We start from the raw sequence: 288358 nt of genomic DNA, 5'->3' as shown, positions 1-288358 counted from the left end.
ATGTCTCGATTTTGGCTAAATCGAATATTTAGGCAGCACCCAGGCATCTATTAAGAAACCACAATTAATACAAAATATTATACAGCATTCTGAGATGGCTCTCTACTATTCTTTCTACTGTGAGCTTCTCTTACAACCAGAAGTGGCCAGGTCACAGTATCCTATCAAAGACATCATGTTTGTCATTGTAGAATATTCTAATACTGGGATATGACTTCTAAATGCACAGAAGACAACTGCTAAGATTCTTGATCAGAATTGGCCACAGTGCTTTTCCATCAAATATATATAAATGCCCTTCAAAGTTACTAGCTCCTTTTTCAGAATATGTAGAAGGGTAGCAGCTCCTAACATAGCAGCATCAAGTTTATTTACACATATCCATGCACATATACATCCATGTAACGTGGTGTAGTGGCATAATTTGTGGAATTTCTTTTAACAAGCATTAAGTGGAATTACAGAAATTACCCTACTCATGCTGGCATACTTAAAATTTCTGCAAAAGCAAAGGGGATGATGGACGGAGTGTTGAACATTGCAAGCATTCACCCCCAGTCAACTGATCTGGGTTTAATCCATCATCATTCTTTAGCTCACTTCGCCACCCCAGTTCAGACATGGCCATATGCAAATCAGTCTGAACTCTGCCTCATGGGAACAGTCCAGCCCGAACTACCAAGCTATGTCTTCCCTGGACCGGAAACAAGCATCCTGGGACTGGTTTCTGGCTAATCAGCCATCATCAGCCAGGCTAGCTTGAATCTAGTGGCTAAGTGAGCAAGGGACCCACGTCTGGGCATACCCTGCCAATTTAGGGCAAACAAAGCAAAACCAAAGGGGATGATGGACGGAGTGTTGAACATTGCAAGCACCCACTCCCAGTCAACTGATCTGGGTTTAATCCATCATCATTCTTTAGCTCACTCAGCCACCCCAGTTCAGAAATGGCCATATGCAAATCCGTCTGACCCTGTGCCTAATGGGAACAGTCCAACCCGAACTACCTTTGGGTTTTTTCTATCTCTCTCTCTCTCTCTCTCTCTCTCTCTCTCTCTCTCTCTATTTATCTATCTACCAAATCATACAAATCAAACCATAGTAACACAGAACGCGATGTGGATATTCACTATCTGACCTATAAGAAAATGATCCCTCTGTGGTGCAAGTACGTATTAAGGCCTTACTAAGGATGGATGTACTAGCACTTGCGTTCCAGCTGGACACTTCAACAACATCAAAAGTGCAGTTTAAATGAAGCTTTAAATCAAAATATACCAATATTCTTTTGTCTATCAGAGTAATTACTCGAAGGGAAGATGGACTCATAAGACATTCCTCTAAGTAGTTTTTCTAAGCACTCTTCCACTTTTTTGTTTTCATGCCCTAGAAACCGATTACAAAATTAATTTTATGTGCTTCGATCTTTAATAGCGGTCACGTATGCAATGGATAGCTGTTCCATTTGGCATTTCTTTAAAAATGTTGCTACTTGTTCAGAAACCAGTAGATCATCTGCTTCCTTGTTTATCTAACATAAGCTCGAGAAACAGTAAAATGTGTAAAGGAAATATTCTCTATTTATTGATGAAACCAACTCATATTTCAGAAAAGAAATGTACAACTGAATATTGCCAGTTGCTTCTTGATTTTCTTAATTACATTGAATAAATTGCTTATTTAAAGTATCATGTGGTTTCTTAATATCGTGAGTTTGGAGCATTTTAATGTGTTTGTAAATTAATCGTGCTGTGGATTAGTTTTAAGATTTTCCTTAACCAAATAAATTAGATTTGAAATTTAAATTAGAATTGCTGATTTGGCGGCCCTGTAGCGACCAGCATCTGCATGACTTTTGTGTGGCTCTAATTAGTTTGGTGCTCAGATATTAAAAATGTGTTTTTGGACATTCAGAGCAGTATATCATGTTGTGCTCTCCACAGACATGAACTGCAGCTTTGTAAAATTTCTGAAGGCAGTTGAAAAGAAGATGCCAAAAAACCTAATCCATAACTGCCCCAGTTCAATTGATTTGACATCACTTTGCTGACTGTTTTATCGACTTCATGAGCTCATGAGGACATTGAGCAATACCTTACAAATATTAAGTCCAAATACAAGCACATCTGTCACAAGGAAATGTGAACATTTAAAATGTTGAGTCTTTTAAAACTGTAGTTTTATCTTTTCTGTTCTTAATTCATTTTTATATTGCAATGGTTTTAAGTAACTATGCTAAATAAAGATTACTACTACTACTACTTACTACTTCCACAGACAGTTTTGACAGTTTCTCTGGACATGAGGTAGCTAGGGCGCATGTCCGCCTTAATTTGAATATCTCACTGAACTTAATTCCAATTAAGCAGGATTAATGCTATTCAGAACTGAGGGCAGATTTGCTCAATTTTAGCTCAATGCAGATCAGCAACTGCCCTGGGTTGCACCAGGCAAGAAAGCAGTGCAAATCCATATTTACAAAAAACGGCATGGCATGCTTCTTCTTCTCTCTTCTCTAGAGCTGCTGCACAAACATGCTGCCTTGCTCCATCCACAGCCTTTGCACGAGGGTGCAAATTGTGTGTGCAACGTCTAGCATTGTTTTTTTAACTGGAGGTATACCTTTACAATGCAAAATCGATACATAAATTTTATAACATTACCCACATTGGATGTGGAAAGGGGCGGCTACTCGGTCCCCCCCGAACGTATGGTTGGGTGCCCCGATCCTCCCGGGAAACCATTTTGGGCGGGGGGTGTGTCTCGGCTGGTATGCCCGAAGCGGCGTAGCCGGGGCACACCTTTTTCCCACCCAAGAGGGGTTTTCCTAGACACCTACACCGATGACCATGCCCAGTAGGCGTACCGGAGGAGGGTACACGCCCTCCCGAAGAAGAATAAATAGAGCGGGAATCCGAAGAAGAGTCCTCTTGTTCCTGTGCTCTGAAGGCTGCACCCACTCGTTGCTCGTGAGCCCTAGATGGAACAAGCGGCAATTTTGAGTTCATGTAGATCCAAAAATAACGGGGGGGAGGAAAGGGAGGCTCCAAGCAGTAGTGAGGCTGATCGTTGTGACCAATTGCCTACACCCGTTGATCTCATGGCTATGACTCCTTGGTTGAACAAATACCCTGATCATGTCTCCGCTGGGGTGTTGAGGAAGGGATTCTTATACGGCTTCCACATCCCGGCGGGGTATTTTCGAGGGGAACCTTTTTGTAAAAACCAGCTATCAACGCAGCAGAATCCAAGTGTGGTAGAGAGAAAACTTGCAAAAGAAGTGAGTCTAGGGTGAGTGGCAGGGCCTTTTCAGCGCCCGCCAGTGGCGGATTTCATCTGTTCCCCATTAGGGGTGGTCCCGAAGAAGGAACTCGGGGAGTTTAGGCTGATCCATAACCTGTCTGCTCCAAGGGGTTTCTCGGTGAACGATGCTATTGACCCGGATGTTTGTTTGGTGCGGTACGCGTCATTCGATGATGCCGTCGCCATGTTAAATCGCCTGGGCCCCGGGGCGCTGATGGCAAAATCAGATATCGAATCAGCGTTCCGGTTGCTCCTGGTACACCCACAGGATCAGTGTTTGCTAGGTTTTGCTTTCCAAGGGAGTTATTACATGGATAAATGCATGCCGATGGGTTGCTCCATTTCTTGTGCCTATTTTGAAAGATTCAGCTGTTTTTTAGAGTGGGCATTCACCGAGGCCACAGGGCATAGGCATGTCATGCATTATCTAGATGACTTTCTGTTCTTGGGAGCAGCCGGCGACACGAAATGTGCGCAGGCGCTACAGGACTTTTGCATCCTCATGAGGGAGTTTGGAGTCCCATTGGCACCAGGTAAAACGGTTGGACCATCTACTTCACTGGAGTTTCTGGGAATTGAGCTCGATTCTGTGGAGGGGTGTTTCCGTTTGCCGGTAAGAAAGGTGGCTAAATTTAGGGCTTCCCTGGAACTTTGCCTTGGTAAGGAGAAAGTGACCCTGCACCAGTTACAGCAAACAGTGGGTCAGCTTAACTTTGCCTTGAGAGTTATACCAATGGCCCGCCCCTTCTCACGCTCTATTGCACAAGCTATGGTTGGTCTCAAAGAAGGACACCACCGTACGAGACTGTCTGCAGAGGTTCGCCAGGATATGCGCATTTGGTTGGCATTTCTGGCGGACTTCAACGGTCGAGTAGTGTGGAGCAAGCCGCCAGCGTCTTCAGACGAGCTGGGTTTATGGACTGACTCGGCGGGGGGCGTGGGATTTGGCGCCATTTTTGGTAACCAATAGTCGGCGCAAACATGGCTGGCGTGGTGGCACTCCAGCGGACTCACAAGTAACATTGGGTTCCTGGAGCTGTTCCCTATTTTTGTCGCTCTGATGGCATGGCCAGACGATTTCAGAGACCGCTCAGTCGTATTTTGGTCTGATAATATGACTGTTGTCGAATGTATTAACCGACAGGCAGCACGCTGCAAATGGATCTTGAGATTGTTGAAAGAAATTGTGCTGCTTTGCATGAGACTGAATGTACAGTTCAGGGCGAAACATGTGCCGGGTGTACGGAATCATGCGGCTGATGCACTCTCTCGTTCACATATGCAGGCGTTCAGGGGTTATCTACCTACAGCGGACCTAGCGGCGGCACCATTCCCCGAAGCACTCTGGCTAATCGGTGCCCCGGATTACAAGACCTCATGGCAGCGAGCTTAGCCCCCAGGACGAGGAAGGCATACGAAGGGGCATTTCGTTCCTATTGTGCTTTTTTGGGTCCGACAGGGAATCAGAACTGGGGTCAGGAGGAATCCTTCCTAGGGTTCCTGGTAGCACTGCACAGAGAAGGCCGATCAGCGGCAACAGCCAATAGGCACAGGGCGGCCATTTCATTCATGGCGCAGGTACATGGCATCAAGGACCCAACAGGTTCCTTTTTGGCGAAAAAAGCCCTTTGCGGCTGGCAGCGCCTCGAGGGTCGCAAGCAAGATGAGAGGCGCCCGATTGGCTTAGAAAGGTTGGCCCTACTCATAGCGAAACTAGTCGAGACATGCTCCTCCCAATTCGAAGCAGTTCTGTTCCGGGCAGCTTTCGCATTAGCGTCCATGGGGCTATGCGGGTGAGCGAACTGGTCAGATGTGGAGGGAGGCTTATGCAGGGATCACATCCTAATTAGGGGTGATTCGATGGTAGTCACGATAGCGAGGTCCAAGACTGACCAGGGAGCTACGGGAAACAGTGTTGTTGTGCAGCGCGTGCGGGGGTCCCCCACGTGCCCGATAATGTGTATAGAGGAATACTTGGCACTGAGGGTGGATACATGGGGGGGGAGTTTGCTGAGGCACAACGATGGCACCCCACTGACGAGGTTTCAGTTCCAGAGGGTGCTAGCACTGACAATCGCTGCCGCGGGCATGGACCCGTGTGATTTTGGGACCCACTCCTTTAGGATAGGGGCTGCTACTGAGGTTACAGCCAGGGGTCAGGGTGCAGAGGAAGTGAAACAATTGGGACGATGGTCCTCGAATTGCTTCAAAAGGTATGTGCGATTGCACATGTTGTGAAGTCAGTTGACATGCACTCACGCTTCATGTCTTTTGTTTGAATTACAGTTTCGCGAGCATGTCATGCGGGGCGGAATTTGCAGTCGACCCAGTACCTGGAGACCAGCGGTCATGGATCACCATCTGAGGAGAGAGTGGTGTGGGTCGTGGGCCACTCATACGTGAGGCGGGCCGGGGACGTATTCAAAGCAGGTGACGCGACTCGCGCAGCTGGGGAATACGGGTGCAGAGTGGCCTTCCACAGAAGGGGCGGGCTCTGTATTGACCAATTCGAATCTTTTGTTGAGGTCTCTTAGGGCGGCAGAGGTCACCGCCATCTGTAGTCATAGTACACCTGGGGGGCAATGACTTGGTGACTCTGGGTAGACGAGTATTGTTCGAGCAAGTTTTGTCTGCCGTTAGCTGGTTGGCAAAAAGAATCCCGGGGTGCACGATTGCCTGGTCCCACATGATTCCCAGGAAAGTATGGCGGGGGGGCCTTTCGGTGTCAGCACTGAACCATTCGGTGAAGAAGGTTAACAATAAAATTGGTAGATTGTTTCGCTCTACACAGTTGAATAGTATTCCTCATGGGTGTATTCAGGGTGATCACATGTATCTAAATGATGGGGTTCACCTGACCCGGGAGGGGAATGTTTTACTCATAGGAGACTTCATAGCATGGCTAAGGGGTTTGAGGAAGCATGACCTTTAGGAGGAGTCTGGGGGGGGGGCGGATAGCCGGTCAACTATCCGGCCTGTGGCGGTAAGGTCATGATCGGTGAGCAGTAATTTCAAGGTCCCTAGAGTGGGGCGCCACCCAATATGGATGGGAGCGCCCGGGGGGAGGCGGCCATTGGCCCCTCCCACTGGGAGGCGGAACCCACTAAGGATGGGTCGCCTAAGGGGAGACGGCCATAGGCCCCTTCCAGGGGAGGAGGCGGCTATATGCCCCTCCTACGAATTTCCCGGGGCCCGGATATCCGCGACGGCGGATAGAGAGTGTGGGGATGGGGGGGGAGTCCACGCTGTCCTTCCTACAGATACCTCACACGGGAGCTCGGACGACCTTTAAGATGGCGTCGAGCGGAAAGGGGGGCCCCCAACAAGACAAGGGAAATTACAGTTGGCAATGAGGGTACAGTCCTCTGCGCATGCGCCATTCAGACCGTGAGGGCGACAGTTTTGGCAGTAGGGATCTGACACCGGTTAAGACCTTGCCGTTGGCCCTTAATGCTAGGATGTACAATTTTAATTTAGAATGTATGCATTTGCAGGATGTTAGACTCGGCTAGGAAACCTTTGTATTAGAGATTTGTTAAGGTTAGCCAAAGAACATGTCTTCATCGAAATGTAATAAATATAAAATTGTACATGATTATGAAACTTTTATTTAATGTTTTAATTTTGTTTCATATTTTAATAAATACGGCCGGGAGGGTGACTCCCTCCCGCCTTCCAAAAGTTCAGAACTGCGTCCAACTTCCCATCCTTGGGGATTGTGTTGGGAGGGGGTGACGGGCATCCCGGCCATATGGAAAGGGGCAACCACTCGGTCCCCCCCGAACGTATGGTTGGGTGCCCCGATCCTCCCGGGAAACCATTTTGGGCGGGGGGCGTGTCTCGGCTGGTATGCCCGAAGCGGCGTAGCCGGGGCGCGCCTTTTTCCCGCCCAAGAGGGGTTGTCCTAGACACCTACACCGATGACCACGCCCAGTAGGCGTACCGGAGGAGGGTACACGCCCTCCCGAAGAAGAATAAATAGAGCGGGAATCCGAAGAAGCGTCCTCTTGTTCCTGTGCTCTGAAGGCTGCACCCACTCATTGCTCGTGAGCCCTCGACGGAACAAGCGGCAATTTTGACCCACCCACCAGCCCCTTATGGCAATGTTTGGTTTAAATAAAGTTTTGCTGAGATAGGCCTTTTTTCCTTTGTAGAGAAAGTAAAGGAATGTTTTAAGATAAGGATGTGACTTCTGCCTGTAAGATAATGTTTTCTTTGTAGGAGAGAGCAGTTGATGAAACATCAAGGCTATGTCAGAATTTTTTCCTTCCTTAGTAGGTAAACAACTGTCGTATTTATTTTTTGGTCGGGCGGTAAGGTCATGATCGGTGAGCAGTAATTTCAAGGTCCCTAGAGTGGGGGGCCACCCAATATGGATGGGAGCGCCTGGGGGGAGGCGGCCATTGGCCCCTCCCACTGGGAGGCGGAACCCACTAAGGATGGGTCGCCTAAGGGGAGACGGCCATAGGCCCCTTCCAGAGGAAGGGGAAGCTATATGCCCCTCCTACGAATTTCCCGGGGTCCGGATATCCGCGACGGCGGATAGAGAGTGTGGGGATGGGGGGAGTCCACGCTGTCCTTCCTACAGATACCTCACACGGGAGCTCGGACGACCTTTAAGATGGCGTCAAGCGGAAAGGGGGGCCCCCAACAAGACAAGGGAAATTACAGTTGGCAATGAGGGTACAGTCCTCTGCGCATGCGCCATTCACACCGTGAGGGCGACAGTTTTGGTAGTAGGGATCTGACACTGGTTAAGACCTTGCCGTTGGCCCTTAATGCTAGGATGTACAATTTTAATTTAGAATGTATGCATTTGCAGGATGTTAGACTCGACTAGGAAACCTTTGTATTAGAGATTTGTTAAGGTTAGCCAAAGAACATGTCTTCATCGAAATGTAATAAATATAAAATTGTACATGATTATGAAACTTTTATTTAATGTTTTAATTTTGTTTCATATTTTACTGACTCCCTCCCGCCTTCCAAAAGTTCAGAACTGCGTCCGACTTCCCATCCTTGGGGATTGTGTTGGGAGGGGGTGACGGGCATCCCGGCCATATGTGATGTACAGTGCAACACACAAGCAATCTCAGAAATGTTGATGAAATAAAGTTTTCTTCAACTTTCCAGTTGCTTCTAGGAGGTGTAATTTCTTGACATAAAGCCAAGTCTGACAACCTTTAAAGATCAGGCTTTGCATAAAAAACAATGGGTGTTTGCGCTGTAATGCCCATGTAACACCAATGCCACGCCCCCTTGATTCAAAATGGTGTAAAGAGCAACTTTCCAGTGCACAATAGCTTTTTCGCTGGAAAGTAAATCCTCTCTCTAGTCTTTTTGCCATTTTACTCCACTTTGCATGACTTATGGCAGTCAAAAGTTTGTAAATATGCTCCTTATTAATTACTGGTTGCCAGCATAGTCTGCAATATAGCATGTTATTGAAGTGTTGTTTTTAAAAAATATATATATTTTTAATGAGACCTTTTTTGAATTTCCAACAGCACAAGAGGAGAAAACCAAGACACATATAAATACAGCAAAAAAATCGACATTTCAGATTATATAGAAAGATCAGATACCCTCGAGCAGTATATAGCAGCTTGTAGTACAGCAGCTGATACTTGTTCTTCAAAAAGGTAGACCAATTCACCCCGTTAATCCAAAAACTATGCATGATGCAGACAGAAACTTAAGAACACTATAATTTACCAAATGCCAGTTAGTTATTTTTCTAATTCCACAATGCCTTATTAGCCAGATGGAAACAAAGATACAATTTACAGAACAAACTATCAAGTGGTAAAAAGAGGTACTCGTTAACTGTCATAGTTCCACTCTAATTTTGGCGAATCCTGTTATAAATAAGCATACTTTTAGATTCCTTAAAAAGCTAAGGGAGATAACGACGCACCAGTTCATAGAACAATTTAAGATATCCTCAATTATTAAATTGCATCTTATAAAGTACAGTAACCCACGGCTGTTCTTAAGAAAGTTTGGCCACTTGAGCATTCTCCTGGTCCTGTGATTCCTTGTTCCTACTTTAAAAAAAGAGAGCAATTTACAGTACACACAATAAAGTGCAAATGTGCAGATTTCATCGTCAGCTATTATTAAGCCCAACTTTGATGAATCCCGGCTAAAAGTAAAAACACCTTATGAAAATGCGATACAAGCAGTTCCAAGGGGGCGAGATAAACCAGACCTAAAGCTTACCAGGCTGTCTCATATTAAATTACTAGGCATCCCTATGTGGCCACTGGCCCAGCTATCCAATTTGTGAGAGGCACCCAGACCCATTTCCCCTTCTTACTGGACTTCTTCCCTTTGTGTGAGTCATAAATCACCAGTAAGCACACCAAACATCAATGAAGAGAAAGTGGAGTATGATAAAGCCAAGCCGATGCAATGCATAGCTGAAATGCGGCCATGGCTATGTACACGGATAGTTGAGCAGGCCAGGGAACTGCAAAATGTGCTGGGGAGTTAGATGTTAATTTCAAGTTTTGTGTCAAGAAATTTAGTAATCTCCTATCTGTGTGGTTCTAGTGTGGTACATATACCAAACATATGTATCAAATCAACCCTAAGCATTGACAGTGTGGGCAGTTAGCACCCACCAACCCCCATTACACAATTCTACCAGGCGTGTAGTAATCATAGATGGTTATATAATGTTGTGCCTGTAAATTTGCTGAGAGAAGAACATATTGGGCTAACGCGAGAGATTCCAAAAACACCAACTTAGAAGTCCAGTTTTGCTTGACATTTGCCAGATTGCCTCCCAAGATCATCTTGCGAGAGGGAGTTTAATTTACCATATATTCAACCTATTTTACAGTGTGACTCTATAATAAATGCACCAACTCTGTTCTTATGAAAACTCTTGAGCTCTGCCATTCCTACCTAGAAAACTGTTGGAAGTTTTTAAATTGCTAATGGTTAATCCTCACGCCTCAATTTTGTTTTAAATACTTTTTTTGAATAATTTGAGGAAAATCTTCTAGTTTTTATTGTCGCCTATACTAAATTTTTTATGTGACAGTCTTTTGTTTTAACGAATATCTTAAAAGTTTTCTTTTTTATTTGGTTGTGCGCTGCTAGCGAAATTGTTATGGTTTTTTTAACTAAACAATAAAGTTCAAATTTCAATTTTACCTAGAAAATACCGGATTTTCTAAGTATTTAAAAAGTCCCTTTGGGTGAGCTTTAAAGTCGCCCTCAGTTCCTCTAAAAAAATTATTTTCTCAGGAGAGAAGAAATACCCTACCCTCTAGCCCTTCCATCTGAGCACATGGGCATCCCCAAAAATCTCAAGAATATGTTTTTTTTTGCAGTTGAGATAAAAACTTAAATTACCCTAATCCCAATGTCTTTCAGAGTGCTGTCCGAATCTTATAAACTCCCTAAAGGGTCTTAAAACAGACCTTTATGAAGTAACTGGGCTCTCTTTGCCAAAGAGAAGACCTCATTGCTTCCTCCCCCAATAACAGATCAAACACTGGGGTACTTTCTCCACTTACTGAGCAAACTCCATCCTCATCCCTAATTAGACGAGCCATATATTGAAGACAGCCACCCAATAATAAAGTTTGGGACAGCCCAGCCCCCCCTCTCTAAGGGTGTCATGAATTTGAGAAGCTTTCCGGCATTAGAGTAAGCCCAAATTAAACTAGTTGCCATATCATCATTTAATTTAAACCAGAGACTCCGAAACACAAGTGGGTGGCCCAAAAAAAATATAGCATCTAAGGCCGAAATATCATTTTAATAATGTTAATCCTGCCCATTATAGAGAGATGCAAACTGTTAATCCTTCTAAACCCCTTTTTTGCCCTTCTAATAACTGGGGCTACATTATTTTCAACTGTTTGATCCACTTCTACTGCAAAACTGACACCCGGGTAAACCACCGCCTTCGTTCTCACTTGGGTTTTATCTCAGTTTAAAGAGTACCCAGAGAACCTTCCAAAAATGCAAGCCTCCCATTCAATCTCTTTTAATCCTGTTCCCCGGTTAGGAGTAACTCTGGCTCCATCGTCAGCATATGCAAGAGTTTTTATGTCCCAAACATCATACTGCATAGGTATTATTGCATGGTTGCTATCAAGCTTCGGGATTAAAGTGTTAATGTTGATATATAGAGCAAAAAGCAAAGAGGAGCAGGGGCATTCTTGCCTCATACCCATTTGAACCTGAATGTATCCAGATTGACTGCATTGGGCCTACGGTCTAATGTTATTACTGCATCTATATAACCAGCCAGTATTCCAAACCAGCACATGGCTACCCAGAAATACCTGCAGGAGACCCTATTGAATTTTTTTTCTGCATCTAATAAATTCAAAGCCATAGGGTCCCCAAAGACTGCAGAGGTATCAAAGGGAGTGATAACCCCACAGGTGTGGGCATGCTGCTCCTCGCTGGTATGAAGCCATGTTTCAAGAAATATGTAATGTTACAATGCATATCATTACAATGTATACCATTACAATGCAATTTTTACAACGAGACTACCATTACAATGCATGTTTTTACAACAAAAGTCACTACAACCCATAATAATTGAGTGCTATATTAATCACGTTTTCAACGCATGTATTCACAACGCAAACTTTTACAACGCATCCCAGTAATTTTTTTAACCTATCCACTGGGACAGGATGCAAGGGAAATAGGGTTTTGGGTGGGGGATTATATTAATACACTTGTATTAATTTTAATACTCGATTATTCTTATCAATATTCATAAATTAATGTCCTTTTTAACAAAAAAATCTGTATAATAATTGTAATACTCCAGTATTAATTGTAACACCTGTGTAACATTTTCAAATTAATTAATGATAACAAACCCAAAAAAACCATACCTGCCATTAATGTATACACGCAAAACATTTCTACCAAAAAATAATAGAGTCAGTGGCAGAATCAGCCTCTAAGTAAGACTCATGAAAGCTAACAAAACAAGTGTCCTTCCACTATTTCCATTACACCTGACTAACCACCATCTACAAAAAAGGTCTACCATTCCGAAACGGAACACATGAAACATTTTTTCACACAGTACGTTAAAACTATACATTCTGTCAGCCTCTATATTGTGTGCAAAAATTGTTTTTAAACATATTTTATTTTTAATTTTAGTTTACCCCACCAACATGTGTAAATACAGCAACCCACCATTTTGTTCTCAATGGTGTACTGACTTCCATGGTGACCACATGTAGCTGCAGCTTGAGACGAGAAGTAACATGAACCAATTCAGACACTGCCATCTATTGACCAAAGTAGGTGTACGAATTAACCAAAAAAACGTAGTAATGCATCAAAATTAATGTTACACTTAAAATAAGCCTATTTTTTTTAATTATTTACAGATTGTGAAAAACAGCCACAGTCAGAAAATAAATTTTCACCTTGTCAAGTAAGTAGTATCAAAATTACAGATAAGTTTAAATTTAAACTCCAAAAAAGACACTAATATTTTTTGTACTCCTTCAACCGAATTTTGACAAAAAGATATCATAATTGATTCCCATAAAGATATCCATTAGGAAATAAAGATGAAAGTATAATAAAAATTAAAATGTATACAATGCAAAATACATTTTTAGTATAACATTGTTTTTAAATTGCAATATAGAGTCTGGTGCCAGCCACAGGGATAGTGCTCTAATGTGATTTAGCTTAAAATAAAAGATTTATAACACCACACAGAGTTTTGCCACAAGGAAACTTCTGGTCAGTAAATGAGAGGAAAATTACTAAACACCAAAAAGTGATTCTCACATGGAAAGTGATGGTCAGTTGGGGGCAGAGCGGTGAGGCAGAATTACTATTCTAAATTGACAGGCTGCTGGACTCATGGAAAGTGATGGTCACTGTTAAGGTGCAAAGTTAATAAAATACCTTTGCAGGGTGCCAAACTCTGTGAAGGTGCTTGGATAGTGGTGATAGGTAAAAAACAATTCTAAATGCACAAGATGCTTGCCCCAGGAAAGGTGATACTTTGTGACAGACGCCCAAAAACCTAATTTCCCCATACAAAATAAACTTACCACTTTTTGCTTTATTAAATGCAGAATAAAAATGTTAAAACAGACAATCATATTTTTATTTTCACAGCTTGAATCAACATCTTTTGAAAAAAAACACTTGTTCTGCAATTAGAAGGACTCTCACAGGTAAAGAAGATCAAAAACATTCAGTATCAATCCAAATGTTCCCCAAAACAAATCAGTTGCAAAGCCAAAAAGCAAAGTAAACATCCACTAATAAATATCCATGTCTCCTTTTAGATTTACCACAGGAAAACTACTTGCCACTGGCATGAGGTAAAATAACTATTAAAACTTGAACAGGTGTCTGCTGCGGGGAAAAGGCTGGACAGTGGAGGGGGCAAAATTACTAACCCTGGGTGGAGCTGCTCTATGCGGAGGTCCATGGAGCTGAGGACCAACTCCGCTCCGCCGCCCGCCTCCACCACCCCAAGTAAGAATTAAATGAATATATAATATAAGTAAAACAATAAACACTTACGTTACCTTCGGCGACCCGAGGTTGCCGGCCTCCTCTTCCTCGGCATTTCATGGTGATCTGCGCATGCGCGCGCACCCCGCATTCACATTTCTCAAACGGCATGTGCATTCACGGGCAAAAGTGCATGCGCATATCACCGTGAAATGTCGAGGAAGATGAGGACGGCAGCCTGGGTACGCCGCAGGCAAGGTAAGTGTTTATTATTTTACTTATATTGTTTATTTATTTAATTCTTACTTGGGGGATTGGAGGCGGGGCTGGTCAACTCCGCTCAGCTAAGGAGTGTGCAGAGATGTGCCTACTCTGCTTTCTTCGCCGAACGCGGAGTAGACAAATTCACTTGTAGACAATGGGCGGAGCGGAGTTCTCTTCCCACGCTTAAAAATTACTATTCTAACTCCAACAGGTGCTTGCTCCACAGAAAATCCTGGTCAGTGGTGTGGTGCAAAAATACCATTCAAACTCCAACAAGTGTTTGCCTCAGGGGAAAGTGCTGGTCAGTGGTGGGGGACAAAAATACTATTCTAACTCCAACAGGTGTTTACCTCAGGGAAAGTGTTGGTCAGTGGTGGGGGAGGGCAAAAATACTGGTCTAACTCCAACAAGTGTTTACCTCAGCGAAATCGCTGTTCAGTGGTGGGCGGGCAAAATACTATTCTAACTCCAGCAAGTGTTTGCCTTAGGGAAAGTGCTGGTAAGTGGCGAGGGACAAAAATACTATTCTAACTCCCAGAGGTGTTTGCCTGATGGAAAGTGCTGGACAGTGGTGATGGACAAAGTTACCATTCAAACACATAAGGAAGCACACATCAGGGAGGATGCCAGTCAGTAGCATGCAGCAAATTTACAAATCTTACCAAGTTAACTGTACATGTTGCTTCTTGCCTTCTTAAATGCAACATAAAAATGTTAAAAAATCCAATAATATTTATTTTCGATTACACAGTTTGAATCAACATCATCCTAAATCCGAAAAATTCAAACCCAAACCCATTCACTAAAAAATCAAAGATCAATTCCATATACTGGTTCAACAATCAGAAGGCATTGTAACAGGTAAATTGGATCAAAAACATAATACGGCAAATAAAAAATAACGAACAATATTTTTTGACAGAAACAAAAATATCAAGGAAACATCAACCTTTAAAATTCCACTTTTCCTTCTAGAGCTACCCAACATCAGCCAAGAGAGACAAAACTAAAACAGCAAATACTCAAGCAAAAGAAAGAACTAGTGAACAAAGAATCCTTAGAAAGGTGAGGCATATCACCTCAAGAAAAACACAAACCCTATTTATGTTTTTCCAGGAATCAACAAAAAAATATACTGGTGGCAAAAAGAAAATTAAATGAAGCACAAAACAAGATATTCTATTCAAAAGTCTCTCTCATCCAATGTTCACATAACCATTTTTTTTTGCAGATTGCAAACGTTCTCTTATTACCAGCATAACATTCTAAAACATGTATTCATAAATAAACATTATCAAATCTATAAAAGTAACCATATTTTCTGAAAAGGAAATATGGTTAAAACTCAAACACATTTTTTCTCCCCTCTTTTTCAGAAATAGAAAAAACGGCATCAAGAAGAGTGCAATCAGCAAGAGAGAATAGAGTTCTTAAACATGCTGGTAACCTTTATTGTAAGGACAGACTAACTGATCCCAGGAGTAATTGGAGGTGTGTGCAATATTCCTCACCCCATTGCACAGGCAGAGCGGTTTCTCTGGGGGACACTTTTGAAAGAACCACAGAGCCTAACCACTCTGCCTCTGCAAAGGAGAATGAGGTTAGAGAAAATATACATTAAATGAAAGAGCTGGCATCCATCTCCAATGAACCCTGTGTTGCAGTTTTGAGGCAGGTGTCACAACACATACCTATCCATGTAGCAAGTTCTATGCCTACAATCCCAAATGTAAGATGAACTATACAGCGAAAAAAACAGGCAAGTAACCCACAATGTGTAACACCCAAAACATACTCTGATGTTAACATTCCTCCTGAATTAACTGTAACTGTTACTATTGAAAGCTTGCCATTGCACATTAACAAAAATTTGTGAAAAAAGATTACTAATATTTAGCACATCCCAGAACCTTTTTACGTTGGAGAGTAGTGATATTGGATGATGGATGGGACATTTAAATCCACACCTCATCCATTCACCTAAACATATACTACACATGCCGGCATTAACAACCCTGTAGTTTCCTTTGTGTACAGTTTACTCCCTGATAAGCAATCCTCAGCATACACTGAATTATTAACAATGGTAACATCTAAAACACAAAACAAACGTCCTAGAAAAGTGATCATTGACTTCAAATTATCAATGATTAACACCATTACTAAAACCCATCCGGAACCCCAAATTCAAGGATGTATTTTTCACTTTTCTTAGGCATATTGGCGAAAAATTCAAAAAACATCCTTAGTTGAGGATTAAAAATCAGACAGTAAACTACAATTTGAATAAAAAAACCTAACTGCATTGTGCTTTGTTCCACCTGACTGTGTAGATGAATACTACACATCAACTACTGAATCTGACTATTATACTGCAAATAAAGAAAAATTGCGCACCCTACGTAGGGGCTCATTACGATGGCAGAACATCAGCCTGGCGTTGGCAACCGCTTCGCCATCATAACGTGAAAAGCCCTCCACCACATCATGAAGGCGGTGGGTACTGCGGCAGATGGAAAGTCCGTCCGCTGCTTTTCCGCCAGTAGCAATTGTTACGATTGTCTGCTCGGTGGAGCAGGACCTCTAAAATTGTGGCGTTGCCTAGTAGGCACCGTCCGCCATATTAGGATGTCTGTGGAAGCCAGACATTCTGTGGCAGTTGAACCGCCAAAAGGCTGGCGGGAATTACTTCCTGAGCCCGTTGCGAGCCCCCCTTGTGTTGGGGGGAGGTGTGGGTGCACTGGGGGGGGGTATTTCACTACACCAGGTGGCAGGCACAGTGTACAACCTGCCACATAGTGCAGTGAATTGCACGACATGCTCTTTTCCGTATCACAGCGGTGCTGCTGCCAGCACCGTCCGCCGCAATGTTAACTGTGCGGAATCGCGAGCCCATCATAATTGGATGAGCGGGACCACCGCACGCTTGGTCGTCGGACCCAATCTTGCGCTATGGTGGTGGCCGACCGCCATCGTAATGATACCCTAAATTACTTCAGAGACACTTGGATTGGCCATCTAAGCAGGTCAGGTTGCATGAGGAACCCAACGTGTCCTGTCAAATGGAACTGTTACATGGCCTGCTTAAAGGTTGGAGCAAAGACTAATACTGCCACAGAGGGATGGCACAACTCCTTCAACAAATCAATCCGAAAGTCTCACCCAAACTTTTATCATTTCGTGAAAATTTTGAATAAGGAGCAAACTTGAGAATAGCGTAACATTGGTTGGTAGTCTGAACCCACTAATTTCTAAAAGAACAAAAGAAATGTCTGAGAGACTATTTGGACAGATCCAATAATTTTCGTTGATGGTGGTTTCAGACTACCTAGACAACATTGCACATATCACACTTGCCTAAATTGCGTTTTTTTATTATATACATATTGGATTTTTTACTAAAACATTTTTTTACAAACAAGTGAAAAAACAGGTTCCTTCCTTCAAGATGTCTTGTTTCTTGGACTCTAGATATAAGTGTGCTGTATGAGAAATGGCAAATCCTGGTTTCTGAATATATGCTGTTTACCATAAAAAAAACCTTCCTGACAGGTTGTCAACAATTGCCTTTATGTATCTAAACTGTACTGCAGTGAAACTTGAATGTGGTTGATGATTTGACCTGCTCCATTGTACTATCTGCCACCATTCCTGAATGCATGCCTCTGGGTTCTCCATGGTGCAAGCACGCTATGTAGTCATACCCTTTAATGGACAGAGATCATTCAGCACTCACTTTGAAAGACTGGAGCAGAGTACTGTCATAGCTTATTAAATGGGACTGATCTTGGCTGTGTTGCTGGTATATCAGCAATACTAAAAATGTGGTATATAAAATGGAGCAGACTTTTGTAGAGGGTCACTTCCATAATATTTGCACAGTTCAAGGTAGAAACATCAAATTGTTTCTAGTTCTCAGCATCCTGGTGTGGGCAGAGTTGTTTCTTCAAAAGATGAAGAGAGCATACGTCTGACTGCATTCACTTCATTATATGAAATTGTGATGCTTCTTTCTTTTCTTGAGGCAATCCCTAACAATTTCCTTCCTACCCTCGTGCCACTACACTTCACTTAAAAATCCAAAGTCATGCAAAGTCACCAGCTCCCCATATATCCAAACTGTATCTCCATAATCCACATTCCAATCGAAAGCCTTTGCATAACTATAAAAAAAAATCACAGATTGACATAGCAATTTTGATCTGCAACAAATAAATTTGGGATCCCTGAAAGAACGCATCCCCCAAACAAAATCCCGAAAAAGGTTCAAAGTTTGACAAAAAAACGCAACAACAAATCGACCGTTGCAATCCTCTTTCCTTGGATTTCTTCTGCATGGTGGGTTAACTCTCCCACCCCCCCAAAAAACATGTAATGCTTCAAAATCTACAATAAAGCATAATAAAAACATTCACAAAAGTACTCCAAATTATCCAAAGGGTCTGTTCCGGCTAACCATGCCATCTGTCTGTTCCAAAATGCACATGCTCGAAGATCCAATAGAGCGTCTCTTTTTTAAAGTTAAGGTTTGTGACACATTCCACAAAGTTTAAAAAAAATATTGTTTCTTTTACACTTAGGTTTAAAAGAAATAGGTCTACCTCTCTTCTAAGAATTCTTATTTTTTGTTACTAACAGTGTAAAAAACTAAACAAGAACCCAGAGGTAAGCATACAATGGTGACATGCATAGGAATAAAGGTGTTGTTAAAGACGTTAAAACACATTACTTACATCTATCTAAATACCTACCTCAACTCTCCTTACAATAAATGTGGCCAGCCACAATACATTTTCACTTACCTGAATGCAGCTCTTTCTTGCATCCGATCTTGCCGGCGATGCTCCACCGACTGTAGAAAGAATCTCCCAACCGCGTACGTCACCGCTAATAGAAAAAAGGACAATTTTAACCATTGAACCAATAGAAAATCATGGGAAAAAATGTTAAAATAATGTTTAAAATGTTTTATTGTGCGTGATTGTCATACTTTATATTTTTTATATGTAATATATACATTTACCTGTGTCTGACTGTTATTTAAAAAAATCTATTTAGCTTCTTTATATTTTTTCAAATAAAGATCAAATATTTCAAAACTATTTTAATTCTCTAATTTATTTCTTTACTATTAGAAATGTAATAAATTGTCAAAAAAATTGTTTATATTTTTTTTAACAAAATTGGTCTGTACTTTCAAACTAAATATTAATATTTTTAAATATTTTTGACTCGGAGACCATATACTTTTTATTTTAATTTTAAAATAACAACTATGCCTCACCCTTAACTGTTTTTAATGTATTTAAAAAAAATGTAACAATCAAGATTAAATGTAAACAAACCTCTTGATCAAATTACATAATTAAACTTTATTTTAGTATCATAATTTAAAATAGTGCTTATAATTTAAAAATCATTATAATTTAATACAAGGGATTTTATTAAGTATCCTGGTATTACTACACTTCCTGAGTCAAAACCTCTATTTGACAACCATCCCAAGACATAAAATGTGTCCTAGCCTTTAAAAATGTTTAATATGGGGGCATGGCCAACTGTAGTGGGAAATGGCCGCACATTAGCTTCGCTCTGTAGTGCCACTTCCAATAAATCCGTGCAACTTAGACTTGCCCCGGCCAAACTACATTGTCAAGGTGCTCGTATGATCCTGATGTCGAGAGCAACCACTGTGCCCAAAATCTCTGTGCTTGAAGACATCTGGGAGGCTGAGTGGCGGTGGCTGCGCTGCGGTCGAAATACAGATGCCGTGCGTGCTGGGCCTCTAATTGGCAGCTCACCTCTACTCTACGCCGTGGCTGCAGTTGGGGCCTGTTAACTGCGTGGGTGCCAAAGAGCTACGGGGCACCCGATGCTACTGGTGTGACTGGTGAGTGTGTTGTCCCTCTGCAGACTTGCTTGACTCACTGGGTGAGGTCCCCTCCCCTGCTGCATCGGTGATACGCCGGGTCGCGTTCACCAGGGTGAAAACCGACCGGCCATTGCGAGGGATTTTTCTCGCAAGCAGGCAGCGACGAGTAGCTTTAGCGAGCCCAGCCCTCTGCAGCGTCATATCATCACCACTCCGCCATCATGGCAGGCAAACGCAGCAATTGTATGTCCCTCCAGGCCAAATTCGATAAATTTTCATGGAAGATCCAGGTTGAGATATATGACAGCCTAGGCGCCAGCGAGAAGCAACTAGAGCCCACACTACAAGATGTTCTTGCGGCCATAAAAACAGTGCACACCGCCCTGGAGGGCTGAATCAACACCTTTGCTTCGGAGGTCTCCCTCATCAGGGCAGACATGAAGAAAATGGTGGATCGAATCCATGAAGTCAAACTCACCCCCAAAGCCCTTTCCAAAGACTTTGATCTCCTTAAACGCCAAGTGGCTGAAATGCACGCTACCCAAGAAGCCATGACACTACAACTCAATGACTATGAAGGCCGCATGCAGCGCAATAATAACCACATTTTGGGGGTGCCCTAGCGTGCGGAGGGGCCTGCAGCAGACCTCTTTGTTGAAGAGTTAATTCTCAAGCAATTTCAACCAAAGGGGTTCTCTCACTATTTCTCTGTTGAACACGCACATCGAGTCCCAGGAGGCAAGCCCAAACCAGGTGCACAGCCCCAACCTCTTTTAGCTCTAGTCTTTAACTAGTGTGACAGAGACCCTATTCTCCCATTGGTGCAGATCCCCCCACCACTAACTATTGATGATAGCGGGATCACCCTTTTCCCATACTTCACCCTGTGGGCTCAGAAACAACGTAGCAGTTTCCTAGAAGTCAAGCAGGCACTGCGCGACCAATATATCAACTACTGCATGTTGTTCACTGCCAAACTTAGGGTGGAGTTGGAGGGGAAGGTATGTTTTTTTGCTCGGCCTGAGGATGCTTGAGACTGGCTTGATGGCTGGAGAACAGTTGATAAACGTCATCATAAACCAGCCAGCCACTACGGCAACAATGGGCGGTCGAGCCCACGCACAGGGTCTCCCCCGAGCAGTGGCACAATGTCCCAGGATCCCACGGGATGAGGCCTAGTTGCTCTGCATGGATGGTGCCTGTCACTGGCTGTTAGCCTTGTCTGCGATTACTCTTGTTGCACTCAGGCTGTTCATCTTTTTACTTATTCACCCTCTGTGTTCCACCAAGATACTGAACCATGTACCTGAGTCTGGTCTAACTGTTCACCTTCCATTGGGGATATTTGTTCTCTGATACTTATGTACTGTCTACTTTAACTGGTCCTATTGCTATTTGCCGGGCCGACTGCTGGGGGCGGGGGTTTGTCTTTAATTGTATTATTGCCTTAGGGAGTGGGGTTTGGTTGTGTTCCTAACATTGTTGAGGTTGGGCGATAGGCACTCTGCAAGTTGGGGGTGGCGGGAGGGTCAAAACCCGTCATGCAGGGAGGCAGGGAGGGGGGAGGGACTGGGGAGTTGGGTTTTAGGGGGGATTAGTTTGATTTGTTCAATTCTCTTTGTTGTTTTTGCAATGGCACACTTTCTGAACTGTTCATGAGGTAACACGGGTCGCCTAGGGCTTTAGCAGTCTGCAAGGCAGTACACACGGATACCATGGCCTGATGATCTGTTGCGTCACCCGCATGCAGTTAGTCTGTCCACACCAAAATGAGATCTCTCCGCATCCTAACTTGGAAAGTGAAGTGGGGGGTGTGTCTTCACTATCTCAAACGGCATGCTCCTGATACTGCACTACTTCAGGAGACACACCACCAGGGTGACAGCTGCAAGGCACATGACTGCTGGGGTTACAGACTGGCAGCACACTCCGGGTTCACATCCAGTTCCAGAGGGGTGGGCATTCTTATTCACAAACAATGCCCCTTTATCCCGAACAAGGTATGGACAGATGACTTGGGCAGATACACGGCTTTAGCGGGTCCATGGAAAGGGATTCACCACAATATTGCCTCCGTATATGTCCCTCCTACTCGTAAGGCAGCCACTCTCTTATACTTAGGTAAGCTACTACTGGGACTTCCACCTGGCTCGCAGGTGATGGGAGGGGATTTTAACCTAGCAGTGGATGGTAACATAGACCGACGACCCCCTTGACCGGATGGCCCTGGCACATCCGCTCTAATGTCAAATGGATTTCCTCGAGGCACTCGGCCTTGTGGATCTATGGCGTCATTTCAATCCCCTACCACAAGGCTTCACCTTTCACTCCGGAGCACATGGTAGCCAGTCTCGCATTGACCACCTCTTCACACACACAGCCGGACTTCCCTACTTTAGAGAAGCTTCCCTTATGGCCTGTGAAATTTCTGACCACTCCCCTCTACACACAGCTTTCAATACCCCAAGAGCACTCCTGCCTCCCCCTCTCTATTAACCTGTGGAGTTTGAAGGTCCCGCAGATCCGGACCACTGTTCTGAAAGGGGTCAGTCACTTCTTGGCAGAAAACACACACTCAGTTCAATCCAGTGCCATACGATGGGGTGCATTCTGAGCAGTGATCAAGGGGCAGGCACTGTCCGTTACGGTTGGACATAGGAAGGAAGATAGGGCCAGACTGTCTGCCCTAGAACAGGACCTGGAAGGTGAGGTAAGGATTGATGACAGTGAGTACTCCATTTATGCCCTGAACTTGAAGCATTTAGATTACCGACAAATAGCCGAGGAAACGGTCAGGGCTAAATACATGGCGATGGCACATAGGGTGTATGAACTGGGCGACGCCACCGGCAAAATGCTGGCATGGCTGGAAAAGCGAGACACAGCACAGAGCTGGGTGCCCCTTATAGAGATGAATGATGGAGGATTAGTGTCAGATCCTCAACAGATCGCAGAAACCTTTGCTTCTCATTTCACAGAGATATATTCCTCCACCAGTCAAACCACCTTTCAAGACTCCTGTGATCTTCTGGCCACAATGTCGATCGAGGTGCTCTCTCCAGTAGATCGAGACTCACTCGAAGGGGATCTCACTGAGGAGGGGCTTGTAACTGTCATTAATGACATCAAATCCGGTGAGGCGATGGGCTCCAATGGGCTCCCACTAGAACTTTTCAAGCTTGCCTCCTCCAAGATAGCTCCTACCTTGCTTGCTGTGTACACCAAAAGCTTTCTGTTGGGCTCCTTACCCCAAGATTTGATGCATACCTCTATTGTAGTCATACTCAAACCCGGAAAACCGGCCATGAGATGTGAGTCCTACTGACCCATCTCATTATTAATGGCCGAGAACATAATATAGAATGGCCTTACCTATTTGCACTGCTCGAGCGACTGGGGTTTGGGCCCCATTTTATTCGATGGGTTAGTTTGTTATACACGAACATTAGTCATTAGTCATCAAACTTCCAGGAGCTTTAGCCTGGGCAGAGGTACTCGTCAGGGCTGCCCTCTATCAACCTCTATCACTTCTATCACCTCTTATTTTTGCCTTGGCACTGGAACCATTGGTGATGTGGATCAGATGTGACCCTGAGATCAAAGGCTTAAAGTGGACAGAGGCCCATGAAGACAAAATCTTCCTCTACGCGGATGATGTTCTGCTATATGTAGCAGCCCCCAGGCACTCGAAATGTCGCATTCTACATATATTCGCCATCTTCCATGCCCATTCAAGCTACACCATCAACTGGATGAAATCAGTCTTGTTTATGTTACATGGCTGCCCAGGGACACCTCTAGTCCGGTTGCCAGCAAAAGCTTCTGCTATCTTGGCATCCATATCATCCTCTACAAGAAGCTGTTCTATGGAGCAAACCTTCTGCCTCCTTTGTCCCAATTTCACAAAGATGTCATTCACTGGCAGGAGTTGCCCCTTACACTGTTCGGCAGAGCAGCACTGTTTAAGATACTAGCCCTCCCTTGCTTCCTTTATGCATTTCACAACACCCCACATACAGTTCCAGAGTCCTATTTTACTAGCATAGAGAGCAAAGTCAGGAATATCTTATGAAACGGCAAAGGTCCACCCATAGCCACACACAAACTCACTAGGAGGTGGTACGATGGAGGAATCGCATAACCAAGAAAACAGGCTGGCACAATATAATTACGCGCCATACCCCTCAAGGGGTCGCTGAATGGTTGGGTATGCTAAGTAGATACCCAGGGTCGAACAAATGGGACCTTATTGGCCTCTCTCTGCTGGATGACCTGTGGACGCGGGGGGTATGGTCTTCATCGCAACTTTGCAAAAAGAATATCATCTTGCTGATGCCGAACCTTACCGATATCTGCAGATTCCGCATGCACTCACTTCGGTGGTCCCCAAAGGTGACTCCTTACCGGAGGCCTACGCACTGGAGGACCGACTTCTGACTGACCCCATGCCCCATAGGGCTATATCACTCACTTACCACAAGCTCATGAATAATCAGCCTGATTGTATAAGCATTTTTCTTCAATAAAAAGAGAATTTAAAAAAAATGTTTAATATACTGAATAACAAAAACTTCAAACTATACATTAACTCTTTTAATAATTATAACTGTATTGTTTAATAAATTGATACTTGGGTATTATTACAAATGCTCGAGTATTAATCCACTACTCCACTCAAAACCCCTAATTCCTTAACATCCTGTGCTAAAGAAATAGGATAAAAGAAGAATAACAATAAAACCCTTTATTTATAAATCATACAATTAAAATAAAATAGATTTGAAATACATTAAATGTTTCAACAAATATAACTGGAGATTTTATAAAGTAAGTACTTGGGTATTTAAAAATAATACCCAAGTATTAATTCACTATCACACTCAAAGCCCTATTTCCCTAACATCCTGTGCCAGAAAAAATGAGTAAAATACTCTATATATTTTTTCCTAAAAATGTTATAAATACCCACGTATTAATACACTATCACACTCTTAACCCCTTTGACCCTGACACCAAGTGGCATTGAAAAAAACTCTTTAAAAAATCATAAAATTAACATAAAAATGATTTTTAATACATCAACTGTTTTAAAAAATGTAACTGAACAAATTATAAAATTAATGCTTCGGTACTATAAAAAATGCCACAGTATTAATAAACTACCCCACCCAAAACCCCTATTTCCCTATCATCCCGTGCCAGGATTTTTTTTTAAATACTTTATATATTTTTTTCTAATAACGTTTTAAATAAAATTAAAAATTCTACAATCCTTTAAAGTTAAAAAGTACAACATAAACATTTATAAACAAATAAAGATGTAATAGTTACCAAAAAACTTACCTTATACATTGTAAAAGCAAGTGTTGTAAAGGTCATTTTGTTATAATAGCATGCATTGTAAAAGCATGCATAGTAATGGTTTTTTGATGTAATTGCATTCAATGTGAACGCATGAGTTGTAATGCATGCGTTGTAACAGATGCTTCCCGTTGCCAAGGGGAGACAACTTTACCTATATGCAGTTCAGACGAGTGTCCAATACTTTAGAACATATTTTGTTACTACTATTCATCAAAGTTATCAGCCAATATGAGCCAGGCACTTGTGGAGGTTTGTATTATTTTGGAAACACAACTATACTCGCGGTTCACCACGAATCTCGGACAGGGAGTCCCTTCTAAATCTGTAAAGATCAACCTGACAAGATTACCCCCAACCGAGAGGAGAACAACCAGTAATATTTGATGGGGATCTTATCCATACCAATGGCTTTCCCAGGGGCAGACTTTTTATAGCAGTATGTATTTTCTCCCCTGAAAGGGGTGTATCTAGTGATTCTCTATCTTGTTCATTAAAACTCCTGTGTGGGATTGACTCTAAGGGGATTATTAGGATTGCGGGTGGACTTTAGTCGGCCCGCCACCCTAGCGGTGATGCGACCGGCCATCATATGTGCGGCGGTCCCACACCGTTAATTAGGATGTGACCTCCACCCTTGTGGTCGCATTCAGCATTTTAGACATTGCTATACTGTCTAAAATACTTAGATATTGTGATGTTGCTTTATGTAACTATAGATAAGTCCCAGTGAAGGCTCCTTTCATTCCTCTGACCCTCCAACAAGAATCTTATCACATGAAATCCTGTGCCTATTGTGCTCATCAGACTAGACCTGCTGGGTTGCTAAGTAGTCCCATTTCAAAGTATGGGCAACATGAAGATTGTTTTCCACTACAATTGCCCATTTTGATTCTTTTTTTGTGCTTTTTCTTTGTATTTGCTCACCTTGCTGTCACAAATAGTTCATTTGGTGCGCTACTCGAAATAACCCCTGAGGCCTAAGAATTCAAGTCACCTTCTCAGTCACTAATACTACTGTGAGTGAGAGAAACATATCCTTGTGTCTGGAGAGCCCACCACAACTCCTGAGTCACCAGAGCGTATTTCTGGAGGGCAAATACCTTGATCCGGAGGAAGAAGCATTGCAGCACCAGGGGGTGTTAAACTCTGCACACTATTTGGTATCTCCTTAATTAGTTCAGACTCTGGGGGGAGATGTGAATTAACAACAGACAACAAAGCTGTATCACACTGGTTTGATCCCCCAATGCATTTCTCCTACCCACAATATGCTCCACACTGACCTGCATAGCGTCCATTGTCTCCAGCTCTGGAAGACTGTCTAAGCCCTCTTGCGCTGATCAACAGATTTTTTCACCACACAGTCAGGGGATTGAAGTGGGTCTAAGGCATCCAGTGAAGCCAAACTCGAGGTCGGCCTGGGAGTGCTTCCTTGAACCATGTGCTCTCATATGCTGATTCAGCTCTGTGACAGTTGGACAAGAGCTTTCCACTACAGAAGAAAATAAGTCTGTGATTAAGGGTTGAGGTTGACCGGACAAGCCAAGCTGCCTTCGCTGAGAGTCTCCCAGGCTAGTCACTTTTTTAGCACACTGCCCTCCAGTATCCTCCCTCCGTCAGGATTTCTAGTTCAGGCTTGTCCAGCTATGCATTGCGAGAGTCCAGCAACAGTGTCTGTTTCAGAGGCATACTTCCTTCCTGAAGGCACTGTCCCAGAATACCACCAAGAGATTCAACCACCCAGTGTGCCATCCGGAAGACAACTGCAATTATCATGAGGTGGACCCCTGCTTCAGTTCCCCCATTGCTCCAGCGCGCTGCTCGCGTGCTCCAACAGGGAAATCTCTGCGGGCATATAATCAAGGGCAGTATCGCCGCTTTAGCAGCACTTTTTGCCGCTAAAGTGGCGATATTCTTATCGCCCTAATAACAAGGCGGCTCTAACATGCATCAGCACAAGTTAACAGCCGATTTTGAAACACTACGCATCTTAGCGATATACATCGCTAATGAGATGTAAAGGAGGTGTTCCTTACAATTACTCCATAAAAAAACGTTGCAAACACAACTTTGCTGTATTATCAACACTGCCCCGGACCCGCGTAGCGATGAGAAAAGGCACTCTAAGCCCCCATTAACGCATGATCCTAACACCTGGATAAAACCTGATTTAACATTATTGCCTATGGGAGGTAGATTGTATGGTTAAGTATACACTCCCCTATTACCAAGCTTTTCATTAGTGCTGTGAAATCATTGCTGGATTTCACACTCTAATAAGGATTATTGCAGTATATTGCTGGATTGTACTTCGCCTGTTAGCAAAGCGTTGCTAATACGCCGCTAACACAGCAATGTAATTCAGTGTTAGATGCCAATAATTTAAAAAAAGCTAATCGTGTTTTGGCGATATTTATCGCAGTTTGTAGATAATATGCTCCTGCATGACTTATAGCCCGGCCACTTTCTCTGTTCTCACCATTCATCCAATGTTATAACAAAGAAACAGCTAGAGCTGAGAGGAAGCGACTCACAGGACGGGGTACCTGGTCGCCATGTTGCCGTCTCAAAAATCAAGTGTTGCTTTTTCTGATGTAGAATTACCAGCTAGGATTATTTTGAGCCTCCTATGATCCCAGGAAATAAAAAAAAGTGACTACATGACACAGACAGAACAACAGGTACTTCTGCTTTACCACACAATTTTCAACCTCTTTGTTGTATAATGTGCATCATCTTAAGTCCAAAGAACATTATGAAACCATTGGTGTACCGTTTTGATTGTACATCGTAAACTAATTGCAAAGAACATTCTTCAGGATGATTAGAAATGGACCACTCTTTTTAGAACTGAATTTCCTGTCTTATTAAATTGGAGAAAAAAAAACAGATTCAAAAAACTTGTCAAAGGCATGTACGTTACAGAACAAAATGTGACTAAGTAGAAGGTATTGTGGAAGGAGCAGCTAATTAACTAATTAGCTTTGGAATTTTAAATGAATAAAATCAGATGGGTTAATGTGCTAAATACTAGCATATTCAACTCCCAATTATCTTTATATGTTAGAAAAAAGGGTCAACAGAAATATTGTTGATTTTAAATTTAACAAGCAGTGGAATCGGAACTTCTCATCATGAAGTAAGTAAACTCACTTTGAGCAATAAAACTTGGGCTCAGCAAGGTTCAACTTCACCTACGTGTGAAATGTTCCAGGTAGTAACTTTACCCTTGTAAATGCTGGTGTAGGAAATTTCGCTATGGGGTAGAAATAGGTAAGTTTGCATCTAGGAGGTGTGGCTACAGATTTATAAATGAGTAATTTTCACATGTGAATTCACCTTTGTAAATAGCCCTCCTAGATTAAAATAATGTACATTTAGGAGAAAAAGAAATCTGGAAGATTATGAGACCAGAGCAAGGAATGCCAAATACACCCACGTAACTGGAAATGTTGATGTACAAGAGGAGTTAACTACGTAGCCATACAAGCCACTTTCAGTTTCAGTTCCTATTAAAATAAACTGCAAACATTATATACCAACAAACAAGAGACGGAGTTATACAAAATTAAAACATTCACAAGCTGGGCTAACTCCCATGCTCTGTGTAATAATTATCGGAGTCTGAGGCAAGTATGCCAGTCATTCAAGAATGAAAAGGAGGAAAGATAACAATCTAATCTAAGGTTGGATCCTGCTAAAAATATTAAACGAGACATGGATACGCAGTGCTTAATTTGTAGAAAAAAGAAGTGCTGGGACCAAACATTTTCTCAGAGGCCTGATGACAGTTTTGCCAAATGTTGGAGTTGCTGAATACCAAAGATGTCTACTCTTGGCTCCACCTTGTCTCTTTCAGACACCACAGTACACTATTAGGCCATTTACCTCACTTTTGCTGGTTCTTTTTATTCTATCCTTTTTACCTTAGTCACTGTTTCCTGCCTTTCTTTTTCTCGTCATCTTCTTTTCTGTCTTTCTCTGTCTTGTTCTGGGTCGAAGCTTTATGAATAGAAATAAGTCTTGGCCATTAAAAATTAGTACCTGTGGGACACACCTACAAACAAATTAAGCATTGTTGAAATATATCCAACTTAATCTGCGTGACAGAAACTTGGCATTAGGGTAAGCAAGATTGTGATCTCAGGGTAGCAGAGGAGAAAAAGCTTGTGGATAATTTGAATGTGAAAATAATATATCGGCAGGTCGTGATTTATCCTTAGCTTGTCTTGCAAATTTTCTTTCCCACAAACAATGATAAAAATCACTAGCACTCCACTTGCCAATGACATTTGACAGACTCATTGGATTGATTTTCCAAATTATCAGGAAAATATGGGGTTTTGGGGGGCGTTAGGTGGCGTGCGACCAAGATGGCCACACACCAGTGAGGCTTGTGCCTTCCGGGCACTAAAATATACATTTTCCTCATCCTTTATCGCCAGTTTTATGCCTGAGTTTCAAAGATCGTCTCCAGTATACCCAGTGGACTACTGGAGGCTCCTTTTTTGGTCTGAATCGCCCCGTGAGAAGCTGAACAAGCACGGCAACTGAGGCCGCTGCAGCGGCTGTGGGACGCCGTGGACATGGTGCCGGCGTACAATCGGCACTGAGCCTGCAGCTGTCATGTAGGTCGCCCTGAAGAGAATGCCGCCGGCTCTCCTCATGTTGGCAGGAGGGGCGCGCATATCCTAAAGGCACTAAGGCAACATCACAGCATCGACTGCGACAGTGAGGAGGTTGGTGAAGAGGCCAAGGTGGGAGCATTTGGGGTGAAGGGTCAAGCCCGTTCCCAGGGTCGACGCGCCTTATGGGAGGCGAGCCGCCATTAAGTGGGTCTAGCATCTCCCTTGGCCGTGCATGGAGTGAGCCTTCAGGAGAGAGGATTGAGAGCCATGAACCCCTGGGCTGCACTAACAAAGCAGATTGGATACCCAATACCTTCTGGCCTGGTAGATGGAGCGGGCCCTGCTAAATTGCTGACCACGTGACAGGGGTAGAACAAAGCGTCGGTGCCCTGCTTCCCCCCTTGATACAATATTTTTACTCTGTCCAAATATGTGTCCCACTCAGGCAAAAGTTAAGAACACTGGCCTTCAGGACACGCAGGAGCCCTGACCGCCATTTATGCTGGTACAATGCAGCTGCATGAACTACACGTGGAGGCTTCATCATCTTGAAGCGTGTACCAAACAATAGCCCCTGTCTCTTCATAACGGAGATCATCTCCTGGTGACCAGAACTGAACAGTAGGCAACACAAATAAAACGTTCCCTGGGGGGGTGATACTGGACTTTCCTCCTGATCCTCTGTCTCATCAGATCCTCCCACTGTTCATATAGTACAATGGCGCAATTTCCCTTCCTGGTCAACATGGGCAGAACGGATGGGAAGCCAACCAAGATCCCATTCAAAGTGAGAAAAACATCCCGGACCCAAATTGACGTCAACCTAGAGTCTGAGTCCCCTGACAGTCAAGATGAGGACGGGACAGCAATATTACTAACTATGAAAAACAGCCTCACCTCAATTAACACAAAATGGAAACCATAAACTCTCGTATGGAGGCTATTTTACAAAAAATAGAAAACATGATCACAGGATTACGGAAGCGGAAAACAGAATCTCTGTTCTGGAAGATGGAGCCTCAAGCAGTAAAGAGCAGATATACCATAATGTGTAAAGATATCACAGATGGATCGCTTGTGTAAAGCCATTGCTGCTTAAAATGAAGACTAAGAGGCGCGTTCTTGGAAGAACAATGTACACGTGCTCGTCTTTTCAGATACACTTAACACTGGTTGCATGGAAGACTTTATTGTGGAACTGAACCAAGACTATTCGGAAAAGACACATATTCCCAGCACCTCGTCATTGAGAGGGCACATAGGTCCCTGAGTGTGATACCCCCTCCCGGGGCACCACCACGCCTGGTAATAGTTAAATTCCTCAACTACTGCAATGTGGACACGCTGTTACACCTAGCACGAGAGAAGAAAGTAGTGGAATACAAGAACACCTCCCTTGCATTCTATCCTGACTTTACCCAAAATGTGCAAGAACCGAGAAGAAAATTCACTACTGTGAAAAAGAAGCTGCAAACATTAAGGATCCTCTACTCCATGTTATATTCCGAGCGACTCCGGGTCATGCATCAGGGAAAGCAGTATGTTCTTCACAACCTTCAACAGGTCGATGACTTTCTAAAGAGGATCCAATGACCAGTATCCATGGCCACCTAATCTTGATCTCGATCCAGATCCACGTCTTGATTATCAAAACTGGACTAACTATGGTATATTATTCTATGAATATGATCAGAATAGGGATAGATGACTTAGCCTGAGTTACTATCGCTTGTAACTGTGTGTAACGATAAAGGTCATATGAGCCAGATGAATATGTAGGTATATGACCCAGAAAGAAAGGTTGCATTTCTTTAAACTAAAGTTTGGTAGTATTTTTGACTGGTGAAGATCCCTGATGATAGCCTTCAGACCAATGGAGATGAAAGGCTACCATAGCCCGGACACTCAACCCTCTTCCCCCCAGCACTTGGTCATCCAATGCTGGACTACAGACTGGTGAGGCATCAAGAGGTGGCGGTGACACGTTGGTCGCCTAGCTTTACCCCCACAGGTGATCCCCTGTCTATCTCTATATAAGTTGTAATCCTATAAGTATGGATGTCTCTCAATATGTTGTATGTGACGATGTGTTTATTAGCAGAAGTTTATTACGGTGGGAATGTATGCCTGACAAGTTGGGGATGTCGGAGTGGTTGGTGGGAGGGGGGAGTTACCCAACATAGTGTCAACTACTCATAGACAAACGTCATATTCTGATACATGTCCACTGCTCAGTTACTCAAGTCATGATGACTAGCCCGGTGGTCACCAGTTGCTTGAACACTTACGGATCTCTTGATGCAGACTAAACTTCATTGCATAACATGGAATGTCCAAGGGTTAAATAACCCGCACAAAAAGCAACAGGTGTTATGGTACCTAGATAGGCACCATGTACAGATCGCTATACTGCAAGAAACTCATCTAGACCCTACTACTGACCCCAGCTTTGCGGCTAAATGGACATCACATCGGTGTGTCTCATCCTGCTCCATATACTCCAGGGGTGTAGCCATTCTTATTAAATGGCATACATCATTTGTATTAGGCTGCACACTCCTAGACCCCCAAGGTCGTATTGTCTAATGTGGGGACGTCTGGCATCACAGGAAGTAACCATCGCAAATTGCTATGGCCACAACATAGACAACCCCCTTCTCTTCCCCACTCTATGGGGTAAGATACTTTCTGTGGGCTCCACGTATCTACTCCGGGGAGGAGACTTTAACACAACAATGTCCCCTGCACTGGATAGGTCCCACTCATCTACGCAACATTAAACCGCCATGCAAAAGCACTTAGTAGGGATAATAACGGACAACTATCTCCTAGATGCAAGGCGATACTTACATCCCCTTGCCAGAGAGGGCACACATTACTCTGTGGTGCTCTCTTCATGGTACAGGCTGGACTATTGGTTTGTGTCAGCAAGCATGGGAGACTGGGTGGACACTGTGACGCATTTGGCAAAGACATACACATGCATAGCTAAAGGAGGGGGTACAAAAGGGGGTGGTGATGGACGGAGCATCTGAATCAATCAAGCACTCACACCCAGTCAAAAGATCTGGGTTTAATCCATCACCGTTCTTTAGCCCACTCTACCACCCCAGTTCAGACATGGCTATATGCAAATCAGTCTGACCCTGTGCCTCATGGGAACAGTCCAGCGAACATCAGCGAACATAAAAGTACTATCCGCTGTCACAAACAGTCTACTTGTCTAACTAACCATTTTCTGGCGATGAAGCATCGAGCGGAGGACCTGAGATGGGTGATCTTAGAACATCCATACATTCCACCTCACATTAGTGATAAGTCTAAGTTCCTATTCGTCAAAGAGCAAAAATGGATTTTTAAGCTCCGTAGTGGCAGCACAGGATTGAACGATTCGATTCAGTGGATATCAATCTGAATATTTGTCATCTGTTTCAAGCTCCTTTTCTGGCTCAAAACTCCTTTTTGAAGGTGATATGATCTTCCTATGCTGTCATCCTGTGTTGATCATTACATTAGATTGAGTGTATGTAGTGTTCCATCGCAGTTTCCCTAATGTTCACGTTTGACTAGGGACTCTTTTCTACTGTTTACCATCTGCTTACATTGGGGCAAGGTTTGCATTGTCTGTTTGTACTGATATATCTAGATCAGTTCATAAATATCGGATAGATGCAGGATCTCCCTATATCACATTATCTATTACCAGTTTAATAAATTCTTCACAGTTAGTGTGTTTGTCTGACCAAATATATTCACACCCCGCCCCCCTTTTTGGTCCCACAAAACACTTGAGTTTAACATGTGTCGGATTTCGTTTAATTGATTTTCATACTATCGTTAATTTTTACGGCAAGTTTACTAGCTGATACCAGTCAATACACACTTTCCCCTTCACTTTAATTGCAGAGGCATCTAGTATTTGGGCAGTCAGTGTGTTTGTTTGACCAAAAATATTAAGATCAATTGAGTCTAACATGCGTTGGATTTTCCCCTGATTTGATTTTCATGGCAATCTTACAAGCCGATGCCAGTGAACACATACCCCCCTCCTTTTTCTTAATCGCAGCGGTATGTATTACCTGGATCCCGAATTAGGTTTATTTTGCTAAGCGTCTGCGCAAGAGACTAGCGGCTTTCCCCTCATGCGCATGCGCGAATGAATAGCGCATGCTTTTTGCCATTACCCAACAAAAACGCATGTCTCCGGTACGAGTCTCTACTCGGAGGCGGTTGCAGACATGCGCAATTCAGACAAGCGCTTTTGCAATCATCGAATTAACACGCATTTTGGCGGGTAATTGTCAGGGTAACAATCTAATTAACAAATCGGCCACAGTATATAAGGGAGGAGCCTGGTCCCAGTCGGTACCTCCACTTCCTCTTGGATGTCAGAGAGAGGTACCGACGGACAGGTAAGGTGACCTCCTATTTAGATACTGGGTACTTTCAGAATAGCCCTCAGACAAATTTGCAACCAATTGGGCTATTAATACTTTGAATCTTGTGTGTTTGTCCTTAGCCAAATCCTGTGGGGTTGTTATGGTTCGTGTGGGCTCTGTTTACATTTTGAAAGTTAGATAAAGGATGCTACAGCTAAGAGCATGGGACATTTAATTTTAGATTTTATGTCCTATTTCCTTTTGCACCTCAGAGCGGGGCCTCATATTCTGAGCGGTTGCCGGGTGAGGTGAGGTCATCTCCCACGCAATGCGCGGTGAGTATTTACAGTTAGGCTAATTTTATTTATTTTTTCCTTTCTGTGAATGAGTAAGTTTACTCTTGAAACAAGCAGAGTAGAATTTACTTTTGCTAGTGTGTTGACTGTACAGTCTCTTGTAAATATATGGCTTCACATGTGAATATGTATTTTTCTTGTGCTTTTTTCAACTGGATTAAGATAGAATACACATCTTCCTTGTGAACATTGGGGCTCCGAGTTCCTGGTAGATATAAGTATTCCTATATAATTTTAGCACTTAATTTCATTCACATTTATGCACTTTCACCTTATCATGTTGCAGTAGCTTACCATCTAAGTCCTGACGAAAGCCGGATAATAATTTCCAATTTGGCTGAAACATGTTGACCGTCTTGCACAGCGTCATAGTGTAGTTATAAATTCAGACTACCAGGCGTGCTTTTAACCTTGGCACTCAGATGATCCTTATTAAAATGCTTTTTTGTCTGAGTCGTCAATCTTAAGTTTTCCCCACAGCACTGCACTTCACACCCTGAGCACTACCCTTTGAGTAACAGTCTGGCTAGAGTTTCTACTCCACATCCATATCCGCACCATTAATTGATGGCTTGGGCGGTTGGTTGGATGGACTAACAACATCCCATATGATGAGACTCCGCCAGATGGGTGGTCTGATGGGAATATCTCAGCCAGCTGTAACTCTCTTACTATTTGCGTGAGCCCTGTTTTTTCAGTTACTAGTACAGCAGCATACACTAGACCGGTCATTTCTATATTTTGTAGAATGTCTTATGTAGGGAAATGAGATGATAGGTCGTTAAATATATTCCCTTTGACCCTTTTCCAATTTAGTCTTTTTGTCACAAAGCAACTCCAACAGCTTATGTTTATTGGTAAATTGGTGCATAGTATTAAGTAGTGTGTGTGTGTGTTTAATAAATGTACTCTTACTTTTATAAAGCAAAGTACAGAATGGACAATCAATTATTGAGTGCTATTTCTATGCACCTGTAATGGCGAGTACTAGCCCACAGTGTGTAGCTTGCTTACCCTAACTAGAGTGGTGGTTTCTGCCTCGCCTGAGTGCATACCTCAGCCAATCAGGAATCCCATTTCTAAAGGTGATTTAATAAGCAACGCAAAGCTACCTTACATGGCGGGACATGGTTTAATAAAGCCAAAATAATGCTAAGCAGCACATACCGCCGCCTTGCGTTAGCTAGCAGCAGGTGGGTGTTTGGATGCTGCCTCATGGATTCTGCTGTATTCCCAGATTTACAAAGAATTGTAAAGCTGGAAATATGCTCAAGTAGCACCTCACCTAGTGGAAATGTACGGGGATGCTCACGATAAACAACTACTCCTTCCCACATTGAGAGAAGCCATGTTAATTGCCCTGTTGAAACCGAACAAAGATCCAGAATACTGCGACTCCTATAGGCCGATGTTTTGCACCTCAGAGCGGGGCCTCATATTCTGAGCGGTTGCCGGGTGAGGTGAGGTCATCTCCCACGCAATGCGCGGTGAGTATTTACAGTTAGGCTAATTTTATTTATTTTTTCCTTTCTGTGAATGAGTAAGTTTACTCTTGAAACAAGCAGAGTAGAATTTACTTTTGCTAGTGTGTTGACTGTACAGTCTCTTGTAAATATATGGCTTCACATGTGAATATGTATTTTTCTTGTGCTTTTTTCAACTGGATTAAGATAGAATACACATCTTCCTTGTGAACATTGGGGCTCCGAGTTCCTGGTAGATATAAGTATTCCTATATAATTTTAGCACTTAATTTCATTCACATTTATGCACTTTCACCTTATCATGTTGCAGTAGCTTACCATCTAAGTCCTGACGAAAGCCGGATAATAATTTCCAATTTGGCTGAAACATGTTGACCGTCTTGCACAGCGCCATAGTGTAGTTATAAATTCAGACTACCAGGCGTGCTTTTAACCTTGGCACTCAGATGATCCTTATTAAAATACTTTTTTGTCTGAGTCGTCAATCTTAAGTTTTCCCCACAGCACTGCACTTCACACCCTGAGCACTACCCTTTGAGTAACAGTCTGGCTAGAGTTTCTACTCCACATCCATATCCGCACCATTAATTGATGGCTTGGGCGGTTGGTTGGATGGACTAACAACATCCTATATGATGAGACTCCGCCAGATGGGTGGTCTGATGGGAATATCTCAGCCAGCTGTAACTCTCTTACTATTTGCGTGAGCCCTGTTTTTTCAGTTACTAGTACAGCAGCATACACTAGACCGGTCATTTCTATATTTTGTAGAATGTCTTATGTAGGGAAATGAGATGATAGGTCGTTAAATATATTCCCTTTGACCCTTTTCCAATTTAGTCTTTTTGTCACAAAGCAACTCCAACAGCTTATGTTTATTGGTAAATTGGTGCATAGTATTAAGTAGTGTGTGTGTGTGTTTAATAAATGTACTCTTACTTTTATAAAGCAAAGTACAGAATGGACAATCAATTATTGAGTGCTATTTCTATGCACCTGTAATGGCGAGTACTAGCCCACAGTGTGTAGCTTGCTTACCCTAACTAGAGTGGTGGTTTCTGCCTCGCCTGAGTGCATACCTCAGCCAATCAGGAATCCCATTTCTAAAGGTGATTTAATAAGCAACGCAAAGCTACCTTACATGGCGGGACATGGTTTAATAAAGCCAAAATAATGCTAAGCAGCACATACCGCCGCCTTGCGTTAGCTAGCAGCAGGTGGGTGTTTGGATGCTGCCTCATGGATTCTGCTGTATTCCCAGATTTACAAAGAATTGTAAAGCTGGAAATATGCTCAATTAGCACCTCACCTAGTGGAAATGTACGGGGATGCTCACGATAAACAACTACTCCTTCCCACATTGAGAGAAGCCATGTTAATTGCCCTGTTGAAACCAAACAAAGATCCAGAATACTGCGACTCCTATAGGCCGATGTTTTGCACCTCAGAGCGGGGCCTCATATTCTGAGCGGTTGCCGGGTGAGGTGAGGTCATCTCCCACGCAATGCGCGGTGAGTATTTACAGTTAGGCTAATTTTATTTATTTTTTCCTTTCTGTGAATGAGTAAGTTTACTCTTGAAACAAGCAGAGTAGAATTTACTTTTGCTAGTGTGTTGACTGTACAGTCTCTTGTAAATATATGGCTTCACATGTGAATATGTATTTTTCTTGTGCTTTTTTCAACTGGATTAAGATAGAATACACATCTTCCTTGTGAACATTGGGGCTCCGAGTTCCTGGTAGATATAAGTATTCCTATATAATTTTAGCACTTAATTTCATTCACATTTATGCACTTTCACCTTATCATGTTGCAGTAGCTTACCATCTAAGTCCTGACGAAAGCCGGATAATAATTTCCAATTTGGCTGAAACATGTTGACCGTCTTGCACAGCGCCATAGTGTAGTTATAAATTCAGACTACCAGGCGTGCTTTTAACCTTGGCACTCAGATGATCCTTATTAAAATACTTTTTTGTCTGAGTCGTCAATCTTAAGTTTTCCCCACAGCACTGCACTTCACACCCTGAGCACTACCCTTTGAGTAACAGTCTGGCTAGAGTTTCTACTCCACATCCATATCCGCACCATTAATTGATGGCTTGGGCAGTTGGTTGGATGGACTAACAACATCCCATATGATGAGACTCCGCCAGATGGGTGGTCTGATGGGAATATCTCAGCCAGCTGTAACTCTCTTACTATTTGCGTGAGCCCTGTTTTTTCAGTTACTAGTACAGCAGCATACACTAGACCGGTCATTTCTATATTTTGTAGAATGTCTTATGTAGGGAAATGAGATGATAGGTCATTAAATATATTCCCTTTGACCCTTTTCCAATTTAGTCTTTTTGTCACAAAGCAACTCCAACAGCTTATGTTTATTGGTAAATTGGTGCATAGTATTAAGTAGTGTGTGTGTGTGTTTAATAAATGTACTCTTACTTTTATAAAGCAAAGTACAGAATGGACAATCAATTATTGAGTGCTATTTCTATGCACCTGTAATGGCGAGTACTAGCCCACAGTGTGTAGCTTGCTTACCCTAACTAGAGTGGTGGTTTCTGCCTCGCCTGAGTGCATACCTCAGCCAATCAGGAATCCCATTTCTAAAGGTGATTTAATAAGCAACGCAAAGCTACCTTACATGGCGGGACATGGTTTAATAAAGCCAAAATAATGCTAAGCAGCACATACCGCCGCCTTGCGTTAGCTAGCAGCAGGTGGGTGTTTGGATGCTGCCTCATGGATTCTGCTGTATTCCCAGATTTACAAAGAATTGTAAAGCTGGAAATATGCTCAATTAGCACCTCACCTAGTGGAAATGTACGGGGATGCTCACGATAAACAACTACTCCTTCCCACATTGAGAGAAGCCATGTTAATTGCCCTGTTGAAACCAAACAAAGATCCAGAATACTGCGACTCCTATAGGCCGATGTTCCTTATGAATGCAGATACGAAGATTATTGCCAAATTGCTTGCTACATGCCTACAATTGTTGATGAGCAATCTAATCCTCCCGGATCAATCGGGGTTCATTCCATCGCGATCGACGGCCCACAAGTGGAGTGGTGTGGCTCACTGGTTAGAGGCGGCAGACCCGGAAGCAGAGAACAGCCCGGGACCAGGGTTCAATTCCCGACCCGGCAGGGTCGTGGACCAGGGTCAGCGGACTCGATAATTCTCACCTCGGTGCCAACTCTAACCAGGGATCACACTCGGCAACTCTGGGCATTAGCTTGCCTCATCTCTACAACGGCCCCCCCACATTCGCCAGGGATGCCTGGTTTCACCTTAGAGATATCCAGTAGGGACCATCTCACAGGGATAGCCAGGACGGGTTCTCCAGCAGTCTACAGCGCTACAACGCCTCAGGGCAGCAGTGCGCTTTACAAGACACATACATTTACATTTACATTTACAATACTGGACCTCTGTTCGCCCTATCACATTATTTAATCCCTAATACCAAAGCTGCTGCAGTTTTATTAGATGTGGCTAAAGCATTTGATTCCATAGAATGGTCGTATTTTCACACAGTTTTTTCAACAAATGGGTTTCCCTCCTATTTTTATGCAGTGGGTGAAAATTCTGTACACAGCCCCAAAGGCGCTTATTAAACTTAACAAATATATATCGGACACTATACAGATTACCAGAGGGACACAACAAGGCTGTCCTCTGTCTCCTTTATTATTTGCAATTGCGCTGTAGCCACTAGCGTGCAAAATAAAACAGGGACATCATTATTCAGTGCTACAATTCCCACAGAGGCCATTGCATATCTCGTTATATGCAGACGGCATGTTGTTATATGTCCGTGATCCCATGCAACGTTTCAACCCTCTGCTGAGGGAATATATAAAATTTGGGCAACAAACAGGACTTAAAATAAACTGGTCCAAATCCCAAATCATACTGTTGTATACTGCGGGCATGTGATACCACATGCCCGCAAGCCATAGACTATCCATTAGAATGGCAATCAGAACCAGTTAGTTATTTGGGAGTCTGGTTCCACCGGGACCCGGAAATAGTCATCTGCACCAATTATGGTAGAGCAGTCAGTGCGATAGAAGATACAATTAAGAGGTGGAACAGTTTGCCATTATCGTTAGCTGATCGATTGGCCATTGTGAAAATGGTAATCTTACTTAAATGTCTGTATTTGTTTAACAACATTCCAATTAAACCACCAACTGCAGTGTTTCGCAGGATTTCTACAATGGTGCTAAACCTGATATGGGCAGGTAAGCAAGCCCGGATTGAAATGCGGGCGCTTACGATGCCCTATTAACAAGGGGGTTCAGGGTTACAGATTTCATTCTTTATTGCTTATGCTCACAAGCGCAGTACGCACACTTTTGGTATCATAAGATTCCTTATCTCACACATGTTGCAATCGAAGAGGGAGATGCGCATCCCACACCTCTAACGGCTATCATAACACACCAGCGACCCCCATTGCATAATCGAGATATCAACACAATCGATGCAACAAATAACGCCTGGCACACAATGGGATGGAAGGCGCATAAGCTACCACTGTATGCTCCAGCACTGCCACTACACCATCACCCAGAACTATCAGATACTCAGGAAGACGTAGGTAAGGGTTTACTTAAGCAAGTTGGCATAGATACTATGGCTGACCTCCATCATGATGGCCGGTTTAGGTCCCTTGACGATCTCTCCTTCATAAGCAACCAGACATTGCTCTTCAAATTCACATAGCATAGGCTGCAAGGGGCGATAAAGAAATGATACCCATCATATCCCGAGGAACCCCAACAAAATGTCCTTACTGCAGCTATTGCTCACTACTACCACAGCGAAACATATGGTATCCAGACTGTATGTTAAATTACAAGAGGATTTAGCGGGTAGCACGCAGAAAGCTCAAAAGAAAGGGAATGCTAGTTTAGACACTCCGCTAACAGTACAGGAATGGACTATAACCTGTACACTTACAGGACTACTGCCGTCTAATGGGAACTTACATATCTTACACTATAAATATCTTCATCAATCTTACTATACCCCTGCGAGGTTGCATAGATACAGCCTACGTGCAGACTCAAAATGCCAACGATGTCATGCTGAGGGGGCGGATTTTATGCACCTCACATGGTATTGTCTAACGGTAGCGGAATACTGGGTAAAGGTGATTGAAATGTTGAGTACCATGGTGGATGTTCCCATTGAATGCAATGTCCGCACATGCTTGCTGCGCCTGGTGCCTGATGTACGTGCCACCAAACATACATTTTGTGTAGTTGCACTTCTCCTGGCTAAACATAGAATTTCAATTGGCTGGAATGGCAGAAGGGCCCCAAAAATTAAACAGTGGTTTCTGGACCTAACGTACTGCAAAGATACCCTGCTAACTTATGAGGAGGAATTGCCTGCGGGCTCAAGACCCAGGGATTACTGGAAGTATTTAATTGAATATTTTAAAATGTATCAAATTGACTAAACGCATGTAATGGTTATATCACGGTGTACGTTTATTAGAAGTATACTCTACTACTACAAACTGGATAATGGTTGTTCTTGTGCAACAGTCTGTATGTTTATTCACTGTTGACATTTTATGTCTTGAAATAGGCCAATAAAAACAGCAACAAAAAAAACTGGAAATATGCCAAAATGTTACGGCTCCTAGTCAAAGGCGTAACGAGGAAAAATATCTGTATTTCCCCTTGTTACTTCCTTTTTCCATGTGATGCATTCCACATAACACATATAAAAAGGAAAATGCCTTTAAAGATTGTTTTTAGCACAAAAACAATCCTATCTGTAACACAGACATCGTGCAAGGGCACCCGGATTGGTGCTAGGCAGTAAATAGTGCATGGGCATAGGGAGGCAACAGAAATCCTCTATATCCTTATAAATATGGAGCATTTCTGATATCTTCCTTTCATCAAATGCAGCAAGTTGCCTTGCTGGGCTGCATTGTGTGACTTTTAGAAACGTTGTGCCCTAGTCAGGAAAACCATAAAAGGCTGTGAGTCTTTTAAATGCTGATGTAATTTGTAAACCAGGCTCCATCTCTCTTTTGGCTCAGTTCATTCAGTGTAAAGTCACATAAATGAAAACAGAAATCAAAAACACCACTGACCACAACGCCCACACCCTTCACCATGGTGCAATGGTGCCTGTGTTGATGCTTGGCTGTCACAAGTGTGCCAGCTGAAGGAGAAAGCAGAATTGCATCATATCTTAATAAATATGGCAATTTTTTTCTCTTTTCCTTTCAGAGAACGCAAGCTCAGCATGTTGCCTCGCTGTGTTGCATTGCGTTCAAGATTAGTAAACCAGGGCTCAAATGTCTAGCTTAGGTTACACTACTTGAAGTACAAAGGACCTTTTTCAAAACATTCAGTAGACGGTATTACAAGCTTTATGTGCCATTCAAATTATCATCTGTACAAATGCATTTACAATAACCATATTGGTCGGTTTCAATGAATTTGTACATGAAAAGAGGTTAGTCTCAAAAACCTTTTCCAGTTTGAAAATGTGAAAAACCTTTGTAAAACCATACCTGGAGTGTAAACTTTCTGCTTCATATTTCTGGGTCTCATTTAACTCTACAGAGGACCAACAGGGACATAAATAACACGGCTGCTTGGCTCATTTTGTTTCTGTATGAAGTAGCATTTACATATAGATGTCCTGCTGTATGATTCAAGCCTTTAATGATGCATCGTTCCTAACCACCAGACGTTTAGCGTTATAGCCCATTAAACAGTGTTCCTAAGACATACTTATGAATATACATGAAGCCGTGTCACGATATGTGCTGGGGGCTGAATGGTGATCTTTTTAAACAGTATTATATCTTAATGTAGGGCACTGCTGAATATGTAAGATGAATATGGTGGATATGTTCTTAGAACATAATCTTGTGGTTTACAGAATATACATTAGCAATTGGTTACACTGAAATAGATACACAGTTCAGTCCCCTATCATATGCAAGTATATCATATACAAATTAAAAGATGAACAAGGCTTGGCCAATAAGAGGAGCAGGTGATAACCTTGGTTGGACAGTTAGTACATGTAGCATGCATTACTGTTTATCCCTCCTCTTGAACTTTCCATTGCTTATTCTTACACCAGGGCCACCTGGCTGCACCACACCTCATTGTGCTTGAATGGGTGCTGGTGTTCAGACCTCAGCTGTTTTGGGCTGCAGAGAGCTACAGTCTACAGCTCTTTGTTCCCCAAGCATTAAGAGTTGCCTGAGCCTGGGGATAATACTTGTTGTCCATTTCAGAAGAGATCTGGCCTGACAGTCCCATCTGTACTATCCCTTGTGGGGAGGGGGTAAGATGATTTGCTTATGGCTGGTCCCTATCTGTGATGGCTAAAATAAGCTTAAAATTGTGGACTGAAACACAGACTACAGCGATTACAAATAGCTGAGATTACTTCAAACATTCCAGCCATCATTTTATCTTCCTGTCCAAATGTTGTTAGAGTTGAAACCATGTCGTTTGATGGACTCTCACATGCTTTTCACAATATTCCAGGATCAGAGGGCATGTGGTGTTGTTTCCAAGTCCAAGGAAAATATCACAGTCACTAGGAGCAGCTACTATTTTGCTTGGGCGGGGAATGGGGGACATAACATATAGAATACTGTGTCCTCCATTGGCATTTTGATAACACATATTTTAGCACTCTAAATTATTTGCTACTTCTACTTTAATGTTGGCCCTGACATTATAGTAGGTGTGAGAATGTACCACTTTTGGTATAGTCCCTCCCATATTTATTTGCTGACCGGCTTTGCTGGTTTTTGAGCTCTACACCCTGGGGCACTGCAGTCTAGGCCCCAGTGTATGTGCGCAGACCCTTAAGACATGGTAAAATTGACTAACTGCTAAGTGACCTACTTAACATTCCAGTATGGCCATAGTATATGGTTTAGGAACTGAAGCACTTGTTGTGCCATTCACTAGGCTGATGGAGGAAACATAGTTTCATGCCTACCTGTGTATCTTGACTTCTACATCTTTTAAACCTACAAGCAACCCCGTCAGAATTAAACTTATTAGCACAAAAGAAATCTACTTTTAAATAAGAAATAAGCCATACCTAGGGTACATACTATCTAAAAATGGTACATACAAGAATTTAGTTCAAGCATGTACCCACAGCGACTAACCCTCAAAAGCTATTTTCGCAGTGTAGGGCCGCTACTGTGAAAAACTAAAAATTAGAATACAGTCATAACTATGCAATCTCCGGATTGTGACAAATTACTGGAATAATTCAAACAATATTTTTAGTTTTACTAAAACTGCTATTCACTGGTAAAGTTGGATATAAAAAAAGATATATTTTATTGTTTTAATTAGTGAAATAAATAGTACATGTCAGTTGACCAGATACTACTAGACCACATATATTCATTTTCCTAATCGTTCATTACATCATGATTCAGCATAGTGATAGCAAAGATATGTAACATCTTGCAGTCCTCTGAAGCATCTGATACAATGCCTTCTGCCATTGTTTCATGCAGCATGGATATTATGCACACACTTTCATTCCACATCTATATAGTTCACTTATAGTAGCAACAGTCTTAAATGTCCCTACAGATCTCCAAGGTATACTACTCTTTATGTTCACAGAAGACACTTTCTATTCCTACTCAACATGCAATAGTTCTCTCACGGTGTCCCTATTTGTTTATTTTTATCTGAAAGGTTTTATATAGCGCTGGCTAGACCCGGAGGTATCAGAGTGCTTTACATGAGAATCAGACCATAGTTGCAGGTTACATCGTTACAAAGGTTATAGAGTTATTAGAGCACAGCTACATAGTTACATGTTCGGTCGAGACAAACACTAAGGGCATATGCGTAATGGAAAAAGTAGGCAAGGGGAGCGATTCAGGGGGGAGGGGGTAGGAGCAGGGGAAGTAGACAGCGAATGAAGGAGGGAAAGAGGAGGGGGAGGGTGAGAGACACAACATGAAAGAAGAAGGAGGAGGGTGACGGGGGCACAAACCGGTAGACGAGTAAAAGCTGCGTCCAAAGCCCAGTAAGCTGTGATCCCAGGGGAAGTAAATGTAAATGTAAATGTAGTACACTTGTAAAGCACACAGCTGCCCCCGCAACTGGGCGACCCAGTGCGGTATAACGCTGTCATTTGAGATGTCATCAGTGATGTCACTGACCATGTCATGAATGATGTAATATGTGACATCATCAGCAGTGGATCGCGGGTGCGCGAAATATAATTAGTACAACTAACTATATAGGAGCAATTTCAATGGTTTTGTATGAGTGAAATGTCCAGCTAACTATAACACCCCTAAAACATATCGTTTTTTGAGTGAATTTCAAAGGTTTTTTGAATGCTAATTCCTAACTATATAAGGCCTGAAACCTATGTTTTTTTCTGTGAATTTCAATGGTTTTTTAAATGCTAATTCCTAACTATATCAGGCATGAAACCTATGGTTTTTTCCTTGAATTTCGAAGGTTTTTTAAATGACAATTTTTAAATGTATTAATTGTTTTTTTTTTTTATACTGATTTACTACATTTTTGCAGGCAGGTGTTCAGAGGGCACGCCCCCTTTTTACAACACTCTGCAGTGCAGCTCCATGGCGCTTACTGGAGATACCTGTTGGACTAGTTCCCTCTAGGGCACCTCTGGATTGAACAGGAATTAGTTCCCCAACTTAAACTGTGCAAACGTGCCCTGTAGAGTGTTCTAAATTGGGGGAGTGAGACCGTTGAATTTTTTTTTTAATTTTCCACTACTTTTATTGAGATTTTGAATGTCCCGGTTATTGACAGCACCAGTAATGCAGAAGTTTCTGTTGGAGGAGATGACATGAGGGATTTTTTTGATCAGTCTCTGGACGGAGAATTTCTCGAATGTTTGGAGACCATAGAGTTCCAGGGATGATTTGCAGACTTTTGATGAGGAGATTCCTGATGATGTGATTGATGAGGAAATTCCTGATGATGACATGTTACTAGTTCTTTTAAATTATGTAAATTCAAAAGAATAAATTTATATTTAGAAATTAAAAATTGTTGAAGACATTAGTCATTTTTATTTGTAATTTATGAGGTAGTAGCAAAGTGATTGTGGTATAAAGTGAGACTTATAGTATAGAGTGCAACATTTTTGTGTTACATAGTAAGTTTACTCATAGTTACGTCCCTTCTCCCACGATATATTCTCCAATGTGTATTTGACATTTCTTCTTCATCTCCTGCCTCCTTTCTCTCACTGTCTGTCTCTGATGCACCCTATCGCCGCCATTTTGTGTAGTTTCAGAAGAGAGTGAAATGTAATAGTTGAGAACGTGAAAGGGCTTCTTAGGGGGTCTCTGAAGGATCTGTTTCTGCTTTCCTGAGAGACTATGGTATGGGTTCCATATACCACAATAACTTGTGTTACAACATGCAAGATGCAAGATATCTACAGAGGAGACGGTGTACATTTCTCAGATGAGGGAAACAGAGTCTTTCTCTTGAATTTTAGACTCTGCATCGGTACCTACTTGTAGGTACTTAAATCACCCACATAACACAACAGCTCTTTTTAGAGCTACCCTACCTCTCCAAATTCTTATTTTACACTATTTTCTTTCACTGTTTTTCCCTGTGGTACGCTCAGGGTACGCGTACCTGGAAGCGTACATGGGAACGCACCCAGCGCTTACCCCGCAATTTAAAAAAAAAATAATTCGTTTTTCTGCCCTTCAGGGTCCTTTTAGGCCCCCCTCAGAAAACCTAGAGGTCAGTCTACCCTGCCCCCTTTTAATCATTTCCCCCTTTTTTTTCACCTCTTGTGTCTCGATTCTACCGAGACACAACATGGCGGACTCTCTGGACTGTTTGGAATGTTGACAGACACCCACGAGCCAATCAGCTTTCCGCTCCCGCACTTCCGTGGCGTGCCGCGTGCGCTTACCGGTACGCGTACCCTGAGCGCTCGAAGCACGCATATAGATATATACATTTTTGGGAAGTTAATTTTCGTAAAAACCACTGGAGCAATTTTCACCAAATATAGAAAAGGCACTTCTGCGTACCAGTCCCTACAATTTTGCAAAGTTTGGTGTAATTCCATTCAGCGGTTCGGGCTGTAGCCGTGTCTGACTGTCCTATGGAAATTAACATGGAGAAAACACGTTTTGGGACCCCCCTTTTTTCTCGGCCCACGCACGACAAATTCCCCTGAAACTTCCAGGGAAGGAGCGGATCGGAGCTGGCCTAAATTTTTGAAAATTACACGCAAATTCCTCAACCGGCGCAAAGTTATTCCCAATAGAATGTTGCGGATTTCCCATGGAAACTAGGTCCTAACTATATATACCTACTGGCGACTGCCAGTAGGTATATATATATATATATAGATATAGATATATGTATATATATATATATATATATATATATATATATATATATATATATATATATATATATATATATATATATATATGTATGTGTATATATATATATATATATATATCTATATATATATATATATATATATATATATATACATATATATACATATATATATATATATATATATATATACTCACTGAAAAAACCATAGGTTTCACACCAGTTATAGTTAGGAATTAGCATTTAAAAAACCTATTAAATTCACTGAAAAAACCATAGGTTTCACACCAGTTGTAGTTAGCTGGAGATGTTACTGACATAAAACCATTGAAATTCCCACGTTATAGTTAGTTGGACTCACTATAACTTGCGCGCCTCCAATGCACTGCGGATGACGTCACATATTACATCACTCATGACATGGTCAGTGACATCACTCATTACATCATCATCATTTCATAGGTTTTTTAAATGCTAATTCCTAACTATATATAAGGCCCCAAACCTGTTTTTTTCAGTGAATTTAAAAATGTTGTTAATAGCAAATGTCTATAGCTATGAAATGTATTTTCAAAAATGAATGAATCCTATATTATATTTGTATTTAAAACAATTTTTTTAATGTATATATATATATTTTTTGGCCCTGGAGCGCTCCCGGGGCGCGCCCCGGTGAGCGCCCCGGAAAGCGTAGATGTTTTAAGTGCCCCAGGGCGCGCTCCGGAGAGCGTCCCATTAGCGCTATTTCCGCGAACGAAAACAACATTGTGACGTATCGCGTAGCCGCGTCCACGTGATACGCACAGCGTAAGCGCACCCGGAAGCACTCGAGCGAATACGATCGCGCAACGTAAACATCCGTCATGTGACCTGAAAATAACACTTTTAATTGGTGCAGAACAGTTTTGGTTTCATAATGATGAAATCCCTAATCTTGTGACCTGAATATAACACTTCTCATTGGTTCAGGAATTTTTTTTTTCCAAATGATGAAAGACCCCACCTTTTTTCCTTTGACTGGGGAAGACCTGTTTTGAAATCTTTGAGGTATATTTTGTACTTTGAAATGGCTACAGTTGCAGAATCAGCTGGAGCATCTCCACCACCACCACCACCAAGAGGACCACCACAACATCACATTGGTGGTCAAGAAGAAGAGGAGGAGGAGCCTAGCCTGCAACCATGATGGCCGCCTAACTCCTCGGCTCCGCCGACCCACTAGTTCTCTTTCCGAAACGCCGCTGATCCTGACAGCTATCCTGGTAACGCGTCGGCGTTTCGGAACCGGGTGGCGATCCTGATTCCGACGGTTTACTCCCCGTTGTATTTCTTGGAACAGAACCGGCGATACGTCCCTACTTTCGCTTCAGTGCTGCACGAAGGCGACCAGGTCTTTGTTTCCGGAGACGGCTGCCCAGATCGCAACAACAGCGGACACTTGCAGTGGGAGGGGCCGGCAGCTAATGAGTTACTGTCGCATTTATTTTCTGCTACAGTGTGCCGCCCGGCCCTGCGCACCTCTACGCTCGCTTCATTTCATCGCTGCCAGCGCTACATTGTATCCCCTATCTTCTTTGTGGCCGGCTCTGGGAGCCACATTGTTCTTTAGCGCTACGGTGGGTGCCATCTTTAACCGAGCACTCGGCACTTGGAACTGCCGACCCTGGGGGACTGATCGAGGTGCTCATCACGGCGAATGCTGCATGGTAACCGCGTCTCGGTTGGCAGGAACGGATTTGCGGTTGAGACCCCCGAGGTGGCTGTGTTTTGTGGACCGGCTACTGGCGCTCCATTTTCGCGATGGGCATCGGCAGACTTTCTCGAAGACGGCAATATGGCGGCGCCCTCCGGGTGCATGAAACTGCTGTGTCCCCTTCTCTTGAGGCGCCCCTTGAGATTGCTGCTATTCTGGGCGCCCTGAGTGATCTGCAAGTTTCCTTGCGTGCAAATGCCCAGGACCTGGAGGGCAGACTGGATAATGCACTGCCCACGGAGCCCCTGCTTGGTCGGGCTGCTCACCATGTTCTGTTCGCCTTGCCACACCCGGTGCTCGAAGGTGGTTACCAGTCTACCCAGATATAAGTGGAGGCACTGGAGGCACGAGATATAGCGACCACCACGCTACCCATTCAGGATGTGCAGAGGTGTGGGAATCTTGGTCCTCTCCGACGGCTGGAGGTTTCTTCTTGGACGCCACGCCTTGTGCCTACTTCGTGGGCCCCCGGTGAGTCCCCCTGTTCCATCATGGGATTGCTGCTACGGTTTCTGTCGGTCGACTTTCCAGGACTGCTGCTGTGTTTTCCCCTTTTTTGGATAGCCTTTGACCGTTTGGCCTTGAGTTGGACAGACCTCTGTAGATGGTGTTCAGCTCTGCTGTGGTCTTTACATTTGCGGCTCCCGTCTGAGATGGCTGCTATTCAACTGGACCTCATTGACTGGCTGGATCGACAGGGACAAGGCTGAGGATGTTTTCTTTTTCCTTATCGCGTTCTGTGGTGGACATTGCTGGTGATTGAAATGGACAGCTGGGGGAGGTAAACGTTGGTACGGTGTCGGGTTGGGGTCCGGGGAGGGGTGGCCGAGGGTGAAAACGTTGATTGTTTTGTTCATTTTCATCTGGCCCTCCTCCGGTCTTATGTGATTCCTTTTTCCTTCTTTCTTCTTCTGTATTTCGGGTACTCTTTCTGGGCGACAGACACACTGCTAGGGGGGGTAGGCCGTAGCCTCTGCATGCGTGTAGGGTTGGGGGAGGTGGGGGTGGGTTTTATTTTGTCCGTTTCAGTTTCTATGGGCCTTAATTTTTTCTTCTTCTTCTTTTATTCTTTTCTTCTTCTTTTTCCTTGGGTCATTAGGTGGATCGATGTGATGGGGGTAGTGGCTGCCGTATACCATGATGTTTGCCTGTTATCTCTCCTGTACTATTCTTAGCGGCCGCTTGATTAGCTGATATTGTTTGCTGACTTTTCTTGCTGAACGTTGCCCACTTATGTCCTAGATGGTTTGTTTTGCCTCTGATCCTCCCTCGTTTCTACTATTTTGGACATACTTTCAAAAAAAAAAAAAAAAAACTTTAAAATTAAACCTTCATTTCTCCTACTTCTCGGTGGCGCAAATACTTCCAGTGTAACTCAGATTGATCTTGCCTTGTTTTGATATGCTACCGGGTCGCCCAATAGCTTGCTACTGTGCTTTCAATGATGCCGAGGCCGGCCGGATGGTTGTAGGCCCGTATTTGTTTGACTAATTTGTGCAATAAAGGTTTTCAAAAATTTTTGAAAAAAAAAAGAAGAAGAGGAGGAGGAAGAGGAGGAGGGGACAAGGAGGAGGTGGCTGGAAGAACACAATACCCCATACCAACCCAAGCCACACATTGTATGGGAGTTTTTTTCCATCCCTGAGGGAAAAAAGAAAGTGAATGCGGCAAAGGTGACTTGCCTTATCTGTGACACGGAACTCTCAAGGGGTAACCCAAATAAAAAATATTCATTTGGGAACAATACCATGATAAGGCACATGTAGCGCAAGCACCCTAACAACTATGCTGCCTCAGAAATGAGAGAACTGGCCAGCAACCTTCCCCAATCTACACCCGGCACCTCCAAACGAAAACAACCCACTCCATCGGGACCAGAGACAAGAGAGACAATCCCTTGCATTCAACCGCGATTTGGAGAATTTAGGGTCACCTGTATTTTTTGTGGTAAGACCATCTCCTATGATGAGCAGAGCCTAAAGCTCATCCTCCTTGCTGGTGACAACCACAATTGCCCCCAAAAAAACTAATTTTTTCCTGATTTTTTTTTTGCTCCTGTTGAGCCATTTTCAATTCCCTGTTTTTTTGTTTCTCCCCATAAAAATAACCAAAAAAAATACAAAATAGTTCATAAAAGCCAAACAAAGTACAAAATGTTCAAAAAAGATTAAAAAAAAAATAAAACAACAAAAAGAAGAAAAAAAACAGTTCTTTTTAGAACTACCTCCAATTTCTAAAAAAAGGCTACATTTTTTTAAAACTCTATCACTCATTTTCCCCCATGGCATGCTCCCCGGTCCGCTCCCCGGTGCATGTACCGGGCGCTCCCCCCGCGCAAATCAAAAACTAAATTTTTTTTTCACCCGCGGGGCCCTTTTATAGCCCCCACATCAAACCTAGGGGGTCAAGGGGGGTCTACTCTGCACCCTTATGGTCATTTCCCCCTTTGTTTTTCCCACCTCTTGTGTCTCGATCCTACAGAGACACAAGATGGCGGCCGCTCTGGAATGTTTCGAATGTTTACAGACACCCGAGAGCCAATCAGCTTTCCGTGTGCACCTCGCGTGGCGCGCCCAGAGCGCTCCCCGGAGCGCATACCGGGGCGCTGCCATAGATATATATATTTTTTTGAACCTAAATTACTCAAAAACCACTGAAGCACATATCTTGAGACATAGCAAAGGCACATCGGACTACCAGTCCCTACACTTTTGCCAAGTTTGGTGTAAATCCATTCAGCCGTTCGGGCTAAAAGTGAGGTCGACCACCCTATGGAAATTAACATGGGGAAAACACGTTTTGGGACCCCCCTTTTATCTTGGCCCCCGCTTGACAAATCCCCCCCAAACTAGGAAGGACCAGAGCTCCGCGAGGCAAATTTGAGGAAATTTTCAGGCAGATTCGTCAACCGGCGCCAAAGTTATTCACAATAGAATTTTGAGATTTTGCATTGAAAAAGATCCTAACTATAACTACCTACTGGCGACCGCCAGTAGGTAATATATATATATATATATATATACATATCCAACCACATGAGTCGCTGTAGAACCCTGCCGCTTTTCAAAGGCGGGCCTCGAACGGGATAGCGAATCCCAGAAACATACAACCAATACTTCTCCGGTAAGGAAAAAGGAATCCGGGCCACTTTGAAGTGCAAAGCGTGTTTATTTAGATGGCTTTCTCGACGCGTTTCGCAGTAACTACTGCTTTTTCACGAGACCGAACCAACCAGGAAGTGCAGGTTAAATACAATCACATGGTACAGTCACATGGTATTACAATCATACTCATGGAAAACAGACTACCAATCAATTCTCGGGCTGTGTCCAATGTAAACACTCGTTGTGCAAAAGAATGAACATAATAAAGTAATCATCAAAAATAAAGTGCACAATGCAGTTCAAAGGTTTCTCATACAACCCCTTTTAAACGAGACAGTATTCTAGAGGTAAATTCAGTATTTGAATACCTGATGGTCTCTTAGCGCCCCTAAGTACGGTCGCTACGTAAAGTGCAGCCCAAGTGGGCGTAATGAAATTCATGCGTGGTGATTGCAAGAGGAGGTGGTTTTTATTTTCATGCAATTGGCACGAGGCAGCCGTGAATTAGTTCATTCATACTGTCCAATACGGGATTGCGCCCAAGTGGGCAAAATTAGTCTCTTATGCAATATCACAGTAAAGTCCATTCATACATTTCATGCTCATCCGAGGTTTAAATTCTGGACAGATTCCCAGGCAATTCTGTAAACAAAGTGAGACAAATGCGGTGAGTGAAAGTACTTGAAGTGACAAATTAAAACACAGAAATGGTTAAAAAACGGCAGACATATACACAAGCAAGTGACGCATGTTAACCTAAATGTACATTCAATTCCTCATGTAGATTATGGCCATTGGGTTGGGTTGTCCTATACTTAATGATCAGTCTGGATTCCAGCCTTCTCATCTCTTTGATACGGTCTCCCCCTCGTTCTCTTACAGGGACTGTTTCAAGGACACAGAACGAAAGTAAATTGGCATTACTTTTGTGGTGTGTAGCGAAATGCCTAGCAATGGGATATTGCTTGTCCCCATTGGTTATGGCTCGCATGTGTTCAAGCACTCTTTTCTTTGCTTGATGTTTAGAACTGCCGATGTAATGCAGCTGACAGGGGCATTTCAGTGCATATATCACATGGTCAGTTAAACATGTTACATGTTTGGTAATTTTGAACCTGTTGGTGTCTTTAGACAGTTGAATTTCCTTTATGTTTTTACTGTTGCGACAGGCTTTACACCTGCCGCAAACGTAAAAACCTTGTACTGGATTTCTCTGTTTGATCGTCTTGGGTAGCAGAGTCGAACAGAGAAGATCTTTCAGGGATTTAGGTCTTCTGAATGTAAGTTGGGGATGCTCAGCAATTCCTGGAGCTAAATCCTTATCAAGTTTTAAAATGCTCCAGTATTTGCTTAGAGCTTTCCTCACCATCTTGGAATTACAGTTGTAGTCAGTGATAAATCTACTGACTGTATCCCTGTTAGACTGGCTCTCAGAGGTATTCGGGTTGAGGATGCCAGTTCTGTCTCTCTCTTTGACTGAGGCCAGAGCCCTGGATATGCATTTGTGGCCATATCCCCGTTCTCTAAACCTTTTACTCATGATGATGACCTCATTGTTGAAGTCTTGTTCATCAGAGCAGTTTCTTTTCGCCCTGAGGAATTCCCCTACTGGGATGGAGTTGATGAGGTTGGTGGGGTGACAGCTATCAGCGTGTAACAGGCTGTTTCCAGCCGTGGTTTTACGAAATAGGGTCGTGGTAAGGGTATTGTTCCTATTCTCCACCCTGACGTCAAGGAATTCAATAGTGGTTGGGTCAGTGCTGCAGGTGAAACTAAGATTGAACTCATTGGAGTTCAAAGCCTTGACGAAATCAATCGCCTCCTGCTGGCTGCCCTTCCACACGACGAAAATATCGTCTATGTAACGCAGCCAGCAGGCGACTTTGGTGAGGAACGCTGGGGACTGATATACCACCATTTCTTCCCAAAGTCCCAGGTACAGACAGGCAAAGCTCGGCGCAAAACAAGTCCCCATCGCCGTGCCAAGCAGCTGATGGTAGACTGTTTCATTGAATAAAAAGAAGTTTTTGGTCAGGCAAGTAGGTGCCATGTCGAGAATCATCTCGGTGTGAAGGAGATATGAAATGGACCGAGCCTTGAGGAAATGTCTGCATGCCTCAATCCCTTGGTGGTGGGGTATACAGGTGTAAAGGCTATTTACATCTAGTGTCATAAACAACCATTCGGGGTGCCAGGGCATGTTATTGATTTTTTGCAGGAAATGGCCAGAGTCTCTGAGATAGGATGGTAAGTTCAGCACTAGAGGTTGGAGGAAGGAGTCCACATATCTAGAGGTGTTCTCCCAACAACTACCCCTGGAAGATACGATCGGTCTGCCAGGGGGATTGGATATGTTTTTGTGGACTTTAGGTAGGAGGTACAGGGCGGGCAGTTTGGGGTGTCTATTGAGGATAAAGTTAAATTCCTCTTTACTGATGAGCTTTTTTTCTTTCCAGTCATTGAGCTGTTCAGTATATTTAGCAACACAGGTCGTGTATATTGCCCTGTTGCTTTTTTCATATTTTGTACAATCACTTAGCTGGGACAAACCCTCATTAACATACATATCACGGGGTAACACCACCATGTTGCCCCCTTTGTCGGACTTCTTGATGACGATAGATTTGTCATCACTCAGCGATTTAATAGCCTCAAATTGCAATTTTGATAAGTTTTGCCTGACATAGTTGTTAGACCTAGATAATTTATCAAACTCTTTGACCATGGCTTTTTCAAAGATATCTATGGACTCATTGGTGATTTGTGGCATAAACATGGATTTAGGTCTAAAGCCAGTTTTAGCATGCAAACCAACATTAACATCATCGGGAATCACATTAAATAATGGATTTTCGAGCATGTCCAAGTCCCCTCCCAGTTCATGTAGCAGATGTAGCGTTTCCACATCATGGCCTGTGATACTGGTGGGTACTTGTGCAGTCTCGCGAGCTTCAGAGGAAAGTTTTGTAGCGTGCCACTTCTTAAGGCGCAACTTACGTGTGAAGTAAAAGAGGTCAATGCGACTTTGGGTATAGTCAAAGGAAGATGTGGGGCAGAAAGATAATCCTAGGGAAAGTACCTCTTTCTCAGCCGTGTTCAGCTCCCGGGTGGACAGGTTGTTGATGGTGTTGGACTCCATTATTTTCCTCTTCTCTGGCCCCTTGTCCTGGATCCCACCGGGCTCGATATGTTGCTGTTGTTCATATTTAGATTGGTTCTTCCGGCGCCTTTCCCGCCTTGACCTCGTCCTTTTCCTCCTCCGGATGGCTTGTTTTGCCCAGTGAGTCTTCCCTGGGCCACCATGTTGAACTCCATTAAAATTTTCTCTTTTGGGCTCATAAGCTCAGGATTGCGTGTTGGTAAAGTGCTCGCCCCAATTGAAGTTGTAGCTGGTTCCCTTGTATCTCCATGATCTTTGTTTGTTATGGCAATTGTTATGTTATGTTATGTTAAAATATGTTTATATAGCGCTCGGCTACTCTAAAAGAGTGTCCCGGCGCTTTCCACATGAAGCTACAGTGTATAACAACATAACAAGAAAAAAAAACAAAAGCCCAGGGGAGAACAAAGAAGAAAATCCACCTAAACAGAAAGGTTAAAAAGCCAAGTCTTCAAATTCCTTCTGAATTGAAGCAGGGTGGGAGTGCTGCGAAGTTCCAGTGGAAGCGAGTTCCACAGCTGGGAGGCCTTGAGGCTAAAGGAGCGCCCCCCAATCCGGGCCTTCCTCACGCGAGGAACCACCGCCGTGAAAAGGGATTCCGAGCGCAGTGAGCGAGCAGGGCGATAGAAAGCCAATCTCTTCTGAAGATATCCTGCGCCTGAGCCAAACAGAGCTTTATGCACCAGCGTCAAATATTTGAACATAATCCGTTTACGGATCGGGAGCCAATGCAGCGTCCGCAGAAGGCCAGATGCCCGTGCGCGTCTATGCAGACCAAAGATTGCGCGCGCTGCAGAGTTCTGTGTCACCTGCAGACGCTGGACCAAGTACTCAGGAAGGCCCAGGAAAAGAGCATTGGCATAGTCTAGCCTGGATCCGATAAGCGCCTGCACCGTAATCCTTCTATGCTCCGCAGAAAGAAGTGGAAGAAACTTGCGGAGCATTTTCAGAATGCCGAAACAGGTGCCAACCAGGCCAAGAACATGCGATCTGAGAGAAAGCTTGTTGTCAAGCTTAACGCCTAGATTTTTGGCCACCAGGGATGATTGTGCCGGCGGACACATGGCGGCCGGCCACCACTGCCGCCACTCGGGATCGGTGACACAGCCGAAGAATAATACCTCCGATTTACTGGAGTTAGCCTTTAGACTGTTCCGCTGGAACCAGCCAAAGACCATATCCAGACAGTCCCGAATTCTCTCCCCATCAAATGGCTGGTCTTTAGCGCATGTGAAAAGGAGTTGCGTGTCATCGGCATAGGACACGATCTGGGCTCCGTAAGCCTCCACCGCTGCCGCCAAGGGGGACATAAAGATGTTAAACAATGTCGGGCTCAACACAGATCCCTGTGGAACCCCAACTCCCAATGGCGGCATCTCGGCGGAGCTCTGGGAAACCCAGACCGTCTGGCGGCGGCCCTCCAGAAAAGATGAAAACCATCTGAACACCGCCCCCCTTAGGCCGATGTCATGAAGCCTTCGTTGGGAGCAGAGGAAGGTGTACACTCCTGTGTAGTTTTAGATCGCAAGTGATCGTATCTTTTTGCAAAAGTCCACACTTGGCCGCGCTCATAGTCATTGCGGTCACGTATGAATTTACTTTCTTTTTTGTCACGAATTTCTTTTTCCAGTTTTTCAAGTTTGATTTCAAATTTTGCCATTTCACTCTCAAAATCACTCTCGTTTTCGTAGAGGCTTTTTAGCTGGTTTGTAATGGCCTCTATCTCTGAAGCCAACTTTTCGCAGTGTTTGTTCGCGTATTTCACCAAAATTTTGAGCATTCTCAGAGAGCATTCGTGACTATTCCTCGCCCATTCTTCCACCATATCCGGGTCCGGGTCTGCAAGGGTGGGCGTAGTATAAATTCTCAGCCCCCTCGGTACTCTATCTACTTCGATATACTTTTGTAATGTGGTTGCTTCCCACCACTTGCTTTGTTCTGCCACCAATAGTTTCCATAAAGTGTTCCATAGGTTCTGTTTGTTTGGGCCAATACCTCTCTGATTTACGTTCTCAGCGGTATCTCTGGAGGTTGATGAATCCAGATCGGTGAACATGCGGCTTGCTGCTTCATTCCGCCGCTGGTTCCTACCAGAAGCCATTGTAGGTACAGTTCAGGTGTATGCGGGAAATGTGACCTTCCGCCCGTTTTGCATTCGAGACACACTCGCGTCCAGGTATGCGCAATGTGTGTCTAGCCTTAAGCCCCTTCGGAACAGCGCTGTGATAACGTAGCTCGCGATCATATGTTTCTTAAACAAACATCAGCCGTGCGTTGGTGCACCAGAGCCACAGGAACTCACCAATATCACTGGCGAGTGTCGCTAGGTATGCGTTTCTGCAGTTCACCTCCGTTGCTGATTAGGGAAAGAAGATCCCGAAGTGATTCTCCGTTGTTTGCTTGGTCGCTCAGCGTTTGACACAATGTAGCCGTGTCAGAGTTCAGGAAAGGGGCGGGCGGGGTTCCTTTTCAAACAAATCCAACCACATGAGTCGCTGTAGAACCCTGCCGCTTTTCAAAGGCGGGCCTCGAACGGGATAGCGAATCCCAGAAACATACAACCAATACTTCTCCGGTAAGGAAAAAGGAATCCGGGCCACTTTGAAGTGCAAAGCGTGTTTATTTAGATGGCTTTCTCGACGCGTTTCGCAGTAACTACTGCTTTTTCACGAGACCGAACCAACCAGGAAGTGCAGGTTAAATACAATCACATGGTACAGTCACATGGTATTACAATCATACTCATGGAAAACAGACTACCAATCAATTCTCGGGCTGTGTCCAATGTAAACACTCGTTGTGCAAAAGAATGAACATAATAAAGTAATCATCAAAAATAAAGTGCACAATGCAGTTCAAAGGTTTCTCATACAACCCCTTTTAAACGAGACAGTATTCTAGAGGTAAATTCAGTATTTGAATACCTGATGGTCTCTTAGCGCCCCTAAGTACGGTCGCTACGTAAAGTGCAGCCCAAGTGGGCGTGATGAAATTCATGCGTGGTGATTGCAAGAGGAGGTGGTTTTTATTTTCATGCAATTGGCACGAGGCAGCCGTGAATTAGTTCATTCATACTGTCATGCGCCGTCTATACTGGATCTCTGATGCAGACACTAACCTCAGGCCGGCGCAGGCCGAAACATACACATGAGCCCTGTATGGTCAGGAAGCGGATGCTCCATACATGGTCATACAATCAGTGGCAGGTAACACCCCTAATTAACACACCCTTACATGCACCAATCAGGATGAAAAGGTATAAATACTCAGAACCACATCCTAACTCCACATCAGCGGAGCAGCGTGCGGGGTAAGACGGTGACCAAGGAGTCCTGTGCTTGTGAGTATGATACAGAACATACGACCTAAGATAATCGTCCACAAACGTAAGTGTGACAGACTGAACGATTACAGCTACATTATTATCCACCACAGATAGCCATTGAAGCAACACCCCGGCGTCCTGACTATGCTCATGAAGCCTACAAGAAAGCTTCACAAGTAGGAATACCTCTTACAGTACACCCTAGTACTATATGTGTTAAATGTTGTATGTGTTGTGAGTCCGTTTTTACAAAGCTTATAAAATAAGCATATGGTATGGTTCCTGGTGACTGCACCTGTTTGAACTACCCGCTACATGGGTAACCATTAGTTGTGATTTTTTGTCTTTCTACAGGTCATTGTGCTTGTAGCAGACCGCTGTAGGCACACTTAGCCTAATATTAAATTTAATATTTCACTTTTCTGTAAATACACATTTTTTAACAAGACGTGAGTAGGGAGGGGAGGTTGTGCCCCCGTCCTGAGGAAGGAGCTTGTCTCCGAAACATGTCGACAACAACGCACACCAGAGGTCTTGTTCATTATACAACTTAGACCTCAATCTGCACTTCTTTTAACAGTACCAGCCAGAGTCCAGAATAAATTTTTTCTTTCACACTCTAGTGCCAGGTACTTTGTAATAATTTGTCTCACTACACACCCCCCACTCACTCTTTATATACCCCACACACTGGACACCACACATAGTCAACACTGCAAGTGCTCCCGCGTAGTCGTAGGTCGCAGCACGCCGCATCCCGGTAGAGGGGTGCGAAGACCCCGATGATGAAGCATGACACCAAGGGGCCTTTTGGTGTGTGAGGGGTATTTTTCAAAACTCTGAGTGCTTCAATCACTTTTGATCACTCTTGTCCCTCTCCCCTGTTGGATTCACTTTGTTTATGTAACTATTCCTGTGGAGCATGAATCCAACGACCAGCTCTACCTCCCTCATTTGATTTTTATATAGTCTAGGCAGCGTGCAGCTGCGGGAGTACAACCCCTGACTCTCTTCACAACACATAAACACATAAACTAGGTAAACTGTAAGCCACAGCGGTCAACTGAATATGGAGGACGAACATGGCCTTACCTTTGGCGAGGAGGAAATCGATAGAATCCTGGCAGATCCAAATCCCTTTGAGGGACTCAGTAACCCCGAAACTGGACCGAGTATGAACGACTGGAATGAATTGGTAAAACTAAGACGTAACCAGATCAAAGCAGCCCTACATGGTCTGTTAATGACGGGGTATCTGAGGAACAAAATGGGCCCCCCTGGTTTGATTGTAAAAAACGAACCTTTCATCTTCCAGACAGACATGCAGTTCAAGAAGGAGTGGTCATTGATCTCATGGCACTGCACCAGGGACTGGTTGGTCCTAATTATAAAAACGGCAACCAGAATTACCCAAGAACTGAAGATCGAAATTGATAAGATTGAAGTCAAACTAAAAACATATATATCAACCGAGGATTTAAAAGCCAGATTAGACGAACTTAATCAACAAATGACGGAATTTGAATTTAGCCTGAAACAAAGCAAACTCAACAAATTGAGTAAAGATAAAGATAAATTCACCCCAGAAGGAGCATACCCTTACACTAGGGCTGACTATGTAGCCACGAACAGAAGCAATGATACTGATAGTGATGGGTCAGACACCAGCTCCAACAGCTCAAATTCCAGTGGGGGAAAAGGAAACCGTCAGAATAGAGGTGGTTGGAGGCAGAGAAGGCAACAGTTCCCAAGACAACGAGGGTGGAGAGGATACCAACCCCAATATCCACAGTACATGGGACAAGCACCTTTCCAACCATTTCAGTTTAACCACCCACCAAATGTCCAAGGATATCCACAATGGAATCCAGACTTCAATGGGGGTTTCTTCGGTCCACAGCCTTTTTTAGGGTCCCGCCCTGGGAACCGTGGAAAGAACCGGAAAGGCAACAATGTAACTTGGGAAGACAAAGGCCAAGAGAACCCACAACAGACCAGGAGCATGACGGGCTCCCTACCCAATCAAGCTTCGACCAGCAACCAGAGAGGGACCTAGTGGTCAATCTGACTTCAAAGCCACTAACGACAATAGAACGACAGGTACTTAACAAAGGTTTGGGTTTCGTACCAACACAGAGACCGGACATCTTCAAGATAAACGTGGAGATACAAGAGTTTATACGGAAGTTAAAACTACAGGCTTTCTTCCACGACAAACCACCACAAGCCCCAACAACAGATACCGGTCTTAAACCTAAATCAACCTTCACACCTCCGGACTCAACACTTCCCCTCGAAGTATTAACGTTTGAGAAAGCCATTATGACAGAGGTTAACCAACTGAATAAGTCGACTACACGGGCTTTTCACAACACGACCAAGGAGGAACATATTGCCTTGAAAACCCTGTCCGAGGACAAAAGCCTGGTGATCAAACCGGCAGACAAAGGGGGAGCGATTGTGCTACAAACAACGGAGGACTATGACAATGAATGCCTGAGACTCCTATCAGACAGACGCAATTACATGGTCCTACATGAAGACCCAACTGAAAACCTCAGGACACGGATCGGAGGTATGATTGAGGAAGGCCTAACACACGACTGGCTAAGTAAGAAGGAAGGAGAATTCCTCGAGCAGAAAAAGCCACGCATCCCTTACTTTTATTGTATTCCAAAAATACATAAGAACCTAACCAAACCCCCAGGCAGACCGATAGTATCGGGAATTGGCTCTATACTAGAACCACTATCAAAATTCGCGGATGCCTTTTTACGCCCTCTAGTACAAGCCACAAATACTTACCTGAAGGACACAAAGGCGGTCCTACAACTGTTACAAGAGACAACCTTTGATCCACAAACACAACTTCTGATGTCCCTCGATGTGGAAAGCCTATATACCAGCCTTCCTCATGACGAAACATTGATTATCATAGAGGAAGTCCTTTTCTCGACACCTTGGAGATACCAAACACCACAAGGGTTGGTTATGGAATGCATTTCACTGGCCTTACAAAGAAACTTTTTTCAATACAAAACAACGCTGTACCAACAATGCCATGGGACTAGCATGGGAAGCACCTTTGCTCCGAGCCTAGCCGGTCTCTATGTGCACCATCTCGAGACCAACAAGATCCTCCATGATCAAAATCCATACAGGGCCAACATAAAATGCTGGAGGAGGTACATAGATGACATCCTAGTCATCTGGGAAGGTGATCCACAGTCAGCAGCGAGCTTTCTGGAATGGCTAAATAACCAAAACACTTTTCTAAAATTCACAAGCACAGTTTCCAACGAGACATTGGTCTTCCTGGATTTGAACATTTATGCGGAGTCAGGAGTGCTGAAGACGACCACTCACTTCAAACCTACTTCCCGGAATTGCCTGTTGAGATTTGACAGCTTTCACCCGAGACATCTCCGAGAAAATCTGCCATATGGACAGTTTTTACGCCTTAGGCGCAACTGCACAGATATTTCCGAATTCAGACAACAAGCAGACGATCTGAAAAAGAAACTCAAACAACGAGAATACCCCGAAAAAATCATCAACAAAGCGATGAAAAGGGCAAAAAACAATAACAGAGAGGCCTTACTCGAGGAGAGAACAAAAGAACCTACAGAGAATAAACGGCCAATCTGTGTGACAACATTTAACACCTTGTCAAATGATGGATCTAAGATTGTAAACAAACATTGGCGAATACTTACTTGTGGCGAATTGACCTTTGAGAAACCCATGTTCGCACATCGCAGGGGACGTAACCTTAGAGACATATTGGTACACACAAGACCAAAACCAACTACAACAGCCCTTCAACCTACGATTGGCATCCAGGGCCATTTCCCTTGCGGCAATTGCAGCAGCTGCCACCTGACTGAAAAAAGTATGAGACTTATTTTTCGGAATGGCACAACATGGGAACAAAGGAGATTCTCAAATTGCAACTCGAAAAACGTCATTTACATGATCAAATGCCCATGCAACCTGGAATATGTGGGAATGACCACGAGAGCCATAAAAACACGTATAAATGAACATAAAAGCAATGTGAGGTGCAAGAAGAGCACTACCAAAATGGCAACGCATTTTCTGACCCAACAACACTGTGTCAATGATTTGAAATGGACGGTCATAGAACAACTACCCTCAGAGACCGGCCTCTTCCAGAAGGAACAACGTTGGGTGTTCAGATTGGGGACCCATCTGAACGGACTTAATGATGTTGTACCCTGGAGTCAATTATCATCATAAAGGACCAACAGTTCTGATTAAAAACAAGGAGTGAATCATGGACACCACGCATGCGCGTGAAACACTCACTACCTTCAGGCATGTACACATGCAGTAACTCAACTGCACATGCGCCGTCTATACTGGATCTCTGATGCAGACACTAACCTCAGGCCGGCGCAGGCCGAAACATACACATGAGCCCTGTATGGTCAGGAAGCGGATGCTCCATACATGGTCATACAATCAGTGGCAGGTAACACCCCTAATTAACACACCCTTACATGCACCAATCAGGATGAAAAGGTATAAATACTCAGAACCACATCCTAACTCCACATCAGCGGAGCAGCGTGCGGGGTAAGACGGTGACCAAGGAGTCCTGTGCTTGTGAGTATGATACAGAACATACGACCTAAGATAATCGTCCACAAACGTAAGTGTGACAGACTGAACGATTACAGCTACATTATTATCCACCACAGATAGCCATTGAAGCAACACCCCGGCGTCCTGACTATGCTCATGAAGCCTACAAGAAAGCTTCACAAGTAGGAATACCTCTTACAGTACACCCTAGTATTATATGTGTTAAATGTTGTATGTGTTGTGAGTCCGTTTTTACAAAGCTTATAAAATAAGCATATGGTATGGTTCCTGGTGACTGCACCTGTTTGAACTACCCGCTACATGGGTAACCATTAGTTGTGATTTTTTGTCTTTCTACAGGTCATTGTGCTTGTAGCAGACCGCTGTAGGCACACTTAGCCTAATATTAAATTTAATATTTCACTTTTCTGTAAATACACATTTTTTAACAAGACGTGAGTAGGGAGGGGAGGTTGTGCCCCCGTCCTGAGGAAGGAGCTTGTCTCCGAAACATGTTGACAACAACGCACACCAGAGGTCTTGTTCATTATACAACTTAGACCTCAATCTGCACTTCTTTTAACAGTACCAGCCAGAGTCCAGAATAAATTTTTTCTTTCACACTCTAGTGCCAGGTACTTTTTAATAATTTGTCTCACTACACACCCCCCACTCACTCTTTATATACCCCACACACTGGACACCACACATAGTCAACACTGCAAGTGCTCCCGCGTAGTCGTAGGTCGCAGCACGCCGCATCCCGGTAGAGGGGTGCGAAGACCCCGATGATGAAGCATGACACCAAGGGGCCTTTTGGTGTGTGAGGGGTATTTTTCAAAACTCTGAGTGCTTCAATCACTTTTGATCACTCTTGTCCCTCTCCCCTGTTGGATTCACTTTGTTTATGTAACTATTCCTGTGGAGCATGAATCCAACGACCAGCTCTACCTCCCTCATTTGATTTTTGTATATATATATATATATATTCACTGAAAAAACCATAGGTTATAGACCATATATAGTTAGGAATTAGCATTTACAAAACCTTGAAAATTCACTGAAAAAACCATAGGTTATAGACCATATATAGTTAGGAATTAGCATTTACAAAACCTTGAAAATTCACTGAAAAACCATAGGTTATAGACCATATATAGTTAGGAATTCGCATTTACAAAACCTTGAAAATTCACAGAAAAAACCATAGGTTATAGACCATATATAGTTAGGAATTCGCATTTACAAAACCTTATTTTACTCACACAAAACCATTGAAATTCCATATATAGTTAGTTGCACTAAATATATATCGCGCACCCGCAATCCACTGCTGATGATGTCACATATTACATCATTCATGACATGGTCAGTGACATCACTGATGACATCACTGATGACATCTCAAATGACATCACTGATGACATCACTGATGACAACATCCAGTGAATGTATGTTTCTGTAAAGTTAAAATATGTCTTACATATTGAAGAATGAGTGGATGTATAAGTGTCTGGATGAAGGATTTAGTAGGTGCATGACTGACTGTATGAGTGAGTGATTAAATGTGTCTCACTGAGTGCATGGGTTAGTGACTAAACTGTCTTAATTTGTGCATCATTATGTCTGTTGTTCTGTAAACTGTTGCATGTGTTGATAAGTAGCTATATGAGTAACTATATGGGTTATTGATTGGTTGCCCAAGTATTTGTATGGGAGACTGAGTGTGTGTGTGGGTGGCTGGGAGGTGTATGACTCTGTGCATAGATGTGTGAGCAGTTGATTAACTAGATGTATGGTTTCAAAAGTGCATGTGGAAACAGCTGTATGGGCGGTTGACTGTGTGCATGAGTGTATTGGTGAGTGAATGGATATCTCAGTGCTACATGTCAAAGTAAGTACATATGTAAAACACAGTACATGTGAGAGTTGACATATATAAATAACTGTGCATAAGAGCCAGTGAATGTGTGAGTGGCTGTATGGATCATTGTGAACTTGTATCAGGGATTGTATAAGAGAGTAAATATGTGTTAGTATATGTTTGAATAAGTAAAGTTTGTATAACTGTATAGTTGAGGAAATGGAGGTGTGATTGATTCTTTGCATGACTGACTAGGTGTGTGAGTAACTCCATGGATGAGTGACAGTCTGTGAGTGTCTGTTTACACTGATTGTATCTAAGGTTATATTAGAGTCTGAAGAGGTTCATCGTAGTATCACATGAATGATATCATCAGTGATGTGATCAGTAATGTCAAATGAGATGTCATCAGTGATGTCATCAGTGATGTCATTTGAGATGTCATCAGTGATGTCATTTGAGATGTCATCAGTGATGTCATCAGTGATGTCACTGACCATGTCATGAATGATGTAATATGTGACATCATCAGCAGTGGATTGCGGGTGCGCGATATATAGTTAGTGCAACTAACTATATATGGAATTTCAATGGTTTTGTGTGAGTAAAATAAGGTTTTGTAAATGCGAATTCCTAACTATATATGGTCTATAACCTATGGTTTTTTCAGTGAATATATATATATATATATATATTACCTACTGGCAATAGCCAGTAGGTATATATAGTTAGGATTAATTCCCTATGGGATTTCTGAAAATTCTATGTCTAATAACTTTTGCGTTTGTGGACGGAATCGGCTGAAATTTTCAGGAAAATGGCACATTTTGTTTCTGAGCAGCCCCTGCAAATTTGGTGGGGTTTTGTCAAGGGGGGGCTGAGAAAAAAGGGGGGTCCCAAAACGCGTTTTTCCCATGTTAATTTCCATAGGGCGGTTGGACTCACTTTTAGCTCGAACGGCTGAATGGATTTGCACGAAACTTGGCAAAATTGTAGGGACTGTTAGCCCGATGTGCCTTTGCTAGGTCTCAATATATGTGCTCCAGTAGTTTTTGAGAAATTAACGTTCAAACCAAGATATATATCTGTAACAGCGCTCTGGGCAGCGATCCGGTCCGCTTACTTTTCGCTTATCGGAACTTTGCGCGCAGAAAGCTGATTGGCTCTCCGGTGTCTGTCAACATTCTAAACAGTCCGGAGCGGACGCCATCTTGTCTCTCGGTAGGATCGAGAGAGAAGAAGAGGTGGAAAACGAAAGGGGAATTTAATGAAAGGGGGCAAGGTATCCCCCTCTTGACCCCCTAGGAATGTTGTTGGGGTTATTAAAGGGTCCCGTGGGGAAAATAAAAAAAAATGATTTTTCACGGTAGAAGCGCGGCCGCGAACTGGTAGCGAAACGGGAATTCGCCATTTTGTGCTTCGTTAATTAAATTACTAGTTATAAGTGGGTGCGGGAGACGTATCCTAATCCCCTATGTTTCCTGAGGGTGGCTGAGGAGGCTGATATATGTTGATACATCTCTTCCAGCGGCTGTGCGTGAGCTTTTTTTTTTTTTTGCTGCGTGACAGTCCGGAGCGGCCGCCATCTTGTCTCTCGGTAGGATCGAGAGAGAAGAAGAGGTGAAAAACGAAGGGGGAATTTATTGAAAGGGGGCAAGGTATACCCCTCTTGACCCCCTAGGAATGTTGTTGGGGTTATTAAAGGGTCCCGTGGGGAAAATAAAAAAATATATATTTTTCACGGTAGAAGCGCTTCACGGGCCGCGAACTGGGCCGCAAACTGGTAGCGAAACGGGAATTCGCCATTTTGTGCTTCGTTTTAATTGTTTAGAGACAAAAATTATCGTCGCACATCGGCCACAATGCATGAATATCGCTGAAAAGTCAGCGATATTCATGCATTATCCAGCAAATGCTCTTAGCCATGTTATCCACCTTCCATTGGATAACATGGCTAAAAACCGCTCTGTGCGTGAGCTTTTTTTTTTTTTTTTTTTTTTTTTGCTGCGTGACGTTTGTTAACGTTCGATTCGATGGAAATCAGGAAGTGTTGACACCATTTTGTCACTGCGAGTAAATATTTTGTTATAAATGAATCCTTATTGATAAACATTGTCTGCGCCATCTTGCGTTTTTGTCCAATGCCACAATTTTGTCGTGCACGGCAGCCATTTTAGATGCCTTGACCAGGGCCACTCTCTGCACGCCGTTGATTCTCAGCATGGCTCCCCACCCTCGCACGCATCTCCCCCACGCAATGGTCACCCCCGCTCTCTCTCTCATGCATGGGCCATATACTTCCCCCATCTGCGCTGCTCTTCTCTGAGAATCACACCCTGTGCCCGCCCGACACCTCCCTTTCACCCTATTCACTACCGCACCATCTGACACTCCTCTTCCTCTGTGTCCGATTGTCCAGGCCGGACCTAGGCTATCACCTAGCCCTGCGGATGTAGTGTATGGCTCCAGCTGTAGAGTATCCAGACATGCCAACCCTCCCGATTCAGGTGTGAGACTACTGATTTCAGTGCTAGTCTTTCGTTTCCCGATTCCTGCAAGGAAAAACCCGGGGGCATATTTCCAACAAGTAGCGGTAATTTTTGTCTCTAACTTGTTTAGAGACAATAATTATCGCCGCACTTCGGCGAATTTTATCGCACATAAACCTTGCTATTAGCAAGGTTTATCGCAAATACGATAAAAAATGGCCGCAATGCATGAATATCGCTGAAAAGTCAGCGATATTCATGCATTAGTCAGCAAATGCTCTTAGCCATGTTATCCACTTCCCATTGAACAAGCGCATGGTCTTTTAAAGATTTGTGAAGTACTCGGGGCGGGGGGAGGGCACTGGCAGCAATTTGCAGGCCAGGCAGTGTTCAACTCGTGCATCACCCTTTCTCTGCCTGCTATTGCGCTCCATGCTTCGGAAAGGTAAGAAAAAGAACGTGCATTTGAGTTTGAAATGTCCGATCTTGTAGCAGTACACTTGCAAAGCCCACACATGACAATAACCCGATTCAAGGCCCCATTCACCCGATTTTTTAAAAAAATATAGTACTCCAAGACAGTTACATTTTAAAACTTTATTAATATTTAAATATAACGAACGCAACAAAAACTGTAAATATATTTAACCATTTTTTGAAATTAACCAGAACTATAACGATAACAACAACAACAACAATAATATAACTTTTATGCCTAAATTACGGAAACATTTAGCTAATCTGCTAAAGGGGGGAGTCGCCATTTCTTTACAATAATCAATAATGAAAAATCCACATCAATAGGGTTGCCCGTTTTGTCGATGCAGCAGTATAGTGCAATATACACAGCACCTGGGGTGTCAAGAGTGAACAGGTCTTTCTTTGTTCCTTAAGATGTTATCTCCGAGAATGCTGATGCATTGGTGTCTGTACACTTCTTTGTCAATTCTGTCAAGATGATAACTGCTTTATAAACAGACGATATCTTTGTTTCGTCATTAGTGTTAAGTGTGTCTGAAACTACAGTGCCCTTCTGTTTTTTTTTCTTCAGGCTCTACAGAGTTTTGTGTGTTGTTCTTTTGAGCGACAATTATTCCAGAGGTTTCAGGTTCACTTGTTTTGTTCTGCAGTGAGTTAACAGCTTTAGAGAGTTCATGTTTATTTGCTATGTCCTGCTGTTCGTGAACTGCTTCAGAGACGTCAGCCTCATTTGTTATGCTTCAGTAGATCCTGGACCTGCCCGGCCGCGCCCAATATGGCGCCGGTGTAAATGGGACTCGTATCTGCTTGTTCTGTACTGGTTGCCCAACCTTGATATCACGAGATACATATGCAGTTTTGAAGCACATGGCGGAGGCTTGTCTGCTGTAGTGGGGCGCCCCTTTATCGTTTCAGTCGCCATTCCGCCCGCTTTTGCTACACTGTGCCTCATCCGCCATTCAGCTGTTTACCGCCCGCTCTTACGGCTACAGCGTCTCGCTCACCATGTAGTTGAGTTGCTCCCACTCTTGCGGTGCAGCGGTAGGCGGCTTCCACAGGACTCTTAAAATGGCGGCCGGCTCTTCGGATTTGGGCCTGGTCCAGTAAAATGGCCCTGGGACACCTTGGAACTCGGACGCTTGTCTGCCAGGGCTTGGGTTCCATTCTCGAAAGCGTCCCCTCAGCCTTGAATATTGTACAAAAGTTTTGGGGGCCCTTGACTCCCGCAGGCTTCCGGTGGGGAGCGGCTGCCATGATTGCTTGCGGAATGGCCACGACGGAGCTACGAGATGGTGGTGCTCTCATGGTGACGCCAGCTTCAGTCTGAAACATCCAGAAACAAGGTGGGGCTTTCATCGTTTGGGGAAAAAAAATGTTTTAATCCAATGAAAAGTGTTAATTTTAGGTCACATGACCTAGTCTTACATAATTAGGAAAAGAAAAGTAAAATGAACCAATGAAAAGTTTTATTAACAAGTCACATGACCTGTTATGCTTACGTTACGCGCTGCGCGGCGCGCTCTGGATCGTGTCCGGGAAGCTGCGCCTTGCGCACCGGAGCACATCCGGGTGCGCTAACGCGTCGCGTCATATGACGCATTACGCGACAATGCAGGTGCAGAATATAGTCAAAATGTCTCCACCAACCATAGGGTTTGCCGTTATTTTGGGCGGTGTGGGTGGCGGAGTCGAGCTGTTTTGCAGCCCTCATGGTGTGGAGCTCAATTCATTTCACTATTTTCGTATTTCTCATGAAGGGTTATTCCTAATGTTTGTATTTTACCGAGGTTAAAAAGAGATCGAATTAGTGGTCTACTGATTTTGCTCGATTACTTTTATTTTTTTACACGATTTTTCACTATTTGCAAAGACTAAACAGAGTATTGCGACTTTGTGCTTGTTTGTAAATAGAGAATGATCCAAAGAGAACCAATTGTAAAACAGTAAATGCTTGGATAATAATCAATCAAATGGAGAGACAAGCAGGTACGACGGATTACAACAGGGGTAAAGGTCTGCGTTAACTACCGTTCACTATCTGCAAAGAGAGAGTACTACTAAAAGAAAAGAGGGGAGTGGGGGGGGGGGCAGCGTTCAAAGCACATCAGCGTGCATAAACACGAAAACGTTTTTACCTATCACGTACTTGACATTTGACAGCTTTTGATGTTTGCTATTAAAAAAACATTGAAATTCACAGAAAAAACCATAGGTTATACTCCATATATAGTTAGGAATTTGCATTTACGAAACCTTGAAAATTCAATGAAAAAACCATTGGTTTTAGGCCATATATAGTTAGGGATTTGCATTTAGAAAACCTTATTTTACTCGCATAAAACCATTGAAATTCCATATATAGTTATAAGCGCTAACTATATATCGCGCACCCGCAATCCACTGCTGATGATGTCACATATTACATCATTCATGACATGGTTAGTGACATCACTGATGACATCACTGATGACATCTCAAATGACATCACTGATGACATCACTGATTACAACATCCAGTGACTGTATGTTTCTGTAAAGTTAAAATATGTTTTACATATTGAAGAATGAGTGGATATATAAGTGTCTGGATGAAGGATTTACTAGGTGCATGACTGACTGACTGATTGAGTGAGTGATTAAATGTGTCTCACTGAGTGCATGGGTTAGTGACTAAACTGTTTTAATTTGTGCATCATTATATCTGTTGTTCTACAAAGTGCTGCATATGTTGATCAGTAGCTATATGAGTAACTGTATGGGTTATTGATTGGTTGTCCAAGTATTTGTATGGGAAACTGAGTGTGTGTGTATGGGTGGTTGGAAGGTGTGTGACTCTGTACATAGATGTGTGAGTAGTTGATTCACTATATGTATAGATTCAAAAGTGCATGTGCAAACAGCTGTATGGGCGGTTGACTGTGCATGAGTGTATTAGTGAGTGAATGGATATCTCAGTGCTACATGTCAAATTAAGTACATATGTAAAACACAGTACATGTGAGAGTTGACATCTATAAATAACTGTGCATAAGAGCCAGTGAATGTGTGAGTGGCTGTATGGATCATTGTGAACATGTATCAGAGATTGTATAAGAGAGTAAAGTAAATATGTGTCAGTATATGTTTGAATAAGTAAGGTGTGTATAACTGTATAGTTGAGAAAATGGAAGTGTGATTGATTTTTGGCATAACTGACTAGGTGTGTGAGTAACTCCATGGATGAGTGACAGTCTGTGACTGTCTGTTTACACTGATTGTATCTAAGGTTATATTAGAGTCTGAAGAGGTTCATGGTATTATCACATGAATGATATCATCAGTGATGTTATCAGTCATGTCAAATGAGATGTTTTCAGTGATGTCATCAGTGATGTCATTTGAGATGTCATCAGTGATGTCATCAGTGATGTCACTAACCATGTCATGAATGATGTAATATGTGACATCATCAGCAGTGGATTGCGGGTGCGCGATATATAGTTAGCGCTTATAACTATATATGGAATTTCAATGGTTTTATGCGAGTAAAATAAGGTTTTCTAAATGCAAATCCCTAACTATATATGGCCTAAAACCAATGGTTTTTTCATTGAATATATATATATATATATATATATATATATATATATATATATATATATATATATATATATATATATATATATATGTATGTATGTATGTATGTATGTATGTATGTATGTATGTATGTATGTATATATAAATATATATATATATATATATATATATATATATATATATATATATATATATATATATGCTTTTATGGATCAAGGATGCACCCAAATTTAGAACTGATTCTGATGAGGCTGTTTTATCTTTCATTGAAGTCTATGTTACATGTGGTATTCAAAAAACAGTAGAAGAAAATACCTGAAGACAACATGTTTTACGATTTCAAACTCATCAATGTGGCAGATACTGTCGATGGAAATACAAGTCAAAAGAAAAGTTTTATACAAAATGTTGTTTGGGATTTCCATGTCCAGTAATTTTTAAAAGGAGAGTCAACAGTTTCATGTCAGCAGTGAGGCATACTATAACTCAAAAATGCTGGAGCGAATGGGTGCCTATGCCAAAAGATGGCACAAAATCCAGAGAGGAGAAGCTGCTAGTCTCAACTTCTACCTATGGAAAGAGATAGAAAGAAAGAGCAACAGCGCGGCCGCAAAATATTTAAACCAATCAATAAACACCTTGTGCCTACAAGAAGCCTGGAAATGCAGCGGGTCCCATAACACCTTCAAACAGCTAGTTAACAAATCTGTTAGAGCTATCTCATTTATAGAGGACAAAGCAAGCCTAGCCAAACGTGCGCACGGCTGGATGGTCATTAAAAGCTACACAAGCAGCCTCAACCAAAGTTACCTAGGAGCTGGGTTTACCAGGAGCATTAAGGAGAAGTTCTTGCATCTACGGCTGGGCCTACTCCCATCTCAAAAACACCTTCCTCCATGGAAAAGGTCCAAAGCAACAACCAACTGCCGAATATGCGGGAGCGCAAAAGAAGACATTCAACATCTAATTTGCACCTGCAAAGGCTTGGACACAGAGCGCAGATTACACCTAAAAGTGCCCTTTAACAAGCTGGGCATAAGAACATGCCGGCAAGCGGTCATGGCTTGCTTCGATGGAAAAAACATCCAATTAGCATGCCATTTCGTAAAATTTCTAGAGAAAGCAGAAAAGAAACAGGAAAGCCAGATGGCAGACACCGGCTGCAGTAAAAATCAAGAAGCAAATTAAAGTTGCACATTACAACAAGGCTTAAAACCCAGGGGCAATGCCTTCTACACAGTCACCGCAGGAATAGAAGGGACCAATGCTACCGTGTAAGACTTTTCCTTCAAGCAACACAAGGGACTTACGGATTTTAACTCACGTTTTGTGGAAAAGCTGTATAAATTTCTGCAGCAATGACCATTAACATCACGAACCTATAGTCATTTTATACTTTTATAATTTTATTTTTTCCCATGTACTAATATTTGCAATGGTTTTAATTAACTGAGCAATAAAAGATTACTTACTTACTTACTTATAACTCAAAAATCTCCAAAAAATACCTACAATTTAAAAAGATGTGAACCTTCAAAGTATAGTAATGATTACAATCCAGTGATTTTGTCGATGTGGAATGCAAATATGGATATCCAGTATGTTGCAGATAATTCCATTGCTGCTGCTCGTTATGTTCTGTCATACATAACAACTATCTGAAAAGATGGAGTTGAAAGAAATGTGGGAAGACATTTCACAAGAGAATACTCTTAGTAACAAATTGTACAGCTTTAGTTTGAAGATGCTGTCCCATCGAGAGATTGGATCCTACGAATGTTCAGATCGGTTGACCTGTGCAAGTTAATATTCAAAGGCAAGAGGAATCATTTGGGTTAGTCTAGGTCTTGCTGCAACAATAAATTGAGTTTTGAAATCTGTACAAGAAATTGAATATTTAGCATTAAATGAACCAGAAAGCACAAATATTGTTAAAACAAACATGTTGGATAAGTACTATCCTAAAAGAAGTCCCTATCTTGAAATCTCTATGAAGTCCTGTAATTTTCCAGCTTTAAAAGAAATATTACATAGAACATAAATGAAAAAACATATGAAGTCATTGGCTGTGAGGAATGTTTAGTGAAACATACTAAAGGAAATCTCATTAATCACAGGAAACTCAGTTGCGAAACACCAGATAAAAGGGAATTTTACTATTTGGCACTTCTGCAACTGTTCAAGCCTTGGTGTACGGAAATGGAATTACTTTGAGATTTTCAGTGCTATGAAGATTCTTTTAATGTATTTAAAGATAGCATTGAATGTACAGTTTTTTCCAAATTATCTACAAATTTTGAATGAAGAAATTGAACAAGAAGAAAATATTGCAGCTGAGATTGCTAGAGAAAGTACTCAAGATAGGCAACGTTCTGCTCCACTGAGTCAAGATCCACCAGGAGCAGCAATAGCCATGAGTGAAGTAGAAACAGCAATGCATCAAGCTCAACAGGATATTATAGAGTTAGGAAACTTGGAAGAACAACTAAATATTGAAAAAACAGAAATATATCAGGAAGTTAAACAACAGATAGACCATGGTTTACTTTATAAAAATGAAAAATGCATCTGTACATCATTTAAACCGATTCAAATGAATATCAGTGGTCAAGTTGGTGCAGGAAAACGTTTCTTAATTAAAGTTTTGACCTGGTATCTACAGAAAACCACGGAATCACATTTATCTTGTGTTGTAACCACTCCAATTGGGTTAGCAGCACACAACATTAAAGGGATTACATTACATCGTTTACTGATGCTACCTGTCGAACATGAAAACTAGTTGGAAAATCACAAGCTATCTGGAGAAGCTTGTTATGAAGTTTCAAGAGTACTAAAGAGAATGAGACTTCTGATTCAAGATGAGGTGAGCGAGGTCTCAAACTTAATGCTTGCCTTTGTACATTTAAGAATGCAGCAAAGTTTAAAAACAGATTATATTGTTTTATTTGGAGGAAAACATGTGATTGTTTTCGGCAATGTACTACAACTAACTCCTGTAAAAGGGGAACCAGTTTTTTAAAACACTTGGGCATGAAGACATCAGGAAATCTTTGGGAAGTATTGGAAATGTCAACATATTTTGAATACAAAGATCTTATAAAAAATATGCAACAGGCAAGTGATGAAGATTATGGAAGCATTCGTCAATTGGTGTAGTGACAGAACATGGTAAAGAAGCTTTGCAAAGTTGGCTACTTACAAACTTGTTTCTAAATGAAAATGTTGCTCCAGAAATAATATACAAAAACATTGGAGAAAATAAATCTATAATTTGCCTAATGCCAACACTGCAAGAATGTTCTACTTTCAATCAAGAACTTTTGAAAACAGCAAATAATCAAAATGGAAGCCATTGATAAAATAAAACACGAAGGAATTGCTATTATTTTATCTGAAAAAAATAAAAACAAAATTGGATTCTTTGGAAAAATCTATATCTAAGACTGCTGGTTTAGAAAAGAATTTATATGTATGTAAAAATTGTCGGGTAATATTAAGGCGTAATTTGGATGTGGAAAAGTTATTGATTTTGCTAATTATGAAAATAGAGATGGAATTGAATTTTTGAAGATTACATTTGATCAGATAGAAGAGGTAAAACAGGTTGGAAGTTTTTTGCTTGTTAAAGACTTGTATGTTTGTAGAAAACAGTTTCCTCTTTTTGTAGCATATGCGGTGACCATTTATAAATCTCAAGGTTTAAGTGTAGACAGCGCTTTGGTAAACATTGGAAGTACCATGTTTAAAGAGGGCATGTCATATGTTGCATTGTCCCGAGTAAGAACTTTATCTGGATTGTATTTGATTGATTGTGATGAGAGAAAGATTAGTACAGATGCAAATTATGTAAGAGAGTTTAATCGGTTAAGAAGACTGTATGCTCCCAACTTAGGGGAATATCCTGTACATGAAATGTGTGTAGTATGTTGAAAATGAAGATATGAGAAACTCTGTAGAGAGGTGGGAAATAATAAAAAAAATCAAGAGAATGTTGAGGCTCCAAAGAAAAAGAAACTGAACACTGTTGATGATATTGTAGGATATCAGTTTGAAAATAGTTCAGGTTTAAAATTCTATCCTAATGTAGCTGTGGAAGTCCTATTTTTTCAGAAAATCTTCAGCAACAAATTATGGAGAATAGAGAAAAAATATTTTGTTCTTTGTTGCATTCTATTTTTGAAAACTTGACAACAGATAAAACTGAAATACAAAGTGCTTCTAGAATTCTGCATCTTCTGGATCTATGTTCTGGTTCTTCACAATTTACGCTTAATGTATAGCAAGCTGCTCAGGAATTTCTTATGTTTATGCTTGCAGTATTGGAGGGTTAAGGAATACAAATTGTTACAGATGGGATCATAAATGTGAAGATTGATCATTTTCTTCTACCACTGAAATAGAAACTGAAAGATTCACATATTTGACAATACCAGATTGCAAAACAGTATCTTTTAACAAATTAGTAAAATCAGCTAATCAAAATATGGAATGTATTCACTGCAAATCTGAAATGTTATCAACATTATTTATAGAAAGATTTGGACAATATGTCATTTTAATACTACAACGTTGTCTAGCAGATGGAAGAAAATTGGAAACTAAAATGAAAGATTTTGTGGCAAGTCTGTCAATTGCAGGAAGAACTTACAAAGCAGTAGCAATTATTGTCCTCGATGGAACTTCTACAACATCTGGACACTATACTGTCTATTTAAAGTGGAATAAAGGATGGACACATTGTAATGATACCCAGTTAGAATTCAAATGTCGGTTGCCCTATGAGTTACCAAATTCATATCTAATACTTTTTATGCCATAGTTCTAAAAACATCATTCAGCCTATTGGGAAAATGCCAACATGAATTCATGGGTTTCTTTTGGGTATTTTCAAAACAAACGATTTTCAAAACATCAGTCAGCCTATTGGGAATATGAATTAAGAAGTTTATTTGGGACATTCTCAATGCAAATGTTTTCGGAAACATCATTCAGCATATAGGGAAGATGTCAACAATTAATGTTTAAATTATCGTTTCTGTTCTTTGATATTGTATTTAGAAAATTATTTTTGAAAGAAGCAGTTCATATATTTGATCTTTATATTATATGCAATGCTATTGAGGGTGTTTAGTTTTGAAAATGTAAACAGATTGTTGAGTTTGTTGTAAATATTTTGAACACAGATTTTGTTTATTTACAATCTTATTGATTGTATTTTTTTGCCCGCTGTCACATGATAATCAACATTGAAATCACTGTGTATGGCAAAATTCAATCGAATCTGAAAACAGCAAAAAAGGCAAACTGAATGTTATGTAATTGTAAAATTAAGTTGTGTTCTTAAAACTATAAAAATATATGTAATAATATTTTGCCTTCTCTTTTACAGACACTAATTCTAAAGTTTGAAAATATTTTAAATTTAGATTATAATAAAAAACTGAAAAAATAGTTTCAATGATTTTCATATTTACTTCTAAAAAGGTAAGATTAAGTCACCCAAGCACTACCCATGCACTGCTACAATCACCTGTGCACTACACATGCAAAACTCTAATCCCCTAGTCACTACTCATTCACTCCTTCAGTTACCCAGGTAATACCCATACACTGCTCCAAACACCCTTTCACTACCCAGGCACTCCTCTAATCACCCACCCAGTACCATGTACTTATCCAATCACTCTGCGAATACCCAAGCACTTATAAATTAACCATGCACTATCCTTGCAGTACTCAAATTCAAATTTCAAAGCTTTATTCAGTACATTTTCCATGACCATAAAATCATGCTATAAAAGCAGAATATCCCAAATATCATTTGCATTCATCAACAATATACAAATACAGACTATATTAATTAAAACCAAAACATAATTCAATAAATAGTAATAAAATCTTATTGATTCACAATTAATATGTAGTATCTAAGGATCATTGGTTTTCATAATTTTCATATAATACATTCTCCAAGTACGAAAGGGTTTTTCTTTTCTTAATTGCCATTTGGACACATTTACAAGCAGCATTCATAATTCTCTTATTCTCCAAGCTACAAATGAAATTAAATGCTTGCTTGTAATGATAGTATACATTTGTTTTAAAAAGAGGTTTAAAATAAGCTTACAAATATCCCTATAAAAAGCACAAATTAAAATAAAGTGCAACGTTGATTGTGGGGATTTACCGTCACACGGGCAGTTTGGTAATACATAATACATTTTCCTTTTTGCGGGGAAAGCAACCAGATAATGTAAACTGCCTAATCTCAATCTAGTGAGATAAAACCTTAGCTGGACGTTTCTTATAGTAACAAGGTAGGGTTGTATACACATGTAGAAGGGACGTTCATAGTAGGATATAACATTAGTTTTTTTCGCTTTATCTGCCTCCCTCGCTAAATCTATAGCAATAGTAAGTCTTCTTTTCAGTTCTTTTTTACTGCATTCTACAATTAGCATTAGTTCTTTACAATCTAACTTGATATTACAACTTTCTAAAAGTGATTGTATAAATTCTAGCCAAGCTATTTTTCTCCTCTTATCTAGGGACAGGCAGTCTAGTAATATATTTTGTGTAAACCTAGCTTCTTCACATGACCACACCCCATGCCATAATGTTAAACCAGCTATTTTTATGAAGTCGCTAATATAGGGTACAACCAATTCTCTATGAGCTAAAGTATTAGACGTTGAGTTTGGGGCCGCTAGTAATCGTTTTAAAAACTTGTTCTCCTGTATTTGGAGGGTTACAGCACTAGCTCTCCCCCATAATGCTGCACCATAACAAGCAGTTGAGACTGCTTTTGATCTATATAAAGAGAGCATTTCCCTCATGGGTTTATTCCCTATTTTTTCAGAAAATCTAAAAATCCCTTCCATACTTCGAGAACATTTTTGCTTTGCTAAATTGAAATGTTGTCCCCAGGTCACATTTTCATTAAAAAGTAAACCCAAATAAATAAAACTTGTGGAAAGGGGCGACCACTCGGTCCCCCCGAATGTATGGCGGAGTACCACGATCCCCCCGGGAAGCCATCTTGGGCGGGAGGCGAGTCTCGGCTGGTATGCCCGAAGCGGCGTAGCCGGGGCGCGCCTTTTCCCGCCCTGGAGTGGGTTGGCCTAGACACTGACGCCGCTGGCCACGCCCTAGGGGCAGGCAGGGGCGGGTTTACGCCCGCCCTGAAGACGGATAAAAGGAGAAGCAAGATCCGAAGGCATCCTCTTGTTCCTGTGCTCTGAAGCTGCACCTCCTCGCTGCACGTGAGCTCGAGACGGAACGAAGAGCCAATTTTGAGCGTTGTAATCTTTCTTGTTTGTTTTCCAGATACTCTGTTGGAGAATGCCTAAGAAGGCGGGAAAGCGCATGACTACTGACCAGATGCTGCGCGTTCTTATGAAAGAGATGACTGAGTTAAAGAGGCGAATGGATGAAAACGAGGAAGGGGGGCCGAAACGTCCTTTGGCGGGAGCAGCCCCGGGAGGGAAAAACAAGAGGCCCAGGAGAGGGAGAGCTGTGGAAGACATCCCGGGCCCCAGTGCCCCGCTAGAGGCACCCACCCCCGTGCCGGAGGAAGGGAATCCGATTCCCGTTGTGGTAACCCCCGTGTCCGGGGACGATATGCCGCCCGAGCTGGCAGCACAATTAGCAGCGTGGTTGGGTAAAGATAGTGAGGGCGCCACGGCTGTCGACGCGCAGGTGCTGATGAAGCAACTGCGTGAGTCACGGGAAGCAGCAAAGGTATCCACGCCGGCTGCGGCAGTAGAGAAGCCACAGGGGACAGGTTCGGTCGCAGAGACACCGTCCGGTTCAGGTAAGCGGCCATTGCCGATTGCAAGGGATGAGTCAGCACCTTCTCGTAGGGAAAGGGTGGGTCAGCATGTTCCCTTGGCTATTAAGGAGAAGATATGGGCGGAGGAATATGTAAACATCTTCTCGTTGCTTACTGATCACTATGAGATGGAGCATGTTAAGGGCCAGAAGGATCTCATGCATCCGAGTGTTTGGCGCGCAAAAATGGCCGCCTTTAAGGTGAACGAAAACATTGGCAATTGGGGCAAAGCGTGGGGGGTTTTTACATCGATCTTGGGGGAACGAAGGCCCGATCTACTCCACGAATTGCCGATTTATCAGTCACGAATCATGGGGTACTCGGTATCACATGAGGCTAATCATTGGTTCTGCTATGATAATCTGTTTAGAAAGGCTAAAGAACATGATAAAAGCTTAACTTGGGATTGTTATGATTCTGTGTCTTGGGATAAAATGAAGGAGTCTGGTAGGTTGAAAGTGCCATTGGTGGGAAGTGACGTTGGCGAATCCTCCCGCCAGTATGCGGGGACGCCCTTTCGATCAGGTGCGGGTACCGACAATTACTCGAGGCCTGCCGGAAATACGGGAAAAAGGGGGGTTTGTTGGAACTTCAACAGGGGTAAATGTACCAGGCCCCAGGGATCGTGCAAATTTAGACACGAATGTAGTGGGTGTGGGCAATCATCCCATCCTGAGTCCACGTGCAGAGCCAAAACGGGTGATAATGGGGGGAGGGGAGGCGCCAAACAGGTCTAACATAGTCCGAGGGGCGCCTTTACCTACCCCGATTGATACCCTGGCGATGATCCCCTGGCTCAGTGAATACCCGGATCGTACTTCTGCTGGGGTGTTGCGGAACGGGTTTTCTTATGGTTTCCGCATCCCAGTGGGGGACTTTCAAGGTGTGGAGAAATGTAAAAATCAGCTATCGGTCTTACAGCATACGACCGTGGTACAGGATAAGATCCGGAAGGAGGTTGCTCGAGGTCGAGTCGCCGGTCCGTTTAGTGTACCGCCAGTTGCTAAAATTGTTTGTTCCCCTTTGGGGGTGGTCCCAAAGAAGGACCCGGGTGAGTTTCGGCTGATACATAATTTATCAGCCCCACGTGGTCTTTCCGTGAACGAAGCGATAGACCCGGAAGTGTGTTCGGTGCGGTACGCATTCTTCGATGAGGCCGTAGCCATTTTGAATCGCCTGGGGCCCGGGGCGCTGATGGCAAAATCTGATATCGAGTCAGCGTTCCGGTTGCTCCCGGTACATCCAGCCGATCAGCGGCTCCTAGGTTTCATGTTTCAGGGCCTTTATTACATGGATAGGTGTATGCCGATGGGGTGCTCTATATCTTGTGCCTATTTCGAAAAATTCAGTAGTTTTCTACAATGGGTCTTCACAAAGAAGACGGGTTTCCAACATGTGATGCATTACCTTGATGATTTTTTGTTCCTGGGGCCAGCTGGGGATCCGGAATGTGGGCAGGCTTTGGCTCAATTTTGTGTTTTAATGAATCAGTTTGGCGTGCCATTGGCACCAGGTAAGACTGTGGGGCCTTCCACTTGCCTCGAGTTTCTGGGGATCGAGTTAGACTCCGCAGAAGGTTGTTTTCGTTTACCAGCTGAAAAAGTGTCAAAGTTCAGGACATCCCTGCAAATATGTATAAATGGATCTAAGGTCAAGCTGCATCAGTTACAGCAGCTAGTTGGCCAGTTGAATTTTGCCCTGAGGGTTATACCAATGGCCCGCCCCTTTTCTCGTTCGATTGCTCAAGCCATGGTCGGCCTGAAGGAGGGCCATCATCGCACAAGGCTCTCGGCTGAGGTCCGCCAGGACATGCGCATTTGGTTGGCATTTCTGGCGGATTTCAACGGTTGAGTCGTCTGGAACAAACCAGCCGTGTCCTCTGAGGAGCTGGGGCTGTGGACGGATTCGGCAGGGAGCATAGGTTTTGGTGCCATCTTCGGCACAAGATGGTCTGCACAAAAGTGGCCGACATGGTGGCATGACAGTGGACTGACAAGTAACATTGCTTTCCTGGAACTTTTCCCCATTTTAGTGGCCCTGAGAACTTGGCCCGAAGGGTTCAAAGATCACTCTGTGGTATTCTGGTCTGACAATATGACCGTGGTCGAGTGTATCAATAGCCAGGCAGCACGATGCAAATGGATTTTGAGACTGCTCAAGGAAATTGTTTTACTGTGTATGCAATTGAATGTGTTATTCAAAGCAAGACATGTCCCAGGGGTAATGAACCAGGCAGCTGATGCACTGTCTCGTTTTCGTATGCAGGCTTTCTGGGGTTTTCTTCCCACAGCGGACCCGGAGCCGGCACCCTTTCCCGAAGCTCTCTGGTCTCTCGGTGCCCCGAACTTCGTAACCTCGTGGGAGAGAGTTTAGCACCCAGGACGAGGAAGGCATATGAAGGGGCGTTCCGGTCCTATTTAGCCTTTTTGGGGACTGATAGAGAGGAGCTTTGGGGCCAGGAGGAGTGGGTGGTAAATTTTCTGATGTCTTTACACCTGGTTGGGAAATCGGTGGCCACGGCTCAGAGGCATCGGGCCACCATTTCCTTTGTTGCTAGGGCTCATGGGATCCAGGACCCGACAGCGTCTTTCGTAGTACAGAAAGCGCTACGGGGGTGGCAACGCCTTGAGGGTCGCAGAGTAGACGAGAGGCGCCCGATAGGTTTGGATAGGCTGGCCCAGTTATTAGCCAGACTCCCTGCTACGTGTTCATCTCAATTTGAGACAGTGTTATTCCGAGCCGCTTTTACGCTGGCATTCCATGGGGCTATGCGGGTAAGCGAACTGGTGGCAAGGAATAAGCAGGATGTGACAGGAGGATTGTGCCACGAGCACGTCCAGATCAGAGGGAAGATGATGACGGTCTCATTTGTCAGGTCCAAGACCGATTAAAGTGGGATGGGTGACTGCGTAATCATACGCAGGATTCCCGGGTCCTCCATGTGCCCGGTAAGGTGTCTAGAGGATTATTTAGCACGAAGAGTGGCATCATGGGGGGGGACCTTGTTGAGACACGCTGACGCCACCCCACTGACGAAGTTTCAGTTCCAGCGGGTGCTTGCGATGTCGATTGCCGCTGCGGGCTTGAACCCGGGCGAGTTTGGGACCCATTCCTTTCGGATAGGGGCTGCTACAGAAGCTACAGCCAGGGGTTTGGATGTGGAACAAGTTAAACGGGTGGGGCGTTGGTCCTCCAATTGTTATAAAAGGTATGTGCGGTTGCACATGTTGTGAAGCTGTAACAATGTACTCACGCTTCTTGTTTTTGTTTGGTTTTCAGTTGCGCAAGCCTACGAGGCGGGGCGGACTTTGCAGTCGACCCAACACCGGGCCAGCGGTCAGACATCACCGGCTGTGAAAAAGGAGGTGTGGGTCGTGGGCCACTCATACGTGAGACGTGCCGCAGACGTATTCAAGGCAGGTGATATGATTCACGTAGCTGGGGAATACGGGTACAGGGTGTCCTTCTACGGAAGAGGCGGTCTCTGTATTGACCAGTTTCAATCATATTTTGAGGGTTTGCTAGGGCGGACGAGGTCACCGCCGTCTGTAGTCATAGTACATCTTGGGGGTCGTCTACCACTGGTAGACGACTTCTTCTTGAGGCGATGCTTTCCACTGTAAGTTGGTTAGCGAGGAGAGTTCCAGGGTGCACAATTGCTTGGTCCCATCTGATCCCTTGAAAAGTGTGGCGGGGGGCTATATCGGTTCCTGCTTTAAATCATTCTGTTAGGAAGCTTAATAACAAAGTGAGTAGGTTGTTCCGTTCCAGGACACTGCATTCTATTTCACATGGGTGTATTAATGATGACAGTATGTATTTGGGGGATGGAGTGCATTTGTCTCGGGTGGGGAATGAGTTACTCATAGGAGACTTCTTAGCATGGCTAAAAACGTTACACCATGACCTTTAGGTAGGAGTTTTGTGGGGGGTCCGGATAGCCGGTCAACTATCCGGCCTGTGGCGGTAAGGTCATGATCGGTGAGCACTAATTGGAAGATCCCTATGAGTGGGCGTCACCCAGCACGGATGGAAGCGCTCGGGGGAGGTGGCCATTGGCCCCTCAACTGGGAGGCGGTCCCTTCTAAGGATGGGTCGCCGAAAGAAGAGGAAAGGCGGTCAAGGCCCCTTCCTGGGTAGGAGGGGTTACAGCCCCCTCCTGGGGAATTTCCCGGGGCCAGGACGTCTGCGACGGCAGATGTGGTAAGTTGTGTGGGGTTTGGGGGGGGGGTCTACGCTACCTTCTAGATACCTCACACGAGTCCTCGTACGACCTCTAAGTGGCGTCGAGTTTTATTGGGGCCCCCGTCAAGTCAAGGGAAATTGGTAATTGCACTGGAGGTACGCCTCTGGGCCGCCCTTCACAAGTGAGGGCGATATTTCTGGGTTAGGGATCTTGACACCGGTTACGACCTTGCCGTTGGCCCTTAAACGTTAGGATGTACAATTTCAAAATTTCAAGTAAATGTTTTGTAGGATGTTAGTTCGGCTAGGAGAACCTTTGTATTAGAGAATCTGTTAAGGTTAGCCAAACATCGCAATGTGGTAATGAAATTGTACATAATATGAAACTGTTTATTTAATGTTTTAATTTTGTTTCATATTTTAATAAATACGGCCGGGAGGGTTACTCCCTCCCGTCTTCCAAAGACTTCAGAACTGTTTCCGGTTTCCCATCCTTGGGGATTGTGTTGAGAGGGGGTGGCGGGTATCTCAGCCATATGGAAAGGGGCGACCACTCGGTCCCCCCGAACGTATGGCGGAGTACCACGATCCCCCCGGGAAGCCATCTTGGGCGGGAGGCGAGTCTCGGCTGGTATGCCCGAAGCGGCGTAGCCGGGGCGCGCCTTTTCCCGCCCTGGAGTGGGTTGGCCTAGACACTGACGCGGCTGGCCACGCCCTAGGGGCAGGCAGGGGCGGGTTTACGCCCGCCCTGAAGACGGATAAAAGGAGAAGCAAGATCCGAAGGCATCCTCTTGTTCCTGTGCTCTGAAGCTGCACCTCCTCGCTGCACGTGAGCTCGAGACGGAACGAAGAGCCAATTTTGACCCACCCACCAGCCCCTGAGGACAGCAAGTGGTTTTTGAATAAAGTTGATGGATAACTCTGATTTTCGTTTACAGGTTGTGGTATTATAGTGATGATTTTGAGTATGTAATAAAGAATGTCGAGTTGTCTTACGTTTCGCAAATAAAGAAATTCTGCTTTAGTGTTCATTGGTAAGCATGCTTTTAATAAAGTGTAGTTGCTACTGTCTTGTTAGTTTAGTCATTTAGTTAGCATTGTCGTATTTATTTTGGTCGGGCGGTAAGGTCATGATCGGTGAGCACTAATTGGAAGATCCCTATGAGTGGGCGTCACCCAGCACGGATGGGAGCGCTCGGGGGAGGTGGCCATTGGCCCCTCAACGGGGAGGCGGTCCCTTCTAAGGATGGGTCGCCGAAAGAAGAGGAAAGGCGGTCAAGGCCCCTTCCTGGGTAGGAGGGGTTACAGCCCCCTCCTGGGGAATTTCCCGGGGCCAGGACGTCTGCGACGGCAGATGTGGTAAGTTGTGTGGGGTTTGGGGGGGGGGTCTACGCTACCTTCTAGATACCTCACACGAGTCCTCGTACGACCTCTAAGTGGCGTCGAGTTTTATTGGGGCCCCCGTCAAGTCAAGGGAAATTGGTAATTGCACTGGAGGTACGCCTCTGGGCCGCCCCTCACAAGTGAGGGCAATATTTCTGGGTTAGGGATCTTGACACCGGTTACGACCTTGCCGTTGGCCCTTAAACGTTAGGATGTACAATTTCAAAATTTCAAGTAAATGTTTTGTAGGATGTTAGTTCGGCTAGGAGAACCTTTGTATTAGAGAATCTGTTAAGGTTAGCCAAACATCGCAATGTGGTAATGAAATTGTACATAATATGAAACTGTTTATTTAATGTTTTAATTTTGTTTCATATTTTAATAAATACGGCCGGGAGGGTTACTCCCTCCCGTCTTCCAAAGACTTCAGAACTGTTTCCGGTTTCCCATCCTTGGGGATTGTGTTGAGAGGGGGTGGCGGGTATCTCAGCCATATAACCCTTTTGATCAAAACGCCTTCCACGTGGTGTTGTTTAATCTTTCTATTTTTCCTACCACAAGTCATAACAAAGGTTTTTGTTAGGTTTAATTTAAGATCCATCCCAGTCATAAAAAGTGCACATTTTTCAATCAGGTGTTGCAAACCGTTTGCCGTCCTTGAAATCTGGACGGCATCGTCTGCATAGAGCAGCACTGGTATTTTTCGAGAACCCACTTTTGGGACATCAGCATTAATACTTTGTAAACAACGATCAATGTTATTTATATACAATGAGAATAGTAGGGGTGCTAAAAGGCACCCCTGCTTAATACCTTGTGTTACCCTAAAATCTGGTGTGCACTCACCCTTCGGCCCAGAACGAACTCTGGATCGAAGAAAACTATAAATTTGGGATAGGTAAACAACAATATCTTTAGGGGCTCCTATCTCAACCAGCGTTCGCCACAATTTTTCATGATTAACCAGGTCGAAAGCACTGGTGAGATCTGCAAAGCAAAGATGTGAACTGACCCCTTTAGCTATAGTATATTTACCCACCAAAAGGTCCAGATTTAAACATTGTTTGATTGTTCCTATCCCTCTCCTGAAACCATATTGGGCCTCTGAAAGGATGTTATTTTCAGAGGCCTAGGATTCTAATCTACCCAATAAAACTCTCCCCATCACTTTTGAGGTTGAATCTAAGAGGGATATGGGCCGATAACATTTTGTGTTTCCTCTATCCCCTTTTTTAAAAATAGGGACTATGATACTTTCCACCAAAGATGTGGGCAGTTTTCCATCGAGGGTTGCATTAAAGAACTTCTGTAAGACAGGTAACCAAAAATCAATGTTACATTTAAAAACATCGGTAGGGACCCCATCGGGGCCAGCTGCTTTGCCACTTGCACTTTTATTTAGTGCTCCTGTTATTTCTTCTACAGTTATCCGAGGTATCCCTGCTGGCTCTACGGTTATTTTTCCGTAATTTGTAAGATATCGATCCCTCCAGGGTTAAAAATATTTCTAAAGTGGGTTATCCAGCCCTCAGCGGGTACTAGGGCATTTATTTTTACAGCAGTAGTATCCTTAAAAAAAGGGTAATTGATTATTTGCCAAAACAGAGTTGTATCCTGGGTTTCTGCCGCTGGAGCTAGTTTCCCCCACGCCTCTTTTTGGATCTCTTTCTTTCTGTCTTCCAGTGCTAAATTATATTTCATCCTTAGTTGTTTTATTCAAGCTACATTCCTAGGTTTGATTTTTTAAATTCTTTTTAGTTCCCCATTCAAACTCAAACATTCCTTGTTGAACCATCTAGGTTATTGATTGTATGATTTGGACTTCTGTTTTATTTTTAGGTCATTTGCTATTTCAGTAATAATATTAGAAAATGCCCCAATGATATCTGAGTTAGTTACTGTATCATCTAGGCAAATATCAATTTCGTGTTGTGTCTTCCCGATACTTTTTTCAAAAAGTAGAAAAGGATTTACTCCCGACCACTTAATGGAAACTCCATTAGAGCCAAAAGACTCAATTTTCTCCTCTGTTGCCTTTCCTAGATTTATCCTAGTGATATTTATCTCTATGGTCAAAACCAGGGGGTGATGGTCATTAATAAGGCATTCATAGATAGTCAGTAATAATAAAGTGGTCAATTGTTGATAAAGATCTAGAACCAATATAGGTATGGGGGGGGGGGGGGTGTTCATCTTCACTCTTTACATCCAAGATTGCCAAATCTTATTTGTGGACAACAGAGTTAATGGCTTCTCCATATGTATTGCGGGGGAAATATAAAATTGGATCTCCATGGTCATTCAAATATCCACATTGTTTTTCCACAACAACTCTACATTTATCTATATTGAAGTCACCAGCCCATACACACAGATAATCACCCCCCATCCCTGTCAGAAAATCATCAAGGTCTTTTTCTAGCGAATTAATCACCTTAAATCTAATATTATTGTAATAGTTTATGATAACAATGGACTGTCTCCCCTCAGTTTTAAGAGAAAATAAATTGATAACAATTTGAACTAGTATATGATTTTATTTTAATGAGAGAGGAAGATAGTGATATTGCGACTGCAAGAATACCCTTTGCATGACCCATCCTAGATGGTATGGTATCTGTACATATAATTTGGTAGCAGTCTATGAAAAAGGGTCTAATATGCCATGTTTTTTGTAACATAATTACACTATGGTTCTCTAGTTTTTTCAGCCATTCCTCATCATTTAATTTCGATCTAACCACTGCAACGTTCCATGACATTATACTTAAATATTTTTTGGCAAGATTTGCTTTCACTAGCCAATTGTTCGGTGCCCATTTCCCCCATTCCTTGTACTAAGGGCTGCCAATCATAGGGTACTATCCTTTGACTAGCATATTTTACAGGTAGCCCTCTTCATTTATCTGTATTGTCCTATTTTCCGGCACATTTTCGATATACATTACCCCCTTTTCATTTTCAATGGACTGCTGATCATAATGTATTTTCCCATCACAGACATTTTTTACAGATGGTCCAATCTCATTACACAAATTAACCTATTTTCAAGCATTGGGGCTTTCTGCTCATCCCTAGCTTTTATTCTATGTCAATCTAGATCGCTAAACTGACTTAATGGAAAACATCTATTTACTGAAGAGGTGATCCCCATTACTTCTGGCCTTCCCAGATTAATATTTTCAATATGATGTTGCTCATTCCTTGGATTATAAAAATATCCAAGTGGGAGAGCTATGATCTTGTCCCCCTGGTATATATTGGGTTCAACCCTACAATTGCCAAGCCAATTTAGCAAGCTACCCACCAGTTCCCTGCTGTGGAAGTGGACTACCACTCAATCCCCACAGCAGTCTTTTCTTGATTTCCCTACCCAGCTTACTCTTCTCAGCATTATGATATTTTTCTGTAATAGGTCAATATTAAAACTTGCCTTATTTGCGATCTAGTGAGCCACCTGATTTTTTAATGTGTCATATGATTCTTTCCTGTCCCCCCTTGTTTTAGGCACATTTTTCAAAATTATCACATAAGGGGTCGATTGAGGGCGTAAATATAAAACATCCAAAACATTCTTATTCAGAGAGCCTATTTCATTTATCGTCTCATGATTTTTTACATTATTTAGGGTCATTGGCTCGTTTTTATCCGAACTTGTATACGGACCTAAAGCGAGATCCTTTTGATGCATTGATCCTTGAGCTACGGGTCTTGGTCTCATTTTACCATCTTGGCCTTGTAACCCAGTTTGTACCCCTAGAGGGTCTTTCCGAGTTATAGGCAATGATTTTGTCACGGGGCTTTCCTCTAGAGCATTTTCGTATCCAAATTTTAAGACCATTTCTACAAGACACATAACATCCTTCTTTACTAGGTCTATTTCGGACATTTCTATTTCTGGATTTGGTAGAGCGCAACAGCTACCCCGGCAAAGGGGTGTCCCGGCGCTAAGAACAGACACACTAACCTGAGGTGGGGGGGAGGAGAAAACTAGGCGGCAGGGAAAAGGTGAGTCTTGATAGCTTTACGGAAAGCAGGGAGGGAGTCAATAGTACGGATGCTAAGGGGGAGATCGTTCCACAGTTTGGGGCCAAGGACCCCAAAGGAGCGGCCTCCGGCTCGGCAAAGTCGAAACCTGGGGATTGACAGGAGGAGTTGGTTGGCAGAGCGAAGAGCACGTCCAGGAACGTAGGGTTGGACAAGGCTTCGAAGAAGAGGGGGGCTTCCCAGTTTCACGATCTTAAAGATCATGACTAAGGCCTTGAATTGGATTCTGTGGTCCACAGGTAGCCAGTGGAGCTTGCGAATGGTGGCTCTGGCTGAGCACCTCCGTGGCAGGCCAACCAACGTTCTGGCCGCCGCATTTTGAATGCGTTGGAATCTGGCTGTTTCCGCTTTATTAGCTCCCAGCAGGAGAACGTTAGCGTAGTCCAGGCGTGATAGAATGGTGGCCTGGATTATGAGCTGGCGAGCCTTGGCATCGAAGAGCCCAAGTATGGGCCTAAGGTTCCTTAAGAGGCCTATGCAGGTAGCTGCCACCTTTTTAGTGTGGGACTGGAAACTAAGGTTGGCATCAACCCAGACTCCCAGATTTTTCACACAGTTTTTGGGGAGTGGGGTGTCGCCTAGGGATGACGGCCACCAGTGCTCGTTCCAAAGGCTGGTGTTGCGGCCCAGGAGGAGCACCTCGGTTTTACCGGCGTTGAGTTGGAGGTAGTTGTCCGTCATCCAGCGGGCCACAGCAGACATACCCTCTTTGAAGTTGGATGCCACGAGGGACGGGCTTTCCGAGAGGGTGACAACCAACTGGGTGTCGTCCGCATATGATACCAGCGTGAGCCCCCATTCTCTAGCCACGTCCGTGAGTGGCTGGACGTATAGGTTAAAGAGGGAGGGGCTCAGCGCTGAACCCTGGGGGACCCCCTGAGCGATGGGGTGAGGCTTAGAAAGGTAAGGAGGGGCTGATACCTTGAATGATCTATCCTTGAGAAAGGATCGGAACCATGCAAGTGCAGGGCCAGTCACATCGGCAGTCTCCAGACGATTTAGCAGGATGTTGTGGGATACCGTGTCAAAGGCCGCGCTGAGATCAAGGAGGATCAGCGCAGCACTATGACCGGCATCTAAAATCATCCGGAGACGCTCCGTGGTGGCTAGTAGGGCAGACTCCGTGCTATGGCCTGCACGGAAGCCATTCTGGGAAGGGTCCAGGATTCCGTGATTGTCCAGGTGTTTCGAAAGAGACTCATTTACATGGGTTTCGGCTATTTTGGACATCCATGGGAGAAGGGATATGGGCCGGAAGTTTTCTGGCTTGGTGGGGTCAAGGGTGGGTTTTTTAATTATCGGAGATACCCATGCTTGTTTCCAGGCGATGGGTACGAGTCCTGTGGAGAAGGAGAGGTTGAGGATGTTCAGCATGGGGGATGAAAAAAAATCCATTGAAGACATGAAATGGGAAGGGCTCATGGGATCCGCTGGAGAGCCAGACTTCACTTTCTTTCCTAGTTTGGTCAGGTCAGCCGCGGTGATGGCAGGGATTTGGGACAGAGGTAGGATGTTAGGGGTCGTGGTCAGGGGTACATCCTTGAGAGGAGCAGTCTGTGGAAAGGTTGCATAAATTTTCTGAATTTTTTCGATGAAATAGGTTGCAAGCTGTTCACATTGCTCTTGGGAGGAAATTTTAGGGGGGGGCGTCCTAGGGCTTTGAAGCTCTTTCACTAGTTTAAAAATGATTTTGGATGGATTCGCATTGGAATTAATTTTGTTGGAATAAAAAGAGGCACGGGAGGATCTAATAGCTTTATGATAGGATTTGAGCTTGGATAGGTACACCGCCTTGTCCTGGTTGTCATAACGTTGCCTCCAAATGCGCTCAGCCTTTTTGCACTCTTTGCGCATAGTCCTAAGGGTGTCGTTGAACCATGGGTTCGAGGGTGTATTGCGACCTTTCGACGCCCTGGCCGGGATGAGAGTGTCGAGGCCATTGCTGATCCAGTTGGTGAACGAAGAATAGATCGCATCTATATCCTGGTTAGCTTCGTGTTGGAATTCACCAAGGGTTACATGTAGGTCAGGTGGGGAAAGTTTGTGCCAAGGTCTTTTTAGACTCTGAAGGGATTCGGTTTTGCGTTGACGTTGGGGAGCCGGGACACTCATTTTAACTAGGTGGTGGTCCGTCCATCCCAGAGGGATGGGGGTTTCGGCTATTGCCTCTTGTAAGTTAGAAAAGATCGGATCTAAGGTGTGTCCAGCTATATGGGTAGAGGTGTGGACAAGGGAATTAAGTTGCAGAGCCGAGAGGTCGGCAAGAAGATTAATGATGGTATTATCACCCGTCGCATCAAAGTGTAAATTCAGGTCACCTAGGATGGTGAAGTTGGCGAACTTAGTGGTCAGCGTTGTCGCTGTTTCAAGAAGGGCGTTAATGAATTTAGTGGCCTGGCCTGGAGGGCGATAGATGTATAGGCCCGATAACATGAATTGGGGGGTCACACTAATTTTAAATTGGGCGCATTCACAGTCTTGAAGAGGTTCCTTAACAAAGGAACAGGTCAGTTGTTTTTTATAGATGATGGCAATGCCGCCACCGCGTGAATCACGATTGATGGTGACCAGATTAAACTCCTCTGGGAGTGAAAGATTGGGGATGGTAGTCAAGCTATCTTGGAGCCATGTTTCGCAAAGAAATAGTACGTCGGGGTTTTCTTCCTGAAGAAGCGTGTTCACCTCCGGGTGGTGTTTAACGAGGGATCTGCAATTGAGTTGGAATATCCTTAGTGGCGGTATTGTCGTGGTGGGGAGGTCACACCGTACCCTGGTAGGTGCGTTAGTGGAGAAGTGGCAGTGGGTGCATTGTAAATGCGTAAGGCCTAGGGTGCCAGTGGTGTTAGGGCATTTTTGGTAGGGGTTTAGAAGTAGAAGTTCCTTACCGTCATAGCATATGCGTTGACAAGGTCTGGGCGAGCCAGGGGGGGTGGCGAGAGGCGATGACTTGGCGAGGACGGGCGAAGACGGGCTTGCCTTAGGCGCGCCTTCGGCGCGCAAACGGCGCGCCCGCTGCGCCCGTCCGCTGCGCGTCCGATAAATGCACATCCTTAAGGAAGGTAGAGGGGGAGGATGGGCGTGGCCTGCAAGTGGGCGTGGCCTCAGTTCCTCGCCGGTAATGGCGGCAGAATTGAGTTTTCTGGCGGCCTCGTTGCAGCGAAAGGTTCGCTGTTTCAGCGTGCTTCTAACCCAGGAGGAGAAGCCTGAAGGGTGAGTGCGCAGGTTTAAAATACAATTATTCAATCAAACAGTGACACAAGAAATAAGTTTTAAAAGGTGCGTTTGTTGTCTCCCGGCTTCCGCCTCAGGAGTAGGTTGTTCTAATTGGGTTGCGCTGTCGGCAGCGTTTATATACTCGGGCGGGTGGGCGTGGCCTGCAAGTGGGCGTGGCCTCAGTTCCTCGCCGGTAATGGCGGCAGAATTGAGTTTTCTGGCGGCCTCGTTGCAGCGAAAGGTTCGCTGTTTCAGCGTGCTTCTAACCCAGGAGGAGAAGCCTGAAGGGTGAGTGCGCAGGTTTAAAATACAATTATTCAATCAAACAGTGACACAAGAAATACGTTTTAAAAGGTGCGTTTGTTGTCTCCCGGCTTCCGCCTCAGGAGTAGGTTGTTCTAATTGGGTTGCGCTGTCGGCAGCGTTTATATACTCGGGCGGGTGGGCGTGGCCTGCAAGTGGGCGTGGCCTCAGTTCCTCGCCGGTAATGGCGGCAGAATTGAGTTTTCTGGCGGCCTCGTTGCAGCGAAAGGTTCGCTGTTTCAGCGTGCTTCTAACCCAGGAGGAGAAGCCTGAAGGGTGAGTGCGCAGGTTTAAAATACAATTATTCAATCAAACAGTGACACAAGAAATAAGTTTTAAAAGGTGCGTTTGGGGACATCAATCTTCGTTCAATATTGTCCATTTTCCCATGTAGTTTTTTAAACAAATTTTCCAAATTCAAGGGTTTCATGGAACAGTCATTTTCCTTATTTACATTTGTATTATATTTTACCCCTTTATTGGCCTTTGGGTTAGATGTTACCTTTTTTTCTGATTTAGTATTAGTGTTTCTTTAACTTTGGGGAGATTTTGTTTCTGTTTTTTTGCAGGTGGGGAGTCCATTTCCAAAAGATTTAGTCAATTCCAATATTTCTAGGGATCCTGGGGATCCTGTCATTATACAGGGATTCTTAGCACTTCTCCTAATCTCTGTTATTTATTCGCAGATACTAGAGGATAAAGATTCTACCACAGAAATGTTTTCTTTTCCAATATCATCATTCTTCAAAGCAATAGATGATACGGCCACTAATGTTTTCGCTCCCTGACTATCCGATTTCTTCATTGACGCAGCATCTAAAGCATCCTTTGTTGCAGCAAGTTCTTCTTCGACTTGGGTTATTTCATTTGTAATTATCCCAACTGCACTTTTCAAGAAGTTAGGTATTGGTACATTTTGTTTTTTGCATGCCTTCCCACCACTAGGGGTCAATTTCCTCTTGCCCATGACCTACTTTCGGGTTTATAGAATTGTGGATTATCGTTGGCTTCTTACCACAAAAGCTGTTTTCCGAAAGAGCCAAGAGGAACGGCCCAGCCCTGCCTCGGTCTGTCGCGGATGGGAGCAGACGGGCCCGCCCTTGGCCTGGGCTTTGCCCAGGCGAGCCCACACGCGTCCCACATCCTTCTGGGGTTGTAGTGCCCCAGCAGTCGGCGGTCCGTGGGAGCAGCGAGATGGCTGGTGGGAGGGGAGAGCTTGTCCCGGTCTCCTCAGCAGGACAGAAACGAAAAGGGCAGCAGCAAGGAAAATCCAAAGGTAAAGAAGCGTGTCCCGCACCGTGGGGGCTCCCAGCTGGTTTTGATCATCCAGTCAATACCCATGTACTCATGCAATGACCCAGGCACTAACCATGCAGTGCTACAATCACCTGTACACTACCCATGCAGTCATCTAATTACCTAAACACTACTCATTCACTCCTTGAATTACCCAGGTAGTACCCATGCACTCCTACCATCACCCAGCCAGTACCATGTACTTACCCAGTGACTCCGCCAATATCCAATCACCTATAAGTTTACCATGCACCCTCCTTGCAGTACTCTAATCATCCAGTCAGTACCCATGTACTCATGCAATGACCCAGGCACTAACCATGCAGTGCTACAATCACCTGTACACTACCCATGCAGTCATCTAATTACCTAAACACTACTCATTCACTCCTTGAATTACCCAGGTAGTACCCATGCACTCCTACCATCACCCAGCCAGTACCATGTACTTACCCAGTGACTCCGCCAATATCCAATCACCTATAAGTTTACCATGCACCCTCCTTGCAGTACTCTAATCATCCAGTCAGTACCCATGTACTCATGCAATGACCCAGGCACTAACACATGCACTGCCACAATCCCCTGTGCACTACCCATGCAGTCCTCTAATCACCTAGACACTACTCATGCACACCTTCAATTACGCATGTAGTACTCATGCAGTCCAGCAATCACCCTCTCACTACCCATGCACTCCTCTAATCCCCCAGCCAGTACCATGTATTTATCCAATCACTCCACCAATGCCCAGGCACTTATATATTAACATACACTCTCCTTGCAGTACTCTAATCATCCAGTCAGTACCCATGTACTCATGCAATGACTTAGGCAGTAACCATGCACTGCTACAATCCCCTGTGCACTACCCATGCAATCCCTAATCACCTAGACACTACTCATTCATACCTTCAATTACCCATGTAGTACCCATGCATTCCCGCAATCACTCTGTCACTACCCATGCACTCCTCTAATCACCCAGCCAGTACCATGCACTTATCCAATCACTCTGCCAATACCCAAGCACTTATAAATTCAACATACACTCTCCTTGCAGTACTGTAGTCATCCAGTCAGTACCCATGTACTCATGCAATGACCCAGGCAGTAACCATGCACTGCTACAATAACCTGTGCTCTACCCATACAATCCTCTAATCACCTACACACTACTCATTCACACCTTTGATTACCCATGTAGTACCCATACAGTCCAGCGATCACCCTGTCACTAAGCATGCACTCCTCCAATCACCCAACCAGTACCATGTGCTTATCCAATCACCCAGCCAATACCCAAGCACTTATAAATTCACCATGAACTCTCCTTGCAGTATTCTAATCATCCAGTCAGTACCCATGTACTCATGCAATGACCCAGGCACTAACCATGCAGTGCTCCAATCACCTGTGTACTACCAATGCAGTCCTCTAATCACATAGAAAATACTCATTCACTCCTTCAATTACCCAGGTACTACCTATGCACTCCAGCAATAACGCTATCACTACTCATGCACTTCTCCAATTACCCAGCCAATACCATGTACTTATCCAATCACTCCGCCAATACCCAAGGACTTACAAATTCACCATGCACTCTCCTTGCAGTGCTCAAATCATCCAATCAGTACAGATGTACTCATGCAATGACCCAGGCACTAACCATGCAGTGCTACAATCACCTATGCACTACCCATGCAGTCCTCTAATCATGTAGACACTACTCATTGAATGAAATGAATGAAATGAAATAGCATTTGTAATGCGCAGCTATGCCCAATGGGTGTCAAGGCGCCTAAATAAAATAACTAGCTGTCAGCAGTCAGAAACAGAGCTTACTGGTATGCTTTAATAAAAAGCCAAGTTTTCAATGACTTCCTGAAGAGGTCAAGAGAGGGCAGTGACTTGATCTCCAGGGGGAGTGAATTCCACATCTGGGGTGCCAGAATGGAAAAAGCTTTGCTCCCCCATCTAGCCTTCTTGGCTCGTGGGATTACCAGTTGATTGAGCTCGCTAGAGCGTAGGCATCTGTTCGGGACATATCTAGTTAATAGGGATCCAAGGGCGTCATCCGAATCTGCACTTAAAGCCTTATATGTTAGACATAAAAGTTTAAACGTGATCCTTGAGGGTATAGGGAGCCAATGGAGATTCTTTCTCGCCAAGGTCATTGATGACAACCAAGGCAGGGCAAGGGCGAACCTCGCTGCCGCATTTTGTATGACCTGTAAGCGCTGCAGAAGGCCCTTGTTGGCCCCGGCGTACAGTGAATTACAGTAATCGAGCCTTGAACCAACAAGGTCGATCACCACCTGTTTCCGTGCCTGTGGGGAGAGATAATGAACAATCCTTTTCAGGGTCCTGATGACGCCCCAACAGGTAGCCACCGTTCTGTTGACCTGAAGCTCCATAGAGAGCTGGGTGTCAAAGATGACACCAAGGTTCCTGGCAGATTGTGTAGGTGTGGGGCAGGTGCCTAAAGAAGGAGGCCACCACTCACCTGACCACATGTCCTGATCTTTGCCAAAGACCAGGACCCTTGTCTTGTCCCCGTTCAACTTAAGGGAGTTGGAAATCATCCACTCTGCAACAAGTTGCATGCAGGCCCTAAAGTTTGACGCAGCTTCATTCACAGAGTGGGTCAGGGATACCATAATCTGCGTGTCGTCGGCATACGACACTACCTCCATCCCCTGAGCTCTTACTAGTCTTGCAAGGGGGGCCACGTAGATATTGAACAGGGTCGGTCAATACTCCGGGGTCTAAGGTGGTCTTTTTCAGCAGCGGCTTTACAATGGCTTTCTTCCAAAGTGATGGAAAAATGCCTTGTTCCAAGGCTCCATTCACCCCTTCAATTACCCAGGTACGACCCATGCACTCCAGCAATCAACCTATCACTACCCATGCACTCCTCCGATCACCAAGCCAATACCATGTACTTATCCAACCACTCTGCCAATACCCAAGCACTAACAAATTCACCATGCACTCTCCTTGCAGTGCTCAAATCATACAGTCAGTACCTATTTCCTCATGCAATGACCCAGGCACTAACCATGCAGAGCTACAATCACCTGTGCAGTGCCCATGAAGGCCTCTAATCACCTAGACAGTACTCATTCACTCCTTCAATTACCTAGATACTACTCATGCACTCCAGCAATCACCCTGTCACTACCCATGCACTCCTCCGATCACCCAGCCAGTACCATGTACTTATCCAGTCACTCCACCAATATCCAAGCACTTATAAAATCACAATACACTCTCCTTGCAGTACTCTAATCATCCAGTCAGTACCCATGTACTCATGCAATAACCCAAGCATTTCCCATGCACATATGCAATCACACATGCAGGACCCATGCAATTCTCCAATCACTCAGTTAGCATCCAAGCACTCATTAATTCACTTCAGAACTACCCAAGCACTTATGAAATCACATAGGCACTACTCATACACTGTCCCAATCTCCTAAACACTACCCATGACCTCATGCAATAACCTAAGCATTACCCATGCATTGATGCAATCACACATGCAGTACCCGTACAATTCTCCAGTCACCCAATTAGTATCCAAGCACTCATGAAATCACTCCCCCACTACCCAAGCACTCATCAAATCACTCCACAACTACCCAAGCACTTTTTGAAATCACCCAGGTACTACCCATATGCTGTCCCAATCTCCCAAGCACTACCCATGTACTCATGCAATAACCCAAGCATTACCCATGGGCTGATGCAATCACACATGCAGTACCCATACAATTCTGCAATCCCCCAATTAGTATCAAAGCACTTATGAAATCACTCTGCCACTAACCAAGCACTCATGAAATCACTCCACATGATACAAACGATATCAGAGATGCCTTTAGGAGATATTATGCAGAGCTTTATTCTGAAACAGATACTAAACAAGATAAAATCGATGAGTATCTAATTTCGGATATAAGGACCTGCCTATCCAAAACAGATGAGGAAACTCTTGCTGAAACACCAGACTGGATAGAAATTTTACTATCCATATGTAGTCTTCCATCAGGCAAGGCATCAGGTCTGGACGGTATCCCCGTGGAATGTTATGTCAGATTTAGTAGCTCACTCAAAGATATCCTAACCCAGCTGTTTATCCAGGTCTTTATGAATGGAAATCCTCCGGCGTCTTGGGCACGTGCAAAAATTATAGTGTTCCCTAAAAAAAATAAAGATCCGACAGAATTAGGCTCATACCGTCCAATTACCCTAATTAACAATGACTCCAAAATATATTCCAAACTGCTAGAAAGTAGATTGGCACCCCTGATCCATAAAATTGTATCTGCTAGACAACACAGGTTTGTTCCTGGAAGATCAACCACAGACCACGTTCAGAGGGTGATAACCCTCTTTGACATTGCCGAGGACGCAGGAGACACTATGGGTCTAATTTTATTAGATGCTGAAAAAGCAATCGACAGGGTCTCCTGGCCATATCTATGGTCAGTCATGGCAAAGAGTGGGATCGGGGAGCATTTTATTAAAGCAGTACAGAAAATGTATATTGCTCCCGAAGCGGTCGTTATGATTAATAGGGTCACATCGGATACTATATAAGTGACAAGAGGCACAAGACAAGGCTGCCCATGTTCTCCCCTACTCTTCGCCATTTACATCGACCCCTTTATCACAAAGCTAGTAACGAATCCGACCATACTACCCATTAAGACATCGATTGATGAAACTAAAACTCTAGCCTTCGCAGATGATATTGCGATTGTGACATCTGATCCAATTACAACAGCAAGGATAATGGAGGAAGAAGCTAAAAAGTTCGGGGAGATTTCGGGATACAAATTAAATCAAACCAAAACCCAGATTGTAATAAATAATAATATCAGTGTGGATGATGCAAGAGTTACTGATAATGCATTATACCTCGGCATTAATATCACATCCGATCTAAATAAATTAGTGGCCCTGAACCTAGACCCTTTAGTCAAACAGACAAATAAAACCTTATCGAGACTTCATAACCTGCATTTAACAATAATCGGAAGATTTAATCTCATTAAAATGTTTTTTTTGCCCAAATTTTTATACTTATCCGGGGAATCTGTCTCAACTTTGACTTATCACTCTTTAATGAAATAGACAATATGCTATCTCACTTCATTTGGGGATATGGAAAAACACGAAGAGCCTACAAACATATCACACACTCCAGGGACAGAGGTGGCCTAGCCCTCCCTAATTTCAAACTATATTGGTGGGCTACAACCATCAAATACAGTCGTTTATTGTTAATCCCCAAACAAGACTCAACGCCAACTTGCTTGACTCCAACTCCACAGGAATTAATTTTGGGTAATAATGCCAATAACCATCTCTGGAAACTACCCTATGAATGCCATCTAAAAAAAAGAACAATTTAAAACACTCAAGGGTATCTATACAGTGGAGAAGTGTGGCTCAGGGGTTAGAGGCAGCAGACCCAGAAGCTGAGATCGGCCCTGGACCAGGGTTCAATTCCCCGCCTCGGCGGGTCTTGGGCTAAAAAAATTCCATGGACTCGATAATTCTTGCTCCGGTGCCTTCTCAACTCACAGGTTCACACTCTGCGATTCGGGGCAATAGCTTGCTTAATCTCCACAACGGCCCCTCGCGGCGGGATGCCTGGCTTTCACCTTGTGGATACCCTGCCGGAGTTATCTCACCGGGGAATACCAGGACGGGTTCCCTAAGAAAGCGCTTAGATACCGGCCTCGGTCAGTGATTTGCGCTATATAAATACATGTACATTTACATTTACAGTTTGGAATATGGTTCGGAAACATTTGGCGATAGGCAGGTTTTCATTTTATACTCCGATAGATAACAAAACCAACCTGCCCGAAATTTTTTTGGATTCCTGCATGCGGCGATGGGTTAGTTTGTGAATTTCGCAACTCGGCTCGTTTTTCGATTTAACGGGTTTTTGTTCATTTGAATCGCTAAAAATTAAATATGGGCTGAATTCGCATGATTTTTTAAAGTTTTTACAATCAAGAGATTTTATTCTCAAAAAGGGGGGACACAATGGTTGCTTTAAGAAAATCCCAACAATTAACACTGTGGTTAGTTCGGCTAGGGTAAAAATTGGAGACATATATAAAGAACTAATTGCTGCACTACCAGATGATATTGATAACAGCGACGGCTCGTGGAGGGAGTTACGGTGGGGCAGGAGGGTGGGGAGGGGGAGGGGCAGGGCGGAGGTTGCTAAAAACCGGCATATGGATAATTGCAGGTAAGTAAACAATTTAATTAATAAAACGAATTTCGTAGTGCGCCTTGCATCGCAAAATGCAATGCAGTGCGAGCTACGAAATTCGTTTTATTAATTAAATTGTTTACTTACCTGCAATTATCCATATGCCGGTTTTCATCAACCTCCGCCCTGCCCCTCCCCCTCCCCACCCTCCTGCCCCACCGTAACTCCCTCCACGAGCCGTCGCTGATTGATAAACATGCAAATATCTGGCAAAATAGGATCAATATCACAGAGGATCTAGCCCACAAAGCACTCGAATTATCCAGCTCTATTCTAATGTCCACCAAGCTACAAGCTCAGTTCTACAAAACTTTTTTCGATCTCTATTATACACCTGAAAAAAAGTCAAAATGGGGAGTGGGGAAGGGGACTCTCTGCCCCAGATGCAATAGACCTTAAGCCGATTTGATATATATGTTGGCTGCATGTTATACTTTAGATAATGTTAAACGAGAAGTCTCCAACTTCCTATCGGAAATATTCAAAGTTGATATAGAGATCAGCACAGCAGAAATCGTGTTAATGGTAGATAAAGCTACTAGACCTATTGCCATGCAGGGACTCATATATATTGCTATGGCAGTCTTTAGAATCTGTTTAACTTCCGCATGGCTGGATCAATACCCACCCACATTTCAACAGTGGCTGATGCACTTCTTAGCAACATATAATCTCGAAATTTCCATTTATAGCCGGAAAGGTATCAGGAAAAAAGTAAAGGGATTGAAAATTTGGGAACCAGTTATATTATGGCTATTGAACCCAGCATAGACCAATTAGGTCGAAATATATTGAGTGCTTTAGGAATGTTATTATGTATTTCTTCTTGTCTTTACTCTTCGAAGCCTGCATTTTTTCATTTTTCTTTAAAATTCTTTATTCCTATACTGTTAATTTTCAAAAATTCCGAAATGTTCCCTGTACCGGGAGGAGGGGTTGTCGGGGGGTGGGGGGGGTTACCCCGTTGTAAAAAAAATGTTTAAAATCTCAATAAAGATTTGTTAAAAAAAAAAAAGAAATCACTTCACAAATACCCAAGCACTTATGAGATCACCCAGGCACTACCCATACACTGTCCCAATCTCCCAAGCACTACCCATGTGCTCATGCAATAACCCAGGTATTACCCATGCACTGATGCATTCACACATGCAGTACCCATACAATTCTCCAATAACCCAATTAGTATCCAAGCACTCATGACATCACTCTGCCACTACCCAAGCACTCATGAAATCACCCAGGCACTACTTATACACTTCTACAATCACCCATGCACTACTCATGTAATCCTCAAATCACCCAAGCACTACCCATGTATTCTTTCAATCACCCAGGTACTATTGATGCACTCATACACTCACCCTGGCCCTACCCATGCACTATTTCAATCACACAACCACTACTATGCAAAAACCCAGACACTACTGATGCACTTATGCAACAACCTAATCACTACTGATACACTCTTCCAACCACCCAACCACCACTTATATACTACTGCAATCACCCAGGCATTATCCATCCACTCATGCAATAACTCAGGCCATGCACTACCCATGCACTCTTTGAATCAATAAAGCTCTACACATATCCTCATGCAATCACCCAGGCATTAGCATGCAGCTATTTCTCTTTTTAACCAGATAAGGTAGTTCTGAAAAGAACTCTTTTTTTTCTTGTTTTATATATTTGTTTTGTGTTTTTTAAACTATTTTGTCACTTTTTTGGGGGGATTTTTTTAACAACAACAGAGAAAACGGTTAACTTTTGGAATTAAATTCCACCACAAAAATCTAAAAATTTGCAACAATGGTTTCTTGCTGCAGAATAAACAGCATCAACTGACTGCCCCACAACAGAATATAGTCTTGCATTTCATGCAATGTTGTTCAAGAGTTGCAAACTCAGGACGAATGTCTGGTCGTCGAGATGACGAGCTTGAGGCTCCATAAGTGCTGGGAGCAGCTCCCTGGTCACCTTCCTGCATGGCTTCTTGTGCATGTCAGAGCTGTTCACATGCCAGATGTCTCAGGTGGATGGTTTTAAAGATGTTTGAACATACTTGATGTTCCACACGAATATTTCCTATTGGTTTCTCTTGATAAAATTCTTGGGCAAAGTGTACAGCTCACCTTTCTAGCGTTCACTTTCTTTTCACCATCTGCAATCATCATCAGAAGGAGGATCTGCAACAGGAGTTGAAGAACCCATTGTTCAATTTTTCAGCAAGCACCGAAAGAATTCACTCACTAGCTGAAAAAACACAGCAGGTATATCTCCAGTGATGCTGCAGAGAGAATGAGAAAAATGGGTGGGTCCTTCCACTGCTAGAATGGAAAACTTTGTCAACCAATAAAATGCTCTGTTTTAAAGTCACATGGGGGTCAAGCACTCGGCGCGCAACCAGCACGCATGAGTTGTGACTCCGCGAAAATATATGAAACAATAATATAACTTATTGCAACTACTAATATGTGACTTTTATAATTAGTTTAGATAATCTCTTGCTCTCATATACACATTTAAGTAATATACATATAGTTTTAAAACATAACAAAATGTATGGGGGTCGCGCACTTGGCGCCACCCCATACGTATATGATGTTACACGAGACCCAGCACCATGTACCCGTCGCACACCAAACGTGCACATAACGCGACCCCATATGTATATGGCGTTATGTGGGGCCAGGCACCGCGCACCCTTTGCATACCAAACGCGAACACAACGCAACTTCCACAAAATATATTTAAGAATCATATAACTTCAATGCAATTACAAATATGTGATTTTTATAATTATTTTAGATAATGCTTTACTCTAATATACATATTATAAGTATATACACATAGTTTTAACACATTAAAACAATTACGAAAGTCACGCACCCTGCATGACCCCCATAGATATATGATGTTACGTGCGGCTCGGCACTGCACACCAGTCACATACCAAAAGTAAATCCGTGTACCCACCAAAATGGGCACACGATGGGTACGCGACTCCACATTTATTCCCCAAAAATTAAAAAAGACATTACATAATTTTTAAGAAAGGAAAACAAATGAGAACAAATATTTATAGGATATTACTGTTACAAAATATCACAAAAATACTTAGAGATTTACTGAAAAAGGCAGGTTTCATAAACATTATACCTAGTAACGAGCATTTAAAAAACGTTTGTAATTCACTGAAAAAAACATAGGTTTCAGGACGTCATGTTAGAAATTAGCATTTAAAAAAACTTTGAAATTCACTGAAAAATCCCATAGGTTTCAGAGACGTTATAGTTAGAAAATAGCATTTAAAAAACTTTTGAAATGTACTGAAAAAAATCATAGGTTTCAGGGACGTAGTAGTTAGTTGGACATTTCACTCGTACAAACCAGTGAAATTTGGCCGTTATAGTTAGCTCATCTAAGTATAACTTGCGCCCCCGCAATGCACTGCTTATGACATCACATATTACATCATTCATGACATGGTCAGTGACATCACTGATGACATCACTGATGACATCTCAAATGGCACAGTGGATTTGTTGGGACTTCTGGGAATCATTCTGGCTGTTTCTGGTTTAATTCTCCTATTCAGATGTCACTCTATATTTTTTCTCATTGATTATTTTGCGGAATTTGCTACATTTCATCATGGCATTACTATGTTAATAAATTGTTAAAACCTATACTTTGAGCCAGGTTCCTTTCACTTCAAATATTGCGCAAACCACATGAACTCAGTGCCTAGGCTAAAGACCATAGGCGGGAATTCCCTGAGTATCATGGAGCATAGTAGCACTTGGAGGATACAAATAATTTGGTATCAGAAGTGGGATTTTGTGGATGTAATGGTGTACGGCATATCACAAGCACTCAAACAGCACCATAGCAACATTAAAGTCAGGAAACAAATCACTGATTTTTCCAAACTAACTTCATAAAAATTATAACAATTTAATGTGAAAACTGACACCATCAAAAGTGTATCAATCACATAGGGGGCACACATCTGTAAAATGTTGAATACAAAAAAATGAACAAACTCTAAATTTCCCATGTTTGCTGTTGAAAAAGGACAAAGGCACTATTTCTGTTTGCCAGATTAAACAAATGAGGCTTTGCGCTATTACCTGCCTCTGCCCAAAAACTGAAACTTATTCACCAGTGCCATACCAGCTGATCTATTGTGGTCCTGGCATGCAAAGAACAAAGAATGACTTCTCTTTGGAAGAACCTGCGGACTGTATCACAGTCCAAAAAATCCTCACACACTTCAGATTTTTTAAAATTATGATTATCTATGAAAAAGCCTAACTTGAAACTGGTTGCCTTAGGGGATTTTGAACTTTGGTTTGGAGAACCATAAGCTAAAGTGGCAATAACTCTGGCTAGATAAATTTAACATGTGCCCACTGCTTCACATCACAAGTCTATATTCTGGACAGGCTTTCGACATCAGGGATAGTAAGCTGTGCATCACTGGTCTGGTCAAATTCTTGTATTATGTCTTTTATGCTAAAAGGGACCACGCTGAATAAATTTACAACAAAAACTATCAATCATCATGATGTCACTATAAATCTCTTGCCCTCAAAAAATGAATTCAAATCTTGGGTACCCAGATGAATAGAATAGCGTCTTTATGGCACAAGAACCCAACAGTTATACATTTTGAGGAACTTAAACCTCTGAGAAAGACCTACAAGCTGGTAATTGTTTAAGCCAATTCCACAAGGGCACTACTTCAAATGCTGAGAGATTTGCAACTCAAAATCCACAAATCCAAGACAAATTATGGCTGATAATTGGTGTAATAGTACACTAAATAAATTTCATGACAAGATTGCTTTCATTAGGAGCACAATTCCTAATTCTGGCTTTGACTTCATGATATTACTGTAGAAACGGCTATGCCAACTGTGAAGGCCTAAAAATCTACTCCTCTGCTTAAGAGATCCTTGTCTGACTGGATTTTTTAAGGATGGCTGTTAGGAACTAATTGCATTCATAATGGAAATTATGAACTGCTCATTTAGAGAAAAATTATACCAAGTTAATATGATAAAAAGGGCCTGCATTTTGCCATTAATGAAAAACAGCGGCTAAACCCAGTGGATCACTTTAATTATCACCCCCTAACGAATATTTCATAGTAAATGGAAGTTTTACAAAAGGCTGCTACTGAGCAGCATACAGGGATCATTGTTGACAGGCAGTTAGGGTTCCATTCACAAAGGGGCAAGGGGACAGCACTGCCTGAGGTTTTCATTCTTCTGTTCTGGAAATTGTTAATTATGAGGAGTCTGCTCTTTTAATTCTACTGGAATTTTCTCTTTCCTTTGAAACCACCCTAATTATACTAGATATGATTGAGAAGGTTCAAGGGGTGGAGCTGATTTCAATGTAGTCTGCTCTATCAGACCAGAAAACCAGGGTTGTAGTTGGACCGAATGTAGTTAATGCAGTCACTGTACACAGGGGAGTGCTGCATGATTTATGCCTGTCACCAATTGACTTTAATATATATCTTTATTCAGTTGTTAAGGATATGTGGAGTGTGGGTCCTAAATTATGTTGACGGCACTCATTTAGTGTGTTGCCTCTCTGGGAGTGCTTGAATGTCAGAAGTACTATGACACATGTTGCAGTCTTAAAGGAAAACATTAATCAAAATAGTCTGAGACTGAATCCCAGACATTTGCAATTCTTGATTGGGGGCACGGCCCACTGGCAAAAACATTGAACCATCTGTTTTAAGTATTTCAGGTTGCTAATGTGGTTATTCAAGTGCAAGATATTGTGCGAACTGTTCACATGATGTTCATTAAAAAAAATCTCCGATGAATATTCAATTAAATAACATCATGAGACCAATGTAATATTTTATGCAAGATATTACTGAAGACGGGGTACCTAATATTCGAACATTATAGACCCACCATTGCCAAAGCTGTCCTAGAATCCAAACTTAATTAAGGTAATGCCCTAATGGTAGAGTCATCTAAAGGCAATATTGACAAGCCTCATGTGTCAGCTGAATATGTGCTAAGGGCAACCTTTGAACTACCTAAAACTGTAATTTAGTTTAAATCCCTTCGTTAATACATACATCACTTCATGACAGTTCCCCAGACGATTTAAGATAACTACACCATATATTGCTTCACAGATCACTGAGATCTGAGGGTGGAAGTTTGCTAATTACCCCCCAAAAAGTTGGGCTGTGAATTCTTCCCGGTGAATGTTAGTGTGTGAATGGAGACAAATAAAAGAGGCACTACCATTGTTTAAAGCATTGAATACTCACATGTCTATGTCATTTGGTATCCTACGTCGTCATAGCAGTTTTTAGATGCCTAGAGGCAGACAGAGACTAAGAACCACCTCCTTTTCTGATCTTCACTAGGTTCACTTGTGTTCTGAGGAGCTGGTGTTGGTAAGCCTTTCTAACCAATAATATTTAATTTCTACCCCATTCCCAGGAAAATTCGCATAGTTTATCCAGTCCTGTTTTGCAGTAGTTCTTGTCAAGTTTAAAGCAGCCAATCATAGAAAACCTTGCTCTGAGGTTTTCCAAGATAACAGGTTGAGCTCTGAAATCCCATCCTGAGGATATCCCATGGAAATGAGGAACTCCTCCATGAAACCAACTCTGGCTGGTTTTGAGGCTGTTTTATGGCCCCTGTTTTGAGGCAGCTGCCTAGTTTTTAGAAAGTTATCTACGCAGTATCTTTAACAAATAGAAATTTTAACCAGGAATATACATTAAACTATATATTAAAATGGTTCATGGATGATTACAGTAGATATTTCCTAACCTGATGTATTATTACTTGTGATTTTATTCACTATTATGCATTTATGACAGGAAAAAATTCTACTACAGCCTACATTTATAACATTTATATTCTCTCACTGCAGGGACATACCATTAGACATCTTGGGCCTTATTTATGAAGGTCTTGCGCGACTTTTACGTGACTTTTAAAATGGGAAAAAGATACGCACCGGTGGCGCAAGGCCTTCATAAATAAGGCCCCTTCTGCTTTAACACATTATGCACTCAGATATTGCATGCTTCAATGCACTACTTATAGGTTACTTAGCTAATGTTAAAAGTACACTTTTTAAAAATTGATTTCCTTCGGCATGTGTCTGCTGTGCCCTTGCTCACAGCAAGTCAGAAGTGCAATATCAGATCTGTGGTCCAGCTTTTAAAGGGTGATGTAAATGTACATTGCAGCCCATATGTGACATTTCACTTTTATGCCATTTATGTATTTCCTGTGAAATATTACTTCAACCTTAACTGGAGATAGCCAATGTTTGGAGAAAACGTTATCAATTTCCCAGTGTCCAGATTCAAGATATACCAGTAAATCTAGTTTAATAAAAGAATGAGAAATGGGGAGAACAAACAAAGTGGTGAATTCCCTAGACAGGCTTGTACATATTGAGGAGACCTGGGCACTGTGCACAGAGTTATTATCAGCTAGGTACAGGTATACTTTCAGAGCACATGTCTGATTATGTTACATTTGATAGTGTGTTTAACTGTTGTTTTGTTTTATTATCTGTGTAAGAATATTTGGGGCATATTTACAATAAACGAGTGGAATGCGGGATAGCTCCAAAATGGCTAACTCCTCGCTCTGTCAGTTGAAAAACGCAGGGATGCTCTGTATTCACAAGAATGTGGCACACCCCTGTGTTTTCCCTAGCACTATCGCTAAATCTAGATGCCTAGTGCCTACCATAGTGCAAGGGTGTCTGCGTTGCAAGGAATAATTGTTCATGAAGAGGAAGGTCTCCCTTCCTGCACATAAACATCCATAATGGTGATTTGTAACTTCTCTGTGTGCTGCTTTGTGCAGCACACATAGAAGTTGCAATTTGTCATTTTTAAATGCCTGTTTATGTGCAGGAAGGGAAACCTTTCTGCCAATGAACACTCACTAATGGCGATTTGCGGTTTTTCTATGTGTGCTGTAGAACGCCAGGTTAAGACCAGGTTTTCACAGTCTTATTTTTGGCGCTGCCCCATATTTACATCATCCTTGTAAATAGGGTACAGCGTCAAAAGCAATGGGTGTTGCGGCGGAACGCCCACTGTAACACCTATTGCCCGCCACTTTCACGCTAATTGCTACATGAAAGGAAACCTTATTTTCAATGTAGGGCTAAGCCATGTTAAGTGGCTTAACACATCCTTATAAATAAGGTGAAGGGCTTATCGCCACCAGAACACTATAAAAAGTGACACTGGTGGCGATAAGCTCCTGTAAATATGTCCTTTTGTTCATTCCTTGGAAAAATAGATTATCTGTGTTATCACCAAATAATGTTGGGGCTTGTTTGACTGTTGGGTCTGGATCGGGATGTTTACAGTAAGTAGGAGAACATGTCTGATTCTGGACTACAAGGTAGTAGGAGTTGTGTTGCTTCTTACTAGATTTTTTGAAACATTGATTTTTAAGTTTAATAATGTATGTGTGTATAAATGGTTTTATATAGTGTGAACAAGGCCCACTGCAGGGCACAATACTCTTCAGATAAGATGCTTTCAGACATGTAAATCCAACTGTAGCCTTAATTTTAAGGCCATACTTGTGGCCTCACTACATGTCAGTGGCGGCCCTTTGTGGGAGTGCCGCGGGACGGTGGGGGAGGGGTAGGGTGAGGGTAGTTAACTCCGGTATACGGCCTGCCGGAGATAAGTAAAGAAATAAATACATAAAATGAATTATATTGCACACGCTGCAACACCAAATAGCCCTGCCTCAGTGCTGCCTGAGGGGGGGAAAAGAATTGCCTTCTTAGAGATATATCAAAGTGTGTCCATACATTGACAGTGAAGTCAATGACCATCCCATCTCTTTTTTGATGGATGTAAAAGCTACCGTCTCTACTGTACATTCTGTGAAGATACCAAACCTACCCCTCTCAGGAAGTCCAAGTTGTAGGGATCAGTGATAACCCGACTGTTAATCAAGTTGCTGCAGATTCTCCAGTTAAAATAGAAACAATGGTGAATAATCATCAATTCATACTGCATGATTTGAGTACTGTAAACTTGTTAGGCAGAGACTTACATTGCAAGATGAACTGTGCACTGGATGGTGCTGCAACTGAAACAGAAGATGAAGCACTAACCAAAGATAATTTGACTCTGGATTTAAGAAATGATGTCAAAGAAGAGGTATGGGATTTCTCAGACAAGAGATAGGGTTAATAAAAAGTGTTAAACCTGTGAATATCAATGTTAAACTTAATGCTGTTTTACCCAGAACCAAACAATACACACTGTCTAGAGAAGCAGAGGAAGAAATGTGGGCTGTCACTGATAAAGTGATTGAGTACGGAATTCTTCAGGAAGTGCTTGATAGAAATTAGGGAACTGAGTGGTAAATGGATGCCTGTACAGGATTTCAGAAATAAATACATGTTTTACAGTGATACCAAATCCAAATTTAGCAGAAATTCTGTTCCAAATTCCATCAAATGCAAAATGGTATACAGCCATTGACTTATGCCAAGTGTTCTTCTCCATATATCTTTATAGAAGTGAGTCAGTTATTATTTACATTCCAATTTCAAAATAAAGTTCTAGTTTGGTGTGTGTCCTTCATTTTTTATTTGATCTTGAAGAAGGATCTAGAAAATGTGATGTTGCCTTGTAACTTAGTCTTAGTGCAATACATGGATGACCTACCAGTCACATCGAAGTAGAAGGAAAATCAGAAACTTGACACAATTGCTCTGTTGAATAATTGAGCTCAATGGTTCTTAAACGTGGGGGTCGCAGAGCCTGCTCAGGGAGTCGACGACTGCTTAGAAAACTAAATAATATTAACAAACTAATCTAGTGTGATATAATATATTGTATATAAGAAGCAAAAAGTATAATTGAACATTTGTAAATTTGGGCTATTTCGAAATTGGAGTCAGAAATTGAGTTAGAATCCTTAGATTGATTCATGGAAGCAGTGCAAGTGCATCAAACAGAATATGGTATGGACTGAATTTAGACAAGCTTCAACCTTCCCATTAAAATTTGTTTTCTTTTATATTTGTTTGTGAATTAAATATTTTTCTTTATCATTTGTGTATTTGTTTGATGAATGTTCGTCTCTAATGTTTTTGTGTACAGTTTCGTAGCTCAAATCATTAATAATGCTTAGGCCAGGGAAGCCAGCTTTCAGTATTGACTAAGTGAAGGTCCCCAGGTCCCAGTAATGATTAAGTGGAGATCAAAAGTCAAAAGGTTAAGAACCACTGATTTAACTGACAATGGTCACAAGTTTCACCTAAGAAAATGTGGTATTGTAAAGAAGAAGAGATTTATCTTGGTCATTACATAGAAGAGGGTACAACGAAAGTCTCCAAAGAACGTGTTTCTGCAATTCCGAAAATGCATGTTCCTACAACCCAGAGAGAGATGAGGATGTTCCTAGGAATTATTGGCTTCTGTCATCAGTGGATTCCAAACCATTACTTGATTGTGAAACCTTTAGTACGGTTGACTAATAGTGATATAAAAGATACAGTTCTGTTTGATGTAGAATGTTTAGAGCCCTTCCAGATATTGAAAGAAAGTTTATGTGATGCACCTACCTTGGAATGCCAGGCTATATTTCGAACTTCTTCCTTTAGTGCTTCTTAAAACTTGGCTATACTCACACTAATCTTTTTTGGCCTAATTGGAATCAAAGACCTTATGGGGCACGCTTTGCCTCACACAGCACTGGGAAGCGTTAGTGAAGCTATGCGCTATGTACATCCCCATAAGATAAGATAAGATTGCCATTAGAAACGTGGGTGTGCCCTTTCAATGCTTGTTTTGTATTTCTTTAGTAGCATTTCTAAGAATAATACATATCAGCACAATTTGTGCAGTGGTCATCTCTACCCGTACATAGATTACATTAAGGAGGATATTCGCCACACTGCATCCAGTATGCCCTTCGAATAGTTACACAAAACAAGGATGGATCCTCAGGCCTATAGCATATCTCTCATAAGTGTTATTCAGTAGTTGAAAGTCTTTGTATGTTAATTGTGTTCGTTCCACACTCTGTTAAGACTTTGCTGACACATACACGGGCTCAGCATATGACAAACAGTTGCCTGACTGACCAGATATACTGGCAGCTGAAAACATCTCAATTAGGAGATGCACTTTGCTGAATCCAGCAACACTGCAACACTGCTGCCTAATTCCGACAAAAGCTACAAACACAAGTTTCCAGAGTGATGATGTTAATGAAATTCAGCATGACTGCGTCAGTTTTACAGATATAAAAAATAATTCACGTAGAAATGGCTGAACTGACATTGTTAATGGTATCGGATTACAAGACCACTATGGAGCACTGAAGGATAACTAAGCAGTATGTTTCATTCCAGAAATCCTTCCAGCAATACATCAGCAAAATGTTACTTAAGCACAAGTGGCAGAGTTGGTTGCACAGACCAGTGGCGTCACTAGGGTTGGTGTCACCCAGTGCGGGTAACTCATGGTGTCTCCCCCTCACAACACGACTTACCCATGAATCCATCCTCCTCGAGGAGATGTATTCATCTGTGCAGCACCCACGGAGGGGGTCCTTCTTCTGCCATCATTTTGAGTTACAACACAGGCCTTGTGCATATCTCCTGGCTAACTCCCCCTACCTCCCACTCCCACCCATCCGCAGCCTTAAAATGTGCTAATCACTGTAGCTTTCATGGCTTGTTCAGCTCCCCACGCCATCGTCTTTCCTTCACAGTTACAAGATGACATCTCCTGAATACTACTCCAGCATCTTACAGGTCCGGCCAGGGTAAGCATTGTGAAAATACTGCCCTCACTTTATGGCTCTTGAGTCCGTATATATGGGTGCAGTCTGACTTTTCAATACTCTACTTATGTAACTCTGGAGATACAGGGATATTTTTTGTTTGTTTGCAGAGTTTTATATAGAGCGAACTAGACCCGAACTGAACCGGGTATCAGAGCGCTTTACATAGCACCAGTTATGTTACACAAGGACACACATTCATTTGGTTAGGCACACTTGCAGCAAGTTAAGTAATCGAAAAAGGTCACTGGCAAATCTGTGAGACTTGAGCTTGATTGCTTATTCAGTGTAAAATGCTATGTCTCCACCAACATGTTCACAACTGCAAGCTCACTCCTGGAAGGCACATACACTTGTGTGCGAAAACCATGCGGCATTATCGGACTTCACCAAACAGCTGGCAAACTCCCAATGTACCTGTGCTGATTGTGTAGAAAGGAAAACTCTTGTTTTCGTTACCACTGCACAAGAGCAAAGAACAAAAGGAAGTGCTGACAGGTGATGTCACCAAAGGGAACGAATTCCACAAAGAGGTTCTATGGGACATCTTAAACAATTACAGCAAAATTTGAGCTTTCTATGATGTCACAAAGACCCGTCCTGTGGAAAACATCTTTTTTGACAGATACCCACGGAGAATTTTGTTATGATATGGTTCCCATATATGGTAATTATTAACACACCGTTCTTTGTTGTAGTTACAGGTAAAAACGATGTTAAAATGATTATCAATGGAGAATGTTTTTTTAACTGGTAAGAACACGTGTCCATTTATATTTAGCTTACTTGTGTTTATGCACACCACAAAATCGCTTTTTTCATTTGAAATATCTTAGCGTGTGCTTATTCCAGTGTATTTCTCTTTATTTCATTTTTTTGTGGAAGTCATATGTTTTCCACATAGGACTGTTCCCTTTATGTGCGTTGAGGTCTTCTTGTATTTTAGGAAGTAGAGGCTGCTTAATGGGAATTTCTTTCGGCCGAATATTGTTGTGTTGTGTGGGCCGAGGCCCACATGTAGAAATAACTGCGACACAGACACCAGTATAGATGGTTGGTTAATGAGCCACGAGCACGTGCGCTCGGCTCCTTTTATTGACTGTGTCACGTGACTCGTGACACAGTGGTGGGTGGGTGTAAAGTGTGGTCACATCCTGTTAACAACTAGACTGTGTCAGCTAGGACACAACATTCCTCCCAAAATTTGATAAAAATTAAGGAAAGACCAAAGTCCGAACCTGTGGGAGGAAGTACATAAATATACAGTAATTACAAATTCTCTTCAGCTGATTGCTTGATGACGACGGTGAAAATTGCTGCTGAAATATTAGTTCTTCTGGGCTTGACGTCCTGGTTCTCGATGGGCGTGCGCTTCTGGACTTGCGCCGTGGAAGTGTGTTGGTCAGTCCACTGAGATCTTGCTTTTTTTTTAGGATGACGCCAAACAGGATGACCAGATGTTAGACTTGGATGATGATGTCTTCTGCTGGTCCGTCGGTTTCTTCACTGTCGGCAGCTTGGCTTCACATTGCGAAGGGTGGAGTAATTGAAAGACATCCTTCTCACTGGGACGCCCCTCTCTCGGGTGTTCTCCTGCCACGAGATGTCCCGGAGGCCCTTTTCATCAGGTTTCCACTGGGCCGGGTATTCTTCCACAGCGATGCTCCAACTCCACAGTCTGCGTGTGAATGGAGGAGACGATGAAGGTACTACCTCACAAAGTCCGTAGCTCCACCTGAAGGGTAGTTGTTGACTCTTGCCTTTGAGCACAATTTCCTCTTCTTCCTGGGACGTGCAGGTTAGACGGCGATGGATCCATCTCTCGTGTCGGGACCCTCTGCCACCGGTGTCCCTGAGGCCTTTGCCCCTTGGATCTACACGGGCTGGAGTGGAATGGTCAGTTCTCCTTGTTCAGGCCATCTGAGCTCCCTCCGCATCCAGATTTCCGCTCGATCCCAAAGGTGGGTGTTGCCAATGGTCCGGCCTGTGCTCTCCTACCGTCCACGGGTCGTCGGGGTCTTGTGAATGGGTGCCTGTTCTGTTCATGGTGCTCTCAGTGTTCTGCTGGACGTGTTGGTCACTGTACACGATGTTGTGGTGTGTGTCACCTTTTCTTCTTGTAAGTGTGTAGACTTATCACACCTCTCGTCACCTTTTCCAGATGTTGTTCTTGGCGTCGTGCCACATGACTTCTTTCTTCGTTTTCCTTTTCACAACACGGTGCGGTCACCTTTCTTCCTTTGTCTTGCTGACCAGGCTTCTTCAAGCAGCGTGCACTCCGCCTGTTTCCGTCTGGTCTTGTCCTGTCTTTAGGATTCTGTCTTCTCTCCACTCTTCGGTGACTGGACCGTCATTACAATCTTTTCTCTTGCCTCCCCTTACTTCTTTTCTTGTAGGTGTTGCGTCCGTCTCTCCGGGTCTTTTTTCGGACATTCTCCTGATCTCTTAGTTCATTGACGTCTTCTGACAGGACATCTTCTCCCTGACTTCTTGGCAGAACACCTTCGCTGCGCCTTTCTGGCGGGTCAGCATTCCAGCGACCTGTTGGCAGGTAGGCTTTATCTTCTCCTTCACGGGCGATCATCTGGGTGATCGGCTTTTGCATTGGCGCACTTTTGTCTGCGCGTCGGCGCACTTTCTTCTGCGCTCTTCTTATGCTTTGCAGGTACCGGAGGGTTACGTCACCTCTCCTTGAATCTTCTCCGGTGGGCGCACTTCTCGCACGCGATGCCGGTGAGACTCTAATTTCGTTGGGGCGTTAACCGTGCGTGGTTTCTACGCCTCCTTTTGGCTGCGGGGTAACTTTGCATCACTCTTCCATTGCATGTCAGTGTGCATTGTGGTTACAAGTTCTTGCTTCACTTCGTACTTGCGCTTCTTTTGCTCCTCTGGCGTTGTCGCTCTTCTTCACGTGTGTATCGCACTTTTCTTCTTCACACTTGGGTACTTTCCTCGCACGTCTTCTGGTGCTTTGGGTGTGGCTTCCTCTCTGTTAGGCGCTGTCCTGTACCGTCCGCGTCCGGGGTACACTTGCGCGCTTCCAGTCAGTTGCCCTTAAATCTTGCTGCTTGCGGTAGACGTCTTGACTCTCCCTCGCCGTCCAGCATGAGGTTGTTTTCTCTCCTGCGGTTGCGGTGAGCACCTGTGGCGCCCAAGCGTCACCTTAGCAGTGATGATGGGTCTCCGTCCGCAGCGCTGCAGGCTTGTTCTCCCTTGTAGACTTTCCCTTGTGCTGTCTTGTGCTTGTTTGCTTCTTTGTGCTTCTTGTGGTGCAATTCTCCCCAGTTTCCACTAGATGGCAGTGTAGGCTGCTGGTCTTCCTTCAGCAGCAGCCTCCTCTTCTTGGTGAATCCTTCTTTCCTGTTGTTGGTGATTGGAGTCCCGGGCTTGCAGGACCTGTTTGTTGCCATGGAGTGTGCAGGAGAGGAGGGGGCTGGAGTCACTGCTTACTAGAGGTAAGTCCTATTTCTTTTTCTTGTGCTGCAGGCACTCGTGGTCTTTTGTGGGGCGCCACTCTGTAGGCCTCTGCAGCTCAGCTCACGCTGCAGGCCTTTCACTAGTTTGCCAGGGGACCCAGGAGGTGGGGGCACATTTCTCCTGCAGCACCGGCCATAGCATGATTGACGCTTCTTCCACCCTGCACGCAGCAGCTCGTGACAGTCCTCGGGCTGGGGGCATTCACAGACGATCACTGCCGGACACTGCTTCTCCTTTGGTACGGTGAGTGTCTCTTCACTTGGGCTGCCGACTCTGCTTCTGCCAGCTGCAGGCCAGACGCTGGTTCTTCTGTCGCTCTCCCTAATGCGGGTAGGCTCCGCTTTGTCATTGACAGTTCCCGGCAGCTCCCTCCAGCCCACACGCTGAGTGGGAGACGGGGGGGGCGATCTTCACTCCGGGTGGGGGCTGAACAGCTCACAATGATGCGGGTGCCCTCCGCTGATTGCTCCCAGCGCCGGCAGATCTTCACACTCTGCCGGTCGCTCACCGCTTCACTTAGGCAGGCCGGGCAGCATCCTTCATCACAGCGGGTGGGCTCCGCTTACCGGGCATTTCTTTGCAGCGCGTCTGGCGGCCGTCTTCACTTCTCCTCTGGCCACAGCAGCGGGTGGGCTCCGCTTTCCTTACTCGGTGCCCCGCAGCTCGCCACACGCTGCGGACACTTTTTCTTTCAACGTTTCTTCACCCCGCCGCCGCGCTTCACACACCGCGCGGCAGGGGACGCTACAGGCAGGCCGCGGGTGGGCTCCGCTGGTCTGCCTTATTCGTCTTTTCTTTTTGGCACCATGGCCATGCGGGTGGGCCCCGCTAATGTTCAGTCATGAGGGAGGTCGCTTCTGGTATGCGCGACCCCCTGGGGCCATTCGCAGTACCTGGGCTCACCTCTGGCCTACGGGCCTTGTAGTCAGCTGCGCCCATTGCGGGTGTGCTCCGCATGGCCTCTCTTCACCGGGGCAGTCGCGGCCGATGCGGGTGGGCACCGCACGGTCCGCTTGTTCTCCCGTGGGTACACCTGCGGCACGGCAGTGCCCGGCGGGGCTAGAGAGGTGCGGGGTGGGCTCCCGGTCACTCTCTCCTCATCATTCCGGCCCGGGGCTCAGCACACGCCCTTCGGGTCTATCCACAGGCTGTCCCGATCCTGGGGGAGGGAGCACACCGTCGCCCTGCTTCTCTCTCCCCCCTTCACCCACGACGATGGTGCTGTGGCAGGCTGGGCTCAGCCACCACTCCTCGTCGCCATTGTTGTGTTGTGTGGGCCAAGGCCCACATGTAGAAATAACTGCGACACAGACACCAGTATAGACGGTTGGTTAATGAGCCACAAGCACGTGCGCTCGGCTCCTTTTATTGACTGTGTCACGTGACTCGTGACACAGTGGTGGGTGGGTGTAAAGTGAAGTCACATCCTGTTAACAACTAGACTGTGTCAGCTAGGACACAACAAATATCACATCAAAGCAGTGAAAATCCTGTGTTTGGTCACTGCTGTGACGTCAGACAATGAATGTCTGTATTTTGAAAAATAGTGACATACTGAGTGTATACTGGAACCATAAATAACAAAGATCAACTTCTATAAATTACTCCATGAACAACAGCTAAGATTTATTAACCCACTTTTTTCTACACAACAGGGGTGTAGCTGTCAACAGAGTACAGCACAGTGGTGCCGCCCAATGCAGAGAGGGGGGAAGTTATCACACTACTTAATTTGATTCCACACACAGTCTGTTTTACAGTGCCTGGAATGCGATAGCTGGAGAGATCACGAATCGTTGTGTGATGTGAGCATAACATGTGTTTATGAACTGTGTAGATGTAAAATGGACGAAGCAGCTGCAAACTGCAATGACATCTTTGTAATCCCAAGCATGGAAGCGATTAAAAAATAAAAAATAATTTTGAGCGGGAATGCAAAACCAACAAAATGATTAACAATTCAAAACATTTCGACCAGCCCCGTATCATTTGAGGTTTACTTTAATAAATATATTGTCTGCTTTCAGATCCCAGATCCCCGTTTAGTACAGCATTTTCATGTCACAACATGCTTCTGGTGTACAAGCTGCTCACATTTCTAGAGGAGGCGCCCTCTTTTGGTGGAAGTTTTTCTACAAAGTTAAACATCCATTAAGTTACCGACAGGATCAACAAACAAAAGTGCAATACCTCGACCGAAAGAAAGGTACGTCCAGGCTGCCGTCTTCCTGATCCAATGCAACCTGTACAGAGCAGCCTGGCGTGTAAACCTCCCCGATCCTCAGCGTGCCGCTTACTGCCGGCGACTACATTCACCGATGCTTATTCCTGCTGATTTACAATTTCATAGCTAGTGAAGTGGTGGACGTGGGCAGTGATAAAAATGGCGGGTCCGGGAGCCACGTCACGTGAGTGACGTTTAGAACGTCGCCGACTTCGTAGCAGTAGCATAATTGTCCAATAATCTTTCCCGTGGCCGGGTAAGGTTGGACAGACATTCACTAATATTTTGACTTTTGGGCAGGTGTCACCCCATGTGAGTGTGTCACCGGGTGCGGTCCGCACCCCCGCACCCCCTAGGGACTCCACTGGCACAGGCAAGAGCGTGTTGTTTGTCAGAGGATTTGAATGGGACAATTTGTACAGTCAGAGTTTTCAAGACATTTTGGGAGAAAACTTATTTTAAAAATGTTGCAGAGGATTTGTGTGAATGCTGTGTAATATGCCAATATAATAGTAAGGGAAAGAACACCCATGAATTAATCAATCATATTAGCTAATTATAGGACCCATTTACACAACTGCAGTCAGATTTCATTACAATTACAGTTTTACAATGGCCTACATACACACTGGTGATTGTCTGCTTTTTTTTTAAATGGGTTGAGGCCTATCACACCTGAAGATCAGACATTTGCCAAACTGAGAGTTGGTTTGCAGATAGTGACCTCCATTTTAAAAATAAAAATTCTACAGCGGATGGTCGTCGCTGTAGCAGGAAGTTCCAGTCGGGTTTTTGTGGACCGTTGTTGCCGGAGCTTCATATTGACATCACATGAATTGTCGCTGCTTTAGTGCGAAGGGCAGATTTCATGCATGTTGGCGTTTGTTTCCGTAGCGTGAAGAGTCAGGTAAACCAGAGTTTTGATTTGGCAATTGTCATGATTGGCAAGATCTTGATGCAAACAGGACTGTTTGATGTTGTGAAGAGCCCCAAACTTCATGATTTCTCCTTTTTGTACTGGAGGAGCTCAGCAGAGGCCAAACCAAGGGCCCAGGACCTGGGAGGCAACTCTTGGGGATCAGCAACTCACTCCAGCAGAGGTCAACAGGACTCAGGTAGGTCCAGTTACAGATCCATCAAGTCCAGTGCAGCAGGTTAGCTGAGCAGTTGGAGAGAGGCCTCTGGAGCTTGTTATGTACCTGCAGCTCTGAACAGGCAATCAGTCAGCGACCCTTTGAGTCACTACAGAAAGCTGGATGAAGGAAGCAGGTCCATTCCTCCTTGTCAGACACCAGGGCAGGCCTCAAGCAACAGGGCAGTCCTTCTTCTGCAGTAGCCACTGGTCCAGGAGCATACTGAAGAGTTAATCTGGGGGTCCCGTGTCTATTCCTGGTGCCAGCTTTAATGTGAGAGAAGCTTCTAGACTTCCCTCCACATCAGATCCTGGAATTTCCTTCCTCCCCACTCTGGTCCCAGGATCTCTGAAGTAACAAAAGGCTAGAGTGAGGTTTCATGTGCCTGTGCTGAGGCAGCTCTTTGAAGTGCAAGTGTGGTAAGTGAAAGCTATAGCCCTCCCATCAGGTCAGGATGGCCCATTCTCGCAATACCCAGTTTCTGTTAGTGATGGAGGAAAATACAAAGGTCTACTGTCAACTACACCTACTCATGTGAACCAGGATACAGGCTGCAGGCACCAAATGGTTATACAACAAAATGCCTACTTTCTAACAGTGGCATTTTCAGAATTGTGACTTAAAATCTGTCTTAAAAATTAAATAGAGTTTTAAATTACAATCCAGTAGAGACTCAGCATGACTTTTCTACCCACCCCAAATCAAGTTATCACTTACTAGATGTAATACGGTGGCCCCTGAGAAAGTGAATAAGTTGATTCTAGAATTTAAATCAATTGAACGAAATAGCTCTGTAGAGGACTCTCATCCTGGAGAGAGGACTAGTGTTGACCAACAACAGATACCTTGAAACACCCTTGTTTTAGCCAATCAAGGGAGAGAAAGGGGGAGGGGCAGTGGGCATGCCCAACATTAGAATTTCCAATCAGGTGAGCGAGAAATGAGGAGAACGTTTTACCAATGGGGACCTCCCCAATAAAAGATGTGAATTCTTCTGAGCTTATTCCCATTTTTTATTTGTCTGATCGTGTTTTGTCTACTGCAGACGTTTTCTCACTTAATAAGGGTCTGAGTTTTGAACCTACTGAAGGGGCCATTTTTTTTCAAAATTACACTTGAGTTACTCTAATTTTTTCACAAACTGAGGCTTGCTACTTGTTTCGAGGTCAACTGGCAGGGTATATATTTTAACCCCATGAAACTGAGACCCCCCACTACTAGTAGTAAAACGCCTATTGTACTTTTGGCATTTGAAACCATGGCTCTCAAGGTGGTCACTTGGTTAAAAGATATCTGCCCTCTTTCGCACATCATCACCAGTGTTAAAGGGTCGTTGGAAGCAAAACATAAGTAAAGTTGTCTTTATTTCAGTCTCCACTCTCCGCCTCACCAACATCTAACGACCAGCTTACAGGAGATTCAATTCTGTCAGCATTCTAAAGAAAGCTCCACCTGAACGGCTGGAATGCACCAGTGTAGAACAGGTGGGGAAGGGGGAATACCAACAGAAATATAATAAAAGGGAAAAAACATAAAACATGAGTGGGGAATATAAATGAGAAAAGTTATGAATTACAACACATCTTCCGGCATATATAATTGAAAGAACAGGGAAGGTAAAAAAATGTCATATTTAATATTCATCATGCCACTTTAGTGTGGACCAAAGCCTTTTGGCGTCCTTGATCGTCAGATCTTGCTGAAGTCCTGGCATGGCAGGGGCATAGTTGAAACTGTTGTTTACTGGAGGATGTTGATTGGCTATCCATACTCCAGGCTTGCACATGGTCCATGACCCCCACATTGTGCCTGATTATCCGCAGGGGTCCAAAGAATTTTGAGGTACCCTGGGACCTTCCAATAGATGTTTTGACATATACACAGTCACCCACCTCACAATCCCGTTTTTTGGTGCCGTGTTTGTGGTCGTATGATGTTTTGTATTTATTTTGAGGGAAATATATCTTATTTCTTGTGTCAATCGAACTGTATTTCACCATTCCACCACCACCCATCCAATTTGGGAAGAATTTCCTACAAGGCTTCTTTTTTTTGAGGGAGGAAAATGAGGATATGCTGGTGACCTTGTATGGGGTAGTGTGGTATGCCCAGAGCATGTCCTGTATGGCCATCTCAAGCAAGTTGTATATAATCTTTGACCATTCTGTTAACTCTTTCCGCAAGGCCATTAGCCCTAGAACAGTACAAAGCCATTTTAAAATGGTTGATGGCTAATTTAGAAAGGAATTCTGTCATGAGGGTGGAAGTAAGTAGCACCCCATTATCTGTGATAAGGGTGGGTGGGATGCCTTCTGTTGTAAACGTGCCAATTAGGAAATCGATAAGGCTATCTGTGCTTATCTGATTTACCATCCTAGTGACAACCCAATGGGATTGGTAATCAACTAAGACAAATGCAATGCATTTTTGCACATATTTATGATTAATGGGGCCTGTTGTATCCAGAGCAAGTTTTTTCCAGGTTTTTTTTTTTAACAGATACATGGGTTGAAGGAACTTTGTGAACAACCTTGGATTTATCACTATTAGCACAAATAAGACAATTCTTAACCTTGGATTCCACCAGAAAATCCATGTTGGGAAACCAATATCGTTCTCTCAGTCGTGCTAAGTCAAACTCCTTCCAAGGTGACCTTCATGTACGAAGTCAATCATCTTATCTCTTATACCTTCAGGGGGTACTATTTTTGTCATTCCTGAATATTAAGTTCTGCTTTACGTTGATTTTGTGATGGATTTCTCAGAAGCCCTTGGCCACTTCAATGACTTCACTGTAACACTTGGACCAACCTAGCTGGATATATGTCCTAAGTTGGTTAAAAGTTCTACATTTTAGAGAACATTCTTCCTATTCCTCAGAGTTAAGGCTGGTGAGTGGATCTCCAAAATAGTATATTCTGGAGTGTCAAACTGTTCCTCTTTGTTCATAGAGGCTCGAGATAAGAAATTAGCTGCCTTGTTTAGATAATCAGGGACATATTCCATTTTGAGGCAAAATATTTCTAACCCTAAAAGCCAGCGGGTTATATATGGAGTACTATTAGAGAAACCTGTAGGGCTGAACTTGTATGTTAGCGGTTTATGGTCTGTGCGAATACAGAATTGCAGACCCCTTAGGAAAAATAAAAAAATGTTTCACAGCCCAGAAACATGCAAGGGCATATCTTTCTACCACTGAGTAAATATTTTCAGGTCTGGTAAGGGTACGCGAGGCAAAGGCCACAATTCTCTCCTTGCCATCTAATCCTATATTACTTGCATCAGTGGTTAATATCGTTTTCCTCAAGGATTCAAGTTGCACAGTTATGGAGAAGACAAAATGGCTTCTTTGATGCTCTCAAATGCACCTTGTTGCACGTCAAGCCATTTGAAATGTGTGCCATTTTTTATGAGATCCCTAAACGTGCTGGTTAAATCCACAATGTTTTATGACGTATTTACTCATATATTCATCAGGACTCAGTAATAGTTTCAGTTCATCTTCTGACTCTTGCTAGGGAGCATCCTTAACTGCTTCAAGTAGGCACATTTTGGGTCTGAACCCATCATTGTTTGTCCCAGATACTCTACAGATCTGACACCAATTTTACACTTCTCTTTTTTAAGTGTCAGTCCTGCATCTTTAAGTGTGGTAAAAACCTTCCTCAAAATCATACTGTGTTCCTCTATATATTAACAAATCAGCGTGGAAGGACATTGTTTTAGGTATCCCATCTAATATTTGTTGCATTATTTTTGGTAGTATTGCGGCCGGGGATGTGAGTCCAAATGGCATTCTGCGGAACATAAATGTGCCCATGGGTGTGGTGAATGCTGTCAACCATCTCGACTCAAGATGGAGCTCAACCTGATGGTAGGCTTTGGAAAGGTCCAACACACTGAAACAATTGGCTTCCCCCATAGTGCTCAACATCTTGTGCATACGAGGTGAAGCTGTAGTGTAGTTCCTAGTTTCCCACTAGGCCCTGCGCATTGGAATAACATAAACAGTAGTATCGACGTGGAACTGCGGATATTCCAGGCCTCCACTGACTATGCTAAACTTAATTGGGTTGTGTTACCAACTAGCTCAGAGGTCACTGGAAACTTTCTTCTCTGCATAGGAAGTGATCAGCTTCCTTGGCACAGACAAGAAGGGATTCAGCTTTCCAACAACCGTGCAACATGACAACTTTGCTCCTCAGATCAAGAGTCAATCTCTAGGGTCGTGTGAAACAATAGACATGTATTTCACTCAGTCAGTCTAGTGCAGTTTACTTTCACGAGATGTAGAGAATAGAGAGACGGGCGTTTGTCAATAAAGGGTTAACATTTATTGAACAGTCTTTCTTCTCGTACAAGAGAAATGTATTGCCACAATTGCAATAATTGTTATTATAAAAAGTACGTACAGTAAGATAAGTATTGCGAAATAGAACTGTAAAAGCATTGATATGGTTTCTTAGCCATACAATGGTTTAAAAGTAATAAAACATATATACAGTCATATATACATTAGGCTAACATACTCAACTGGTGCTTCTAACTAAGCCTACCCCAGTGTGCCTGACCTAAGCCTAACACGTGAAAGGGGAGTAAGTAAGTAGCTTTAAGTTAAGTTGGTTTTTCCAAGGTTTGTTTCAAGAATTCTCGTCTAAGGGTTTAGTCAACACCATACCTCTGAATAGAATGATGGAGGATTGGTATCTCCTTCAGGGGTCTCTCTCGATATCCCAGTCACCTGCGAGGGTAAACCGGAAGCGCCGTGGCTGGATTTCTCTGCACGAGAAAGGCAGCGGCTGCTCTTCAGCGCGTCGAGGAAGGAGGGGGGACAGCGTCCGCGGGCAGCTGGATCTGCTGGATGTCTTCGCAGAGGACGGCTGTTCAGCTCCTTAAGCGTACTGCACCATAGGTCGCGCTTTAGCGGCGATAATGGTATCAGCAGCTTCACCACCACAGGATAGCAGGCTGCAGCGACAGAGTGCTAGATTTACCAACACGGGGTCGTGCAGGCAGCTGGCTTCAGTAGCTCGTACAACAGGCAATTGCTTAAGGCAACGTTGGTAATATTTATACCTGACAGGTGCCGGGTTTGACGCAAGTTTGCTGGACATAAGACGTCAATTAAAGATGTCACTAGGAAGTGATAGTTATCAGTTGCTCATTAGAGTTCCATTACTAATCAAAACATAGCAAGCGGGGATTTCCAGGTTTGCTGAGTTTTTATCTTGTTGAAGAACTCGGAGTGTTATCCAGGAATATCAGATAGTGACTACTGCTCTGTCATTGCACTAATTGGTCGCAAAGGAAGTGGCAGAGGGAACTATGCTGGAATGTGGCTCTGTTCGTGTGAGGCCAGAGATGACTTTTCAGAAAATCGCACTTGAACGGTTATGCCAATATAGGGAATAAATGGATTTATAGCCGAATAGGGGCATAAGGTCACAGTATCGATCAGGAACCTAGATAAACACGCAACACCCACTCCACGGGTTAATGTCCATCAAAATTACTAAAACTAAAGCAATTAGATGCATGTGTAACATTGCCCACCCCAAAATACATAAATGCATTCGAAATAGGCGTACTTGAAATACATGGAATTTAGGTACTGTACGTTTTTTAAAGTATAGTAATCATTCAAAAAATTATTGCATATGAAATCAATGAACGATTATGCAAAAGGAATTACACATGAAGTATCTCTGACAGAAGAAAAGCGAGATAAATCATCACATAAAAATGCATTGTAATAACGTGTGCTAGAGGCTGGTGTAATGTTGTTATGTCTCTAGATGTGTTTAGAAATAGAAGTGTGAAGCTTCTGTTCTCTAAGAATAGTTTTTACGTTAAGCAAAGAATTGTTCGTGCCAAAAAAGGTCAATATTAGAAAAAATTGTCCAATTCAAAGAAAATAGATTTCCAAAGCTTTTGGCAGTTTTTGTTGATCAAAACTGAAGGCCGAATTCAGAGTTCATGGGAACGCTGTGTGTCGGAAAGCTTCTCAAAAGTTATTGTTTCTCTGTGGGTGAGAACATCGTATCAGACAGGCTCTCAAAGAATTGGTCTACAAATTCAGGTGATAGTTCAACCAAATTAGATAGCGCTGTAACTTGGCAGGTGTGAGAATGATTGCTGTCATCATAGTCGGGAGCAGCAATGCTCACAGAACGTTGTACCTGGATGATGTTGCTTTTGTCACTCGCTCCACTGTTACCACTTGGCTGTAGCACAGGAGTCTCCACGAATGCCGTCATCAGGATTGGTAGCCGCTGGGGACAACACAAGGCATGAGCCGTTATTGGACTGAGCAAAGTATCAACGTCCATTGGTACTGCTGATGGAAGTGAAAGACAGATGTCCAACACGCATTCATCGCCGCAAAGCATACACCGTAGCACAGGTAAAATGCAATTTTGCCATATCGGTCTGAATGAAAGGAACCAGGTCATGTTTAGATCTCTCAGCCTGGCCAATCCAAGGACGTTAGTGATCCTGTCCCGGTAGCGCATTGCTAGGATTGTCTCCTCCATTCCCATGGGAGCTATGTCTGAGCCGAGGCTTGCCATAACGTAGCAGGAGGGTCAAAAATAGAATCCTTGCGACGAGTCCCAAAAATAATGGTATGCCGCCAAAAATGGAGTGCACAAAATTAGGAAAGATTCCCAAAATTGCCTGGAAGGGTGTTAGCAGTCCCGAAAAGACTGTCTTAAATATGCCTGGGATACTTGTTGCACTAGACATGTTAAGGAGTTGGCTGAACATTTCTACGAAATGCACGGGGCAATTTGTTGATAAAAGGTCATGAACCTCAGTAGCCGTCCTTGCGACTAGAAGATCATACGTCTCTTTAGATGACGTTATAGGCACGGTTGTTTGTAAAAGTACAGATTTCATTTTGCTTAATGTATCAATTCGTATAGAATAGAGATTCAGACGAGGCCAGAGGGGAGTCACTATGTCTGGAGGCCCGCTCGGGAACAATGCTTGCATACAACATTTGACCATGGACGTTACTTCTATTAGATAACTTTTCCCTGGCGTGAGGCCACAACATCTGTGATCCGTTCTAAGAATGTAACTCCCGTTCGAAAGTTGCATAAAGAAGGGCTCTATCTGAGTTGCAGGTGTGACTAGCTGGTGGCATGAAAGGTTGTTTGAATTTCCATCACATGCTCCGTGTAAATTAATACCCTGACACAAAAGTATACCGCTTAGTGAATGTTTACAATTTTCACCACTAAGAAATACATTTTTGTCGCTGTCACTATAGCAAGAATGAGTGTATGGTAATTTCCATTCAGATTTTACATATCCTTTACCCAATTGTTCATACTGGCCAGCAGGTATGTACTCAAGGCACTTTTTAAATCGGAAAGTTGTTATCGGAATTGTGATAATTCCGTGTATTATCCATTCAATGACAGGACTCTCTGACATTGTCAATGTGTCACGGGGTTCAGTGCCCGGTCCCCTGCTTGGCCCCGGATCGGCTAATGGATTCTTCGTCTTATCCACAGGAGGACTGCTGGCCCTTTAAGAGTAATCGTCCTGATCATGAGGACGTGCTTGCCTCTGGACCAGCTGACTTCGGGAACCAATCCGGAGCGAGATTCGGACTTATCAGCGAGGACCCGGAAGACGCCGCGTCTCGGCTGGTCGACTCATGGGATGCAGCGGTTCAACGCGAGGAGCAGAAGAACGTGAGCCGGAGTACCAAGGACGAGGAGCAGACGACCGGAAAGGAAGACGGGATCCAGGCGGCGGAGTCCTACTCGGGAGCTGACGTCGAGAGTGAAGAAGACGCCAGGACTGCATCGGACGTGAGGGAGAGACCGACAAAGGAGACGCCAGGAGGCCACCGACACCGCGTATCGCCCAGCCACGCAAAGGAGGACGCGTGGCTTACCCAGGTGCGTGCTCGTTTGGGTTCGCTATTCCGGGGTAAAAAGGGCGGGACCGAGTAGAGCTACGGGAGGGGAGTTGTGTCAGTACTGCCTTCACAGTATACGGAGTTCCCTGTCACTGTACATCTCGAACACTGTGCACGGGTAGACGCGTTTTGCTGGTGGTGGTTCTGACTGTCCCCCTCACTCCCTTCCCCTGTCCTCTGAGAAAGCGTGGCCAGTACCTAATAGCCTCGTTGTTTCTTGTTTCTTTACATGCTTTGGGCTACCCGGACCTCCGCCTCCATACCTGAAGTTAAGGAATGTCAAGGACGGACCCTGGACCTCACACTGCCTAATTATTGAACTTCAACCTTTGTGTTAAAAACTCAATAAAACCCTTAAATCGACCCTCTTCAGTGTTGGCTCCTTCCCCTTCTTGTGACCCAAAGGTGACAAGTGGCGAGCCAGCCAGGAGCATTCCATCAGAGACATGATGGAGACCGTGTTGGAAGGACAGGCCAAACTGGAGTGGGCTATTAGTAAGGCTAGCGAACAAGCAGACAATGACAGAGCGACCTTCAGTGCCGCCATACAGCAACAGTCCGATCACCTTACTAAATTGGCTGAAGGGCAAACGCAATTGCTAGCGGTCTTGGGACAAAGCAGAGCATCCCACCCTCCTGGAGCAGTAGTACCTCTCCAAAAGTATGTAGCAGGGGATGACCCTGTTTCGTTCTTCCTGAATTTCGAAAGGGCGGCCCGGGCTAGTGCCTGGCCAGGGGATAGATGGCCCTTTTACCTGGCTCCTCTACTCACTGGGGAAGCTCAGGCTGCATACCAGTTGGCGAACAAAGACGGAACAGCTGCTTACGGACATGTGAAGCAACTAATCTTGGACAAATTGGGGGTGGATGATGAAACCATAGAATCCGCTTTAGACAAGAAAGAGGAGCGCCAAATGACGCACCTAAAACCCTTTTCTATAAGTTGAAAGACGCAGCGGATAGATGGCTGAAACCACAAGAAGGTAATCTTGATAATGTCATGAACAAGATTTATTTGGAACAGTTCCTTGAGGCTTTGCCCTATGGCACTCAGCGGTGGCTCAGGCAGCATGCAGGATTGACTTTAGAACATGCCATCGAAATGGCAAATTCTTATGCAAGGGCCCAAACAAGACCAGTATTCCGTGAAGCTGAGAAACCTGTTGTTAGCAAATCAACTACAAAGATAGATAAAAAGCCCTCTAGAAGCAATGACGAAACCGTTCCATTGAAGACAAGACCCTCAAAGGTAGAACCACCTATCTTCACTGCTCCCCAGTGCTATGAATGCGGTGAATGGGGTCATATTGCAAGGTACTGCCGAAAAAGGAAAGAAAAAGAAGAAGAACCCATGGAGGTCGGGTATGCTCCTCGCGCCATCCTTTACGCACAAGAGACAGGACCCGCCTTTTATGTAAGTGTCCTAGTAGATGGTAAAAAAAACCCTGCCTTGTTGGACTCAGGGTGTCGCCAGTCAGTGATAAGGAAAAGCGCGCTGAGCGATACCTCTGTGCTATTGGACCATACCGTACGGATAAAATGCGTACATGGGGATGTGCGTACTTATCCGGTAGCTCAGGTCACTTTAACGACCGAGAAGGGGACCCAATTACAGTGCAACTTAGGAGTAGTACCCGAATTACCTGAGTCTCTCCTTATAGGAACTGATAATAAGTGGTTCACCTCTTTAGTGAAGGAAGTTCTAGACAAACAGGGGCGAAGTATGGTTAGGGAGGGGCTGCTAGCTGAAGAACCATGGCCACTGATTCCAATTTCAGGGCAGCACAATTAAACGACGCCTCCTTGGCAACTGCTTGGCAGAGTGCCCTTAACAATAAAGGACAGAACCCCCTTACCTATCCCTGTTTTGTTGAACAAAATGGCCTCCTATACAGAGTAGGACAGAAGCAAGCCGCCCCCCAACTGATTGTACCAACTATATTTCGTGAGCAAGTGATGTTTTTTGCTCATGCACACCTTTTAGCAGGCCATTCTGGGGCGGAAAAGACCACAAATTCCATCATTGAGAACTTCTATTGGCCTGGAGTGTATGCTCAGGTCAAGAAGTATTGTCAGGAATGTCATATTTGTCAGAAAAGAAACCCGTACATTCCTCCCAAAGTCCCTCTTGTCCCTCTTCCGATCATAGGGAAACCTTTTGAGAGAATAGGGGTAGACCTCGTAGGACCCTTACCAAAATCACGTAGGGGGTACCAATACGTCATGGTGGTAGTCGATTATGCGACACGTTATCCCGAGGCGTTCCCTCTTAGGGCTGCCACGACTAGTGCCATCTCGCAGAAATTGGTAGAAATGTTTGCGAGAATGGGATTCCCCAAGGAGATCATAACAGACCAGGGAACACCATTCGTATCCAGACTTATGAAACAAGTCTGCCATCTTCTCAACATAAAACATCTACGCACGTCGGTATATCACCCTCAAACCGACGGACTAGTTGAAAGGTACAATGGGTTAATCAAGACTACATTAAAGAAACTATTGTCAGGGGATGGTAAACAATGGGACCAACTACTGCCATTGGCCCTCTATGTTTTGAGAAGCCAATTCCAAAGTAGTCTAGGTACTTCCCCGTTTGAGTTACTGTTTGGGAGGAAGCCCCGGACTCTTTTAGAAATAACCAGAGAGAGCTGGGAGACAACAGGGAAACAAGACGCTAAAGAATTGTTGGACTACTCCCAACAGTTAAAGTCCAGGTTATACAAGTTACGGACATTGTCCTACGAAACCTTGGAGAAGGCCCAGGATAAACAAAAGTTCTTCTATGATAAGGGAAAAAAATGGAGAGAGTTGAACGTAGGCGACTGGATTCTGGTTCTCCTTCCTACATCTACTCACAAACTCCGAAAGGAGTGGCAAGGTCCGTTCCAAGTAGTAAAGAAAATAGGAAGGACTACATATGCTCTACAACTTTCCCCTAACCGAACTCAAATTTATCACATTAACATCTTAAAGAAATGGCTGGGATCTCCTCCTAAAAATCCTGTTGCAGTGTCCTTAGCTACTCCTCCTACTCATACCATAGAGCATGCAGTTGTGAACCCCGACCTTTCAGAACCCAAGAAGGACGAACTGAAAGGGTTAATGATTAAACATCAGTCCATCTTTTCTGATCAACCTGGTAGAACTACATTAGCAGAACACCACATTCCGACCACTCCCGGGGTGACAGTAAAACAAAAACCCTATCGAGTCCCTGAAGCCCGGCGAGCGGTAATAAAAGAGGAGGTACAGAAAATGTTATAAGCAGGGATCATAGTGCCCTCTAAGAGCAACTGGTCCTCTCCCGTGGTACTAGTTCCAAAACCCGATGGGAGTAAAAGGTTTTGCATTGATTTTAGAGCAGTGAACAAGGTATCAAAGCAAGACGGGTACCCTCTGCCAAGAGTCGATGAATTAATAGAACATCTTGGTGAGGCTCAATACATAACAACTATTGACCTCACCAAAGGATACTGGCAGGTGCCCCTTTCCCTAAAAGATCAAGAAAAGACCGCGTTCACTACCCCAGACGGTCTGTTTCATTTCACCGTTTTGCCCTTTGGTCTCCATGGGGCTCCTGCTACATTTCAACGTCTTATGGATACGGTTTTAGCCCCATACAGATGTTTTGCAGCAGCCTACTTGGATGATATTGTCATCCATAGTCCAGATTGGCCGACCCACCTACAGCACTTAGAACAGATCCTGGGGGCCTTGGAAAAGGCCGGCTTACACCTAAATTCGAAAAAGTCACGCTTTGCCTTTTCTCAAGTTAAGTACCTAGGGTATGTCTTAGGAAACGGCCAATTGTACCCCCAACAAGAGAAGGTCAAAGCCATTCAGAGTCAAAGTTTCCCCAAAACGAGGAGAGACCTCAGAGCTTTCCTTGGCCTTGTTGGCTATTACAGACGGTTCATCCCGCACTTTGCCTCCCTCTCTGCCCCTTTGACAGATATGTTGAAAAAAACAGCCACTTCCAACCAGTTCAAACAACCCTCTCCTGCCGTTCAAAAGGCTTTTCAGGTACTGAAAGATGTCCTTTCCTCATCTCCAGTCCTCATAACCCCTGACTTTGACAAACCTTTTTTCCTCCAGACCGATGCTTCAGGGGTTGGGTTGGGGGCAGTATTGTCCCAGGTAGACCAGGAAGGGAGGGAAAGGCCTATTCTGTACTTACGTAGGAAACTGTTTCCTAGAGAAATTGCCTATCCCACGATAGAAAAAGAATGTTTGGCGGTGAAATGGAGCATTGAAAAACTTCACTACTATCTAGATGGTCGTCGTTTTACCTTGTTCTCGGACCATGCCCCTTTGCAATGGCTACAGCGAAATAAGGGTCGCAATGAACGCATCTTACGTTGGTTCCTATTCTTGCAGCCCTATGATTTTGAGGTGTGTCATCGGAAAGGTTCTGCTCAGACTAATGCTGACTATTTGTCCCGTTATCCACTTTCCCCCGAACGGGAAAAGTCTAGGGGGGAGATTTGTCACGGGGTTCAGTGCCCGGTCCCCTGCTTGGCCCCGGATCGGCTAATGGATTCTTCGTCTTATCCACAGGAGGACTGCTGGCCCTTTAAGAGTAATCGTCCTGATCATGAGGACGTGCTTGCCTCTGGACCAGCTGACTTCGGGAACCAATCCGGAGCGAGATTCGGACTTATCAGCGAGGACCCGGAAGACGCCGTGTCTCGGCTGGTCGACTCATGGGATGCAGCGGTTCAACGCGAGGAGCAGAAGAACGTGAGCCGGAGTACCAAGGACGAGGACCAGACGACCGGAAAGGAAGACGGGATCCAGGCGGCGGAGTCCTACTCGGGAGCTGACGTCGAGAGTGAAGAAGACGCCAGGACTGCATCGGACGTGAGGGAGAGACCGACAGAGGAGACGCCAGGAGGCCACCGACACCGCGTATCGCCCAGCCACGCAAAGGAGGACGCGTGGCTTACCCAGGTGCGTGCTCGTTTGGGTTCGCTATTCCGGGGTAAAAAGGGCGGGACCAAGTAGAGCTACGGGAGGGGAGTTGTGTCAGTACTGCCTTCACAGTATACGGAGTTCCCTGTCACTGTACATCTCGAACACTGTGCACGGGTAGACGCGTTTTGCTGGTGGTGGTTCTGACTGTCCCCCTCACTCCCTTCCCCTGTCCTCTGAGAAAGCGTGGCCAGTACCTAATAGCCTCGTTGTTTCTTGTTTCTTTACATGCTTTGGGCTACCCGGACCTCCGCCTCCATACCTGAAGTTAAGGAATGTCAAGGACGGACCCTGGACCTCACACTGCCTAATTATTGAACTTCAACCTTTGTGTTAAAAACTCAATAAAACCCTTAAATCGACCCTCTTCAGTGTTGGCTCCTTCCCCTTCTTGTGACCCAAAGGTGACACAATGGTAATCTCTTGAGTTTTTCGATGCTCAGGATTGTATAGTCTGCTCCTTTCTGTGCCAAACTGATCTGTTTATCAGTAAGGTTAAAACTGGAAAATAATGACGTTGTGTTGATTAAACGCCAAGGCACATAGCCTGAACGAAGATTTTGCAGCGTCCAGCCTAATTCTATAATAGAGCGTAGTTGAGACTGGCCATGTTGTAACATTAGCAAATCTCTGTCTATCACATCAAAGGCAGAGGATACAATGTTGTCCAAAGAATATATTCTGGAAGACAAAGTCATTAACCCATTGTCTACCACAGAAAGGGATTTTTCCAAATTAATACGATCAATTTCTCGTATTTTTTCAGCAGTTTCAATTTGCTTTACTTTCCAAGCCTTGTTGTAAGCAGCATAGATACTGGTCGCTATGAAACGCTTTTGTCGCTGTTTGCGTGGTCCAAGAATGAAATCGCGCAAATCAGCACCATCTTTTAATAAAGACAAGTGTTGCTTAATTTCAGCCAGTGTGGACGAAGTTAGCCATTCAAGGCAGAGTTTCCCTACACTGTATGTTGTTATAATCCCTGGATGTTGTCTCTGGGAGTATCTAGGGTCTAATCTGGTCATTTTTAACCCCTGTGTTTTATTCAGGAATCTATCTTGCCAGCTATTTGTGTCTGTAGGCCAGATTAACCACTTTTTCCAATCAGGATGTGTTCTGTTGAAATGTAAAATTTGTGACACGTCTAACTCAATGTCTGTAGTTGCATTTTCTGGTATTGGCTTTGGAATAGACGGTGTTTTAAGGTCTTTGATCTTAGCTAGGCCAAGACAAGATGTTTGGTGTATTGTGTCATTTAAAAATAACATTTGTTCAGGTATCATGCAGGTTCTAAATAGTGCTTCTATGCCTTGCACCTGCCAATCTTTTGTACCCCAAATTGTTTTCGTTTCAATATTATTTTTCCAATAATCAAAACCAAATGTCATCATTTTGTCATAAAATGCTTCTGAATATATCAATTTAGAATTTGTCAGCATTGTTTTCATTCCTGTTTTATCTAACAGTTTATAATAAAACGTTTCTGCATCACTGGTGTTAAACCCTGAGAAGTATTTGAATTTCTCAAAAAATGCTTTAGAACTGCTTTTAGGTGGTGTAGAACAATGTTCCCATTGATTATACATAAAAACATTTCTAGGCTGTGCAGATTTATGCAAGTAGTGATCCCCATAGTGGGTGTAACAGAATAACTGCTCATAACTAGATGAACCTTGTAAATAATCATGATCTGTGAATCTAGCTGACATTACTAAATCCAACATCATGTCATTAATACTGTTAAAGTCCCAATCATCAGAGAATGTACTTGGTGTCACAAAGTCACTTAAGGAAACCTTTAGTTGATGAGGATACTTCAGGATTTCGACCGGACCATAGATCTCATAGTCTGTTTTCTCCCATACTACCCCACCAGGTATTGGAATTGCTGTGACATTTACTGTTGACAGTTCTCTTTTCTTCACGTGGGATGATCTGTGTGGTTTCAGGACTAGGTTGATGTTCTGACTTGCTGTGTCCATTGTAATATATTTTCCTTCAATGAATTTTCCCAAACACAGTACCATGATGAGCCAAAGCAGGAGGAAAAATACACCTAGACCGAACCAGAACTCTAGCCAAGGGGAAATAAGGTAGATTTCCTTCAGTTGATGAAAGAGTTCCGTTGCTTTTTCTTTAAAAGACTTTTTTGTTTCTGGCATCACTTCGGGGTCGTTTAAATCTTCAGAGAAGTTGTCGAAGTTGATGAAATAACCAGAGGCAGTTCTGTCAATTGATGGGATTGTTCTTTCAATCTGTCTCTCGGTAGCACTTTCTGATGCCACATCATTGTAGACTGGTGTTGTTTCTTGACGAACTGTTTCAATCTGTGTTTCAAGAGGCACGAGTTCCATGGCATTATTGCATAGTCCTTCATTGTGCACTGCAGGCTGATCGAATGTGATTAGTCTTTCAGTTTGAACCTCTTGGATTGTTGCAAGTTTGGGCATTCTGTTGTTTCTTGGGAGTCCACTGGGCCTACTGTTGATTATATGCCACATGCTTGTGGTTTTACCAGATCGATAGATACAACTCTGTTCTCCTTTTTACCAGCAAGGGGCGGTAGCACAACTGATCTTGTTCCGGTGACTGCTAAGACAGGTACTGCTTTTCTGTAAGAAGGCCCAAATTCCTTCTTAACCGCAATCTTTTCTCTGACTAGATCCCCAATCTTTGGAATCCAGACAGGCCTTGCTGGGGCTGTTGCGGGTGGTGCCTCGTCAGTGGTACTTGGCTGTTGCTTTAACTTTATGTTGCTTAATGATTTTCTTGTTTCATTCTGTTCCTGTAAAACAGCCAAACGATCCTTTACATCAAAGTGCGTTGTTTCTTCTTGTACCACTGACATCTGACTATCGAGGTCCTGAACTCGCATTCTAATTCTGAACAATAGTTCGTATGGACTGAAACCTTTTAGAGAATTTCTTGGCATGTTGTTAAGACTAGTCTGAACACTTATTAAATGTTTGACCCACCCAGCGCCTGAACCTAATACCTTCGCTGTTATAGATTGCTTTATGTCACGGTTTTTTCTTTCTACCACACTATTCCCTTACGGGGTATGACGGACAAGAATACCGCAACCCAATTCCCATGCTAGCCATGGCTTCCTTATAGGCTCGAGAGCTGAAAGCAGGACCCTGGTCAGAATGGAACGTGGTAATTGCGTATGTGCCGATATAGACTCGCAAATCTTTTATAACCGTTCTAGCGTCAGCCGAGCGCTGGAGGCCTCATCTTTTAAGTGCATTTTGCCTTAACTGTTAATAGGATGCAGGATGGGGTGTAGGCAGCGTTACGCTCTTTCTGACTGGTAGCCGGTAGCATGGTTCCTTACTGCGATCCCTATTGCAGTTTTCACAGTTGTTTGCATATATTTGGTGTTCTACACTCATTCCAGGCCACCAGTATACTGATTGTAATTCAGTCAGTGATTCCGTGATCTCTCTGTGCCTAAGACCCAGACCCATATGTGCGTCTGCTATTAAAAATATTCTCCTGTTCCTGTTTGGAATTACTCTGTCCCTCACTCCAGGGATTCGAGCAAAAGGAACGGAGTTTGCATCGATTATGTATGCATAATTGAGTGGATAGTTTACGGGCAGTGCTGCACAGTCGCCTTTTACAGTAGTTTTTACTGCCAGCATGGTTTCCCCGTCTATGTATTTATCTGTACGCTTTTTTGTGGCTACGGAAGCCGGCTTAGTTGCTTCCGCTGTGGCTGTATTAGCCAATGAATTCCCTGCAACGTGAACGCCATCACGTTGAAGACTCTGTGCGTGAATCACGTGAGTCTTTTGTAGTTCTTTGTGTAAAAGAGCTACCTCGTTCCAGAGCAATTTATGCTTTATTGTGGCACCTGTGTCATCTTTGTAGTCGTTTTCGATCCAACTCTGCAGTTTATTGTTGTAAGAGTTGACGCAAAAATGAGAATCGCACACTATAAGTGTCGGGAATTCACGTTCTGCATTTTCGAGCGCCATCTTTAAAGATCTGATTTCAGTTCTTTGAACCGAACAGTTTCTTACAGATTCGGTTTTTGTTACCTTCGGTCTAATTTTACCGCACAGCCAACGACATTTAATAATCGCACATGCTGCATCGTAGGATTTTCTCTCTACGTTGAAATGCTGTACAGAGCTATCTGTATAGATTATACAGGCATATTGTGGGAGAGGCAGAATTTCGATTGGCAGAGGATATTCTTCTTCATATTCTAAATCATTCAGTTCTTCGAATTGCGGGGCGAAATAGTATTTCACGTCTTCAGCACCTAGAGAATCTATACACTGTATCCATTTCGGATCCAGTGACACTGTAGGCAAGTTTACTGGGCTGAATAGCGCCTCAAAGGCAGATTCCGCTGTAAGGATATTAATCCGTTTGCCGTGTGCTAGTTCTCGTTCATTTGCTAATGCGATTTGCACTGCGGTCACAGTTCTTTCTGTGTGACTGAATGTTTTTTTCTCCCTCATTAGAGGTTAGGTACGTGAATCCGCATCTTCCTGGGATGACTCGGATTACAAGATCGATCGTGTTGTCACGTGTATCTAATTTTGTTTTTGCTAAAATGTCTGTTTGCAGTGATCTCAAAATTTCTGTGTGTTTTTGAGTCCATTTGATTTGTTTAAAATCAGGTTTAATTAGTTCGTAGAGAGGTTTAACCCTCTCTGCGTAATTTAGAATGTAAGTTCTTCCGAAATTCAGAAAACCTAGAATGGATTGTAAATTCTTCAGCGTTTTTGGAGCTTGGAGTACAGCGCACTTCTCTAAGAAGTTGTCCGCTAGGCTTTTCCCTTCACTTGATAATTCGTACCCTAAAAATAGTACTGTCAGATGGGCAATTCGGGACTTTTTAAAGTTGAATTTGTAACCCTCTGCTGCGAACCCAAGTATAATGGTTTTCACTCTTTTCAAATGAGTATCCAAGTCGTCGTCTGTGAGATAAATATCATCTACGTAAGACAATGCTTTATCATCATAGATTTGTAGTAACTCTGTTACCCTAGCTGAGAATAGTCCTGGGCTGTTCTTGAACCCCTGTGGGAGACGACAGAATTTTTTCTGTGACCCAAATGCGGAGAAAGCGGTCAAATATCTGCTTTCTGGTGCAATGTTTTGACAAAAGAAACCATTAGAAATGTCTAATGTCGTTTTATATTTTTTCCTAACTATATTATTCATTAGGGCTGCACTATGCGAGTTTTGTACTGCAAAGGTTTTGCAACATGTATTAAGGTGTCTGTAGTCCAAAACTAGACGATATGAATTGTCTGGCTTGGAGACAGGAAACAAAGGATTGTTCATTTGAGAGGTGCATGTTTCAATCACCCCCTGGTACTCAAGTTGATCTAAGATCTCCCTGACTTGTTTTTTAGCTTCTTGCTTTATGGGATACTGCCGTTGGGCAGTTGGTTCACTTTTTAATTGGATTTTGTGAGGCGGTGAATCCTCATCCCATCCTACATGATTTTTATATAATGCAGGTGCCTGGGCTACTGCCCATTTCCTTGCATATGTGTATTTTTTGTGAATCGGAATGTGATTCGAGAAGGCAGGCATAATCACTTCTTCGCCACGAGGGCACTCCCTGACAAACTCTGGGGGCCAATCTTTTTCAGCTAACAGAATATCATAGCCTTTTGAGAGCGTATCCCAAAATAGACCCTTAATTCTCCTAGTCTTATCACCCTCTATACGCAATGTTATTTCGTATATTTTATGGGGCTCGCTAAGTCTGGCGTCGGCAGTTTCAACCTGAATGTATTCATTCGTGTCCACTGTCTCCAGATGACTCATCAAGATCTTGCGTGCTATACTGATTTCTGCTGCACTGTCCAACATTGTCAATGCCCACTCCCCGTTTTTCAACTGTGTCCTCAGTATTCTCGGCATGGTTGATTACTCTAATACTGGCTACCTTCTTTTTCTGAAATTGAGATTTCTTATTTTGAGCAGGTTCCTTGTCTTTGGACTTGGTGTGCTCTCCTGGGTCTGACCGTCCTCTTCTTTCCGAATTCTGTGGAAAAGATCGAGAGGGACGTGTATCAATGCTTTGATATCTATCAGGTTTTTTCAGATTATCCCTATTTCTAAGGTTATATCTTTTCTCAGAGGGCTCCCTCTGGGGAGACTGGCGTTCTCGAGTCGGAGTTCTTTCCCTCCGTCGAGGAGACCTTCCTCTGGACTGGAAAACTTTTTCCTTGGGAGTGGATTGTTTATTTCCATCCCAGCTCTTTTTAGGAGTGTTTGAATTATTTTTAATAAATAATTTTTCAGGATTTTCGAGCAGTTGGGGCTTAACTGGTTTTCCACCCAAGCTGTCTCTACCTAATTCTTCATAACATTTTTCTATGATTTTTGCAAGCTCAACAGGATCTTTTATATCTGTTTCCTTCAACTTCTGGCGAATCGCCACAGATGCTGCTTCTCCTCTAATGTTGGCTAATAATATAGCCGTGACCTGCTTGAAGTCTTTCAGTAATTTCATACCTAGATTTAAAGCGGGCTCTGGACCGAATTCATTTTGAATCTGTTTTAGCACTTCTGGTATTACCACCATAGACGGAACACCGTGTGTTTTTGTGTAAATGGAAGCAAAGACTGTACCCCAAGTGTCACAGTCCTCCACGTCTGGTGCGATTCCCATAGGAAGGCAGATGGTCAAGATTCTGTGTTTCTCAATAGGGGTAGTATCAGGAAATACTGCCTCTATTTGAGTGATTTTCTGTGCTAACCAGAAAGGAATTTGTTCCCGTTTTACGGGTGTTTTACCAAGACATGACTGTATGTTCTGTGGTGTAATTTTATTTGTGTTCCCCCTGATGAGGGGTCAGCTGTGGTGTATTAACAGCTGGCTGGACTGTTGCAGTCCGCATTACATATTGGACTAATTGCCTATGTATTTTTATTAATGTTTTTAGCTGTACTAACAGCTCTTCTCTAGACATTTTTACAATGTCAGGATGTGGTGTGTAGCTGGCTAGAACCGGCCACGTGGCTCCTGGTCTACCTAGTGGACCGAGCCTGGTTATGTGATCATTGTGTTTTAGGGCGCCATTAAACCAGAGCAGGTGCTCTTGAAATTTAAGTGGGATTTCAATCTCCTCGAAAGGAGCGTACTCTCCCGGAGGTTCCTCTATTTTGTAATAGTGAAACTCTTTTGTTATAGCGTTTACCGCTGGAAAGTTTATCCATGAATAGAATACCTCTGTCTGCCGATACTCGTGAGCCTCTATCACGAAAATTACTGTACCACCTTGAGGTGTCAGTTTGTTTACTATAAGTTTTGAAGTTATAGATTTCCTTAAATGTGCCGGGATGATTATTGCATCCGGGTCTGTGTATTCGGGACCTTGCTGAGTCGCATCTGCTGCGGCCCCATTGGTTCCGTTATTTTCTGGCATTTGTAAAAATGCGAGGTTTGCAGAGTAGGTCTCCAAGGAGACAAAGATTAGGTGCACAATATTTTGGAACGCTGTATCCTTCAACGTTGAATAAACCAGAGCTTTACATAGGAATCTCTTCCTACTGAGGTCGGGCGGATTTAACCTTTCACCCACTCCAGACGTCTATTGGAGTATTTACGGGAGAAAGGGGTGTGAAATATGCACAACTGAGTTACTCTACAAGTCTTGCGTTAGTTTATCGCCTTACCAAACGTTTGGGCGCCATGTAGTGTAGTTCCTAGTTTCCCACTAGGCCCTGCGCATTGGAATAACATAAACAGTAGTATTGACGTGGAACTGCGGATATTCCAGGCCTCCACTGACTATGCTAAACTTAATTGGGTTGTGTTACCAACTAGCTCAGAGGTCACTGGAAACTTTCTTCTCTGCATAGGAAGTGATCAGCTTCCTTGGCACAGACAAGAAGGGATTCAGCGTTCCAACAACCGTGCAGCATGACAACTTTGCTCCTCAGATCAAGAGTCAATCTCTAGGGTCGTGTGAAACAATAGACATGTATTTCACTCAGTCAGTCTAGTGCAGTTTACTTTCACGAGATGTAGAGAATAGAGAGACGGGCGTTTGTCAATAAAGGGTTAACATTTATTGAACAGTCTTTCTTCTCGTACAAGAGAAATGTATTGCCACAATTGCAATAATTGTTATTATAAAAAGTACGTACAGTAAGATAAGTATTGCGAAATAGAACTGTAAAAGCATTGATATGGTTTCTTAGCCATACAATGGTTTAAAAGTAATAAAACATATATACAGTCATATATACATTAGGCTAACATACTCAACTGGTGCTTCTAACTAAGCCTACCCCAGTGTGCCTGACCTAAGCCTAACACGTGAAAGGGGAGTAAGTAAGTAGCTTTAAGTTAAGTTGGTTTTTCCAAGGTTTGTTTCAAGAATTCTCGTCTAAGGGTTTAGTCAACACCATACCTCTGAATAGAATGATGGAGGATTGGTATCTCCTTCAGGGGTCTCTCTCGATATCCCAGTCACCTGCGAGGGTAAACCGGAAGCGCCGTGGCTGGATTTCTCTGCACGAGAAAGGCAGCGGCTGCTCTTCAGCGCGTCGAGGAAGGAGGGGGGACAGCGTCCGCGGGCAGCTGGATCTGCTGGATGTCTTCGCAGAGGACGGCTGTTCAGCTCCTTAAGTGTACTGCACCATAGGTCGCGCTTTAGCGGCGATAATGGTATCAGCAGCTTCACCACCACAGGATAGCAGGCTGCAGCGACAGAGTGCTAGATTTACCAACACTGGGTCGTGCAGGCAGCTGGCTTCAGTAGCTCGTACAACAGGCAATTGCTTAAGGCAACGTTGGTAATATTTATACCTGAGAGGTGCCGGGTTTGACGCAAGTTTGCTGGACATAAGACGTCAATTAAAGATGTCACTAGGAAGTGATAGTTATCAATTGCTCATTAGAGTTCCATTACTAATCAAAACATAGCAAGCGGGGATTTCCAGGTTTGCTGAGTTTTTATCTTGTTGAAGAACTCGGAGTGTTATCTAGGAATATCAGATAGTGACTACTGCTCTGTCATTGCACTAATTGGTCGCAAAGGAAGTGGCAGAGGGAACTATGCTGGAATGTGGCTCTGTTCGTGTGAGGCCAGAGATGACTTTTCAGAAAATCGCACTTGAACGGTTATGCCAATAATGGGAATAAATGGATTTATAGCCGAATAGGGGCATAAGGTCACAGTATCGATCAGGAACCTAGATAAACACGCAACAAAGCGTGTCTCTCAATCCAGATGTTGTTGTTGAGATCATGTAAATCTACACATAATCTGATTTAATCTCCTTGAGTTTTTTCTCAATAACAATGGGAGCCACCCAGTCAGAACAATCAATATCTTGAATGATGCCTAATTTCCTAAGTCTCGAAAGTTCTTTTTGTAAGGGGCCCCACATAAGGTGGGATATAGGTCTGGTTTCATGCACCACTGGTACAGCATTGGATCTTGATTCAATGTTGAAAGTTTTTAAGCATCCCTAACTCCTCTGTGAACACCTCAGGAAATTAATCATAAATAGTTTCGTCCATGATGGATTCATTTGTGGTATAGACCTGTTCGGGGTTATCAGGATCTAAATTAATCCATAATTCCTACTGATGTTTCCATCAAAGGAGATTGGAACCGTCTTCAACAACGTACACTTTCCCTACAGGGGGACAGTCTTTAAAAGAAATTTGTATGGGCTTACCATCTAACTTTATTTCACATTCAGGGTAATCAATTTTACTGCATGTTTGAATCTCCATCACCTGAAGTATTATTATTTTCTTGACAGAAGAGGACCTTACGTCCAGGTTCTCACTTTTGACTCCCTCACTTTTCGTATAGTTGTTCCTGCATACTCTAGCTAGGTGGCCTTTCTTGTTGCATTTCCTAAAAACAGCTGATCTAGCCTGGCAATTAGGGTTGTTAGCTAAGCGATTGCTGCTACCACAGTGATAAACATTTCAGCTTATTTACTTCTAGTTCGCTGGATTGGTATGCACTTTTATTTTTAACCTTGCATACAGTATCTTCCAGTAACAGATCCTGGTCCTTGTCAAGGATCCCTAAAAATGGCTAATTAGTGGTGGGTGTTCGAATTTCCTTCAGGCAAATGGCTGTGTGCTCAATGTATTTGGCTATTTAAATAGCCTCTTTTAGATTGTTTTTTCTTTGTAGAAGTTTGTCCTGTATCCAGGTGTTGTTAGTGCACAGCACTAACTGGTCTCTTATGAGTGACTCACTTAATTCTGCAAATTTGCACAACTTACTCAACCCTCTAAGTACAGCTACATAATGTGTAACACTTTCATGTTTACCTTGGGTCCTACTGAAGAATTTATTACGTTCAAGAACTATATTTATGTTATCACCGATGTGATTTTGTAACTTGAACAAAGTGATTTTCTATTCATATACTTCATCCACCACATGTTCTTCATCCTGCCCAATACGAGGAATCACAGGGTCAGGTAAAGTCTCAAAGATCCTTCTCTATGTGTGCCTAAATGATGTAGTAAAATATGTTGTTGTTTTTTTTACAGGACAGAATGTTTCTCCTCCAATGGCAATTAATTACAGTTCGAATATTTTTATCCATTCTTTCCAAGGCACCATAGGTTCACCTAAGTCGTTTAGGAATGGTGCAGGTTGGAGCATACTTGTAGCTGCCAAAGCAAAATAAGGTAAAAGTGGACAAGGGACCACTGGATAGAATGGACAAGAAAACACCAAAGGATACTAGTCCAGTGTACAAAAAAACTAGAGAAGAAGGAGATAAAAATAAGAAAAGTAAAGCACACAGATACTCCTTGGATAACTGTAATGAACCTGCAGATATGCGAGGAATTTTTTTTAAAACCTTTTCTCAATCAGAGGCAGTTAATATACAGAGATAATCCTTGACCCACAGATAGAGCACAAGACATGCACCATAAATGTCACAAATTGAGTAAAAGTGTGAGTCTATGCACGTCATATAAGCACAGGGACTGCCAAAGGATGAGCCATTGTATGACCCACACAGAAACAAAGGTTGATTAAGTGTGCAAGTCACCGGATATTCCACATGTCAAGCAAGTGTGCGAGTCACTGAGCATATACAACACAGCAAAATTACTTAGAGAAATCAAGTGTGTGAGTCATTGAATGTAGGACGCGCTCTATAGCTGCCACAGTTGAAAAAGGGTGCGAGTCACTGCGTGTAGGAGGACATGCACCAAAATGCCAATGGTTGACAAAAGAGTGAGAGTCACTGAGCATGGAACACATACAAAATGCCTTAGGAAAATCAAGTATGTGAGCCACTAATTGATGACCCACACAGTGAAGACTAATTAGCCAGGCTCTTGGGGTATAATTTGTGAGGCATAAAATATATATGACACACACCAGAAACAACATGAATGAAGAAGTGTGTGGGTCATTGGAACACTAGGCACGCACCAGATGGCCCTGGTTAATAAATGTGAGAGTCACTTAGTATAGACTCACATCGGTGAATTGGCCAGGCTTCTGAATAGAAATCAAAATTGCACACAATGAAAAGCTCCCATTGAATTGCAACAATAATCATGACAATATTCCATAGAACATCACTTGGGAGGAAAGGCAGTTTTAAGAGAAAAGAAAACTCTAATAATAAAACCTGCTGATAAGTGTGGGGGCACAGTTGTCCAAAAAGTGGTTGACTACAAAGAGGAGATCCAGCACCAAATGGCTAATTCCAACCACTTTCTCATGGGAAGTCCCCTATTGGACATTCGAAAAATGATAAAAAGCATCACTTTGAAAGGAAAAGATAATAGTTTTCTAAGTCTTTATAAGTTTGACTATCTTAATTCCAAATGCCATAGCACATCGAACATATGTACCCTGCTGAAAATTCATAAGGATCAGGAATGGCCGTATGGAAGACCCGTAGTGTCTGGCTGTAGCTCTGTCCCTGAGAAATTCTGCAAATATATTGATTTCTTTATTATGGATTTTGTTATACATACTAGGAGTTATGTCGGGTATAATGGATACATGATCAACCAAATAGAGGACACAGGTTTTAATCCTGATAATGAATTTTTAGTATGCTTAGATATTGAATCTTTATATACCAATATTCCACATGCAGAAGGTATGAGGAGGATAAGAGATGCTCTGGATAGCTGCCCTGGCCCAGTGATTGCCCCTACGGAATTTCTAATTTTATATACAAATAAAAGACACATTTATGGGGGCTTCTTATTTCCCCAACTTTGCAATTCTATTTGTTAATGATTTTGAGAGTGAATACATTTATGATCCAAACACAAATTCTATTTTTGAGGGTATATGTCTGTGAAAACATTACTTAAATGATATTTTATTTTATTTATTTGGATTGGCGATCATTCTTAACTTACTGATTTTTTACAATGGCTTGTCTTGTTGTCTGTTGATTTGAAATTACATCACACTTAAGCAATAGTTCTATTAATATTCTCACTATTTTGGCACACTATGGCAAACTGGCTACAAGGCTTTACACTAAGCCCACTGCTCATAAAATTTTGCTTCAGAACACTAGCCATCATCTTAGGGGCCTCAAGGATGGCTTCCCTTTCTGGCAATTTCTTCACATTCAATGAAATTGCAAATTCAAGGATGATTATTTCAGTGAAGCTAACATTTATGCACAGAAATGTGAGGCTCATGGCTGCTCCATTAGGTTGATAAAGCACTCTCTCAAACGTGCTTGGTATTTCCATAGGGGGATTTTGTTGACCTCTAAGGCTGAGAAAAATATGGATAACAGTTTAAGTGTCACAACCTTTTGTACACAGAGTAATGCTCTTACCAAGACTGTGAAGAAACACTGTCCTTTGATTTGATTGATTGGCATCTCAAATTACTCTTCTCTTTTAGGGAAGGAAAGAACCTTAGAGATCAATTGGTGACTCCAGATATTCCTAAAACAGCACCATCGGATCTAGCCTCATTGTGGGGCCAGAATAAAATTGTGGGCCATTTCAAATGGGGTAACTGTATGATGTGTTCCTCAAGTAATAGCATCAAATAGTTTATTAACTGCGACAGTATATATAATTCGAAATATCACACAAAGTGTAATTCACAAAATGTTGTATATTCCATTGGGTGTCTGTGAAAATTGATTCATGTTCGGCTAACTACACAAAAGATGAAGTTATGTCTAGCACAACATAAAAGCAGAATTTGCTGTAAAATCAATTTTGCCCCACTGGTTTCTCATTTTCTGGTATTCAAGCATTCTGCGAAATGCATAAAATGGCAAATCATTGAATTCATCAAGAGACCTCGTTGTGGGGGTGACACTTAGGCCATTTTAAACCATGCCGAGTGTCACTGCATCCTCAGATACAACAGCATTTCAAAAGGGCTCAATACAATGGAGGAATGCTGTTCTTCCATGTTGCTCCTATGTGTACAACGAATTTCGTTGCGCACGCTGCATCGCCAAATGCAATGCAGCGCGTGCAACACAATTTGTTTTATTTATTTTTATGTTTACTTACCTCTAATCGGCCGTAATCCGTAGTTTACTACACAGCACCCTGCCCCACATTAGTGCTCAGGAGCACTCCCACCACGGACCACTAATGTGTGCAAGTAGGCCGTATTGTATACTTCCCGAATCAATGGCATTTATTTATTGTCATTTTTGAGCCACATATTTTGCTCTTGTTGCATAAATGTAATTTTAGTACTTAATTTGTTAAAAATACTTGCTTAAAATGTGTTTCTATGATTGCACTGACATATGCATTTTGTAATTCTTGGCAATTTCACTTTCCTTTTCTTTTTTCCTCATCCATGCACTTGTTTTGTTAAATTATCATGATAGGACATGTTTTGCAAAGTATATATTTAACGGTTGATTTCTTGCCTGGACAGGCCCTGTCAACCTAGGACATAGACGCTTTTTCTGCTCCCCTTTTTTAAAATCTGTTTTGGGATAGTAGTTCAGTTGATTGTTTCCACTTTTGCAATGGGGGTACATTTTGTTGCTGTTTTTGTTAGTACGGCTCTAAAAGAGATGTTTCTTCACCTCAGTTGTATTTTGTTTATTTTTATGTCTACTAGCACTGCCCAAAATGCCCTTAATTAGGGATGCTTGGAGCTGCGCACTGTGTGATTTCACAACGAGTTTGAGAACGGAGGAATAAGTTGGATAGCATATCTTGAAGGAACCAGGTAAGTGCTGGGTCTCTGCATCAGCCTTGTGCCATTGGAGCACAGAATTATGGGGCATATTATCAAGGGGGTTTATCTCCGCTTTTTTGGCTTTAAAAGCCAAGAAAGCGGAGATAAAATGATCTTCCTATTACCTAGCTGTTGCTAACACCAGTTAGCGACAGCTAGTAGGAGATAGCGACCATCATGGGCCCCACTTTGCATTTCAGTGATATTTATCACTAATGACATGCAAAGTGGGCGTGCCAAGATGTTAGCGACTGAAAACAGTCGCTAACATCGGTATCTCCTATTACCAACTTTTGGAGATATTTGCGCTAAGCGCGAATATCTCCAAAAGCTAACACCTGCCCCGAGCAGTTCTTAGCCATGTTATCCAATGGGAGGTGGATAACATGGCTAAGAGCATTAGCTCGGTAATGCATGAATATCGCTGACTTTTCAGCGATATTCATGCATTGCGGCGATTTTTATCGCATTTGCGATAAACCTTGGTAATACCAAGGTTTATTTGCGGTAAAAAGCGCCGCAGCTCTGCGGTAAATTTTTGTCTCTAACCAAGCAATAGCGATAATTATCGCTATTGCTTGGTAATATGCCCCTATATGTTTACTTTTCAGCCCAAATTGTCCTTCTCATTTTAGGAGATACAGGCAGCTATTTCTGTTGGTGCCATGAAATGTCTATTGGGGCCGTCCCGTGACCCATGTGAGTAGCTTTTTAATCCTTTTAATGTTGCGGTTTCTCTCTAGCTAATTATGTGTAGGATATAACCCCAATTATCAATGACGGTAGTTCACAGTTTATTATAATCTATTCATTGCTTTGACTCCATGGTGTTGGTTAACCAGGTGATCAATAGCCACGGAGTCTAACCTGGTTTACTCTGCTTAATTTTGTGATAAGGTGCTTTACTGTTCATAAGATATGTTCAATTATTTAATTGATTCTGTACCAGATGTATGCCTACATATAAATATTGTTTTCAAAACAGTGTTATTTGTTTGGTTGTTCACTCTTTGCTTGGGTGATCTATCAAGCCGAGGTTTGGTCACTGGCTGCATAGCTACTAATCCTAGTATCTGGGTACATTTTAGGACTGATGCCATCATTAGTTCCCTATAGACTAACTTGCTTTGCCTTTTGATCTATTTTTGCCAGGATTGCCTACGGGCCTATTTCATTAGTCCCATTTCTTTGATGGTCTGGATGTAAGTAACACTGTCCATATTTTAGATTTTGGTTATCTTGCTTTATCTTTTATGCAAACTAAGGTGCCCCCTGTATTCCAGATTCTTTAGCTTTGCTCAAAAAATAGCTTTTTGTCCAGATGATAACCCTTTGACTTTTGGGAGTCAATACGCCATCAACTCTTTTGGGACTTGGGAATGGATTAAAACCTGCAATCTTCCATTTTCATGTACAGACTATTTGCTTGTTTATTTGCAGCACTTTTTGGAGGAGATTTACTAAGATTTTCCGCTGTGTTTGTGTCACAAAAGTGAAGCATATCGGTGCTAAACCTTTTTTTTCGGATTTACATTCCATCGCTAAACTTGTTTAGCGCAGGAAATAGTGTGAAAGTAATGCATAGCGCTGCTTTGCATTACTTAGCGCCAAGGGGGAGTACCATGGGCGGGTCATGGGCGTTCCAATGCAACCACCCAAAGTTTCTGATAATAAACCCAATTTACTAAATATAGTAGACAGGGTTTAGCGTCAGAAAACTGTGCCCTTTTAAAGTAGGTGCAAGGCTGGAGTAAGCTTTCATTTTCCCTTCCTTTTCCGACTTTTTATGTGTGCAGCACTGTACATCACACATGCTCAGTGGCAAAATGGGCTAAATTTAGTCTAAGCGTAGTATATAGTACTGGAAGGGTGCCCTTCCAGTACAAAACATATGCAAAAAAAATTGTACCCTTCAAATACAAAACCTATGCTAGACTTACGGAGACACACTTGCACCATGATGCAAAGGTGTCTCCGTGGTGCATGGCAGCTGAGCACTGGCACACCAGCGATAGGGAAAGGGGAGGAGAGAGCCATATTTCAGTAAACATTTGCATGAAAAAGTGGTAAATCTGCCCCTATTTTTATATTCCATATAGGTAACTTATATAGGTGCATGTAACACTGCAACATTTCACCTATATTCTTCCCTAGATTACATACATAACAGTTCTTAGGGACTTACCTTTTACCTAGATACAAGATTGCATTGAGAATGCAGGTTTTTCCCTAGTTCGAATCTCATACATTATCTATGAGGTTTCTTGGAAGCACAGCAGGACTACCATCTCCTGTGTAATATCTCTGTATAAAGTTCAGGCTTGACGTCATTCTCTAGGCCGACACAGTAACACAGCAAGGTAGGACCCCTGGGGAGACCTGTGGGTATATATATATCACATCTTGATTTAGAAAGACAGAGGAGACCGTCACTTCACGGTTGGCACACTGACCAGAGGGGCTGAGGTACCGGCATGCAGATGCTCCAGCTCGCAGTTGTCTAACATCCCTCAAGGGGTGTCCAACTCGAGACCAGGACAGGGTCCCATATTCTCTCATTCTCAGGTAATGGGTTTGACTAGATCCTAGAGGGATTCTTGGCATAACACTTACACAGATACAGGGTACATTTAGGTATATCTAGTTAGAGAGGCATCGTAGGAGTACGCACTTTTTATCATGTATTTCATGTACTTGTATATATTCATGATCACTGCAAAATGGTAGAACTGTACCAACCCTTTACTTTCGTAGTACTTCTAATCATATATCTCTGTTACTGTCTAATGGTTGTTACAGATTATCTATTCTACACTAGAATAACAACTGTTCAATAAATTCTTATTGAAACGCCAAGACTGTTTATTCTGTGTATCTCTGAGACAAACTAAGTGAGCATGAGAGACTGAGCGAAAGGTAGTACATTGTTTCCACGATTCTGATGGATCAGGGTTGTCATGTTCTGAGGATGCCAAAAACAATTCTCTCACCGATAATATTCTAGTGGCACTGTGAGCTAGCTAACAAATCTGGTGGGGGTGCTCGGAACCAGTCTGCCACAAATCCCACAGTTTATGTTATCTAAATGTGCAGATCCTGTATAAGGTATATAGGAACTACACGGCATGGCACCCAACGTTGGTTGGGCACTTATTTAACAGTAGAATCTGAGTAGTTCAGTCATGCTGTTCTCCGATACCCCTACTCATAAACCCAGAGACGTCTGGAGTGGGTAGGCACAAACTCCGCCACAGCTGAGTAGGCGAAACAATCCTATTTATTGCCTGTTGGTTATTCAAGCTTGAAGGACACATTGTTCCTGAATTGTGCAAAAATACCTTATCCTAGTTCCCTTGGAAAGCTTTTCTTTACAAAATGACTGAGGGCAGAGAAGACGTAGTAGATCTGAACCTCTCAGAAGACGAGGAAGATGCAAACGCAATACAGATTGCGCCAAACTTTAGACACACAATCACCATGAAATTGCTAGTGCATGGACTAACAGCTAGGGGTGGCTTAGTAGCTTTCGTGATTTAGCATACGAATCATACAGTACAGAGGTATTTTATTTGTGGGTTATATTCCTCGCAGCAAATGGTAGAACAAAGGCATTTCACTACTATACAGTAGGAGATGCACCAATGGAATACTGTCCATTCGAGGACATTGAGGTTCCACTCACATACTAGGAAGACTTACACTGATTTAAAGGCGCCCTACCCCACATAAGAAGAAGAGTGAGACTCGGCCCACTTGGAAGAGAAGGAGAAACTTGGCTGTTATTAGCGGCCTACACACCACATCCTGACATTAAAACAATGCCAGTAGGAGACTTACTCATACAGCACAAAGAAGTGATAACATTTGTCATGAGGACACTTACAATCGAACCAGCGATAGTTGCAACAACAGGAACTCAAGCTCAGGGTGCAGCAACCAAAATCACACCACAAACATTACACGCAGTGATGGACAAAATGCCCACGAAATGTGAACAAATGCCATTCTGGGGAGCTCAGAAAATAGCACAGTATTCCCAAATAAAACCCCATATGAAAAACACAGAATGCTAACAATCTGCTTGCCCATGGGGATAACACCACAAGTTGAAGATTGTACCACTTGGGGTACAGTCTTTCCTGCCATTTATAGCAGGACTCATGGTATTCCGTCACTAGCATTGATACCAGATGTATTGAGAAAAATTCAAAACAAGTACGGAGCAGAACTTGCTCTGAACTTAGGGATGAAGTTACTAGGTAACTATACCCGGGTATCAGCCATAATATTAGCTAATATTAAAGGTGAAGCAGCTTCAGTGGCTATCCACCAATGCCTAAGGGAGTTCATTCCTTTAGAACAATAACACGACCTACCAAAAATAATTTCAGAATTAGGTAAAGGCAGTTTGGGTGGGAAAACTTTAAAACCACAACTGATGGGCAGTCCTGGAAAAGGACACTTCCAAGCAGATACCTGCTTCAAATAAAAAGAAGTGGGATGATAAAAAACAGCAAACATTTAAAGGAAACAGATCTCAATCCCAAGGTAGATCACCTCCACAAGAGCCCTCTGAAAAGAGCTATTACCTCAGGAATAGGGATAATATTAGGAAACCTGACTGGTATCAGGATACTAATACACATTCCTCTCGTTCCTTTCAGGGTTCATAAAAAAACGCAGAGAGGGAAGGACCATCAGAAAGACAAGAAGAGCGTACAAAGTCCAGAGACAAGCAAAATGCCCAGGAATACACTTCTAAAAAAGAAGTGAAGCCAAAGCAAAAGTCACAGTTCAAAAAGAAGAAGGTTGCAGGTCTAAAGATCAGACATGCCCAGAATTCTGAGGAATCGACTATTGGATGGGGAATGAGCTCTGACGATGCTAGACAGTGCTGCAGAAGTAACAATAGCTCGCCAGAACCTGATAGAATTTCTGGTGACTGAATATATGACAGTAGAAACACCCGATACTAGGGTAAGAGTCCCACATAAAGTTTATGAAATAACACTTCAGATGGAGGGGGACAAATGTAGAACAGTGAGAGGTCTCTTTTGGGAGAACCTGATGATTGGCTATGACATTTTGTTAGCTGAATGAGATTGCCCACCAGCATTTGTCAGGGATTGCCCTAAAGGAGAAACGGTAACTCTACCAGCATTCTCAGATCATATTCCCAGGCACTTGCAACACCCATATGCGCTTGAGTGGGCAGTAGCACAGGCTCCAGCATTATACAAAAAACATTTTGGATGGGATGAGGATTCAACCCACCACATAATTCCTTTGAAAAATACTCCAGGGGCCTGGCCAAGATAGCATCTTGCCAGGACGCACTTTCGGAGCTCTCCGCTCCCGCCCGCCTAAATACCGCATTCCCGGCGGCACGGGAATCCCGCCATTGTCTGGAAGATCATCCGGAGGTGCGGCGCTAGCTGGAGGAGCAGTGTGGAGTCAGCTGCATCCCTGCGTTAAGCCAATCTCCTACAGCGAGAGTGCACGGCGGCGTTGCCGTCTCCCTGAGAGAGCCTGTGCCGGAGCCCGCGGAGGCGACGGGTGCCGCGACGGTCCCCTATGAGCCCTGGTGTCTGCCACACTGCACTTTGAGGATGGTCTCCTCTGACCAGTTCTACAGCTGACTTTTGGTCGCAGCCGCAGGAATTGACACGGGCTGCACTGCTCACATGAGGCCCCGGCTCCATTGCAGAGTGCAGGGCTCTCCATCGTGGCCTTGAGAGGGGAGTGTCTACAGTGCTTGAGACTTGCGGAGCTCTCAGGGCCTCCTGACTCCTCAGCTGACTCCCTCTTGCTGCATGAGGAGCTCATGGCTGCAGCTCCATCTTCCCAGCTGGGGGCCGGTGGGAGCCAGTGGAGATCTGACTGGTGGAGGAGATGAGGGGTACATGCCGGGCGCTTCCTGGAAGGCCAGGAGGCCTGGCTTGATTAACTGCTGGGCTCGGAGGTGAGGGCCCTCTGCTGGGAACCACAAACCCTCAACCCGGCAACGACTGATGGTTGGGCCCCCACTGCACTGCACTTGACCCTTCTGATTTCTAAGGGTCTCCTACACTGCCTTGAGGCTGGACTGGTGGACTTAGCACCCATACCTGCTTCCTGCCCTGACTCTGGCACCCTGCTCCTGGGTGTGTGGCTGCTCCTGGTCTGGACGTGCGGTGGGCTCTTTCTGCACCTCGTCCTAGCCCAAAGACCTCCCTAGGACTAGGTTGCCACTACTTAGACCTCAGCGGAGGCCTTGACACAGACATACAGCCTTGGAGACCCCAGCTGCCGTTCTGGTGCTACCTCCGCAGCACGCGGGAGACTGGGTCTAGAGGCAGGCCCTTGAAGGCACCACACTGCCGCTGCTCTGTGGACTTGGGGTGCCTGCGGGAAGCCGGCGTGCAAAGATGACCAGCTTCGGTGCCTTCACCTGGCACTGCCTTCTGCTGTTTTTTTACAGCCTTCACCGTGGGCCACCCACTGCACTCCCTGCTCTCACCTGGGCACTGGGCCCCATAAGTGCGGAGACCATGGCTGCCCCCAAGGGCAGAAAGGACAGGTCCATAAAAGAACTATTACTTAATTCTGCCGTGGAGCCGGAGTGCCAGACAAGCCCAGACGGCGCAGAAGAAGTGGAGGGGAAGGGGGCTCGGAGGCTCTGATTAACCGCTCCTTCCTGGAGTCTCTCTTCTCCTCTCTCTGAGATGACTTGGCCACCCCATAGCGTGATCTCCAGGCAGACCTGCAGAATGTAAGCTGTGCCGTGGACTTGCTGGGGGACCGAGTGCACACACTGGAGGTGCATAAATCAGGGAGAGATGAGAAACTGGAGAACCTCCAAAAAGAAGTCATCCGGTAGAAAGAGCAAAAACTTAGACCTCCGGGCTCATACTGAGGATCTAGATAACAGGTCCTGTTGGAACAACATTCGTATTCGAGGCATGAAGCATGATGACAGCGAGGGGGATGTTGAGGCTCTTGTGGCAGGCCGTCTCCACGCTTTCTTGGGGGAACCCCCGGAGTTCGAGATTAAGCTGGACCGCATGCACAATGTGGGCCCGTGCAGGGGGGGCCCTGCATCTCCAGCAGATATCCTGACCTGTGTACATGCCTACCAGCTAAAGGAGAGGATCTTCTGCGAGTATCGACAGAACCCCACCTTCACGTACCAAGGTCTGACCCCCACCTTATTCCAGGACTTAGCTACTTCCACGCTGCTTAAATAAAGGTCCTTCAGCCTGATCACTCTTCACCTTAGAAACTCTGGCTTACGACACACCTGGGGACACCCATTCAGGCTGATATTTTCCTACCAAGGGGATCTGAGACAAATCTGCTTGCTCCAAGTAGCCTAGAAACTCCTGGGCATTGAGGAACCCGCGCATGATCCATCAAGCCAGAGTGCACTGCCTCACCGGCACTGCAGCGGTCACAGATGGACCACCATTAAACCCCCAAGCTCCGTGACACGCTCTGACCCAGACACAATGGCCAAGGAACTAGAGGCGGTGTTAACATCCCTTACGGGAGCATATACACAATAAGGTAGACTCCTGCCTCTTGCATGATCCGTTAAGTGTGGACCCTTGTCTTAAGCCGAAGACATTAATGACCTACCTGGGCATTCTGGTGGAAGCAGGGAGCGTCGGGCATTGAGTACTCCTTTCTCTCTTCTCTAAGAGCAGGACATTGACTTTGATATCACCTACTCCTCCTGTTTTAGGTTCTTATGGGGTTTTTGTTTTACACAATGCTGCGGTCTCCTCCCCCTTCCCAAATCTCCATTGCACACATGAAGGTTGACTGCCCATGCATTTTGTTGTCACCTCACCTAGTCCACCTTCTCCCTGCGATATCTACAAACTGAAGGACCTTTCGGTCCCTACAGTGCATGCCCCCCCTAATTAACGTAGATCAGTGTTTAGATTTTTACACTGAACGATAAAAGGGCTCAACAATCCCATTAAGCATAGAGCTATCCTGTCCTATCTGGAGAACTCTTAGGCACACATCAGCCTGCTACAAGAGACCCATTTGAAGTCCAATGACACCTACAAGGCTTTCCCACACCAATATTATTCTCCCCTCCCTACTAAAAAGGCCGGAGTAGTCATCCTAGTTGCACGCACATTTCCTGGGACGGTGGGACCAAGGTGACGGAGATCAAAGGACGATTCCTAGCGCACTCGGTGAGGATAGGGGGCATAGCTTCACATTGGCTACTATGTATGCTCCTAATGATGACCAGGAAGCCTTCTTACACAAAATGATAGGTGACCTGACATCTGTACACAATTGACAAATTCTCCTTGGAGGTGATTTGAACATAGTGTTCGACGGTCAGCTCGACCGCTCTGCATAGCAGCAGGGTTCCATGGGGGCTCTTTCAGAAACCTATCGCCGATGGTTACACAAACAAGGGTTAGTGGACACCTGGAGGCACCTTCATCCTCATACGTGTGACTACACCTTCTAATCCCATGCCAGGGGACTTACGCATGACTCAACTACTTCCTGTTATCTCGCTTTTTCCTCCCAATGGTGTAATCATCAATCATTGAACCTCAAATGCTTTCGGATCACGCGGCCTTGACCCGGACCCTACTGTTCCTGCTTGTTATTAGACCACCATTTTCATGGCGACTTAGAGACGTACTCCTACATTGCCCTGAAGTAGTGCCACATCTTACAAAAGCATTAGAAGACTTTTTAGTTATAAACGACACGTGCGACACCTCCATCATATCCCTTTGGGAAATGCTTAAATGAGTGGCCTGAGGGGACCTCATAGCTACCTCTGCTTCGGACAACAAGGCCCGTCAAGAAAAGAGGGATGAGCTTACTGAACCAGTGCTAGAATTGGAAGGGATCCATAAATGGATGGGAGCCCCCCAAGTTTGGCGGAAACTTAAAGCAGCCAGGGCCTAACGAGCCAGTCTTGACCTCGAAGGGCGGAATATGCTGCGCTTTGGTTGAGGCATGCATTTTACATGGGAGGGGACAGATGTGGCCGCCTATTCTCCCATTAATTCTGCGTGCAGCGGCGGGCAGCAACGGTTCCCCTCATCTTGACCACCGTTGGTGTTGAGCACACACGTAGTGAGAACATAGCTGACGTATTTTGAGGTTTCTATGCCACCCTGTATTTCACATAGCCACTGCCCGACCAAAACCCTTCCAGGTACTGCCAGGACGTACCACTTACCAAGCTGAAGGAACATCAGACAGCCACGCTGGCTAACCCCGTTAGGCCTGAAGAGGTTATCTCAGCTATATCTCGACTCAAACTTCTAAAATAGCCCAGATCGGATGGGTTCACCACCCTTTTCTATAAAACGTTTTGTTCTATTGTGGCACCCATATTGACACGACCTTTCAATTCTGTTGCCATCTCCGGGGAACAGCCGCCTACCATGCTCTTAGCGTCAGTTGCAGTAATACCCAAGCCTGGGAAAGACACTCGGTATTGTGATTCATACAGGCCAATATCACTCCTAAATATCGACTTCAAGATCTTTACTGGGAACCTCGCGGTGAGATTAGGGCCTATGATGCCGGGCCTGATACATCCGGATCAGGTGGGCTTTGTCCCAACCAGACAGTGCAGTGAAAACACCCAATGGTTACTACACCTCTTAGACAAGTCCCACTGGCAATCCGAGGAGCGTGACTTCCTCTCAATAGATGCTGAGAAGGTGTTTGATAGTGTTTATTGGCCCTTCTTGGAGAATGTCCTGGAGAAATTCGGGGTTGGCCATCGCTTCCGAAAGTGGGTCTTCAGTGGCTACAATCACCCATCAGCCACTGTTAGTGTGAATGGTTTGAGTTCTGCACCTTTTAATGTCACCAGGGCTGCATACTCTTCCTTTTACTATTCGCTCTCTATGTGGGGCCACGGGCCCGCTGATATGAGGGAATTGGTTGATCCAGGGAATCTTCTTCGGAGGCGAACGTCACACCGTTAGCCAGTATGCGGATGATGTGTTTGCAACCCTTGAGTCCCTTCATACTTCGGTTCCAGCATTTCTGGCCATCAAACTGGAGGAATTTGCAGCAGCTTCTGGCTTCAAAGCCAATGTAGCTAAATCCCAAGCGTTGAGCTTCTCCCTGAAGCAGACCACTATTGCTACCCTGGCTCACACGTGCCCTATTAAATGGAACCAAAAAACTATGCCCTATCTGGGCATTTCGTTGTCCTTATCCATAGCTGAGAAAAACTCCCTCAATACTCAGCTATTGCGACAAATTAGAAAGGAGCTCCAGCGGTGGCAACCTTTCATGGCTGGGTAGGATAGCAGCAGCCCTTAAAATGAGCATACTCCCCAAGATTCTATATCTTTTCCAAACTCTCCCGGTGGAGCCCCCTCCAGGTGTCTTAAAGTAACTGCAATCTGAGTTTGTCTCTTGCATGGGCACACAAGAGACCACAACTGAACAGGAAGTTGAGCTACAGGTGCCATGTAGAAGGGGGGTTGGGATCCCTGACCTTGACCGCTATTACAAGGCAACGCAACTGAGAGCCCTCCTAGAGTGGTGTCAGCCTGAATCTGAGAAGCACTGGCTCTTCATGGTGTGAGCGCTTGTGAAGGTGGCTCTCTGGAAGATTCCCTTCCTCCACAAGGTTAGTAGACCTCTGGGGCTCTATGGCTCTCCGGTGGCCCACGCCACACTGACAACCTGGGAAGCGACAGCCACCCGCAATAGTTTGACGACCTTCCCCTCGCCCCTCACTCCCGTTACTGAAAACCAGGATTTCTCCCCGGGCCTTAATCGGGATGTATTCCGCCATAGGAATACAGAGGGACACAGGTCTATGGGGCATTTCATTGACGTTGACGGCACCGTTCCTTTGAGGATTTCAAGACCGACTCCTGTATGCCAAAAACAGAGGGGCTACCATTATCTACAAATACGACGCTGGGTCTTGCTGCCCCAGGTCCTCCCGGAGCGGGGAGGTTCCTCACTAAGTATGAGAGATGGCTGCTTTCCAAAAACTCAACTGAGCGGCTCATCACAGAACTCTATCACATCCTGCGGCCACCTGAACAGTTGGTCGAGCCAGCCGGCCAAAGACGCTGGGAGGCTGAACTAGGTCAGATGCTGACCCCCAAAGAATGGACGGATATTTATTACCGGGCCCAACGCACAGTGTACTATGTAAACTGCATTGAGACGGCCACTAAGATCATGACATACTGGTACCTTACACCCTCCCGGCTTCACAAGAGTGACCCTGATCGGTCTCCCACTTGCTGGAGGAGGTGTGACTATGAAGGCACACTCTTACACCTCCTGTGGGAATGCCCTACGCTCACTACTTATTGGAGACAGGTGCTGTACGAGATCGACAGCCACTTTGACACTACACTCCTCACCTTCCCTGGGCATGTGGTCGTGGGGTATCTGATAGACTTACCTATCCCCTGAAGTTTCGCAAAGGCAAACAAATAGGTATAGCCCTGGGGGCAGCCTTACAAAATATTCTATCACATTGGGGCACAGAGAATATACCAAATATACAAGGATGGCTGCACCGACTGTGGTGCGTTCTGGGCATGGAGCGTATCACCTCTTTGCTTAAGGGGGAAGGGGCCTCCTTCGCTGATAGTGGTGCCCCTTTGTTTCCCTACTGTGCACCGAATTACATGACCTATCCTGTCTTAGATACCTGCGGCTGCTTCGCCTTCCAGATCTAGGTCAACACGTATCTTGGGTAATATCCCCTGACGAGGTGGAGGGCTGGGTCAGTTTCTCATCCTATTACTCAGATACCTGGCACTGGGGAGGAGACGGAAGGGGGGGAGGGAGAGGATGGGGAGTGGGTGGGGAAGTTCCTATTTTCTCCATATTTTGTTTTTGTGTTTGTTACCTTGATGCTCTGTGAAGCAAAATGATAGCTATTGGCCTACGACTCCGGCAACATCCCACACTACATCTTGTTGTTAAAACTCAATAAAAATATTTCAAACTAAAAAATATTCCAACTGCACAGAGGCAGTATGCAATAAAGCAAGAAGCTAAAAAACAGGTCAGGGAGACCTTAGATCAACTTGAATACCAAGGGGTGATCGAAAATTGCACCTCATCAATGAATAATCCTTTGCTTCCGGTCATGAAACCAGACAATTCATATCGTCTAGTTTAAGATTACAGACATTTAAACACTTGCAATGAGACATTTTCAGTCCAAAATGCACACAGTGTTGCATTAATGAAAAACATTGTGCGGGAAAAATACAAAACAAACAATTGATATCTCAAATGGATTTTTCTGCCAAAATATAGCACCTGAAAGCAGGTATGTAACAGCATTCTCAGTGCTAGGGTCCCAGCGTCAATTTTGTCGGCACATCCAGGGGTATAAGAACAACCCTGGGCTGCTTTCGGCCACAATACCTGAGTTACTTCAAAAATTGGATGAAGAGGCATTGTCCTATGTGGATGATATTTATCTGACGGACGATGACCTGGAGCAGCGCTTGAACAGAGTGAATACCATAATTTTGGGATTTGCACCTGAGGGCTACAAATTGAACTATAAGAAATCAAAAATTGCCCACCTCAGTGTCCTATTTTTAGGATATGAGCTTTCAAGTGAAAGGAAAACCCTTGCAGCCAATTTAGTTAGAAAAATGTGTGCTGCTCCAACCTCCAAAATCATTTAAAAAAAATTACAAATAGTCCTGGGATTCCTGAATTTTGGTAGAACATACATTTTAGATTACGCAGAAAGGTTTAAAACCTTTCTACAACTTGAAAAAAACTGATTTTTTCAGTAATACAATGGACACAGGAATACACAGATACACTTCATTCCTTACAAGCTGACATGTTAGCTTCCAAAAGACTTGCAGACATGCGTAAACGTACCCAACCTGGTGATCCGTATAATTGCGGGTCAATCTGGGTACACCTATCTGACATACAATGAAGTTGAAACAGTACCAATTGCATACAAATCACATTTGTACACAAATGCTGAGATACGCTTTGCATCTACAGAAAAGATTCTGACAGCTGTACAGACTGCTGTAGCAAGAGAAAGAGCACTGGCACAGGGGAAACAAATTATAGTAGTGACTCTGGTTCCAGCCTTAGAGGCTGCAACAAAGGCAAGCATTCCTAACGCTAAAGCCTTACATCTGAGATGGATACAATGGGCTAATTCTCTCACTGCAACAGATGTAGAATACAGGTACAACCCAAATTTAAAGGCACTAGCATTCCTGCAATTCCAAAAGAATATCCTCTACCAAATAAAATAATGCCTCTGGATCAGTATGAATATATAATTTACACTGATGGATCTGCTCAACAGGCCATAGGAAGTAAGCAACAATATAGCAGCATGTGCAATCGTTAAAGGTCGCATCCGGGTTCATCCGAGTTGCACGAAAAGGCAATCTCTAGGAGACTGCATGGCACAGTTGGCAGAGTTAAAAGCCTTGATACTGGCACTGGTGAATACGGATCGAGAATTCCCCACACTAGTTGTGTGAGATTCGTTTTACTGTGTACAGTCATATTATGAATACATGCAACACTGGGTTAAAAACGGGTTCAAAGATGCAAAAGGTGGCACAATTAAGCATAAAATACAATGGGAACAGGTAGTGGAGTTGAAAACGGAACTATCGAGGGCTCACGTGATACATACACAGAGTCATCAGCGTGATGGTGTTCACGTTGAAGGCAATTCATTGGCTGATGAAGCCACAAAGGGGGCTGTACACACGGCTTCCATAGCTGCAATCACTCGTTTTAAAACAAAAACAGACGGTGAGATTATGGTAGCTGTTATTGCTTCATGCAAAAAACAGCAAAGCAGTACCAAAAAGATTTCCAATCAAGTACTCCTACAAGTTTGATGCCAATAACATTCCATTTACTCAGATCCCTGGAGTTGGGGATGGATTAATTCCAAACATGGTTCATAGGTTAGGTTTAATTCTAGCAGCACACGAGGGGATAGGTTCTTCACATGCAGGAGTTATGCAACCGTTTCTGTATTGAAACAATGCTATTGGTGGCTTGGATTAACAAAGCAGACTAAGGACTATCTCTTGAAATGCGACATCTGCCAGCAGATGAAAGGTTCCACCGTAACTCGTCCAGCACACACCTGAATGTTAATATCTGACAAACCACTAGCGTGTGTTTACTTGGACCACTGCGGCCCCTTAAGAAGAGATGGGGCTTACAGGTATATTATGGTTGCAGTGGATTCCTGCTCAACATTCCTATGGGTGTGGCCCCAGTGCTTGGCTGACGCTCGAACTGTTATAAAAGATTTACGAGTCTTCATAGGGACATACACAATTGCAAATTATATTCTGACCAGGGCCCTGCGTTTAGCTCTCGGGCTTACAAGGAGGCTGTGCGAGGTGTGGGTGTAGAATTGCAGTGCTTCTCTCCGTACCATCCAGAGGGAAATTCGGTCATGGAGAGGAAAAAACAACACTTAAAGCTGCCTTTAACAGCTAGAGTATTAGGCACAGGTGCGAGCTGGGGAAAACATCTGTATGGAGTGTAGTGGGCTTTGAACAATATGCCAAGAAGTTCTCCAGTGGGTGTCACTCCTTATGAGGTCATAGTTGGGACTACAATGTGGGTACCTGATCTTGGTTGTGAAGGCACAGTGGCAGATGAAAAACCTTTTGACATCCATGATCGTTTAGCTGTTTTACAGGATCTAAATGAATCCTGGACACAACAAAGTAATGTCCATCTGAAGCAGACCGCCACTGGGGAAGTCAAATCAGTCATAGCAAGCCCTATCATGATCCCAAAAGTCCGGGATCTGGTCAGAGAGAAAAAAGCAGACAAGAAGGAATTTGGGCCATCACACAGAAAGCTTGTAAAGGTCCTAGCAGTGAAGGGAACAAGAACTGTACTTCTACTGCCTCTTGCCGGAAAAAAGGAGAAAAGATTTGTCTCAAGCAACCTAATCAAACCACACTATGTGGCCGATACTGAGTAGTAGGCCACGTGGACTCCAAAGTAGCAGACGCCCGTCTCTCGCTACAATTGAACATGTTCAAATGGAAAAACTCATCACATTCGAAGATCCCCTTGTACGGATTGATTGACTATGCAATGACACTATGGAACTAGCTCCCCTTGAACCTAACATTCAAATTCCGAATCAAAATGAATGACAAATTACTATTCAACGAAATACAGATGTCTACATCAATCCGACTCAACAAGAGAAAACTATGATTTCTACAAATCCTGATGCAATACCAACAATTGATCGAACTGCTTCTGACTACTTCATAAAATGTGATCAGCTATCTTTCGATCCAAGTGAATCTGAAATGATGCAAGCCCAAAAATCAAGCAAGCAGCAAGATAAATACTTTCTGAACTTACTTAAAACGACTTAGCTGGTATCACCTTGGGTAGAACTATGGATAATAACCAAGATACTTTCCTTTCTTTTCTGGGTAGGCGTAGTAATAGTTTTTAGCATGCTTGTTAATGGCAAATACCTTCAACAAAGCTCTGCAGCCCAAAAGGTGAATTTAATTTTGAACAATCTCACACAAAAGAAAGAGGGAGAGGGTTTTCTACTCAACTAGCCCAACCCTCCAATAATAACCTTAACACACTAAGAGGGGTAGAGAAGAAAGGGACCTAGACAGAGCACGCAGGGGCACACACAGTGTTTGTAAAAGTTGCCCTCACTCACACACAAAATTGTGTTTGACATGCATCATCGTCGGGTCTTCTAACAATAAACCCTGGCGTAGCCACGCACAGGGTGGAGCATAGGGAAGGGGGTAACATAAAACAACACAGACAAACAAAAACTTTCATACACAAAGGTGAGTATAAAGTGTTACCAACCCTGACTCTGAATCATGCTAAGAATAGGTGCAGTGAAAGTGATGTTAAAACTGCCTCATGGGTACTCTATGTATTATTTTATTCCGGAGCACCAAGGACAGGATTAAAAGTAGAAAGGGGTGAGTATATCTGTGAGAAAGTTAGGGACTCACATCAACCCCCCTGGGACTGCTAAAGTCTTAGGGCCAGATGTAGCTCACCAAATACCTGTCCGTAACGGCCGATTTCGGCCGTTACCGACCGGTATTTGGTTTGTGACATGTAGGCAGCCTAAAATGTACCGAATCGATAAATTTACCGATTCGGTAAAATACCGAATCGGTAAATTTACCGAATCGGTAAATCTACATGTATGTGGCACTGAAAACAGTGCCACAGTACCTTTTGAATTCGTTATTTACCATCAAATACTATTTGATGGTAAATAACGAATTCCTGTGTACATGCACATCTGTGCATGCACACCTGTGCCCTTAGGGCATGTATGTGTGCCACATGGCACACAAGCCTGAATCAGGGATGCAACAGGGTGTCAAAGTGACACCCTGTCCCCCTTGTCAATTCGGTAATTTTAGCGAATCAGTATTTACCGATTCGGTAATTGCCATTGGTTCCTATGGGCCTCAAGGGCCATAGGAATCAATGGCAATTACCAAATCGGTAAATACCGATTCAGTAATTACCGAATATTGCCGAATCGTTAATTTATTCGGTAAATATACCAACATAGCATTTACCGATTAGTAAATACCGAATCAGTAAAATTCGGTATTTACCAATCGGTAAATACTAATTACCTACATCGGGCCCTAGGTGTGTTAAGGAATTTAGGGGGCATATTACCAAGGCAGGCAAAATTAAATTATCGCTGCTTTTGCCAACACACACTACATGCACGCCTCCACGCCGCAGGGATCCTAGACAAGGCTCTGGATTGGACCACCTCCTTCCTCTCCGGCAGAACCCAGAGCGTCCGCCTCCCCCCATCCTGTTCCGAAGCTTCCGAGATCATCTGCAGCATACCCCATGGATCCTCCCTCAGCCCGACGCTGTTTAACATTTACATGGCCCCGCTCGCACACGTAGCCCAACAGCACAACCTCAACATAATCTCCTAGGCCGTCGACACTCAGCTGATCCTCTTCCTCACTAAGGACCCCATCACAACCAAAGCCAAACTCCACAAAGGAATGAAGGCTGTCGCCGACTGAATGAAGACCAGCCGTCTGAAGCTGAACTCGGACAAGATGGAGGTCCTCATCCTCGGATCCAAACCTTCAGCCTGGGATGACTCCTGGTGGCCGACGGCACTGGGGGCAGCCCCAACACCCACCGACCACACACGCAGCCTGTGAATCATCCTCGACTCAATGATCTCAATGACCAAGCAAGTCAACGCCGTCTCCTCCTCCTTCTTCAACACCCTACGTATGCTCCGCAGGATCTACAGATGGATCCCAACAGATACAAGAAAGACAGTCACCCAGGCCCTCGTCAGCAGCAGACATGGCTAAGGAAATGCCCTCTACGCAGGAGCCCCGACCAAGCTCATCAAACGACTACAATGCATCCAAAACGCCTCGGCACGACTGATCCTCAAATTACCACTCCACGACCACATCACCCCCACCTGAGAAACCTGCACTGGCTCCCTATTTATTTATATTTTGAAGCTTGTAGAGCGCACAGCTACCTCCGAAGGAAGTGTCCCGGCGCTAAGATTACTGAATTGTCCCCAGGGAAAGAAAACAGAGACTGAACTCATACAGGGTTCTGACCCAACCAGGTCCTACTGCTTAGTGAACAACCAAGTCTTGAGTTTGCGGCGAAAAACAGACTCAGATTCGCAGAACCTGAGGTCAAGAGGGAGGCTGTTCCAGAGCTTGGCGGCAGTGATGGTAAAAGATCTGCCGCCAGTCCGAGAGAGCTTAAATCTGGGCACTGTCAACAGGCGAAGGTTGTTAGATCTAAGATGTCTGGATGACACCGAGATTTTAAGACGCTTTTTCAGATATGACGGGCCAGTACCATGGATAGCCCGGAATGTCAAAGTCAAAATCTTGAAATCAATGCGTCGTAAAATAGGAAGCCAATGAAGTTCTTCTCGAAAGGCTCTGACAGAAGTGCGGGCAGGAATATTGCCAATGAGCCGGGCGGCTGCATTTTGCACAATTTGCAGGCGGTCAACAAGGAAAAGTGGGGCACCTGAGTAAAGACTGTTGGCGTAGTCCAAGTGAGAGGTAATAAGAGCATGGACCACAGTTTTACGTGCTGATTGAGGGAGAAAAGGGAGAATTTTCTTTATCATACGAAGTTTGGCAAAGCAAGCTCCGACCACTTTATTAACTTGAGCCTTACCAGACAGGGCATTATCAAAAGTGTAGCCCAAGTTACGAGCTGCCTGTACTGGCGTAGGGGGAGGGTTCAGGATAGTAGGCCACCATAGGATAGATGGGGGGGGGGATTTTTTGCTGAAGAAGAGGACCTCCGTTTTATCGGTGTTCAGGGCAAGATGATTGGTAGACATCCAAGAGCAGATGCTGCCAAGGCAATTCCTAAAGTTAGAGAAAAGGGAGTCAGAATGGTCTCGAAAGGAAAAGATAAGCTGAGTATCATCAGCATACGAGACCACCCTGACACCCCAAGACTCAATTACCTTGGCTAGGTGGGCCACATAGGCGTTGAACAAAAGAGGGCTTAAGGCGGAGCCCTGGGGAACTCCGCACAAGAGGGGTTTGTCCTCGGATTCAAAAGGGTGCATGGTGACCCTTTGGAGGCGATTGGTCAGGAAAGAAGTAATCCAGGCGAGCACCGTCCCACCAACCCCAAGCTGTTGTAAGCGGGTGATAAGTATTTTATGGGAAACAGTATCAAAGGCAGCGGATATCAACAAGAGGATATCCTTCAAGCTCCTCACGCATGCAAACATGGCACTCAACAAGACTGGCCCAGCCTACCTCAACAGGCGGCTCTCCTTATACATCCCCAACCTCCAGCTACACTCCGCCAACCTCTCACTCGCCACTGTCCCGCACATCTGAAGAACAACCACTGGTGGGAGATCCTTTTTCCACCTCGCAGCCAAGACATGGAATACCCTCCCACTGAGCCTACGACAGAGCCAAGACCTGCTGACCTTCAGGAGGATACTCAAGACCTGGCTATTCGATCAGTAGCGGCCCCCCCCAGCACCTTGAGACCCTCGCGGGTATGTAGTACGCTTTACAAATTATTGATTGATTGATTGAATGGGTTTAGTATCCATAGGCCACATCCTCGTTATGTACAGAGAGAACATCCAGGGGCAGGGGTAGTGACATCCTATAGTGTTGGGAAGTTTTGCCTTGATTAGCCTAAAACCTCGACAACAACACAGGTGAAACAGCACTTATCCTTACTGTCACAGGATGTGGATCTCAGGGATTTTTGACTAGGTCCCAAGAAACCATGTCAGAAACGTTTCATTTATGCTGGCATTTATGCTGCCTACAATGAAATATGGAAAATATCCCAAAAAGAGGTCGCAGAGAGATTACGTGAAATAGACCGTATTAATCTAGAAAAATGTCTAGCAGTGGTAGACAATGGGTTAACTATATTGACCTCTAGGATATAATCCTTAGGCAACACTGTATCTTCGGTGATAGACATACTAGAAAAAGATTTGGCCATATTACAACACAGGCAATCTCAATTATGTTCTATCATGTTGTTAAGCTGGGCGTTGCAATCTTTGCGTGCAAGCTACGCACCTTGGCGTTTTATCAACAGCTCGTCACTGTTTTCTGAATACAATCTAACTGATAAGCAGATAGTAATGGCACAAAGGGGAGCAAAATATACAATGCTGCATATCGAAACACTGGATAGATTAGCATTTACAGTGGCAGAATCACTGTCCATAGAATGGCTAATCCATGGCCACATAACTCTACCGGTCACTACTTTTAAGTTTCCGTCTTTCCTTGAACAAAAGCAGTCAGGCAGATATGAAAAAATGGGTTAGGCATACAGTAAGGAATCATGGGAATTACCACAGAGATTTCAATGCCAGAGTGGGGATAGAGAAGTGTTTCAAAGCGGTACAAACTGTGAGAACACTTTAAGTGGATCACTCATATGTCAGGTTATAAGACTGCACTGGGCTTGTAATGGTTCTATAGCGAACTTGTCCGGTCATCTGAGGGGTGCCCCGGCTGCAGTGATTTCTCCATCATTCGGAGTACTTTCAAATGGGAGTTACTTAATGCTGAACAGTCAAGGCTGCTGCGGAATTCTCCCGGGCATTGCATATCTCATAACCTTGAGCTCCAGGGTTACTTGTTGTATAAAAGTATTTTTTCCACCAACACATACAGTCAGGGAGGAACCACTATGATCTTCACTAGGGGTGGGCGGATTTTGCATAATCGCGTTACGCAAATCTCTGCGAAACGGTAAAAAATCTCAGCGAACACGCAGAAATTCCGCCGACACGTGGAATTGCTTGTTTGTGATGCTTTTTTCCCGTTTGCGATCTCTGTTTGCGTGCTCGATAGGAAATATCTTGCGAACGCGCATTTTGAGAATGCGAACAAGCAAAACATTTAACAAAGCAGCGGAACGCAGAATTTTGGGCAATTTCGTGTTCTCCGTGGAACGCGAAATTACCCAAATTCCTCAAATTCCGTGAGTGGAACAGAATTAACCACCCAGGCCTAGTCTTCATTGAATGTTTCTTTAATACGGTTTGATACTCTAAGCAGAATGAAAGCAATGCTTTTAAAGAAATCTGTGCTCTTAACCTCCGCTCGGGAGACTTTTGATCTCCAGATGGCAAGGTCTTCAGCAGAGATACAGGCAAATAGTATCTTTATCATGTCTGATACGACAGGCATAGTCCACATATTTAAGACCATAGGTTCTGGACTTCTAAGCACCTTTCAGATGGTATGTGGAGTTATACCAAACTTCATACACTCTGTATAAGCATCTTTGGAGGACTTCATCAACTCCTGTTTCTAATAGCAGGTATCCTGATTATGTTCTATCTGCTACGCAATGGACATCCCAATCACCAAGGAGATGGACAAAGCACTCCTGGAGCGTAAATACAGTGTCTGCGTGGTACAACATCTGGGCATGCCTCGCCTAAGAGTACTAAGTGCATCTGGGTTTCTGTCATTTTGACCAGTCTGGATAGACTGCATCTTACCTGTTCTCCGATGTCTGTTTTGCGGAGAAGAATGCGTGTTAGACCTTTGTTTGACACTCCCATCATGTGCGCAACCGAACATGAATGCTCTACCGGACCCTATAACAGCCCATGTTCTGCAGTGATCACAGCATATCCCTATGTTGATGGCGGAATTTCTTGAGCTACTGCAGGTAGTAACTGCACCTGTTGGTATGGACACCGGCTCCTCCACTGACACTCAGGCTCTGGACGGCATACAGGCTGCCCCAGCACCGGCTGCAGACAGCATGGAACATCACCTGTGCTCAATTGACATACTCTGCGAGGTGCTACAGGGGCCGTCTACTGCGGAAGCAAGCAACAAAGCTGTTGCTTTGTACCAGCCAGGACACGTTGTGTGCTGGAAGAAATTCACCCTTTTTTAAACAAGCTCAAATTTGGAACTCCATAACAAAATTGACATTCCTTTCATTTATTGTTCATACATGGCTTTCTATTGCTTATAGTGGTTCGGACTATAACTACGGACACTTTAGAGCTATGCTTACAAAACATTTTTCTTTTGACATTCTTAAGTTTTGTAGAATTTTTTTAGATTTTTTAAACATTTTAGCTAAAGAAATGTTTTATGAACTTTGAGCATACCTATATCTAGTTAGGCTAGTAGCACGATAATAAGTTCCATATGTTGTCCAGTGTACACAGTCAAAATATTGAATTTAATAGGACAGAATATCAGCTGTCAAAAATATAGTGGTGCAGAATATCGATATGCAGGTAAGAAGTATAAATTTTCATAATATCGAAGTTGGTAATATTGTCAGTCATAATATTGTTGTTAAAAATATAGCATTTCTTTGTGTTTCAAATGTTAGTAAATGTATTAAAAGTATATATTAGTTTTGTAAGGTATGTTTGAATTTTTTTAAAGTAAGGAATTTTATGTGAAATTATGTTTGCGTATTTTAGTTCTATAGCAGGTTGTGGGTTTATAGGGGAATATTATGAATGAGGTTTCTTGGAAGCACAGCAGGACTACCATCTCCTGTATAATATCTCTGTATAAAGTTCAGGCCCAACGTCATCCTCTAGGCTGACACAGTAACACAGCAAGGTAGGACCCCTGGGGAGACCTGTGGGTATATATACAGCACATCTTGCTTTAGAAAGACAGAGGAAACAGTGACTAGAGGCACTGAGGTTCCTGCAAGCAGATGCTCCAGCTCACAGTGGTCTAACATCCCTCGGGGGTGCCCAATTCGAGACCAGGGCGGGGTCCCATATTCTCTCATTCTCAGGTAATGGGGTTGACCAGTTCCTAGAGGGATTCTTGGCATAACACCTACACAGATGCTAGGTACATTTAGGTACATCTAGTTAGGGAGGCATCGTAGGAGTACACCCTTTTTATCATGTATTTCATGCATTTGCATATATTGGTGATCACTGCAAAATGGTAAAGGGATGTACCATCCCTTTACTTTCATACTACTGCTAATCCTATATCTCTGCTACTGTCTAATGGTTGTTACAGCTCATCAATTCTACACTAGAATAGTAACTGTTCAATAAATTCTCATTGAAACGCCCGGACTGTTTATTCTGTGTATCTCTGAGACAAACTAAGTAAGCACGAGAGACTGAGCGAAAGTTAGTATATTGTTTCCACGATTCTGAGGGATCAGTGTTTTCATGTTCTGAGGTTGCCAAAATCTATTCTCTCCCGGATAAGAGGAGATTCTAGTGGCACTGTGAGCTAGCTGATGCAGACAGACTAACATACCCGGGTGGGTTGCTCCCAATCCCACAGTTCAGGTTATCCAAATGTGCAGATCCTGTATATGGTATAAATGAACTACACAACACTATGTACTGTCTAGAGTATTTTTTTAGTAATATTTTGAGCAGAAAGAACTTACATATTTCATTGTTTATGTTGTGTTTATATTATATGTGAAATCTACTTACAATAATTATTCACTTTATGTTTTATTCTTTGCACACCTCACCTTTCGTAAAATCTGAATGTATCATTAAAGAGAGTTCTAAATCGCAATTCATTAGAGACATAGCATGACATTTCTACCTGCCTCAAGCAATTGTTGTCACTTATTACATGTAATAAGGAAACCTAATGGTGTCCTATGTGAAAGGTTGGCCTTGCAGTAGTGAAAAATGAATTTTAACAGTTTTTACTGCATGGACATGTAAAACGTAAAAGTATATGTCCAACTTTTTAAATACACTGCACCCTGTCCCAAGGGCCATTTAAGGCCTAACCTAGGTGTGATTTATATTTATTAAAAAGGAAGGTTTTAATCAATCAATCAATCAGGGGATTATATAGTATGCTACTCACCCGTAAGGGTCTCAAGGCTCTGGGGGGGAGGGGGCGCCTCTGGATCAGTCGAAGAGCCAGGTCTTGAGGTCCCTCCTGAACGTGTGCAGGGTGGGGGAGCATCTGATGTTCACAGGGAGCTTGTTCCAGGTTTTGGCTGTTATGTAGGAGAAGGCTTTCCCGCCGGTTCTATTCCTGCGGATGTGGGGGGCCTCTGCCAGGGTGAGGTTGGCGGAGCAGAAGTTCCTCTTGGGTGCGTTGAAGGATACTCTCTTGTTATGGTATTTGGGTCTGATGTTGTGAAGGGATTTGTAGGCGTGGGTGAGGAGTTTGAAGGTGATCCTCTTCCCGATGAGGAGCCAGTGGAGGTCTTGTAGGTGTTGGGTCATGTGCTCATGGCTTGGTGTCCCGAGGACAAGAGCCTGACTGCAGTGTTCTGGATGGTCTGGAGTCTGTGCAGAAGAGTTCTGTTGATTCCGGCATAGAGAGTGTTGCAATAGTCCAGTCTGCTGGTGGTGAGTGCGTGGGTGACGGTCCTACTGCAGTTGGGGGGATCCACTTGAAGGTCTTACGGTGGATGAGAAGGAAGTTGAAACTGGCGGAGGTGACAGCGTTGATCTGGCAGTTCATGGAGAGAGAGGGGTCAAGCATGATGCCAAGGTTCCGAGCATGGTCTGTAGCGGTGGGTGAACTCCCAGGGGTGGAGGCCACCAGGTGTTGTCCCAGGTGAAGGTGCAGGGACTGAGGATGAGGACCTCAGTCTTCTCTGGGTTTAGCTTCAGGCAGCTGCCAGGTTGCCGTGTTCTTCATGCCTTCCTGGAAACAGTCTGGTGTCTTCGGAGTTCTTTGTGAGCAAGAGGACTAAGTATGGGTGAAATTTGCGAATTTGTGATATGCGAATTCGTGCGAAAACAAATTCGCGGTCCGTAAAATCCGCAAATTTGTGCGAACTTGCAGATTTTTTTATTTTCTCGTGTTCGCAGGATTTTTTTTCAGCGCGGCTACCGCAAAGTTACCCATGCGGTCGTACATGGGCGCGGCCACCTTGTTTTCTGTGTTCGCGTTCCGTATTTCTGTTTCCGAGCGCTAGTTGCATGCTCGCATCGTGCATTTCCAACGTGCGGGGTGCAATTATGTATTTGCGTCCGTTTTGCGTGCTCGCGGGGGAAATATCAAGCAAACTTACCCATGTGGTCGCAATGGGCGCGGCCATCTTGTTTTTCATTTATTGCTATGGTTCTGGGCATGCTTTTTCAATCCTCCTTAAATCTTTGTAATCCTTTGTTTGTTTGAACTTTTTTTTGATCTTTTTTACTCATTATCTATCTCTTTATTTTCTACATCTATATTTTTTTTCCTACTTTTGGTTATTTTAAAACTGCTTTTTTAAAATCTCTTTTCTTTTACTTACTTTCCCTATTCTTTCCTATTTTATTTTCCTTTACTGTCATGGACAATGGCAAAGGGAGCCGGCAAAAACCTTAAGGGGATCGGTCCCGCACCCGTAGCCGGCTCCCTAACGGGCGCTTAAGGGGGGAGGCAGTAACTGCCAGGGAGATCTTTAGTGCGGTGGAGGTGCCCGCACTGGTTTTCTTTGTCCAGGGCCACCACCCTAAGACTGTCGCGGCAGGTGGCAGGCCCGATAACAGGTACGGGCTCCGGGAGCGTCGCCAGCTATGGGGGAAAGTATGCTGGGCCATGTATCGGGAGTCTGGGGTCTGGCTCACCTAGAACCAGGCGACGCACCGTGGTCCGCCTTCAGCCGTCTGAAGCTGAACTCGGACAAGATGGAGGTCCTCATCCTCGGATCCAAAACTTCAGCCTGGGATGACTCCTGGTGGCCGACGGCACTGGGGGCAGCCCCAACACCCACCGACCACACACGCAACCTGTGAATCATCCTCGACTCAATGATCTCAATGACCAAGCAAGTCAACGCCGTCTCCTCCTCATTCTTCAACACCCTACGTATGCTCCGCAGGATCTACAGATGGATCCCAACAGATACAAGAAAGACAGTCACCCAGGCCCTCGTCAGCAGCAGACATGGCTAAGGAAATGCCCTCTACGCAGGAGCCCCGACCAAGCTCATCAAACGACTACAATGCATCCAAAACGCCTCGGCACGACTGATCCTCAAATTACCACGCCACGACCACATCACCCCCACCTGAGAAACCTGCACTGGCTCCCTATCAACAAGAGGATATCCTTCAAGCTCCTCACGCATGCAAACATGGCACTCAACAAGACTGGCCCAGCCAACCTCAACAGACGGCTCTCCTTATACATCCCCAACCTCCAGCTACACTCCGCCAACCTCTCACTTGCCACTGTCCCGCACATCTGAAGAACAACCACTGGTGGGAGATCCTTTTTCCACCTCACAGCCAAGACATGGAACACCCTCCCACTGAGCCTACGACAGACCCAAGACCTGCTGACCTTCAGGAGGATACTCAAGACCTGGCTATTCGATCAGTAGCGGCCCACCCAGCACCTTGAGACCCTCGCGGGTATGTAGTACGCTTTACAAATTATTGATTGATTGATTGAATGGGTTTAGTATCCATAGGCCACATCCTCGTTATGTACAGAGAGGACATCCAGGGGCAGGGGTAGTGACATCCTATAGTGTTGGGAAGTTTTGCCTTGATTAGCCTAAAACCTCAACAACAACACAGGTGAAACAGCACTTATCCTTACTGTCACAGGATGTGGATCTCAGGGACTTTTGACTAGGTCCCAAGAAACCATGTCAGAAACGTTTCATTTATGCTGGCATTTATGCTGCCTACAATGAAATATGGAAAATATCCCAAAGAGAGGTCGCAGAGAGATTACGTGAAATAGACCGTATTAATCTAGAAAAATGTCTAGCAGTGGTAGACAATGGGTTAACTATATTGACCTCTAGGATATAATCCTTAGGCAACACTGTATCTTCGGCGATAGACATACTAGAAAAAGATTTGGCCATATTACAACACAGGCAATCTCAATTATGTTCTATCATGTTGTTAAGCTGGACGTTGCAATCTTTGCGTGCAAGCTACGCACCTTGGCGTTTTATCAACAGCTCGTCCCTGTTTTCTGAATACAATCTAACTGATAAGCAGATAGTAATGACACAAAGGGGAGCAAAATATACAATGCTGCATATCGAAACACTGGATAGATTAGCATTTACAGTGGCAGAATCACTGTCCATAGAATGGCTAATCCATGGCCACATAACTCTACCGGTCACTACTTTTAAGTTTCCGTCTTTCCTTGAAAAAAGCAGTCAGGCAGATATGTAAAAATGGGTTAGGCATACAGTAAGGAATCATGGGAATTACCACAGAGATTTCAATGCCATAGTGGGGATAGAGAAGTGTTTCAAAGCGGTACAAACTGTGAGAACGCTTTAATTGGATCACTCATATGTCAGGTTATAAGACTGCACTGGGCTTGTAATGGTTCTATAGCGAACTTGTCCTGTCATCTGAGGGGTGCCCCGGCTGCAGTGATTTCTCCATCATTCGGGCTACTTTCAAATGGGAGTTACTTAATGCTGAACAGTCAAGGCTGCTGCGGAATTCTCCCGGGCATTGCATATCTCATAACCTTGAGCTCCAGGGTTACTTGTTGTATACAAGTATTTTTCCACCAACACATACAGTCAGGGAGGAACCACTATGATCTTCACGAGGGGTGGGCGGATTTTGCGTAATCGCGTTACGCAAATCTCTGCGAAACGGTAAAAAATCTCAGCGAACACGCAGAAATTCCGCGGACACGTGGAATTGCTTGTTCGTGATGCTTTTTTCCCGTTTGCGATCTCTGTTTGCGTGCTCGATAGGAAATATCTCACGAACGCGCATTTTGAGAATGCGAACAAGCAAAACATTTCACAAAGCAGCGGAACGCAGAATTTTGGGCAATTTCGTGTTCTCCGTGGAACGCGAAATTACCCAAATTCCTCAAATTCCGTGCGCGGAACGGAATTAACCACCCAGGCCTAGTCTTCATTGAATGTTTCTTTAATACGGTTTGATACTCTAAGCAGAATGAAAGCAATGCTTTTAAAGAAGTCTGTGCTCTTAACCTCCGCTCGGGAGACTTTTGATCTCCAGATGGCAAGGTCTTCAGCAGAGATACAGGCAAATAGTATCTTTATCATGTCTGATACGACAGGCATAGTCCACATATTTAAGACCATAGGTTCTGGACTTCTAAGCACCTTTCAGATGGTATGTGGAGTTATACCAAACTTCATACACTCTGTATAAGCATCTTTGGAGGACTTCATCAACTCCTGTTTCTAATAGCAGGTATCCTGATTATGTTCTATCTGCTACGCAATGGACATCCCAATCACCAAGGAGATGGAAAAAGCACTCTTGGAGCGTAAATACAGTGTCTGCGTGGTACAACATCTGGGCATGCCTCGCCTAAGAGTACTAAGTGCATCTGGATTTCTGTCATTTTGACCAGTCTGGATAGACTGCATCTTACCTGTTCTCCGATGTCTGTTTTGCGGAGAAGAATGCGTGTTAGACCTTTGTTTAACACTCCCATCATGTGCGCAACCGAACATGAATGCTCTACCGGACCCTATAACAGCCCATGTTCTGCAGTGATCACAGCATATTCCTATGTTGATGGCGGAATTTCTTGAGCTACTGCAGGTAGTAACTGCACCTGTTGGTATGGACACCGGCTCCTCCACTGACACCCAGGCTCTGGACGGCATACAGGCTGCCCCAGCACCGGCTGCGGACAGCATGGAACATCACCTGTGCTCAATTGACATACTCTGCGAGGTGCTACAGGGGCCGTCTACTGCGGAAGCAAGCAAAAAAGCTGTTGCTTTGTACCAGCCAGGACACGTTGTGTGCTGGAAGAAATTCACCCTTTTTTAAACTAGCTCAAATTTGGAACTCCATAACAAAATTGACATTCCTTTGATTTATTGTTCATACATGGCTTTCTATTGCTTATAGTGGTTCGGACTATAACTACGGACACTTTAGAGCTATGGCTTACAAAACATTTTTCTTTTGACATTCTTAAGTTTTTTAGAATTTTTTTAGATTTTTTAAACATTTTAGCTAAACAAATGTTTTATGAACTTTGAGCATACCTATATCTAGTTAGGCTAGTAGCACGATAATAAGTTCCATATGTTGTCCAGTGTACACAGTCAAAATATTGAATTTAAGAGGACAGAATATCAGCTGTCAAAAATATAGTGGTGCAGAATATCGATATGCAGGTAAGAAGTATAAATTTTCATAATATCGAAGTTGGTAATATTGTCAGTCATAATATTGTTGTTAAAAATATAGCATTTCTTTGTGTTTCAAATGTTAGTAAATGTATTAAAAGTATATATTAGTTTTGTAATGTATGTTTGAATTTTTTAAAAGTAAGGAATTTTATGTGAAATTATGTTTGCGTATTTTAGTTCTATAGCAGGTTGTGGGTTTATAAGGGAATATTATGAATGAGGTTTCTTGGAAGCACAGCAGGACTACCATCTCCTGTATAATATCTCTGTATAAAGTTCAGGCCCAACGTCATCCTCTAGGCTGACACAGTAACACAGCAAGGTAGGACCCCTGGGGAGACCTGTGGGTATATATACAGCACATCTTGCTTTAGAAAGACAGAGGAAACAGTGACTAGAGGCACTGAGGTTCCTGCAAGCAGATGCTCCAGCTCACAGTGGTCTAACATCCCTCGGGGGTGCCCAACTCGAGCCCAGGACGGGGTCCCATATTCTCTCATTCTCAGGTAATGGGGTTGACCAGATCCTAGAGGGATTCTTGGCATAACACCTACACAGATGCTAGGTACATTTAGGTACATCTAGTTAGGGAGGCATCGTAGGAGTACACCCTTTTTCATGTATTTCATGTATTTGCATATATTGGTGATCACTGCAAAATGGTAAAGGGATGTACCATCCCTTTACTTTCATACTACTGCTAATCCTATATCTCTGCTACTGTCTAATGGTTGTTACAGCTCATCAATTCTACACTAGAATAGTAACTGTTCAATAAATTCTTATTGAAACGCCCGGACTGTTTATTCTGTGTATCTCTGAGACAATCTAAGTAAGCACGAGAGACTGAGCGAAAGTTAGTATATTGTTTCCACGATTCTGAGGGATCAGTGTTTTCATGTTCTGAGGTTGCCAAAATCTATTCTCTCCCGGATAAGAGGAGATTCTAGTGGCACTGTGAGCTAGCTGATGCAGACAGACTAACATACCCGGGTGGGTTGCTCCCAATCCCACAGTTCAGGTAATCCAAATGTGCAGATCCTGTATATGGTATAAATGAACTACACAACACTATGTACTGTCTAGAGTATTTTTTTAGTAATATTTTGAGCAGAAAGAACTTACGTATTTCATTGTTTATGTTGTGTTTATATTATATGTGAAATCTACTTACAATAATTATTCACTTTATGTTTTATTCTTTGCACACCTCACCTTTCGTAAAATCTGAATTTATCATTAAAGAGAGTTCTAAATCGCAATTCATTAGAGACATAGCATGACATTTCTACCTGCTTCAAGCAATTGTTGTCACTTATTACATGTAATAAGGAAACCTAATGGTGTCCTATGTGAAAGGTTGGCCTTGCAGTAGTGAAAAATGAATTTTAACAGTTTTTACTGCATGGACATGTAAAACGTAAAAGTATATGTCCAACTTTTTAAATACACTGCACCCTGTCCCAAGGGCCATTTAAGACCTAACCTAGGTGTGATTTATATTTATTAAAAAGGAAGGTTTTAATAAATCAATCAATCAGGGGATTATATAGTATGCTACTCACCCGTAAGGGTCTCAAGGCTCTGGGGGGGAGGGGGCGCCTCTGGATCAGTCGAAGAGCCAGGTCTTGAGGTCCCTCCTGAACGTGTGCAGGGTGGGGGAGCATCTGATGTTCACAGGGAGCTTGTTCCAGGTTTTGGCTGTGATGTAGGAGAAGGCTTTCCCGCCGGTTCTATTTCTGCGGATGCGGGGGACCTCTGCCAGGGTGAGGTTGGCGGAGCAGAGGTTCCTCTTGGGTGCGTTGAAGGATACTCTCTTGTTATGGTATTTGGGTCTGATGTTGTGAAGGGATTTGTAGGCGTGGGTGAGGAGTTTGAAGGTGATCCTCTTCCCGATGAGGAGCCAGTGGAGGTCTTGTAGGTGCTGGGTCATGTGCTCATGGCTTGGTGTCCCGAGGACAAGAGCCTGACTGCAGTGTTCTGGATGGTCTGGAGTCTGTGCAGAAGAGTTCTGTTGATTCCGGCATAGAGAGTGTTGCAATAGTCCAGTCTGCTGGTGGTGAGTGCGTGGGTGACGGTCCTACTGCAGTTGGGGGGATCCACTTGAAGGTCTTACGGTGGATGAGAAGGAAGTTGAAACTGGCGGAGGTGACAGCGTTGATCTGGCAGTTCATGGAGAGAGAGGGGTCAAGGATGATGCCAAGGTTCCGAGCATGGTCTGTAGCGGTGGGTGAACTCCCAGGGGTGGAGGCCACCAGGTGTTGTCCCAGGTGGAGGTGCAGGGACTGAGGATGAGGACCTCAGTCTTCTCTGGGTTTAGCTTCAGGCAGCTGCCAGGTTGCCGTGTTCTTCATGCCTTCCTGGAAACAGTCTGGTGTCTTCGGAGTTCTTTGTGAGCAAGAGGACTAAGTATGGGTGAAATTTACGAATTTGTGATATGCGAATTCGTGCGAAAACAAATTCGCGGTCCGTAAAATCCGCAAATTTGTGCGAACTTGCAGATTTTTTTATTTTCTCGTGTTCGCAGGATTTTTTTTCAGCGCGGCTACCGCAAAGTTACCCATGCGGTCGTACATGGGCGCGGCCACCTTGTTTTCTGTGTTCGCGTTCCGTATTTCTGTTTCCGAGCGCTAGTTGCATGCTCGCATCGTGCATTTCCAACGTGCGGGGTGCAATTATGTATTCGCGTCCGTTTTTGCGTGCTCGTGGGGGAAATATCAAGCAAACTTACCCATGTGGTTGCAATGGGCGCGGCCATCTTGTTTTTCATTTATTGCTATGGTTCTGGGCATGCTTTTTCAATCCTCCTTAAATCTTTGTAATCCTTTGTTTGTTTGAACTTTTTTTTGATCTTTTTTACTCATTATCTATCTCTTTATTTTTCTACATCTATATTTTTTTTTCTACTTTTGGTTATTTTAAAACTGCTTTTTTAAAATCTCTTTTCTTTTACTTACTTTCCCTATTCTTTCCTATTTTATTTTCCTTTACTGTCATGGACAATGGCAAAGGGAGCCGGCAAAAACCTTAAGGGGATGGGTCCCGCACCCGTAGCCGGCTCCCTAACGGGTGCTTAAGGGGGGAGGCAGTAACTGCTAGGGAGATCTTTAGTGCGGTGGAGGTGCCCGCACTGGTTTTCTTTGTCCAGGGCCACCACCCTAAGACTGTCGCGGCAGGTGGCAGGCCCGATAACAGGTACGGGCTCCGGGAGCGTCGCCAGCTATGGGGGAAAGTATGCTGGGCCATGTATCGGGAGTCTGGGGTCTGGCTCACCTAGAACCAGGCGACGCACCGTGGTCCGCCTTCATGGACTGGGAACATGACCTGCTCGACCTGCTTGGTGTGGAGATCTCTGGGTTTGGTGAGTACTAGTAGTTATTTGATCACTACTTTGTTTTCTCCTGCTCTGTGTTATGATATTGCAAATATTTGTTTTTTTCCAAAGAGCAAGAATGCTGCCGATTACATTCCAGGTAAATTATGTTTCAAAAGCTTCTGTGATTGCAGGTGCTCGCCTGCTCACTGGCGGTGCTACTATGCTTACTTGTTTTCAATTTTGTGCTCATTTGGCCTGGGTGATTATGTATGAGTGTACTTTACAGAAATGCGTAATGCTAGACACTAGAGTTTACATTGCAGGTAAATTATGTTTCAGAAGCTTCTGTGATTGCAGGTGCTCGCCTGCTCACTGGCGGTGCTACTATGCTTACTTGTTTTCAATTTTGTGCTCATTTGGCCTGGGTGATTATGTATGAATGTACTTTACAGAACTGCGTATTGCTAGACACTAGAGACTCAAGTCCAGTCCTTCCTTTGTACTCCTGCTGCCACTAAGAAGAGATAGTCATGGTGGATTGATAGTTTGAGTATATTTTGACTTGGTATTTAGTAGGAAACTTTTTACTGGTCTGCAATCATGACGGACTGTGTCTGTCACTTTGCGTGTTGCAGAGTGCTGCCTGCCAGTCCTAGTAGAACCTTTTTGTAATTGGATTAGTGAGTTACATAACTTTCCAAGTAGATGGTCCGCGAATCCAGCAATACTAATATCCTAGTAGACCATATCAGATAGGTCAATAAATTTAGTGCAATTGTTGTCTATTTCCACAAAATAATTTGTTATTGTTTTTTTGAAATGTTTGATTTGGCTGAGAACAATCATCCATGTTTGTGTATTTCTTTCATGTTGTACATCAGCTTCCCTCAGGGGCAAGAGGACAGAGGATGAGGTAGCGGCGCCGGTGGAGCAGGAAGGCAAGGATCGGTCCGCCAAGGGCTCCTCTGCTGGCCCCAGTAAGTTTTCCTGTTAATATTAATAATTATACTTCCCTATCTTTTACAGCACCTTTTTATTCAAAACGTTCCTCATATTTCTAGTTTTTGCTAAATCGTCTTGGATCTTCTTGTAGACTGGTTCTAAATTCTTATCCTGCCTCTACTATGACTCTCTGTGCGACTTCTAGATTATTATTATTCGTCTATCTGTGTAGCTAGCTAAGCTTGCACAGTGGCAAAAGGTGTTAAACAAAACTCCTATTCAGCAATAGCTCTAGGCACTGAGTGCAGTCCTCTGGGTTGTCCATAATGTCTATTGAAGTCTTCTTAATGTTTATGCTTTGACAATTCCCAACAATAAAATGTCAGTGGCCACCAAGAATAAGATACTAGTTTACTTTGTGATTTGATATGAGGGCATACTACTACTGTTGCAGGGACTATTCTAAACATACAGAACTATGGACAAGAAATAGGGCATTGGTGATAATATTAGGCGCAGTTAGACTTTTCAGTTTCCACATACCTCAGTCATAACAGAAGTTGAACCCCCAATCTTCTTAGACTGAGAGTAGCTAGTGTGTGTAGTATTCACTGTATTGTGCCTCCCAGGCACCTGTAGTTAGAACCCCAGTGCTTGTATGTTCTATGGCTTTGTAGTAGAATGTTGCCTTCTGGCAGTTGATAGCTTTGCCTTCCCCTTGTCGCTGTGCTTCTCCTAAGCTGAATAAACCTAGTCCACAAGCTATCCTGTTGTCCTGTCTACTTCAATACCACAAATTTGTTGGCGACGATGCTGCTTAGGAGAAGGTAAAAGAACCTGCCTTACCTCGTTTCTCCTCGTATTCCTGTGAAGAGCAGCTGTTTCGACTCTCTGACGAAGACTATTGGCAAGATAAGTGACCTGCTTCTCTTTTTCTGCGCGAATTTATTTAATTGATGGCTCATTAATCAATTTTTATTCCCGGCGAGGCTGTAACGTCATTCCCAGCGCGAGCGCCTGGTTGTCTGCGCGCCACACGTTACGTCATTGGTGTCAGCGCGAGGCTCTGTTCCTGTGCGCTTCGATTCATTGCCAACGCAACCACCTGACGCGCGCTTCTCCAGCCAGTCGCGTCTCCCTGACAACGATGCCTCATTGCGCGTTTCTGAGCCTGTTCGCGCTTTGCCGGTGTGAAGCATTTTGAGAGCGGTCTTCATCATTCACATGCTGGCGCCATCTGTTTAAAAAAAAACCACCTAAACATAAGGGAAAGAGTGATTAACCTACGGAAACGTGAACATTGCATTTGGAAAAGAATAACTTCACGAGGTGTTTGTGTGGCTTTAACCTCTACACGTCGGTGCCATCTAGTGGTGAATAAAATTACTACATGGTCCTTTTCCAAAAGTGTAAAGGAAAATCTGGTTTTTTTTTGCATACTCAACTTATTTTGCACAGCGACAGAGTTAGTAAAGGGGAAAATCTCCAATTTTTGCCAGTATGCAATCTGTTTCACCTCCTCCTCCTTTTCTCGAGACCCCAGGCAATCCTCCGATAATCTGGAGAAAATGGTTCGATGCCTTTGAGACTTATTTGGGGGCTATAGGCGCGTCTAGATATCGCGCAGAAAGGAAGAAGTGTCTTCTACTGCATTCTTTGGGTTTCAAGGGAAGAGAAATCTTCAAGCATTTACCTCCCTTAGTAAGAAACAACGCTGAAGAGGATGTAGATGAATATACAGAGACAAGATTAAGACTTGAGTTGCGTTTTGATGTCAAGCCAAGTCTTGTCGTAATAAGACACAAATTCTTCAAAAGAGAACAACTACCTGGGGAGGATGTTGAGACGTATGTTTCTTGTCTAAGACAACTAAGTGCTGAATGCGAATTTGAGGGTTTTAGAGAGCAATTAATCAGAGATCAATATGTCTGTAAGTGCTCTTATAAGTCGATTCAGCAGAAACTTCTAACTTTGGGCAATCCTACACTTGAAGAGACTATTCGTATGGCCAAGAGTATAGAACTGTCAAAAAAAGAAGTAAAGGAACTTGAAAAGAAATGTGATGAGGGAGTTTCCATAGTTAGAACCAAGGAGAACAAGGACAGTAAAGTGGCTGTTAGTCAACGTTTTGATAGAAACAACGCTCCTGGTTCACAGCGTTTTGAGAGAAATGCTTTTTCTAGAAGTGACATTTGTTACAGATGTGGAAATCCTTCTCATAATAAAAATAACAAGTTTTGCCCTGCCAGGAACTCGACCTGTCGGAACTGTGGAAAGTTTGGCCATTTCGCAAAAATTTGCCCAGTCTCAAGACAGGGAAATTCTACTTTCAGTAACAAGTCCCAGGGTCTGAGTTCTGTCAACACAATTGGGAATGTCTCAGAGTCCTATGGAAATACTGGTGATGACTCCGACTCTATGAACGGCATCCAAGACGACCTTAGAGACATGGTTGTAGTAGTACGGGATGATGGTGTCATTATTGGGGACCCCTCTGATTGTGTTGATCCTCTTGAAGACTTTGGTGTGGGTGACAAGATAATTATCTTATTAGTAGACTCTGGGGCTAGAGTAACTATGATTACACAAGAATTGTTTGATGTAACTTGGCCTGAAAGGAACCTCCTACCACCTGACAGGACTCCTGTTTCTTATGAAGGGCGTAGGATAGCTCTTCTTGGTTTTTTTGAAGACATTATTCAGTTCAGGGGTAGGAGGATCTTTGGAAAAGTATATGTCTCATTGAAGGGCCTTAACATTTTGGGGTGGTTCCACCAGGGGTTGTTTAAGATGATCCTTAGACCCGGTTCTAAAGAACAGATCAGTATTGAGGAATCTTGTGATAATGTAGAGAGTTTAGCTGTTATTGTTTCAAGTGACTATATTGAGAGATTAATTTCTAAAATCCCTACTGTCTTCGGGAATAGCCTTGGCATCATTAAAGGTTTCAACCATGAGATTAGAGTAAAGGATGGTGCTATCCCCATAAAACTGAAGGTGAGGAGTGTTCCTTTCAGCGTGAGGGATGATTTGGAAAAGGAGTTGATGGGTTTATGCAGGAAAGGAGTCATAGAACCCATTGAGTCGTCCTTGTGGTTGTCTCCTCTTGTTGTCGCCAGAAAAAGGAATGGGGATTTGCGCGTCTGTGTGGACTTGCGCAGTCTCAATAAAAACATCTGGATTGATTCACACCCCTTACCAAAAATCACAGATTTGTTGTCCCTTACCAGAGGAGCAAGGTGGTTCACAAAGCTGGACTTGGCCTCCGCTTACCACCAGGTGGTGTTGAGCCAATCTTCCAGACATCTGACTGCGTTTGTCTCACCCTTTGGTAGTTTTCAATACTGTAGGATGCCGTTTGGCCTTGCGTCAGCGGCTGCAGTTTTCCAAAGGTTGATGAGTCAGATGTTTAGGGACACTCCTGGAGTGATTGTTTTCCAGGATGATGTTTTGATTTTTGGCGAGAACAAGGCGGATCATGACTTTTCTTTGAATCAAGTCCTGGAAATCATGCAAGAAAAGGGAATTGTATTAAAGAGAGAGAAATGTGTTTTCTTGAAAGAAAAGATGGAGTTTCTGGGGCACGTTGTTTCACATGAACGTGTGGAACCACGTCCTGGCTTGGTGAAAGCCATTGTTGATGCTCCTCCACCTGTCGACAAATCTGGTTTAAAGTCTTTCATTGGTCTCAGTGAATTTTACTCCAGGTTCATCAAAGACTATGCGTCAAAAGTTCAACCTTTGACTAACATGTTAAAAAAAAATGTGCCTTTTGTTTGGGATAAGAATTGTCAAGAAATTTTCAAGTGGATCAAATTACAGCTAGTTGGGGACAGTATTCTCAAACCTTTCGATCCCAACAAGGAATGTGTTGTGACTGTGGATGCGAGTGGGTTTGGACTTGGGGCTGTTCTCACTCAGAGGAATGGGCAAGTTGACAATACCATTGCATATGCCTCAAGGGTTCTGCGTGGGGCAGAGGTTAACTTCTCCGTTATTGAGAAGGAGCTCTTGGCTTGCTGGTGGGCGGTTAGGAAGTTTAATCCTTATCTTTGGGGTAGTCATTTCACGATTCGCACTGATCATAGTCCCCTAGTCTCTATTTTGTCCGGGGAAAAGAATAAGGAGCATACCCCTAGGATTGCTAGGCTGTCCACAAAGCTTCTTCAGTATGACTTTGAGGTTGTTTATCTGCCAGGCTCGAAGAATGTCAGAGCCGACTATTTTTCTCGTTTTCCTTTAGCTGATAATGATTCTGAGGTTGAAAAGGAAGATGATCTTGAGGATTGTTTTGTTGCGGCTTTGGATCTTGAAGGTATGTGTGCAATCAGTGAGGTTGAGTGGAAGAAGGAGTTGTTGAAGGATGTGGTTCTCCTACAGGTTGTCAATTATCTGAAGTCTGGGTGGCCTAAAGAAAAGAATGTTTCTGGTCTTTTCCAAACTTTTGTCAAGATTGCTGATGAACTCACTGTTGAAGATGGCATTCTCATGCGGTGTGGTAGGCTTATTCCCCCTGAGAGCTTGCGGAAGCGTCTGGTGGATGGTGCACATGAAGGACATTTAGGGAAGACTTTCACCAAACGTAGGTTGAGAGATGTGTTTTGGTGGCCGCAGATGGACGTTTGTGTTGATTCTCTGGTTGACAATTGTGTCATTTGCAAGTCCTCAGACAAAAGTCACAAGGTTAGGTCTCCCCCTCTGGAGCCCGTTCAATTTCCGGAAAGGGCGTGGGAAAAGATTGGGGTTGATCTAGTTGGTCCTTTTTATCTTTTACCCCCTTGTTCCCGTTTTGCCATTGTTGCCATTGATTACTACTCCAAAAGGCCGGAAATTCGTTTCATCAGTGAACCCTCCTCTGCCAGTGTTATTTCCTTTTTGAAAGACATCTTCTTGAGAGAGGGGTTTCCTTCAGTTGTCATGACTGACAATGGTGTCCAATTTGTCAGTTGTGAATTTGAATCTTTCCTTAAACAAGGTGGTGTGACTCATAAAAAAAGTTCTCTTTACCATCCCCAGGCCAATGGCCTTGTTGAGAGGATGAACCGTGTTCTCAACAACTGTGTCCAGTGGGCCATTGCCAGCAAGTGTGTGGTTGAGAATGCCGTGCGTTCCATGTTATGGTTTTATCGTACAACAGCTCATTCTTCTACCGGGGTTTCTCCCTTTGAGCTCCTGAGGGGTAGGAAACCTTCTACCAAAATTTGTCCGGGCTGGATGTCAAAATGGGTGAAAATGAATGTAATGGATGGTATTGATGATTTTGTCAGAGACAATGTGTCTGAAGCTCAAAAGAAGCAAAAAACTTATTTTGATGAACGGAAGAGATCTGCTCCCCATGATATTTGTGCTGGTGATGTGGTTCGCATTAAAAATCCTGTTCATGTCACCAAGGGTAGGAGCAAATTCTCTCAGCCACTTGTAGTTCATAAGGTCTGCGGTAATGCTGTACGTGTGAATAATAAGGATTGGTGGAACATCTGTAAAATTGTGAAGGTTAGTAGTGATGATGTTTTCACTTGTGTGCCTCAGCCCAATCCCAGCTCTGTTTTAAACGACAAACGTTTCAGTACTGTTGATATTAACGGAAATGGCAGAAATGTTGATGATGCTTTTGTGCCAGGACCTCGCAGGAGTCATAGAGTGTGTAAGATTCCTGCCAGGTTCAGATAACCTTTTGCTTCTGTCTTTCCTCTTCACTTCCAGTTGTGTTTTTTCTTTCCTTTTCCTACCCATCTAATTTTCTGGTTTTTCTTTCTTTTCTTTTTGATAGCTTTGCCTTCCCCTTGTCGCTGTGCTTCTCCTAAGCTGAATAAACCTAGTCCACAAGCTATCCTGTTGTCCTGTCTACTTCAATACCACAGTATGTCCGAGTCATTATTTAGCTCCCGAATGCAGCGATGATGCCCAATGATTATACAACCCAGAACATAAGACTACGGAGTCAGAGTCCACTCCAGACCTCTCAGAGTCACAGAATCATGCTTTCAAATTGCAAACCCTTTCGCTCACTTACTCATGACCAAAAAACCACAGAGTCTATGTAAGTTTTAAAGCTTTATTAAAAGTAAAACAACTAGCTCTGTGTGTACTCAGTAGTCAGTACATTACATTTCAATTGTGCATTATATAAAAACATGTATTACAATCAAATTCATTCATATAAGGTAAACAGTGAAGTCTTTCAAAGTGAACAGTGGCTGATTTTACACATTAATTGTGGGAGACCCCTCACCTGATTGGAACTTAAAGTCCTGGTGGTGATGATGATGATATAGCTCTTGTTTGTAGAAGGGAAGCTTCTGTCTGTAATGAGAATAATGGTGCGTGTTAAAAAGCAAGCATTCATCAGTTGTGCCAAAAAGTGTAGCTTCTTATCATGGCTAAGCATTAAAAAAAAACACCCTCCCCTTCCGAAAGGGAAATTTTTAGTTCAGACTAGAGAGTCACAAATAATTACATTTGTTCATAGTAACATATTTTTTCATTCCTAGACAAAATAGGGAGTGGTGCATGGCATCTAAAAATGTCACATGTATTTTCTAGGCGTAACACCATCGGCATAGCCAACCACCAGTGCCGGGGCCAGCGCGGAGGCGGTCACTCCATGGGCGAATGCGGTGCCAGCAGGAACTGCTGTGGGGGATGCCACGGTGGTGGCAGGCAGTGGTAAGCTTAAGCTATTATATTCCTTCCTTATTGAGATTGCAGAGTATGCTCGCTGCAGGGTTGTATATGTTGTACAGTACAAGTAAGTACACTTTACTGTTAAGAAGACTTATACATTTAGAACTAAGTTTTTGTCAACCAGGTAGAACTTAGAACTGAAGACAGTCACCCTTGACTTCGCATTAGCAATAGCATTAGCGGCAGGAGTTGACGAGTAACCAATGGCCTCCTCTAAATTTGACTTCAACTCAGCTGTGAAAGTTTTATCAAGAAGCCAAGTTAGATCAGAGATGAACTTGATGGATGGGATGAACAAAAAGGGAAAGAAGGGTGTAAGGAAGGACTAGCGAGTTAAATTAATGACTGGCAAAGAATGATACGTGTTTTTGAATGCAGGCACAGTTGGCTGGGAATCTGATGCATGGCAGGTTGAAGGCTGAAGCAAGGATGGGTGGACGGAGAGAGAAAAGAGTACTGCCTGGGTGGGTGAAACAGAAAATGTATGTGTGCGCAATATATCCTTTGGTGCAAATTCAAAATGCAAGTCAAGCACTGATGCATGGCTGGCTGCTTTCAAAAAACAAATAAAAAGGTTTTTTTGGTGAGAAAAGGTAAGGGTTGTCCATTAAGAAGAATGATTGACATTTACTTTGAATGGATGGATGCCTGGATGGTATCTTCTTCATAGATAGCATAGGTGTATGCAGAGTAGACAGAGTAGACGGTCACTGGATGAAGACTAAGAGTGTTACTTTGAAGAGCACATAACTCCGCACATCCGTGCCAGAGTAGCAAAGCTGAGGAAAGTAGAAGTTGTAATTCTTCAGAATACTCCCTTGACTAACAGTAGTTTTCAGGCACAGCATATATTGTGTATCTATTGTATAGTTCACATTATCAAGTCAAGTCACAACTCAGTGCCTTCCTCAGGCGATTACGGGGACACCTCACTACCTCTGTTAATAAGTGTCGGTGTTCACTCAATCAATAAAAACAAAGCACGTAAAGTCATCCCTTATATAAGCAAATATCCTGTGAAGGGATAGATGATCATATTATCTTCTTAATTTTCCAATTGTAGTAGTCAGGGGCAGGGCAAGGTGAAAGTTAAATTAATTGAGCAGTAGCCCTTGTAACAGAGTATCGCCAGTGTCACCCATAATAGAAAAGTAAGAGCTTCACCACCTGCATGTACTGGACTGGTAACAGTAACGCAAGTCTGCGTCATCATAGCTTGCATCTGTTTTTCTTAGGTGCAAGCTGACTGCACTGGCATTATGCTGACTTCCACAAGTTTACATACTAATTTTGCTAAACAGTGTAGTGTCTGAGTCTAATGTAGTGAGTGAGTCCATATAGTGCTAGTAGAATTCCTGAAAATCCCACTAATGTTAGAGCAGAGGCCGACGAAGTTGGATGTTCGATAGATACATGCCACACAAATGTTACGTACTGTGCTTGCAAGTTGCTAATGCTACTGTGACACAACTTTCTGTTCAATTATTTTGTGTTAATCTTAAAGAGTATTGGACCTGGCTACAGTATTTTTCTTTTTCTTCATCTAGATACTAGATACTCCTTCTTCTAAACTATCTCAGAAGTTGTTGGCTATCCGGGCCAGGTGCCGGAAGCTGGAGGCAATTGTCACAGAATATCGGCGGCTGGTGGCCCAGGAGGAGGAGGAATCGCAGTCGATATCGACAACAGCTGCATCCTCCTCCGCTGCCCCTGGGTCATACGGTCAGCGCAATCCTTCAGCGGTACGGCGCCGTGGTCGGGCAGCCACCTGCCGCCGCCAAGCAGCGACAACAACATCTGTCCCCCACAGTGCCTGCACGGCAAGGATGCACAGTTTGTCCCTGCGAGTGGCCTACCTTGAGCAGCAGGTGGCCCAACTGTCGAGGCAGAAAGCTATGCTCAAGGCCCTCCGTCGAGAGCTCCTCCACCAATTGGCCACAGGACGCCGCTGGCAGAAGTAGATCATGGAGAGAGACTGTTCCTTGCCCCTTTTTTAAAGACTTTTGGGGGCGGGAATTCGGCGTTCGGGGTTTTTGACTTTTGATTTCATAGACATTGGTTGGGGTTAGGGAGGGGGTGGGTTGGGTCTTGCGGGATAGTTTATTTTGTTAGGGACAAAATCATTATTTATTTTCTACTGAAACATAGCATACGCGTTTTATGTTTTGTGGGGGAGGCAGGGAGGGGTTAACTCAACTGCCCACATTTCTACAAAAGTGCCACTGACAGAGTTAGTGAATTAAATTGTCCTACTAATTTACTAGTACTACTGTCAGTCTCTCCTCCCCTCCGACTCCATTATTCTTCCTCTCAAAAAATGCTTATCTTACCTGTCAATAGTGTTTGAGAATAGGGCTAGCCACAGGGCTGGCTGCATGGCAAATGGCGATTAAGGTTGCAATGGAATACTGGACGGATGAAATGGCATTGTTGTGGTGGTAGTAGTAGTGGTACACACTGCCAGTAGCAGCATATGAAATAAAAGGAAATTAGACATTGAGTGGCCTGAGAGGAGCGTTAGAACAGTACGATAGTACAGTACACAAGAACAGTGCCATAAATTAAATTGTAGCCTAAGCAATGCTAAAGTATGGAATCAAAAGTTTAGTTAACTAGTAGGTCCGTGGATTATGGCTACAACAAGAACTAGTACTGAAAGACACAGCAGTGTAAACTTTCGTCACATGTAGGAGGAGGTTGTGATGGCGGACAGGAAATTCTGAAATGATTTGCAAATACTCATGGGTGTGTGTTAAGCAGAATAGGAATATATCCTCGGATTCCTTCACCTGCCTTTAAATTGATTTTCTGTTGCTTTGACCTTATCCTCCCCAGCAAGCGTGTGGAATTATTGCTGTCATTTACTCACACACCTCAATGAAAACCACACAGCCCGGGGGAAGAGGGTTAGGGTTTGAAAAATGGATGGGAATGGGGGGTTTTCGGGAAAGTTTTTTGGAGAGAGAAAAAGAAAGCATAGCATGGAGAAACAACAAATGAGGAAAAACAAATCTATGATACGACCATATCCAAATCTTTTAAGGGACCTAAAGGAAGTGCATGCATGACGTTGTTTGCTAAGTGGACGGTTAGGTTAATGAAAAGTAGTTCTACTTATACTACAACTTACTAACTAGAACTAAACAATTAGACAGTACAGGGCTGCAAGAATTACACAATTTCACTTGCATATCTGTCCTCAGAGAGAATAAACACTTAGTAGTACATTACACTAGTTTTACAAATAGCAAACAAACTTATCAAATAGCTGTAGGGATGAATTTGAAGCAGAGAGCAAACGCACCGAGTCGCACACTCATAGAAGTTCAAAAGCAAAAATAACATTATTTAAAAGATAAGGACAAGTGAAGTGGATACTGTAACTGTATGTTGTAGTTGTCCTGGTCAAATGGCTGAACTTGCATGCATCCAGCTATTCCTCTTTTTCACGTTACTCCTCCATTCCATTGGGTGCTTCGTCAATCAATCTTGGTGACCACACTGTCCACTGCCTGCCTGATGGATGCAGAATTGCGGATTGCCATGGCAAGTAATGTGTTTCCCATCGCACAGGGTAAGTGCCGTCCTGCAATTGTTGATGGAAAAACAGAAAGGGAATGGATATTAAGACACCCCAGAGGAAAAATATAAGGTACAGTGTGTAGTTCAAAAATAACACTTTCACTTTCAGATGTGACAGTATTACATACATGCATCATTTCTAAAGTGCCTACTCTGAGTCTCTGTTTCCAGGATACCAATTAGCACACAGCAGGCCAGGGCCATGCAGACTGTCGAGACAGACACCACTGAGTGAACCAACCTCCATGTAGCATACCTCTTGACACAGACTAGACAGACATGTAGTTCTGCTGTGGTTGTTGTTGACTTGTCGACCTGTTTGCCACTCACGAAATGGCCATAGTTCTTCCGTAAACCGACGATGATGATCCATCCAACACAGTAAGTGACTGTAAAGATAATATGTAACTTTGATCATCAAGACTCATCATCATCATCATGGTATTGGCAAACTCAATGTTGTTCATGCAGTCACAGTCTAAACACAGTGAGTCCAAAAACATTTTCCATATTAAAAAATACAACGTAGTTGCTCCTGCAGTAGAAGTACAATTTGCATTAAACAAGGTAAAAACAGAGTAGACTTGAGTTACATTTAGTGTGTAAAAGATTAAATAATAACAGCACACATTCATTTCATGCACAACAAACAAACAGCAATTGCTTTAATCAGAGCCAGACAGCCAGTGTTGTCCAGTGCATGTCATATCACCATCCATTCATACATTACCTGTTCCACTTTTTGTCAGCATCTGAAGAGCCACAGGCAACCTCTTGTGTGTCAATTTCAGAAGTAACAGTCAGCATAGTCAGTAATTCCAGTCCCACTTCTTTTGAGGGGACTCATCTACGAAGCGACAGTTTCTTGATTCTGCGTAATCCAGCCATCTGCCTTGAGGGAAATGGATAGGGGGAGTCTGGAGGAGGAGGATAGAGGAGCATGACTGAGTTGTGTGAACTTATGAACTTCAGGAATGCAGATAGCGGCACCTTCAATAAGGAAATAGGACAAAGACAGTGCTGCTGATGGATTTATTGTGATTAGAGTTTTGTTGTGGTAAAATTTGCAAAACAAAAGAAATACACACAGGAATAAAAGTCAATAAGGAGTCAGGACTAAAAAAATGGAATTCAGTTTAAGGCCTAGGTGTCAGGGAATCAGAGCTCGTCCGCAAACTCTGTGAATTGAGACGGGAGTAGGTCAGCTAACAGAGAAGAACTTCCGTCACCTAAGTCTGTGTCCTCTTCTACCAGCGTGGATTCACGTATTTTGTAATCTGGTGGTATGAAGTGCTGATTCATCTTGATCATTGTTAACCTCTCCACATTTTTGGGTGAGAGGCGGGTCCTTTTTGAAGTTACAATGGCACCAGCAGCACTGAAAACACGTTCAGAAGACACACTTGCGAGTGGGCAAGCCTAACAATTTATAGCCAGCTTGGTGATCAGTGGCCATTGACCCCTTTTCCCATACCAATACAGCAATGGGTTATGATCAATGAAGACCTCTGTTGGGTCATCCAGATAGGCCTGCACCATCCACTCAAGGCCATGCAGGGGTGCTCCACTTTCCGTACCATCTGCGGCCTTTGCATCAACACTGGAACGAGCAAACCCTTGATGAGTTACCCAGTCCGCTTCCGACAATATTATGGCTGGGCCTGGTGTAGGTGATGATGATGATACGGTTGCTGGTGTCGGTAACGGCTCTGAGGGAAAGTGACTGCCGTCGGCCACAGTGACAGAAGTGGACCTTGATGCCGTATAGCCTTCTGATTCAGTAGTACTTGTGGTGGTTCCTTCAATTTCCTTCCGCTCTTTTTCGAACCGAGTGGCTGGCAGAGCTAGCCAATGTTTGTACTTTGAAACATCTACTTCATTAAAAGGAATGAATGTATTGCTGGCCAGTGCCTTTTATACCGTGGATCCAGAATAGTGGCACAAATATAACGTTGTTCACAATGTATTCCTTTAAGCCTTACATTGTCAAGTAGGCAGGTTAATAAGCTCTCCGCCAACTGATATGCGTCTTGCTTATCAGCATCATCTTTGAACGTAGAACATTCCAGGTCTTTGAAGGGGATATTGTCTCATCCAGCAAGCCCTTAGACTGTGGGGTTCCACAGGGCTCATCTTTAAGCCCTACGTTATTTAATGTATACATGAGACCGCTGGCTGAGATCGTCCGTCCATATGGCATTAAGATCAACACATATGCGGACGATACTCAGCTAGTGGTCTCCCTCACGCAGAGCGGCAGCCATCCAGCACAGGCTGATTTGGTGGGCTGTCTGGAGGAAGTTAAAAACTGGATGACTGCATCATGTCTCAAACTCAACGGAGACAAAACTGAGCTTATGCTCCTTGGCTTCTCTGCTTCTCCCACTATTAATTCTTTATGGACCCCCAGTCTGGGTCCGCAACCGATACCTAAAGACACCATAACAAGTCTTGGTGTCTGGCTGGACAAGTCCCTAACTTTTGACATCCCAGGCAACTAAGCTATCAGCTATTTGCTTTGGTCTTCTCAAACTTCTTAAGAAGATCCTCCCCCTTTTACCCTTTGAAGCCAGACAAATTGTGGTTCAAGGCCTGATTCAGTCTCGCATTGACTTCGGCAATGCTCTTTATTTAAGAACACCTGAATTCACTCTACGGAAACTTCAGCTGATTCAGAATTGTGCCGTACGCACGCTGCTTTTGCTTCCTCATAGACTCTCAGCCAAGCCCGGGCTGATGAGCCTGCATTGGCTTCCTGTCAGAGAGAGAATCAACTTTAAATCCCTGTACATCTCCCATCAGGCATACTGGAAGACAGGACCGGTGATTAACCATTCCTTAATCACCCCATACATCCCATTAAGCAGCTTTGTTCCACCCACGCCTTTTTGGCTACAGTCCTCAAAATTAGAAGATCAAGATAAGGAGGCTGGCCGTTTTCTTATAATGCGGCTAAGATGTGGAACTCACTCCCCCTTCTTCTCAGATCCAATCCCAATCTGTCCTCATTCCATAAACAATTAAAAACGTTCCTCTTTAATAAACTCAATTAACTCCCCCCCGCTACCTGGTCCCAACAGCTAGTACCACTTTTCTGTATCGCTTGGACGCCTCAGGGCAGCCAGTCGCACTGTATAAAACACCTTTTCATTTCATTTCATTTCACACCGCCTTCAGTTGGTGCTCTAGCATGCGCCACAATGGGATAGCTTTGCCCAAAGTACAGTCCTCCCTGCTGACTTCACGCGTGAAGACCTCAAAAGGACGAAGCATGTCTGTCAGGCTTTTAACTAGGTCCCATTCCTCCACCTCTAGCCTCATGTCTTTCATAGAAGCACCCCGTGCGTTAAAGACATACTCATTGATTACCAAGCACTGCTCAAACAGACACTCAAGCATGTAGAAGGTTGAGTTCCAACGTGTTGCCACCTCCTGGATGAGTCCTCTGACTGGTACTCTACGGACACGTTGAATGATCCTCAGCTGCTTCCGGGCCTTAAAAGAATGGCTGAAATGTGTGCAGATTCTTCTGCAGGTGTTCAGTAACTTGCTGACTGTGTTTTCTTTTTTCAAGAAATCTTGAACAACAATGTTAATACTGTGCGCCAAACACGGCACTCTAAAATAGCCACCATCATTCATGGCCCTAACTATATTACTGCCAGTATTCGTGGAAACATAACCAATCATGCGCTTTCTTGGATGCAGCCATTCAACAACGTTACTGTTAAACTCCTCCAAAATGTTTACTGCAGTATGAGATTTCTCCATGGCAAACATGGCTACTGTTGCATGTTTCCGAGTAGCTTGAAAAATTGTGACACTGTCAACAAATGTAGCTAACTTCTCTCTAACCCCCGCAAAAAAGACCCAGTGTGCAGTGATGCACATTTAATCAACGGCTTGGCAACTGGTCAACATGTCTGTTGTCAGGTGGATAGTGTGAACAGCACTCTTCTGCAAAGCTGCCCCAATGACCTCCAGCACATCTTGATGTAGTGCTGGAACTGCAACTCTGGCAAAATAGGACCGGCTAGGAACCTTCCATTTAGGGCAGACTGTTGCCACAAATTCTAGAAAACCCACCCCTTCCACGATAGTCAAAAGTCAAAAGTCAAAAAAAGTTTATTTGTACTGGTACTCAACTGAGGACCACAAATGTTAAGCTACATGTTACATATTTAAAAATATACAGTTTCTCAATACAAAGATAAAAATGATTTCAAGAATTTATACAAATTATAGCAGACAAATTCGTTCGGGGGATGTTTACACAGACTTATAAGGTCTCTCACCGTCAAGATTCTACTGGAACGATATATGGGCTCTAGAAATCTTTTTCGGGCTAAAATTAAATTCTGATTCGGACATACAGATAAAACATGCTCCAGAGTCTGATCGCCGCCTGCGCACAAAGTACATAAAGGAGATCCTCCCGGATGCCATCTTGAGGTATATGAAAGTACGGGAAGGATGCCCAGTCGAAGCATAGCAATTGTTCTCCTTACGCCATGGGTCAGAGTTAAACCTATGTAAGACCGACATTGTTTATATTCTAGTAGGTCAACAAAGGGTTTGTAGGTGGGTAGTTTATTGCAATGCCTAGAGTCCATCTCGTAACTTAATTTAGGGGTGAAGCATTTTAAAAACAGTTTTAATTGTGCTGGTGACCAAGTAAGCAACACTTCTGTACCAATATTTGCAATACGGAATGCTTCGGTCATATTCTCTTGGAAAACTTGCTTTTTAGAATCAGACCCAAAGGTTTCTTTCTTCAACAGCGCCCTTAATGTATTCTCTTTTGCATGCAATAGATAGTAGGCCCACCTAATGATGTTTGCAATTGCTACAGCATAAGAGCTAGTGACAGATAATTCCAATCTTAGTGCCTGGACTGGTACTGCGTCTGACAGTTTCAAGATTTTCCTCAATACCTTTCCCTCTTTGCGGTCCATGAAAGCCCACTGTTTAATGGGTATATACTCCGTCGCGTAGGATAGTACAGGTGGTATCTTTGTTCTGTAGATATTTATTAGAGAGGAAAAATGTCTGTTTCCTGTTGCGCTATAGAGTTTCTGGAGGGCCGCAGTGTGTAAATCTGTTTTCCTTTGTAGGTTATTTATCTGCTTTACATTACTAAGATTTTTAGAGAGGGTCCTGCCGAGATAAGGATAATCCAACACCTCTTCTATTTTATCTCCTCCTAAGTTCCAGGAATATCTTGCGCTTTGTTTCCTCCCAGAGAAAGCTAGCACTTTTGTTTTTTTGATGTTTGGAACTAGATAGTTCTCTTTGGAGTAATTGTGCAACAGATCCAGAGAGATTTGTAGGCCAAAGGGGGTAAGGTCCAGCAGCACGATGTCATCTGCGTATAGCAGTGCGTTTATTTTATGATTTGCTATTTTCGGAGGTAAGTTGGAACCCGATTGCAGGTAAAGACACAAGTCACTTAAATAGAGGGAGAATAGGATTGGGGCTAGAAGGCACCCTTGCTTTAATCCATGTTCAGTTTTAATTTTTTCTGTATAACCTTTTTCTCCTCCCATTTGGACTTGGCACCAAGTGTTGGTGTGTAGGCTTACAATAGATTGAAGCAGCTGTTCCTGTATACCAAGCTTCTTCAGTTTCCTCCACAACGTTGGTCGATCTACTCGGTCGAACGCGGTAGAGTAATCAATGAAGGCAGCGTAAACAACCTGGCTTTTTTGAGATACGTACTTGTCAAGAATGACCTGGATAACTGCGATGTTGTCTGTTACCGAATGATTGGGTCTAAATCCTGCTTGAAACATCGGGATCAGGCCTGATGAAAAAGCCCATTCTTTCAAACGATGTAAAATTTCTGCAGCGAATACCTTACCCACGGCATCTATGAGTGCTATTTGGCGGTAATTACATGCGTGGGTTTTACTTCCCTTTTTGTGGATGGGGATGATGATACTTCCCTGCCATGATTTTGGGACCTGACCAGTATCCAAAATATAATTAAAGAGGGGATATAGGAATCGACTCCATTCCTTCGGGGCAATTTGCAGTGCTTTGATGGGAATCTGGTCTGGGCCAGAAGCACCCGTGGTTCTTGCTTTGCGTATGTTTATTTCAACCGAAAATGCTGTTGTTTTATATATTGGATTTTTGTCTATGCCTTTGTTATTATCCTTGCTTTTTTCAAATAAAGCAGTAGGATTTGACTTATAAAGATCTGATAGGAAAACTTCCCAGTCATTTGGAGGGACCGGGATAGGTTGTAAGTTCTTTTTTGATCCAGTGAGTTTTCCTATTAGATACCAATATTTTCGTTGGTTGTTATTTTTCGCTGCAATCTGAATGTCGACCCAATTGCGATCCTGTTGAATATTTTTAGTTCTTTGATTCTCGCGTCTCAGTTGATTTTTTAATTTATTTATTTCCTTTTTTAAGTTTGGTGTTGGACTCATATATTGGGCGCGTATATATCTATTTAATTTTTTCTTTATTTCAATGTTCTTGGAGGTGCGCCTATTGTTATCATCTTTCTTCTTACTGGTACCCGCTCCGTCCTTTGTTGTCATATTTAGGATAAGAGTTCTGAAATCATTTATGATGTATTCAAAGTTTTCTACAGGATTATCAGAAAATGTTTTCATCAGAATTTGGGAATGATCAATCTGTGATGTGATTTTGTCGATGGTTGAGGAATTCCAGAAAATACGTCTTTTTCCGCTGTTTATCACTATCTTACTTTTGTGGTAAATAATGTGACAGGCTGCGGAGGATTTGGGAAGCCAGTCTGTTGTCAAATGCATTAAAGCGTGATCGCTTTCTTGGCAAAACTGGCTATGCAAGTGTGTGATAGAGTCTAACAAGTCCGCACTGCTGATTATATAATCAATAATAGATGGAGTCCCATTGCCCCGCCTGGTGTAGTTTGCTGGAGTATCCCCTTCCATATTGCCATTCACTATTACTCCATTAAGTTTAGTCAATGTTGTCAGTAATAGATTCCCTCTTTTATCGCTAAGTATACCCTCCGGGAATTGCGGGGTTGTGATTTCCTTGCCTTCTTCTAACTGTTGTTTTACCCAATTATTTATTGCTGAGTTCGAGATTTTACTGTTGAAGTCACCGACAATTAAAAAGGATGAGTGAGGGTAATTTTCAGTTATTGATTACATTTTTTCCATGATGTTTAGGAATATTATGTCGTGCTTTTTACCAGGGGGAGCGTAAACGTTGAAGAGTAGAGTTGTATTGGGGTGGGCCGTACTGTGTTTCATATTGGAGATCTTAATGCACTGTAGATTTTCTAGGTTAGTTTCAACTAATTCCTGTGCCCAGAGAAATTCTTCACACAGTAAAATGGCCAAACCACCTTTAGCATGACCTCTATGAGAATTTGTTGCCGGGATTTCATAAACAAAGTAATTTTTGCAAGTGATAGATTCAACTGCCCACGTTTCTTGTAAGAACAGGATATCCGGAAGACTTCCCATGGCTGTGGACAGTTTGTGCTTTATGCCACCAGCGATATTCCAGGAGGTTATTTTTGTACCAGTGCTAAACAGAATGTTGATGAGTGGTTTTAGTTTTGTTACTGTTCAAGGTTTCTGACACCCAAGCCCAGGATTTGATATTATTGTCATTGTCAGAATTTTTAGGAGCTTGGTACCATACTGCTCGTTGTCCTTTATTCACCAGAATTTTTAATTTTTCTTGCCCTGTAGAAAGTAGATTGGAATGTGTTGTTACTTGATCTGTCGCTTCAGAATTTCTTTGGAATTGCTTCCCTTGTGAGTTGGAGAGTGCATAAATTTGAGCATTGTACCCAGTTATATCTTTACCGACCTTTAGTTCCTTTTTTTCCACTACATCATAACCATGTTTATGTAGTGTCTCCTTTTCCTTGAGTATGATCTCTGGTAGAACAGACGACCAGAAAATTACCCTGGTTAGTTTAACATTGTCTTTACAGGGAAAGGAGACTAGATCTAGTTCATTACTGTTCAGTGAGTGTAATGGCTCAATGTGTCGTAATAAATGAATTAACCTTCCTCTATTAAGCGGAGCTGGATCGCTCGGAAAGAGTTCCTCAAATTGTAGGATTTTGGAGGAAGGTTCTTTATGTCCTTGATTATACCTGTTTATAGCTTCCCTGCTTTTTTTGTTATTGGTTTGATCTAATTCCTCTGGGTGATTGATGGGGACATATTCTTTAGCACTTGGATCCAGTTGTGGTGTTTTTTCTGCAAAGTTTTTGCTGGAGGTTAACTTTTTCGTGTCAACGGATGCAGTTGTTTTATCAGCTTGATCCTCTTCTGAATTTTGTATTATAATTGGTCTTTGAAATTTTAGTTTGTAAGATTTCTTTTTCTGAATCCTTCTTAATGGTTTTTTCCTCCTTCTTTCCCTTCCTTCTGAGTTTTTTCCCTGTTTCGTTTTGGTTATCCTTTCTCCTTCTTCTTGATTTATTAAATCGGAAGTGTGAATTTCCTGAATTTCGAGTATAGTATCTTTACCAGGAGTGTTTGTTTCACTTCTTTTTGAGAATATTGGATAATGCGTTATTTTTTGTTGATGTTTTTCTTTGAAGAGATTTTTTAGGGAATATACCACAGAGTCGTTTGGGTTATCCGAATTTTGTATTTGTTGCATTTGAGACTCGGAGGTTTGAGTACCAGAATCGCGTGTTCTATTCTTTTGATCTTTATTGGAATCTTTTAATACGTCATTTTGTTCGTATTTGATTGTCACTGAGCTTTTATTTTCCCCTGCTGTGAAGAGATCTTTTTTCTTTTTCTCATCTACTAGATGTTTTAAAATCCCTATTTGAACATCCAAGGTTTGGTCGGAATTTTCTAGGATGTTTCCCAGGAAGGAGAGGACTGATTCCAATATCTCTTGCAGCGAAAACAAGGCTTTAGATATGGGTGAAGTTGTGTTAATATTGTTATTGTTTGTGTTGAGGTTAAAAGGATCCAAAGAAAAATTAGATAAAGTAATAGGAGGAGATTTTTTTTCCTGCGTATTATGACTTGTTGTATGCTCTAAAATTTGTGACCCTTGGTTTTCTTTAGTAGTTTTTGAGTCTCCGAATAACGTTGAAATCCCTCTATTTTTTAAAGGTGTCGAAGTTATTAGGAGAGACGATTCCCGTTCGAGGTTTTTTAGTTCTTTTGGGGTATGTAATAATTTGTTACTTAGGTCGGCGTCCTGTTGATCCGCTTGGAGTTGTGCGTTTGGCAACTTTGTAGTGCTTTCAGTTTCCTTAGTATTTGCTGAAACATTAAGAGAGTCGTCTTGGGCTGTGGTGTTCAGAGTTTGCGTGACTTTAGCTGTAAGGGAAGTGAAGTATGTACTAATTGCCGGCGTTTGAGTTATGCGACCGGGCTTTATGGCTTTGTCAGTGGATTTCCGTATAGCATTTTCGGTCCCCATCCTTTTCATGAAGATTGTACGGGAGCGTAGTTTTTTGAAGCCCATTTGGTAATCTTATTGCTGTTTTTATGTAAATTACGTGCAAACAGTTGATACTTCTATTGTTGGTTGTAGGTAATTTGGGATTGCTCTAATTTCTTACCTTGAAGTAAAGAGTTGCAGTACGAATGGGCAAGATTAAAGAGGGGTGGCCCGTCCCGTCCTCGGGCGTCCCCGGACGGCCACAGACGGCCCGCCCTTTGCCCGGGCTTAGCCCGGCGTCCCGCACGCGTCCCGCTGTGCGTCAGCTGGATATATTTATTGATTGATGGAGCGAGGGGCGGGAAGAGACTCCAGGTGCGCTCTGATGGTCCTGCGCTGCAACCTGGGTCTCGCAGTCCCAGCCCTTGCCTCACACGCAGTTTCAGAGTCTTCTTGACCCCTTAGGTCAGCGGACAGGCAGGAAGGCTGTAAGTTCACAAATCACTCGTAGATCTCACTTCAGCTACGAGCGGAACCTTCCATTTAGGGCAGACTGTTGCCACAAATTCTAGAAAACCCACCCCTTCCACGATAGAAAAAGGGAGAAGGTCCAGTGCTAACATTTTAGCCAGCATTGCATTATAAAGAAGTGCAGTTGGGTGGTTGCGTTCCGATCGCGCCTCCGACCAAAACATGCCTTTAATGGTGGTCTGAACCGTTTTCATATGTGATGAGGATGCAGACCTCTTCAACCCAGTTAGGCTCATTGATGTACTTTTTTGCATTGGTGTCTTTACCAGACTACTGTGCCTCCTTGATGTTGCTGGGGTAGAGGAGGGTGTGAGCGCTACCACTGCAGTGCTGCTGCCAAGGGTAGTGTGTGTACCAGAAAAAATGTCTCTCAGTTGTTCACCTCCCCCCTGCACGATCAGCTCCTCCTCGTCATCAGATGCAATATCAAGGTCTACATTTGGATTTGTACTTTTGGCTTTCCGGATGTTATTTAGGTGCGCCTCCCACTGGATAATGTGATGTTTTTTTCTGATGACCTCTCTGGCCTCCGGTACCATAGTTGGTACCAAGCTTACCCCGACTAACTGCCTGTCAAACAAATGACTAGGTTTTCTACCTTTTTGCTAATACTAAAGAAGTCCCAAACTGGGGACTAGTGATTTCTGGTAGTGGTGGAGGTGCTACTTTCAATGCCAGATGAAGTGGAGGATGGGCGTGGCTGAATTTGACTCTGTTGTGAACTTACAGCACCACTACTTGAGGTAATGGAGGTCAAGCTGGATGGAGGTCCCTGCCGGCCCTTCTGATGAGAAAATATGGAAGCTGTAGGTCGTGTTGGTGTAGTAGTTAACTGTGTTGGTACCACCAGTGGTGCCACGCCACACACAACCTGCACAGCAGCATTTTTGGATAAGGTAAAAATGTCTGTCTGCTGCATGCCCGCTGGGGCTGGAGTGACGACTGTGATGACTGGGTCATCATTGTCAGACTGTTCTTCAGCAGCAGAATACACTACTTCTACTTCTTCTTCGTCATCATCACCCATAAGTGAAAGTCTTGCGGGAACCTTCCTTTTAGCAAGCTTTGTCGACTCATGGCGTGCCTCCCTCTCAGACTGCATTGGTGGGTGCCAATCAAGATCTAGATCATCAGAAGGAAGGGGGCTTGAAGAAGAACTTGTACTAGCCCTCCTTGACCTTTTTCTTGCTGGGGATCTGGAACACAATGGATCATCAGGAGGAGTGGCTTGCTCGGATGTTTCCTCCGCTTGAATCTCGATTTTCTGATGTGCCCCTCTTTCAGGGGGAACAAGCATTGTGGGCAGTTGTGCCTCTCCATGCGCCTCTACTTGTGCCTCTACTTGCGCCTCTCCTTCCGCCACTCCTTGCGCCACTCCAAGTGCCACTCCTTGCGCCTCTCCTAATGCCACTCCTTGCGCCTCCCCTTGTGCCTCCCCTTGCGCCTCTCCCTGCACCTCTCCTTGTGCCTCTCCTTGCCCCTCTCCTTGCGCCTCTCCTTTTTGCACCTGTGGCTATCTTTGCGGCTGTGGTTGAACACTCGTCAGATGAGTTACATCCTGCGTTGATTGGATGCTACTTTGTGATGTGTCAACGCCAACATCACTGGTCGATGGTGAAAGAGCAACTAAAGAGGCTGCCTCTGCGGAACTCATGGACTTGGAACTAACTTGACGTGGTGGCACTGAGACCAATGAAGAGGAGGTGCTTCTCCCTGCTTGGTCCCCGGCGGACACCGCTGAGGCAGGCATAGTTTTTTTTCCCCAAAAAAGTGTCTGCCGGCTCACCAGTCTCCTTGGTAAGTGGCGTCACTTGCTTCTTCTGCTCCTTCTTACTGGCAGTGGCAACTTTCTTGGTAGAGGAGCTTCTTTCTTTGGGCCTATCTTCTTCAGATATCAGAACAGCAGGACGCAGTTGCACGAGTTACAGAGTTGTCTGTGGCCACCACACGTGACGTCACGTGACTTTGTGCACACACCGCAGCAGGACTTCTTCCTGGCACTACAACAAGTGATGTTTATGATTTCTGGTTGTCAGTTTTTGTGCACCTAAAGCAAAGGAAGCCAGAAGAAAATCAGTTAAATAAATGTAGCTAAATAAATGTAGCAAATGTCGTGCTTCAATTAAAATTTGCAACTACATAAAAATTGAAATACACACAAAAATCACCCCAATCCAATGGCATCCATGCTCTAAATGATGGTTAAAATGATCGTTAAAATCAAGAGAACAACAGAAAGACTTGGCACATGCACCACTGGCTGCCCCTGGGCATAATGGATGAAAGCAAGGCAGATTGGGTGCAGGCCTATGGCACAACAAAGCACACTGCCTGGCTTCAAAATGGCCCCTAGACCCCCCCCCCCACATGGCCAGGCCCAGGACCAGGCCCCAGCAACACCCAAAAAATCGAAATACACACAAAGAATGAATGAATGAATACCCTCTTTAATAGCGCATGGCTACTCTTGAGCATCCCAGCGCTGTAAGACCAGAGGACATGAAAGACACTATTGGAACAAGTGTGTCTTTAAACGCTTCCTGAAAACAAGGTGGTTAGTCTCGTGCCTGATGTCATCTGGGAGTATGTTCCATTCTTTAGCTGCGTGCACAGAAAGCCGACGGCCACCCATCCGAGTCAGCTTCGTCCTGGGGACTACCAGCAAGTTCCGCTGGTTGGATCTCAAAGATCTCACTGATTGATGGCGACGAAAGAGGGGATCAAGAATGGGCGGGCCAGCACTATGGATGGACTTATGCGCCAGGCACAGGGTTTTGAATATAATCCTTCCCTTGATGGGTAGCCAATGGAGGGATTGAAGTGCGGCTTTCGCTGAGCATCTTTTGGGGACTTTCATGAGCAGCCGAGCAGCACAATTCTGTACAGATTGCAGAATTTTTATGGTGCCGACTGGAGCCCCCATATAGACGGCATTTGCATAATCCAGCCGCGACAAAATCAGCGACTGGACCAGCAATCGTCTAGCTTCGAATGGCAGGAGGTCTAATACTTTTTTTAAGACTCCCAACAGTCCATAGCAGGTTGCGGCTACCTTCTTAGCCTGGTAATGAAATCCAAGGGAGGAATCTAGCCAGATCCCCAGGCTTTTTATTTGGGTCTTAGGTACTGGGGGGGGTCCTAGGCAGTAAGGCCACCAAGGATCCAGGTTAATTGGGGCTTTGTAACCCAGAAGCATAATGTCCGTTTTGGCCACATTTAGCTTCAAAAAGGAGGAGGTCATCCATTCCAGAACCTTGGTGAGACACGGGGTCAGATTATTGATCCCCTGATTTAAAGCATTGTTCCTCACCAAAGACACAACCAGCTGCGTGTCACCCCAATCCAATGGGATCCATGCCCTAAATGATGTTTAAAATCAAGAGAACACACAGAAATACTTGGTCCATGCACCACTGACTACCCCTGGGCATAATGGATAAAAGCAAGGCACACTGGGTGCAGGCCTATGGCACAAAGCACACTGCCTGGCTTCAAAATGGCCCCTAGACCCCCACCCACATGGCCAGGCCCTGGACCAGGCCTCAAAATGGACCCCATCCACATGGCCAGGCCCTGGACCAGGCCCTAACAACACCCAAAAAATCGGAATACACACAACAATTCACCCCAATCCAATGGCATACATGCCCTAAATGATGTTTAAAATCAAGAGAACACACAGAAAGACTTGGCCCATGCACCACTGACTACCCCTGGGCATAATGGATAAAAGCAAGGCACACTGGGTGCAGGCCTATGGCACAAAGCACACTGCCTGGCTTCAAAATGGCCCCTAGACCCCCACCCACATGGCCAGGCCCTGGACCAGGCCTCAAAATGGACCCCATCCACAGGGCCAGGCCCTGGACCAGGCCCCAACAACACCCCACAAATCAAAATACACACAAAAATCACCGCAATCCAATGCCATCCATGCCCTAAATGATGTTTAAATTCAAGAGACCCCACAGAAAGACATGGCCCATGCAACACTGACTGCCCCTGGGCCTACTGGCTAGTGTGGCTTTAACACGCACCCCAAAATTAAAAAAAACTTCCACATATAACAGTGAGCTACTTAATAACATGCAATAAATTATATTTAAGTTCAACAAAACTCACAGAAACAGTTTATCATGCACCCATGACTAACCCTGGACCTACTGGATACTGTGGGTACCCACAATATATATTTTTTAAAGCTGTGAAAAGGTTTATAAATTGTAGTTGCAGCAACTGCGATGCCCCAAACAAACAACACCAACTTACTTGTAAAATCTCAAATCCAAAAGTGATCCCCCCAAAAAGTCCTCAAATACAAATATCCAGCAGCAGCCACAAAGAGTAATCCTTCTAGCTCCAGATCCAAATGAAAAGTGACCACGACATGAACAAAGCACTGAGAGGAGCCTTCTGGACAGGAACGGGAAGTTGGAGACTGTGGGGCACTTCCTCCACCCCCCCCCCCCCCAAAATGGACCCCTCGCACAAGAAAATGCTGCCAAATGTCAATTTGAGGAGTTATTCTGATCCAAATCATCAATTTCAGAAGGTTAATGCTGCCAGCGTTAGATTTCTTGTGCAGAATTGCAATTTTGCTTTTTCGGGAAAGCGAGCTGTTCAGATGTCAGCTGCGCGGCGCATCTATGTGGCCCTTATGATGTATTCGAGTTCTGAAAGTCTCCCAGCGCAAGATGGTGGGACGCTATGACGTACTGGCGGTCGAAAAGTCTCGCACAATTACGCAGCAAGATCGAAAATGGCGCAGCGCACGCAAACCGGGAGGAAAACAACTCGGCAAACTCAGAATCATGGTAAGTCAACGCAGCGCGTGTGAGATTGTATTTTTGAAGCGCAACCAAGCAAAAAAAATCTGCCAAGTCGCTAATTGCGAATTCTTTGACAATTTCCCGCAATTCGCGGACCGCAAAATTGTCAAAAATTCGCAAATTCCGCAAGCGGAATGGATTTTCAGCCCACACTTAGAGAGGATGACCTGGTTATCGTCGGCATAGGATGCGATGCTGAGCCCATGCTGTTTTACGATGGCAGCGAGGGGGGCCATGAAGATGTTGAAGAGTGTGGGGCTGAGTGAAGATCCCTGGAGTAATCTGCAGTTGACTTCCATGGGTTTGGAGAGGAAGGGAAGGAGTCAGATTCTCTGGGTTCTGCTGGAGAGGAAAGATTGGATCCAGTCGAGGGTGGCTCCTTGTATCCCGCGTCGTGTATTCTTGATGCGAGAGTGCGATGTGAAACGTTGTCGAAGGTTTGGGCCTGGCAAAAGGTTTACATTGCCAGATTGAAATGACAGTAAACAATTGAACACAGGCTGCAATGACAGGCCTGGGACAAGTGTAAAATGCCTTCTTGAGTAGGTAGCACAATATGTGCTGCAGGCGAACTAGCAGCATTTAATTTACAGGTTCTGTGCATATGTAGCACCACTTTACTTGGGATGTATAAGTAAATAAAATGTGCCAATTGCGTGTGAGACAATTTACCATTTTTAAAGGAGATAACACAAGCAGTTTAGGACTGGTTAGATGTGGTTAATTGCAGAGAGTCCTAAAACCCAACTATAAGTGGTTCAGTAAGGAGGGCCGAAGGCAAAAAGTTTGAGGTTGACCCTGTAGAGACGGTCAAGCCCAACAGCAGTAGATGAAGAAGTAGTGAAAACATCCACTGATTAACAGAGTCATGCTCAAGTTTGCATCATGGATCCAAAAGGGAGTGAAACATTTGAATGTGGAACTGTTAAAATTGATTCTTGGGAAAATTGGAAAAACAACATAGTCATAGAAGTTCTGGTCAATGAAAGTGAAGAACCAAGTGAAGGAACTAGTAGTGCCACCTAGTTTCCATGTTAGGGTCAGAGTGAAGAGCGTAAAATTACACAATGGGAGATCTCACCTGCGCTCCAATATATCTGAATTCAAAATAAGCCTTGTAAACAGGAAAAATAGAATAGTGAATGAAAATGCACATAACACAGTTATAACACTAATGGTGTAACCAAAAGTTACTGGTCACAAAGAACAGTGTCCATTCCTCAGATCCTGGTTCAAAAACTCCAACACATCCAAGTTAAGAGAGTCCAAAATTAGTGTCCACAAACTGTATATTTGATTGTAGAATTCTTCTTTATTCTCGATGTATCAAACTTCTATACATTCAGTTTAACTATCACTTTGCCACTGGATTCAAGCAAGCCGGGCTGAAGACGGCTGGAATGCCAGAAACCGGTCCTCGGAAGCTTGTTTCTGGTCCAGGGAAGCCATGGCTTGGCAGTTCAGCTGGACTGTTCCCATGAGGCACAGGGTCAGACTGATTTGCATATAGCCATGTCTGAACTGGGGTGGCAGAGTGGGCTGAAGAACAGTGATGGATTACACCCAGATCTTTTGACTGGGTGTGAGTGTTTGATTGATTCAGATGCTCCGTCCATCACCACCCCCTTTTGTACCGCTTTTGGCCGCCATAAGTGTGGCAGGGTATGCTCAGACGTGAGTCCCTTGCTCACTTTGCCACTGGATTCAAGCAAGCCGGGCTGAAGACGGCTGGAATGCCAGACACCCGTCCTCGGAAGCTTGTTTCCGGTCCAGGGAAGACATGGCTTGGCAGTTCGGGCTGGACTGTTCCCATGAGGCACAGGGTCAGACTGATTTGCATATAGCCATGTCTGAACTGGGGTGGCAGAGTGGGCTGGAGAACGGTGATGGATTACACCCAGATCTTTTGACTGAGTGTGAATGTTTGATTGATTCAGATGCTCCGTCCATCACCACCCCCTTTTGTACCGCTTTTGGCCGCCATAAGTGTCACAGGGTATGCTCAGACGTGAGTCCCTTGCTCACTTTTCCACTGGATTCAAGCAAGCCGGGCTGAAGAAGGCTGGAATGCCAGAAACCAGTCCTCGGAAGCTTGTTTCCGGTCCAGGGAAGACATGGCTTGGCAGTTCGGGCTGGACTGTTCCCATGAGGCACAGGGTCAGACTGATTTGCATATAGCCATGTCTGAACTGTGGTGGCAGAGTGGGCTAAAGAACGGTGATGGATTAAACCCAGATCTTTTGACTGGGTGTGAGTGTTTGATTGATTCAGATGCTCCGTCCATCACCACCCCCTTGTGTACCGACCTATAATATAGTAATATCCTACTATAGAAGCCTTCTGATGGATTGTTAAGTGCACAACCTCTACTCTAAATGTTGATTACCAGAATGGCACATGGTGCTTGATAGCTATTTGCATCTGATCTTTGTTTGGATGATTTGTTGTACTATTGTACCAATGGATTTTTACTCGGCGCTGTTTTGTGCAAGAGCTCTGCTATTTACCACCAAACCCAGTTTCGCCACTTTTCCAGTCAGGCATCATGCCTCCAGTAATGTAATCAAGATAAGCTAGTTATTTATATAACAGTTCTATTTATTTGAACAGCTTTGTTCTTCTGGGGTTTGCTGTTTTTCGCCTGCAGGCTCTGCTGTGCTGGTAATGAAACTCAAACACCATGTCCTTGTAGAGTGCTTTCTTTATTGATTGCTTCTCATACAGCCCACAGCAAATTTGAGTCAGGCTTTTTACAACCTGTTGTTCTTTTTATAATGAGGAGATAAGTATGATTAAGTAATAGGGGCAAATCCCCGTGAAAAACACAGGAAACAAGCTTGGCTTTGGATGTAAAGACAAAGTATTTCTCAGCTAAATTACTGCAGGAATGAGAAAGTGTGTTCTTTATGCTGTACACAAGCCTTTTCACTTCAGGCAGGTCTAAAAATAGCCTTCTCCCAGCTTTCCATCTCATCCATCCTTTGCTAACATTACTGTCCTGTGCTAAGATGAATGCATTCAGAGAGGTCAGGTGAAGGTGAAACAGGCACTAAACTGTACACTGCATGTCCATAATATCTTTTCCTAAAACAAATGGGAGGCAAAGTAAACGATGGCCCCATTAGCTGAATTTCAATGGTAGTGGGTGTTTACACTTCTTTCTTCAAGTATGGCAGATCGGACATAAGAGAATGAAATACATGGCAGTTAAAAGTGCAGTCAGTAGGGAGCATAATTACTGAGTGCAATGTTTGCCAACACAGCAGCCCTATTTATGCTCAACAAGACCCCCCTCTCTCCTCTCGCTCTCTCTTTACAGGCTGCAAAATCCTTGCAGCCCTGACAGTGGTAAAGCTCTGCAGAGTGTTTTGCGAGCGGTCATCATGATGATGAATTCTGAATTTTACAGGAAAACATGAAATACTTTTTTTTTTAAACAGTTTTTATTAAGAACAAACTGCAGCATCAAATGACATTATGTAGACATCTTCTGCAAAATTATACAAGGTCTCAGCATTGCATCACACCATTTTAAACCATCAGGATTACATAGGGCCATAGGCATTAACAGCTTTACACTTCCAATGATAGTTCCAACTGCGCGCCCGGGTCAAGACAAGAAGATAACCCCCCACTGGTTCACCACCAATAACGTTGTAATCTTAGTTGACTTGTGCACGAGCCATGAACTCCTCATCTATGAAATACTTTGGATATTACACAGTTCTCAGTGAAATATGGCTTGTTATAGTACTACATTTCGTGCATTAAAATACCCCACATGTTATATATGTGTTCCATGGCAGTGAACATAAATATGGCCATAACACGGTTTATTTAGAACACTATACACATAAACACACATTAACACATTTATGACTACAGTGCAAATGCCGCATTTCAATTTATTAGCACAGTAACATGAAATGCAAATGAGGACAATATTGTTTTCTGCTGCACAAATTATGTGTTACAATTATTTTACAAACAGAAACAATTCTCCTTATAGTTAAAAGGACTTTTAAGTGTGGTTTTTATATTTCTGCACATATTTAATACCTCGTATTCTAATCTTGTTTATTTGCATTTGTTAAGACAAATACAAATGACAAAATGCCATGGCATAAACCATATCTGCAGATGTACAGGGCATAATACGCTATTTGTTACAATTGTTGAAGCAGATGAGGGTACATTTTAACCCATTCGACGGTTTGCCTGTCTTGACTCACAGTTCCACCTCATTAATGTTAATAAACAGCATACTGCACTCTGCCCATCTGTATCATTAATCTGTTTGAGTATACGATGCACTTTAATTACACTTTGCTTTAAAATGTTGGTATTTGTTCTTATAACTATTGTGCGATCATAAGCATTGCATTTGAGGTGCGAGGTATGGAAAAACATGAAAGAGTTAAATGCCCGCCACGCTCAACCAGCAGCCAAACTGTGCTGCACAGGATCTTCGCTTGTCCGCAGCAGGGGCTAACCAACCTGTGCCCATCCTCCCACTACGAGCCTAACCCCTGCTACATAGGCCTTCGGTGGGTAGCCTCTATAAGCAGCCAAACTCCCTGCGCATGGCCTGTATAATGACGGCTGGCCCCAGGGTCTGGTCCTGGTCTGGTCTGGATTCACTTGCAGGTGCCAGATCCTGATTTGGCCTCGCCCTGTGCCCAACCCTCAGCTGGCAGTCAAGCTCTCTGTGCATAGCCTGCAGAATGGTGGTTAACCCAAAGTTTGGTCTATGACTAGACTATTCTCATTAAAAAAAAAAGTTGATCGGTATATCCAAAATGGGATTCACAGATCTAGGACAAGCTTTCTTTCCAGATTAGAGGATCCTCTGCAGATTCTTGAAGGATTCTCAGATCCATGGAAGATGCTCCGATCCACACAGGAAGGACTTGCTGAGACTTGAATTTAAATCCACTTTGGCTTGGGGGTCAGGGTGTAACACGCTGTCTTCATATGCGGCCGTTCAAATTGTATTCGGTACTAGGAGACCAAGTCCCCAAGTCCTGTTATGGCTGCCACACCATTATCTTTCAATGTTGTGGTAGCCAATCAGATTTTTGGGAGGATCTGGAGACCTAGCTAACTTTTCTTAGCTTTAACCCTTTTAGGCCCAACCCAGCTCTTCTTAAAATGCTAGGTGATAGATTTACCATTTTTGTCATGCACTGTAATGCAGCAACGCAACACAGCCTGATTGCTCCCTCCCAGCTATTTGTGCTTGCCCCCGCTGGGTGGGAGCAATCAGAAATTTCCTACCAGCAATAGCGGGGGCAGAGAAACAGAAGTGTGCTCCCACCTGGCTGGAACATTTTCGAAGCTTCTTTTGGGTTAGGAGCACACTTCTTTTCCTGCACAGGTCCTGTGGGCAGGGAAAAGTAATCGCACACAGTTAAAGATCCAGCTCTGAATGATGGGGTCCTGGGGAACCTCTTAATGCTCGGAGAGAGGGCTGCATGCCACCTTCCCCTCTAGTCAATCTTTGGCCCTGGGGAATGGGGTCCCCAGTATCTACCTGTGCTCTGGGAAAGAGGCCACGTTTCATCTTCCCCTAACAGTAACGTTTCAGTTCTGGGTGGGCGGGCGAGTTCGCGGGGCACATTTGGGTTCAAGGAGGGGGATGGAAATCCCCTCCCCTATTACAATATATTTGGCCCTGGGGGATAGGGTCCTCTGGGCCTTTCATACCTCAAGGAGGTGGGCTGTGTGCCCCTCCCCTTTCTGAAAAATCTTGTCCCCGCTGATGTGGTCCCCAGATCCCATTTGTGGCTGGGGGAGGCAAAATAATATAAACATGCAAACACTTTTTTTTGTCAGGATCGCAAATAAAAAAAACAATGTTTGCCCCAGTGAGGGTGAATATCTCTACCTTGCCCCCCTATATTATTTTTTAAAAACGAAACTCCCTGATACCTGTAATAGCTGCCTGCAACATTGTCCCTTATGTTGCGGGCAGCCAATCAGAGCCCAGCTCCTGCAAGAGCAAGATTGACCAAGGGTAAAAAAGAACCCCAGGCCAATAAAAAGGCTCTCTTCTCAAATATTTGGGCTTGAGGGACTCTTGCGAGAGATTCTCAAACTCAACCACACAGATACAGAAATATGTTTGGAGGCTAATGTCACCACAACTATTTAACAAATTTACATCATATAAAAAAAATCATGCTTTCCTGAGCAAAATCTAGGTTCTTGCCAAATACGGTGTAATTTCGTTGAGTAGTTTTTGCGATATCTCTTTAAAGAAATGCCGATGGAAAATACATGGTGATTTTCTGTTTAATGACCCCCTTGTTTCTCAATCCTCGCTTGACAGATTACCTCAAAAGTTTCTAGGAAAGATCTGAGGTGGGTGACATTTCCGTGAAGATTCTTCAAATGGCACCAATGTTATTAGCAAACCTGAAAGAGCTCTGTCTATGGAAAATCAGAGCTGGTTCACATATATAGATTTATCTATAGCTAGACCTAAGGGAGGCCATTGTCAAGGGGCATACAAGAACCGTCTGGACTTTTATAGAAGAAAGTTGTGGGTAAAGGGTAAGATCCACCTCCTCAGTTATTGAGTAAGATTACTGGATCAACTTAATTTCCACTCTTTATGCAACAAGTTGGATAAATCCCTTGTGCTAGAATTCAGTGTGTCTATCTAATCCATCAAGAAAGGAAATTGAACTGACCTTCTGAGGAATGTGAGTGGCAGCATTAAGGCTGGAGATGGGATTGAGGAGTGATTTTGCTCAGGGCATGGTTCGCTGGGTCTCCTGAATAGGAGTGAAGAAGACACATTAAGGTATTTTATTAGCAAGGAAATTCTTATACAAAAAAAGGAAAGACAGTCTACAGAAATTTCTTATTTGCTACAGCTCATCTTGGACTAGATCCAAACATGGTAATTCCACTACCTGTGCTACAACTAAAGGCTAGCCTAAAACAGGCACTTGCAGGCTGCAAGCTTTAGCCTGGATAGAGAGGTGAGTCTTAAAATGAGGAGATCACGAAATATAAAAGATTCAATCCTAATTAGAACATTGGAATGTTGGGAGCTCCATTGCAGACAATGGAGTGCTCCCTGCTTCTACGGGCCGATAAAGGCCCGCAGAGCAACATTCCAATGTTCTACAAAGGCTTCTCGAAGTTCAAGGGGATTTATATCCCCTCGAGCTTCGAGAACCATTTGTTTAATTTGTTAGAACATTCTGCCCTCTAGTGGCAGAATGTTCTAATAGCCTTATAGCCCTTCGTAGCAGGGCTATACCGGCTATTAAAATCCCACTGTCTCGTTAAAGACCCTCGCCTTCGGCTCGGGCCTTTAATGATTCAGAGGGCTTTTAATAGCCGGTATAGGCCGCTACGGCGGGCTATAAGGCTATATTAATAGAGTACAACCTTACTTAAATGGAATTTGTCCCCTGGTGTGAGACAATTTTGAATACTGTTGTGGTTAGACATTCTTCCTTTGAGTTGCCTTTTAGTTAACTGGTACGGAATCCCTATAGAATGCAATTTCTGTCGAAATGGGTCCCAAGCCTTGAATCACATTTTATTTGTATGCCCAACTCTCTTATTGTCCTCCCAAAAATGGCTGAGACCTATGTTTTTGATGTTTTCTATACAAACCCCCAGGAAGTTTTGCAGTCACTGTATGACCGCCTCCCCCCCCCCCCCCAATAACAAGTTCTGTTATAGGATTTTTAACTTTTTAAAGTGTTTTTAAATTTGTAATAATCCTGTTGGTTATTTAGGATTTTTGTCTTGATTTTCAATGGTTTTTAATGAATTCCACAACATTGATGGTTTGAGAGAATTGGTATCTGGTATTCTTTTATATGTATGATTATCTGAATGTTCTCTAGTTATATGAGGATATACAGAGTTCCACAACCTCAATAAATGACTACATATATACATACACACACACACACACACATATATATATATATATATATATATATATATATATATATATATATATATATATATATATATATATATATATATATATATATATATATATATATACATATATATATATATATATATATATATATATATATATATATATATATATATATATATATATATATATATATATATATATATACATCAACATCCTGCCCCTCCTCCATAAAACAGGACTCGACACGCTCAGGTTATATTCAGCGGTTTATTATGGCAGCTGGTTATGCGTTTTGACTGTCAGCGCGGGCTTGTTCACAACAATTACATATCACCATTTTGTGCTTTAAATATCATTCCCACCCATCAAAATGACAGTGCATTGTAGTTCGTGAGCAACTCTGAACAACAAAGTTTTGTATTCAAACATTCCCATTCATTAAAGTGACAGTGTACTGTAATCTTTAAGCAACTACGAACACCAACGTTTGGTGTTCAAACCTGATCAATAAACTTTTGTAATTATTGATTTAACTGTTTGTTTCTATCTTCTTTTATTTTTTATTCTCTATTTTCTCCTTGTTTATTTCTTACTGGACTTCATACTTCAAACCAGTATAAATAAATCTCAGTGTTTCATTGCCCTATGTAGTGAGCTTATTTCCAAGGCCTGTTCAATCACAGGAGAATATGAGCTTCGTAGCACAGTAAAACATTTGCATATTGGTGTCTGAACATTAATCTCTAACACAGTGAATAATTGTAACATATATGATTATTTTTAGGCACTATGTTAAATTCTCGCACCCAGAACTGCAATGCTCCTTACAGGGCACTCCTCTCCATGATCAATAATGGCCAGAGGCATAAAGTGGCAAGTACATAGTGCAATTCTTCAAAGTTTCTTTTTTCTTGCATATGAAAACCAAATGGTACATGCCTCCATGCAAATCTGCTCGGTGTATTCCAATCCAAGTACTCACATCCAATCCTGTGAAAAAAAAGATCAGGGGTGGCCTGCGAATTATCGAGTGCTACATTACGCACTTCCATATTGCTACATGCAAAAATGCCTTATCATAGCCTAAATAGACCTATTAGTTGACTGATCATAAAAGTGAAACACTTTTAACTACAATTCATCTATCATACCGGGCTGGGGCCCTTCAAATATTGACCAATTGAGATTAAAATGCTACATATTTGGTTATAATCAATGCCCAATGATGTTAAAGTGCCTACTATATTACATGCAGGGCAAGTGCCCTTAAGTTGCGATGTGTTTAATTAGTCCGTCCAATTTCCACTCATTTACTCCAAATATGCAGTGTAAAGTGCTCTATGCACAAGATATAAAACCCCACTAAAAAACAAGCTCATAGTTTACAGAAACTGACTGGAATTTCAAATCAACAGATACACGTTCTTATGAAAACTCCATACTTAAAACCATCATAAGTGCACATGCAGATCTTCCTCAATATTGAGTTTCAGGGGGGCCTTGGTTATTGAATTTTAAAATATGTTTCAATTCTATTTGTCTCAGACATTGTTTCCTGTTCCATCCACTAATGTGGACGGGTACCTGATCATAGCAAAATATTGAAGATCTTCCAAATTTTTATTATGTACTTGATCAAAGTGCCTACCCACTGGGTATTTTGGGCCCTTGTTTACAATCGCCCCGATGTGCTGTAGTATCCTCAAATGAACATTAAAAATTGTGCTGCCTATATACATCTTCTGGCATGTGCACCTGAGGACATACACTACATGACTGCTTCTACAGTGCAGGGAGTGTTGAATTTGTCATTGTTTATCCGTCCCCGGCATGTCAATTGATATAATACTTTTCCGTACCTGCATGCCTTACACCTATGGCATTTGGTGAATTCCCCTCAGCCTTCTAGCCATGTACCTCCTACCACCATCTCCGGACTGCTGACCACTAATTCGTCTCTCATTGATCTAGCTTTGTAATATGTCAGCATCTGCTTTTCTGCTGATTTTTTGGCCTATAACTGGATCATTGCTCAATAGGTGCCAGTTTCTTTGTAGAATCTGTCTTACCTCCTTCTCTTTAGTATTAAAACCTGTAATAAACCTTGGGGCCTGGCCCGAGCTCTTTTGCTCCTTCTCTGAGAATAGCATTTAATCTCTTCCTTTACAGTAAGCCTTTTCTCTGACTTCCCTCGATATCTTCTTACTATAACCTCTTACTGCAAATATCTGTTCCAATTCTTGCTGGGCTAAGTTCAATTTTCCTCCCTCACTACAATTCCTACACTTCCTCAAATGTTTTGCATAGGGGATACTGTCTTTTTAGATTTTTGGGATGGAAGCTTTGGGCATGCAGAATTGTATTCCCTGCTGTACCTTTTCTAAAGCTTTTTGTTTGCAATTTACCCTCTTTTACATATACTATCAAATCTAACATATCTACAGAATCCTGGCTCAAGTGAGCAGTAAAATGAAGGTTGAGTGCATTGTCATTGATCTTCTCTATAAATTCTTCAGTTGAGCTCATTGATCTTCTCCAGATGACATAAAGGTCATCGATGAAATGTCATTTGTAGGGTAACAGCTGCTTCGCCCACCAGCCCACATGCAACTTTGCATAGCTGGGGGCAATGCAGGTACCCATTGCTGTACCTCTTAGCTGTTGGAAAAGGTCAGTGCCAACGTTTGCACAATTGTTATATCAGGCACCTCTGACTCCCTGCGCCACTGTGCAAATGCACCACCTGGCGTGTTGTAAGTTGGGGGATTAAGTCCCCTTGAATTCTGAGTGTCCCTGGGGGCCAACTAACCCACCAGGTACCTCCAGTTTATGCCACAGAGCTGCATTGCACCACTCTGCAATGCAGTTCTAGTTGACCCCCAGGGACCCTTAGGATTCAAGGGGACTTAATCCCCCAACTTACAATTAACTGAACTAAAAAATCAAGGTTACAGGGACGTTATAGGTAGGCTCAGATTTCACTTGTACAAAACCTGCAAAATTCAGCAGTTATTGTTACCTGAGCTAACTACAACTTATGCCCCCGCAATGCACTGCTAATGACTTCACACATTACATCACTCATGACATGGACAGTGCCAGTGACATCTCAAATGACATTCCTAGAAGGTTTTGGGGTGATCCATCAAGTGATAGCTGAGAAAAAAGGGGTGTCCCAAAATGTGAGTTCCCCATTCATTTTCCATAGACTTCTTTAAAACAGGCTATGATATGACACCAAAATTTAGCAGGAAGCAACATTTGGTCCACCAACTGTTCATTATTGTTATTTGGTGTAAATCTGTTCAGTCGTTTTTGAGAACATTAGAGCAAAAATAATTGTACACTTAGGCAGTTGAGTTTGCAAGAGTTTTTGAGAGACTCTTGTGAGAGCGTCAATTTAAAAGTAGAGCATTCTGATTGGCCCAGGGAGCTTTATTTCCTTTGGGCATCTCGCTCCAATGGGATTCAGACTACTGTTAGAATAAGAGATCTGATTGGCTGCCAGCAACATGAGAAAAATATTTATGGCAGCCATTACAGGACTGGGAGACTTAGTTCCCTGTCCTGAAGCTATAAACAAAATAAACATATATTGGGGCAGGGTAGGGATACCCTGGCTGCCGAGGCCCCATGAGGGGACCCAAAAGGCCCCCCCCCGGGCAAAGAAAGGTAATAAAATGGCAATCCAGTGAGGGTCTTGCTGGATCGAAAACAAACAAAAAAAATTACGGCTGGGCCACATTTAAATAACTTATGCCTTTATGCCACGTGGAGCATACTCCTGGGGCTGATTTGATAAAGGGGAGGGGGGCTGATGGAATCCTTGGGCCGAAATTAGGCCAGGAAGGGAGGTCACATGCCCCTCCCCTAACTATAATGCCTGGCCTCATGGATGGGGTACCCGGGACCTAAATAGGCCCAGGATGGGTGGCCACATGCACCCATTAGCCTTTATTTTAAAAGTGTGACCCTGGGGGATGGGTTCCCCAGGGCCTAATACAACTTGGGGAAGGGGCACATGCCTGCTCCCCTTTATTTAAATAAGTGACCTTGGGGAATAGGTTCTCTGGGTGGATAACAGTATGTGGAGGGGCTCCCCTTACTGTTACTTGGCTGTTACTCTCACTGTGAGATGGGGTCCCAAGGCCTAAAGAGACTTTGGAGGGCAGGTGGCCCTCTTCCCTTTTTTTATATATATGTATGGCCCTGTGAGATGGGGAATCCAGGGCAAACAAAGTTCGGGGAAGGGGGCCAGGTGTCCCCTCTCTCCTCTCATTAAAAAACAATTGGGCCTAGGAGATGGGGTCACCTGGGCCTGTCCCTATGACCAACTCATCACTGCACACTTAGAGTTGGCTGTATTGGGGTGGTGACTGCAGCCATTCATGGTGGGATTGCATTTATGTATGGTGGTGCTGGATTTGGCATTTGGATTTGAGCAAATACATGATGGATTTAACCCAGATCTTTTGACTTGGGGTGCATGTTTTGATTTGTTCTGCATTCCGTCCATCAAGTGTGTGTTTTGCTTTCTTGCCCTAAGTGCACCAGGTATTCCCAGACATGGGTCCACTGGATTCAAGCTACCCTGGCTGCCAAGGGGTGAAACCCCAAAACCGGCCCTGGGATGCTTTTTCTGGTCCTGGGAGCACCTGAATCGGCAGTTCAGGCTGGACTGTTCCCATGAGGCACAGGGTCAAGACTGCTTTGCATATGACCAGGTCTAAACTGGGGTGGCATGGTGAGCAAAGAATGATGGATTTGTTCTGCATTTCCTCCATTAAGTGTGTGTCTTTTGCAGCCCTTGACATCATCTCACCCTTGCGCCTGGTACGGCGCCTTCAGCAAGCGAGTGGGCGGCATGGCCCTCAAGCTCCTTCATTCTTTTTTCAACAACAGGGTGCAAATTGTTATCTGTGGTGGCTTTAGAGGCAAGGCATTTATTTTCCTTTATGGCGTCCCACGTGGCACAATTCTAAGCCCTAACCCTTTCAACCTGTATGTAGTTCCTCTTTCTGAACTGAGACGCTTGTTTGTCACATGACACACAAAGTATTGTGTCTATCTCTGACAATTTGCCATTGGTAGCTAATAGTAGCGAATAGGCTCAATCATTGCATGACCAGCATTAGCTCCTGGATGAAAGACAACATTCTAAAGTTTAACGCTGACAAAACTGAGGTGCTGGTGTTTGGGGCACAGGAGTATATTTGGACTAATACCTGGTGGCCAGTGGCTTGCAGCCCCCTTCCAACCCCAGTAACATTCAGTTAAACTTTGGCGTCATTTTTTACATCACTCTCAGGGCCCGATTTAGAGCTTGATGGTAGTACGTAGTACTCCATCAAGCACATGGTAGACAGTCAGTGGGATTTAGATGTCTGCAGGCTGACTCACAGCCACCGTCATTGGAGTGGCTCACCGCAGTCGATGCAGTGGAGTCCAATGTTGGCAAAGAGTGTTCCATCACCGTCAGGGCAGCAGGGTTGTACCAGCTCTATTTAGATAATACAGTTGGCCTGCTGGTCTCATAGCTCTGGTCAACCCATAGAGTAAGTCTGTCCTGGGATGTGGTGAGCATTGCTCTGTTTCTTTTGCTGTAGTGGTAATGCTAGCATCACACACTTGTTGTCAATTTCACAATTGTGAACATCTGGCTACTACACTATAAAATGCACTCAACTTAAGACCAAGATCCATTGCCACTGTACAGCACCACAGTACTGAAGCTGATTCCCATAAGTCAAGCAGGTATTTTTGTTGTCCCCCCATTTGTCTCCTTTTTAAACTTCATATGTTCAGTTGTGTTCATTTAATATCATTTAAGTAAATCATTTTCTCCATAATGCCTGGCTCGACAATGTCACATTTTACAGAGGGAGAATTGTCAATCCTGGTGAATGAAATCGTGAAAATAGAGCCACAATTGTTTGAAGCAGAAGTCCGAAATACGCCCCTGTCTCAGAAAAGAATAATGCAGACCATAATAGTTGACTGAGTGAATGCTATAGCTAACCATCTGCGCACACAAGATGAAATTATGAAGCGGTCGAATGACCTGCAGGGAAGAGTGCATTCCTTGGCCTCCAAGCAGCACATGCTGGCTCAGAGGACTGGTGGTGGTTTCCCTAGCTCTCCATTCCACTTCATGCCCTGGGAGAAGAAGATCTTATCCAACCTACATCCTGAAGGCTTGACAGGAATCCCTGGTGGAGGGAGACTGATAAAATATACCTTTCAATGTTTCATCAAACACAAATCTCCTATTTGCTTTGATGTTAGCTGTTGCTAATGTGTCATGTGCAATTTTCCAGACGTAGAAACCTAAATATATCAGTAACTTCTTCTTTGGCTATTTTTTTTAATGTATTGCAGTTTATTTAAGATAACGGCTTGAAATAGCCATCACATTGCACGTGATGTCATGATGATTGTAAGTGTTGTGAATGTGTGAGTTGAAAAAACAACTACCATAATGCCTTGTTTTTGAATAGGGAAAGATAATTGCCTTTTAACTAAGCTTATTCTCCCCTTTTTCAACAAATGTTCCTACTTGCTATATTGCCATTCATCAATGTCAATGTAGTGCTCTCTTTTGAAAATAGTTTGTGGTGTTTTTACGATCATGTTATTTTCTTGTCATGTAAGGGAATTGAGGTCATTAGTACCACAAAACCATGTTTGTTGACCTTAACAATGTATGCCATCTAAACTATTATGTGGAATACAAGTGGCATGTCTTAAAACTGAACTTTGCTCTGTTCGTATGAGTACTAATGCTAAACAGCTCTCTGAGTTGTGTAAATGTTGGTCTATTAGCCTGCTAGAACTGGGAATGTGAATTTCACATTTCTCGTCTCTACTGTGCTGTGTTGAATGTTTGCTACATTTCAGGTAAACTTACTAACGGTTCCTTTTTCATTTCAGGACATCTTCTTACCTGTTTTTTGCAAGTACTTTTGTATGAAACACAAACTATTTGTCTACTAAAGACATTTTACACCGAACGGTCATGATATGCAAGTCATTTTCCCTTTAAGGAGTCGACATTATAGTTGCTCACAACTAAATGGATGTGTAATCCATACATTTACATTCACATTTTTTCTTACATTTTGGATTGTTCTAAGTGCCACAGCACGTGGCCAAACATATGCCTCTTCAAATGACTCCAATCCTGCCCATGAGCAAGCCTCCAGGGATTTCTTCAATGCAGAATGTTTGGATGAGCATGACACGGCTGGTCCATTGCATAAGCCTGGGCAGACCGCTCCAGTGAGTCTCACTTGGTCCCCAACTACACCTTCCACCCCAGCTGTAACAATACCCCAGCCAACAGATCTCTCCACTTCCTATGGAGGAAGTGCTCATCTGGACCACCAGGAGAGGGTAGCAAGACTCCCACCACCAACAATAAACCACCATTATAATTTAATCCGGTTTATAACTACCATTATCTTTGTGGATAATTTATGGTCACATTTACCTTTCAGAGGACAGGAGTATTTTGGACATTGGACTACAAATAATTTTTGCTCAACAATTATGGTTTCATTCACCATGACTGACATTTTTTATTATTCAGTCATCCCCATTTTTGATCAATTTCCCTTTGTGCAATAAAAGACAAATATAACAAATTAGAAAACTGGTGCTGAAGTTATTGTTTGTATTCATAGTATTTTTTACACATTCCATGATACTTTTTTAGAATGTTTGCAACATAGGTTTGTGCATTTATGAGTGAATTGCAAGGATGACGGTTTCTCACTTGTTTCTACCATGACAGCCACATACAAATGCCAGAAATTCATCAACTAGTATGTTCTTCCATTTGAAACAGTTTGTTCTGTAAAATGTTTATTAAACATAACAAGCCATACCTAAGACAAATACTCAGTACCATGTTTACTTTTCCAGTTCCACACCTTGCCACCATGGAAGAAGGGGATATAATAGAAAGATTCAAGTGCAATAAGTAAAATAGTATTGGATTATGTCATCAGCTGGAGCCAGATCCTCTGCCTCACAATAGGATTAGCACAACAATACACCAATAATCCTACATCCTGACAGTACTCAGGTTTGTGGCCTCAGCATCTGTCCAATACACTGTTGTAATATCTGGGGAAATGTCACAATCACCTTTAAGTGGTATGCTACAAGAAGTTATTTCTACAATGATGGGATACATGAACATATTCATACACTTGATACAAAATATGCATTTGGCTAATTTTAAGGGGAATGGCTATGCTTTTGGTTGCCTACCACATGTGGTTAGAGCAAGTCAAGCAGCACATATCAGCAGGGTGCCACCATTCAAAAGTACACAAGTTGAATGCAATCTTCAAAACTTCCATTCAATCACTGTGCAAGTTGTCTAAGTACAAGATATGTACACCTAAAGTCTGTGTGTGTCTTCCATAGGGTCAACATGTGTTCCCTTTGCAACAGCAGAATATAAATGCAAATTCCCCAATGTTAAAATATCCCAAAAAAGATGACATGGTGAGGATCCTAAAATAAATCAAAATAAAATCTTTCATTTTAATTACATAACACATTAGACACATTACAAATGAGTACTTTTCAAATCAAAGAGAAACATTTGAAATGAACCCAGTAGTCAATGTGCCGAAACTTTGAGCGATAAACATCTTGGGCCTGGGCTTCATAATTGTGCCCTCTTAAAAAAAAATCCAGCACAGACTGTACTCCTCATGAGATTAAAAGTTGGTTTATGCTTAATGTCATGAAATGTGGATGTATACTTACACTCAAATAAAGAAGTTGGCAATAACATATAGAAGTGCATCAACTTCTTCCTCTTCAGCACTATCATCTTCATTTGCCAATATGACCCTCCTCACCCGATGCCTCCACATGCTCTCCATCTTCTGAAAATGTATATAATGCGTCACAAGCCGATGTTGTGCAATATGCAGCAGGCCAATGGCTATTTGGCACACCTTATTAGGTGAGTAGAGGAGGGCTCCACCTGTCTTGTCCGGACAGCAAAATCTGCCCTTCAGGAGCCTAAAAAGCCTGCTCATACTGGCCTCAGTATTCTTCCATGGGCCTCAATGAAGCAGACTTCCCCTGGCAGTGTTGGATTCCTCAGTGGTGCCAACAACCATGGTTGGTTAGGATAAGATGAGTCACCTACATTTAAATGTACAAATTAGGCTAAATATATAACATGATTACAGATGATTTGCCTGGTGATTACCCGGACATTGTCATGTCTGATTTTACATAAGAACTAGCCAAGCCCTCTCAGCTCCAAGTTGGGAGATTTGCTCGGGTATGCTGCTGTTCTGTAGTACAAAGGAATCATGCGTAGACCCAGGGACATGGGCACAGATTCTTAAGATGTACAAATCTGGTAAGCAGACATCTTGCATATTGATTGAATGGAAGTGCCTCTGAATGTGGTATACTTGTTCCCTAGCGCTTGATGGAACTAAGGCAATATGTGTGCCTTCAATTGCTCTCACCACATGTGGCAGGTGATCCAACGCGTAGAGGTCCCCCTTCACATTAGCCAAATCCTTGTGTCGTGGGAACTGGATGAAGCTGAGGGATCAGGGTTGCCATGTTCTGAAGTTGCCAGAAACTATTCTCTCCCAGATAAGAGGAGATTCTAGTGGCACTGTGAGCTAGCCGATGCAAACAGGTTAACATTCTTGGTGGGGGTGCTCGGAACCAGTCTGCCGCCAAACCCACAGTTTATGTTATCCGAAGGCACCAATTCTGTATAGGATATATAAGAACTACACGACATTGCGCTGCCAACGTTGTTTGGGTACTTCAGTTTCAAATTCAGAAAATGCTTTATTCGACTTGATAAAACCATAAAAGCAGAAAGTACAAAACAAAGTTCATTTAAAATATACATTTAAAAATGCATGAAATAGACAACTACCTCCACAATGCCCAAGTTTTAAAATTTTAAAAGCTAACAGTTTATGATTTTCCTTTTCCTCAGTATGCTTTTTAAAAAAACAGTCATGATTCCAATACAGTACACATTATCCAATAATTAAAAGAATTAGAAGGCTGGACGACATTGCCGCCACGCTCCCTGTTTTAAAAAAGGGATGATCCATCTAGCACGTTCTTTACATAGAACTTACAAAAAAGAATCACATGCAATGTTGTTTGGGGAGCTAGATTATGGCACGGGCATGGGCAAAGATGCCTGGACAAGTCATTTGTGGCTGGAAATTAAACCAAACGATGGAAACAATCAAACCTGAACTTGGTCAGGATATATCTATCATATCCCCCTAGTCACCACACTAGCTACAGGCCAGGGTCAGTTGATGCTGGATCACCGTATTTTTGTTATATTCCACCCTTATTCTTAGAGACTCAATGTGGTTCAAACATAAGACTTGAAGCTCTTTTCTGGATATTGTGCACATGGAGTCTGGGTTAATATAAAAATCTGGTCTACTCAATCATTTCTATAACACACACTACTTAGAAGAGGGTCCAAGGGCTATTTTAACAACTCTGTCCTGGATACATGCCCCTGTTCCAGTCCCAACAAATCTTTAATGATATCTCGGTTTAACCCTAGGTTGGGTAAGGTCTAGACTCTGTGCCAGAGTAGCATTGGTTGCATTTTAATCACATCAGCGATGTGAGACATCCCCAGTTCACTATGGCAATTAAAAACAGATGAGCTCTGGGGATTAGCTAATTTAATCCTTAAAAAAACATTTTGTGCCACCTGTATGGGGGAAACATCATGAAACCCCCAGACCCCTGCCCCATATGTAGCTATACTTATACATTTGGCTTGATATATTTTTAGTAGGATCCCCAGGGGCCTTCTACCAATTTTTTTTAAAAATATCATCACTGCTGCTGTCGACCTCTCAAATAAAAGGGTTGTACTCTTAACCACTGAGCCCCAAGAACTTGTATCCTCCATGATGCCAATATAGGAGAAAGTTTGGGTTGATTCGATTTTACCATTCCCTGCTGCTAGACTGCACCGTTTATTCTTTCCCTTCCCACATGACATCACAAATGTTTTCTTTACTTTGAGCCTCAGTCCCCTATTGTCCATAAAATCAATGTACGTGGTGAGGGCCCTCTGTAAACCAAGCTGGGTTCTGGCCATTAAAACCGTGTCATCCGTGTAAAAAAGGGATACAATCTGCTTGTTATTCACTTGTGGAGAATCTCTTGCCCTGGCCACCAGTTCCTCCTCCAAAGCATTGGTGCATAATGAGAAGAAGAATGGGGCCAGTACGCAGCCTTGTCTAACAGCCCTCTCCAAGCGGAAGGACTTAGTACACTCTCTCTCAAGTCCATACCTCACCTTAGCTGAGGCGCCCGCATATAATTGCCTCAGAAATAGCAACAGTGAGGGCTCAACCTTTAGTCCCTCTAAAATTTGCCATAACCTGCTGTGATCAACACAATAGAAAGCGGCAGTAAGATCCAGAAATACGACAAATAATTTCCCTGCCTTTGCTTGGGTATATTTCCCCTGTAAAATGGAGAAGTTTAAGACCTGCTCAACGGTACCCCTCCCCTCCCTAAAACAGTATTGGACCGGACTTAACATAATATTGTCTTCAGCCCACAGTTGAAGTCTATTCAAAATGACCCTTCCTGCGATTTTCATGAACAAATCTAAAAGGGATATGGGTCGATAGCAAGCAGGGTTTTCCCTGTCCCCTTTTTTAAAGATCGGTATTATTACCGACTCCAACCAGGATTTAATAAAACCCTTAGCACAACAGGCTTCGAGGACTCGAGTTAACTAAGAGGACCAGAGCTCTCTCGTGCATTTATACAAATCGATCGGAGTCCCGTCGGGGCCATGGGCCCTTCCTCCTTTCCTCTCAACCAATACTTCACCATGTGTAAAATGAATATTAATCGGTAAAAAGAGAGTATGATCACCCGATGGAGATGATTCTTGGGCTGTTATAATGTTATTACCCTTGTTTCCATAAAACGTGGAGAAAAAGTCGACCCATGAGTCCTCACCAATTGCTACCTCTAGCCTAGTTCCCTAGATATTTGAAAAGAACGGTGCTTTTACTGCCTGCCAAAAATAGGAACAATACCTACGCAGAGAGGCCTCATAAAGATTTTTCCAAGCCTGATCTTTGATTTCTTTCTTACGTTTATTCCTGGAAAGATTATATGCATTCCTAAACCCTCTAATTTCCTCGTAATCCCTCTCTGTTTTATGTAGTGCAGCCTTTAACAAGGAATATGCCTTGGTGCACATAGTATCAACCCAGCCATTTTTCTTGTTTAGTGGCACTTTACAGGAACGACTCAGCGTTTTTTGTATTGCTGATGTAATTTGGGAAAAAGCAATCAATATATCCTCATGAGAGATCCCTTCTCGTATGCGCTCTATAATGGGGACTATAGCCTGTGACATAATCTTTAAATTCAATATCTCAGGATCTTTCCTACCCCATCGCAGGGAGTAACCGTTCTGATGGTCTAGCACATTATCTTGTATCCATACCAAACTTTCAACAACAGAGGGAGCACTCCTAAAGGGTAGCATGATGTTGATACTTAACGGGATATGATCACTCAAACCGTTCGGGTGGATAATAAATTCATTAATCCAAGTTGCATGGCGGTTTGGGAGGATAATAAAGTCTATCGAAGAGCTAAGTTCCTGGCCAATAAAGTGGGACCAAATTCTACTGGTGGAGGAAAACAATATATTGGCGAAACCAAGATCATAGGTTGCCATGTCTTCATTGTATCTTTCGCCCCTGTCAGAATGAACAAAGTGGACTACGTGGGCATTTTCCTCAGCTTCAATGTCCCCGAGCCCACAATGAGTCTGAGAACAGACGCTAGTATAAAAGTTCACTCCCCAGACCGTAATTATGTCCTTCCCTTTAGATATGAACAAATTACTTAAGTCATCATTGAGATTTTTTAATACAACGGCAAAATTTCCCCTGTCTATGTTAATAAAAATTAATAACAGCTACCTCAACTTGCATGGACAAGTGGATATTAACAATTTGATAATAAGTAGAAGACTTAGACATTTTAATCTTCTGGACCCTCAACATGTTTGAGATACATACACAAATTCCCCCTTTGTTTCTCCCATGAGCGGACCGCAGTCCTGGTATATGGAATGTCTTAAAACCAATAATATGTAATTCATTCAACAACCAAGTCTCCTGAAGCCGAAGAATATCAAAGTTCTTTATAAAATCTATCCATACTGGATTGTTTACCTTAAATTGGAGCCCAGAAATATCCCAGAAGGCTACTCTAACAATCCCTTGGGCAGAATCAGCTTGGAGTTTCAATACCTGATCACGCTCACCCTGTCTTTGGCTATTCACTGTTTGTGTTTCTGCAACTAAACTAATTTCAGTGGTTGCATCCGTTGTTACAACGTTGGGAACCACCCCACCTAGTGAAGCATACAAATCTGCTTTCTGGGTGCCTTCTAAGAGGGGGTTCTCCCATACTTTGAAAGCCTATACAAACATTTTCATTTAATTGATTGTGAATTATAGGGGACGGATCAGCTACTGAAACACCCCGCACGTCACATTACACTCGTCTATAAGTGATTCCGCTGGGGATACCAAAGAACATTCCCTCCATGAAACTTTGGGGGCCCGACCAACTGCAGTATATTGATAGGGATTTATATCAAAGAGTCAATCCACCTCCTCCAGTGAGTTTAAAGGTCCATACCTGTTTCTTACTTCTAGATTATAACTCCAGCTATTATTATGTTGAGCGCTGGTATAGGAAGGAGTAGTTCTCTCAAACATTCTGGGCCGGTAAAAAAACCCCAGTGGTAAAACATTGATACCCTCAGCCGTGAAATTATTTTAACCTGATTGAATTAGTATTTTATAAACTAAGGCAGGGAACCCAGGGATAGGACAACACAATCCCCTTTAAGTGTTTTTCTGCTGTGGCCCAGTCATGGGACACTTCTCACCATTTTGAACGAGGGTAACATCTCCTGAGTCAATCCTGTTTTAACGCCTAAGCAGTGAATAGGTTTATTCCTCAGGGTAACCCAAGTTTCCTTATCGCCCTCAAAAGACGGGGAGTCATTCGCCAATACCAGAGTATAAGGAACGGCGGCGGGTGGAAGGTTCAAACTAATGTGGTTTGATGGAAGCTTTTGATTATAGGCCACACGGGAACGTAGACTAGGATCTGTGTCTTATTGAAAGGAATCACCACGTCTTTCATCACTGAAAACATTCACATCTCCCTTCGCCTGACTAGCCTTGTGCGCTAACGCGCTAGGGGTAGTCAGCTTCGTGGTCATAGGCCTCGCGGATAAACTAGTTCTCTCCCTGTCACTGGTCTGTTCTCTATGTCTGGAAGTACCAATTGCTGTTATCTGGCTACAGTTTTTATCTAATTTCTCACCCCTACTAGCCTCTGATTGTAAGATATTCACTTCCATTAGGCACCTTGAAATAGATACCAGGCCTAGCTTGATTTTATCGAGTCTCTTTGTCAGGATGCCAATAGACTCTTTAATAAAAGTAGTAAGATCAGTTAGTGAATTCAAAATTCCTGGCATATTATTAGTGGCTTGACCTTTGCTCTTACTTTTATTTTTGGAGCAAGTTACATGTTCTTTAACTTTAATGATGACTGGGGAATCCTTTCCCTGATTTAACATGGAATTGGGGTTTAGAATTTTTAGAGTAGTGGGAGCCTCATGTATCAATGGAGATAAAATGATGGGGGTCTCTTTTTTCTTAGAGATACACAATCGTTTTGGTGGAGACAATGTCGCAACATCAGGATCATTCAGTGAAATCTTGTCGCTCCATGGCTGGACACAACCATTTTGATGTTCCATGGTTGCCACATGAGTTTTTATATCCCCCTCACGCAATCTATGAGTGGGGGACAAGGCACTGCTGTTATCGGTCGAGATATGTGACTCTTTATTCAGGGCCTCCTCAACATTGAACATTTGTTTTTCTAAAGCACCCACCGCTCCGGTCAAATATTTAATTAATGACGTGCTAGAATCTATTACCTTATTAGATTTTTGGCCAGGGATTGAGCGGTGTAATTTTCTTTTTCCCATATCGTGATCCATAAGGACAACCCCAGGGCCGTTTTAAAAAGCAAACTTTGTAACTCAACGATTCATATACAGTGAGCCTCTACTATTAAATTATAACCCCAATTCCATTCAAAGAGTTATAAAAAACAATTGTATATCATGGAGCAGATAAGTTTAAAATGGGTTTACCACAGTGTTGCGTGTCTCGAGACTACCCAATCCCAGTTATTAATAACGGGCGTCAGGACGCAATAATTTACAAACAGTATATATAAGTCATTACAGTTTGCGCCTGTTTAAATCGGGGAACAATGAAAAATAGTCATACACCGATAAATGGAAGAGGTTACCAAAGTCTCGAGCACTGGTGTGTTTCACCAAGGAGCCATGAGCCGTGGCCCAGCCCAGCCTCTTCCGGCCGATGACGGAATAAGAATATACTCCTAAAAAAGAAGAAAAGCCAAAATCAAAACCTCAGTTTAAATAGAAGAAAGTTGCAGGCCTGAAGATCAGACATGCCCAGAAATCTGAGGACACACCTTCTGAATGGGCTCAGATGATGCTAGACAGTGTGGCAGAAGTAACAATAGCTCACCAGAACCTGATGGAATTTCTAATGACAGCGGACTTAAATGATTACATCACAGTGGAAACACCAGATACGAGGGTAAGCGTCCCATATAAGTTATATGAAATAACACTCCTAATGGAGGGGGACAAGCCCAGGAAAGTAAAAGGTGTCTTATGGGAGAACCTACCATTTGGTTATAACATCCTATAGCTGAACAAGATTGGCTGCCAGCATTCGTTATGGAGTTCCCTAGGGGAGTAACGATAATTTTTCCAGCCTTTCCAACCTCATTCCAATTCATATTAAACACACATATCCACGGGAGTGAGCAGTTGCCCTAGCTCTGGGATTATACAAAAATTATGCTGGGTGGGATGAGGATTCAACCCACCATGTGATCCTATTAAAAGTCTCACCAAATGCACAGAGAAAATATTTCAAAGCAAGAAGCTAAAAAACAGCTCAGGGAGATCTTGTATCAACTTGAATATCAAGGGCCTTTGGCACCACAAAAATGAACAATCCTTTGTTTACTGTATTGAAACCAGACTACTCATATTGTCTAGTTTTAGATTACAGACATTTAAACACATGCACAAAGACATTCACTGTCCATAATGCACAGGTTGCCTCATTAATGAATAACATTGTGTGGAAGAAATACAAAACTATACTTGATATCTCAAATGGATTTTCTGCCAAAGTATAGCACCTGAAAGCAGGTATTTGACCACATTCTCAGTGTTGGGGTCCCAGAGACAATTTTGTCATCTCCCCCAAGGGTAAACGAACAGCCCGGGGTTATGTTATTTTCAGTGAAGAGTAACTGAGTTACCCCAAAATTTTAATGAGGAAGCGTTGTCCAATGTGGATGATTTTTATCTGACGGATGATGACTTAAAAAGGCGCTTGATCAGAGTGAACACCATAATTATGGATTTCACATCTGAGGGCTACAAATTTAATTAAAAAAAAATCTAAAATCACCCACCTCAATGTCCTGTTTTTAGGGTATGAGCTGTCAAGTGAAGGGAAAAGTCTGGTAGCTAACTTTTTAGAAAAGTGTACGCTGCTCCAACCTCCAAAATCATTAACAAATTTAAAATCAATACTGGGGTTCCTAAATTTCAGCAGAACATACATTTTGGATTACCCAGAAAGAGGGAAACCTTTGTACGACTTAATAAAACCTGACTTTTCAGTTAGACAATGGACACAGGAACACATAAATATCCTACGTTCACTACAAGAAGACATGATAGCTTTAAAACACTTACAGATGCGGGTAAACGTATGCAACTTAGTGATCCGTGTAATAGTGGGTCAGTGTGTGTACACCTACTTAAACCTTCAATGAAGGCTAAACAGTACTAATCATTTATAAATCACACCTGTACACAAACGCAGAAATGCGTTTCACTTCAACAGAGACAATCCTGACAGCAGTTCAGACCGCTGTAGCAAGAGAAAGAGCACTAGCTCAGGGAAAACGCATAATTGTCGTAACCCCGGTACCATCTTTATAAGCTGTTACAAAGGCTAGCATTCCGAATGCAAAAGCATTACATCCAAGATGGATACAATGGGCTAATTCTCCGACTGCAATGGAGGTTGAATACAGATTTGATCCAAGTTTAAAAACACAAGCATTCCTGCAATACGAACAAGAATACCCCCAAATAAAATCTTGTGTCAAGATCTGTATGAATATATAATTTAAAATGACGATCTGCTCAGCCAGCCATAGGGAGTAAGCAGCAATACAGTGCAGCATGCACAATCTTTAAACGTTGTATGTAGGATGGAAAGTTCCATCCAAGTTGCTGAAAAACACAGTCTCAAGGGGACTGTACGGCACAGCTGGCAGAATTAAAAGCATTGATACTGGCACTGGTGAATACGGATCACAAATTCCCTACACTGATAGTGTGTGATTCTTTTCACTGTGTGAAATTGTACAATGAATATCTACATCATTGGGAACGGAATGGGTTTAAAGACGCAATAGGTAGCACAATTAAGCATAAAATGCTATGGGAACAGGTAGTTGAGTTGAGAAACGAACTACCACCGTCTCACGTGATTCATACACTGAGTCATGAACATGATGGTGTTCACGTTGAAGGGAATTCATTGGCTGATGAAGCAGCGAAGGAGCTGTACGTACAGCTTCTGTGGCTGCAATCACTCGTTCAAAAACAAGGATAGATGGTGAGGTTATGGTTGCTGTCATTGCTAGAGCAGCTCAGCAGTACCAAAGACATTTCCACTCAAGTACTCCTACAGGTTAGATGCAAACAACATTCAATATGCTTAGATTCCGGGAGTGGGGATAGAGTAATGCAAAATATGCATCGTAGACAAGGTTTGATTATTGCAGCACATGAGGGTTTGGGCTCTGCACACACTGGTGTTACAGTGACTATTTCATTATTGAAACAGAGCTATTGGTGGCCAGGTCTATTAAAGTAAACTAAAGACTATGTCCTGAAATGTGACATCTGCCAGGAGGAGATGAAAGGCTTCACCATAACACACCCAGCACAGACACACCTCTCGCTTGTGTGTATCTGGACCACTGCGACCCCTTACAATCCGATGGGGCTTACAAGTATATCTTGGTGGCAGTGGATTCATGCTCAAGGTTCCTATGGGTTTGGCCTCAGCGCTCGGCTAACGCTCGAACTGTTAAAAGATTTGGGAGTCTTTATAGGGACATACGCAGTTGGCGCGTTACATTCTGACCGTGGCGCGGGGTTTAGCTCTCGGGCTTACATAGAAGCCATGGAAAGTATGGGTGTAGCATAGTGGTACTTCTCTCCATAACATCCTGAGGGAAATTGGGTTGTGGGAAGGAAAAACTGGGACCTAAAGCAACAGATAGAGTATTAGGCAAGGACAGTAGTTGGGACAATCATTTATATGGGGTACAGCAAGCTTTCAATACCCAGCCAAGAAGTTCTCTAGGGGGTGTCACTCCTTACAATGTCCTATTTGGGATGAGAATGTGAGTACCTGATCTTGATTGTGAAGGCACAGTGGCGGATAAAAAACCTTTTGACATCTATAAACGATTGGCTATCTTACAGGAATTAAATGAAGCAAGAGCCTTGCACAGCAATGAGCAGGTGTAATGAACAGCCACTGGGGAAGTCATGGCAGTCACAGCAAGACCTGTCTGGATCCAAAAAGTCAGGGATCCGGTCAGAGACAAAATAGCGGATAAAAAAGAATTTGGACCATCAAACAGAAAGTCTGTACCAGTCCTAGCATTTCAAGGAACAAGAACTGTGGTTTTGCCGCCTCTTGCAAGGAAAAGATTTATCTCAATTGACCTAATCAAAGCACACTGTGTTGCCGATACTGAACAGTAGGCCACGTCGGCTCCAAAGTAGCAGACAGCCTCCTCTCACTACAATTCAAGAAGTTCAAATGGAAAGACACGTTCGAAGAGTCACCTATACAGAATGAAGGACTATGCAACAATGCTATGGAACTTGTTCCCCTCGAACCAGAAGTTCAACTTCAAAATGAGACTCAAAACAACAAACAAGTTTCAATTAGACCAAATACAGACGTCCACGTAAACATGCCTCGACAAGAGCAAAATATGATTTCAACTAATCCTGATGCAATTCCAACAATGGATCGAACTGCTTCTGGCTACCTCATGAACTTTGGTACATTTTCTTTGGATCCAAGTGAACCAGAAATGACGCCAGCCCAACAAACATGCAAGCAGCAAGTCAAGGACCTTCTGAACGTTCTCAAATAGACTTACCTGTTATCGCCTTGGGTAGAACTTGGGGTGATCCCTGGGATACTGTTCTTTCTTTCCTGGCTAGACTTAGTTATAACTTTTAACATGCTTACTAATGGACGATACCTTCAACAAAGCTCTACAGCCCAAAAAGTTAATTTAATTCTGAAGCCACATTAATCTTCTCATTGTGAACAAAGAGACTTGTCATCAGTGAACATTACAGCACTTCCTATACCGGATGGTATAGTTTGGGACAATGTTGATTTTGACATATTCTTTCCTACTGAACGTTTCTTTTATACAGTTTAATACTTTGAGCACACTAAAAGCCATGCTTTTACAGCAAACTGTACCCTTAACCTCTGCCAGAGAGACATTTGATCTTCAACTCGCAAGGTCCTCGACTGAGATACAGGCAATTATACATACAAACTGCCCATTTCATTTCACAGAAATGTTGGTCGTATCTTTAATATGTCTGATACGAGTGGTATTGTACATCTATTTAAGACCATAAGGTCAGGATTTTAGACAGTCTTCAGAGTTGTTCCTAATTTTATACACTCCGTATTGGGAAGCATTTTTGGAGGTCTACCGCTGATCCTGCTTTCAATTGAAGGAATCCTGATTGTTATTTTTCTGCTATGCAATGGACGGCCCAATCACCAACGAGATGGAAAAAGTACTCCTGGAGCGCAAATACCGTGAGCGCATGGTACAACATCTGGGCACACCTCGCCTATGGGAACTGAGCGCCTCTTGGTTCCTATCCCCTAGACCAGTCTGGATGGACTGCATCTTACCTATTCTTTGATGTCTGTTTTGCGGAGAAGAATGTGAGTTGTATCTCTGTCTGACACTTCCGTTGGCCACGCCTACGGACATGAATAAGAGGCTGGATCCCTTGAGGGCCCATGCCCTGCAATGTACCCAGTGTATTCCTATATTGATGTCTGCATTCTTTGAGAACCAGCAGGTACCTTTTGCTACAACTGAGTTGAGCATCAGCTCTTCCACTAGCACTCAGGTATCGACTACAGCACCAGCTGCCTCTGCACCAACTATTGACAGTTTGAGAATCATCTGTGCTCCATTTTTTTTGTATTCAAGTCATTTTCAGTAAGAAAACACAAGAATAAAGGAGAATACATACATAAAATAAAGGAAGATAAGAAAGAAAAGAAAGAAAATACAATAATAATCGAACTGAATCAAATAATACAGTCATCTTAATCATTCCATAAGGGCTAACGTGCTCAAGTGCCTATTTTTGCAGCCAACAGCAATCACCGTCTATAAATACCATGAGTGACCATATAAATTAGCAGTATGGTTTCATACAAAAGAATCAGATAATCAATATAGCCTATACCTTCATATTGATGGGAGTACAGAGTAGTTACAAATATTATACAATATGTTAAATTCATGGAGGATCGAATGAGAATGATGAGACATCAAGGGATTTCCAGAGTTTTCGGTGAGACTTGCGCCATGGAGAGGTATTGTCTGCACCTCTTAGGAAAGACAGTCACTCTTGCTGAAATTCTAAATGACACATCTTTAGCATTTTTCCATTTGCACAATATAACCTTACATGCTAGGGTGAGCAAGAGGTCCATCAAGTGTCGATCGATATCATTGACCAGTGCTGGATCCAGGGCGCCTAATAAGATATCTGAAAATTCCCTGGGAGGAGTGATGTTGAAAATGTGACCTATGCATTCATAAACTTTATCCCAATATGACTGTAAGGTGGGGCAGGTGAAGAGTATGTGAGCGCAATTACCAACAGCTCAGTTCCAGTTCCAGCATGTAGGGCTTTCGTTTAGGTGAAGTTAAAAAAGTTTTTCCGGAGTGCAGCATGACCTATTGAGTAGTATAAACTTAGTTTGTGATAGAATTGGGGGTATTTTATTCGAGAAGGCTGTGCTATATATTTTATCCCATTCAAACAAGATATTGGTAGAGTTTGGTTAAAATTCCCATTTGGTTTAATTTTGTTTATGCATCTTCTTTGGATTAGGCAAAAGGAGTTTGTTTATTCTGGAGACGGTGTGACCTGCTTTCAGTGTTAGTGACAAATGAGAGACTAATGATGGCTCATGGGGTTTGATAGAACGTGTTGAGAGGAGAGCTTTCAATTTTAAGAAGTCATAAAAGTCCATAGGTGCTAAATTGTAACGGGTCTGAAGGGTTGAAAAAGGTAACGGGTGGAGCCCTCCTTAAAGGTTTTTTACTAGTTTTATTCCTTTGTGAGACCAGAGCTCCCAGTAAAGCATGCTACCTTCAATCCTTAGAGAGGGATTTCGCCATAAGGAGGTTATATTAGATGTATTTACTTTTAGCTTATAAAGGTGATCTAGTTGTAAGAGGGTTCTTTTGGTATTGAGGAGAACATATCATGAATGAGGAAGGTGGGAGAGGTCCATAGTGAGGAGGGTTGACAAAGGCATATTATCAATGAGTGATTTTTCTATGTCCAGCCAAACTTGAGTATAATCCGGATGTATGGTCAACCAGTTAGAACCTTGTTTACAGAGGAATGTCGTTTGATAATTCCTGAAGTTAGGGAGACCCAGACCACCATTTTCTTTAGAAAGCTGTAGCTTATTCAGTGATATTCTGGGTTTTTTACCCTGCCACTGGAACGTGTTGAAGAGTTTATAAATCTTGTTCAGAAAATTATCGGAGAGAGTCATTGGTAGCATGCTAGCTAGATAATTGACCAAAGGGGTCACCATCATTTTTAGAGTTTAGGCCCTGCCCCACCATGAGAGATATTTAGGGAACTACCCGTCCAGTAATTTGGATATCTTTTTGTGGACTAAGTTTTCATTAGTGTCTAGGGTAGCAATCAGGTCTTTATCAAAGTCAAGGCCAAGATATTTAAAACATTTAGATTGCCACGATAGGCCGGAGCCACCCATAATCTCTTTGTTGCCGAGGTTGTTCAAGAGTTTTACTTCAGTTTTATCTTTTTTTAGCTTATATCCAGATACCCTAGAGAAGCTATCTATCGAGGACATGAGAGCTGGGATAGCCTTATCCGCTTCTTCAGAAACTACTAAAACATCAACCACCTAAGCGGTAATCTTGACCGTACAGTCATTAAAGTGGATCCCTGCCATGCGATCATTGTTTCTAATGTGGTATAAGAAGGGTTCAATGGAGAGTAAAAATAATGAGGGAGAGAGGGGGCAGCCTTGTCTGGTTCCTTGATGTAACTGGAAGGCGTGCGAGATTGAGCCTCCCGCACGGACCCTAGCCGAGGGGCAGAAATATAGAGACATTACCATCCGAGTGAAATTTTCTCCTAGTCCAAATTTATTCAATGCCGCTTCTAGATATGTCCAATCAACTTTGTCAAATGCCTTTTCGGCATCTAGTGTGATGGCTACAGTAGGTGAGTTAGTGAGTTTAGCCTTTTCCAATACGTGGGCTAGTATTCTAGTATTTTCGCTGGATAGTCTATTTTCAAGAAACCGACCTGTGAAGGTTGAATAAGTTAGGTAGAAATTTTTGTAGACGTTTGCCCCGAATCATTGCATAAAGTTTACAATCTAAGTTAATGAGAGATATCGGTCTGTAATTTTTGGGAAGTGTCGGATCTTTCCCGTCTTTAGGTAACACTGCAATGATAGCTTCAGCCAATGTTCCTGTAACTTTGCCTGCCTCACTGAATTTGTGGAACAAGTGTAAAAGAAGTGGAGCTAAGAGTAAGGGAAAACACTTTTAAAATTTAGCACTAAACCCATCGGGTCCAGGGGCCTTCCCACATTTGAGCGATTTAATTGATTTTTCAATTTCCAGGGCCATTGTGGTCTTTTAGGCTATTGATTGTGTTCTTTTGTACTTTAAATTTTAAGTATGCAGCTAAGCTTTTTCCTGCCTTATTTGATTCGCAGAGTCTGAATTTCCTTTGTTTATTAATCCATATTCCAGCCCTGTTACTTATTATTTTATTATATTCATATTTTTTGTTCGCTAATTCATTCAATGTTGACACAGCTCTAGATGCCATGTGCTTACTTTCTAGAATTGAGATTTATTTTTCTAGCTCGTCAAGGCCTTAATATATTCTTTGTTTATGGCAGATCTAATTTTGATAATTTCACCTCTAATGGTGCTTTTTAGAGCTTCCCAGCGAGTTAGATCAGGCACGTCAATCTTTGTATTGTTCAGTAGGTAGTCCGGGATTGCATTTTCTATGGTTTTCCTATGTTGTTCTTTTTCTAACACCTCATCGTTCAATCTCCAAAGGGACTGACGAGTTGTCGGTTTCACGTTAGATATATATAAGGAGATACAGGAGTGGTCTGATACCACCCTGGGTTCTATCGTTGCCTCTACAATTCTAGCAGCTGCATTACTGGTGACAAATAGGTAGTCGATACGTGTGTAAGAGTTGTGGGGTGGTGAGTAAAATGAATATTCCCTACCTGTGCGGTTTTGTAATCTCTAAGAGTCACCGGAGAAGCGTGTGCCCGTCGCATTGCATCCAACGTTGTCACATCAAAGATGCCATTTTGTTTCATCGCACCGAATCGCTGCATCGCATCAAGGCCCCATTTTGTCGCATCATAACTGGAATGCAGTAAGAATTGCCCTGACGTCATTTCACAGAAACCGAAACTGAAATAAGCCTTTCGGCTCATTTCAGTTTCACTTTCTACATGCTCAGGGGGCTATCTCAGCCTCCTGAGCACGTAGAAAGACGGGAGAGGTATCATTGGAAAGGGGGGAATCTCTCCTTTCCAATGGTACTCTTCCCCAGTGGATCCCTGCTTTGGGTTCGACCCAGGAGGGCGATCCCCAAGCAGGAATCTACCCACTAGACACCAGGGAGGGGAGAGCAGCCCCTTAAGCAAGGATCTTTGCACCCACAACACAATTTGGGCAAATTCAGTCTTTCTGCAGTAGCCTCCACACTAAACGCCAGCAATTTTATTTTGGCCACTTGTTTTTAGGGTGGGGGCTGCCCGAAACGGGCATTCCAATGCCCCCACCCCAGCCACTATAACAGCATTTCTGCCCCCCCCCCCCCGGGAAGCAGATGGGGGCAGTAGACCCCAATCTTCCCCCTCAGGGGCAGAAAGCCCACTAGACGCCAGGGATTTTTTGGGCAAATTTTAATTAGGGTGGGGGCTGCCCAAAATAGGCATGCCAATGCCCCCACCCGCTGCCCGCCACAATTACAGATGGGGCAGTAGCATCCAATCTGCCCCCGGGGCAATTTATTTAGGGTGGGGGCTGACCAAAACAGGAATGCCATTTTCCCCTCCACCCCCGCCACAACTACAGCCTTTCTGCCCTCCTGGGGGCAGTAGCCCTCAATCTACCCCTCCCTGGGGGGGGTACAAAGCCCACAAGAAGCCAGGATATTTTCTTGGGGCAATTTTAATTAGGGTGGGGGCTTCCAAAAAGGGCATGCCAATGCCCCCACCCCCCCACCAAAATTACAGCCTTTCTGCCCCCCGGGGGTAGATGAGGTAGTAGCCCCCAATAAGTAGCTCCCAATAAGCCCAATAGGTGCCAGGGATTTTTATTACCAATTTGAATCAGGGGTGCGGGCTGCCCAAAATGGGCATGTCAATGCCTGCATCCCCACCCACAAACATTCCAGTCTTTCTGCCCAGCGGGAGGCAGAAAGCCCACTAGAAACCTTTTTGTTTTTATTCTTGTAGGGGTGGGGGCCGCCCAAAATGGGCATGACAATACCCCAACCCCCAGAGAAATTCTAGTCTTTCCGCCCCCTTGGGGGGCAGGATGCCCATTTGGCGCCAGCGATTATGCTGGCTTTTCATATGCGTGGGGGTGGGGGTGGGGGATGCCCAGAATGGGCATACCAATGCACCCACCCCTACAAAAATAGCCACAGACTTTTTCCCCCCTTGGGGGCATATCGGGGCAACCCTCCCGATCCCCCCCAGAGCGGCAGAAAGCCCATTAGGCACCAACTTTTTTTAGCAATGAGCCTAACTGTCGATTTTGGGCCCTAGAGTAGCTGGCGCATAGGGAAACTTGCAAACATGTACACTTTTTAAGTCTAGACACCAAGGGGAATTCAGGATGGGGTGACTTGTCTGGCTCTCATCAGGTTCTGTTACCCCAAATCCTTTGCAAACATCAAATTTAGTCAAAACAACCACATTTTCTAAATATATATTCCTCACATTTATGTGGTGGAAATTTCTGGAATATGCATGGATCCACAAAATTCCACGGACCCTGCATTTCCCAAAGTCTTCCGAGAAAAATGGTACCTCACTTGTGTGGGTAGGCCTAGTGCTTGCGATAGGAAATGGCCCCAAACGCAACGTGGACAAACCACATTTTCACAGTGAAAAATTACCCTTTTTTGCAAAGTGCCTAGCTGTAGTTTCTGAACCTTAGCTCTGCCGGCACCTAGGGAAACCTAGCAAACCTATATATTTTTAAAAACTAGGCATCCAGTGGAATCCAGAATGGGGTGACTTGACTGGCTCTTACCAGGTTCTGTTACCCAGAATCCCTTGCAAACCTAAAAAATTGTCCAAATAAACCTAATTTTGCTCACGTTTCTGTGGTGGAAAGTTATGGAATCTGCTTGGATCCACACAATTCCACACACCCTGCATTCTCCAAAGTGTTTTGAGGACAACGGTACCTTCCTTGCAAATGGGTGGGTCAAGTACCCATGACAGGAAAGTGCCCAAAACGTATTGAGGAGACATCAAAATCACCTACAACAAAACAACCTGGTTTTACAAGAGAGGTCACCTGGGTTTTTGGACCTCGGCTCGGCGGCCATCTGGGGAAACTACCAAACCCACACATTTCTAAAACCTGGACATCCATGGTAGTCGAATAAGGTATGGCTCATGGGAACCCCCTTGCAAAGCCTGGTTGGTTTGTGATAGGTAATTTTGATGTCGCCTCAATGGGTTGTGGGCCGTTGTCTGTCGCAGTTCCTTAACCCACACACGCGAGTGAGGTATCATTTTTATCAGGAGACCTGGGGCAACGGTGGATGGTAGGAAATTTGTGGATCCACATAGTATCCAGAACTTTCCCAGACAGAAATTTGAGAAAAAATAGATTTTTTGTTCAGCTAAATTTGAGGTTTGAAGGGGATTCCTCGCTGGACTCCCCTGGGTGTCCAGGTTTTAGAAATGTGTGGGTTTGGTAGTTTCCCCAGATGGCCGCCGAGCCCAGGTCCAAAAACCCAGGTGACCCCTCTTGCAAAACCAGGTTGTTTGGTTATAGGTGATTTTGATGTCTATTCAATATGTTTTGGGCACTTTCCTGTCCCGGGTACTGTTTGCTTGCGCGACGCATCCAAGGTACTTTGTGTGAAAAGTGTCGCATTTGCAATTTGCTTTGAACTGAACTATTTCTACCATCTGAAAGTCATACTTTTTTATTACTGTATTTTGGATTTTTGTTGTTTGATCTTGTTTTGGGTTAGATTAAGATTACTTATATTTCTAAGCTTGGGTGGTGTCCATTTGTAGTGTTTTTACTGCATTACTCTATGTGTTCACAAATGCTTTACACACTGCCTCTGAGATAAGCCTGTCTGCTCGTGCCAAGCTACCAAGGGGGTGAGCAGGGGTTATTTTAGAAGTGTGTCCTCCTTACCCTGACCAGTCGACAAAAGGATTACCTTCAAGCTCCTCACCCATGCACACAAAGCTCTCCACAACGCCGGACCAGCCTACCTGAACAGCGGACTAAGTTTCTACGCCCCCACCCGCCAACTCCGCTCCGCCAGCCTCGCCCTCGACGATGTCCCCCGCATCCAGCGAACGACCTCCGGAGGCAAATCCTTCTCCTACCTCACCGCCAAGACCTGGAACACCCTACCCACCCACCTACAGCAGACTCAAGCCCTACTTACCTTCAGAAGACTCCTCAAGACCTGGCTCTTTGAGAAGTAGCGGCACCCCCCTCCCCTCAGCGCCTTGAGACCTTCACGGGTAGGTAGTGTGCTCTACAAGTATCCTGATTGATTGATTGACTAACTTACCCAGTGAAAGAGAACATTTTGAACTTGGCGTTAAAGATGAAAACAGTGAGAGGTAAAGACTTCTCCTTTGAAGTCCGTTCAGATTTGTCAAGAGACACACTAGAAAAACAGTGGGCGCTCGGGAGAAGAATGGACCATTTCAAGAAGATTAGTGCTACTGTGCAACTTAAATTCCCTCTTTTTTTGAAGTTAATGCACAATATCAGGTCCATTCAGGAGGCAGATGAACTGCTGGATAGCATCAGCAAAGTGCCACCATAAGTAAATCACCTACCAAGCGATATTTGGGAAGTTGAGGTGAGGGGAACAGTCTATGGCTTGTTAAAAATGGAAAAGAGGAAAAAAGGGGAATAAAAGAAAGGGTGAAAAAGAAAAAATATATAAAAAGAGGAAAAAAGAAAGAAAAAAGGGGTAAAAATGTATAAACGCGTATTTAGGGGCACAGCGTAGGGCATAACCCCTTTTTCCTAATTTTCGGGTTGGTAACACATAGGTGTAATCAGGTTAGAAGAGGAGGAGGCTACGGACACCATATCTGGATAACAAGTAGTTCAGGTAAATAGGGGTTGAGTTCTCCAAGGGGGAGGGGTAGGGTGGGGCTAGGGGAGCACAGGGAACTAAAAAATACCTCATTAATCTCATTTGGTTTAGGTTGTTTGACCAGATAGTTTTACTTAGACTAGGATTGACTGGTGGTCTAAAGTCAAGGTGCAATTGCTGCATTGTACCTAAGAGGGCATGGAGGGCGGAGTGCTCTTTCAAATGAATACTTTGCAGATATTGTCCTGGAATGTGAATGGCTTGGAGGGGGTTGCGTAGAAGAAACATTTTACAATATCTAAGAGATTCCCCTGCCCAAGTCTTGGTTATCCTGGAGACTCATCTTCTTGCAGTAGAAACAAAAGATATATTAAAATCACAGAAATGTATGGATTCTTTCGTATGTACCAACCAGACGGCAAGTATTAGGGGGGTGTGGAGTCTATTTTAAAAATCTGCTAAAACACAGATTTTACAATACAAGGGTGATCCAGGGGGAATATGGCTCATACTGAAGGTCACTGTCAGAGAGGTCCTCTTTACAGTAGTTGGCTATTACGGTCCGAATCATGATCATCCCTCTAACCTCCAATCTATGTTTTCGCATTTATTGGACTTCCCTGAGCTGGTGATATAGGAAGGAGACTTTAATATCTTTCTTGATCCCAAATTTGATACATCTCCCAATAGTAGAGCAATCACCCCTTTGAGATCAAGGGAATCACTCATGGCAATAATGTCCCAATTGGGCCATAGCGATATCTGGAGAGAAAAGTCAGGGCAACAGATGGGTGTATTGTATAGGAATTTTAGATGGGTGTATTGTATAGGAATTTTAAGTACAAACATAAGTCATGAATTGACTATATATTGATCAGTCACACACTTAGAGACAGAGTAAAGGACATAACATATCTGCCATCGCATATGTCGGACCACTCTAGTATTATATTGATGCTACAGTGTCTACGGACTTAACAGGCCAGAGTGTGGTCTTTTGACAGCACTCTGTTACTTGAAGAGGACGAGACAAGCTTTCTCTCCTGGGAAACAAACCAATTCTTAGAGACCAACTTGGGAGCTGCCAATATCACTACAGTTTGGGATACTCTCAAGGCTTTTTTGAGGGGTATAATAACCAACAGGGCAAGCTATAGATGTAAGAAATACAGAGAAGAGATCATGATTTTGGAGTAAGAAATGAAGAAAGTGGAGGTAAAATTAAACACCCAAGAGGGAGTCGGTCAAAAGGAAGGTCGGGAAGCAAGTAGGAGGCTGAAGGAGCAAATGGAGAGCGTACTCCAGGGGTGGCTTATGCGCAGGTGGGAGGTGAGCAAGATGACCCATTTTGAGTATGGGGAAGGAGCTGGAAAATGACTAGCTTGGAAAATCAAAGCAGACCAGCTCCAGAACCATATTAAGTAGATCTCAGTGGGTAATGGAGAACCCCTCATTTCTTAAGATGATGGTATAGTAGAGGCCTTCCTGGATTATTTCAAGGGATTATATAAAGAGACCTCCACAGTCGATAAATTTAAGGCAAAATCTTGATTGGAGAATATTATTTTAACACCTATCAGCTTCAAACAACAACTAGACTTGGGGTAGCCCATCACACAGGAGGAAGTGAGGAAAGCATTGGCGAGTGGGAAAAGGGGTAAAGCAGCCGGCCCGGATGGGCTTCCAATTGAATTATATCGATCACTTGGAGAGATTTTCAATGAAATCTTCATGGATGGAATTAGCCCACTGGTAACATGGAATGAATCTACTGTAGTCCTCATCCTGAAACCGGGTAAAAACCCCTCCAGCTGTGGGTCCTATCGGCCCACTGTGCTTCTGAATGCTGATTATAAAATCTATACAACCAACTAGATTGGGGGAGGTGGTTGGAGACATTCTTCACCCCGACCAAAAGGGGTTTGTGAACGGGAGACAGTTGGCAGACCTCACTTGCGACCTGGTTGGTGCAATAGACATCGCCTCTACCTATTCACTCCCCTTTGCAGCCTTGACTCTGGATGACACCAAGGCTTTCAATAGAGTAAATTGGATTTACTTATCGGAAGTCATGGAGAAATTTCATCTGGGTGTAAGGTTTTGCCGTGCTATTCAGTTGATATATGAATCCCCATCGGCTAAGCTCCTGGTGAATGGTTGTCTTACAAAGCCATTTGGTATAACCAGAGGAACCTGACAGGGTTTCCCTCTCTCCCCCCTGTTGTTTGATATATATATCGAACCATTTGCACAGAAATTAAGGGATAACCCTGATAGAGAATCCTTTAGACATGGGGAATGGGAGGGGAGGGCAGCCCTGTATGCGGATGATATTATGATATTGTCAGCAGACCTAGACAGAACTATCCCGGTAGTATTTAAATTGGCGGATGAGTTTGGTAAGATTTCCGGATACAAGGTAAATGCTGGCAAGACAGAAGTCATGACTTGGAACATCCTGCACACTGTTTATCAGACAAGCTGAAGTATGCGTTACCTTGCGGTTACAATTGCTCAGGATATTAACAAACTGGCAGGTACAATTCTATTGCGAGTAATCCGCGACTTTCATAAACAAATGAAGTCATGGGTGCACTTCCCCATATCCATTCTAATTTAGTCAAAATGTCTATACTGCCTAAGGTCACTTTTCTTTTTAATACAATCCCTCTCCATTTTGATGAAGACATTATAGGAAAATTCCAATGAGAAATCAATTCCTTTATCTGGGTATATAGATCTACCATAATAGCATGGAAGAAACTAAGGCGTAGCAGAGAGAAAGGACGGTTGGTGTTACCTGATTTACAATATTATGCTTGGGCATTTCAACTCACTCATTCTCATATGTTATTGAAAACGCCAAGTGATAAAGGGAGTGGAACTATGTTTCTGGCCATGTTGAAAGGGGCGGTGCTACCAGCAGAAGGGTTTATGTTTAAATTCGGAGATTAAAAATTCTTTAAAAAAATTCAACTTACGGTCCTGCAGGGCTTCTCCAGAATATGGGTATTGCTAAGGAAGGTGACAGGTCTCAGTTACTTCTCTAAACTGGCACCACTTTGGGACTCCCCAGGCTCCCCAGAATGCCTTCGTGATAGGCTGGCGATCCCACTTAGAACCACTGGATTTAAAGTATGAGGAGACTTAGTCAGCAATGGAACATTCATCTCATGAGAAGATCTACAAAGGAGAGTGAGTAGTGGCCTCTCAAGATTTAAATATATCCAGTTACATAGCTGGGCACAGTCCCAGTTCAGAAAGGAATAAAGCATTGGTGAGGGAACTAGCTTGGAGCAACAGCTTGTGGAAAGACCAGCAGGTAAAAAAGAAGGTCTCTTATTGGTATTGGGCCATAGAAGAGGAGGTGGACAGGGATTTCAAGCTGGCTGATGAGCTGTGGGGTGGATTGTTGCCTAATGAACAGTGTGACCATCTATGGCAGGAATCTTTCAAAATTCTCTTCAACATAGTGAAACAAGCATAGTTGAAGAGAAACCACCTATTTGAGGCTCATCGTGCATACCTATCCCCCCTCAGGTCATCAGGAATTGTCAAAGGCTCTCAAATCAGCTGTAAATAGTACGGATTGGTAGAAGCCTTGGACCTCCATATGTTTAGAAATTGTCCCTTCATCCAGGCATTCTGGGAAGATGTACAAAAAACATTTGAGAGTATACTAGGAGTGACGATTCCAATTGATTTAAAGCTAAAAATCGTTGGCTTGAATACTCAGATGCCAGAACCAGCTAGACTCCTTTCATTGTATTCCATCTTACTGACAAGAAGACAAATCTGTAGACATTGGGTAGACCCTGTCTCTCCCAAACATTCGGATTGGTTGACTTCTTTGTATGAAACATCTAAAATGGATATGGCCAGAGTATGTAGCAGGAAAAAGATCGCATACTGGGACTTGCTGTTGCAGTGGAGATAATTTATTTTCTTTTCCTTTTTGGCACAATGATTATGCCAACTGGAAACTCCTTGGACCAAGCTGGATATGCTCATGAGTAATGCGGCATCAAGAGGGTCCATTGGGTCTTTTAGATCAATCTGGAGTGATATCTAATGTGAGAAGTTGGCCTGGTATAGGAAGTCCACTATTCTAGTGGGCGCTTTGCACCAGTCCAATCGACCCTTATTGATGGTAGGTTATAAAGTCAATCTTATAGAAAGCTATCCTAGTGGTAGCTGTGGAGAGCAGCCTTCAGGCTAAGACTTGGAGACGAGTTAAGCAAGCTGTTTTACCATTTATAATCTCTTGAGTACTAAATGAAAGCACACCACACAAGGTATAAATCAAATATATATGTATTTATTCTAAACACAACCCCTCTAAACTCTTTATGAGGTCAGAGGTAAAAGTACAATACAAGGAACTTAATTGACATACTATAAGTTGCACAGTATAAGTTTTGCCCTAGGAGCCTCACAAACCATATACTAAAATAGTGGTATAAGAACCATGTGAGAGTTAGAAAGCAGGCCCGGGGCCTGTGGAATAGCTGGGGCTTCTAGGAGCGACCAAAGGTTAGGATGTAGAAGGCCCACGGGAGACGCGTGCAGTGTCTAAACACAGCCACGGGTTAACATTGACTTTCCATGGGAAACAAACAAGTTATCATTTAAAAGATTAAGCGTACAAGGAGGTGAACTACGATGGAACCCTTATAGACTAGGACACTTGGAGAGTCAATACCCACGGGAGCACCGGAGTACTCGTGTTACCTCACCCATGGAAGTCGGGTCCATAGGTGTCTTTTCGTGTCGGGTTTCGTCGTCGATTCCAATGGAGAGCTGGGATGAAGTGCTGCAGGCTACCAGAGGAAAAGTGTCCGGGTGGATCCAAGGGTGGATCATGGATGTCAAGAACCTGAAAGCAGAGAAGACAGAGTCTGGGTCACTAGCCAGTGACCAGGATGGTGATAGGAAGATGCCACCGGATGTTGGGTGATTTCAGGTGAAAAGGTGAAGTTTGTCTCTTCAGCCATGAGGTCCAGGAGGCGTCGACGATAACCAGGAGCTGGATTCCAGCTGTCCCACAAAGGATCTAGTTGACTGCCATGTTGGTATCCAGATTGGACCCAACAAGACTTGGCAATCGCAACCCACGCAGGATGTCTAGATTGGCTTTGGTGCAGAACAGCAAGGTCTGAGGGATTTCTCCTTTGCAGGGAAGTTGGAGAATGCCTGGAGCAACCAGGAAAGCAAGTTAAATCAAGGATTGGTCTTCTTGGGGGCTCACTAGTCAACGGACTAGGAACTGCAAAGATGCTTCAAGCTGAAATTAACAAAGCGGGTGCATGGGATACTCATGAGTGTAGGCCTCTGAGCTTCAGTGCAAACGGTGCTCGGGCTGGGGCTTCATGCACCCCAATACACAACTTTGGGATACCTCGAGAAGTCGGTGCAGGTAGAAAAATGTAGGATGCCCAGGAGTTCTGGTCCCACGTCTCTCATGTCCGCAACACGTCTCAGCTTTGCTGGGAGTGCAGGTCAGCGTCAGAGATGTCTGGAAGTCTGTGTCCTGTGTGGCAGATTCTTCAGGATCTCACAACTGCAGACAGGCAAAGATGTTGTTGGTGCCTGTTTGAACAGGGTGGTCACTCCTTGACCACAAGGGATATTTCTTCCGTCTTCCAGTCGAAATGGAATGTTGAAGGTCTAAGATATATGTTGCAGAGTTTCGTCTAGGGTAATCTAAACTCCTAGGGACTGGGGTACTATACTTATAGTAAGTTTAGGGGTTGGACTAACTCTAAGGTCACTCCTATGGGTGGACCTGGGGGAGGGGGTGGTTACATCCCTTCCTCTTTGTCCAGTTTCATGCCAGAGCTGGGGCTGAGTGCCCCAGCAACCGGTTTGAACTGGGAAATGCATGGAGCACCTAGTGTGCCCCAGGCAGTGTCTGGAAAGCATTCACTGAATGTAGCCCTCCCTGCCCCAATACACTAAAGCCTGTCTGGGGAGGTGCCAGCACCTACCTGGAGAGGAAACCTATTGTCCAAGCCTCCCCTACAGAAGTTTCACCCAGCAGCAGGAGGGAAGACTTGTGTCTGTGGCAGCAGCATCCATTTTGAGATGATGGGGCTCTGTTTAACTTTAAACCGGGTTTACCAGTAACTACATGTCTTCTCCCTCTAGAAGGGTGAAATGCCACCCCCGCCACTATAATTGGTGGGGGGTAGTATTTCAAAGCGTTTGACACCTTACACACCATGTTTTGATAAAGCCAAACCAAAGTTAGCATTAACTGCGAGAATTATAATGCACTTAAGAGTATATGGTATGGCTATACCATAGAACAACTGTAAGGAGATGTCCTGAAAGTTGCAGAGGGGCTCAGCTCATGCTAGGGCCCCCTCTCACATAAAACCAAGCACTCTGCCTCCAGGATTGTTAAGGCCTGCCATAGGAGTGACTTATAGGTTACTTTGTGTCTAAATATAAGGTAGATACAGGAATACTATATCAAAGTAAGGGTTGATTACACCACCTTACCCAGGCTGTAAGAACAGACCTGTGGTGTCAGTTTGGAAGGCTAACCATGGTGGCACAATACATGCTGCAGCCCCTGGTAGGCCTAGGGTGCACCTATGCCCTGGGTACTAATGGTACACTATACAGGAGCTCACAAGGGTGACCCAGTAACCAATATGGTATGTACCTAAAGTACATGGTATCAATTTAGAGAGAACAGCTAGGCTGTGGGCCTGATTAGCAGGACCACAGCCATACTAAAGTAAAAAAAAACAGAGAATCACAGCAGAAAGTGGGGGTAACCATAGGAAGCAGACCCTACTCTTCTTCACCTAACCTCCCTATAGCGATGGGAAGGGGATTTTCAGTCTGAAAACTCACACCTTTGGGCTGATGATATCGAGAGAATCCGAGGGAAGAGCCCTTGTCACCCTAGCCTATTGAAAAGGGGAATGTACAGACGGTCTCCACACAATGGTTACTGGCGAATTAGGACAAAAAATAAATAAAAATAAAAAAGAACCATATACCACATATATGTATTAAAAGGGAAGGTTGTGGGCTGGCAAGAGGGTTAACTTGTCAGGTCGAAATGACAGTTAAAATCTACACATATACTGGTCGGCCTAAGACATTTTTAAAGGATTACTTAAGTGGGTGTCACAATCAGTGCTGCAGGCCCACTAGTAGCATTTTATTTATAGGCCCTGGGTGCATGTAGTGCACCCTAATAGGGACTTATGAGTAAGTTAAATATGCCAATTGTGGATAAGCCAATGCAACGACATTTTGAGGAGAGAGCACAAGCATGCTAGCACTTTGTAGCAGGAGTTAAGTGTGCAGAGTCCTAAGGTCAACAAAAACAAGGTCATAAAAAAGGGAGGGGAAGTGAAAAAGGGGGTGACCCTTCAGAAAGGGCCATTTCTAACAAAGTGTCAAAGGAACAGGAAGACAAACCGAAGAACGAGTGAACGATCCGAGGAGGACAAATTGAAAGGAAACATGTTTCTTTCATCTAATCCTTCCACAGCTCAATTTAATCAAAATCATTTTCCTCTAAATAGTCTAATATTTGTTTTATATGTGGTAATCCATCTCATGTAAAAGGGAGATGTTACCCAGCTAAGAATGTCCAATGATGACTATGTATCAAAATAGGAACTTTTTCGAAGGTGTGCCAGAGTATGAAGCACAAAAGTACCAATCTCACAACAGTTTGTGATGAGGGCCAAAGTAATTTGGATGATATGATTTGTGAATGACAGGATATGGTTCTTGTTGTCAATTAATGTGTAGTGAAGAGTGGTAATCTGGAGCAGTGTGTTGATCCATATGTCAATGTGCAGGTTGGAGATACAATAGTGCGGTTATTGGCGGACCCTGGGGCCAGAATCACTCCGGAACTCAAGAACTTTTCATACAGAAATGAGTGATCATTAAATGACACCAACAGAGAGGTTCACTTATGAAGGGAGGAAAATTGAATTACAAGGCTATTTCGAACACATTTCGATGTTTAAAGGGAAACAATTTCTTGGGAAAGTGTATATGGCAGTTAAGGGATTAAAGGAACTAATGCAATGCTCCCTCTATTGAGAGGGAGCGCCTCTGAGCACAACAAAGGGGACCAACTGGTCTTATTCCATAACAAAATAGGTAAGCCAAAGGTTAATGGCAAAAAGCACCGAACTGTTCATTCCAGCTTTCAATATTTATTGCATTGATGTTAAAGTTGCTGTTTCATGATTCAATGAAAGAAGAGTATTCAACAACATATCTCCATCATTGGAAGAGTTTTCAACAAATAATCACACATCCCGATGCATTTCGGGCCACGCCCTTCGTCAGGGGATTACTCTACAATAAAATCCAAATAAAACAATTCAGTCACATGTCTATCTGCAGGTGAGCAAACAAAATCAACATAGTATACCATAAAAAAACGAAATCAGGTGACTCAGGGTAACGAGCAGTCAACAAAAATTAATTAGCAGTCAACAAAAAAGTTCCCACACGAAAACGTGATAGATAAATCCACATAAAAAGTCATGCGGTATGTAAAACACCTGAGGGCAATCACTGTGTGTAGAGTGAGATACTCGGAAAGAAAACAAATAAATAGACAAAGGTTACATGCCAAAGAGTAAACACGCGTGCAACTCCAGATAATATGAAAGTGCAGGATATAGTAAACAACAGCGGAGCCAACCATTTCACCAACAGTAAACCTCTAAGATTCTAGCGGAGTCCCAGAGCGGGTACTTACATCCGTGTGATGTTGTTCAAACTACGCGGAGTTCCGCGGAGACAGTGATCAGTCAGAAAAGTCGCAAGTCGACTAAGTAAAGGCGAATGGGTGTAATAGACGTAGAAGAAGGACAGCAAACCTTGTAGAAAACAAACAGAGGACGGATAGAGAGTGCATGGTGTCGCCATATTGGAACAGTAAAGAAAAAACCCGTCAACCAAAATATAGATACAGGAAAAACATGTAATGTAAGATAAGGTGATGAAAAATCAGGAACAGATACATAATTGCCATATGTTACAGATAGCATAAAAATTCCATGCGGTCATTAAGCCCATGGGGCACCATGGTGGACATGAGACGGATCCAAAAGTTCTCTCTTTTAAGGAGAGTATTCTTATTGTTCGAAGTGACCTTGACTTGCTCCAATATTTGAAATTTCAATTGTTGGTTTGACTAAGAATTTCTTTCACGTTTCTACATCTGGTGAAAGCGAACATAGGAGGCTGGCTGAATAGGTCATGGAAATCAGGTTCCAAAGATAAGATGGGCCAGTGTTTTCGAATGATGTGTTGAAAGTGATTAGACATCTTGGAATATTTAGAGACCACAACCATGCGGTCTGAGAGATTTACGGCCTGATTCAAGATGAGATCACCTCCACCGGCAACCCTCGCAGCGTGGAGAGTAACATCAGACAATTACTCTACTTGCTAAAGAAACAATCCAATCAGAAACTACATGCTAGCACCCTGATCCGGTACCATCGGGCTCACCGGATCTCACGGGGCCTGAGGGTCCCCTTAAAACCTTTACTTTGTAAAAATAACGTCAAATTTGTTGAGCGATGGTATTCCATCCTCAACAAGTGCTCCCTCGACCTGATCCTCCTGATCATGGAGGAGTTATCAAAAACTTTGGAAGAACTGTGCCATGAAATAACTGGCGTAAAAAAAGAGCTGGACGATGCCATGACACCTAAAGAACTTACTAAAATGTTGGAGGACGTCAACATCCAACTTGACAAACACACTAAGGAAGCACAAGAAAGGAAGTTTCGAAAGTTCAAGAGAGACACTATAGATTATAAGCTCGGCGAGGTATACACCTGGGCAGAGGTGTACACCCGCCGACGACCTAACAAACCTTATAATCCTTTTTCTGGTAACGAAACATCTTCCTCTGAGGAGGACAACAGACAAAGACCAACCCGTGAGACATCCAACTCGGATTTACAGACACCAAGCACCTCTACTGACCCTGCGGTTCATTTTTTAGAATCAGGCCAAGATCAACAAAAAGATCCCGGGGGGGGGAAACCCGCCGAGGAATCCGAAAAAACTCCACCAGCAACAAAGTCAAAGAAGACCCACAGAAGGCGATGATCGTTGAAGAAAACCTAGTCATCAATATCTCCTCAACTGTATTATCCACGGAAGAGATCAATAGCCTTCAAAAGGGACAATCATTTGTACCTACAACACGTACGAATACCTTGGAGCTTGAAGTCAGTGTCTTTAAATTGGTACGGAACATCCGTCTCAGACATTACTTCCAGAATATCTGTCCGACACTCCCACAAGAAGAAGACATGCTTAGAGGACTTCGCCCACACAGTACGTTTCTTGCTCCCCAAAGCCACAAGATTATTGACTCTTTTGAGAACCTCGTTAAACAGGAGATTTTGAAGTTACCATTCCAATCGCCTATGAAACATGGGAATCTAACCAAGAAAGAGAAAAACATCCTACAAAAACTCCCTGACAATCCGACCATCACGTGTCAGAATGCTGATAAGGGCGGTGCCCTTGTGATCATGGACACTACCTACTATGAACAACAGATAGAGGCACATATCATGGATACTAATACTTATGATATACTCCCGGGTGACCCCACCATGGAGTTTTCCAAAAATCTGATTCAAATCATCAACTTGGCGTTTGACAATGGCACGATTAACGACAAGACCAGAAGATTCTTGATCCCTACCAACCCGAAACCTCCTGTGTTTTACATGTTGTCCAAGATGCACAAACACCCCACCAAACCTCCTTTCCGCCCAATCGTATCCACCAGAGGTAGCATCCATGAGAATGTGGGCAAATTTCTTGACAAATATTTTCAACCTTTTGGTTTAAAAACCCAGTCACACGTTTGTGACACCACAGATTTTCTTTTGAAGCTAGAACCTGTCCTGAATGAACTGAAAGACACAGAACTCATTATGTGTACAGTGGACATTTGTTCACTCTATACCTCCATTCCACATGATGGAGGAATGGAATCTATTGAACAAGTGTTAGCCTCATCTGATTTAGACTCTTATCTCAAAGTTTTTCTCATGCAACTTACCATGTTCACCTTATATCACAGTTACTTCACTGTTCTGGACAAATGGATACTACAACTGAATGGCACTGCCATGGGAAATTCGGCAGCTCCTTCCTACGCCAACATCTATATGAAACTGTTTGAGGAGTCACACATACTATGTCAAAACAGCTGGCAACAACATGGAAAATTGTATCTCCGATACATCGATGACGTGTTCTTGTTATGGGGTGGATCGATCGACACCCTAGTTAACTTTCTCGGATCATGGAACAATTTCAACGAAAGAATTCAATTCACTTGGGAATATAGTGACAAATGCGTCCATTATCTGGACGTAGAAATACACAGAAAACCTGAAGAATGGTTCACCACAATCTTCCGGAAACCTACCGACAGGAATTTAACTTTACATTACAAAAGCTTTCATCGAGCTGGTCATAAGAACAATCTACCTTATGCTCAACTCCTGCGAGTGAAACGCATCGTGTCTAGTGAACAAGAAAGCAAGAAGGAGATAAAAATCACTTTGGAGAGACTCAAGGCCCGTGGGTAGCCCACTCCTATTCTGGACGTAGCTGTTGAGAGGACTGAAAAGAAAGTCAGGTCTGAACTGCTAAAACCAAAACCTAAAAATCTCTCAGACCGCATGTTCGTGGTCTCTAAATATTCCAAGATGTCTAATCACTTTCAACACATCATTCGAAAACACTGGCCCATCTTATCTTTGGAACCTGATTTCCATGACCTATTCAGCCAGCCTCCTATGTTCGCTTTCACCAGAGGTAGAAACGTGAAAGAAATTCTTAGTCAAACCAACAAACCTGAAACTTACATCACCTATACCGGTATCAAACCCTGTTACAATTGTAGTAACTGCAGTAATTGTATTCCAGGTAACACAACCAACCATCCGATGAAAGGACATGTGATTAAACTCAGAGTCAATGCCACCTGTAACAGTAGTAATGTTATATACATGTTGAAATGCCCCTGTGGTAAATGTTACATTGGACACACTGAGAGAAAGATCCGTGTCAGAATTCTGGAGCACAAAAGCAATATCCGGACTCAAAACCTGAAATCCAATGTGGCAACCCATTTTCAAGAAAACAGACATAGCGTGGCTCAATTGAAATTTCAAATATTGGAGCAAGTCAAGGTCACTTCGAACAATAAGAATACTCTCCTTAAAAGAGAGAACTTTTGGATCCGTCTCATGTCCACCATGGTGCCCCATGGGCTTAATGACCGCATGGAATTTTTATGCTATCTGTAACATATTGCAATTATGTATCTGTTCCTGATTTTTCATCACCTTATCTTACATTACATGTTTTTCCTGTATCTATATTTTGGTTGACAGGTTTTTTCTTTACTGTTCCAATATGGTGACACCATGCACTCTCTATCCGTCCTCTGTTTGTTTTCTACAAGGTTTGCTGTCCTTCTTCTACGTCTATTACACCCATTCGCCTTTACTTAGTCGACTTGCGACTTTTCCGACTGATCACTCTCTCCGCGGAACTCAGCGTAGTTTGAACAACATCACACGGATGTAAGTACCCACTCTGGGACTCCGCTAGAACCTTAGAGGTTTACTGTTGGTGGAATGGTTGGCTCCGCTGTTGTTTACTATATCCTGCACTTTCATATTATCTGGAGTTGCACGCGCGTTTACTCTTTGGCATGTAACCTTTGTCTATTTATTTGTTTTCTTTCCGAGTATCTCACTCTACACACAGTGATTGCCCTCAGGTGTTTAACATACCGCATGACTTTTTCTGTGGATTTATCTATCACGTTTTCGTGTGGGAACTTTTTTGTTGACTGCTAATTAATTTTTGTTGACTGCTCGTTACCCTGAGTCACCTGATTTCGGTTTTTTATGGTATACTATGTTGATTTTGTTTGCTCACCTGCAGATAGACATGTGACTGAATTGTTTTATTTGGATTTTATTGTAGAGTAATCCCCTGACGAAGGGCGTGGCCTGAAATGCATCGGGATGTGTGATTATTTGTTGAAAACAATTCCAATGATGGAGATATGTTGTTGAATACTCTTCTTTCATTGAATCATGAAACAGCAACTTTAACATCAATACAATAAATATTGAAAGCTGAAATGAACAGTTTGGTGCTTTTTGCCATTAACCTTTGGCTTACCTATTTTGTTATGGAATAAGACCAGTTGGTCCCCTTTGTTGTGCTCAGAGGCGCTCCCTCTCAATAGAGGGAGCATTGCATTAGTTCCTTTGGATTCCACACTGCCAGGCCAGACAGTGTTTTCCTCTTGCAGCACACTATACCTCTTCACAATCCGTCACCTTTGCTTAACCAGCTGTGCGAGTTCCCTTCCTTAGTTAAGGATTTAAATCTATTGGGTTTGTTTCACCAAGGGCTGTTCCGCATGACATTGCGTCTAGGTACTACTGAAAAGGTGATTATTGTACGGACAACAATATCATTGAAGACTTTCTAAACCATTATTCTAAGGTAGTTTCTGGTGGACTAGGGAAAATAAAAGGATTCAAGCACAAGATTAAAAAATTTAAAAATGCCACACGCATTAAATGCAAATTGTGAGCGGTGCCTTTTAGTGTCAGGGACAATCCAGAAAGAGAACTAGAAGGATTATGCAACAAGGGCATAATGTATTTATTTATTTGTATTTATTTATATGTATATGTCAGCGCAACATCAACCCAAAAAGGGTTTCCCGGCGCTATCAAGAAACAGCAGAGGAAAGAGGGAAACCTACTGGCTGAAAAGCCAGGTTTTGAGTGACTTTCGGAACAGTATGAGGTTAGACTGCGTGCGGAGAGATAAAGGGAGAGCATTCCACAATACAGGACCTAAATACGAGAAAGAGCGGCCACCCGTACGGGATAGTCTGACCATTGGCACCTGCAATTTGGCCTGTTTGGAGGACCGAAAAATGCGAGAGGGTACATAGTGACGGGCCAAGTTTTGCAAGTAGCTAGGGACTCTGTTGTGCTTAATACGAAACATGTAGGTCAGGGCTATAAACTTAACCCGTTTATCGACCGTAAGCCAGTGGAGGTTCTTCAACAGACTGGGGGTTCTGGAGGCCTGACAAAGTAGTCTGGCAGAGTTGTGCACTCGCTGCAGCTTGCGTATTACATCTTTGTTTGCTCCCAGATAGAGGATGTTCCCATAATACAACCTAGATGTAACGAGGGCCTGGACTACGGTTCTCTGGGTAGGGCTGGGTAACATCCACACAATCTTCCTCAACCATTTCAAAATAGTGAAACATGTCGCAGCAACCTTAGTGGATTGTTGACGTATAGATAATGATTCGTCTATGATAAAGCCAAGGTTGGAACCTGATTGGAAGGTTGCGGGAACGCACCCATTTCTGTAGGCCAATGTTGAGGACCCCAAAGACTTTTATCTTTGCCCAGAACCAGGACCTCAGTTTCTTCACCGTTGAGTTTTAGGAAGTTAGAGTGCATCCATGACGCTACTTTGCTGAGCCCCGTCCTAAAAGCTGAATGCTCTATGGCCCTTCCAGCTGAGAGAGAAAAGATGGTCTGGGTGTCGTCAGCATAAGAGAAGAGCGACAACCCAGATTCCTTAACAATTGCTGCAAGAGCTCTAACGTAAATGTTAAATAACAGGGGGCTAAAAATAAATCCCTGTGGGATCCCATAAGGTGAAGAGTACATGTTAGAATTGACTGTGGAAGAGAAAATCAGAAAAGTATCGGTTGTGAGAAAGGAGATTAGCCAGCTCAGAGCAGAGCCAGTGACCCTTATTGATTTGAAGGGCCTTTATGAGTACGGTGTGGGATACGGTATCAAAGGCTGCGCTTACCAGTTTAATCCTTGCTCTGGCTTTCCCCTTTAGTAGTGGTTTAAAAAACAAATGGGTGATTGAGAGAGTGTGTGGATCTTTAAATATTTAATAGAGTGATTTGGGTCGATTACACCTTCTCCGAAAAATTAATAAGATGCTATCCACTATTTCTGGTGCAAATATTTCATGACACCTGACCTAGATTCTATTGCCTGGTAGACATAGAACCTGAATCAAAGCACTTGATTGCATTCATATCCCGTGGGGAATATAGCTGTATTGCCAAATACCATTTGGCTTTGCATCAGCAGTTTCGGTGTTTCAGAGAGTGATGACTAATATGCTTAAAGGCATAACTAATGTGTTGATTCATGCACAAGGACATAGTGAACATGACACCATCCTCAGACAAGTCCTTTCTTTTTTTGATAATGCTCATATGGTTCTATAAAGGAAAATGTGTGATTTCTAAAAAGGATTCAGTAGAATATCTGAGGCACAAGATATCTAGTGGTGGGGTGTGTTCAAAACCAGGATTGACTGATGCAATACTTGGTGCACTGTCTCCTGTGGACAACATTGGTATTTAATATTTCCTCTGTCTTTGTGAATTCTGATCATGATTCGTTCCAGAGTTCACGTTCAAGGCCAGACACATTTGGAATCTACTTAAGCCAGTATGAATTTTTCTTTGGGATTCAGACTGTGCTACCACATTCACAGATATCAAAAAACTGTTGTCTAATGTGTGGGTGCTCAAACTGTATGATTACAACCTAAGATGTTGCTTGAAGGTTGGTAGAAGTTATTTAGATTTATGTTGGGTACAGTGCTATCACAGAAGCCTGGAGATCAAGAGGTCACCATAGGCTTCGCTTCCAGGGTTCTTCTCAGGGGCACCAAAATCCACTACTCTGTGGTAGAAAAAGTTTAGGAGGTACCTATGGGGCAGGCATTTGTTCTGAAAATGGATCAAAAGTCTTGAGTGCAATTGTCATTGGTATGAATGCCAAATCGAATATGCCAAGGCTTGCAAGATTTGCGGCTAGTTTAATCCAATTCCATTTTGATGTAGTTCACATATCTGGGGAAAGCAATATGAGAGAAGATTATCTATGAAGGCTTCCCAACAAAGAAAATATTGTGGACAGTGATAACCAATGAGATGAGAGTTCTTTTGATTGTAGCTCTGGAGGATATAAATGTTAGTCCATTCTCAGAAGTAAAATTGAAGAATGCCACCAGAAGTCAGGTATACAGTGAAGTGTTGGCCTAGAGAAAATGGGGTGATTATGTTTGCACACCAAATTGCTAAGTTTCTGAAGAATTGACCATAGAAGATGGTGTAATCGTGAGATCGGAGAAACCAGTCCTCCAGAGTGTCTAACTAACCTGATTTTTAAAAAATCACTTGAAGAACATTTAGGTGCTACACTGACTAAACGCAGAGTATGTACATCATATTGGTGGGCACAAATGGATAGTAAAGTTGATCTATTGATAAAATCTGTGTAGTGTGTGCTACATGCGATAAACATTTGAAAACTTCTACTCTGCCATTAACACCAATACAATGCCCTTCAGGACTTTGGCAAAAACATGGGATTGACTTGATGGGGCTCTTCAATGCCCTTTCTCGCCAATCACTATATGCTTATGTGCTCATGGATTATTACTATAAGTGGCCCCCACGTCAAGTTTGTAAGTGAGCCTAATTCTAAAACCGATTTCTAAAAGATATTTTCATATGTGAAGGATTCGAAGAGGTGCACAGTTTGTGTCAGCCCATGTAGAGGTGTATTTGAAAGCTATTCTGTCAAGCATTTGAAGAGTTCTCAATATCACCCACAAACCAATGGATTTATTGAGCACTTCAATCATGTTTTAGTGGAGTGTATACAATGGTTGTTGTCTAATAAGTGTAAGTAAGTGTGTGATCATTGTAGCTGTTCAAACTATGTAGTGGTTTTACGCAACCACAACTCATTCACCCACAAGTGTGGCACCATTTAAATCACTTAATAGCAGAAAGCCTGCGACTCAATTTAGACCTGCTTGAATGTTGGTTTGTTGAGGAATCAGTCATCCAATAAAATTGTAAATTCCCTGGTTAAGTCCAACATTAGTGAGGCTCAGCAAAAACAAAAAATGTACTATGATCTTAGAAAAGGTGTAAAAGAAAAATCCATTGTTGTAGGAGACCTGCTTTTGTCAAGAAAGGTGCCCCAAACTTATGTGATCCTTTTGATGTGGATAAAGTCTGTGGAGGTGCTGTTAGGGTAATGGGACGCCATTGGTGGAATATGAATAAGTTAGCAAAAATTCCAGTCAATCAGAAACATTTATCTCCAGTTGATGGTCAAAGAGGCAAAGTATCTTACGCCTGGAAACGTGTGTACGTAGGAGAGATGATGGAAACCAAAAGCAAAGTATTCCACTTCCTCTATCACTAGTGCACAGGAGTGTTAGATGCTGTTAAGATGGTACCTTCCTTCTGGAACCTTCCCCCACCCTCTTCCCTTAGGCACCCGTACCCCTCTCGTGCACTCACCTCCATTATGATGTAATCAGCTGGCGTTCTAGAACACCAGCTGAGCGTTGGTCATTTGAAAAGATGTTGTTAGGAAGTTGACACGTTATGGTTACTGCGGAGTCCTCCGTCTTGGTTTGCTGCTGCTTATTACAATAAAGCCTTCTTCAAGAATCCAGTGTACTGGTTTTAATAGATGCCACAATTTACCTTTGAAATATAGATAATCCCTATTCTTTCTCAATATTTGTTTTACGGCAGTGACGTGTTTGTGTTACTGAGGTGAGTTGTGCACTGTAATCTTGCTTAAGTTGAAATGCTATTGTTTAGATGGGAATGTTTTATGCATTATTATTCGAGTATTGAAATTACATTTTTTCGGTTGCAGGGTGCTTAAACACACAAACAAAAAGAAAACTCTTGTAGTCTTCTTGGTATGTATGCTTGTACATGCTATGCTGGTTTCTTTACCAAGAATCTAATGTACCAAGGTTCCTCTTTAGAATATGTGGGTGCAGGAACTCTATGGAATGCTGGGGGGTTGTCAGTGGGCCTACGCCTGCGAGCAGCTTGGGGCGACTTAACATAGTGTATACTTGTTTCAATACTCTTCTAACACCCCTATAGTGGTAGTTGAAGCTTATTATAGAATTGTCACCTGCAATGGCGTGCATTAGAACGTAGGTGTGCTAGGTGTTCGGTTTTACCCATGCAGATACTATTTCTGCCTGTTATTTTCACCGGAAAAACTCAGAAGTCGTCACCACAACAACTCAGTGAACCACTCAGTGAAATATAATAATGAGATGTGCACAGATTTCTAGTGATTTATTTCTATGTTAAAGTGGCAGGCTGAAAATTACATATCGCTGCTTTATTTTTTAAGAACTGATGTGACAGTCTTTTCAATACGTTCTTCAGTGCACTATGAGTCCACCACACGTTGTTCTCTTCATGAGACAAGCATTTCTCCTCCTCTAGGAAGTGGAAGGACCTGGCCTAATACCACACAGAGATTAGGTTAAATTCGTGTTTGCCATTTTTAGGTTGATCATTGAAGACCTCTTGTATATACTTTAGTATATATACTTTAGTATATACTTATATGTGTATGTACTTTGTGGGCTCCGGAGATCAGCCCTAGTACTTGTCTGCTTCCTCTTAGGGACTTTTTTTCTGTTCAACTGCCTCTATTTTACTGTCTTTATAGAACACAACCAGCAGAGGTCAGTAAAATACCAGAATCACGTTAGCATTCTCTAGATTCCAGTCCATAGAAAGTGTCTTTCACGAGCACCCGTAGACAATAATATATTTTTCAAATCTTGTATTTTCAGTGATATGACAACCGGAGGCCCTGCTTTTATATTAAAAACAGAGATTTAGACTATAGTATTACCAGCTGAAAGGCAATATTTCTCTCCATGTAGTCCCATACCTGACATGTCAGTCAGTCTGGTGCTTACTTTCCATCCATGTTAAAGAACAGTAGATGTTTCAGCACTCAGGCTAATGTGCTGCATAGCTAAATACATAAAAGGTCCCAAAGGTGAGGCCGATTGCATTGCAAATGCTTGTTTTTTGTTGTGCGTGCCTTTGAGGAGTTGATTTGTTTAGTTCTGCTTGTTCTCTCTCTCACTGCTTTAGGAAAATTCTGTATTTGTTTCTAATTGAAATAGATTACTGAATGTGTCTGCACATACAATTTGCTTGTTTCCAGGAGTGTTAAGATCATGAGCCTGGATGTGTTTTAATTGAAATTGATCGTTTGATGTTTGTGGGAAGTAATTGATGGATTCTTTTCATGCTGATATATTTGTGAGGGATGTGAGAGTATCCTCCACTTTTGCTTTTCTTTCAATGATGTGTCTCTGTGCGCAGCTTCAGGTGTCTTTGGGAAACGCAATCAGTAAACCACTTCAAAGAAGAAAAAGATATGCAACTCATCAGAGCACTGTCTGCAGCATTTGTTTTGTTATCTGAGGCCTTCATTTTAAATTTGTTTAGTACACTGGTATTTGTTTTAGGACCAAATCTAAGAATTCAACTTGCAGAAGTTTTTAAAATATTCACCTTGTGTGTACTATTGACAGATAGTTGCTATGGTAATTTTTATTTATTATTTCAATTGCTATTTTCATATTTTCTAAATTAACTCTTTAGCAACACACTGAGGGGCATATGTACAACAGAATAACGTAGCATGGCGTTAAGTAAAACTTGCTAATGCCACACTCTGCCATTCTGAAAATGCATGGATGCACCGTATTTATAAAAGATACAGTGCACTCCTGTGTTTCACCTAGTGCTAAATTAAGCTGCCTAGCGCCAACGCAAGCACGCTTGTATCATAGCGGAAAGGTGCCTGAGTTGGTGGAATAATTGTTTATATGTAGGAAGGTGTCCCTTCAATCACAAATCAGAATCACAAATGGCGATTTGCAAATTGTCATTTTTGTGATGATTGTTTATGTGCAGGAAGGGACACCTTCCTGCACATAAACTATAATTCATGCACTTTTGCTGTTTCTATGTGTTCTGCACAATACACCACACATAGAAACAGCAAGAATGAGGAAACAAAGCATTTCTTCTTGTTTTGCCATGTAAAGACTAGGTTTTCTCTGGTCTTAATTTTGGCGATGCCCCATATTTATGGCATCCTTGTAAATATTTGTCAGCATCAATATCAATGGGTGTTTCAGCAGAACACCCACCGCAACAACCATTGCCACCCCTTTCGCACTATTGGCCCGATTCTGATGCAGTTTGGAAAGCTTCCAGACCAAATCGGTTTAGGAATGGGTTTCAACCTAATCAGTTCGGGAGAGTCCAACCGACCAAGTACGACAGATAGATGATTGCGCCACAGTAGAGGACCCTTCACTACAATGTACGAATCATCCCTTTAAAGATTCTGGGGCAGATTTACAATTACTGGTGCATCCCTGCTGATATGCAGGGATGCGCCAGTAACTGTGCGCCGCAGCTCCGCCACCCTGAATGCGTCGCATTTACAATGCGTGCACCATGGGGCAAAAACAGCACAGATGCGTCACCCATCTGTGCCATAAAATCGGCGCATTGCTGGAGTTGCATCGCAAGTGCGACGCAGCTCCAGCAAGGCTTGGGGGCTCTATCTCCACAATGATGCGTCAATCCTTACGCCTGCTTCAAGCAGGTGCAGGGTTTTAACGCAACATGGGACCAAAAGTGACTGAGTGAAATCTTGTAGATTTCACTCAGCCACGTTTGGGAGGCGTTCCTGTGCCAGAATGCCTCCCCCTGCGATGGACGCCTCCTTTGGCGCATGGCTTTACAACGTGACGCATCTGGAAGATGCGTCATGTTGTAAATACCCCGCACCATGGCGCATCTTTTGCGCCACCGCTGCGTCACAAAAGTGACGCAACAGTGGCTTAAAAGAGGCGCAAGGGGCTTGTAAATCTGCCCCGTGGTTTTCTGTGTTTTGTTCTTGGTTTCTTGGGCCCAATTTAAACAACTAAATTTACATACAATAAAGGCTGAAAATTGATGACCCTCTTGCATTAGTCAAAAAACAGTTTAGGCGGTGTTCAATGAAGTGTTTTTAAAGTCCTGTATCAGTTTGTTGCATTTCTTAGTGTTCAGGGCTGGGGAATGCCGGGCATCAGGCGACTACTTTTAAAAGTGCATGCATCTTTACCGTAATTATTTTACACTGAGAGTCAACTGTGGTGCTCCTCTCGATGCACTTTCTAATTTATAACATGAGCACAACTGGGACTTATCAGAGTGCCCTGGGGGCACAACAGGCATTTGTGCCTTCTTTGAGTGCCCCTGGGGCACTTTGGTAGTACAGAGGGGGCCGCAGATGCTAGTGCTTCCTCTTCTGTAATATTGAAATCGCTGGTGCACATACAGTGCCAACGCTTCCTCAAGAGGGCATTCCAGCATGCATGGGGGCGTGGTCCCATGCAAATAAGGGAATCCCTTTGCCTCTGTTCCCGTGCTGTAATACAGACACACGCATTAAAAACAAAGTACTCACAGCGCCCCTTGTCCAACATTTTATCGATCAAAATCATGGGGAAAATGAGTTCAAGTGGACTGTGCTGTTCAACTTGAACCAAACTAATTTGAGTGGAAGCAGCGATCAAATGCTTTTGCGAAAAGAAGCGTATTTGATACTAAAATTTAATAGTACCCAAACGGGGCTCAATTCTTTATCAGAGATCTCCCGCCTTTAAACTTGATGTATCTGGGTAACTACAAAGTCCACAATGCTTAGCGGCGGATTAGCTATGAAGTAACAGCCTCACATGGTGGTTTTCCACCAATGAGTTCGCATTTCCTGGTACGTGGTTGAACAGAGAGGTGAGTGTTAGCGCGTCTCCTGTAGTACGTTAGACAAGTAGCCCCTTCGCGCTTTTACAATTTAAATATAACTTTTTTAGATCCAAGCGAGATTGAAGCACGCAGCGAGATACCGCGGAGGCATCCCGGCCCACCTGCGAGAGTCAGATTTAATTGTGAAGAAAACCCACACTTCCCTCAACAAAGATACTCAGGTACGCTAACTGTTAGGCAAACCGCTTTTGATCAATCTAGCATAAGCGAATGGCGTCAAGTAAGCACATTGTCTGTGTCTTGGCAGGCGGCTGTGCAAATAGGCATACAGCGGATGAACCACTTCTGAAGATAACAAATAGTGGTGCCCCCGTTTTTACATTCTAAGGTACGGAATGTGTGCTTTGAATCATGAGACCAGCTACCTTCCTGTCTCTGAGAAGCTCGGTACTAAATCCCATGTTGTAATCTTTTTAACAGAATCCCTGCATAACAAAAGGCCCCTCTTTATTTGAATTACTGGAACGCGGGATCGCGATACCCTCAAGAAAAGGTAAAATTCTGTGACTTCTGCCCCTGTGTTTTTGAGGGGAAGGCTTTCAATCCTTGTAAATAGTGGCTAAATCAAGCTTCCTTTATCTTTATAGAATTCCACACTGACAGAGCCCTGAAGAGAATCTGTGATCACTTCCAGATTTGAAACGCGTCGGCATAACGGCGAATAGGCATTTTTTGACTAAATAAAACTAACAGTAATTTGTTAACTGTGACTGATTGCTGAGTAAAAAGTGATTTTTCTGTTGCCTTTTCCTGTTGTTTTGACACTGGTTGGGCTTTCTAATACGTTGAATTTGTCACAAAGATTATTTTCTTGTGCGAACAGAATTGTTGTTTTTCTTATTGTAAAAGAAGCTTGCCTATAATTGTGAATTCATTTGTATATATTGTCTTGTGTATAGAATTGTCTGTATGATAGTGAAAATAGTGTAAATGTGTGTAAGTAGTGTCTTTTCTCTACCTTAAAATGTCTTTCAAAATTACTCAACAATTAACTGTTAAAAGGGTTTAAATAAAATAACCCATACAAACAATAGGCTTCTTTCCCTTGTTTGTATTCTCAAAAGTTGTGAGAGAAAATTATTCTGGGGGACAACATTGTTTTTGTTCTACTATATTACGGTCCAGTTGAACCCCTGTCCCAGGACCAAACTCCGTTTTTTTGCAAATTCTAGAGCGAGTGCACACTCGCGAGAGTTTCAAGGGCATTAAATCTTTAATGTTTCTTGAGTGATTGTTTGGCTCGCTACCTGGAAGGACTACCCCGTCTTTCCTAAGTAATGGGCGAGAAGGACACTTTGTCTTTTTCGGAAAATCATATAAAGAATTTACTAGCCACATCCCCCTTTGCAGAAGTCACTCTGAGCTCTTCAGCTCAGCAACAGAACGAAACCGAAAAACTAACTAGGCTCCGAAAGAAACAGATTCGAACGGAACTTCATGGTCATTTTCTCCTGAAGCACCTAAGGGGTGGGACCATCCCGTGGGGGCTCCAGGTGAAAAATGTCCCAGTCATTTTTACTGAGGATGCAGACTATAAAAAGGGCTTTAGCTGCATAAACACTAAGTGCAGCAGGGACCTTATGGTCCACACCATCGAAACTGCCCAAAGAATATGCGCGAAAGAACTGCAAGAGATTGAGGAACTTACCACAGCGATCAGAGACAACCAGGTGGTCTCAGATTCTAAAGCTCTTTTAGAAAAAATCGACAAAGAGATCCAATCCTTCAAAGACAATACAATTAATAACAAGACAGCACAGTACGAAAGGGACTCTAAATCCTTCACATTGGAAAGAGCATACCCCTTCCTAAAAGACGATTTCTACTCCCAACCAGAATCTAGAGGAGCACTGTCAAACTTTCAAGGTAGATCGCGAAATAGATATAAAACTTTTTCAGAAACCTCGTCCTCTGAGTCATCTAGTTCAGACTCAAGAGGAGGGAAGAAACAAACTCCTTTTTTAGACAAAGGCCAGCAGTCAAAGGTAAGGTTCAAACCACAATGGGAAATGCGAACCCGGAGGAATTACTACAAGTCGTAGAAAATCCGTCCACCGTAGTCAACTTATCAACTCGGGCATTGTCAAAAGATGAAGAGTCTGTGTTGAACTTGGGGCTTAAATTCGTTCCAACTAGACGCACAGACTTCACCAAAATAAAACTTGAGACATTAGAATTTTGCCGCAAAATCCGTCTCAAAGCGTTTTTTGCTAACCAACCTCCAAGTAGCAACATGGAGACAACGGGACTTAGGAATAAATCCACTTTCATACCCACCCAGAATGTGCCCAAGCAAGTACTTGCATTTGAACAAATTCTTTTGTCATCAATTAACAAATTGGAACATCAGCAGAAATTTGTGAAACCTAATATCACAAAGGGACAACGGACAGCATTAAAAAATCTTAAGGAAGATCCCACATTGGTGATAAAGCAGGCTGACAAGGGCGGTGCCGTTGTCATCTGGCCTAGAGATAAATACTTAGCTGAAGGTTGTTCGCATGTAAACAACCAAGATTGGTACCGGAAATTGTCGGAAGATCCTTTACAGCAAATTCAATCTTTGATTGCTGATGTTGTGCAAAATGGGAAAGATAGTGGTTTCTTAGGCCCCAAGGAAACTGAATTTTTAATCAAAAAGTTTCCTAGAACCCCAGTGGCATATTTTCTGCCCAAAATTCATACAAATTCGTCGGATCCCCCCGGACGACCAATTGTTTCGGGGTGCGATTCGTGTCTCGAGCCTTTATCCAAATTTGTGGATTTCTTTTTGAAGCCTTTTGTGACTGAAGTGAAGGCATACCTACGGGACACAACGGATTTTCTGTCAAAAGTAGAGGGAACTGTGTTTAATGATACAGTACAATTAATGGTGACAATGGACGTTACGTCCCTTTACACTCAAATACCCCAAGAGGAGGCACTTGAAGTGATTGAACTCTATTTGGAATCCAGAGAGAGACCCCACAAAGTTCCCACATCCTTCATACTGCGATTGGCAGAGATCACTCTGAAAAAGAACTATTTTCGTTTTAATGACGATTTCTACATGCAGATTAAGGGCACCGCGATGGGGTGCCCTTATGCTCCTGAAATGGCCGTCCTTTACATGGCGGAATATGAAAAAAGATTCACAGAGACAAACAACCCCTACTCACAGAATATAATGCATTGGTACCGGTACATCGACGACGTGTGGCTCCTGTGGCAGGGGAGCCCCGCCGACTTGAGTACCTTTCACCAATGGATAAATTCGAGACACCGTGACATACAATTCTCACTAGACTCAAGCAATGTCAAAATTACTTTTCTTGATGTGTAAATGAGTAATGTGGGAGGCGTTTTGAAATCATCCTTATACAGGAAGAAAACGGATAAAAATACCATCCTTCATTACGGCAGTTCGCATCCAAGAAACTTGAGGGCGAACTTGCCTTACGGACAACTCCTGAGAATTCGGGGAAATTGTTCAGAAATTGACCAATTTGAGGAACATGGCCAACAGTTTTGTGATGAATTGGTAAAACGAGGTTACCCAAGTAAATTACTGAAACATTCGTTTAAGAGGGCTCGTTACACACCATGAGAATGTCTCTTTGAGATAAAACAGAAGCGTGAACTTGAAAGCTTAGTTTGCGTGACCACGTTTTGTGCGGAAACTCACAAAATTCGACAGATGGTTTTGAAACATTGGCATTTGTTAGAAGAATTGGAAATGCCATTCCCCCGTCCAATATTTGCCTTTAAAAAGAACCAGAATATTGGCCAACAATTAGTTCGTGCAGATATCAGAATACCAAAACCAAAAAGCGACTTATTGTCTAAATGGGGACTCAAACCAATCGAGGGCCACCACAGATGTGGGAATTGTATCGCTTGCGATACAACGATCGAAGGGAAAACTTTCTGTCACACTACTACAACGTGGACCCATTCAAATTTCACGAACTGTAGAACCAAAAACGTGGTTTACGCGATCATTTGCCCTTGTTCAAAAATTTACATAGGTAAAACAAACCAACAGGCCAACACACGCATGACGCAACATAGGTCACGCATTAAAAACAAAGTACTCACAGCGCCCCTTGTCCAACATTTTATCGATCAAAATCATGGGGAAAATGAGTTCAAGTGGACTGTGCTGTTCAACTTGAACCAAACTAATTTGAGTGGAAGCAGCGATCAAATGCTTTTGCGAAAAGAAGCGTATTTGATACTAAAATTTAATAGTACCCAAACGGGGCTCAATTCTTTATCAGAGATCTCCCGCCTTTAAACTTGATGTATCTGGGTAACTACAAAGTCCACAATGCTTAGCGGCGGATTAGCTATGAAGTAACAGCCTCACATGGTGGTTTTCCACCAATGAGTTCGCATTTCCTGGTACGTGGTTGAACAGAGAGGTGAGTGTTAGCGCGTCTCCTGTAGTACGTTAGACAAGTAGCCCCTTCGCGCTTTTACAATTTAAATATAACTTTTTTAGATCCAAGCGAGATTGAAGCACGCAGCGAGATACCGCGGAGGCATCCCGGCCCACCTGCGAGAGTCAGATTTAATTGTGAAGAAAACCCACACTTCCCTCAACAAAGATACTCAGGTACGCTAACTGTTAGGCAAACCGCTTTTGATCAATCTAGCATAAGCGAATGGCGTCAAGTAAGCACATTGTCTGTGTCTTTGCAGGCGGCTGTGCAAATAGGCATACAGCGGATGAACCACTTCTGAAGATAACAAATAGTGGTGCCCCCGTGTTTACATTCTAAGGTACGGAATGTGTGCTTTGAATCATGAGACCAGCTACCTTCCTGTCTCTGAGAAGCTTGGTACTAAATCCCATGTTGTAATCTTTTTAACAGAATCCCTGCATAACAAAAGGCCCCTCTTTATTTGAATTACTGGAACGCGGGATCGCGTTACCCTCAAAAAAAGGTAAAATTCTGTGACTTCTGCCCCTGTGTTTTTGAGGGGAAGGCTTTCAATCCTTGTAAATAGTGGCTAAATCAAGCTTCCTTTATCTTTATAGAATTCCACACTGACAGAGCCCTGAAGAGAATCTGTGATCACTTCCAGATTGGAAACGCGTCGGCATAACGGCGAATAGGCATTTTTTGACTAAACAAAACTAACAGTAATTTGTTAACTGTGACTGATTGCTGAGTAAAAAGTGATTTTTCTGTTGCCTTTTCCTGTTGTTTTGACCCTGGTTGGGCTTTCTAATACGTTGAATTTGTCACAAAGATTATTTTCTTGTGCGAACAGAATTGTTGTTTTTCTTATTGTAAAAGAAGCTTGCCTATAATTGTGAATTCATTTGTATATATTGGCTTGTGTATAGAATTGTCTGTATGATAGTGTAAATAGTGTAAATGTGTGTAAGTAGTGTCTTTTCTCTACCTTAAAATGTCTTTCAAAATTACTCAACAATTAACTGTTAAAAGGGTTTAAATAAAATAACCCATACAAACAATAGGCTTATTTCCCTTGTTTGTATTCTCAAAAGTTGTGAGAGAAAATTATTCTGGGGGACAACATTGTTTTTGTTCTACTGTAATACAGACACAGACACAGAGGCAAAGATGTTCTCAGGAGGCACCATGATAGTGCTCCACCTAAAAGGTGTTGCACTGTCAGTGCGCCACTTGTATGTAGCCCTCTGGAGGGGAAATAGTGGGTCCCATGAACCCCCGGACATGCCTCTACTAGGATATGTATTGACTGTCTGGCTTTGGAATAACAGTGACATGTGCACATGTGCAGAGGCTCCAGAGAGGCTGGATGAGTCAGGGCTGGGCTGCATTTAGAGTAGGGGGAGGGGATTGCCTTTCACCTGTATGGGCCTGGTCTGACTTCCACACTGCTGTCTCCACCTTCTGCCAGGAAGCTGTACAAGAGAGGACAGAACTGGTTTTGACTGGGCACAGGGCTACTCTGCCACCAGAAAACAAAGGATTTTGCTACATAAGTATTGGAGCCCAGACCCCAGAACATTAGATCATCCCTAAAGTTCGAGAGGACCCTTTGCCAAGGAGAAGAGCTGGATATACTGAGGTGAAGCACTGCCCCTTTGCTGTGTGCTTTGTGGGGTTGGCCTGCAGTTGCTGTTTATGCCAAGGAAACAAGAAGGACTTTGCTGTGTGCTGAGTCCCCTGCTTGAAGGAGATATCCAAGGGCCTGTTTGTGCTGGCCTCCTGTTCTGAAGTCTCATGGACACAAATACTTCACCCCCCGGTCCCCTGAACTATGTTGCTGTGAGTTTTGATCTGCCAATAGTAATCCACATTTATAAAGCGCGAACAATCACCCATAAGGGTCTCCATGCGCTGGGGGCCGTCGGAAAGATTATGCAAGTTATTACCCAGAGTCACATGGTGCTGGGCTAATCTTCCTCCAGGACCGGGTATCGAACCGTGATCCCCAGATTCCAGCGTCAGTCGCAACACCACAAAAGGACACCACACCAGTTTAGAAGGATAAAATGTCTTTACCTAAACTAAACAAGACCAAAATGACAAAAATCCAACATACAATGTTAAAAATACGACTTTCAAAAAGTTTCAAGAACTTATACCCCAGAAAACTATGGGTGCGTGACTTTTACAAATTCTCGCCCTAAGGAGATGGTCTGAAAAACAGCCACAAGAAGAGCTATGCGTCAATTTTTGCAGTTCTTCAAGTCTTTTCTTTCTACCAGCTCCCAAACAGCAGCAACAACCTCCAGAGGTCCAAAACTAGCACCCAACATGTCTCAGAAAAGTAAACCAGCAAGTGAGGCTGCAGAATTGGAGTTTGATATTGAAATGTTGCATACCTACAGAGTAGATCAGCTCAAACAATTTTGCAAAGACTTTGAATGTCCCATGAAGAGCAGCTCCAGAAAGGAGAAGCTACTGAGGCCTTAAGGGCCTGGTGGGAGGCCAGATAGGCTGGGGAGATAGGTGATGGAGAGGTGGATGAGGAAGTATCAGTGGATGGTTTCAGAGCACGGAATCTGCCTTTTGGAAGAGCAGCCTCTAGGGCTGATAGCAATCACTCCTCTAGAAATGTTTCTCCAGTGGAACTGGAGGAGAACCAAAGGGTTATAGATCATGAGTTAGAAGTCATGAAGCTCAAGATGAAACAATTGGAAATAGAGAAAGAAAAGATGGCAGAGGAGAGCAAGAACGCATGTGCTTTGGAGGAAAAGAAATTGCGTGTGACTCATGAACTGAGCATGAGGGCAATAGACTTTAAAGCTAAGCAATTAGAGTCTAGTTCAAATGGTGGCAGCGCACAGCCAGGGCAAAGGGGTAAGGTTTGCATTTCCAAGTCCAAATTTACCAGAAGGGTGAAAATATTCAAGCATGGTTTGCATCTTATGATGCAGCACTGAGAATGAATGAGGTCCCTGAGAAGAATGGGGGGCAGGCCTGTGGAAACACTTTGAGGCCACAGGGAGGAACACCCTGACACCTTTGGAGGAGGCAGATAAACTGACCTATCCCCACATGAAGGAGGCTTTATGCCTCAGGTATGGGTTCACACCTGAACAGCACAGGGAGAAGTTTAGGAACGTCAAAGAGTTCAATACATGGGTGGAGTGTGTGAACCTTTATTGCAGAGCACTAGATGGTTGGATAAAGGGCAGCAAGGTAACTGACTACAAGGGGCTGTATGACATAATTGCATGGGAGCACTTGAATAGTCTTTGTGTCTCATAGGAATGGTGTTCCTGAGGCAAGATGGCAGTTGTGTGAAAACCACAGTGCACACCTATGACCAGAGCCCTCTGAGAAATAATATGCAGTTAATGCTGATTTAAGTTTTTTTTATGAAGTACAGATGAAAGACAGAAGGAATTACAAGGGAACCAGGTCATGAGGAATTAGAGCCCGCTACTAATTATCTGCTGGCATTGGGCACGATAATCGGGCTAGCGTCCTGCGATATCTGGGAAGAGTATATCCCAAATTGAAAGCGGGAGCTGAATCTTTCCCTTCACTTGTTTTCCGGCGCTGGCGTTTCCATGGCTCCCAAAGTGGCAGCGGCATCAGCAGCTGCCAAGGCAAGTGCGGGAAGAATGGCTTGCGCAGCATGAGAACAATGATCCTGGGGGACAAGGTGAGCGGAAAAGTGGCAGAGACACAGGGGGCCGCTATGTTAGTATCCAGGACTCCGAAACGTGGAAACGCCATGGCACAGAAAGGGAATGCGGCCGGCCCTACAGTGGCTAATCTACTTCGAAGGACACCGGTGAGATCGGTTCCGGGTCAAGGAGAGAAGTGCAAGTCCAGACTCTATGATGGGACTGAGGCGGCTGCCACAGTAACAATCGAGAGTGAGCGCAGAGACGCTGGCTCAGTAGATACTGTTTCTGACTCCTTCGGTGCCCCTGAAGCACGGAAGCCGGCGGAGGCTGGTGAAAGTAATTGTTTGAAGCTGAGCCTTGGCAGAATGTGAGGGATCAAACCGATGCCGATGTCAATACATGTGGAGTTGAAGGTATGTCTTTACCGCTAGCCCCTCAGATGTTAATAGATTCTGTGACTGATGGGGCAATGTGCTCTAACAACCTGACTAAATTTGTGGATACTACTGAAGTGACTCAAGCGACTCAGCCTGATAACTTAGCCAATAACTTAGCCGATACCTCTCAAGTGCATCATACAACGTTGGGAGACCCTATTAGGGCAAAGAATACTGGCCTCACAAATGAGAATATCGAGAGCAACATTGACACAGAGCTGGAGAAAGACCCCAGTGATTTGTTTACCTTCTATGATAGCGGCGAATGGTCTGAGGATATTACCTCCTGCACTACAGATGAGAGCGGTAGTGAAAAAATTGAAGATCCTGTGCCTAAAGCTAAAACTGTTCTTAAGCGCCATGGAATAAAAGATTTGGCCTGGGACTACACGCCGACTAATCAACTCACTAATCACCACTGCATGTCAAATCCTGATCAACAACCAGCTCAGTCGGAACAGCCAGGGTAACCTGCCCCAACATTGGACACTATCCTGCAGGCTATTGCATTGCATCACGAGGAGACATGCCAGGATGGGCGCAAGGCTCAAGCTGCTTTGCGCAAAGTCCAGGGGGTTGTTCGTAAACTTTTAGTACATTTGGGGATCAATTGAGTGACTTAGAATCAAGGATTGTTTCTAACGAATCAGAAGCTGCGGCAAACCAGGAACGGGTTGATTTCCATGAGGCTGAGCTAGCAGATGTTAGATGGAAGCTAGAGGAGTTTGAGAACTGCCAGCGGAGGAATAATTTGCGAGTTCTAGGTGTCCCCGAGGGGGAAGATGCTCATTCCTATATGGTGGACCTTTTTTGTGATTCTATGCCAGAACTTACTTAGTGGAATTGGGCTTTAGAAGTCCAACATGCCAATCGTGTACCCTTCACTTTAAAGCAACCAGGGGGTAGCAATTTTAGCCAAAATATACTTAGGATTAGCTAAGCGTAAAGCTCTGGATACTCTGGGGAGGTGGGTTATTATAGAACTAATATCTGGTGTAACTATTTGTTCGGTTTATGGCTCGAACCAAGATGACCAACAAATATTCGAGGATCTTGAATTAGAGCTTGCCTCATGGCCAAGATCGTTGGTTTTCTGTGGTGATTTAAATATTTCCTTGTGGTCTGCATTCAGGAAACAGACGCCGGACAGATATTCAGGTCAGAAACCAAGGGTATATAGAGCTAACAGCCAACTCAGAGACAGTTGCGATTTGGTAGATATCTGGGATGTCAAAAATCAACCTGACCCTGGGTATACGTATTTCTCATACCCTCATAGTAAATATGTCAGGATAGACTATATATTAGTGACAAGTGGTTTGGTTCGTCAAGCCGAAGTTATGAAATGTCCAAAAATAATCTTGGATCATAATCCCCTAATTTTGGCAATAAATGTAACCAATTTTACCAGACACTCTACAAATTGGACGTTTGATAGAAAGCTTTTGGTAAACAAAGATTATATCAAATTTATTAGAGATTGGACACAAAGTTACACTCGACATGAATCGTTACAGTGCATCTAGTGGGGTCATTTGGGACTGTTTTAAAGCTGCCCTTAGAGGGAAAACAATTGGCTATGTGGCTAGAACAAAAACACTGCGTGATATAAAAAATCGCCTGGTGATACAAAATCTGGCCAGTGCTGAAGAAAAACATATTTTATCGATAGCCCAGGGAAAAGATACTGCATTGTATACTGATCCTAAAAACAGAATTAAATAGCAGGCTGACCCAGCAAGCAGCAGAGACTTTTCAGTCGCACCGAAGTGCTGTGTATGAAAATGGTGAGAGAGCGGGTGAACAGTTGGCCTTACGCACTCTACAGAAGATCTCATATAACACGATATCCTCTATTAAAACAAACGGCCAGGAATATACAAATCCAGACAATATTGTTGAAGTATTTCAACAATATTACCAAAAGCTATATCAAAATGATACTTTAGCTGGTCCGGATGAAATTAGGAAAGCCTTAAGGGAATTTACAGAAGATACCAGGGTGGGTAAGACCCTAGACGATTTGACTAGAGATGATCTTGATAAAGAAAATAGTATTACAGAGGTACAATTAGTCCTGTCTGATTTAGCTTCCGGGAAAGCTGCAGGCCTCGACAAAATCCCCTTAGAACTTTATAAAATACTAGGAACACAAATATTACCCCTCTTATTGGATTTGTTTACTGGAATACAACTAAGTTGAACCCCTCCAGATTCTTGGAAAGAGACGAATATAATCATTTTTCTAAGAAGGGTAAACGTGTCGAGAATCCATCTTCATACCAACAAATCTCCCTGATTAACTCTGACTCTAAGCTCTATGTCAAAATTCTAGCTAATCGCTTCGGGAGGGTCCTTGAACATCTGGTCTCCCTCTGGCAACATGGTTTCATCCCTGGTAAGGGTACAACGGATCACACCCGTAGAATTATATCACTTTTTGATATCATGTCTGGGACAGGGGGCCAGATGTCAATGATCCTCCTTGATGCCGAGAAAGCTTTTGATCGGGTGTTATGGGAGTTTCTTTGGGGTGTGCTTGAACTAAACAGATTTCGGCCTGGGCTTATTAAATTGATTAGAGCCATGTACCAACAACCAAAAGCCAGGCTGCAACTAATGGGTATAGAATCTCGGGCAATTAATATATCGAGAGGAACGAGACCGGGTTGTCCCTGTTCTCCGATATTGTTTGCTTTGAATACTAATCTGTTGCAGACCCAGAAAATTAAACCAGTTATTGTTGGTGTGTATGAAACCAAAATACTAGCGTACGCCGATGATGTGGCAGTATTAACATCGAACCCCACAGAGGAAATTTTAGAAATAGAGATAATTACTCAGCAATTTGGTCGCTACTCTGGATACTCTCTCAATAAAGATAAAACGGTAATATTATGTACTAACAATATTAATTATGATGACCCCAGGAAAACACATAAGGCTACGTACCTTGGGGTATGCCTGAGCCCAAAGATTGAAAATATTAGCAATTTGAATTTTGAACCCCTAATTAAGAGCATAGGAAAAGATCTTAGGAGAGTTAATAGTTTACATCTATCAATTATCGGCAGGGGCAACTTTTTAAAAATGAATGTACTCCCTAGGGTATTGTATTTGTTTCGAGCTATCCCATTAATTGTCGAAGATAATATTATAAAAACACTTGAATCGCAATTGGCTTATTTTGTTTGGCAATATGGGAAGATTAGAAGGTCATTGAAATATTTTTCCCTACCACAAAATAGGTGTGGCCTAACAATGCCTAATATAATGTTATACTACTGGGCTGCTCTTCTTCATCAAATAGCACCTCTTTTTAATAACATGGCCTTGAGCAAAAATACATCAGCCACAGAAATACCGTCTATATATGAATTATCTGTCGGAAAGAAAGCCCAAGGGCTCATGCTGAAACAACTAGAGTCAAGCTACTATAAAAAAAGTTAAATTCAAGGTAATTACTGGGGCATGGAAAGTTTGGAGGAAGACTTCTAGATTTATGGCAATTTCGAAGTTTAACAGGTATACTCCTCTTTGGCATTCCTCTTTGCTACCCCTACAGGCTAATGATGACATGGCTAAAAAATGGGAAGGCATGGGTTTAAGAACAATCGGGGATTTCTGGGGGGGAGAGACAGATACCCGGTTTTTGACCCTACAAAGAACTTTTGAAATTCCTAATAATCATTATTTTAAATTTATCCAGATTAACACTATTCTTAATTTAAAAACTCCTAGGATCACACTGGAAAAGATTCAATTTTTTGATATCATAGTAAAGAACTCAACAATATTTGGAACAATATATGGCCTGCTCCTTGAAAAACTACCAGATGACGCAAAACACACAGAGTCGTCCTGGGCTGCCAAACTAGCTAATTCCAATATTGACATTGATATGAGTCTATCTTTAACATCATAAATATTTTTATCCTCTAACTTAAAAGCCCAGCTGTATAAAACCATCTTTAATCTATATTTTACCCCTGCCAAGCTGTTTGCATGGGGGAAAAGAATAAACAACTTTTGCCCCAGGTGTGGATCAGGGCCAGCTACCTTGCTCCACATGTTTTACGATTATGCTAAATTAACACCATTTAAAAGGATGCTGTCTGGTTTTTGGGAGGAGGTATTTGGGCATAGTGTAGCGGAATCACCTACACTTTTTATTCTTGGCCATGATAACACTCTGGGGCTAAGAGTGGAGGAGGAATCGTGTCTATTTGTTGGAACAGCGGTATATAGAATTTTACTGGTAGCTAATTTTAAGGATGCCGATCCCCCAACCTTTCAAATGTGGTTAGCTAGGTTCTGGGGCGTGTATAAACAGGAAGCCATCTACTCCACCAGAGGGAGGCACTCTAGAATGCGCGGCCTGGTCTAGGAATGTAAGAGGGCTGTAAGATAATATAACCACCTTTGTAGAAAGATGTTTATTAATGAGGATCTTCCTCTAAAATATTTTTTAAGTCATTATTTATTTCGGTAGCCTATGGTTCCATTTTGATGTTGTTTTTGTGTATAGAACGAGTGCCTTTATCTATGAATCACGAATGTTTTTATATATATTTATTCACTGATATGTATTTCTATTCTCTTTTTATTTGTATTAATTGGAGTTGCCTAAATAAAAATAAAAAATAAAATGAATATTCTTTGTGTTCTGGAGCTGCACCAGTATTTAATGGATAGCAAGTTGACTGACCCCAGGAAGCTTGCTCAGGAGGCTGAGCGCTGGACTAGTAACAGGGTTCACAAGGGGTATGTGGGTAACTCAGCCAATGGTGGGCAGGGTCCCCAGAAGAAGAGTGGGGGGACAGGCGTAATCAAAAGGAGTTCTCTCCAGGGGCCAGAAACAGCACCCTGGGTAAGGATTCCCTGCCCCCCGTTCTAAACAGCCAAGGCCCTCTAGGGGCAGGCAGGATAACAGGGGTCCAGGCAGGTGTTATCAATGTAATCAGGATGGCCACCTTGCGAATGACCCCAAGTGCCCCAAGGCACCACCAGCTTCCACTGGTGCACCTTCACCGGGATTAGTAAGTGTAGTGCTGATGGGGGGGTTGGTTCTTAGTGAGGGTGGGGAGCTAGCAGTTATGACCCTTGTCTCCTTAGGAGACAGAGAGATGGTCCTGGGATCCTATCTGCCTGAGAACACTAAAGAATATAGGCAGTGGGTGACCATCAATGGCAAGAGGGTGGAGGCTCTGAGAGACATGAGAGCCAGTGTTACATCTGTCAAGTCAAGTGTCAATGGGTGTCTGAAGAGCAGGTTATTTCCAATGTGTTTCACCCTGTAGTTGGTGCAGACAACTCTGAGGGCCAGTGTAGGTTGGCAACAATCAAGAGGACCTGGATCCTGAAACAGTAGCCCTGGTGCCTTCCAGGAAGAGGAATGACAGGGGGTGTTGGAAACCAGCCACAAACATTCCTGCGGGGGATGCCTTGGACCCCTACCAGAGCTGACCCATCGGCAGCAGGAAGGGGGTCCCCCCAGGGAGGAATTCTGCAAGGTACAGATGCCTCTCTCTTCATGGTTTTCGGGTATAGGCTGCAGATCAGTCCGGATCACAGCTGACTTATTGGGAAAATAAATTGTTGTATAGTGAGCCTAAGTACACTGAGCCTTGTGCAGCCTGTGTTCTGGTGGCACTCACGAGCTATAGGACCTTTCTTTTGGTTCTGGCTCATGATGTACCTTTAGCAGGACATTTGGCGTGCGACAAGACCTATCAGAGGCTTGTTACCCACTTTTACTAGCCCCAAATGAGAAGGCACGTTGGTACACACTGTAGGTCTTATCAGACTTGCCAGGCAAGTGGCAAGAGTGAAGGGAAATGTAAGGCTCCCCTCCAACCGTTTCCTGTGGTGAGCACCCCTTTTGAGTGGGTGGGCATTAATATTGTGGGGCCACTGGAACCCAAGACAGCCTTAGGCAACAAGTTTATCTTGGTCGTGGTGGACCATGCCACCCACCCGGTACCCAGAAGCTGTCCCTCTCAGGACAGTCACAGCCCCTTGGTGTGCCGTGCTTTGATGGGGATCTTTTCCCATGTGGCGTTACCCAGAGAGATGGTCTCTGACCATGATGCAAACTTCATTTCGAAGTACATGACATCTTTATCGGAGGAGTGTGGTGTGACATTCAAGTTCACCACTCATTACCATCCTCAAGGAATGGGTGGGTTTAGAGATTAAACCGAACCCTGCAGGGCATGATAAAGGGTCTTGCAGAACCCATGAGACGGAAGCAGGACATCTTTCTACCATGCCTGTTGTTTTTATATAGGGAGATACAGCATAAGTCCTTAGGGTTTATTTCCTCTGAATTACTGTATGCGTACCCTGTGGGAGGACCTCTGAGTCTGGTGAAGGAGGGCTGGGAGAAAACCCCTGGTAAGACCCCCGAAGTTGTGCTCAGCTGTGTTCCAGCCTTCTTAAACCAGACTCAGCGCTTCAGTAAACTCGCTCAGGTGAACCTGGAAGCCAGCCAAGAAAAAATGAAAAGATGGTACGATCAGAATGCCACTCTGGTCAAATTTCAGCTTGGCAAAAGAGTGTGGGTGATGGTACTAGTGGAGCCTTGTGCGCTCCAAGATAACTGGACAGGTCCATATGAGGTGTTGGAGCGCAAGAGTGAGGTGACCTACTTGGTCGACTTGCAGACTCCCAGGAACCCTTTGCAAGCCCTGCACATGAATCGCCTGAAGCCACACTTTGAGAGGTCTCAGGTGACTATTCTCCTTGCAACAGATGATGGAATGGTTGAGGGTAGTGAGCCTCTTCCTAACCTCGTGTCAACAAAGGAACATGATGAGACAGTGGATGGGGAAAACTTCTCTCCAACCCTGACCCCAGAGCAGCAAAGGTACTGTGCCAGGTGCTGGGACAGTTCGCCTTCCTGTTCTCCCTGACTCCAGGAATCACCACTTGGTGTGTCCATGATGTGCACACTGGGGACAGTCTACCTGTAAAGCATAAACTTTAAAGGGTAGCTGACAATGTCATGGCAAACATCAAGGAAGAATTTGCCAAGATGTTGGCATTAGGGGTGATAGAGCCCTCAAGCAGCCCCTGGGCCAGCCCAGTGGTCTTAGTGCCAAAATCTGTTGCGTCCAATGCCACTCTAGAACTCCGGTTCTGTGTGGACTACTGTGGGATCAATGTGGTCACCAAGACTGATGCGTACCCCATCTCCAGAGCTGATGAGCTTATTGATCAGTTGGGAGCAGCCCGGGACCTCAGTACATTTGATTTAACGCCTGGGTACTGGCAGATTGCCTTAACTGATGGGGCAAAAGAGAGGTCTGCGTTTTTAACACCAGAGGGGAACTACCAGTTCCGGGTCATTCCCTTTGGGTTGAAGAATGCCCCTGCCACGTTCCAGAGACTGGTACACTGGGCACTGTCTGGGCTGGAGGAGTTCAGCGCTGCATACCTGGGTGACATTGCTGTGTTCAGCTCTAGCTTGGAGGAACACTTACAGCACCTCTGCGAAGTGTTGAAGGCTCTGCAAAAGGCAGGCCTTACTGTCAAGGCCAGTAAGTGCCAGATAGGGCAGGAGTCTGTTGTGTACATAGGGTACCATGCAGAGAGCAGCCAGGCGGTGCCACTGCAACTAAAGATTGGCACCATTCTGGCTTGGGAGCCCCTCAAGACCCAGATAGAGGTGAGAGCCTTTTTAGGTCTCACCGGGTACAACCAACAGTTTGTCAAAAGGTATGGCACCATTGTTGCCCTCTTGACAGAGCTGACTTCAAGAAAGCAGCCCAGGAAGGTGATCTGGACTGATGCCTGCAGACCACTTTTGATGCTCTGAAATCTGCCATGTGCACGGTGCCCGTGCCTCAGGCACCTGACTTCTCCAAAGAATTTGTTGTGCAGATAGGTGCTTCAGAGCATGGTGTGAAAGCAGTACTCTCACAATTGAACGACGAGTGCTTGGACCAGCCCGTAGCTTTCATCAGTAGGAGGCTACTTCCCAGGGAACAGAGTTGGAGTGCAATTGAAACTGAAGCTTTTCCTGTGGTCTGGGCACTGAAGAAGCTAAGACCATACTTGTTTGGGATTCACTTCAGGGTTCAGACAGACCACAGGCCCCTCAGATGGTTGATGCAGATGAGGGGTAAGAATAAAAAACCATTGAGGTTGTCCATCTCCCTACAGGGAATGTACTTTATGGTCGAACACCGCTCTTGTATAGAACACTCCAATGCTGATGGTCTGTCCAGGTTCTTCCCCCTTAATGATGAGAATTCCCAAGAGGGTGGGTAGTTCTCCCTTCTTTGCAGTTGGAGGGTACACATGTTAGACCTGGCATACTTGGTGTGGTTCCCCCTGACTTTTTGCCTTTACCTCCTGTATTTTTTATACAGTGCTTGATTTTGTTTTTGCTGCCTTAGATGCTATGCGCACTGTGCCACTGCTGAACAGTGTTAAAGTGCACGTGCTCCCCATGAAAACTGTTATTATGATTGGCTCTCCCTGATTGGCATATTTGATTTACTGGTAAGCCCCTAGTAATGTGCACTACGTGTGCCAGGGCCTGTAAGTCAATTGCTACTAGTGGGCCACAATACCTCTGCTAACCAGAGACCCCCCCATATCTAACAGCCGAGAAGCAATGTGAGGACATTTATAACCATAAGATGTTCATTCTCACTCTGGGACTGTTCTGCAGTAACAATAAGATCATTTCTTTAATCATTTCATTCATTTTAATCTTGAATTTCTATTGGGTTATTGTATGAGGTAAACATTTTGATAGAACCTGACTGTCAAGAAGTTATTACAATCATTGTAATGTTGAAATGTTCTACATCAGTATGCCTGTTGTGATGAAGGAAGAGCACTCTTGCAGAAACTCTTCATAATGCATTGCGGGTATAGGTTAATTTAAAGGTTTTGGAATCAAGGCTATTGAAATTACCTACTGACAAATGGTTACTGTAATACCAGAACAAACACATGAAATGATAAGTCTTGCAATGAAAATAGAGTACTTGTACCTTATTAGTTTAGTTCAGATTCTAGGAATTGTATATGTTTAAAATTAACTATGTCACCTGTCTGCCTTAGGTGGTCTTCCACCCAACTTTTGACTTCTTCCTCCATTTTTTTTATCTTGCTTTGGCTGACATTAGGACTCTGCTAAGGTGCATGTGCTCACCCCATAAAACATTGTAATATTGGCTTACACCCAATTGGAATATATCATTTACTTATAAGTCCTGTGTTAAGTGGTTCTACATTTTCCCAGGGCCTGTGAATTAAGTGCTACTGGTGAATCTGCAGCACTGATTGTGCCACCCATTCAAGAACCCCTTAAACATGTTTGAGGCCTGCCATTGCAGAGTGTATGCAATTTTAAAGTGCAATGCAAAATAACCTTTTTGCAAGGCCCATAAGGTTCTTTTTATTACATATAAGTCACCCTTCTGGTAGGCCCTGGACAGCCTGAGGGCAGGCTACATTGCATTTATAAAGCACAGTATACATCATGCGAGAACTGCGCAGTTCCCGCAAACTCCTTAAGTCGGATGTCGGGGATTGCGGGAGAGAGACCACGGCGAAGAGGAGGAGGGCAGCCCAGAGATACCACAGTACAGGTAAGTGCATTTTTTATTTTTAAATGTGTGTTTATATATTTTTTATTGGGGGGTGGAGGCGGGGAGCATTTGTTAGTTGGGGGGGGGGGGGGGGGCTGGCTAATTCCATTCCACTGCAGAGTCAGGTTTTTGCCTAAACTCTGCATTCTCAGCGGAGTGTGGAGTAGGCAAAACTCTGCACCCTCTGCTGACGGAACGGAGTTCTCTGCCCGCCCTTAATCATAACCACAGCTCAAGGCCGTTGGAACTTCAACTCCATGACGCATCCTTAGAGCATGCCCTTGCATCTCTCATCAACAGCAGCCTCGACAATGATGCCAGACTTCACATCACAGCCCACAGCTCTTTGGAACTGACACATCTCCCCGACTGCTTTCCACATCCTCAACGTTGATCTTTGAATCGCAAGCCCAATCTACGGGATACTCAACGATGGTGCAGGCCCTTGTACTGCTGCCTCTCTGCATCTCAAAACCAACACATCTATTTGGCTGCGCAATGCATACTCAATGTGGATCAATGTAACGCTCAGCAAACCAGAAGGTACTTTTGTTCAGTGGGCCTAACTGGGTCCTTCTAGCTAGCCTGCGCACCATCCCAGTCAGCCTGAACTTGTGACTTTGCCTGGCCTGGCGCAACCAAATATCAACAGTTTAAGCGTTACATTTTTTGGCTCTATTTTCTCAAAAAAAATTAAATATATAAATCGCAGTTAAAGTATATAGAATAGATTTTTGTCATTTTGTTCTTGTTGTGGGCTCCTTTTGTGGTGTTGTTTCACAGTTTTACTGCTTGAAGTGTTGCACAAATACTTTGCACATTACCTCTGAGTTAAGCCTGCTCTGTACCATGCTACCTGAGGCTTGAGCACAGGTTGATTCAGGGTCTGCATGTGACTTCTCCAGATAAGAACTGTTGTGCTGCTTGAGAAGGGTTTCAACCCCCTCAACTCGATTGCTTACACTGGTGTTGAGCGGTGGGATTGGACTTGTGTTAGTGCAGTGCCATGCAGTAATTTTGTGAACACTGCCACTCCTCATAAATAATTTAAGACCAATTTGAGCAAATTCTCCCTAGTGGGACTTTTTGACTTCTAAAAATGTTTCTGTCTGTTGTGCCTGAATCCACCTCTTCAAGAATGGAGTTGGAGCAAACATGGAGTCTTACACAGTGGATCAGCCCAAAGAGTTCTGTAAAGAGAGGGGGACTTCCAACCAAGATTACCACTAGAAAGGTGGTATTCCAAAAGGTGCTGTGGGCCTGGGCAGAAGTCACTTGTTACAGCAACTGAAGGAGATGGACAGCTGAGGAGCATGTTCAGATCTCAGTTCTGAGAGCCAATAGCTTGCTGAAGGGGATGACTTGACCCGTAATTTGGAGCTCCATGACAGGGAAGGGAAAATTTGTTCTTCACGCTGCCTGACCAAGAGGAGCTTGAGGAGAGGAAGGAGGAGCCAGAGTTCAGTCTGGAAATGGTAAGGTTCAGGATGGAGGAGAAGAAACTGGCCATGGAGGAGAAATTAGCTTTGGCGCATTTTGCTCATGAAAGGAACCTTTAAGGAGCTGGAACTGTAAGTGAGGCAGTCAGATTCCAGCAGCATTGGAGTCAGCATACTTACAGTGTCTGATGGGGACAAGTAGGTCCATATCCCCAAAGATTTGGTGCTCAGTTATGTGGTGGTAGATGACATTGACAAATGGTTTACTGCCTACGAAGTAGCCCTCAGGGTTCACAAGCTCCCAGAAGAGCACAAGGAGGGTAGTTTGCAGAAACGCTACCCTCCAAGGGGACAGGACAACCTTCTTGTGTTAGAGGATGAGAAACATACCAGGTTCAAAACCAAGAAGGCTATCTTTATTTCTAAGTTTGGGCTGACTCCTGAAAAGTACTGCCAAATGTTCAGGGACAGTCGGAAGCTAAACAAGTCCTGGCTTAATTCTGTAGACTACTCCAGCAAGGCACTGATTAGCTGGGTTTGGGGCAGAAAGGTTAATGACTGCAATGGGTTGTACAATCTAATTCTCAGAGAGCACATGCTCAATACTTGTTTTTAAGAGCTGCACCAGCACATAGCTGACAGCAAGCTGACAGAACCCAGGAAGCTTGCTGAGGAGACAGACCTCTGGGCCTGTACCAGAGTGTCCAAAAATATATCAGGGGGATACTCCCACAAGTATGTCATAGGTCCTACCAGAAGAAAGAGGGGGGAGAACATCTTGAAAATAAGGAGTTCTTAAAAGGTCCCCAAAATAATTCCCAAAGGAGTAATGGAAACCAGTGGTAACCAGTCCCAGTCTGAGCCTAAAAAGAAGGGGTTCTTTGGAAAGAAGACAGGGAGGTTTGTACCCCAATGCACAGAGTGCTACAAGTTTGGGCACTCCAAGGGTAACGTTTGACAGGCCCAAATCTTCCTTTTTAATACATATAAGCCCTGAACAGCCCTAGGGGTGGGTACATTGTATTTGAAAAGTAGGACACGTACTTTTAAGTTTTCATGCCCTGATAGTGAAAAACTCTTACAATCATCTTTCACTACTGCAAGGCTTATCTCTCCCATAGGAAGACATTGGAGTTGCACTATTACATTTTATATATCTAATTTCGAAATGGGAAGACATTACCTGTTCATGTTTGGTGTCTCTGGAATTACAATTTAAAATCCTAATGTATGGTGAAGCCAGATTTGAAATTGCAATTCTGAAAATGCCCCTTTGAAAAAGTTATTTTTTCTTGCCTTAACCTTTTAGTACCTGTAGCCTGTCTATGGTCACCTGACTGGGTGCAGATGATTAGTGAGCTTTGTGCTGTTCTCCTAGACAACCACACACAATAGGGAGCTTAGGTGTGACTTGATGAGTCATCACTGGCAGGATGGGATAGAGGAGTTGGGCACTACCCCACTTACATTTGAATAGATTATGTTCTTCCTCCACACAAAGGACTGCAAACCCCCTGTAATTTGTATCCAGGGCAGGGAAGGCTGCATGCCTGGAAACTTCAAATGGAAACGTCTAGAAGCTTCTTCCCCCACATCAAAGGCACAACTGGCTATGTATAATGGGCTTCAGTCAACACCACTTTAGTATATAACTTGGCCTGTGGATACTCTGAAAGAAAGAAGGACTACTGTGCTGCTGAAGGAATGCCACTCAGGTGGACTGTATTCTGCTGGACACTTGCTTTGCTGTGCTGACCCAATGCCTGCTGCCTTCTTGCCTGGATGTGAATGACTGGACCTGTATCTCTTGAATCCAGAACCCAGAGTGACTCCAAGGGCTAGGTTTCTGCTCCTTTTGATCTGAAGCCTTGGGGATTTCAAAAACCTTGCATCTGCACCTGGACTCTGCCATCTGTGAGTCTACCCTGCCTAGTGATGCCCCCCCCAGTTCTGGACGGGGGCTTAAGGTGCTTTGCCAGCCTCTGTGGATCTAGCGGAATGGACATATCTCCTCTGCTGCATGGCACAACCCTGAACAGAACTGACGCATCTCAGCTGTTGCATGGATTGGATCTGTAGGAAAGACTCACATCACTGGTGCAGCCCGCATCGCCTTTGAAATCATCGCTGCACAATGCATTGTCAGTGCAAGCCATCAAAGCCATCACATCTCTCATTGATGTCATCCTCTACGTTGGACTCTGAATCGCAGCCCTGCAGATATTGGGAAATGACATGTCGCCCCGAACGTGTAACCCATCCTAGACACTGGTCTTCGCATCCCAAGCCCTGTAGGCGGGATCCTCAACAACAAGGCAGGATCTCTCACCGCAGCCTAGCCACAGCTCAGAACCAATGTATTGCTTTGGCTGCGCAATGCATCTTCAACCCGGATCCATGCAAGACTCCATGAAACCTGGATTGAAGGTAATTTTGTTCAGCACGCCTAGTTGGGTCACTGTAGCCAACCCACGCACCATTCTTGGTCATGTTGAACTTGTGACTTTGTCCCGGTCCAGCGCGATCAGATAATTACAATTGACATGTTATACCTTTTAGTGCTTATTCTCTAAAAACTTTAACATTTAATATCTCTGATTCTACCAAATGGATTTTTGTTTGTCTGATCTTATTTTATTCATTAAAATCACTCTATATTTCTAATCCTGTTTTGGACTTTTTCTGTGGTGTGTTGTCACTGGTTTAATGTTTGGAGTGTTGAACAAATACTTTTCACATTGCCTCTGAGTTAAACCTGGCTGCTCTCTGCCAAGCTACCCAAGTGTTGAGCGCAGGTTAATTTAAAGTGCGCTTGAGACTTCACCCTCAGAAGAATTGTGATTGCTGATTGACAAGGGTTTCTTGTTCCTCAATAAGTAATCTCATTTCTTACAGTGATTAAATAATGGAATAATATATTTAAGCAGTATCAGCAGGGCCACTCAGTAAGAATTTACAAATTATTACTGAAACCACTGTCACCTGGCTTACTACATTGCCCACACAAAACAACACAAAATGCATTTGATTTGATTAAAGAAGAGGTGCTATTGTCATGTGTTTCCTTTAGAACCCTCTTAGTTTGCTCGTATTTTAGTTTGCTTGTACATTTAGTCTGCTTAGCCTTGAACAAGTTACACTTGGCATGTTTGTTTTTCTGCCATGACATTATTTTAGAAAAGACTGCACATGTTTTTGTTATAGTTTCTAACTGTCTGAACATCTTGTACAAGGTCAAACAACACTGTGCTCGGTCTTTTGTGATCAGTTAGCAAACATATTTTGGCACTTAGACACAACATACATTCACATCTGCTATTTTCAAGAAGACACCTTGTAACATATACACAGAGATGAGTCGTTTTGAAAACATAGCAAAGACATTCTAGCAGAGCAAAGGTGACAATTGCATGAGCGAAGAAAACTGGTGAAGCGATTCTGGAGCTGACTAATCTGGCTGTGTGAATGAAAAACGATTTGCATCGCCCACTGACTAATGTTTTTATCTGCACCTCTGAGTAACGTGTACTAAACAACTTTGGTTTAGGAAGTGCGACTTACTTTTTAAAATACACAGCGCCGATTGATTTAAAAATTTGCACTGTGTAATATGTAATTTGTAATTTTTGAGCTTTCCTTCACTCACCACTTATATCACTCCTGCAGCCCCGGTCCACCGCAAGCGCTAGGCTTGTTTGAGTGGAGGTTCCTTCTTCCGGCTTCCCAGCCGAGGCAGGCACCGATTGGATGAGCGGGTAGAGGCGGAGCTGATGAAGAGCCCGTCCCCTACATAAGCCCATAGAACTTTTTATTCTCCCTGATGACAATCGCATGAGCTAAGGAAACTGGTGAAGCGATTCTGGAGCTGACTAATCTGGCTGTGTGAATGAAAAACGATTTGCATCGCCCACTGACTAATGTTTTTATCTGCACCTCTGAGTAACGCGTACTAAACGACTTTGGTTTAGGAAGCGCGACTTACTTCTTAAAATACACCGCGCCGATTGATTTAAAAATTTGCACTGTGTAAAATGTAATTTGTAATTTTTGAGCTTTGCTTCACTCACCACTTATATCACTCCTTCAGCCCCGGTCCACCGCAAGCGCTAGGCTTGTTTGAGTGGAGGGCGCAGAGAGGTTCCTTCTTCCGGCTTCCCGGCGGAGGCAGGCACCGATTGGATGAGTGGGTGGAGGCGGAGCTGATGAAGAGCCCGTCCCCTACATAAGCCCATAGAACTTTTTATTCTCCCTGATGACAATCGCATGAGCGAAAGAAACTGGTGAAGCAATTCTGGAGCTGACTAGTCTGGCTGTGTGAATGAAAAACAATTTGCATCGCCCACTGACTAATGTTTTTATCTGCACCTCTGAGTAACGCGTACTAACCGACTTTGGTTTAGGAAGCGCGACTTACTTTTTAAAATACACTGCGCCGATTGATTTAAAAATTTGCACTGTGTAATATGTAATTTGTAATTTTTGAGATTTGCTTCAATCACCACTTATATCACTCCTGCAGCCCCGGTCCACCGCAAGCGCTAGGCTTGTTTGAGTGGAGGTTCCTTCTTCCGGCTTCCCGGCTGAGGCAGGCACCGATTGGATGAGCGGGTAGAGGCAGAGCTGATGAAGAGCCCGTCCCCTACATAAGCCTGATGCCCTCTATGACGCACAGCGAATACGCACTGCGACCGCGCCATAGCCGCGCCAAAGACAAGCCTAAGACCAGCCCGTCTGGGCCCGGCCGGGACAGTACGGGGCATGGGGCACGGAATTATACCCTACCGGTGCTGCAAAACACAGGTATGAGCTTTGACTATCTAAAGAGCCAGCGCCCCAAAAAACACAAAGACTGTATTGTTCTACTGCCTACTCTCACTAGTAGCATTTCGTGCTGTAATTGCAGTTTGACTCTTTCCAATTTTCAGCCCTGCCCTGATCCTAAACTCTGCAAGCCAACACCAAAACAACGAGCTAAACCTAAGACTCGTGATTTTTCCTTCTACAGTGCAAACTGCAGATCCTTACCACAACACAAATTAGATATTTTTAATCTCTTATTAGACAACAAACCCAGTGCCCTCTTTCTAAAGGAAACATGGCTGCACGATAGCGCAGGCCCTGACATAGCAACCGCCCTCCCCCCTGACTATGCTATAGTAAGGAGAGACAGAGAGGGTCAAATAGGAGGAGGAATCGCCATTATATTCAATTGAGAATTTACATGTACATTAGAACCCGTCCATATTCCTGACTGCGAAGCAGCCACCATTAAAATTACATTTAACCCCAACTTTACGGCCTCTGGCATCCTAATATACAGGCCCCCTGGGAATGCCAACTCTTTGGCTGCTAATCTGGCGAACTACATTACTCCCTTCCATCTCGCTTCTAAAAACTTCTCTCTTCTGGGAGACCTAAACCTGCATTTCGACGACCCCCGAAATACGGCTTGCACAAACTTACTTGATGATCTAGCAGCTCTGAATATGACACTACTTAATTCTGGACCTACCCACAAGGCAGGGCACTTGTTAGACCCCATTTTCACCCATATTCCCGACCTTAACTGGTTAGACACAACCCCAATTTGCTGGTCAGACCATCATCTTGTTCATTTTTGTCTAAAACTACCTACATCTCCTAAAATAAACAGTGCCTGGCCTACATCTACTATAAGGAACTGGAAACTACTCGATATTGAAAAACTCAACCACACTCTAGCCAGGCATCCTTAAGGTCCAGACACTGACATAGATAGTATTGCTCTGGCCACACATTCTTGGCTAGAAAGTGCAGTCGAAACATGCCTCCCCCTATCTCGAGTAAAAAGCAATACCCACCGCCACCCAGCCCCTTGGTTTACTGAGTCCCTGAAAACCATTAAATCGAAATGTAAAACCCTCGTAAGAAATGGCGGAAAGACTATGCCCACAACAAAAAAAACATATATCACAAAGCCAGAAACGAATACCACTCAGCTTGTACTAAAGCCCGAGCCCTTTATGTGGCTAATACCATCAATACAGCGCCCAACAAAGCGAGAACGCTTTTTAATACAGTAAAAGACCTCGCAGGGGCTAAAACGGTTGCATCGGCCCGCCCTTTGAACAAAAAACAATGCCAAGATTTCCCTTCCTTCTTCAACGAGAACATTGAGAAAATCATCTTAGGCATTAGGAGCAACCTTCCTATTCATGACCCTGTAGAAGTAATTCCCCCTGGTTGAGTGAAATTAACACCATTGAATTCTGGCCTTCCTTCACCTTGGAATCACTCATTTCCACCTTTAAAACAGTCAAATCAGGCTCCCCTGCGATCCGATACCTGTCTCTGTTCTCAAGAAATTGGATGTCCCCTTCCTGACCATTATTGTCGAAACTATAAACTCTTCCCTCCAGCTCTCTGCTGTGCCCTCACTCTGGAAACATGCCATGATCAGCCCACTCCTGAAAAAACCCACAGCCAACCCTGAACTCCCCATGAACTATCGACCCATCTCTCTTCTCCTCATCTTTTCAAAACTGCTGGAAAGGCACATTCACTCTGCTCTCACCCTCTATCCCTCTATACTGAAGATAACTCCCTTCTTCACACATCACAGTCTGGTTTCAGAGCAGGTTTCTCTACCGAAACAGCCCTACTAGGAGTTACAGCAAACATCAGGAAACTCTTAGATGATGGTCAGACAGTCGCACTCATTTTGTTAGATTTGAGTGCGGCTTTCCACACCATCTCCCATTCCAAACTCCTGGCCACACTTGGGAGAAACGGCATCCGCGGTGATGCGCTCAAATGGATTGAGTCCTTTCTGTCACACAGAACATTTTAAATCACATCCCAGATCGCTTGCTCCGATACAGTTAGCACCTCCCACGGAGTACCACAGGGCTCCATCCTGAGCCCACTGTTTTTTAATCTCTACCTTAGACCCCTGGCTGATTTAGCTGATAAATCAGGGCTCACTCTTATGACATACGCAGATGATTCTCAAATCATCTT

This window comes from Lissotriton vulgaris, chromosome 6, assembly GCF_964263255.1.
Source record: "Lissotriton vulgaris chromosome 6, aLisVul1.2, whole genome shotgun sequence".
NCBI lineage: Eukaryota > Metazoa > Chordata > Amphibia > Caudata > Salamandridae > Lissotriton > Lissotriton vulgaris.
The sequence above is the reverse complement of the archived record's forward strand: the minus strand, read 5'-3'. Positions refer to the sequence as shown.